Source organism: Acomys minous (genome assembly GCF_964271855.1).
Source record: "Acomys minous genome assembly, chromosome: 6".
Classification (NCBI taxonomy): domain Eukaryota; kingdom Metazoa; phylum Chordata; class Mammalia; order Rodentia; family Muridae; genus Acomys; species Acomys minous.
In genome coordinates this window covers 18,020,457-18,282,811 of record NC_140487.1, presented here as the reverse complement: position 1 = coordinate 18,282,811, position 262,355 = coordinate 18,020,457, and the positions used below count along the sequence as shown (strand labels likewise).

The following is a 262,355-nucleotide window of genomic DNA, read 5'->3' as shown; positions in this document are numbered from 1 at the left end:
AATACACACACACACATACACACACACACACACACACACACACACACACACACAGAGAGAGAGAGAGAGAGAGAGAGAGAGAGAGAGAGAGAGAGACAGACAGACAGACAGACAGACAGACAGACAGACAGAGACAGAGAGAGATAGAGACAGAGATAGAGACACAGAGACAGAGATACAGACACACACACACACACACACACACACACACAGAGAGAGAGAGAGAGAGAGAGAGAGAGAGAGAGAGAGAGAGAGAGAGTCGTGGTTATTTTTTAATTGCATTTCCTTGTGTGATGAGCTGAAATGCTTTCGTTTCTTTCCTGTGTTCTATTGGAGCAAATATTCCATCAGTCTTATCTAATAATTGGCAAACCTTTTCAGTTAAAGGATAAGTGACAATTTTAGGTTCAACAGATCACAGGTTTTTGTCACAGGTACTAATAACCACTTTCATAGCACAAAGGTAGGCTCAGACAAATATGCAAATAAACTGGCACAGTGGTGTTTCAGTAAAATTGTTAAGAATAGGCAACATAATAGATTTTGGTAATTGATTATATTTTCCCAACTGTAGATAGCTTAGACCCAGAATAGTAGGCAGTTCCTAGATGGCTTTTAAAATATTATGAAATATTTGTAGAATCAATGAAAGTTTGAGGGCTACTGTTAGAACCACCCAGTCAACCCACTAGTTACCTCCAAACACACAGAAATCCCAGTTAAGAACACAGTTTAGGTATCAGACTCCAGCTGAGGCAACACACTCCTGAAGTTGATCGCTTGGCCCTTAGCTTCTTTCAGTACCCGTCTTCTAAAGTCTGTCCTGGGTACCAAGTGCGTCTAATAAAACACAACTTCGTTTCTGAAGTTACACCTTTGAAGACACTGTGCTCTTTCACTGTTAGTGACGGAAGTCCAGCTCAAACTAGGGTAGGCAAAAAGCAGGTCACAGTATGTGTTAAAAACTCACATTCTAATTGGTAAAGACAGATGTGCCTGAGATGCTCTGTGTCTAAATACAACATTTCGTTTTTCTGAAGGAAGATGCACTGGAAACATGAATCTGATAGCCAATCTAGTTAAAACATTGTCCCTGTACATTTCTCAGCATTGCCTTGTTTCTTTAAATGCAAGCATCTTTACTGTAAGTGAAAGACAGCACTAATAGCTCTAGATGAACATCAACTCAGTGCCAGGACAAGCCTATTAAAAAAAAAAAAAGGTTGGGTAGCTGTCTTCTGTGAGATCTATAGCTCAAGAGTCCCAGGATCCTGCATTTATTACTAATCCAACACTAGCCAGATGAACGATATGTCTTCTGTCCTGCTGTGTCTAGAAGACACTGTTTTCCTGGAGTCATTCATCATCTCCTCTTCTACATAGGACCATGAGCCTTGTGGGGAGGGGTTTGATGAAGACATCTCATTTGGGACTGAGTGGTCCAAAGTCTCTCCTCTCTGCACATTGTCCAGTTGTGGCTCTGTGTTAATTCCCATCTACGCCAATAAGAAGTTTCTCAGATAAGGGTTGAGTAATGCCAAAACATTATCTTGTAGAAAAGAAGTTGGCAAGCTTTCCTGTAAAGGGACAGAAAGTAAACATGAAACTTTGGGGATTTCTTGGTCTCTGTTGCAATTACTCAACTTATACATGGATAACCATCTTTGTTAGAGGTAATATGGCTGGTGGCCTCATTTGCACTACATAGATGGCCTCATTTTCACTATTTAGAATAGTCCACGGAAGGAAAGAGGAGTTCTTTGTGGACAGATGCAACATTATCTGCAGTACATATTTGCTAGCACAGTAGCACTGGGGAAGCTGAGGATGCAAGATCACCTAAAGGCCAATGTGACAAAATAAGTTCCAGTCCAGCTTAAGCTACAGTGAGGCCATAGCTAAAACACCACAGGTAAGGCAAAACAGCAAAAGATGAATAAGCATACAATAGTGGTGAACAATGCATGTATCCTCATTATGTACAATAGATGGCAGCAAACTTTCCTCTTCTGTGGCAAACGTGCTGTTGTCTATGGTCTGGAGAATTATCTATAATAGCCAAACTTACAGGTTTGAGTGAGTGAGTTTGTTAAGCATTTAGTGATTTAAAATTAAAGAATAAATAGCAAGAAATGTGTGTGTGTGTGTGTGTGTGTGTGTGTGAGAGAGAGAGAGAGAGAGAGAGAGAGAGAGAGAGAGAGAGAGAGAGAGATAGGTAGATAGATAGATAGACAAACAGATAGATAACAGATGTATAGATGATGGATGGATAGATAGATGATAGATAGATACATAGACAGACAGATATGATCAAATCAAGTGCTCAAAATATCCAAGAGAAATTGATTAGAGAAGCATATCATATCTGCTGGAATTCTTGCTAGAGACTCAAGCAAAGCAGATTTCCCTCAGGTGAGACTTCCAAGCAAAAGGACAAATAACAGCAGAAAGTTGACATAGCCAATTGAAGACTTAACAAACATCAACCCCCCCCCACACACACACACACAGAAGTTGTGTCAGTCATCTGTACTTCAAGCTGTCTCTCTCTGTGGATGAGTTTCCCATGGCTGAGCTTCTGGCTTCTCTTTCCCACTACAGGCATTTTTATATCATGGGATAAACAATAGTAAGCTCTGTTGGAAAGAGTTTGCCTTCTGGCTGCTTTCCAGGGCGTGATGCTTTTACTCTTGAGCTGTTTTGCTGTTCTCTTTCTTCCTTGTCACAGAGTTAAGGAGCCCAGCTAATCTCCTGACAAGAAGTCTTGGAGAAGATTTGATATAAGTGTTTGGGTCTGAAGTGGGGAGTGGGCCACCCTATTTCTAGAGCTAGATTCTCAGTGAGTTCAAATGACATGTGACAATTTACCTGTACAAAATATATTACACATATCAGCCAGCTATTCTGTAAATAAAGATTAAACAGATCTGAATTATGCCTACTTGTTGGTGGTGGCTACTTTCTAATACAGTTGAGTAATTGCAACAGAGACCAATAGTCCCCAAAGCCTAAACTGTTTGCTTTCTAGCTCTTTACAGGAAAGCTTGCCAACTGCTACTCCTTAGGATAATGCTTGACACTGGCCACCCTTCATAAGAGAATCTTCTTCTTGCAGTACATGGTAAATAAAAACAGATGCCTACATTAGACAATGTACAGGGAGTGAGAGACTTTGGAGCTCTCATTCACAAATGGGGTGTCTTCACCAAACCCTTCCCCTCAAGGTTCACGGGTCTATGCAGAAGAGATAATGATGGATGACTCCAAGGAAACCATCTTCCACAACATGACAGGTACACATGACAGACCACAGAGACTGACAACACAGGTTGAAATCAGAATTCCAGCACTGAGAAGGGAATGTAAACACAAAGTTACACCACTAACCACAAAGCTGTTTGCAATTAATACATCATGGAAAAGGGAAGAAGAGTTTTCTCCAGTGAGTGTCACTGGGTATTTAAAGTCCAATGCAGGGCAGGCCACATGCCCAGGAGGAGTCGGTCAACACAAAGTGGACTCGATGTTCATGTGTATGTTTGAGCTTTTGGTTTAATTTTGTTTAGGGTTTGTTTTGTTTTATTTTGTTATTGTTTCTTTTGCTTTTCATTTTTTTCTTTGTTTTTCCTTTTTTGAGCAAGTGAAAGAAAAAACAGAAAGCTCGATGGGTAGGAAGGACCTGGAGGAGTTGGGAAAGGGGAAATATGATCAAAATATATTGTATGAAAATCCAGCACTATTTCTAGCACACTGGAAACTAACCTCACCTACACCATACTTACTAGATTGTGCTACACAGAACTTTGTATTTTTTTTTCCTGACTGCATTTTACCTATCCTTCAAAAGCTTTGTTTCACCTTTTCTATGACAGCTCTCCCAGTTTTCCCAGCTAAAGTGAGCATTGTGGTTTCTCTTTCAGTTATCTACTTTGACCAAGTTTCTGGATAGGTTGTAAGTGATTTGGGAATGTGGTTCAGCAGTAGAGGGCTTGCTTAGCATGCATGAGGGTTCAAATCTCACTGATTTCCTCCTGCTGATTTCTTCCAGTATTATCTATGGAAGCAACCACCTAACAAGACTTAGAGCATTTCGTCCTGAGACATAAACATTTTCTATTGCCTAATGTCATCTCTCATAAGTTAAGGGAAAAAATTTAATGTTATTTTACCTCTGTCACAATTCCTATAGTGATATGTATCTATCTATGTATCCATCTATCTATCCATCCATCCACATGATTATTCATCATTAATAATTGTGGAATGAAGAACTACTTGAAATATTTTGCTTTTGGGTACTGTCTTTTTCCAAAGGCTTTGATTACTTAACCTTGAAAATATTCCTCAGACTATATCATGAGAATCCTATTCCTCCACCTTCTTACTCCATAATATTTTTGCTGGTGTATATTTCTGGGAATCTGTCAATCCTGCCTATGGGAGAAGTAGTGAGATTTATTCTGAACAATGAAGGCTAAAATCCAATATCCACCTTTCCATTTTCCTTGAACTGGAAGGATAAAACTGTGCTAAGAACCATGCATGTGTGTGCCTTCATCTTCTTCATACTCACTTTCCATGACCCAAGACGGAGACACAGAGAGTGACATCCTCTAAACCTGCAGTTTCTAGAAAACAGACTGCCAAGAGCCCAATTTCCAATTGTAAGACCAGGAACTAGGAAGCTTGGTAGGTCCAAGCTATATTCAGCGGTACATTTTATTTCATTGTCTCTGAATGTAAAGTATATTTATTTAACTTTAACGCCAGAGGAAGAATTTTCTAGGTAATCACTCACAATACCTATATCTTTGTGTATATATGTAGACATAGTTTCAAAGTAACTATGTATGGTTTTATTCTTTTGTATGTGCCCCATATTCTAAAATCTACCTGGTAAAATAAATACAAATGAAAGAAAACTTTAGCTTCAAAGGAGCCATTTTTAGTAATCAAAATTTCAAAGAGCTAGTATTAATAGCAATGTTAATTTCAACCACAAAATCTTCTGGAGTCAATGTTTTTATTGGAATGAGTAATCCTGTGTGTGTGTCTATTGAATAATGTGGGTACACTTCACATAAATCCAAAAACATCAAAGTGGCTGCAGAAACATCTGTATCCTTTATAGACTCATAAATGAGAGTGTTGTTTCCCAAACATTTACATAAAGTTACAAGAGAGAAGAACTCTCTGTAAATAAGACAGACATTTTTAAAAATAATTTTAACATTTATACTCATTAACAAATACTTCTACACAGAGGTTGTCCTAAATCTTCAATTAGGCCTATAAAATTTACATATATTTAGGGTCAAAATGCCATTTAAAAAGTTACATACTAAAGCTCAGGCACCAAACCTTGCTACATTTATATTCTAAATATGAACTTAGTCTGTTCCCGATAGTATTAAAGAATACATAAGGTTGCCTGTGGGAAACTATTGACCAGCTTCCTTTTAAGAATACCTTGGCCCCTTGCCATCACACTCATGGTCACTTGGGACCCTTCAATTAATGTGCAACACATTTATTTCTGACATACTTACAAAGAAGTGAATGTGTTATGTGACCCTTGGCTGATGTGTTCAAAACAAATATGGATTGAAAATTTAATGCTTAAAGAATTCAAAAAGCAACTACAGAGATTCTTTCCTATATTAGCAAAAGTAAAGCTACTTTCTAGAGAATTTATTTTTTCATCTGAATCTATGCATCCATCACATGATAATTGACATGCCATGTGTGTGCTCCTCGACATACAATATCATTCTTATTGCCGTTTCACACTGGGAAAGTTCCTCCTCGCACACTTTTGACACCTGACAATTATGGTCTGCGAGGATTCAGATTGATACCGATAACCCTTCACATCACATTCCACATTATATGCGACTCAATCTGTGTGTAGAAGAACATTTCGTATACTGATTACTAAATTTTATAATTGGTGTTATATTGACTGAAGAATCACATTTTTATAGCTGAAGATGTAGCTCAGTGGTAAAGCACTTGCCTAGCATGTGCAAAGCTCAGGTTCAGCCACTAGCACTGCAAATTTTGGTCGCATAAACATTGTTTTTCTTGAAGGAGTAGAACATCCCCAGGAGAGAGATCCTGTTGGAAGCATCCTGTTGGGGACAAGATGGTACCTTACAGAAATTTTATCTGATACCCAGCAAAAGATGTTGCCGTAAAGCTGGCATTAGGAGAACTTTGGATATGAGAGCCCCAGCAAAGCAGTCTTCAATGGGTATCCAAGAGAACGTGGACACTTTGAAGTCAGAGCAGGGTATAACCAAGTATGGTGCATGAGATGAGATGTCCCATCGTCTACACATTTGGATACTTGGTCACCAGTTGGCAGCTATTTGGGGAGGTTTAGGAGGTATGGCCTTGCCAGGAGAAATTTGTCACTGGAAATAGGATTTCGGGTCTCAAAGGCCACTCACTAGTCCAAATTGGGCCACTCTCCTTTCTGTGGTTTAAGATGTTAGCCCTCAGCTTGCTGCTCAAGCCCGCCTGATGCCACATTTCCCTGCCTTGATGGTGATGGACTCTTATTCCTCTGTAACTGGAAGCCCAAATAAGCTCTTCCTTCTATGAGTTCCCTTGGTCACAGTAATAGAAAAATAACACACCAACTATGTGGGGTTTTTCCCCCTTCACTTCTGCCTGAAATAGTCTAATGTTGCTATTCATAAGTTTGAAGAAAGCAGAAAGCCACAAGATGAGGAGAAAAGAACGTTTCAAATCCATCCCTCCCCCCTTTCTTTTTTACTTCAGGCTTCTAGCCAGAAGCATCCTGAGAGGAGATAGCCAAAGCCTTCAACCTCCGTTCAGCCAATCACATGGTGCAAACATTGTAATGATAAGAACAAGATGGTTTTAGGATGAAATATGAAAGGAATCACTGTTCTCTCAAAGCCTGGCCCAACGATTCATGGGCTCTGCCTGCAATCCCATATAGACGGAGAGGAAAAGTGTATTCCACTGAAAATGGAGTATTATACTGGAGGAGAAAATTTGTATTGTGACGCAGTCAATGGGCTCCTACTAAAATCTTTTAATGAAATAGTAACAGTAAGCTAAAAGTAAGAAGCTTTTGTTGAGGCAAATCAAATGGAGACAATGTTTTCACTGATAGGAATATGCCCACAAAACAAATGCTGTTCCTTATTACTAACCAATCTGTCTGGGAACAAATGGAATGTGAATTCTGCTCTAAGCAGGAAGCTAGAGGGAGGAACTGAAGCAGAAACCATGGAGAAATGCTGTGTATTGGCTTACATGCCCTATGTACCTTTCTTATATATCCCAGGTCCACCTGCCTAGGGATGGCACCACTCATAGGAGGTTGGGCCCCCTGCATCATTTAGCAATTAAGAAAACGCTTCACGTATATTTCCACAGGCAATTCTTAACCAGGAAATTCCTCTACTGAGATTCTCTTTCTCCGGATGACTCTAGCTTATGTAAATTTGGCAAAAGTCAGCCAGCACAATTGGCTCCTTGTCAACTTGACTCACAAATACATTAATATTAAACTATAACCTTTCCTTTCTGATTGTCCCCAAGATCTCGTGTTAACACTATGCTGTAAAACACCATATAACTTTAAAAGTCTTACAGAATTGAAACATTTCAACATTTTAAGTATTTAATGTTTCTTTAAAGTCTAAGGTCTCTTAACTGTAGGCTTTATAAAATACAAAATAATTTATATACTTTCTTATTCCAGAAATGAAGAAGCAGACTCTACTTACAATCAGATCAAAGTAAAACCAAACTCCAACAGTATCAGTAGCTCATAGCCTGACATCTAAGACTCATGATCTTCTGGGCTTCAAAGAGCTTGAGTAACTCCACTTCTGTGACTGCCATCAACAGCACATGCATCTTATTTACTAAGCTCCACCTTATGTTACTCCATGCATACTACTGTCCTTTATGGTCATCCTATGGACGTGGCATCTCTAAACTACTGCACTCTATTTCAACTAAGGCTGCACCTTCACAAATGGCCTCCTGGCCTCTTTACAGGGAGAAATGAACCCTATCACACTGCCCAGACTCAGCTGATTTCTATGATTCCCTCACACCTTTAAAACCAGTACCATGTGGGAAACGCCTACATGTACCAAGTACAGCTGACAGCTAGTAATGCAGCCTGGATCTCTCTGAACCACAGTTTCTATGTGCTGAACATTAAGTGATATGTCCTAGACAGTTTCACAATTTTTTGTTTTTTCTTTCTTTCTTTTTTTTTTTTTTATGTTTTTCGAGACAGGATTTCTCTGTGTAGCCTTGGCTGTCCTGGACTCGCTTTGTAGACCAGGCTGGCCTCGAACTCACAACGATCCGCCTGCCTCTGCCTCCATTTCACAATTTTAATGCTGTTTTTCTCGTATTTATCACAGCTGATTTTTCAGCTCCAGCTAAACAGCCTAGATTGTCCCAATAAAGCGTAGAAACATTCACTTCCATAGATTTTTAATTCAAATATGTCACATAACAGGCCCTGAGAGAGTTTTTGAGGGATGCTCAAACTTCCTTTTGAAACATCAGAAGCCACACCTCTGTTGTCTGCACTTGCATCAACAGCCTTGTTGTCCATGCCTTCACAATAATGGCTTATTAAGTTCTGAACACTCATTTGCCTTTCTAGCCCTAAGCTCCAAATTTTCTTACAGTATTTTCCAAAACAACATGGTCAGTTTCATCCTCTTCCCCATATTTCCCACATTCCTGGCCCCAATTTCTCCCCTAGCTTACCTTCTGTTGTTGTGATAAACACCATGACCAAAAGCAACATGGAAAAACCAGAATTTATGTCATCTTACACTTTCACTTTCAGATGACAGTGACTGAGAGAAGTCAAGGAAGAAATTCAAGGTAGGAACTGAAACAGGGGCCATGGAGGAACACTGATCACTGGTTTCCATGCCTGCCTGGTTTAGCTGCCTTTCTTACGTTATGCAACCCAGGCCCACCTGCTCTAGGATGCCACCCTCCCGGGTAGGCTGGGCCCTCCTGCATCAATTAGCAATGAAGAAAATGTTCCACAGATGTGCTTACAGGCTCAATTGACGGTCCCTCATCCCAGGTGACTCTAGTTTGTGTCTAGTTGACAAAGAATAGCCGTCACACAAATCATTATCATCCATCATACTAACATCTTAAGAGTGGGTTGCAAAGTTATGTAATAAAGAAGCTAAATAAAGGGTCACATGCAGGGCTTTCAAGAAGGCAGTTTGGCTATGCAGATGAAATGGCAGGAAGAACGGAGCAGACTATTGCCGGGTTGAGAAGTAAGAAATATCTAAACGAAGGCTATAGGTCATGGGGTCAGAGAGACTATCAGAACTTAAGGACATTATCTGTTTCTAAGTCTCAAATACAATTTATTAAAATACTGTCTAGCAAGAGGTTTAGAACAGAAAAATATGATTTTTTAAAAGAATGATGTTAATTTTGTCTTGTGTAATTCTCCAGAAACCTCAAGTGATCCATGGAAGGAGCCTTCAGCTTTGCAAAATTATGCTAAGACTTAGGTTAAAGAGCTGCCTTCCTTAAAATATAGCTTCCATTTCTGATTTAACTTGTTATTGCTATTTCCTAGGCAGTGGATGAAAGAAGCTTTTCTTCCAAGGAACATGAGCCAGTTATATTCATCTCTCGATGCTCATAGCTTTTTGACGACATCCAGCTGGAAGGGAGATGGAGGGATATCCACCTTCTCCCCCGCAAACCAAGTCACCAAGTGCCTTTGTAAAACTTGCACGCAGGTATGTTCTTTTAAAGTGATGGATGGTCAAATGTTGTAGCACACACCTGTAATCCCAGCACTCAGGACGTGGAGGGGGAAGGATCAGGAGATTGTGACCAGCCTGGTCAGTACAACGAGCCCCTGTCTCAAACAAAAGAAATGAGGGATTTCACAAAATGGAAAGGAGAGAAAAATATGAGAAAGGAAGGGGAAGGAAGGAAAGACTGAAAACTGAAGACATTGAAGTGTAAAACTTAATGGAGGATAATTATAGGTAAATGAGGCAGGGTAAGAACTAATAATAGTAAGCAATCAGCCTTAAATTAAGGAGATTATAAGCCGTATAGTATAAGTCATATATTGTTGTAGTTAAAGAACTTTCCAGCTGGGGAGAAAAGGCTGTTGCAGAGCACAGAAGCAACAGTACATTGTCCTGTCAAAGACATAGCCAACTCACAGGGACCAAAACCAAGAATAATGATGCTGAGCTAAGTGTAGAAAGTACTTCAAGAGAGAGATGCAGTCAAGTGTGTATGACATCCACAGGCAAAACCTTTGCCACTGGAACTGGCAGAGTGAATATCATTGTTGATCTCTGCAAAAAAAAAAAAAAAAAACAAAGTTCGAATAAAAGAGTGGAGTAAATTCCAGGAAGACACAAGAAACTGGGATTAGATAGAGCAAGTATGATCTTGCTTTTTGAGGAAAACAGTAATTTGATTATGTAAAGGTCGTAACCAGTAGAAATGGGGAGCTGAAGATGATCATGCAAAGAAAAATCTGATGTTTTTCAGGTCTCACAAGAGCAGAAATCTGAACTCCCTCCACATGTCAGCCAGAGCGTGGTAGTGACTGAAGGAGGGGTGGTGGGACAGGAAGCAATGAGGCTGGCGTGGGGCTGTACAGATCCCTACCTAGTAGTTTTGGTATTTCTTTTTTGAAGTAAGAAGTAATGTCATCTCTCAATGGAGTTTTACTTATCTACGTGTGGCAGGTGTTGATAAAGCCATCAACAAATGTGAGGTTGGTCTTATGTGGGGACATATGACCTAGAAGATTGGCAAGATCATGCTGAAGTGATGAATCTTATGACGCATTCCCTTGATTGTACTTCATGTTCTTTACAAGGCAGGTGTCAAAAAATGCAATGTCTTTCTCAAACTCATCCTCTTACCAAAATGATTAGTCACCACCTTCAGCACAAGAACACTCATGGCCAAGGATGAAGACACAAGCATAGGCTGTCAGCCATCTGAGAAAATCTCCCTGTCAGAACTGAAATTCCTGTTGCGGCATCACTCAGGAGCCACAGCCTAGAACCTTCATCACTCACTGGGTCAATCACCGAGCTTTGTTCATCTCGCTTTCTGAATTACCCCTAGACAACCCACGTGTGTCCATATCACTGGTAATTTAAGTCTTCATCTGTCGAGAGCTGCGATGTTGCCACGCCTAAAGATGGCGCTGGCTTCTGCCTTCCACCCTCCTGACGGTGAGTGCTCTCCTTGGTAAACAAGTCCTTATACGGCTATCAGCACGGGCATCAAGCCTTACGGTCTCCGTGATTCATTTCGGACCTACAGAGAGGCTACACGTGGCTCTCCCTGATTGGCTCTTGCTGAGGGTATAAGCCTTTGCCCGCCTGGGGACGGGGCCATTCTCTGCCAAGCGATACTGCTGTAACTTCATTCCTGAGTAAACCGCCTTGAGAAGGAACCTGGTTGTCTTGAGTCTTATTCCTGCTGGTCAGGAAGGGCACGGACATTCATCATCTTTTACTTGGCTATTCTACCCTTCCAGCTCTCTGTGTAAAAACTGGTTATACTACAACCCTAGTTAAAATTATCAGCAACACCACAATTGCCTTAATGAAAAAGCTTATGCAAAGGCAGTAAGCTAATTTTCAACGCAGTTCTAATGTGATGTCTCAATCTCTCCTCATCTCTTTGGTTTATTCATATATTAGTTTCCCCATTCACCTTGATGGATGTGTATTAAGTCTATCAGTAGACATCCCAGACTGTGGTTCATGTTAAACTTACACATACTGTATTTTTCCTATGCATTTATACCTACAAGAAAGTCTAAATTATAAATTATGCACAGTACAACAACAATATAATAGTTAAACCAAAAATGGTTGTTCCTTTGTACTCTCCAATGATACTAAAATCTGCATACACTCAAATGTTTTATCTTAGTGGGCGTGATATTTGCAAATAACATATACATTCTCTGTACCTTATCTCTAAATTACAAACAATAATGTGCGTAGTGTAGATGTTATATGAAGAACTGCTATACTACATTCTTTAGTAAATCAGGACAAGGAAAATGTACAAGTTTAATACAGACACAAATTACGTATACATGTATGTATACATATACATACGTATATATGAAGAGAGAGATGTGTGTGTGTGTGTGTGTGTGTGTGTGAGAGAGAGAGAGAGAGAGAGAGAGAGAGAGAGATTTTCATGCAGCTAATCTAGCTCACTATGTAATTGAGGCTGGCTTTGAACTTTTTGGACTTTTTGCTTTGGGACTCTTTGGATATTAGAGAGGTACACCACCATACACAATGTAAAACACGTGCTTTGCTCTGTGGTGGTTGAACCCGCAGATACAGAATTGGATGATATAACGGGCCAAGAGTGCTATTATAAAATGCATGGAAATTTCTCTCTCTTGCTCTTTCTATTGTACTCACCCTTTTTGTGATGATTTGTCAATATAATGCCTATTTAATAAGATGAAGTGAAGTGACTGATGTAGGTGTTGTGATGCATTAGGCACCAGGGAAGGGTTACTTGAAGCTAAGCACTGACACATCGGATAGCGCGGACAGCAGCTTAGGTGCACAGGAACCACGGGTGGCATGAAGCTCGGGGCGGGCTGAACAGGACTCAGAAAAATCTCATCACACTCAGAAATTAAAACGTGTGAATCGTGTATTTCTGGAATTGTCCACCTAATATTTTCAGACTTTGATTTAGTGATAACTGCAACTTCATAAAGCAAACTCACAGGTAAATGAGGGACTCTTGTTTTCCTGTAGCTATATCCTGTTTCCTGTCCCAATATTTGCTCTTTTTCAGTGTAAGAAGGCTTTTCTCTTCCAACTGTTCCTGTTGTTTTTTTTTTTTTTACCTTTTCGTGACTAATCCATGTTTGTCTTAGTCTAGTGGTCCTCAAGGAAGCTTTACTGACAACCTAACCCAGCAGGAGGGTGACGCTCTCCTAAATAGTATTAAATTAGCCTTAAAAAGCCATCCCTCTTCTGCCTGTTTCCTGCAGGGATCATGTCTTTTTACTCATTCCTGTATCCCAACTTTTCAACACCGTGTGAGTAGATACTTGGAGTTCATGACCGGTTTGGGGACTAACCAAAGAGTGTCTAGTTATGAGCCCCCAATCCTGAATTTTCTACTACATCCCCCATCATTACTTTTCAGTGGAAATTAAAATGGACCACATAAGTCAAAGTGTGTGCACTGGCTCGATCATGCTATCTGCCTTCTGAGAAGCAATACAACACTTTGAGGCCAGGGTTAAAGATTTGGGCTTAAAGCTTCTGGCATTTCCGGAGTAGGACACACTCTAGGTGGAGCACTCGCGAGGAAGGTGGGGACTTCGCTGCCACGCCCACGAATCGGTGACGGAAGGGGCAGGACTCGGGGGCGGGGCCTGCTCTGGGCGGAGCACTCGGGAGGAAGGCGGGGTCTCTACGCGGTGACCACGCCCCGGGGCGGCTCCGGGCGAGGAGGAAGGCGGGGCTCCGCGGCGTGGAGGTCCGCACCGAGGCCGCGGAGGTGGTTCGGTCGTGGGCCCCGCGGGTGGCCCGGGTCATCGCCCGCGCCTCGGCGGCCATCTTGCCCGCGCCCGGGCTCCCGCGGCGGGAGGGGCGGCTTCCAGGCCGGAAACGGCTGTGTGGCGGGCAGCAAGCCACCTCCTCAGGTCAGTGAGTGCTGCCGGGAGCGAGTGTCGGTCGGCGTGAGGCCCGGGGCGGCAGCGGCGGGCGGGTGGCATCCTGGACGGTGGGATGGTCACGGCGCCGCGCGGCCGGCGGGCCTCGTGTGGAGCCCTCGGGCGGCCGCGTGGTGACCGTCTTTTGGGCGGCCGCGGAGGGCGTGTGGAGCCGCGCGACCCCCTTGGCCGGGCTGCTCAGCCTGGTGTCTGGAACGTGGGAACCGCCTTCTGATTCCGGGTCTACCCGGAATAACAACAAGATGAGTTCCAGTTGTACCCTGTTACCTTCTCGTTAAAGGGCCTGTCAACCCTGTGAGCTCTGTTCTCTACCTACGGGAGGAATGCAGATTCCTTGAGAGGAATGGGACCTCTCTGCTTTGCTGAAGCAGATGACTCTTAATTGGCTTTTTTGAATAACTGTACTTTAACGAAAATTTAGACATGTGCAGTGCATCTTGGAGATGGTAGTACAGCGATTTAGCACGGTAGGAAAGTAGACAACCCCCCAAAGCATATAATTCTTTTTTATTATTATTATTATAGTGTATTGAACTTGTGGCCAGTAGTCACGTGGGGTTGAGATGTGTTATAAATGTTAAGTACAGACTAGATTCCTAAGATTTAATACAAAAATGTAAAAAATTGTGCTTTTTTTGACATTGGTTGCATATTTTAAAAAATATTTTTGACTTGATGAGTTAAAAGATAATTACAAATTTCATTTGCCACTTTCTAAATGTGCCTTCTGGAGAACTATAGGTAGTGGCTTGCTGTGTTTCTTTCAGGTTGTGTTATGGATGTTCTAGTGGTGAACAGGGACTTTATGTGGTTTTCATTTACTGAGAACCTTTGAAGGGAAATTACTAAACTTGACGGTGAGGACCTACATTACTGCCAACTCTTACCTTCAATGATTTTGCCCGGTCTCTAACATCTGAAAGCCTTCACTTCCAGGACAGTTGAAAGAGTGGTAGGGACGCGAGCATCTATGAAGCAGAGAACTCAGTGTATTTGATAGTAGAACTTGGTGAGGTGGAAATAAATAAACTTCACCCAACTGTTAGGGACTTGTAAGGGTCGGAGCTAGTGAGTGGCTGAAGAGTTTCTGAGTCCTTATTGTTTGTTTTTTTAGCTCTCCTCCAGACCAGATCATTTTATGTATGTTAATGAGCAAGAGCCCATATGTATTGTGTATTAGATCTCTTAACAGGATGGTTGTAGACACATTGCGTTTTCCGGGGCCATCTTTGCAATGTGCAGTAGCATCAGCTTAGCACTTAGACCGGCTAGCAGTTTAAAGCTCACTTTCTGATATTTTCATTTTGCCCTGGGCCCTGCAAATTAGGTAGCTGATCCTTTTCTCCAGCACTAGTCGAAGATGGAAGTTGACAGACCTGGCACAAGAAGCAAAATGTCTCTTCTTGTCTTTAGTCCCTAACAAAATGAGAAGGATTTTTATTAGTTCCCTTTCAGCTTACAAAAGTTCTGAGGTTTCATATGCGTTACTGTCGTAATTTTGTGAGTGGTAACAGTATTTTACAAGTATAGCATCAGGAATGCTGATTGGTTCTTCACTGAGCATCATGCAAATCACATTTTTTTTTTTAAATTAGGTTTTTCATGACAGGGATTCTCTGTGTAATAGCTTTGGCTATCCCAGACTCTCTTTGTAGACCAGGCTGGCTGGCCTTGACCTCACAGAGATCCACTTGCCTCTAATTCCCCAGTGCTGGGATTAAAGGAGTACACCACCACACCTGGCTTGTAAATCACATTGTTAAAGTTGCAGTGTCTTAATTTCATTTTTGTTGCTGTGATAAAATAGTTTGCCAGAAGCACCTTCTGGGAGGAGAGTTTATTTTGGCCTACATTTCCAGGCTGCAGTCCATCATTTTAGAAGGCAAGGTGACAGGAACTCGAAGCAGCGAGGCACATTGCTTTTGTCGTCAGCAGCTGGAGTCAATAGATTAACGTGTGTATGTTTACTGCTCAGCTCCTTATCTCTACTCTCAGCCATCTCAGGATTCCCTAGCCTACTGGAATGGTACCGCCCACAGTAGGTTGGTCTTCCTCCTTCATTTAATATACTCAAGGTCAATCACCTGTACACAGGCCCACTTGCTAACCTGATCTCCACAATCCCTCATTGAGAGTCTCTTATCAGGTGCTTCTGAACTGTTAACTTGTCAGTTAAAACTAACCATCACATACAGAAACCTTATTGTTTTTTGTTTTGAGGCAGGATTTTAAGTGTCTGAGGTTGACTCTGGATTCTTGATCCACTTACCTCCACCTCCCAAATGGCAGGATCACAGCTGTATACCACCGCACCTAGCTTACAGTAACACTTTTGAATTACATTTTTAAATTGGACTTTTCTATGTGGAATATAAGGTGTTTTGTTTTGTTTTCTTACCATACATAATTTGTGTCAGGAGTAAGAATACAGCATGGAGTCCTAGGTTAAACTATGTTTAAATGTTGAGTTTTTCTTTTCCTTTTTGTTGTTGTTGTTGTTGTTGTTGTTTTAGGGACATAGCAAGAATCTCAAGACATATTTAAGAAGCTTCCTCTATTTGTGAGAATCTAGGTATGGGCATTGTCTCTTACTCTAGGTGGTATCTAGTTTCTCTTTGCTGTCCTACATGTTTCATTTTCTGTAATTTGCCTCTCTTCTTCCTCATTTTTTCAGTTTTCAAACTCTTTTTCTATTGTGTCTATATTTCATGTGTCTATTCATTAGAATGCAGTTTTGTTAGAACAAGATTTTATCTGCCCCTGTCTGTCACGAATTATGAGAATCGAGAACAGTGCCCGGAACATACAATAAATAAACAGCTACAGAACGAGCAGAATACAGTGTATTAGAATAACCCCTTTTATGGTGCCTTTCTTTTGGGTCTCCCGTCTCTAGAACCAACTGTTACAGTGAGAGCTTTGTTCTTGGCTTAGGGCCAAGTTCCACTACCAAAAAAGAAATGTTGTGGTTTTTTGGTGGAGGGGGTGGTAGGAAAAGGTAGAAGCTCAAGGAAACTGTAGAACTTTGAGATAACAGTTGGGAGAGCTGCTCATGGACTCCTTTAACACATACGTTCACTCGGCAAACACTAACCGTCCACCAGCTAATTTTCTGCTATGTACTGGAAATACGGTGGAAACAAAAGATATTTCCTCTTTTGGCATGGAAGAACTAACCTAGTAGAAGAGACTTAAATACCTGTTTTAAAGAGAAAGAATACTATTCAGTGAGAGAATATTTCTAGACAGGAGAACATAAAAGTTACGGCCAAGAATTTGGGAGGAATGAGAAGGAACAGTGAATATATTCAAAATACTTTGTGTCCATGAAATTCTCAAAGAATTGCTAAAAATATAATATTAGGAAAAATAAGGTGAAAGAAGAAGACATCTAACATAATTTTTAGCCTACACGTTTACATTGTGTATACATACAAACCTTTACATATGAACACATAAACTATACATGCTCATCTCACACATGCACAACACAAATGTTTTTTGAAGGATCATAGTGGAAAGATGAATTGTTGAGCCTAGATTTCGCATAGGCTATAGGGCCTTGAGAATAGCTTCTGTGTAGTATCCTGAGTCAAGGAGAGAAAGAGGTAAATGATTGAGATAATGTAGGATTAAGGAAAGACAAACAATAAAGTAGAAAAAAATAATGAATTAAAAGTGATATTAAGGTTGTAATTGAAATGACAGATTCTAGGCTTCAGAAGTGTTAAAGAAGAAAATAAAGCCAGTATGAGAATTTCTAGATTGAGAATTCATGTCTAAATATGTTTGTAGGATCAGGAAGTAAAACAGTAATGTGTGAGTTGAATACTTATCAAAGTACATCTCTGTTAGGAATGTGTCTTAGTCTCTGTACCTGATTCTTGCAGTAGATGTAGGTGGACTCAAGTTCACCTTCTGAAAACTGAAATTTGGTTGTACAAGTAGAGTTGAAGTGAGATTTGTAAACGTTTTGTTAATTTTGTATCTAACGTATTCTTGCCAGCCTCATGGATGTACTTAATATTTGCATCAGCCCTTATTTTTTCAAATTAGATTAAAAAAAAAAACTATTCCAGTTTTAGTCAAAAAAATATCTGGGCTTATAAAGTTGAAAACTAAGAGCCTCTTAACTCATTTAATAAATGAATCACGTGAAAGTCAGACCTCACTGTCCACTCAACTGTGGAGAATGTCCTGTCCATTGGCTAGATCTGGGTAGGGCTTCGAAGTTTACTGCACGTATTGTCCTTGGCTGGTGCCATAATCCCCTGGAGGGAGAGGCCTAGTAGCACTCAGAGGAAGGATAGCAGGTTACCAAGAAGAGACTTGATACCCTATGATCATATACAGGGGGAGGAGGTCTCCCTCAGTCAGAGTCATAAGAGAGGGGAGTAAGAGGAAAATGGGAGGGAGGGAGGAATGGGAGGATACAAGGGATGAGATAACAATTGAGCTGTAATATGAATAAATTAATAAAATATATTAAAAAATAAATGAGTTACTTACTTCATTTTCCCAAAGTAAGTGTTACATATGTACTGCTGATTATAAACAGATGATTTTGAGATAAAACACAAGCATATTTTAAAAACCTAGTTCTGTTAGCATATATTAAAATGTAATTAATATGTGATTGCTGAAACTGCTTATTAAAACTGAAGTTAATGATAGGATTTTAAAAACGAATCAGTTTAAAGAGACTATTCAGTAACATTATAAGCGACCCATGAATGAGCAAAATTTGGGAAACACTAATCTAAATGACTTTATTACTGAGTAGATGAATAAATCGTCCTATAACCAATTATAGCAAAACTAGAATATAAATCTTATATCTCCTTTATAAATCCCAGTTTTCATTCTGCCTAGTTCTTACTGTTGAAAGTTGAAGAAGCCAATGTCCTAGCATGATATTACACTTCACATTTGTGGTGTTCATTATATTTTGTGCATATAGTTAAGTTATTAAAAAGTTACTGAGTTAACTAGTGGTGACTAGCTCTCTGTGGCTAGGAAGTCCCATAGTAGCACAGACATAGAACATGTACTATTGAGGAGGTTCCACTAAATGCTCCTCTAACCATCACTTAGGATCATGATTCATTACTGCTTTTAAGTTTTCCCCCATCATGGGTCTAGTACTTACTAATTTACTTATTATAGCGAGGTTATTATAACCCAAGGTTAATTTGAAGGCTGAAGGAATTGTACAATTAAGGTAATTTATCATGGGAAATAACGCTGGGATAGGGTTCTAAAATCACTACTAGATCACTTTGTTGGAGGAAGTGGTTACACTTCTTTCTCCATTTTTAAACAAATGAACATTATCTTGGATCTTTAGCTGGAGAGGAAAATAAAAATACAGAGAAAAAGAATGTACTTGTGTAGAGAATTCAATGAAAGGATTGAATTTTGTTGATACTTTAAACCTCTTTTTTTCATACACTTTCAGTGAATGGACCTGACTGGACTTTTTGAGCCCATCAATAAACATGAGTGGTACCAAGCCTGATATTTTGTGGGCACCACACCAGGTTGATAGATTTGTTGTATGTGACTCGGAACTGAGCCTTTATCATGTGGAATCGGCTGTGAATTCGGAACTCAAAGCTGGATCATTACGTTTATCTGAAGACTCTGCAGCAACATTACTATCAATAAATTCAGATACACCCTATATGAAATGTGTTGCATGGTATCTCAATTATGATCCTGAGTGTCTCCTAGCAGTTGGACAAGCAAATGGCCGAGTTGTACTTACAAGTCTTGGTCAAGATCATAACTCTAAGTTTAAAGATTTGATAGGAAAAGAATTTGTCCCAAAACATGCTCGACAATGCAATACCCTTGCATGGAATCCACTGGATAGTAACTGGCTTGCTGCCGGTTTAGACAAACACAGAGCGGACTTTTCAGTTCTAATATGGGATATCTGCAGCAAGTATACTCCTGATATCGTTCCCATGGAAAAAGTGAGAATGTCAGCAGGCGAAGCCGAGACCTTATTAGTAACAAAACCACTGTATGAGTTAGGGCAAAATGATGCTTGTCTGTCTCTTTGTTGGCTTCCACGAGACCAGAAACTTCTTCTGGCTGGCATGCATCGTAACCTAGCCATTTTTGATCTTCGGAACACAAGCCAGAAGATGTTTGTAAATACAAAAGCTGTTCAAGGAGTGACAGTAGACCCCTACTTCCATGACCGTGTGGCTTCCTTCTATGAAGGTCAGGTTGCAATATGGGATCTCAGAAAATTTGAGAAGCCGGTTTTGACTTTGACTGAACAACCAAAGCCCTTGACAAAAGTAGCATGGTGTCCAACTAGGACAGGTCTGCTTGCCACTTTAACAAGGGATAGTAATATTATTAGACTGTATGATATGCAGCATACACCCACTCCCATTGGGGATGAAACTGAACCCACAATAATTGAAAGAAGTGTGCAGCCTTGTGATAATTTCATTGCTTCCTTTGCATGGCATCCAACGAGTCAAAACCGAATGATAGTTGTGACTCCCAACCGCACAATGTCTGACTTTACTGTATTTGAAAGGATATCTCTTGCCTGGAGCCCGATTACATCTCTAATGTGGGCTTGTGGTCGTCATTTATATGAATGTGCAGAAGAAGAAAGTGATGATTCCTTAGAAAAAGATATAGCAACAAAAATGCGTCTTCGAGCCTTATCAAGGTATGGACTTGATACAGAACAGGTATGGAGAAACCACATATTAGCTGGAAATGAAGACCCACAGCTCAAGTCACTCTGGTATACTCTGCACTATATCCTTTGTCATGTTAACTTTTGAGGCAAATTGGGTAAACGTGCTAAGTGTTTTACATGTAAATACAAATTATATAATCTAAAATTCTGAGATAATGTTTAAAACTATTGAAAAGTTTTAGTTTGTAGAATAAAGCGGTCAATAAGGTGAAACTATCTTGTTTGTGTAGATTCTTATTGTGAGTTAGCTTCTAATTAAAATAATTTTAACTTTGAAATATTTTATTATGTATAATTACCAGTATTTCCTATGCATTTAAATACTTATGAAGCAGTATACAGAAGATATGGATCAAAAATCTCCAGGCAACAAAGGATCACTGGTTTATGCAGGAATTAAATCAATAGTAAAATCATCTTTGGGTAAGAAAATTCCATTTTATATTTTCAAATGCATTTATAACTTCTGTACTCTTACTTGATTTCTATTTGATTATTTCAGGACTGTGTACACAAATATCCTTTTTATCCCTCTTGGCTTTCTTATTCGAAGTTCAGTGAATTTTTGGTGAATTGAGTGTATTTATATGTGTAATGTTTTACAAAAGGAACTTTGATTCTTTGATGGACTATGTACATCAGATCTTTCAGGAATCTACTCATTTTTGATTCTGTGCTATTTATTTGAAAATCTACCTTAAGAGAGGTACCATAGAAATTCATTTATAAGATGCTGATTGTCAGTTTGAATTTTATCAAAACATCTTGTTTTTTAAAGACTAACTTAAAAGACTCCTAACAAGAAGATCCCTTTTATTTTGCTTCCCAAGTGCAAGCACTATGATAGGACATGAAGTCTGGCCTAACTTGAAGAATACCTAAAAGTCCTTGATGAGGAAGTGAAGGACTCAGTTAATCAATGAGTTAATGCGAGATTTAAATTGATAAACTATTTAAGAATAAAAGACCTCCCTACAAAAACAAAAACAAAAAAATCCAACACCTTTAAACTAGCTGCTTTAAGCAGTTGTTACTCTTTTTATTAGAATTGTGACAATATTATATTGTTTCTTAGAATTCAATCTCTGTTTGTACTCTGTCCAGTTAAGGTTCTAGAAAAATAATTTACATTATTAGTTAAAGCCATAGCAGAAATAAGTAGATTTTCTTTAAAGTGTTTGCTTTGCTATGTTACAAATAATACACAGTACATAACGACATGTGTTTTTAGAGTAGGTTTAACATTTCAGTTAAGCTGCTGCATTTGTTATAGTGGGCTTTCTTTTGGAGGACTTGGTGTTTTTCCTACTAAAACTATACCAGAAACAGTAATCTTTATCATAAAAAATAAAGTGAACAAGTTTAATGAGAAACTGCATTATTTATTAGCAAAAATAAGAAGGCAGGCAGGAATATACCATGATTTATGAGTTTAAGTACTCTCAAGAATTAAGTACTATGTTGATAAAATTCATAGTACTGGGCAATGGGATAAGAGTCTAGAGTGTAAGAGGAAAAATAACCAGAGAGCAGTATGTTGGAAATACTGGTGCTTTATGAGATAGATGAGCTTGCTCAGAGTAATAGCAGAAAGTGGGAGACTGGTGGTGGGATAGAAAAAACCCTGGGAACCGTATATTCATGTAGACAAGGGAAAGAAGTCATTCACATATTAGATCCAATTAACTGAATGAACTGAACAGTATGAGGTGAAACCACCAATTATGAATAATTAAAAACATTGGCTGTTTAGGGAGGATAAAATGGTAACTAGTAGCAGGAGCCAACCTAGAGTGGAGGGAGAGCTCTTGTTGCTTTGGTTTCAGTTTCAGTATAAGCCTCAGCATGTTTAAATGCTGATTGAAAAAGCCATGTTCACACATTATAGATAATAATTCTTTTCTTCATTGTGTGTATGTGGGAGGGTGGGCATGCACATGCTGTTGTGCACATGGGGAGGCCAGAAGACAACTCTTGGGAGTCAATTCTAGTCCATCTACTTTGCTGAGGGAGGGTTTCTCGGATGGTTTATGAACTTCGTGCTCAGCGCACCAGCCAGGGTGAGTTTCCTCTCCCACCTCTGCTCCAAATTCAGTGAATGCAGTTTTTCATTTTTCTATTGCATAGCATATGTAGCTCTCTTTCATAGATATGTTAGAGTTTTATAGTTATTAAAATTATAGTGGAATGATAGATTTGAAGTTCATGATACTGCATTTTTTTTATAACCCTGATTACCCTTAGCATAGTTGCCAAGCTAAGAAAGAATCTCTGAGCTGCCAGTGTTCAGTTCATTGTATTAAAAGTGGTCTCTTTAAAAATAAGTAATTTGGGGCTGGAGTTGGGAGCATACTTGCCTAGCATGCATGAAAGCCCAGGGTGAATCCCCAGCTGAGTGTGTTGGTGAGTCCTGTAGCCTCTGCTCTTGGGAGGTGGAGGCAGACAGCTCAGAAGTTTAAGCTTATCCTTGCTTAGATAGTAAGTGTAGGGCCAGCTTGGACCACATGAGAGCCTGTCTCAGGCGGGGTGTGGGGAAGTAATTGTGGTTTGAGAGTGTTGCTCAGCAATAGGTTGGTACTTAGCATACATGAAGTCTTGAGTTCACACCCCATTCCAATCCCACAAAGAAAACCTCCTGGGTGGTGATAAAACTCAGTGATAGAGTTTTTCATGGGACGTATCCCTTGGACTAGTGTTTTGATATAAGTGAGTATATACCGTTTGTCTCTTTTTGCTTCTGGGTGAACTCACTCATTATGATAATTTCTAGGTCAATCCATTTGTCCACAAATTTCAGGAATTCCTTGTTTTTAATAGCTGAGTAATACTCCATAGTGTAAATGTACCATAGTTTCTTAGTCCATTCTTCTACTGAGGGACACTTAGTCTGTTTCCATGTTCTGGCTATTGTGTATAAAGCAGCTATGAACATGGTTGAGCATATGTCCCTGTTGTGTGTTAGGGCATTTTCTGGGTATATTCCAAGGAGTAAGATAGCTGGGTCTTGAGGAAGCCCTATTCCCATTTTTCTGAGAAAACGCCAGATAGCTTTCCAAAGTGGTTGTACTAGTTTGCATTCCCACCAGCAGTGAAGGAGTGTTCCTCTCTCTCCACATCCTCGCCAACATGTGGTGTCATTTGAGTTTTTGATCTTACCAAGAAAGTGGGTCAGAGGAGAGGACATCCTATTGAGACTTTAGGCGAGAGTAGCATGGAAGAATGGGGAAATAATAGGACCCACAGTGTTCTGGAAACCTACAAGAAGAACTTTATGACAGGCAGATCTGGGTCCTAGGGTCCTCCTCAAACTAAGGCACCAGCCAAGGAGAAATAGGCAGTAAACTTCGAACCCCTACCAAGACCTAGCCGACGAACACGATATTCTCCACTGTTGAGTGGAGAGTGAGATCTGATTCTCACATGAACTCTGGCGCCCCTTTTCTGACCATGTCCCCTGGATGGGGAGGCCTGGTGGCACTCAGAGGAATGATAGCAAGTTACCAAGAAGAGACTCGATAATCTTAGAGCATACTCCCTCAATCACAGACATAGGGGAGGGGAGAAGGGGGGAAGTGGGAGGGAGGGAAGAATGGGAGGAAACAGGGGAAGGGCTAACAATCAAGATGTAATATGAATAAATTAATAAAAAATGGTTAAAAAAAACCTCAGTGATAGAGCACCTGCTTAGCATATTCAAAGCCAGGGGTTAATCCATAGAACCACAAAATAGTAATCTCAAATGTAATTATTTAATTTTAAACAACCCACCTTACAACTTCTCCATAAGGCAAAAAGATGTAGTTTGAAATAAAATACTAACATGGATAATATTTTAGACTTGTCACAAACCAACATCAAGGTGATAATCACCCAAGTTACTTAAAAGTTTGAATTTTTGGTATTGTGGAGATTGAGAGCTTAGACCTGTTTTTATCCTTGTAAGGTAAGGTAAATGATTCTTATATACATAGATGTACATATATAAAGTTTAACTTAAAAGTGACAACAAAGTTTTAAATATTTTTCTCAATATTCTTTTGTTTGTTTTGAGACAGGATCTCTCTATGCAGTCCTGGCTGTCCTGGAACTCACTATGTAACCGAGCTGGTCTGGAGCTCGTATAGACATCCATTTACCCCTGCATTCCTAGTGATGTGACGAATGGCATGCACCACCACACCTGATTATTTTTCTCTTTTTAATGTTTTTTTATTCTTTTGATCCCTTGACAGATGAATTGTAGCTAGTCAGCTTTGGACCCTTTATTACTTTTCTATAACATCGATTGTCTGCCTGAGTCAGAAGTCTGGACACTGCTCAGGGCCCTATGCTAAAATGAAGGCTGTGGCTAAACTTTTAGTATTTCCTTCTAGAGATCAGAATATTTATTCTAAATTCATGTGGTTGATGGTCAAGTTCAGCAACCACAGAGACAGGTTGAAAATACATGTAGGAGACAAAGGAAAGTTCCTAGGAACGGGAAGGAATTGGATTTAGATGATATTGCCTTTAGATAGAAAGATGCACATATCCTTGGTTAGCAGGGTGGAGGGAGCATATTTGGGTTGAGTGACCAGCGGCTGAGAGTCTGAGGGTTCCCTGGTAGTTGTAATTGTAGGACTATTTTATGTTCTTCTTTCTGGTTGGGTGATGGCCAGGCCCTACCTATATCTCCTAAAGGTTGTTTACTGGTTTTTACTAGGCTGCCTTCTCACAGATTACCTTACCAATATGGTAGCTCTGCCTGCTTTCAGACCAGCAGAAGATCTCTGTTCTACTGCTTCTCTTACTTGTTGACTCTCTTTAAGGGCTGGCCTGTTTAGCATAGGCCTAGACCACATAACTGGACATTGAGTCACTCACAGTCAATTGAGTAAGGACCTTTGCTACATCTGTAAAATTCTTTAATGTCTGCTAGGCTGTTTAGAAACAAATCACATACTCAGATTAAAATACAGAGGAGAGTGTTGCTCCCAAGATCTAAAAACCTTGGGGGCCTACTTCATTCTGCCTAGAATCAGCAGATTGAATTCTAAAAGCTCATCTATTTGCTAAAGATTGTATATGTAAGTATATTGAGTCCTGTGTAAGTACATACATATATAATTGTTGTAAATTGTGAAATATAAATTATTAAATAAAGGAAGTTTGTAATATGGACACTCATGTTTTCTATTCCATAATTTACTTTTTTTTCCCTGAAAATAATGTATTTTTGACAATTTGATCATAATACTTTCTAGAATATTTAGGAATTTGTTATAGTTGTTAGAATCTCTAAAATTCATATTTGTACATTTTTGTCTTTGCCATTATTATCATATATGAAATTACTTTGCCATTATAACCAACTACCATGATTTCAGTGTAAATAATGCTATGAAAATAGTTTTTTTCATTAAAAAAAGATAACATAGTTTCAATTTTAATTTTCAAATTTAATAGCGTGAGACATAGTCAGGTTATTGCCATTGCATTTTTTTCCTTATTATTTCCCTTGAAGTCCTTTGATGATTGTAATCTCATTTTTCATGCATAGAGATAGTTAGCACCATATAACAGTCAGACAGAGGTGGTCCAGACCTCCTCTGTTAAGGAATATGTGATACAGATACACAGACGCAGACAAAGGGAAGAGAGGTCAAGTGCCTTGGATCTCCATGGTAGAGGGCGTTTCTTGCAAATAAAACAATTCAACTATCTACTCATTGGAGCTTGGGTTTTAGTGAGAGAAGAGATGTGAGAGCTTATGTTAGGTACCATCTGCGGGACATAAAGGTAATAAGTGAGTTAAATAACAGAGGGATCTGTCTTAGGTTAGAGGGGCGGAGCAGAGACTCAGCTTCGTGGGCCAGACCACTATTCTTACAGCAATGGCTTCTTAGTAACTCAGCTTGGTCCATAACGTTTTATTTGTGGTATACTGCTCATTTATGCTTTTGTAAGATTATGACTTAGAAATTGAATATTCTAATGTTGAAATGTTTCTTTGTAAAGCTGAATGAAGTGTTTCCTACTATATTTCAAAGTAACAATAAATAAAACACTCTAAAATGTTTTCTGTTTTTAGGAATGGTGGAAAGCAGCAGACATAATTGGAGTGGCTTGGATAAACAAAGTGATATTCAGAACTTAAATGAAGAGAGGATTTTAGCATTACAGCTTTGTGGGTGGATTAAGAAAGGAACGGATGTAGACGTGGGGCCGTTTTTGAACTCTCTTGTGCAAGAAGGAGAGTGGGAAAGAGCTGCTGCTGTGGCTTTGTTCAACTTGGATATCCGGCGAGCAATCCAAATCCTGAATGAAGGGGCATCTTCAGAGAAAGGTACAGGTTACGCTCTGAGGCTTGGCAGTTCAGACAGTGCTAACGAAAGGATATGGGTAGTTTGCAGTTACCTAGTCAGTATTTTATTATTATTATTATTATTGAAAAGGAGAGTATATAGTGCTGAGCAGTGAATATTAGCCAATCCCATTACTATATTCCTGGGGATAGGCCAGTAAAAACATGTATCTTAAATTTCATTGTAATTAATATAAGTTTTCTAGCATGTTTTTCCCATTAAAGGTAGATCACATACGTTAAGGAATATATATTAGAACTGCTTTAGTTATAAGCACTTTTACTTTAAACAGCTGGATATAATTTTGTGTAGACTTTCTTTTTTGATAGGCAGATAAATAACATTTCTGTTTAGGCCAGTATAGATTCTTACGAAAAGCATATTTTGATTTGGAAATGTTTCTTCTTGAGACTGAAATACATGTTCTGTGAAGCATAAAAAGAAAAGGAAAGAAGAAAGAGAGAGAAAAAGGTGATAAAGTTTATTATTTTGAGAATTTGTCAGAGGACCCTTAGGGAAACAAATCAGTAAAAAAACCCTAAGATTTTGTTGTTGTTGTTTTTTATTCTTTTTTTTATTATTATTAAAAATTCCTAAGGTGTATATAGCTATTTATCTTTAATATACGTAGAAAATAATTTATGAATATTTAGAATGCTGAATTCTTACTCGCTTTATCCCACTTTCAACCAATTGTAGTTCAGTTGTACCATAAAATAAAAACATGAAATTGACTGTAACATACTTAGTTTAATTCTGTTTGTTTCTGAGACGGAATTTCTTTCTGTCATAGCCCTGGCTGTCCGAGAACTGTCTTTGTAGACCAGGCTGGCCTTGAACTCAAAGTGATCCGCCTGCTTCTGCCTTCTAAGTGCTGGCATTAAAGGCGTGTACCACCACACCCAGCATTTCATTCAAAAAGTTTTTAAAAAGTTAATACTTTTCCCTGAGCATCTTTAGCGGTGCTTCAGGGAAAGCCTTCTGCACTTGACACTATGACATGTCTACTGTCATTAAAGAACACATAGGAGACCCTGAGTTCAGTGTGCAGCAGCCTCCCCTCTGAAAAAGCACTGGTTTTCTAACTTAATTTTGCTATAACCTAAAAGCATATTTTCCTTACCATATGTACCTGGATAATTTGGTATCTGAATGCTTTTATTTTAAAAGACTTAAAACATATCTTAATGCAGAGGAAGGAAGCGCCAAGTATCTTGGATCACATTTCTGTAAAAGTGGGAGCTATGATTTTTATTGGAAAAGAGAGAATGGTTAGAATCAAGAGCTGTAAGACAGAAAATGTTCCAGAGAAAAGGCACAGTGTTTCAGCGAGCATAGCTTTCGCATTTGGAGTGAAACTTAGAAGGCCATGCAGAACTAAAGAAAAGGCTCACAGCTTCCTAGGATTGCTGTATACCACATGCAGCTGTTCGTAAAAGTCATTGGTAACGACCACTGTGTGCGTATGTATGTGTTTTAGTGCAGTTTTTGATCATTCTGATAGCTCATTTTGGCCTCAAAAGTTTTCTAAGTATATTATAATAAAAATACCAAAATACTGTTTTTTTCTCCAGTTGCCACTATCAAGATAGGTATTACATAATTAGAAGTAGGAAAATAAGAAAACTTTGAAAATTTTGACCCTGTGGTAAAGTAGCTCTACTAATAGTACTCTGAAAAGGCATAATAATCTTACTGGTAAGGGTGGCAGTGATTTTGGTAAGATGGTCTCACTTGTCTTCACTTAGATACCAAATAATTATACAACATATAAGGAACTGCTGGACGACAAAGGTGAAAGCTGAATGTTACACTTGCTGCTGTGGAAGAAGTTCAGTGGTATAGCATGCCAGTGGATTCTGGGTGTAGTCTCTGGTACTGTGGAAAAAAGTACTTAAATTGCACAGGATTCACAAGTGTGTATGTTTTTTTAAGAATAGATTTTTTTTTCTTTTTACTCTACCAAATTTAACAGTCTTAAATTTTTTCTTACTCAAGTTTCTTTTTCTTGGCATAAAAATTCACCCTCTCATTACTCTGTTAAGGATTTAACATCTGTGGGGAAGGGGTTTTTAAGCTTCTGGTAACTTTGATTGGCTGTGTGTTTGTAACCCACAGGAGATCTGAATCTCAATGTGGTAGCGATGGCTTTGTCAGGCTACACAGATGAGAAGAACTCCCTTTGGAGAGAGATGTGCAGCACACTACGCCTGCAGCTCAACAACCCCTATCTGTGCGTCATGTTTGCGTTTCTGACGAGTGAAGCAGGGGCTTATGATGGGGTCCTGGTGAGGATTTTGTTTCTCTAGATGTTTCTATAAATTAACAGGTTTGCTCTTTGTAGTTCTGTACAGAGCCAAGACTATTTCATCTTTTACTGAAGAACCTAGTTGTAGAAATGTACAACTATAAACATACACCCACATTTGCTGTTTAAATACTCTATTTGTGTGCCTGCGTAGACAACTGATGATCAGTCAGTTAAGTTTTGACAAGATATCAATACATCTTAAATAAACATTGGTCATTTTCAGACAAGTTCTATTTGGAAAACAAATTATATAATCACATTAATTATAATAAACTACATTTTATTTAGTCATTTCAGTCATTTATTTAGTCTTTCAGTGATTTCTTTTCCCCCCCAGTCATTTCTTTTTCTTTCCTGACTTGGTCACTTGTGTAAGCACATCGTATCTTCCTTGTCACAAACTGAGGAAAGAGTGAAGTGAGGTTTCCTTATCCATTTCAGTTGTTGAGTTACAAGCTTCACATTAAAACTGCTTTGCTTTGTGCTGTTTGTCTCTTTCCAACAATGAAAAGAACTTCCTTTATTAAGATTCATTTCTGTTTGCTGTAAGAATGTTTCTTATAAAATATATATTGCTTCAGTTAATTGTCATTCTTTAAGATTTAGAAAGATATTTTATTGAAATATAATACTGAAATTTTGATTGAATATTAATGTCCATTTTGACAGTGTCCAGTTTATTTTGTTTATTACTCTTAATACATTTCTAATGAACCTTTCTGACTTCTTCAAATTAATATCCAGGAATTTTTATTTTTAACTGTTTTTTACTAGTTTTGTTGAACAGAAGATTTTTAAGTGTTATCCTTGAGCTAACTGGACAATTTGAGTAAGTGCTAGAGAATAATTGAAACTAGGAAAAGAAATGAACTGGTTCCACACTGTTTATATTACATTACCCATAAGGAGAGCTGAGAAGGAAGTTCATATCCAAGCTATTTCAAGAATGTTTTAACTTAATGTCTATGTAATTTTATTTTTTATATTGTTACCATAAGTACTGAATTTAGAAGCAAAGAAAAGCTCCAGTCTTTGCTCCCCACAGTTTAACCACAGCCATTCAGTTAACACTTAGGGATCTCGCTTCTTCAGATACAAAATGGATCCAGTTTTGTTATAAACCCATTATTGGTTTTGTAGCACATGTAACTGAGTCTAAGAGACTATTCCCTTTTAAAGGTAGACTCATATTTTATAATTGAAGAAAAAATAATAAAATGGGTATCATCTGAAGGAAATGTTAGATTTTAAAAAACAAAAACTCCTTCAAAGAATGATTTGGATAGAAATCAGGTCTTTTAGACACCTATAACTTACTTTTTTCTTATTGGAAAAGCAGTTATAGCTTTTTAAATTTATAGTAATATTTTCCAAGTAGTTTTTAAAATAATATTGGTGATTAAAATGTTGTCTCGATTCTGGTGCAAACCAGTATTGGACAGAAATGTATATTTATAAGTTTTAGGCTTTGTATTTATGAGTTGTAGGTTTGTTTATTTTTATTATGTGTACGGATGTTCTGCCTGGATGTATGTCTTTGTACCATATGTGTGCAGTGTCTGAGGAGGCCAGCCACATGTGAATATCAGATCCTTTAGAACTGGAGTTGTAGGGGTTTGTGAGCTGTCATGTGGATGCTGGGAAATCGAGCCTGAATCCTCTAGAAGAATAAGCCAGTGTTCTTAACCACTGAACCATCTTTTCAGCCTCAGGTTATTAGTATTCTAAATAAAATCTCTACTGGTATACCCAGTTGATAGAGTCCCTAGATTTGGTGATTCATTTTATGTAGCTCATTCTCCAAAATTAATTGCTTTGAAAGATTAGATGGCATCTAGTTACAGTGTATGTTGGTGTTATAGAAGAATAAACTGATTTTTTACATCTGTATAACTGAATTAGGTAGGTCTGTGTTAGGAAGATGAACCTTTGCTGCCAAGGGTAATGACCTTTATAATGTGTTTCCTTACAGTAGCGTCAGAAAAGGATTCTTTGGCAATTGATGACTCTAAAGAGTATCCTTGTAATGCATTTGAAGATAAACTTACATTTTATGTGATATTTAGTCTATGAAAACGGAAAACTACAATTGTTTTGTTTTGTTTTTTCCCCAGTATGAAAACAAAGTTGCAGTACGTGACAGAGTGGCATTTGCATGTAAATTCCTTGGTGATGCTCAGGTGAGAAATGATTCAATTCCATATGTGAGGTGATTAATGTGTACTATGAATTATCTTAAGAAAATAATCCTTACATATAGCTATGTACCTGTAAAATTTTTATTTAAAATCCATTTAGAAGAAAACTTAGCAGATACGAATTTTAAACTCAGGTTTTAGTAATGTTGTACAGTAATCTCTCATTTTCTGTATGCCAACACTCACTTGCTGCTTCTGAGGAGAGGGAGGATGATGTGCAGATGACCAGCAGTGCTGTGATAATGAGAGTGTTGGGGAAATGGGGAGGACTGGTGGCTACAGTTTAGAATAGGATGAAATTAGACCATGTAGAGGAAATAGTTTTTATTGATTTTGAACCTAGAACTCCAATTCTGTGATGCTGTTACATACCACCATGAAGGTAAGAACTTGCTGAAAAGAGGACACTTCTCTTTAAGTTAACCATCTATGAACATAGGAAATGTCATACATTTTTAAAAAATGATCATGGGAGCTAGGGAGATAGCACAGTTGTTAAAGTGCTCACTGCACAAGGTCGAAGACCTGAGTTGAATCCCTTAGAACCCGTGGAAATACCTGAGTGCAGCAGTGTGTCCTTGTAATCCCAGGGCTTGGTGGAGAGACAAGAGGATCCCCGAGGTTTACTGCTCTGCCTTACTATCAAGTCACTGAGTTCCAGCTTCAATGAGAGCCCTATATCAAAATATAACGTGGAAGGATACTTAGAAAGACAGTTGATGTCAACCTCTGGTCTCCACACATGCCTTTGCACATATGGCACACAAACCAAAGTGATTGTGGATACTGTATTTGAACTTGAAACCGGTGTAGACTTATTATAGGTCTAGATTTTGGCAAGGGTTTCTGTCTTAAAATGTTTTACATCAAGAATAAAATTGTTTTAAGTATAGTAATCCTCAGTTATAAAATGAGCAGTAAAACAGATTATATCAGAATAACCACTTTGAACTTTTCAGTTAAATAAATACATCGAAAAGCTGACCAATGAAATGAAAGAGGCTGGAAATTTGGAAGGAATCTTGCTTACAGGCCTCACTAAAGATGGAGTGGACTTGATGGAGAGCTATGTGGATAGAACTGGAGACGTCCAGACGGCAAGCTACTGCATGTTACAGGTTCGTGCAGTGTGACGCTCTCTTAAATAAAAGCCAAGCTGTATTGTGCGTGCTAGGCATTTCCTCGGCTAAAGGGCCTATGCTCTTCTCCTTGCTTAGAATTTTTAGTTTGCAGTGTGACCTCGTTGATCTGTTGAGGATGTGTGTTTTATCTTGCCATAATCACCTCATTAGCTTATCCAGGGTTTTCTTTCAGTCTGAGAAATACCTGTCTTGACTGCCTCTGAGTTCATGAAAAGCTCAGATGGAACCAGAGAAACTCGTCTTCATCGCCTCAGATCACAGAGTCTACCTTCTATAAAGGATTCCCTCCCCTGGTCTGAGCTGTGGTTTTGGTTTCATTTGAATAGCAGAAGAAAAGTTACGCTTTAGTATTTTGTTGTTGTTGTTGTTTTTTAATCTTCAGTGTCCCTTTTATTACCAACAGGTAATTTGAATAACTGGTTCATCAACCTTTTTTTTTTTATTGCTGTAACTGTCCAGTGGCTAAACAAGATTCCAGGAAAAGGTTACTTTCTACTTTACTTTAGTGTAGGAAACATGAATATACTGTGTCCTGCCATGTCCTCCAGCCAGGCTTAGCCTTTTGTGGCATGAGTGCCTCCCTCTTTGTATGAAAGCCTGTCTTACCTGCTCCACTCGTCTTCTGTGTGCTTTCCTGTGAACTTACCTAATGCCGGCTCAAAGTATAGTCAGCTTATATAAGGTATTCCTCCGTACAATTTTCTCACTGGTATGAGATTTTTGTCTTTTAAATTAACTACTGATACATGGCTACAAAGTTCAGATGGGTTGGTAACAGCACGATTTGTAAAATGTTGTTAAAATACAGCCAGTACATACATAAAGTAACCTTTAAAAAATCTACTCTGATAATTGTTTCTTTTTAGTTGGGCTATTTCCTCTTTATGTTTATGTGGCCAAGGTTAACTCTACCATTATTCTGTTTTCATTTTGTTTGTCCTCTTTCCTTTTGTTTATAAAGTAAATCAGGTGCTCTTTCTTTCTTTCTTTTTTTTCCCTGCCTTATTTTGCATTAATTCTGCATTTCATCTTAATTCTTCTATTGGCTTTGGCTGTTCCCTTCCTATTGTCTTTTTGTTATAGCTGTTGCTTTGGGTCTCACAATATGCATCCTGAACTCATCAGTCTCATTTCCCCTCATGCTGCATTTCATACCTGACCTGTCATAGTATCTGTTCTCTTTCCTACCTCACATCTAACATTGGGTCTTTCTTAAACTTTGCATTTCATCAGTATTATAAGAGTGCAGTTTCATTTGTGTACCTTTTTCTTTGTTCAGTGATCCCATATATTATTCCATATACATTATAAGCTCCAACTTACATTGTTATTTTTGCTTTAGACAGTAATTTGTTCTATGAGGTATAAGAAGAAAGGAATTGCAGACGTTTTATTGATTTACTTACTGTTCTGGTGTCTGTTCTTCCCGTGGATCTGCATTTAGTCTTGCTTCATCACCCTGTTTATTCTCTAGCATTTCTTATAGTACAGGGAAAAGTACCAGCTTTTATATTTTAACAGAAGCGTTTAGTTTATCTTAGTTTTCCCTGCAGCACTTTAAAGAAGTGCTTCATATTCTTCCTGCCTCCTTTGATTCTGATGAGAAATTAGCTATTTTCCTTGTTTCCCTGTATGTGATATTTTATGTTTCCATAAATTTTTCTCAAGAAGTCTCCTTCCCCCCCCCTCCTCTCTCTCTCTCTCTCTCTCTGTCCCTGAATAATCAGTACTCTTGTGCCTAGCTATAGTTCTTTCCCATCCCGTGTATTGACTACTGAGCTTCTTAATCTGTCAGCTAACATTTTTTTCACCAGGTTTACAATGTTTTGGTATGTTATTTCTGTATAACTTTCTCTTCCTCACTGATCTTTTCTTCACCTTACTATGCATATTCATAAACAAGCTCTGGGGTTCTGTTCATTCTTTCTCCTTTCCTTTTTATTATTTACTTCTTCCTCTTCAATTGGACAAATTCTTTTCCTTTTTTCTCATTTTGTTTTGAGACAGGGTTTCATTGTGCAGCCCTTGCTGGCCTGGGATTCACTTTGTAGGCCAGGCCGGGATCTGCCTTCCTCTGCCTCTGAGTACTGAGTGGCATGGGATGCTTCCATGCCTGGCTTCAATTGGACAATAAATGTTGATTTGTTTATTTGCTCTTCTGTCTGTCACTTTAATACCTTTGGCCATTAAATTTGCTGGGGAATTTAAGTTAGCATACAAAATAATGGGTTTCTATGGTAATTGCATAATTTGTCTTAATTTATGCTTTGTTCTAATTCATCTGTCTTTGTCTCATTTCCACAGACCTGTTCTTTCTGATCTTGAGACAATTCTTAATTTCAGTTATTTTGCATTTCAATTGTAGAATATCAAGGTTGCTATAGCTCACATTTTTCTGGTTAGATTACTATTTACTCACTAAAGGGGTTATTTTTCATATATATATATATATTTTTTTTTTTTGGGCCTATTTCTTTGAATGTGCTATGTACTGCATTAAAGCTTCCCTCTGCCAGCCAGGTGGTGGTGGTGCACGCCTTTAATCCCAGCACTTGTGAGGCAGAGGCAGGCGAATCTCCGTGAGTTTGAGGCCAGCTTGGTCTACAAAGTGAGTCCAGGACAGCCAAGGCTACACAGAGAAACTCTGTCTCAAAAAAAAAAAAAAAAAAAACCCAAAAAACAAACAAACAAACAAACAAGCTTTTCTCTGCCAACTCTGACACTTAAATCTGTTTTAGAGATATTCTTACTGGCCAGAAATTGATGTTCTGAATAAGAACTTTAAAGTAAATTTAAGGAAAGCCAGTTCTTGCTCGAAAGCATTTCACTACCACATATGAAGGGCCAGGCTCAGTATTAGTTTAAATGTTATTAAGTAGTTTTGATGTGCAATTTGGATTCATTATAAGCAGAGGTTTTGAATCCATAAGTTTTAATAGTTAGGAAAAGGGGCTTTCTCATTACCGTTGACTGCATTAGCCAGGAAGGTGGATTGTTTGCTCCTTAAACTCAAAAGAGAATTTCATTTCCTGGTCAAGTATTTTATGTATAGTGCATGCTTACATCACTAGGGAAGTCCAGCTTATGGTAGATTCCTGAGGCTTTCATTGTTTTATCCAGATCCTCATTAGGAGCAAGTTTTTCCTAAAAAGCCTATGTCTTCTGAGTTATTCATACTTGTATTTTACCTAGATTTAGACCAGGACATTTGAAATGTTTTAATTAATTCATGTTTTCTTTTTAGGGTTCACCTTTAGATGTTCTTAAAGATGAAAGGGTTCAATATTGGATTGAGAATTATAGAAATTTATTAGATGCTTGGAGGTTTTGGCACAAACGGGCTGAATTTGATATTCATAGGAGTAAGTTGGATCCCAGTTCCAAGCCTTTAGCACAGGTAAGTAGATTGTTCTAGAGAGAATCAAATATTAACATGTGAGCATCAGATAAGTGAATTACTACTACCCTATTTTAGTTATATTGACCATCTCTTGTTTTTGTCTATTCTAGGCTGCACTTGGGTTTTGTTGTCGTTGTTTGCTTATTTTTTGTTTTTGTTTTTTAAGACAGGGTTTCTCTGTGTAGCCTTGGCTGTCCTGGACTTGCTTTGTAGACCAGGCTGGCCTCAAACTCAGAGTGATCCACCTGCCTCTGCTTTACAGCCTACTGGGACTACAGGTGTGCGCCACTGTACCTGGCTTTGCACTTTGTAATTAAAATTTCCTTTTTTTTTTTTTTCCTGTTTCCTAACAATCATCTTATATACCTGAACTTTACTTTGTGAGAAAACAAATGACAGCCTGGCGTGATGGCGCACGCTTTTAATCCCAGCACTTGGGAGGCAGAGGCAGGCGCATCACTGTGAGTTTGAGGCCAGCCTGGTCTACAAAGTGAGTCTAGCACAGTGAAGGCTACACAGAGAAACCTTGTCTCGAAAAAACAAACAAACAAACAAAAAACAAAAACAAAAACCCCAAATGACAGAAGGCCTAGATTATCATAGGAAAGGCTACCTCTTAGGGCTGTGTAAATTCATCAGTATCTAAACCTTCAGAAGCTTTAAATGTTTGTAATCCCATCTCTGTATTGCTTTTATGTATTATTTATATTCAGTAGAGCAGAATTTGGAGATCTTAAAGGTAAAAGAGTAAGTATAAACAAACATGTGTCTATGCATGACATTTTTAATAAGATCAATTATCACATAGGTATATGGCATAATATCACACTATTACTTCAGATGTTAAATATTTGTCTTCATCATGAGTACTGACTGGATAGTGCTATTTTATTTCTGTAAGAAGGTGAACGTTATCGTGATAGCTGGAGTAGGTATTTTGTAAGATAGTATTGTAGAAGAACTAGTCTGTGGAAGAGCTGTAGAGTTTTTATAAGTCCCAATGAACATCCTCTATGGCTGTTTTTACCACCTCACAAGCTTTGTTCTAAACTGTACTATTGCAAGAACCTAAATTCCTTTTCATCTTAGAAAAGGAATTTGTTGTTGGTGGGTGTTCTATTTTATCCTTGGAGTGGAACCTGGGCCCTTGTATGTGCCAAGTAGTTGGTCTCATACTGAGCTATATCCCCAGCCCTTCTTTTATTTTCTCTATTTCCCTTTTCTTCCTCACTTTCCTCTTTCCCTCCCTCCCTTCTTCCTTTCTTTCTTTTCTTCTTTTTTTTTCCCAGCAAGAATCTTACTAAATTACTCAGATTGGCTTGGAACTTGTGATCCCTCTGCATCAGTCAACTACCTGAGAAAATAGTGTTATATGTCTGTCAGGAAGCCTAGTTCAGTTTTGAGACTTTGTTCAGATGGTGGTCACTGAACTTTGGTTATTGGTTGTATGTTAGTGTATTCGTCTCTCTTCTTGTTGCTGTGAGCAAATACCTAACAAGAAGCAACTGAAGGGCTAGCCAGCTGTTCATGGTGGAAAAGGCACGGTAGCAGGACCATGAGGCAGTTGACCACTTTGTAGGGAGGCCAGGCTAAGAATCCTGAAGGGCCACACGAGATGATCCACTTTCTCCAGCTAGACCCTTTATCAAGGCCTGCTCCATCTAGAAACCAAGTGTTTGCTGAGACACATTGCACTTCACCACAGATGGGGTATTTTGTAATGCCTTCCAGTGTCCTTGATACTTATAAAATGCTAGGGTCTAAAGTGCCTAGTACTTCACAAGTATCAGTGGTATTAAGAAGAATGTAATTAGTAAAGGTAACAGGAAATTCCAGATAATGTAACCTCTACATGGAGACATGAACTGAGAGTTAATCCAATGGGTCATTTTGCGGTGTAATATAAAAAATTTAAATGTATTTTGTTACTGTCAGACTTTATAATTCCATTAGAGTTTGCACTAAATTTCTTCTTTCATTTGCTTTGTAGGTGTTTGTGAGTTGTAATTTTTGTGGTAAATCAATCTCCTACAGCTGTTCTTCTGTGCCTCATCAGGGCAGAGGGTTTAGTCAGTATGGTGTGAGTGGCTCGCCAACAAAATCGAAAGTGACAAGCTGCCCTGGCTGTCGAAAACCCCTTCCTCGATGTGCACTTTGCCTCATTAATATGGGAACACCTGTTTCTAGCTGTCCTGGTATGACATAATTGCATAAAATAGTTTTCTGAACTCATTTTTCCTACTTAATTGAGTTATTGTTGTAATTAAAATATATATTAGTTAGTGTCTGTATTATTTTTTAATAAAAATCATTTACTGGTTTGAAAGTTCTATTACTGCTAATTTATACTCTTTACATTAAAAGTACAAATCTATATTTATGATAACTCAGGTAATCTCATAGATACTGGCCAATTAAAATTAATGATTAAAGCTTACAGGTAAGTGATTTTTATAATTATACCATTCTCATGGCTTCTACCAGTATTATAGATTTGCTATTTAAAACTCAGTGTGCTCCCGGCTATTAACAAATACCTTTTATCCATAAAGGCTTTTGATGGTCTCAGAAAACTTTCACAGCCCTTTTTTTTTCATCCTCACTTCTATTGCATAAACTGTTAGCCCAGAAATCAGAACGCTTTAGTTCTCAGTGTTGGTCTTGCTTCTGCTATTTTGACAGTTTTGTAATAAATAGATGTGGGTTTTTTGTTTGTTTGTTGAGAAAGATTCTCATTATGTAGACTAGGCTGGCCTTGAACTCATGGATACCCTCCTGTCTCAGCCTCCCTAGTGCTGGGATTTAAGGTATTTGCTACTACTATGAGGCCAATATATGTTATTTAATGATTAAAAGCACTAAGTATTTTGTATTCTTTATAGTAAACATGGAAATTTTTTGAGAACAGCAAATAATTGCATATAATATACTTGGTGGCTAGGGACACTCTAGTTATTTATATAATTTGCAAATGATACTAATGTCACAAATTTTCATCAAAAACATTTTGGCATGGACTGGACTGGGCATGGTAGAAGATGCCTTTAATCCCAGTGTTCAGGAAGCAAAGGCAGGCAGGTCTTTATGAGTTCAAGTCCAGCCTGGTGGTCTATTTAGCAAGTTCCAGGACAGCTACCGCTACCTATATAGAGAAACCCTGTCTTAATATATCGTGTGTGTGTGTGTGTGTGTGTGTGTGTGTGTGTGTGTGTGTGTGTGTGAGAGTGTGTGTGTGTGATGTCTTACTATGTTCCTTTGGCTGGTCTAGAACTCATCACCTTCTACCTTGGACTTTGAATTTAAACCAGGGTTTCATTCAAATTTGAATTAAGGGCTTTTATTTTACATATTGTATACTGATCAATTTTTATATAGTCCTGATTGTACTAAAAATTAAGCAATTTACAGCATCTAGTACAATGAAAAAATAAATATATATATATATGAAAACTATACTATATAAAAATAATTACAAAGTATAGCCTTTGGCCATAATTCTTTGGAAGTTATGGTGAATATTTGCCTTCTGTTGGCACCATAGTGTGGTTCACTTTTTAATTACATAATAACTTTTTAGTCTTTTTAAATTTTGAAATAAACATGAAAAGATAATTATCTAGAATTGAAGAAAATGAAGTTATAAAACAATTTAAGCTATTAAGGAAACTAATATAATAAATGCTGAATACTATGGCTAATTACATCATAACATTTGTTTCAGAAAATTTCCCTATATTTGGTTTGGATATAAATCCTGCATATAATACAAATTTAACTAGTAACTTACCTTTTGTGGTAAGGCTGATGCACTCAGTTGAGTGTGTCCAAAAGCCTTCTAGAGCCCATGATGTAGAGTAAACATGGAACATAGATAATTAATACAGAAGAAGAAGTGGTGCTGGTTTCTGTGGAGTAAGGAGTGGTTCATAGCTCTTGTGTCTGTCATTCCAAAATCTTTAGAAAGATCTGAGATCTGAAGTGTGTGTTTGGTTTTTTTTGGTTTTGTTTTTGGTTTATTTTAAATGGGTTTTCTGTGTAGCCCTGGCTGGCATGGAACTCGAATTGTAGACCAGGCTGTCCTCAAGGTCACAGACATGTGCCTACCTCTGCTTTTCTAGTCCTGGGATTAAAGGCGTGGGCCACCACACCTGGTTTCAGAGGATTTTTAAAAATGAATTTATAATACAATAACACCTGGTCAAAATTAACAAGACTAGTAATATTTTTATTTATTTGTGAATATCCACATGCCTAACTGTAAAAATGCCACTGTACCTTGTTACACATACATATGACTTTCTTGAGGTGTTTGTACAAGGTGTATCTGTTCTCTATTACTTTTGCAAAACCCCCAAACATTTTTAATTTTGAAATGCTTCATCCCCTGCAGATAGAATGGAGAATATTTTTACAAGGAAGTTGCTAGGGATTTTGAAAGAAACATTGAAAGGTCTAGAAAGCCTAGAAAGAAAGGATCCTTTGAGCTGCTCCACTGATGTTTGGTCAGTTAAATATGCTATGATTGCAGGAAACCCTTTCTATGTGTGATTGATATGGCTGGTAGGTGCAGGGAGTCTATGCCACACAGCACCGGCCTCCTCAGTTTCCCACGGCCTAGGAAATTCATGCATAGGAAACAGAGTACAAAAACTAGGAGCTTGAACATAACCCTAAAGTCTGCGATACAGTAATTTAGGGAATAGTAAATTTGCTCATCAGAAGATTCCTAGTCCCAAAAGAAAATAGAACTAATAGAAATCAAATTTTCTCTCCCTGTTTAGAAATATAAGCATATAGACCTCTCAGGTGCTTTGCCTATGGTCAGAGATTAAATTTACCATGCGTCACAGTCCCAAGAGTCAGTATGCATGAATCTATTCTCTCTCTCTCTCTCTCTCTCTCTCTCTCTCTCTCTCTCTCTCTCTCTCTCTCTCACACACACACACACACACACACACACAGTTTTTGTCACTGAGCTACATTACGAGTACAAAAGTTGCATGCTGTTAAACTCAGTGATTGTTCAGACTCTGCTAAGAAGTTTTAATTAACATAAGTTGTAAATGTTTTACAAATTTTACTAGTACTTGTTCCAAAAGCTAAAAATAAAACCACACATAAAATTCATGCCTTTCTAGAACTTCTAAATGGTAAGATTTTCTTAAGCTAGATTTTATACTGATTTCCTGCCTATTCCTATGTTAGGCATGTATGAGGCTCTTATGTCCCTGAAATATTTTAAGAAACCATCCATAGCTATAAGTTATTCCTGTAGTTATTATAGTGTGACTAGTAATATTATATATAACGTGTTGCTTAGTTAAAGCTAACATTGTTATTTAATTTATTTTTCTATTTTTACTTGTAATTGTGTAGGAATCTTAAAATATTTTAATTTGTTCTAAAACAAAACATTGAGTTAGCCAAAATTATTAGAATCAGCATTTTTCTAACATGAAAAGTGGCATAGTAAAGTAATGTATATAGAAAAGGCAGGTGATATCTAGCATGCCTGAAGTTTAAGTACTATAGGAAAAGTCAAGAAAAATCTATGTGAAGATGCATATGTATAATAAACATGCATAAGTCATATGTAAAATTACGTCTTTTGATTGTTTTGAACTGAACACAAATGAATGTTTTTATGCCATTTATTGTGATAAAAGGGAATTCTATAAGTTCCCTCCCCTACCTTGTTTAAGTCATGAACTATACTAGCCTTTTTTTTTTTTTTCCTCCTCCCAATTTTGGGACAGGATCTCGGTATGTAGACCTGGCTATCCTGGATCTCACTCTGTAGACTGGGCTAGTTTTGAACTCAAGAGATTAGCCTACCTCTGCCTCCCACGTACTGGGTGTTAAAGCATGTGCCACCAAAAGCAGACCTATCTATACCAATCCCTATTGGTATAGGGATTAGTTCCCCCCCTAATTTTTAAAACTAAGAAATAATTATATCATTTCCTATGCTCAGCCCCTCCCAGTCCCCCATTTCCTCTCAAATTTATGATTGCTTTTTAAAATTTTGTAAGCTAATTACACACAGAAATGTGTTATTTAATTTATGTTTAATTATATATTTATGTTTTCAAGGTTGACCACCTGATACTAAATTTCTTAATCAGCTTGTTGATTATATGCACAGCCTTTTCACATTTACTTTTGCTTGTATTTTGACTTTTATGCAGATAATATAGAGTTTATTCTTTGATTTTACTGTTTTCTATAACCTTGAATGTAAAGATTTTTTTTCACTACTACTAAATGTCTCATTCAGGAATATAGAATTTTATACTATATTGTTACCATTTGCTTTCCATATTTGTACTATATTGAATAATGTGTTGCTGTGAACATCAAGTGTCTCCCTTACATATGTTCACAATGCCTCTGATATATTTACCTAGAAGTAGAATTGCTGAATTGTAGGGTTGTGGTATTGCAAGATTCTGTTTGTCTGCAGTTTACCTGTTATTTTCATGTCTGTTTAGGAGATAGGTTGGTATGTATTCTTTCTTCTTCATGCTGTTTTTGTCACTTGTTAGTAAATTGTTCCAGTCCCGAGAAGTTCACTATGAGATTTCCTTTTATTCTGTTGGAAGAGTTTGTGTGGATGAGAATTACCTATCTTGTTAGTGTTTGGTAAAACTCACTTGAAAACTGAGTCAAGATTTCTTTTTGGAAAGGTTTTAATAGTATAAAGTTTTTCAATTCAGGTAGTTCCTTAGTGAGTTTGGGTACTTTTCCATTTTTTGCTGACTATTAAAAATATAGCTGGGTGTAATGACACATGCCTTTTATCCCAGCACGCAAGAGACGGAGGCAGGAAGATCTCTTGAGTTCCAGGCTAACCTGATATTCAGTGAGTTCTAGGACATAGTGATACATACATAGAGATATATAGTGAGACCATGTGTAGAAAAAACAATATATTACATATATAATATTGTGTATGTATATATATTTTATTCAGTCTAGAAGTAGAACTATTTCAATATGGTATATGATTTATATTTTAACAAGAAATTTAAAATTCTGTGATGTGGCTAATGGCAATCATTTTATTTTCCCATAGGTGGATCCAAATCAGATGAAAAAGTGGACTTGAGCAAGGACAAAAAGTTAGCTCAGTTTAACAACTGGTTTACTTGGTGTCACAATTGTCGGCATGGTGGGCATGCCGGACATATGCTTAGTTGGTTCAGGTAAACAGTACTTTCCTTCCTTGATAGTCTTTCACTATAGGACAGAGAGCAGATAGCCTTTGAAATAATTCAGGTTCTTGCTATGCTTGTATTACGTCTAGTTAAAGATTAATTTTTGTTTTACTTATTCTCTTATTTGACTTAACAAAGGTAGTATCAACAGTTCCATCATTATCTTATAGAATTATAAAAGTAATACCTATGCCACATATATGGTGGTGCTTGCCTTTAATATTTGGCAGGCAAAAGTGGGTGGCTCTCTATGAGATGAGTTTAAGAACAGCAAATTCCTGACTAGCCAGTGCTACATGATGAGACCTTACCTCATTCTTTTTATACTTATATATCCTTTGAATGGATTAAATGTTTAACATTTTATCCCTATTGAGGGATAGGGTATTTACAGTTTTATATGCTACAGCTTGTCATGTAATTAAATTATGAGTGTAATTATACACAAACATGTAAACACACACACACAATTAGTTGTACTATGTTAGTTCTTTCCAAGTGAGCTTGGTATAAATAGCTCTTGAAATGAATTCTTAAGATAACTTATCATTGATTTTGAGCAGTGCCGTGGCCTTGTGCATTTATTAACATAACACTCACATGCACCTTGTCGCATTTGTGCTACTCTGAACTCTTAATACATCCTCATTGCCTTCGTAAGCTATTTTGGCATATTAGTGTAGAAACAAAAAACTGTTCATTTTCCAGTAACTTTCTCTTCAAAGTTCACTGCGGTGATTGTTTTTAATTCGATGCTCTTAAGTGCATTTTTCCCCCCTGTGGGGTTTAATTCCTATATTTAACTCAATGACATTTTGAAGATTGGTACATAGATATATTTCTGTGTAAAGCTTGGGTTCCTAACTGTTACTTCACCTTTTTTAGGGACCACGCAGAGTGTCCGGTGTCTGCGTGCACATGTAAATGTATGCAGTTGGATACAACAGGAAATCTGGTACCAGCAGAGACTGTCCAGCCGTGAAATGTTACACTAAAGAGAAACGTTCACGTGTGGAGTTTTTAACTGTCCTCCTTAGTTCAGAAACATACCTCAGAGCAAGTCACTCATGACTTTTCTATAATGGAAAAATAAATCATTCTATCAGACCAGCAATTTGATGTTTGGGTGAAATTGATGTACTTCTCAAAGATAAATGCTGCTGGTGTAGACATCAGAGCATGGATATTGGTGCTGTTTAGTAGGTTAAAGTTCATTTAAAAGACCTTTCCAGGGTTTTGTCAAAATTATAAATGTGTGTAAGTTTTAGAATAAAAACAGACCTTGTGCCTGCATCTTCACTCTAAACTTGATGTCTTTTGATAGAATCTCTATGTATTTAAAGGCAAACCACCAATTCAGTGGCTCAAATAACAGTTTTACCTTATCTGCACTTAGATTCCTTTCAGATAAAATGAAAATTAGCTCCTGACCCACATGAAGAATAAATGTTAACAATATGTTTGAGGAAAAATACATGTATTCATGTGTACAAACACACACACTTAAACTTTCGTCCTCATACATTTATATTTTAATAGAAAAGATTTTGACACAGGTCATTGTTGCTTTCCTTAAAATACCCCAGTTAAGAGCAAGCGCTTGAGATGGTTCAGCATGTAAGGGGGCTGCTGCTGATCCTGATGACAGTGAAGTCCTTGGTACCCGAGTATTAGAAGCAGTGAATCAACTGACCTCTACAAGTTTTTTTTCTTCTTTACTGAAATTTCAGGAAAGCATGATAAAAAGCTTTTCAGTTTGATATTTTCTTTAGTGTCTGATTTGTCTTTGGAGATTACTTACCGTCCTAACTTGCCATTTTCACCATCAGGAGTGTTTTCTGACTATGAAGTCTGTGCACGGTCACATGTAGGGCAGTGGTTGATGGTGCTGGCTGACCTTTTCCTGTTTTGGCATCTCTTCTTTTTTCAAGGTAGACCACATGCTGCTGGGCAAACAAGGGCATTCCTGAAGTCTACTTTAGCTATGAGTTGCTAAAAGTATGTGTTTTGGAGCCGGTTCAAGGACTTTGTTTTCATTTTGTTTGTCGGTCTAACTGCACAGATTCAAGAGAAAGGAACTGTACATGCTTCTTTGTCATCTGCTGTGTGTGAGAGCTGAACTCTGAGAGGACCCTTTTCTGTAGACTTTAGAGAGATGTCTGAAGGTCCATTAAGAACATCATGTCAACAGTCTGACAAAAGATGATCCGTTAGACTACACTGAGATTGACCCACACTGAAGAAAAATTGAATCTTGTCCATGTAAGAGCTGATACAAAAGGCACAGAGAAGAACACTAGGGCTAGTGTATGTCTGCTCTAAATAGCTGCTGGGTGACAGTTTTCAGATGAGCAACGTGGGACTAAGTACTTTTCTTTCTTATAGAAATTGCTATCACAGGATTACTGGTCTTATAAATCTTACTGGTTTCATTTTATTAGAGTATTTTCTTTAATATTGCATATTAAGATATTCTTTTTAATCTTACTGTGTCCTTAACATGAGCTTCAAAGTAATATTAAACTCTTAGGGCATATTTTCATTTCTCCTAAAAGTATAATATATAATTCATAAAATTACCTAAAATTTTTTGACATATGGTATAAGACATAAATATGAAGTCTAGTATGTAAATATAGTATGTAAATAATAATATATGGTGACATTTTAATGATTGTTCTGTTAGCTTCCTAATATTTCTTTTGATTCCAACCATACAGCTTATATGATGTCTATTTATCTTTGCTTTACATGGTGTGTGGAATGAAAATAGATTCAAATTATTTCCCCAGATTTTTTTATTCCCCGTGTCACTGGTATTTCAGACTATAAACTCAACAAGATATTTTACTTACATTTGTTCAATAGAAGAATTTAAGAAATGTGTTTTTATTCTTTTAGAATATTGAGTAAAATTGAGTTGCAGTTAGGAAATCCAATCTAAAAATTATGACTCTGCTACAATCACAGAAAGTATTATATATACACATACACACTAGGCATGGTGGTGTGTGCCTTTATCTCAGTCCTCTAGAGACTGGGTAGGGGAACGGGCAGAAGCAGAGGATCTATGAGTTCAAGACCAGCCTGGTAAATGTACCAATTTCCAAGCCAACCAAGACTGCATACTGAGACCCTGTATTAAAAGCAACAGTAGAATCACACACACAAATATACAGACATAAATATATACATACATACATACATACATAATGTGCACGCATACATACAAATTTGCAAAATCAGCTGTCAGCATAGCAACTACTATGATAAAGTCACAAGTAAAGCTAACTAAATCCAAGAGTATACTATTGAGAATAATATTTACTCTTAGTGCCTACTGTATATTCTAGGTATTTATCGAATTAAACTTCTGTTTAACTTACACATAATTCTGTGAGACAGGTATGCTATTGCTGCCATTCCGTACATGAGGTAACTAACTTTTTTTTTTTAACCTGTCTTAGGTAATATAAATGCTGACAGTTGACAAGTAGCATACTGATTAAAAAGATAGAAAAGGGCAGAAGACTTAGGTCATTGGGAACATAAAACAGCCAGATGTGATTTATCCCATGAGATAAAGAAACATGCTTCATAATAGGAAAGTTAGTACAGTTCTAATTTATTCAGAAAGCACTTTTTCTCAATTTTGTGTCCTCTAGTTTAAACACTGCAGTAACAGCACATTCTTACTCCAGCGCTCAAGATAGTTAAAAGGTTGTTCTTTACTCTCCATTTAGCACACTGATTTTCCTGAAGTCAGTGGTGTGTAATTAGTAACTGTTTCAACATCCTCTCTCTTAAATCTTCCTCATAGATTTTGTCATTCTTCTCCTTTGGTTCTATGGCCATGGCAGGAAATCTGTGTCTTCAGCGTTGTTATCCATCTGGAGTGCATGTACACAATCCACTTCCAATAAGTTGTTCACAGCAAGCGGTGAATTCTGAATGTGTCCAGATGGCCATAATTCTAACAGACCAGCAAGCCTTTCTGTCCCTTGATTGGTGGACAGAGGTCCTGGTATTAAAGGATCAGTGGCACCATCGTTGTCATGGAAGCAGTGGGTCTGATGAAGATCATAGACATAAGCACAGCTCCTGCAGACTCAGATGCTCTCGGGCCAGGGTTTAGATTTGCTTTATCATTTGTACAGAATGAGGACCATTGCAACATTTGCATCTTCACCATAAAAAAGTCAGTCTCTTTCATTTGTATTTTGAATTTTTATAATCACATTTTAATTATTTTCAAACAATTGAAGGAAATAGTTGCCCATGACATCTTTCAAATGCAATTTCCTTACTGGTATCATTGATAGGACAATGTTTTTAAATGCTTTGCTTTAGGATTATGGATGATTTGTATAATGCCAGAAATAGCAATAATTCAGTGCATAGTCTTTCATCCAACTTATGAAAAGCATGCTGCCTTAATGTAATTTCCTAAATGGAAATTCAGATAGAGTAATCTAATTAAGTTGGAATCTTAAAACAAAGTCACAAAGACAGAACTGTCTGATAGTATGTTTGAAGGGATTGATGTCTCAAATGTGAAACAGACATTTATGTATGAATTCACAAAAACCATTGTTTTTTTCATCTTTTGAGTTAAAGAATATTAGTTGCACTTACGCATGTTTCACACGCACATACTTTACTGTGCAAGAAACCCCGAAGTTTGAGATAACAAATGCCCTAATTCATATTCATCCCACTAGTGTTACAGCCATTTTGTTAATAGTCCACTAAGAAGTTGCCCCTGTCAAATGTGACGTTTTTTAAGTTACGTAATTATGTTTTTAAATAACAAATATAATAGTATTTTATGAAAAAATGGGTATTTCAAAGTTCTTATATTCCAGCTTTAGTGAAAGAAAAATCATTTGATCATCTATTTGGAAATTCACATTACACAAAAATACTTCATATTCATATGAATCTAAGTGTACATAAAATTTCTTAAATAGGTGGAGTTATGTATTTATGAATATAAATGTGAAGCAACAATAAATTTGAGACTTGTATCAAAAGAAATATTTTATCTTAAATCTTCTAATCTTCCATTCCTCAAAAACAGAGTGTAGACAAAAAGTACAGCATATAGCATCCATTGTGATTAGACAAATTGCCTTCCATGACCTTCACACTTTGGGAGACAGGTAGCCAGGCCTGCCTTCAACATATGATCTTCCTGTCTGTGCCTCCTGTGTGTAGAATTGCATACTTGACTAAATTAGCATTTTAAAAATTTAATATAATTCTTCCAATAGTGCTGAAATTACTTGCTTCAAACAGGGAAGCCTGGTCTCCACTAGAAAGGCACAGCTGGAACTGAATTGGCACAGGTTCTCAGGTCATTGGAGATAGCCACTCCTAAGTTCTTAACCTAATGGGTGAATGATTATTTTAAGTGTACTATGTTGAATTCTGTTATTTCTGCTCTTAGGAAGTATTATATGAAGTGCATTTCCCTTTGGACCTTGAGATTAAAACTATCATCCAGATAAGACATACTGTCAGCAAGGAAACCCCCCCCCCCCCGTCCAAAAAAATTCAATTACTTTTAGTTTGTCTATTCTACTGTTCAGTTGGAGTTCTCTTCCTCCAGTATGTGAAACTTTGAGATTTCTAAATATCTTTTTGAATATATATGCTAGACTTTAAATATTTTTCTCCAGCAGAGACATTTCAGCAGAGTCATAGAACCAAATTGCCAAGCGTATGTGATGGAACTGTAGGCAAGAGGGGCACAACTTTCTCTGCAAAGAAGCTTAAACATAGCTCCGTGGTGGTTCTGCACGAAGCCTGACTATCGCCGTTCCTCATTTTGGCAGCACTCACCTACGGCCCCTATCTGCACCCCACACGATCATCTCTGGGGCAAATGATTAATGAGCTGCCTGTCATTTCCACTGCATTTGTACTGAGTAGTGGAGGCTTTGGCTGATCGTATTCTAGCCATCAGCATCCTTACTGAAACCGCCGAACCTGCCACCACACAGTTGTGTTAGGACAGTCAGCGTCTCCATTAAAAAAATAAAAAACTATAGCACTGAAGGTAACAAGGCCACAAGGTCATTTTTCTGATCACTGTCTCATCTGGTAAGAGGTTTTGTTGTTCGCTTTCAGGGAGCAGAACAAAATCTTAATTTGAGAGGGAGAACAGGATTGTTCTTCTTCAAGATGTGCCATCTTTGGATTTCTAGGTTTCCTGTTCCTTTTCTGGGCTTTCTGAGACAAGTCTTGCTTCTGAGCTCAGAATTTCATCTACCTCAGTGTTCTGAGTCCTGTGATTGCAGGTGTGCACCATTATGCCTGGTTCGGTCTTTTTATTAGTCACTGTCGTGTTGTATTACGTGTACATGTATGAGACCAGGAACCTTGTATGGTGAGCAGTACAGCTGCCAAATTATTTTAGATGAACAAGTGATTCACAGATACTCTTGTTTTTGAGCAAGCAGATGTTGGAAAGAGAGGAACATTCCTCTGTCAGGACAGTGTGGGCTACACTCTAAAGCAGATGTCAGAAAATGTGGGCTGGACAGCTTATGAAAAAGGGACAGCTTGTGGTTTGGTAAATGATACATACAAGGAAAAGAAAAAGGACTTAGAACATCTATTTTAGCATCTCTCTTGGCTCCTGGAATTATCAGCCTTTCTGAATGTAATCTGCTCCCTTATTTACTCCCAGCTCTCAGTTTGCCCAATCTGCTTATATTTCCTTGTTTCCTTCGTCCCTTTTTCTGATTTTTCTAAGACCAACTGTATAACCGACCTCTGAATAAGACTCACCCAGCTGAAGCTCATATGCCCCAGTGCAGAGGCCGAGCATGCTGGGAGTAGAACCGTTCTAAGCTTCATGCTTCCTTCCAGAGTCCAACTGCTAGGTGGTGGCTGGTGGTGCTGTGAGTGTTCTCATGTGAATTTTAAGCAGCTAAGGCTGCACTGAGGACTGCTAACTGGAAGGCATTACCCAATACTGAGAAATGTAGATAGTGGAATATGGGTAGAAAGGGGCCACAGTAAGAAAGAGAGAGAGAGAGAGAGAGAGAGAGAGAGAGAGAGAGAGAGAGAGAGAGAGAGAGATTGAGATTGATTTCTACAGTTCTTCCTTTAGTTTGCAGATTCTCCAGTGACAATACTCTTTTCAGCCACTGATAGACTGGTTAGGCCAAGCGTTGCTTGGCCAGGCAGTGAGTAACCAGTGAGCACACCCTTCTCTATGTTGATTCAAATAGCTTATCATTCACTCTTCTCAGAACCCTTTTCAGCATGGCATTCTGAGTAGCAACTACCAGCATGTATTTGATCTATTGGACATTTTTAAATTCAGCCACACTTCGTCTGAATAATAGGGCATGCAAAATTATAAAGTATTAACTGGAAGGAAACTAAAGGATCATTTGAGGAGGTGTTCTAACTGGGTGGCAAAGCGAGAATGAGGTCTAGGGTCTAGATTGAAATCTAGAACTCTTCTATTAGATGTCTGATCTATTTGCTTTAAAGGTGTGGCCCTGGTAGGCTGACTGCTACAGTGGATGGCCCCACACCCAGGAGTATATGGTTAACACAAATTGAACTTCATGGGATAGTAAGAAAAGAAAAAAAAAAGAAAAGAAAAAAAACGAGACAGACTTGGCTGGAGGAATAAGGAGATGAAAGAGGGTTTGGGAGAATAAAAATACTATATATATATGTAGGTAAATCAGTTCAAATCTGAATACCTTCGAGCTGTCAGTCTAAGGCTGAGGCTGAGAAGCAGTGAGCAGAAGCAGCTTAAGTCCCTCAGGCACAAGAATCAGAAACATAAGTCAAAAGAAGACTGATGGCTCGGTTTGAGAGGGTTGCTATATGTCAGTATAATTATACATATAAAATATATAAACAGAATGATACTGTACATAATCCTGCATAAGTGAACATTTGTTACAAAGTGTTGCTGTATAAATGATATTTTAAAGTCCTATATAAATGGAATCCTCACGTGCATGACTATGTGCATGTGAAATGCTGTGGAAGCCAGATGTGGTGGTTTATGCCTACAATCCAACTCAGTTCATGGAGGCAGGAGAATCAAGTTTGAGGCCAGCCCAGGCTACCCAGTGAAAACCTGTTTCAACATACTAAAAAGAAAGAAAAGTTTAAAAACTAGTTTTAGAAAAGTTTATATATCCCATAAAAATTTAAATTTTCGTGTCAAAAGTTTTTCATCAACATATTCGGATATTTTGCGGAAAACAAGGGGTCAGTCTGTCTTTTCATTCAGTGACTCAGCTATTCACATACATTCTCTTTTCATTTTAAAGTCTTCCATTTCTATCATATAACTGTCAGGGCTCAGAGTGAGGTAACTGACTCTCTGTTGAGGTGAAATGTCTTTACATGTCACCATGTAATTTGCATTGCAGTGATTTTTGCTATTTGTAACTATTTTGTGATCAGAAGACACAGGTAGCTGCATTTAGAATATGTAGGGAACACAGAAGGCAGCTGTGCTCTTCTAAATGTCACTGACTTAGATTTTAACTGACAAAAAGTTAAAAGCTGAAATGCATCCATCCTGATCATCCACTTTTGCAATGTATTTTTAGATAATCTGAATTTTGTTGTTAAATAGCTGTTTTATTATTTCTTCAAATCCCTGAAATTTCTTAGCCTCCTTTCCAGTGAGATAGAATAAGAGCCAATCACTTAGAGGTCTTATTTCTAGATTTCACTTTTAGAAATTTTGCAAGCCATATGTCATTTGTTGCAAATTGTGTACGAGACATACCTAGGAGATGTGGTACATTATATAACCCTTTGCAATCATGATGTGCACACAAATGATGTCTTAAACTTAAAAGCTTCTCTTTCCTGAGTGACTTTTCCTTCAAGCTTTCAGTTGGTCACAGACTAAACAGGAGTACTCAGCTTGTTTGTTTGAACACATCTCAGAGCTTAAAGCTCATTTGTTCTCATAATGTATTTTCACTGGATTGCATAAAATATATCCCTAAGTTTATACTTCAGAGTTTATGTTATATGATGAAAGATAAAGAAACAAAAGCAACCCTGAACCCATATTTGTCTTGAAAAAAAAATTGATCTTACTTTCTGTAAGAAGGAATAAGGCAGGATATTAGTGTCAGTTTTAGCAGAGTGGTCCTGTGAAAACCTACAACAATAAATCACCCCATTTCACCTCCACTGGTCTCTGAAGTTTACATTCAGTAAAGTCACTGTATTAATTTTTAATGAGAAAACAGACAGAGCTTAAGAAAGACCACCTCAGCTTTCTTAAACTCACTTAAAAAAATAAGAACAGTATAAATGTTATTATTAAAATTTAATCTCATCTTGTTTTTATGATTTATTTGTACTGTTAAAAGTGAAGCACACTGTCTACAGGGCTAATTCTTTTAGGTCACTGATTTCCAATAGAAAAAACAGTCTACTAAAATGTTCTGGTTTGGAAGCAATAACTTCTAATTACTCCCACTTCTTCACTGACTCTCTAGAATGTTCATCTGGAAAACATTGAGTCATTTCTAAGGAGATTCCAAAATGAGGCAATCCCTGGTCCGCTGTCTACCTCGCATAAAAGACCAACTATATGACCAACTGAACCATAACATTTCTGAGACATATGGAAGAAATAGTTTTCCAAAAGGAACTCTGATCATTTCAAAGTGCAGATGTAGGTCTTAAATAGTAAAGCGTATTCATTTATCAGGCCCACTGTTTTCTTATCATTTAAAGCCTCTCACAAGCAAAAGAAAAATATTAAAATGTTTCAATGAAAGATGGTGCTATTTCAGTTTGTCACTTGACATAATATGACTAGTACATGTATGCAGTATGCCAACTGGAGTTGAAATAACACCTAAACAGTAGCTAATGTAATCATGTTAACTTTGAATTAGTAATTATCCATCAACAAAGATCTTCCTGTTGATTACCTTCAACAATTCAAGCAACCAGATACACAGTCTTTCTGGTCATTTAGAACTACCATTAAATAAGATTTAGTGACATAACGTTTTTATGATGTGAGATTTTCTTGAGTAATAATTCAAGCTGTGAAACATGAAGTTGCTTGGAAACTCAGATTAGTTAAGTTAGTGTTAATTATGCCACTGCCCCAAACTCTTACTCTAGTCTTCTGTACTCTTCTCTTCCCAATTGTAGCACTTGTTTGTTAATTCCCTGCAAGTTTTCTGATCTTTACTTGCCCACCTAAAGAAATAATCATTTGAAACAAAAGTTTTTAATGTGCAGAAACCACTGTATTTCAGCTTGCCTCCTCTAAAACGAGGAATTGCTATACAATCTAATGCCCCGATATCATTCTATAATATAAAAGCAAAAGCAATATTTAACTGTAGTTTAATCCTTCCAATCAAGAGGAATGTATTACATTATGACTTGTTCAGAACCTACAAGTCTGGCCTTAATTAACCATCTCATAACCCCATGCTATAGATCAAATGGGGTCATAAGAAACATAAATAGCTTACCTCAAGCTAACATCACTATTAGAAAGTAACTCAAAACATATGTTTTACTGATACTCTAGGGTTTACACCATCTTCATAGGAAAGGCAGGCAACACGATGGCATTGGGATCAACTTCATCTTCATAACAGATTACAGTAAAATTCCAGGTCAATTAGCTAAAGGAAGAAACCAAATTGCAGTTTCACAAAGTAAAACTATATCTGGAAGCTCATAATCAGGAGGGCTTCTCTGAAACCTCAGACTATTTAAGTTCTAGCTAGTGAGGTAAGACACCTTGAGAGTATGCTAGGCTGCTGTGAACAGATTTCAGAGCGCTTACTTCAGACTTCTATATGCATTTTCAGCAACTAGCTTAGAGCTTAACATCAAGTATCTGCAGAAAGACAATTTTATATTAATATATTAAAAACACAACCACCAAATTTTATGTTTACTAATAGCACTAGTTCATCACTCAGAGTATTTAATTTGGAAAGAGCTGCTTTCAGATTTGTATATAATTTTGCTAGGTGAAAAGCAAACAAACAAAAACAAAAAGCTGAAGATCTATAGAACTAGCACTTCAGGAAACCATCTTGGATTTTGTCATGTCCTACATTAAATTCTGATATTCCTTGTACAATTTCAAGCTTCAATGTCTTAGTAAGTTTATTAGTTCTAGAGCTGACATTTGGTACAATGTTTTCATGTTATCTCCTTTCTATGTTTCCTAGTTTTATATACAAAATTATTTTTAAAGGTGTGTGTTATATTATAAATGAATGAATGAGGTATTGCAACTCTCCTTTGCATTCCCTAATACTCTACAGTCAACCAGTATTTACCAAGCATTTACTAGGGAGTAAAAAAATTAACATGCAATTCTACACAAAATTCACTCAATTATATGCTTGAGGTAGGCGAACTGTATAGTTTGTGAATAATATTAAATGAAATCATTGCAAGAAAAATCTGGAACTTGTGTCAGGGAAGTACCACTTGTTCAGACAATACTCATTCATTGCTATGCCAATGGGGCACCCAGGTGTATATGGTAAGCAGCTTAGACATGATAGTGCTTAGATACAGTTTCATAATCATCATCACAAAGGACTCAACAGACAGCAAGATGCTAGCTTTACTTAGTACAATTTGAGGACATTCTCAACATTTGCTAACCCTGGGCTGGTTAACACAGAACTGGAGACTGACCCTTTGTCTAACGTTTAGGGCAATACTTACTGAGGCTACTGTCCTTGTTTTCAAACTTGATGTATATTTATTTCATATAATAAAAGGCTTCTACTATAACAAGCTATGGTAATGTTCTTCAAGTAATCTGCAGATTATTTAGGAACTATAAAACTTGAAATTGTTAAGATAATCAAATTATAAAGACTAAAATATTTAACAACATAAATGAAGCTTTTGGGTCATGGCCTCAGATAGTTCATGGTCACTTGGTTCCATGTCTGTAGATCCATGGTGAGGCAGATCATCATATCAGAACTTGTGGAGACACCTGTCCCCATCATGGTAGAAAGAATGAGAGAAGGCAGGACCAGAGGCCACGTTATCCCCTTCAAAGCTGTGCCCTTAGTAGCCTACTTTGTCTAGCACTTTCCAAAATAGACCCCTAAGTGAAGAGCAAATGCTGACCACGTGAACCTGTGGGGCAACTTCATACTCAAATGATAACATTCCAGATGTGGGTATTTCACAGTGCTTATATGCCACCTCTTGTAGGGCACCATTATTAAAACTATAAGTTCAAACTTCTGCAGAGATTTCAACTCTTAGCAGTGGGCCCATATAAAGTGAAGAAAAGGTTGTACATCTAATATACAATACACAAAGTTAAGAACAGTTAGGAAAATGGGATCAAAGACCAAAGTCTAGGATAGCAAAAGTTAAATCCTTGTAGTTCCAAGTGTGGCATGTGTGGCACAGTGTCATGGCGTGAGAATGCTAATGTCTGGGCAATCTGGCCCTGATGCCCTTGTCCATTATAGCCCATGTGACCTCTCTAAGGTTGGCTTTCCAGTTCTTGTTTCTGGCATCTCTGACACCCTTGAGTCTCCACTGCAGCTTAAGTTTCAAGCACCACACTGAGGCTACCTGCAGGGACTCTTTCTCTCCCGGGCCTTCCTTTGAAATACAGATGGAAAACTTCATGGCTCTGCAACTCTTGTGTTTTACCGGCCTGGAAAAAAAAAGTCCCATATGGATGATGCCAAGATCTGCTCTCAGCCCGGGTACAAGCCAGGCCCATTTAGGCCATGTCTGTGTTGGCTAAAGAGTAGCTGAATGGGGCAAAGGAGGGTAGATGGGGGTTGGCACACACAAGTAACATTCCTTGGTGTTCCCTTTTTAATGTAAAACCTTCCCAATGAGTCAACTTACTGTGTGAGAATGCGAAAAGCATTTGCTGTCTTTTTCATGGTGCTAAGCTCTGATCAACCACATACAGTCTTTGTGCCCACTTTAAACATCCCCCTTTCTAGCCGAACTAGTTTTCAACATAGCTTTTTACTCTAGTTCCTAGTGTAAACCCAGCTAAAAGCTGTGTTCAACGAACATGTCACAGTATGAGTATTAACCTGTCTAAAAATTTCCTCCTCCAAATTAATGTTTTCATTTTGAATTTAGCCTTAGTCTCAATACATGGGCAAAAATATAGACAAGTCCTTTTCCAGAATATAATACAGACTTCTCCAGTCCAATTCCTGAGAGTCTTACTTCTATCTGAAATAGCATGAGCAGTCCCTATTTCTATCAATATTTTCTTCTTCCGAGCTCCCACCATTATTTATTACATCATTAAACTCTGGTCACATTCTAGGACTCCTCTAGTCAGTTCTCTCTGCTCTTATAAATTCTTCCCCCAAACCCATTCTTAAGACTTAAAAAGCAGTCAGATTTATCACAGAAATCACTTATTTCTCTGGTACCATTTGTGTGTGTGTGTGTGTGTGTGTGTGTGTGTGTGTGTACACGTGCATTCTTGTCACTGTGACAAAATACCTGACAATTTAAAGGGAGGGCCTTAAGGCTTCCTCAAGACCCAGCTATCCCACTCCTTGGAATATACCCAGAAAATGCCCTACCACACAATAGGGACATGTGCTCAACCATGTTCATAGCTGCTTTATTCATAATAGCCATAACATGGAAACAGCCTAAGTGTCCCTCAGTAGATGAATGGACTAAGAAACTGTGGTACATTTATACTATGGAATACTACTCAGCTATTAAAAACAAGGAATTCCCGAAATTTGTGGACAAATGGATTGAACTAGAAATTATCATAGTGAGTGAGTTCACCCAGAAGCAAAAAGAGACAAACGGTATATACTCACTTATATGGAGACACTAGTCCAAGGGATACGTCCCATGAAAAACTTTACTTACCAGGAAAGTGGGTCAGAGGAGAGGACATCCTATTGAGACTTTAGGTGAGAGTAGCATGGAAGAATGGGGAAATAGAAGGATCCAGAGGGTCCTGGAAACCTACAAGAAGAACTTTATGACAGGTGGATCTGGGTCCTAGGGTCCTCCTCAAACTAAGGCACCAGCCAAGGAGAATATAGGCAGTAAACTTCGAACCCCTACTCAGACCTAGCCGATGAACAGGACATTCTCCACCGTTGAGTGGAGAGTGAGATCTGACTCTCACACGAACTCTGGTGCCCCCTTTTCTGACCACGTCCCCTGGCTGGGGAGGCCTAGCGGCACTCAGAGGAAGGATAGCAAGTTACCAAGAAGAGACTCAATAATCTAAGAGCATATATAGGGGGAGGAGGTCTCCCTCAATCACAGACAGAGTGGAGGGGAGAAGTGGGGAAGCGGGAGGGAGGGAGGAATAGGAGGATACAAGGGAAGGGCTAACCATTGAGATGTAATATGAATAAATTAATAAAAAAATAAAAATAAAAATAAAATAAAGGGAGGGCTTATTCATGCTTTCAGAGGATGACAAGGAATGTGGCTAAGAAGCAGTACATCGAGGAAAAGATCATGGACCACTTATAGCCTTGAAAGGCAAAACTCCAGTGACCCTCTTTTACCTAGGTCATATCGAAAGTCTCCAGAATTTCTTAAAATAGTTTGATCTGTGAGAGACATTCCATATACAGAACAACAAACAACAACAACAACAACAACAAAAGTATGTGAGAATGCTTTTTTTGTAAGTCATTTGTAAGAACAAATGACTCGGCTAACTTTCAATGGTCATGTATCCCCTGTTTGTCACTGGTGTGTGCTCATTTTAAAATGCAGAATGAAAAAACTTGACAAATTAGATATATGCCTCCTCTTTTCATCCACCAACATACTCTGTAAATAACCTATCTAGGAATAATATGCATGGTAGATATTAAGTGACTCTGTAGCAAAGCTGCCCCATACTTTCAGTTGCTATATGTAAGACCCAACCTCAGTTACAAAATTCCAAGTTTGAGACTGAAGAAATAAAAACAGTTGACCAACAGTATGTCATTTTGATTTTTATTATATAACAGAAATCTAAACTCAAGACAAATGCTTTCTTCTTGAGTTCAGACCATATACTGAAGTACCAGTTTTTAAAAAATTATAAAAAAGACTTAGTTGTAGACTGTCACATACTAAATTTCTTTTAAAAATACATAAAAAAGAGGAAATTAAATATTAGAAATGATAGCAGTCTCTCCCTCAAACTGAAGGAGTCTTCGTTAATAGTCTTCAATGTAGCTCACTGGTAATCATAAGAAATTCAAGAAGCTCATTCATGTTGTATAAGTCCTAAAGGAAAAAACTGAGGGAACTCATTGATAATTTTCACAGCTTCATTGTAAAGTTCAAGATCTGAAAGAAACAGTTAAGCAAACACTTACAGTGGAATCTGCAGCACCCATTGTTATCTGATGGATTTCTGCCTATTTCTCTTCTGTTCAGAAGTCAACTTATTATCACAATCCATGTCTATTAACTGTGGTGTCCCCAAACGAGAGATGATTGTATAGCCATTTTCTGCTGACTCATAGTTTCAGTGTTATTATGCACTGTTCTAGCTTCCAAATCATACCTTAAAATATTAATTTTATCAATTTTAAGCTTTTTTTATTCTACAACAAGTAGTATTTAGTAAGTTTCCTTCTATTCATTTTATAGAAATTGAAAATATGCCAGGACTGAGATTTAAGACCAATACATATTAAGTAAAAGTTTTTCTCCTATTAACATGAGACTTCTAAGTGGCATAATGCTTTACTTACCCAAGCGATTACAATCTTCCTTAAACTGGACATAAGATGAACACATTATAGTTGCCTTGGCTGTGACTTTTCCAACCACTTCTATGATTCCAGAGATTTCTTCATCCAGCTAAACATTGAACACAATGTCAGTTAGATATATTTGCCTTTTCATTGGATAATGAGTTTGGAAAGCTGTTAGTTTCCTTGTTTTTCAAATTGTTTCACAGTTTACTAATTTTTCACTGTAAAAAAAGAAACTTTGAGTGCCAGGCATGGTGGTACACGCCTTTAATCCCAGCACTTGGGAGGCAGAGGCTGGAGGATCACTGTGAGTTCAAGGCCAGCCTGGTCTACAAAGTGTGTCCAGGATAGCCAAGGGTTCACAGAGACACCTTGTCTCGCAAGGAAAAAAAAAAAAAAAGAAAGAAGAAAAAGAAACTTTATTGACATACATAACTGATAGAATGATCCCAGTCCTGTTATCTTTAGTAGTGGCTTCTTGATACAGTTATGCATTTAAGTTGAAGACCAAGTCATTTAAAGACACTGAGGATGGTCAGAATTCTAGTAAACATGGATTTGTTTAAAAAGTCACCGAGAACTGCATATAAATCTTACAATGCATGTCCTATATTGAGTAACCAAACTGTATATGGATGTCTTCATAGAAGACTACAAAAATGTTTTTACTACGTTAAACTTAAAAATTAACTTTAAAAATATAACTTGAGGGCTGGAGAGATGGCTCAGTGGTTAAGAGCACCGCCTGCTCTTCCAGAGGTCCTGAGTTCAATTCCCAGCAACCACATGGTGGCTCACAACCATCTATAATGTGACCTGATGCCCTCTTCTGTAGATAAAGCACTCATATACAATAAATAAAAAAATTTAAAATATATATATATATAACTTGAAAACAAACAGGAAGTAAAGCTGACTGGCAGTGCCACTAGGAGGCTGATGCAGGTGGAACAGCTGGGGCCACCTCTTCAAGGCCAGACTTATGAATATGGAAACCGTTTGAAAAGAAGAGTTCATATGTACTTTTTGGGCATTTATTTAAGTAATAAAAATTGTTAACAAACCAATACTTATGGGATACTTTAAAAAACTTGGAGCTCTTATGAATCACTAAAGGTTAGAAATGGAAATAAAAGAATGTATGAGAGTACTGATTTGATTTTAAAGCTAAGGAAGTTTTAACAAGTGCAGCCTTCAGACTGCCACACTCAAAAGCAGAAATAATAAACCAAAATACAATTTGAGAGCACATCACTTAAAACATACTGGTTCCATCAACTCAATGGTTCCAGTTTTTCCTTCTCCATCTGAAAGAATAAACATTTTTCCAGTGGGATGAATCTAAAAAAGAACACAGAAACAAAAATTCACATAGATTTAGGAAATAGAATCTACAGGAACAAAATTTTTAAAGTTTCATTGAAATTTTACTTGGTTGAACATAAAGTAATTGGTTTTTAGACAGTTTATTTGGTTCAAGTAATAATCTTGTTACCATATGGATCATTGGAAGCCTCGTTAATTTTGAATTTCTAGTAAATACTGAATACTTGTTTAATATTATGTGTGGCTTATTTGAAAAGTCTGGCAACTGTGTACTAAAATCAATCAAAGAAAGTTTTCACTACAAACAGTGGGAATTCCGTGGACATTCATGATTTAGTACATCCTAAAGAAGGCATGCTTTTAAAATTAAGAATAATGATCTGAGGACGACTTTCCTTGGGATCGAGCTCTGCCACTTGCCTGTGAGCTTTTCATTTAATTACCAACACTAAGGCTCAGTCAGCCTACCTCTGAAGTTAGAATAACAATCCTTTCACTTAGGGAATGTGTGAATGAAACAACCTAGTAAATATATCCCTACGAATGATTTTCTTTCCTGAGCTTTCTCAGATACAGCTCTGACACGTTGAGCCTATTTCTTACCTACAGGATGAGGGCTGTAGTCTAAGGCTGGGCTAGATACAGGGTATCTATAAAATATAAGAGGGGCCGGAACCCATAGAGAAGAGACTGCAACACGGGAAACAGGCTCATAAACAGATACGGTTGCAAAAGACAGAAACAAGTGGATTCATCATCCAAGTCTGGCTAAACCAAAAACGAGGACAGTAGACAGAGAAGCAGGTTCATAATTTCTTTCCGGTAAATACAGAAAGGGGGCGGGGGACGCTGAAACTAATTCGAAAACACTTGTTGCGACATAAAAGAAACTGTTCCAAACTGGACCTCAATGCTTTATCAGTGGAAAAACTCTTCCTTGTGAAAAATAAAGCAAGCTGGGAGGGAAATGCTACTTAAGGCTACCTGCTTTCACCCTAGGCACCCTACTCGGCGGCCACTCGCGGGCTGCCACGGGGTCCCGCCCTCTCGCCCGAGCCCGCGAACGCACGTACCTTTTCCAGCTTCCCCACGAAGCACACGGGCCGGTCGATGAACTGAGCTAGCATGCTGGCGTTGATGCGCGCTTTGGGGAGTTCTATTACGTCCACCATGATTCCGCCGCAAACACTCGCAGCCCGCGGGAAAGCGGAATACGACGGGGAGCTGGCCGGCGCGCCAACAAGGGAAGATTTCCAGAACACCAATCAGAGGAGACCTGCGCTCCAGCTCCACCAATCAAATCCACAGAAGCGTCCAGTTCCTTGGCAGAAGGCGGGGAGGGGAGGGGGTGGAGGCCCGCGATGCTTCCGGAAGCGCGGGTTCACTGCCTAGTGACGCGCGGCGTTCCGGAAGTTGCTGGGCCGAAGCGGAGTGGGCAGTGCGGGCGGGACTTGGAGGGGCGGGGGCTGAGGCTACGGACCTGGGACCCGGCTCGGCCGACTGTCCGCTTGACCCCGGAAGCAGGCTTGACGCACCGCGGCAGGCGGCGGGCTGCGGAGGAGTCTCAGGTGGGTCTTTCTTGCGAGACGTGTCTCTCCCTTCGTGCCTCTCTCCGCCCGGGGGCTGGCCCCGTTGGGGTAAAGGGCGGAGTCGAGCGCCAGGTCCCGGACTGCGGCGGAGCGGGGCGGTGACAGTTGCCCACTTCTGCGAGGGTTGAGTAGGTGCGTTGCTGAACCTGGGGTTTGGGTTTTTATTTTTGACCTAGTTCTACCTGGAGGGAATCATCAAATAGTCTCCATCCTCTCTCTCAGGAGGTTGTTGCTAGGAGACTGAGTTCCATTTTCTATAGCACTCCGTGTAACGTTCCTGCTGCTCACTTTATCAACCTGTACCAAGAGATGCTGACCCTTTCTTTACCTAGGTCCTTTGCTAGCGTTGGTGGTATGGAAGTGTCCATTTCCTCACCTACTGGGTGTGAGTGAATAGTGGGGCCCAGGCAGAGGAGGACCCCTGGGCCGGCCTAGAGGAAACAGGTTTCTCCAGTTGTTAATCCTAAGCGAGTGCTCCTTCCACGTCAGCCACATTTTCTCTATCTGCAAAACGAGAGGTTGACTGATTTGTAAAGCCGTGGCTAACTCTAATTTTTGGTTGTAATATTGTATCTAGTTCCCCGAAGTACCTTGAGCTGACTGTCTGAAAGACAATTTATTCTAAGATTCTCGGAGGTGTCCATGGTTCATAGTATGACTGGAAGCTGGAGGCTATTGATTTTTGTGATTTCACTAGTGAGAGATTGATTGGTACTAGGAATTTCGAAATGAAAATACCTTTAAAACAGGTTGAAGAAATTAGAACACAATTTTAATTGGGTCCCATAATTATATGGAAACAGTGTCTGGATTTTCCTAAAGCCACAGACTAATTAGCTTTCAAATTCAGGGTCCTAAGTGGATTCCCAATGTAGTCCTGCTGTTGTCTTAAGTAATAACCTGCAAAGGTCTGATATGAGATATTTATATGACAATTTAAGATCGAAATCCGATGTACCCTAAATAAACGATTCTTAGTTCTCCTTAGTGTTTATGTACTACTGAATATGTTGTTCTTAATTGTTTTGTTACTAAAACAAGCTTAAAGAATTTCATTAGTCTGTGAACTGCGTTTCATTTGAGTACTTCCATGTCAGTGTTGCAAGTCTGGGTCCACCCTTTTTCTACCCTGGAGCATAGCACTCTTTAGCTCAGCAAAAAACAAAACAAAACAAAACAAAACAAAACAAACAAAACTAGCCAGCGAGAAGTAAATTATCCGGTCAGTTCCAGCATGCTTTCTCCGTGGGCTATCAGCAAAAGGTACCCTGTCTTCAGCAACAGGTTCTACCATCTAGTTATGGTAGAAGCAGTGGTACTAAACCATGTTGTTTGGATGCCTCTGGGGCATTATCCCTCTCACTAACTCTTAGTGAGGTGTTTCACATCCAGCCCTGAGATTTTTATGTAATAACTCATGTCCTTGGGGGATGCATTCTTCACCCATGTAGCGTCCCTGCATTTAAACTCCCTTTTGAGTTAGCTCACTAAGTAGTGCGTTTCCTTGCGGCCTTTTCAATATGTCTGTAGTCTTGGTTTGCCTACCTGCAGCCACTGCTTTACCTCGGCCTCCTGTTTCCATCTTCACTTAAGCCTTTTACTTCTAGTCTTCTTCCACAACAAACTGCTTTTAAAGCACACATGCTCTACTATCTCCTCTACTCCTTAAGATTTCTCTATTCCCATCTTTGGCCTTTTGTAGCTTCCTGGCCTCCATAGAAACTAAAAATTAAACCATAAATCTAAAAAAATTGAAGCTGAAAATTGAATATATAAGGGAGAACACACGATGTTTGTTTTCCTTGGCTTGTGTTACCTCATTCAGTATATTATTTTCCAGTTACTTCCATTTTCTTGTAAATTTAATTTTTTCAGTACAGCTGAATAAAACTCCATTGTGTATATGTGCACATTTTCATTACTTGTCTATCAGTTGGTGGACATTCAGATTGATTCCATTTCCTAGCTATTGTCAATAGAACAGCAATGAACATGGATGTCAGTGTATATCTGTAACAGGATGTTGAGTGCTTTCAATATAAACTCAGGAATGGTATAGCTAAATCATATGGTAGTTTTCTTTTTAGCTTTCTAAGAAACCTAAACACTGATTACCTGTCTTAGATACTTTTTTGCTGCCATGAAAAACATCATAACCAAAAGCAACTTGGTACAGAAAAGGTTTATTTGGCTTATAAATCCTGAATCATAGTCTATTGGGAAACCAAGGCAAGAACTCAAAAAAGGCTTCTGGAGGCAGGAGTTGATGAAAAAGCCATGGAGGGGTGCTGCTTACTGGCTTGCTCCTCATGGCTTGCTCAGCCTGCTTTCTTATAGAACTCTGGACCACCAGCCTAGGGTGGCTCCACACACAATGGGCTGGGCCCTCCCACATCAATTATTAATAAAGAAAATGATCTGAGGGCATGCTTAACTATAGTCCAATCTTACAGAGGCATTTTTTTATTTTTCAGTTGAGATTCCCTCCTCTTAGATGATTCTAGCTTGGGTCAAGTTAGCATAAAGCTATCTAAGACACTATAATAGTGTCTATTAATTTACATTCCCACCATCGGTAGATAAGTGTTCACCTTTCTTAGCATCTTCTCCAGTGTTTTCTTGATGGTAGCCATTTTGACTAAGGTGAGATGGTATCTTAAAATAGTTCTAATTTCCATTTCTCTAATAATTTTGAAGACATTTAAAAGTATTTATTAGCCATTTGTATTTACTCTTTTGAAAATGCTCTGTTCAGTTCCATAGTCCCCTCCCCGCTTTGGGTTGGGTTGTTTCTTGAGTTGTTTGTATATTATAAATACCAGTTATATGTTAGGTATATAACGAGCAAATATTGTCCTCCCCTTTAGTAGGATGCCTCTTGACACCTTCCTTTACTATCCAAAATATTAATTTCGTGACAGTCCCATTTGTTGAATATTGGTCTTGTCTCCAGAGTGATAGAAATTCTTTTGAGAAACTCTCTTCTATGCCTATATCTTGAAGTGCACTCTCTATTTTCTTTTTAGTAGTTTCCAAGTGTCAAGTCCTACATTGAGGCCCCTAATTTGCTTGGAGTTGACTTGTATACAGTGTAGGAAATAAACATGTGTTTTCATTCATCTAGACGTAGATACCCAGATTCCCCACCACCACTTGTTGAAGATGCTACCCTTTCTCTAGTGTGTATTTGTAGCTATCTTCTAAAAACAGGTAGCCATGGTTGCATTGCTCTTCTATTTCATTGGTGTATGTTGCTCTTTCTGTGAAAAAACTATACCTTTTTTTTCCCCTTAACTGTGCCGTTTTATTGCTACTATGGTATAACTTGAGATCAGTTGTGGAGATACTTCCAGCAGCATTTTTTCTCAGGATTACTTTAGGTAAATGGGGTTGTTTGTGCTTCCATATAGATTTTATAATTGTTTTTCCATTTCTTGGAAGAATGCTGCTGCAGTTTCCCCACACATTACATAGAATCTGTAGGTTCCTTTTGGGGTGGATAGCCATATCCACAATAGTGATTCTTCTAGTCCATGAACTTGGGAAGTTTTCCTGTCAATGTAAAAACCATAATTCTCAACTTAAAGAGAATAAAACATAGTTTATTCTGGAGCCAATATAAGTGATCATGGCCCAGGAACACATATTTAGGTCACCCCAGATTCTATGTTCCTCTGTGGAAGCAGTTTCAAAGTCATAAAGCAAGGCAACTTTAAAATGCGTTGGTGAGTACAAAAGAGAAGTGGGTGCAGAGATGGGGGAGCTGCTGTATAAGTCTAAGGCATCATCTGTTGGGGGTCTTAGCTCTTCCCACAGGACTTAAGTTCCAGTCGGTCTGTGCCTGCAGGAGTTTTTTGTTCACAGCCAGACACAGCTTCTTTTCAGGAATTCTCATGCGCACTTCCATTCCGAATTTCACTCCTCAGTGTTTTGAAGTTTCATTATAGAGATTCTCTACATCACTGGTGAGGTTTATTCCAAATTTGTTTGTTTTGTTTTGCTGTTATGAATGATGCTTTTCTGGTCTTGTTCTTAGTATACTTATTATAGAGGAGGACTACAATTCTGTGTTGGTTCTGTATCCTGACACTTTGCTATTTATCACTTCTAAGGGTTTTCTGGTTGAGTCTTCAGGACCTCATAGAGAATCTTAACAGGAACAAGTATGGACACTTTACCTCCTCCTTCCCTATTTGTAACTTTTCATTTTTTCTTTTGTCTTATTGTTCTAGCTAATCCAGTACTACTGAGTGTATTGAGAGTGGACAAAGAGTGAACAGTGTCTTGTTCAGGATCTTTTTTTTTTTTTTTTTTTGAGTGTGTGGAAATGCTTTTTCAGTTTTCCTCACTTAATACGATGTGGCTAGAGGTTTGTCCATATAACCTTTATTATGAAATGCAGTACTTCTATTCCAAGATTCTGCTAGCCTCTCATTCTTTTGCCCTAGATTTAACTCTCTATTCTTCATGTATTTTAAATTTAAGGTGAATCATTACATCTTATTTGTGATGCCGAGAGCCTTTCTTGGTCTGATTCTATGTTTTTAAGGAAGCTGACAGAGTTTTGCTTTGGCATCTTTTTTGTTTGGTTTGGTAATTTATAATTATAGACTTTATGGAACTTTTTTCTGCTGATTTTTATGGTTTGGTTTCAGACTGTTTCTCAAGAAAGGTTTGTTTCCTTTTTTGCATAATGTTTGGCCCCAGGCTTTGTGCCTGTTCTTTGTGGGACATGGTTATTAAAACCCAACCTTATACCATCAGAAATCAGTACTGCCGTGAGAAAGATGCTAGTTGTTAGTATTTGGATATTCTCCCATAGATTTTTAGCCCTTCTTTTTTTCTGGCCACTCTAGAATTTCCTTATCTCTTAATGATTTGGCCATTCATCTTAAAATGGTATTAATATATCCCAGTGTTTTTGCATGGGTTGTGTCGAGATACAATTTCTCTGGACATCTGATTTTTCATGTTACCAGAAATATAAATGTGCAAGTGTTATTTTTGGCTAGTATTTAGTAGTGAATGCCTGATTTTTTTTTCATCCCATGAATGTTATTTAAAAGAGCTTGTGTGGGAACTCTAGTTGGTGAAGACAACAAACATAATTATACATTAACCAGAGCTTTAAGGTGTAGTAGTAGTGACATGTCTTAAGGGGTCAAAGTAAATTGAAATGATGACTTGGAATGTTCCTCAAATGCGATGTCAAACAGGTGGCTTAATGATGGTGCTAGAGGAATGTAAGATGAAGAGTAGCATGCCAGCTTCATACTTTAGGAGAAATGCTGAGAATTCAGAGTGGAGAATGGCTTGGAATAGCCTAACATCCTTTTTATATATAACATAAAAGTTACTGTTTAACTTTTACTATTTTTAACCCTGCAATTTGGTGTGTTATATGAGTTCCTACTGTTATGCAACCATTATCACTGTCTCCATCTTCAGAATTCTTCATCTCCCAAAAAACACTCAAATTCTGTGACTGTAACTCAATCATTCCATAGCACTTTTACTTTCAAGCTACTCTAGGCGCCTTATGCAGTGCAGCCATGCGATACTTTTCCTTTTGTAGGGGCTTATTTTATTTAGCAGCATCTTTAAAGCTTATGTTGTATGTGTTAGAGTTGCATTCCATTTTAAAGTTGAATAAAACCCATTGTATGAATATACCACATTTTTCCTATTCATCTTTCCACTGATGGGCATTTGGACTGCATCCATCATCCAGCTTAAGTGTTTAAATAAAAGAGAATAGGTAAAAGCCACTATGAGTTGACTTGATTAGTTCTAAGTTTATTAACATCACAAGGGACTGGAGCCATGAATATGAAAGCTATAAGAGTCCAAATCATCTTCGATCATTTTATAACATCACCTTCTAAAGTAGCCAAGCAGTGTTACTTTATTGTTCATATAGACCTTCATCTCACCAAGCTCTTGGGAGAATCTAATTTTTTAAAAATCTAGATAATTTGCCCCTTATCTAATTAGTCATGTGACTACATTCCTTCCAAACAGATATGGTGTAAAAGGGTACTTGGGAAGGACAAATACAGTGACTGAGAACCCACTAGGTCAAAAAGATACCCTGGTGGGTTGTCAGAGTTTTATGGTAATAGAAGAGACAGCCCAAAAGTTGGGTGTTAAGAAGTTGTCAGAGACAGTGGTTGGTGGACATACCGTAGAGGCCGGAAATGAAATCAAGGTAGCACTTAGGATTTTGCCTCTGGAAACATGTTGGGTCATAGTACTGTTCCTGAGATAGAGAACAGAACAGTCTGTGTGCTGGGGAATATGACTGAGGCTTGGATGGGAAGAGAGTAACAGCCCGGCGTGAAGAACATAGACTTTGGAGTAGACGAACTTGTGTTAAGTTCTGACGTGTTGTACTTAAGTGAGTTAGACAAATTGCTCAGCCTTTCAGATATGTACTTTACTGTATTAACACAGGAGAAAGCAAAGCCTCACAAAACTGTTAGAAGCACTAGTGTCATGTATGTAAAGCACTGAATTGGAGGCCTTGTGAACCCTAAGAACTTTAGATGACAAAAGTTGTTCTTTTGTCCCTTAGTCTCTGTGCGCATCTTGATGGTGACATTAGCTTACAGAGCCTTTGCTGTTTTAAGGTCTAATCAGAACGCCGGCATCCTAATGATTACAGAAGACTTCATCTGTGGGGCATTGTTGATCATACATGGTCATTTTACCTGAGAGACTGGATAGACTGGGAGGTGTTCTATGTATGGATGTGTTTTTCTTCCAGAGCTGCACAATTAAGTGCAACAAGCATTACTGGTCTCATGGCCTATACATTCTTTTTCATGCCCAACTAGCAAGGGTTGCCTTTGGCATTTATGTAGAATTGTGTTTGTAATTTTCCTAAAACAGGAAAATATATCATTAAATCATTAACTTAGGAGGGTCAGTATGATCCAAAAGGCTGTAAATTATCTTCTTAGTGAAGGATTGAGACCTGAGTGATCATTTTCAAGGTAACTTACAGTTTCTCAGAAGTAATTTGATCTTTTGGGTTTTGTATCAGTCTCAATGTTTGGCAAGAGAGGGTTATACTTTGGGGCTTGAACGATGGCTCAGTGGCTCAGGTATTTGCTGCCAAGCCTGAGGACCCCAGTGTCATCTCCAGTACCACATAGTGGAAGGAGAGAAACATCTCCCACACATTGTCCTGTGATCTCTGCCTCTGTACCTTGATGTATGTGCATGTGAACACAAACACAGTAACAAATACTGCTCTTCATTTCTACATCTAAAAAGAAGGACTCTTGTTTTGTTTTGAATAAAACCTCAGACTTGAAGATGTTCCCTTGCTGGAATTCATCACGTAGTAGGTAATGATGACACCTGTCATCAGAGGACTAGAACATTGCATGGAGAAGAAAAGGACACTGTTCTTCATCCCCAGGTAAAGTCTCACATTCCTGGGTCTCATGGAATTTCTTTATCCAGAGTGCTTTCTCTGCTCAATTGTTAAAATTGCAGGAATCCTTTTTGTCAAATGCCTTGCCTTTCATCTAAGGACAGTTTTGCTACCGAGAGCATTTGTTAATGTTCAAAGACATTTTTGATCTTCGTAACACAAGTAATGAAGGGTATTTATTTAGTAGGTAGAGACTATGGATTCTATCTAACATACACTGTATAGGATTACTGCGAGACAGACTTGCAGCGGTAGGGACAGCACATCCTGGGCACTGTTAAAGCATGGTTGAAATCTGTGAAAATTGTTAGCATTAGTGATAAATTCTTTATATTTATATCTTAACTTTCAATTTGATGTACACATTCTCCTGTGAATACACCAAGATGTCACGGATTGAGTAGTTGGACTCCTAATTCACAGTTGTTAACACTCTACATTGCTTCCCTAGTTTTCTTAAGCAAAATGACTATAAGTAAAACAGTGTCAGGTTAGTCTTTGCCAGCACTAGCCATCTGGAGCACTCCCAGAATGCCTTGAGACAACTCTGAAGATTGCAACTGATTGCCCTGACTTCTAAAGGTGCAGTCTCAGCCAGGACTGCTGGAAATAGTATGTTCCAGACATGCTAATCTCAAATCTGATGGCTGATAAGAAGGCTCAGCAACCTTTCCTCCTTGGCCCAATGGGTAAGCACTTTGCCTGGCTGAACAGTTATAATGGCTACACTTTTGTGAGGGTCTCTGGAGCTCTCTTGTACTCTTGCAGAATCCTTACTAGCTTGATGCTCTCTTGATGTGCAGTTTGTAGTTCATGATTAGCCAATGTACAAATATTTTTAAGTGTGTGTGTGTGTGTGTGTGTGTGTGTGTGTGTGTGTGTTTTAAGTAACCACTTTGCTAAAGTCATCCATGAGGTCATGTTAGGAGAGTTAAGTTTCATTTAAATGTTTTCATTTTCTGTTGTGATGCCACTTTCATTCAAGTTACAAGTAAAAAGGTCAGAAGTGTTAAATTGGAGTATGGCATCTCTTAAAAGTGAGGCTGTAAGGGCAGGCGTGGTGGTGCATGCCTGTAATCCTAGCACTTGGGAGGCAGAAGCAAGCAGATCTCTGTAAGTTGGAGGACAGCTTGGCCTACAAAGTGAGTCCAGGACTGCCAAGCCTACACAGAGAAACCCTGTCTTGAAAAGCTTGAAAAGCCAAAAAAACAAACAAACAAACAAACAAACAAACAAAAAGCGAGGCTGTGGCATGCTTGACTGCTTTACCATGTGTCTTCCCACAAGACTGATGTGTCCCACAAGAACCTCAAGTGATTACTCATGGAAACAAAGGCAAAATGGTCTCATAGATTCAGGATGAAAACTGGTAATAAAACCAAGTACAACTCTGATAGGTGACAAAGAAAAAGAGCCGAGCTAGGTCCGTAATGATGTGCATTTGAGATGACACACATCTTTATATAGTGTTAGAGTCATTACCGTACCTTAACACGTTGAAAATGTCATCATTGTCTGGACAGTTGGGCATGGTTAATTGGTAATCTGACTTTTCTTTTTTTGTGTGATATACCTTAGTTGGTTGGTTGGTTCAGTAGTAAAAATACGAATCCTTTTGGGGGAAAAGGTGTGATTGTTACCACCAAATTTGGTGACAGTATTATACATCCGTATGTGCTGTTGAAGTTCTTCTAATTCATTCTCAGGCTATTTCCAAGCTACTCGTCATCAGAAGGGGAAATAGAAATCAAAGCGAAGGAAGAACAATGTAAAGTTTTCTACTGTTAGAAAGGCTAAAGTGTTTTTATTTATTTGTTGATTTTGAAGATAAAGGACATTTTTATTAGCTTTGCCAGCTGTAACTGCAGCTGCCAGGAGAAGGGAAACTGTAAGAGAAAGCCATGCGTTTTGCAGTGGAGGTCAGTAAGCAGCAGTGAGGCAAAATAACAGGCTTCAGTAGAAGAATGGAAACTTCCAGATGCCAGGGGAAGCGTGCTTGTGTTTGGCCAGTATCTATCTGTAAGCGACAAAGAGAAGGAAGAAAAGCTTGGGCTTTGTGCTGCAGAGCACAGGCTGCAGAGCAGGGGCTCTGTGCTGTAGTTTGACAGAGGCTCCCCAAGCAGCTGCACTCTGAAATATTTTAAATGGCTGAGAGTGGGTATTAAAACACACTGTTTAGAGTTCATTGAATATGTCATAGAGGGTTTTATTTCAACACATAAATATTTACAGTGTTCCAGAAACTACAATGTCTTTTAGAATTTTAATGGAAATCTTAACTTAGAAATTTAAGAAGTGTATGGTTACCCGATAATTCTTTTAAAAATTTAAGGGACATGTGACAGCCCAGGTACAGTCTGTAGTTCTGAGACTTTAAAGATATTTATGATTCTTTGGTGGTTTCTTCCTTGTATATCGTGGCTTTGGGTCATTTTTGCCAATACTATCCCCTTGCTCACCCTCACATACGTCTGCAGAGCCCGGTCCTAACAAGCTTCTCTCATGCTTTCATGTTGTGTCTGTTGCTGTTTTGTGACCTACTGAGTCTAATTCCAGCATGGACTGGGATGTTATTTTCTGGAGCATGGAGCCCAGTAAAGAAAATTACTTTTTTTTTTCTCAGCTGTCATTAACTGGCAGTCTCCTGAGGGAGGCGAGGGGACTGAAACGCTCCTCCCTTTGCATGGTGGAATTTTGCTGTGCCTCCCTCGTCTTGTGCAGCTAAGCAGTTACTGGATGTTTATAGTTGTAATGTCGTTTCCAGAAGTCAGCACTTCTTTGTAGCACTTCTTTGCACCCTTCAGCTCTTCCTACCCTTGCCTTCTCTGATGTTCACTGAGCCTGGGTCGGGGGCTGACACAGATTTCCTCTTTAGAGCTGTGCACTTAACAGTCAGTTATTATTACTTTACCGGTTAGGAGTCTTTGTGTTAACCTTTACCCACTGCAAACAGAAGCTTTCATACCAAAACGAAGAGCAGCACTCACCTTTGGGTATCACCATTTGTGCTTAGAATTCATTTGATGCCAAGTTGATTTAGCAAAAATGGTTTCCTCTTAGGGCCTATTACTTCCCCAGCCATAAGCTTTTGACCAAGGTTTCAGTACCAGGCATGAGTATCATCTTGTGAAGTGCGTTTTAAATGAAGTCAGGAAGTGCTTAGTTACCCCATAGTACTCACACCACTGTTTGCTGTAGACAGCAGAGTGGCCAGCACAATCACCTGCGGAAAGACTCTTGGGAATGACTTAGAATAGAACATCTTTCAGAAATGTTTCTCTGTTGATTAGATTTAGGCTGTTTAAAATTCCTACTTCAGTTCTAAAACTGTTAACTGATACAAACTCCAGTTTGCATAATATTCACTTAACTTATATAATATTTTACAAAATTGAACTAGTTACTACTTTATAAAAAGACGGTTTTAAAACAGTACTTGAATGAATGTTTACTATGCCTTGAAATCATATTGAAATGGGCTTTATCGGATTTTATTATTCATTTTTAGGTTAGCATACAAAGTAATGAAATGGGTCTCATTATGGAATCGTCTTCATACTGTTTTTCTTCTCTTAAGCATTCTTTTCCTACTTTTTAAAAATATTTTATTAATTCATTCATATTACATCTCAATTGTTATTTCATCCCTTGTATCTTCCCATTCCTCCCTCCATCCCGCTTTCCCCCTATTCCCCTCCCCTATGACTGTGCCTGAGGGAGGAGCATATGTATATGCTCATAGGGTATCAGGTCTCTTCTTGGTAGCCTGATATCCTTCCTCTGAGTCCCCCCAGGCCTCCCCATCCAGGGGACATGGTCAAATATGGGGCAACAGAGTTCGTGTGAAAGTCATTCCCTGCTCTCCACTCAACGGTGGGGAATGTCCTGTCCATCAGCTTTTTTTTTTTTAACTCAACTTAGCGCTCTCTTTGTTATCTAAGTCTGGAAATGCCAGTTGTCGTCATTGTCATCATCTTATTCTCCTTCTGCTGCTGCTACTACTACTACTACAGGCTCTTTGTTATCTGTATTTTGTAGAAGAGAGTCACTGAGCTGTATTCCATATCATTTCAGTACACACCTCTCCTTCCCCAGGCACTTCCTGTCTTTTTTGAAGGTCAGATGTGTCAGGGACAAATCATCCAGGATGAACCCAAATGTCGTTGCTCTCTCTGTGAGATCATCACTCAAGATGACAGCATGCGCGTTATATAAGTCAGGGTTCACCATACCTCCTGCAACTGCTAAGCTAGGCTGAACTTTCCGTTGGACTCAAACACCTTGGCAAACACCTTGGCAGCCCCGATTCCTGCTGCTGCATCCACTCACACCTGCTTTCACTCTGACCTCTACCAACATTTCCTGTCTCAATCCGGTTGTCACACTTGGTCTCTGCAACATTGCTGAAAAAATTTTAATCTTCGTACAAGGTTCTTCTAGAGTATAAGAATATAATAGTCAACAAATCTTGGAAATGCTGCTCTGCATATTCTAATATTTTTGACTTTTTAGCCTTTTACATAATTTTTCTTTATTCTTCTGCAGTCCTGATTTCTGTGGCTTATCTATATATTAGATTGATTCTAGTGAGGTTAGTTCTTTTGTTGTCCTTGTTCCTATTGGTCCTTCTTACAAAAAATACTTAACTTCTTTTCCATTTGTATTGATGCCCTACCCATCAGATGGCCTAAAAAGCAGTCTGCCAGGGCTTTTGGAATTGTTACTGATCTTTTGGGAATGCTTTATGCTGTTTAATACATTCTTATTTAAGATAAAAACTACAAAAGGCATGAAGCACAGCCTTGTACTATTTTGATTACTCCCAGTAGAAATTAGTGAACTTTCACCTACATTTGTATTTTATTTCAATAATCAAACATTTCATAATCTATCATGTGGAAGAGGAGGATTACATATTGTTTAGGACTTTAATTTTTCAGAAGTATGAAATTCACTATTGAATATTTGGCACAAGCATGAAGAAGAAAATGTGTTCATAAATGTACATATATCTTTTTAAATTTAATTAATTTATTCAGATTACAACTAAATTGTTATCCCATCACTTATATCCTCCCATTCCTCCCTCCCTCCCACTTTCACCTTATTTCCCTCCCCTAGGTCTATGACTGAGGGGGCCCTCCTCCCCCACTATAGTACCTATATATCTTGTATAGTAAAGTGGCTACTATATTACAGTCATGCAGAAATTTCACTTCTGATATATTTATATTAACTAGTGATTTAAACAGATAATAAAATTGAGAAAACTATGTTTTTTATGTTTTAATCTTTTTGTTGTCGGTGATGTTACTTAAAAAGAAATCCTTGGAATAATATGAAAATAATGATTATATTATGAAGTCCATCATTCCCCCCACTTGAGAGCTGTGAGGTCTGTCTTTGCAGGCATCTGGCATACCTGCTGGATGTGCTCTGTGTTTATCTTAAAAGTGAACACACTGCCATCTTATGGTTTGGTTTTGTTGAACACATAAAGAAATATTTTCCTTCTTACACAGAGATTATATGTACCAAACACAAATTGGCTTAAAACTTTGGGAGGGTTTTCTGAATAATTGTGAACTCAAATATTTATATAATACCTAAGTATATTGATAATGAGCACTTCTAGCTTTATTGAAGTATCGTGATCTGCATGTTTCCTCTCCTAGCTTTGGCTGGAGAATGTGAAGTCTGTCCCTGTGTAGCTCTGGGATCCTATGTCTGCCTATTAGAAGCACATAATCCTAACTTAGCCAGCAATAGTACTGCAGTTAGGAAATAATTGATTTTTAAGAATAACTTTTGATTTTTCCCTATTTTCAATGGTAAAAATTGCTTATTATAGATAATTTTTTTAAATACTGAAAATAATAGAGAAAGAGCCTGGCACATCTTGAGGAACTCACATAGGTGTCCCCATCCATGTAATCAGAAGCAGCACTTGGGCGCCTGCTGTGTACAGGCCCTTCTCGGCTCCCCTTGCTCATCATTCTCTCAGAAGAATTGTAAGCTGGGGTGACAGTTTGTCCTCCCAAAATATGAGTCCAGGGATGCAGCAGCAGTCCTGTGTCAGTCTCTGTCCTAAGCACCTAACCAATAGAAATAACAGAGTAAATCAAGTTTTGCTTGAACTTAGCTGTTTTGGAATTTGTAGATGTCTTCAAAACAGAGAGGAGCAAGGCTTGGAAAAGTAGGGGATTATAAAGACAGATATGGAGTTAATCAAATGTATTTGACTAATACTGAAGACTGCTAGTGTTGTCAGAGGTTTTAAGACCTCCTTGTTTTCCAGGGTTTTGATTTTTAGCGTGCCTGAGTGTGTGTGTGTGTGTGTGTGTGTGTGTGTGTGTGTGTGTGTGTGTGCATGTGTGCGCGTGCGTGTGTTCATGAGTGCAGGTCAGGAACAACTTTTGGAGTCAGTTACCACCTTACACTTTGTTTGAAGCAGGTCTCTTACGCTGCTCTGTAGTATGTTAACTCTAGGTTAGCCAGTCTAGGGAATTTGAAGTTGGGTTGTCGCCTTGTCTCTGCCTCCCACCTTGCCATTTGGAGACTGGGATTATAACTGAGTGGTGCTCATCTTGCTTTGTACACAGGTTCCAAGACCCTGAATTCAGTTTGTGAGGTTTACACAGCAAGTGCTTTGACTCACTGTGCCATCTCTCTAGCCTTATGTTTTTTGTGATATGGTTTCACTATGTAGCCCTGGCTATCTGGGAACGTACAATATAGACTAGGCCATTCATTACCTTCCTATGGTCCATTTACTTCTGGATAACCAGGGATTGGAATTATAGACATGAACCTGGCTTCGATCTTCTATTGATTAAAAAGCAGATACCAATAAGATTTGGTTGCACATGATGGTAGATGCCTATAGTCCCACCTATTCTGAAAGCTAAGGAAGATGAGGTTAGCCTCTGCACCATACGAGAACTCGCCTCCACCCTCCTGAGTGCTGGGAGTCTAAGCAAGTGCCACATTTCCATCTTTTTCATCTTTTCTTTTTGCTGTTTCATCTTATTTTTCACCACTTCTAAGGAGGCCATGTCTCCTTCTATTCTCTGGAGGTGTACCAGCTATTTTTAGGCTTTTTTTTTTCTCTCTATCATGGTATACAGTTAAGTTTTATCTTTGAGGATTTGTGGTAAAGGTCATCTTCCTATGTTGAAATACTGTCTTTTTCTTGCTATTTTGTGCTTGCCATTTTTAATCATTTAAAAAGAGACATTTGCTGGGTATAGTTGTGCATACTTTAAATCCCATCACTGGGGATTGGGGGTAGACAGGTCTTTTGAGACCAAAACCAACCTGATCTACAAAGAGGTTCTAGGCCAACCAGGGCTAAACAATGAGACCTTGTTTTTAAAATACAACAGGAACAAACCTAAAACAACCACAGAAAGTAAGGAAGTGAGGGAGGAGGGAAGGGAGGAAGGGACAGAGGGAGGAGGAAGATAGGAGGAAGAAAGAAAAAGTGAGACCACCAGTTCTATTTTCTGTCAACAGCTCAGTTCTTCACCATTGGTTTGTATTGGGCTTAGTGTCCTTCCTGGATCCACAGCTGTGGTCATGGTAACCTGCACAAATCCTAGAACACTTCCCAGCATTACAAGGCTTCTCCTCAGGTTAAATGTTAGGGCTGGAATTTATGAAATCTAAAATTCAGAGTGCTTTCTACCATCAGGTCTCTTCTTTGCCTTATGTGAATTCTTTTGCTTGAAAGCACTGCGTTATATGCAGATAGCTTATAATGTGTCCTTGCTAGCACCCTTCAGTTTTTATCCCAATTGTTTTCTAAGGGTTTTCATTCTGCGGGTATGTACAAAGCTGGGAGTGGGTCTAGTTGCTGGGTTTAGTTGCAGGGAGCAGTCACTAGTGCCAAGATCCGTACAGATGGGAGTTTGGGGTTGGCAGTAGTTTTATAATGGGCACAGCAAGTGCCTGAAGCAGGTAAGCAGGGGGAAAGGATGTCTGAAGCGTTTTCTTTTCTTTTTACATGATTTTAGCTTCTGAGGCAGAGATTTTTTTTTTCTTTTCTCCCCTCAAACTAATGCTTATTCTATGGTTTTGTGAAATTCTCTAGATTCAAGTGTTATCTGTTGATTTTAGTCTTCCATGGAGTGTTTTCCTACATTTTCTTCTAAATCTTCAGAAATCAAAAGAGGTTGCACTGTAAACTTTCAGGGCATGGATGCCTTCTAATCTCTAGAGAAAGTTGCATGCTTTTAAATCTGGCAGTAGAATTCCTAGTAGTTATTACTGTGCTACCTTTATGGCAGGTTCTTTACTGACAAAGGCAGGGGTTCTGACCTCATACGGAATGTCTGTTTCAGACAGCAGCAGCAGCAGCAGCAGCAGCAGCAGCAGCAGCAGCAGCAGCGGCAGCAGCTATGTTCCACTTCTTCCGAAAGCCTGCAGAATCCAAAAAGCCCTCCGCACCAGAGACGGAAGCAGATGGATTTGTCCTCTTAGGTGAGCCTTTTTAAGAAACAAAATCCTACTTAGATGGATTGCTTTAAAAATTAGTTGATAATTATATGTTTTCTAAAGTGTGTCTTCTAATTTCAGAGTAAGTTGTGTGTGACTGTTTGCCTCGCCCTTCCCTTTTGCTGTGTCAGTAGTTTATGCCTCACAGCCAGCAAGGCTTTGTCAGCCCCAAGGATGGTTTCTTGAAAGCTGCAGGTGATTGTTGCTTTTCCTCTCATCTGAATTTACCAGACAGCAAAACTTCAGAAAACCTTCAGGCTTCTTGGAAACCATTGTCATCTGAAGTTTAGCAGTATATTCTTCTCTCAGGAATTTATTCCACCTAAGGCTGGCTTCTTAACGCCTTCTTCTGTATTTCTTCTCTTTAAATATCTCTATAAAGTTAAGCCACATTAAAAAAAGAAACCTTTGCTCATTTTTGTTTGTACACAGTTAGAAACAGCATTATTCTCTGTCACCATGCACTCATTTAAAAATTCTCCACGGTTGAGTGGAGAGTGGGGTGTGACTTTCACACAAACTCTGGTGCCTCATATTTGACCATGTCCCCTGGAGGGGGAGACCTGGTGGCACTCAGAGGAAGGACAGCAGGTTACCAAGAAGAGACTTGATACCCTATGAGCATATACAGGGGGAGGAAGTCCCCCTCAGTCACAGTCATAGGGGAGGGGAGTAAGGGGAAAATGGGAGGGAGGGAAGAATGGGAGGATACAAGGGATGGGATAACCATTGAGATGTAACAAGAATAAATTAATAAAAAATTTAAAAAAACAAAGACAAAAACAAAAAAATAAAAATAAGAAATCTGACCGTGGCACACTTTTAGTTTCTAGATGTTTTTATGAATCGTTTTACCTTCTGCCACTTCATTTTGCCAGCATAGAATATCCGGGACAAAGTCGATCCGCGGATGAAGTGGCTCTGCCTTTTGTACAGTCTCTGTTATCATGTAGCCCTGAGCAGATATTTCATTGGTTATCAGGTTACCATACAGCTGTCCTAGTACGTGTCTACTTTGCAAGTCTCCTGCCTCAGCAGGTAAAGTGAAAAGTTCACTGCTGAGGGCTGCCTTTCCTATTCCAAGGAAGACTGGAGTGAGGAGCATCTTTGACAGAAATCTCACAGGCTTCCAGATTCGCTATTTCATGAGGGAATTTTCAAGACTTTAATTACTCTAATGTGCTCAGGACCAGCTGTTCTGTCGTCTCTATCCCCACTCTAAGGGTGCATTTTCTCAGTGGCTGGCATGTCGTGTTGTCCCAGAACCATCTTGGTCTGAGCATGATTGATGTTGTCCCCAGACCGTATGTCTAGCAGTTTGATACTTATGAAGAGGAATCACTTCCGCCGAAATCCTAGGAAAATATACGGTGTAGTTGGTATTACACTTTGTTCAGCTGACCCAACAGGTATCAGCCAAGGCCTCCTTGTCTCTCAGAACTGTCAGCTGAGATTGTGTCTGGCTAATCCTGTTTGGTTTTAAAGACAAAGCTACCAGCTTCACTGATTTCCGTGGGTGTGCGTGGGTAGGTGGGAGGTGCTTGTATACCTGGTGTCCTCTGGCCTTAGTAAGCTCCCCTCAAGTGTTATGCTGTCAGTGAGTCTCGTCTCATCTCTCATTTTCCACCTCGTTTCTCTTTCATCTGCCACATCATCTCGCTTCTCCCTCAGGTGCACTGCCCAGGTTTAGAGGGAAGTGGAAAGGTGAATCTGACTTTACAGCTGGAGCCTTTGGTTATCCTCTCAGCCTCACGACTCACTAGGGTTCTAGCTTTAGGAAGCTGTTTAACTACCCCAGGAGCCACGGGGCACGTTATCAGTCCGCACGTACATGGTGGGGTTAGTGGGGACTGCATGAATTAATGAGCACAAAATCCTTAGCATAATCTGTAAGTGAAGTTGTTCGATCCTCATATATAAAGGACTTAAATTTCCACGTTCTTCACCTTGGATGAAGCAAATTTGGAATTAGCCTGGGTAACCAGATCCCAGAGCCTGTCTTTTTAGTCTCTGCATTGCTGCAATTTTAAGTCCTGCACTGTCATCATTTAAATGTGTTTGTTTAGTTGATGTTCAACCAGAGGCATATGAGGTTGTGATGCTCTGTTGACAACATGGTGACAGTAGATGGTGACAATGTTCTGCACGTATCAAGAGCTGGAAGAAAGGGTTTCAGTGTTCTTGCCATGTCCTCAGCTTTATCATTTTGCTAGCTTGTTTTTTCGAGATAAGGTTTCTCTGTGTAGTGTTGGCTGCCCTGGACTCATAGGCTGGCCTCAAACGCACAGAGACCCGCCTCTGCCTTCCTGAATGCTGGGATTACAGGCATGCGCCACTGTACCTGGCTAGTTTTAATCTAAGTCATTAGTGATATTTGAAGCATTGGGGAAAAAAGTGAAAACCTTAAATTGTATACTTTATCTTTTAAACATGAAAATACTTTTTTTAAAGGGAAAATTTAGTATTATATTATTGGTCATTAAATTTGGCTCTTATTTTGGCTATCTCACACTTTACTATCTAATATTTTAAATAACTGAAATATTTTAAAGTATTTTATAAAACCAACCTCATGAAAGTTGAAGGCTCGTGGTATCAATAATTTTGTAGTGAAGCATAGTCAGTATTCATGAACTTAACTGACTTTATTGATAAAAATTATAAGTCACTAGGAATATTGTATTATCTTTAAGAAATACAAAGATAAACTTTAATATTTTTGGTAAGGTACCCTTTTTTGTTAGGTTATTCGATAGCAGTCTTTTTATATAATATCTTAGTTTCAGAGCATATCATATAAAAAGACTTTTAAAAGATAAGTTAAGTGGTATATGTGAAATATTTTTGTAATTTTATTAACATGGTACCATATTTGTGTATTTTGGAATATGTACTAGTTACGTTTATGTTGCTGTGATAAAATACCACAGCCAAAAGCAACTTATAGGAGAAAGAGTTTATTTGGGCTTATAGTTCCAGAGGACTAGATGTCCATAACAGCAGTGAAGGCATGGTGGCCTTCACTGTGGCCTGGTCAGGAAGGTGAAGGGACCATCTCAACTTTTCAGTCCTACACAGGCATCAAGGAGAGAGAACTGGGAGTCAGGTGGCTACAAACTCAAACCCCTCAGTTCTTCCTCAAGCAAGGCTGCAGCTCCTAAATGCCCATAACTTTCCCAAACAGTGCCATCTCCTGGGGGTCAGTGAATGGGGGTACATTTTCATTAAAACCATCCAGTATATATCCACACAATATTTTTTAATTGTCATATGAAATAGGTACATTACAAGAAAGAAAAAGATTGGTTTGGTTTTCTTATCTTCTGGCTTCTAAATGATAAACTTATATGACTTAGAAACAATTTTCTGCCAATATGAGCTGTTCAGAATTGCTTAGATTATATTCTTATTGGCCTTTCTTTATAACTTGTTTCTTGAAGGGTCACAGTAAACTACACTGTTAAATCTAGAAATGATGTCCCCTCTCTTTTATTTCCACACCAATATACCTTTTCCTTTAGGCTAGTATTCCTGCTTAACATTGGCTTGAAATTTGAGGGCCAGACAGAACCAAGGCATTTTCTTGATAATAAGAATATCTAGAGTATATACAATGGACTAGCTCATGTTTATGTGAAGTCTTTATCCTTACCCAGATTTCTAAAGCTTTTGGCCTTTGAGATTGAGGAGTATGCAGAATAAGAATAAAGCAGGGCCGGGAGGTTAGAGGGGGGACCAGTAGGAAAAATCCTTTCCCTTGTGTAACCAGTGTGTAGTCATAGAGGAAGGCAAGAGTTCATTCAGTAATGAAGTTGAAGTAATCCTCCAGGGTGCTCATTTTACACAAAAACAAATTGCAGTTTTCATTTGCATCACTGGGTGGCGGTTTTTCACAGTCTTGTGCTACTGTTTTAAAAAGCCAGCAAGCATGACACTGTTTGTAATTACCAGGGCTTTTTTCTGTTATGACACATTTAATTGTACTTTTAACACATTATCTTTAAGTTGATTACAAATTTACTAGTGTAATGTGCAACCTTGTAGTTATTTTAAATTAGGAAAGGGTATTGCCTAGATGTTGGCATATAATTCTATCTAAAACCAAGACAAAGCTATGCCTTAGCTTATATCATAGCAAAAATAGGGAAAGGAGCAGTGGCAAAATCATGGGATATAAAAATTAAAGGAAGTAGGGTAGATTATTGTTGTTGCCTCCACTAATATTGTTTATCAAATATTGAATATAATTTTGGGGCCAGTAGAATGCAACTCGGCAAGCAAAAACTATCACAGAGACAAGAAGCATTGGGATACAGTACAACTGAAATCTATCACATTTTTCAGTATATGCAGATACTTCTAAAAGGCGGCTTGTTTTGTAATACCAAATTTCAAACTGCCTTTTTAATTCATAGTAGCTTGAATTTCATCTTTAAGTATTGAGATTGAAATATAACTTAGTTTACCCCTTTTATGTAGCTTAAGTATTAAATCTGATTTTTAAAAAGTAATTTGTTGTTTTAAAAATTCTTTTCTCTTACATTTCTCACTCTGGAAATCAAAGCATGTACATATACTTAAGACCATTTTATTTTTATTTAGGACTTTTAGAAAGTAGTCTCTCATCTCTATGTTTTCCATTGTTTTGAAAATGAAAACTTAGCTGTGTACAGTGAAATTTTATATTTCACAGAGTAGGGAATAGTAAGTAACTTTGATTCTATGTCAAGCCAAAGGCTTTAATTATAACAGCAAAAACTAAATAGGCTTTCAACATGTGCTTCCTATTTTAACTCCTGTTCCTACAAAACAAGTGCACAGATTTCTTTTTAAATAAAAAAAAATATTCATGGATTTAAAAAGTAATTTGTTCTTTTCCTTATATAGTGATATCCAGAAAAAGTCAATATATTTAACTTAGCATAATGATCTCTCTATATTTTAACTCTTGACCTTTAAATTCCAAAGCAAATGTCCTAGGATTTTTCACTTAACTTCATTGTGTAATGAAAGTTCTTTTATGCTCATTAAGAAATTTGGAGCTGTATGTAATTGATAAAATTTTCTCATTCATTGCTACTTAGTTTTGGACTAGCTGGTAATCTAGCAGCTTTTTAGGTCCTGGAGTTCAGGATATTGTCCCCACGTGGGGGTGTACTGCCCTCTCTATCTTTAGAAACCTATAGAGTGTGAGGGCATTAATTGTATAGGATAGGGAAAAGATGCCAACTGTGCAGAAAGGTCTTGTATTTTATACAATTATAGGGAGGCCTTTCATTCTTTCTGAGGCCCAGTGGATTTGACTGACTCAAATGTAAATTAGGATTCTCCCGCCCTAATCTATATTTCTAATGCTTCCCATTGAGGCAGCACTTGGAGAACACTCTGGTCCTGGGGCCCTTACTCGGTTTGATTCCCCTGAGATAATAGTGGTAGCAGTTTTCCTGTAGATAACCCCAGAGGACGTGCAGGCTAAGGAGTACTGTAGTCCTCACTCTGTAACTTAGTACACCATCAAGGAGTAGGTTAAGACACTGAACCATAAACAAGTAACAAAAGGCAAGTGAAACCACAAAAAATTTGGATAACCAAACATCTAGTAAAGAACAGAAAGCTTCACACTTTTGAAAAGTGATGTCTACCTATACATGCCATACATTTGGAAACAGTCTTTTTTTAACCAGCAGAGCATCTGGCAAGCATTTTGTTGATTACATAAGTGCACTAGGGCTTTTTGCATAGTTGTAGTGCATCTCTGTTGTCTTTGGATAAGACTGTTTGACAGATATTTTAGAGTAATATATAAGTTAAAAAAATTTTTTTTGGGTCTAAAATCCCCAGGCAGTCATATTTGTAGGGTAGCTGTAGGCATGAGGAGGTGGCTGGGTTGCTGTGATAGTGAGCTCTCAAAGGTGCTCATTCATAGGGCAGGTGGTAGTGTGCACAGAGCATCATGAGCTTCCTGCCCACGGTTCCTGTAGGTTTTCTAAGGCTGACCTCTGAGCTTTCTCTCGCCCAGGCACTCTCTACTGTCTGCTAGGGTGCTGATGTGTAGGCCTAACCTATGTCTACTGAAGCGGAATCTGAGAGCGAAAGCCAGAGAAGCAGGGTGTCCTCTAAACAGCGTGGAACAGGTAGTGTTTCAGGCAGCGTAGTAGTGTTTGAGAGTTGCTGAAACCATTCTTTTCTAAGGTGTTGCTGGGAGAACAAAGCATTCTTATGTGACAAGGCAAGACAAGATAAGGTATATTCAGAGCAGTGAAAAGTTGCTGTTTTGCCAGAGAGACTATATCAGGGTCACCGATGATAAACTTATCTAGAAAGGTAGTTTATAATGGCTGAGTCATTAGAATCTCATTCCCCACACAGTAAAGAACATTTAGACCATTTTAAAGCATCAGTGACTTATTTTTTATTTCAAATTTAGTAATAGCTTTTAACAATGAAATTAACTTCTATCATTCTGTGAAGACAAATAATTTATTTGGTTAAATATTTAAAGCTAATCACAAGATTATTCCCTGAACATATTTCTATACTTGGCATATATGCACATTAGGGTAGCAGATAGGCCAGAGAAACAACAGTTACATAATATGGGACTGCACATTGTGTGACAAATACCCAGAGCTGAACGTTTTCATATCCTTCAGTTTTAACGTGATACATGGCATAAAGTACTAATTGTATTCATTTCACTTTCTTTCTTCCCTTTCTTTTCTAGCCCTATGGCCATATTGCATTTAGGTGTGGGTTTGTGCTCTTTTCAGATTCTAGGAAATCTTTTAAAAATACAGTTTGGCTGGCCATAATGGCACATGCCTTTAATCATAGCACTGGGGAAGCAGAGGCAAGTGGATCTCTGTGACTTCCAGATCAACCGGAGCTACATAGTAGAGAAATACCCTGTCTCAAAACACCAACCAACCAACCAATAAATAAATAAAAAATAACAAATACATAAGAAAAATTGAAGTAAAAACATAGCTGCTATGCAGCTTCCGTCCTTTGCCTAGCCCCCCTTGTGCTGGATTGTGGACCTGGCGAGTAACCGCTAACTGCTGTCTTATCCATGAAGCCTGGGCATGTGGTGAAAATAAGTGGAGAGCACGCCCTGTGAAGCTGGGTCCTTGAAGACTGTGGTGCTGCCAGACTGCCCTGTAACGCTTTCCTTTGAGCACTCCTTATGTGAAACAGGAATACATTTCCATCCTGTGTGAATCACTGTTTTGTCATTTTCAGATGAACCAAACCCAAACTAATACTGGCGCTTAACTGGAAGCCATAGTAATTTGTATTCTCTTCAAGTTCTGTAATTTAATGCTTTATTATTTCACTCAGGCAGTTTGTCATTTCAGTCTTACTTTCCTTATCTCTGAAATGTGAATAGTTTAATGATTGCCTCATTATGTTGGGTAAAATGAAACCATGGGGGTAGTAGTGGACTTTAATTTATTTGTTAATTCTCATCAGTGTAGGATTAGCCTTGGTCATCTAGGCAAACCTGAAAGGAAGGCTTTAGGTTGTTTCACCTATGCTGTGCATAGACTGTGTTAGTTCGTGTGCTTCTGCTGTAGCAATACCACGGAGTCAGTGATTGATAATGAATAGAAATATATTGGCTCACTCTACTGGAAAATGGAAAATGGGAGATGAAGAGCTGGGCTCTGACAAGGACCTTCTTGCTGGGTCATTCTGGTAGAAAGGCAGAGAGAAAGCAAGAAAACTATCAGGAAGGCCCGGAGCTTGGCCTCTTGTCAGGAACCTACACTCCAGTGCATTGGTGTGTGATGACGGTTAATCCATGCTTGAGTGTTGAGCTCTTATAATACTGTGATGCTGTCACATTTCAACATGGACTTAGGAGGAACAAGTGTTTGGAAGTGTCTGCTTATATGGTCACTGTCCAAATCTGCTGAAAGTTGAAAGGCTACACTGAGCAGAGGAACATGACTAAAAAACTAAGAATTGCTTCCAGACCCTGATGATCACTTTGGAAAGAGTGTAACTACTGACAAAGCACTTGCCTAGAAAATGTAAGGCCTTTTGTGTGATCCCCAGCACAGAGACATACAACTGTTCTTTTCATCAAGAATGGTATGGCATATACACATCATATTGTTAATATATTAACTCTGCCGAACCAATGGCTTACAGGAGTCATTTTAAACATTTTTGGAATTCTAAGTCAAAAGGTTAAGCTCCAAACTTATGGAGCTTATTATGCTTGGCAGCACCAAAGGAAAATTGGAACCCTTAAAACAGTTTGATAAAAGGTTTCTTGAAGAAGTTGATAACTATGATAATCAACCATTGTTTCTGCTGACAGTGCTGTTTCAGCAGTTATTATTGTACATGAGTCTGGGAAGCCAAGTGGAATGGTCAGAAAGACCCTGAAACTGTAGGTAACACTTGACTGCAAGAGAGCTTGTATAATTTGCCTCAGATTTTCAAATGTCTGTTATCCTGAAAATGCCAAGAACTGTCTTCTAGATGCTAGTTTGTTTTACAATCCATTTGGGATATAGCATTGTGTTAGACAGCTTCTTGTTCCTGGTAACAGGTATGGGATCGCTCAGCTTATGAAAAGAAAAGGTAGTTTTTGGAAGTATCAGCCTATGCTAGACTTGTATGTGGCTTCAGGTGTGTGATGAGGCAGTAGGTCATGGTAAGACATATGGAAGAAAATGGCTTCTTGATGGAAAATGAACAAGAGGAAGATGGGGACCGGAGGTCCTCAATCCCCTGCAAGGGCATGCCTGCAAGAACCTGAGATACTAGTGCGCTGTGAGAGTTGCTGTTTTCTTAAAGCCCCATCATTCCTATGAGTGACACACCCAGGATCTAGCGGTTACTTTACGGGTCTCTAAGGGAGACTTAAAAATCAGGCTCTTTTTTTTTTTAAGTTAAAAGCACCACAGTTTTACTTGAATTATACGACTGATTCTCAAAATATCGCATTATAATAAAAAATTTAAAGATAACAATAAACATTTTATTTTAAAATTTCATTACAGATTGAGCTATACATTTTAATATTTCTCAATGTAAAAGTAAGAGTAAGGCAGAGTATATAATAATTTTTAAGGCTAAAGGAATCTGAGGTATAATTTTCAGCACTTTTGTTTGTTTTATATATTCAAAATAGTTGAAAATATGTTTTTTTTCTGAGAGAAATTAGGTAAATATAAAACAGAGCTGCCCAATAAGAAAAAAACCAGACAGCCAAAGTTACATTTGAACAGGTTATGATAAAAATGCTCTCTCTATTGTGAGACGCCCTTCTCGCCTGTAAGGTTCTTTTTATTGCTATAGTTGGGTTAAATATATCACCATAGACATTTAATTATGATTTATACCTGTTATAAAAATATGCTAATGCATCCAAAACACATTTTAATATTTTCAGTTCTGGTATATTTAAATGCTTTCCATGTCCTAAAGTATGTAATTTTTCTCAACCCCTTTTGGGTCTCCAAGGTTACAGGACCTTGACAGTTGTAGAATTCAACAGTGTTCCCCATGAAGTCTTTAGTGGGCAGCTTCCTGAAGTTAGGAGAGGAATTACACTGCCAGTACTGAGTAAGGTGGTCTCCTCGCAATTCCAGGACAAAGAAGCCTTGGTACTTCTGTCTCTTGGCTTCTCATTCTACACTTTTCCATTAGCCCTAGAGAAAAGCAACGTCAAGTCCATAAACAGGCATAGTATAGTGAAAAGGAGCAAATGGCGCTGATAGAAGGCCACTTAGCAGCAGGTAATATTTACGCGTGCAGATGTTCTTTTCTTCAGACATTTGTGTTATGGTCATGATTTTATACACTGATTTATAATCTACACATTGAAATAAATTGAACATTAACTGAACTTTAAAGCTAGAACCATCAGATACACTATTTACTGGGATAGTTTGTATTATAGTTTGAGAACTTCATGATGTTCTACACTCTTGAGTTCCTGTCAGTATCACTGTGGGGAGAGGTAAAGACAGGGCTGCTGCTGCTTATTTTAGTTTATTTTAATTCCCAGTTTATGTATTTCAGGTGTTCTTACTGGATGAGATGCCTCTCCTGATGAATGAGGGAGTAAATTGGTCTTTTATTTCTTAAAGTTTTTTTTTAAATAGCAATGCATTTTACGGCATTTAAAAATATTGAAAAATCCTTAAGTTGCCCTAGTCTCAGTTAGCATGCCTTGATGGTATTGAAAAATTATTTTTTAATATACATTGAATTATTTTTCAGGGCAGCAATAAATCTGTATATTGGCAGTTAAACAAAAGACAGTATGGCAATTTAACCTGACTAGTAGCTCCAGCTTGTTCCTTACTGAACTTTCAATAAAAATCTCCTAAAAACAGAGAGAGGAAAACTTACAACAATAACAAAACTTGAGACCGGCAGACAGCTAGAGTCTTGGGGAGAGTTAGGCTAAGAACAAACTAGAAGAGCTTTTAAGATGTGTTATAGCAGTGGTTCTCAACCTGGGAGTTGAGACCCCCTTTAGCATCAAACGACCCTTTTAGAGGGGTTGCCTGAGACCATTGGAAATATCATATATTTGCATTACAATTCATAACTAGCAAAATTACAGTTATGAAGTAGCAGCGGAAATAATTTTATGATTGAGGGGGTCACTACAACACGAGGAGCTATGTTAAACAGTCCCAGCGGTAGAACCGTTGTGCTATAGCATTGAGACCGGCATGGTAAAATTCTGTGTTGACAACTGTTCTTCTTTATGCTTGGATGTCTGTTCTGAGAAGGACGAGAGCACACTGCTCCCTAGTCTTACATCTCCCTAACATCATTATCTCTGTGGACTTATTTTAGCTCCCTAGTTCTTTTATTGGAAATCTAATCACCAGTAAAGCTAGGCAATTAAATAAAAAAGGCTCTGCCCTCATGGATGAATTAATGAGGTAATTGTTTAGAGTAGATCATAGAAATGGTTCCTGATTATTATGGTTTGGGCATATTTCAAAGATTAAAAAAATGTGTGAAGATGTTTCTCCTTCACTCATGTCTGTGTAGCACATGCCAGTGTGGTGCCAGCAGAGGCCTGAAGTCATCAGGTCCCTGGAAGCTGGCGTTACAGACAGCTGTGAGCTGCTGTGATGGTGCTGGATACTGAACCTGGGTCCTCTGTAAGAGCATCCAGTGCTTCCCAACTGCTGAGCCATCTGTCCAGCCCCCAGTTCGGACATACTTTAAAGATTTATGTGCTTAATGGTTTGATTCCAAGAATAAAATAAATTCTACTGAGAGGTGGTAGACCTTCACAGGGAGATTAGGTCAAGGCACCTCCTCCAGGGAGCATCCATGCTTACCTCTCAGGGTACTTGCTCTAGGACCAGGTTATTTACTGTTAGGACAAATTATGTTTTGCTTTGTTGTTTATCCCCCAGAGCTAGACAGTAGAAAGAGAAAGCTGCCATAGGAGCTGCATGCGTGACAGTCAAGAAAAGCAGGTGACTAGGATGCAGTGTGTGCATGCACCTGCTGCTGTTTGCTGGGAATTCATGCTTCATTATCTTGCTGTGAGATAAAGCTGACAATATGTACTAGACTTTAGTGGGTTTTCTTTGCTTCAGTGATTTCACTTTGTTATTTATCTTTGAAACATAGAAAACTGCAGCTTATTAAGATGCTCTATTTAGTATGTTTCTGTTTTGTGTATTTGCTATGTCTACACATTTGTGGCTCCTGAAGGAAAAGCATTGAATCAGGGCTGAAGAGATGGTTCAGCCGGTTAGAGCACTGACTGCACTTCCAGAGGACCCAGGTTCAATTCCCAGCACCCACATGGCAGCTCACAGCTATCTGTAGCTCCCAGATCTGACACCTCACACAGACATACATACAGAGTAAACACCACTGCACATAAAATAAAAATAAATAAATACATAAATAAGAAAAGCATTGACTCACAGATCACGTGACTGCAGATGATTTAACTTCTGTTTGTTACTATTGAAATCATGTGTCTTCAAGATGCTCTATAAATGCTTTTAATTCTCTAAGATATTTATAGTAATATTTATGAATCTTATTTGATAGACTTGAGCTATAATATAGAAAAATCTCAAGCTTTTTATTTATTCTATAATAATTTAATGGTGTAAAGTTTTTCCAAGGGTGAAAATGTTTTGGAGAAGCTAGCTAGTATTTTATTGACTTCTCAATGTATTTATGGATGTGGACAATACTTATTCCAAGAATTGCTTCATGAAACCAGAACTTTCAATCTTTAACATTAAGGTCAATTTTTAGCTAAGATTTTACTATATTTTGAAATGTTTATTTTAATGAGTTATACAAACATGCTATTTATTTTATGATAATTTTTATTATAATTTCAATAATTTAACAATCTTGGTTAATAGCAATGTTGTTTTATATTCCTTTCCTTATAATAATTCGCAAGGCATTTCTCTGAAATGTTAAGTTTAATGTGATTTTGAATTTATGTTTATCTTGTTTGTTACACACATCTGTGATGTGCCATGCATGGATGGTAGTTAGACACCTTTCAGGCCTCTGGTCTCACCTTTGACCTTCTCAAGGCAGAATGTTGTTTCTGTCCTGCTGCAGCCTCCACTGTAGCTAGTGCTCCAACTTCCTGGCAGCTCTCTTCTCTCCACCTCCCTCTCACAGCAGGAGTGCGGGATGCAGCCTCACTCCACTGTTCCACCTTTTTGGTAAGGGTCCCAGAGGATGCAGGTCATCAGGCTTTCTAAGCAAATACTTTTACTTGCTGATTTCACACACACACACACACACACACACACACACACACACACACACACAAAACTTAAAGTTTTAAGTTTAAATCTTTAATTATATTACTACAAATTACTGTGAAGCACAGTAAAAATTTTTCTCTACAGCGGATTTTGTGTTGACTGCTTAGTTAATTAAGTTGAAATCACATGCTACCTTAAAATGCCAATTATTAAAAATATTTTTTTCAAACTCAGGAATGATACTTTTTTCTTCATTTTATTATTTTAAGTTTTTATTATTAATTCATAAAAACGTGTGTGTGTGTGTGTGTGTTTCAGTGTGTGCACATGTGTGTATCTGTAGGTGCATGGCTGTATGAGCACATAAGCACGTGTGTACATTTGGAGGTCAAGCCAGAGGTCAACCTCAGGTGGCGTTGTCAAGAGCCACCCTGTCTTTTAACGCAGTCTCTCTCTAGTAGTTGGAACTTACCAAGTAAGCTGGGCTGCCTGGTCAGGAAATTCCAAGGAAGCTCTGCTCCCCAGTGTTAGGATTAGAAGGAAGTGTCTGGTCTTCTTACATGGGTGCTGGGGTAACTCAGGTCCTATTGCTTTCTTAGTAAGCATTTTACCAGCTGAACAAGCCTTCCAACCTGTGAGATCTTTGTCCTTTTTAAAAAAATAACTATGTTTTACATTCTATATGTGAGGCCTGTACGCATCTATATACTGCTTGTGTGGCTGGTGCGTGCAGAGGTCAGAAGGTGGCATCTGTCCCCTGGAACTGGAGATATAGACAGTAGTGAGCCAGTATATGGGACCTGGAAGCAGCAAGTGCTCTTAACTGATGAGCCATCCCTACAGGCTCTGTAAGATCTAACTACTGCTACTTATCAACTGGTCTAGACTATCTACTAATACTTTATTGACTGAAGGAAGATATTATTCTAACTTATTGGATAAATTTTAACTGAAGAAGAAGCAGAGGAGGAGGAAAAAGAAAGAAAGAAAAAGAAAGAAAGAGAGAAAGATGCAAGCGCTGGTGGGGTAGCACTGTTAAGGAATTGGAGTTAGTTTGTGTACATCATATCATAACATTCCTAAGAAAGATTTAGGCTTGGTTTACCAGTGGAGAGAAGCACCATTGCTTCCTGCCAAGTAAGCATGCAACAGTTTGTTTATTTGTCCTCGACATTTTCTTCACTACAGTTCATCTCATGCAGAATTCTCAGGCTCAGCCAACTTTGGGGTTTGATTTATAACATACAATAGCTATGCTCCATCAGATAAGAAAGGGTGCAGAGGAGTCAACAGCTGCTAACTTTGGTCCCTCTGTCTTTTCCTGGACTGAAATGATTGTTAATCTGATACTGTCCAATTAACTTGTGTTGCATGCTTTTCAGCTGTGCCCTTTCCTTGTCACTTTTATGCACAGATCCCGAGTGTTTAGTCTCAGAACAGGAACATTCATGCTCTTCATAGTCTTTGGCGTTCACTTCTGAAACACATTGAGTTTTTCTGGTAGTGGAATTTCTGCCAACAGAATCAGACCCTCCTGCACCAGTGTTTTGAGTGAGGAAACTCGGCTCTGCACACGTGCACCTCTACAAGGACCATCAATAGTAATATTTGTTTTAATCAGACATGGCATCTTTTCCATCTCCTTTGATAGTAAATATGTCATCTTTAGATTTTTTTTTAATTTTTCTACAACTGTCTTCTGTTTTGCTTAACTTTGATTATTTTTTCAACAGCATTTTGTACATTATATTTTATAGATTTAAAAGGTAAGGACATGAAAGATTGATATAAACCATTGACCTTATATGAGACATGTACAGATCATATAAAAAACTAATAATTGATTTTACATCTTTTTTGCCCTGAAGTTGGTCATAGTCTCTTTTAAAAAAAAACCTTTATTACATTTATGTATGTGTGTGTATATATATATATATATATGCATATATGCTTATATATATGTATACATATGTCTGTAGTGTGGCGGGGGGGGGAGAGGAGAGAGAGAAAGAGTGTGCGCATTCACATGTCATGCATGGGGAAGAGGACCACTATGAAAGTTGATAGTCTCTTTCTACCAGTGAGCTGCCAAGGATTAAACTCAGGCCATCATGCTTGGGAGCAAGTGCTTTCTCCTGCTGAGTGACCTTGCCAGCCTGAGAGTCACTCTTTTACAGTCAAGATTATCAGCTATCTTTTGTTGTTGTTGAAATAGGGCTTTGGCGGGTGTGTGGTTTGAATAGGTATAGCCCCTGTAGACTCATGTGTTTGAATATTTGGTCCATAGGGAGTGGCACTATTAGGAAGTGTGGCCTTGTTGGAGTAGGTGTGGATTTGCTGGAAGAAGTGTGTCTCTGGGGGATGGGCTTTGAGGTCTCATAAGCTCAAGCCGTTTCTTCCTGCTGCCTGAGCATCCTCTAACTCCATGTCGCACACGTGCCACCAAGCTTCCCACCATGATGACAACGGACTAACCCCCAACACTGTAAGCCAGTGCCAGTTAAATGTTTTCCTTTATAAGAGTTGTCATAGTGTCACCTCACAGCAATAGAAATCCTAACTAAGACAAGTGTGTATGTATGAGGTAGAGAGAAGGTCGTGCTGTGTAGCGGAGGTTAACCTGGAACTCACTAGTTGTCCAGAATGGCCCTAAATTGACAGTATTCTTGCCTCTACCTCCTGAGTGATAGAATTGCAGATATGTGTTTCCCCACTGACTTTAAGTACATTCTTTTAAAACAAGCAAAATCAGTCAATAAAATAACGTGGTGCTGTGATTTGTGAAGTATGCAGTAAAAGCAGTTTACGAAACTACATGGGAGCTGATTAAATGTGCCTTAGTATAAAATAAAAATCTGGAAAAATACTTTAATAAGCCTCGCACTTAGCTCTGGAACTTGCCTTGATGTCTCATTTGGAAGTTGACTAAGTTGTTGTTTGTATTTTATAAGAAAAGTTGTGGAAATGTAGGTTCCATGCCCTCATGGCAAAGTACATTTTCCCCTGGCTGTTAACCAGCATCACCTGTCTGAAGTCTGTAGCTCTCAAGCTGCATCCTCATTTGCTTCCAGTAGCTCTCCATACAGAGCAAGTGACTCACCAGTCAGGCTGAGTGGAGCACGCCGTAAAGGGTTGCTTTATATCATTCTGACATATATATTTTTATGTGTGTATATACATTTATGTATTGTATATATATTATTTATTGTGAGCTTGGAGTCAGCTCAGAATAGTGGTCGCCAACTTGTTTAACCTTATTAGAACCATGATAGGAACCTGTTGGCCCAGACTTGGAATGGGTGACAGACACCCGCCCCTCTTAAGGACTGCCTCCTGTTTTGGACATTCCACTTGAAGTCTGTTAAGACCATCATGAAACTTGTCTCTGATTTATTGATTTTTTTTTCCTGGGCCTTTGACTACATGAGGTGGAACCAGCTATGACATAGCCAAGTGAGCTCAGAGAACACCTTCTCTCTGCTTCAACATCAATGTTAATTCCTACCTTGGTATATTGTCCTAATAAGGGCTTTTAACATCTTGATAAATGGTGCTCACCAGACAGGAAAGCTACCACCTTCTAGAGTCGTGCAGATTGTGTCATTTTTCTTTCTTTTCTTTTTCTTTCTTTCTTTCCTTCTTTTTTTTTTTTTGACAGATTCATCATTGTCCAGGAATTTTACTATTAATTGTCTAAAAGAGCCACTTAAACATGCACATAAGTGCATGTGCACCTGCTTGTGCATGAACATACACACACACACACACACACACAGAGAGAGAGAGAGAGAGAGAGAGAGAGAGAGAGAGACGGACGGACGGACGGACGGACGGACGGACGGACGGACGGAGGGAGGGAGGGAGGGAGGAAAGAGGAGAGAGAAACTACTTTGACATCAAATTCCTCTATTTTGCCAGGCAAGTTCTCTAAAAGGCATGTGAAACATAACTATTCATCTTGAAGGTTTTCCTTCAAGTTTCTTATCTTGTAGCGTCCTGTTAGAGATTTTTAAAGGCCAACATAAAATCTGATTGGAAAAGTTATCATGGCCACCTTCTAGTACAGCCTTCAGAATTGTCTTTTATATTACACTGTTCTGGGAGAAACGTGTATCTGCTAGGACAACTAAGGAAGGAGCTAAGGGGTGGGTGTTGTTTCTGGTTTTGTTCTTTTGGTGGTTTTTATTTTTTACTTTATTTTATTTTATTTTTTTGCTTGTCAGTATATGTAACCTTATATTCATATGAATTTTGTATGTACTTAGTATATACTACAGCTATGGTTCTTAGTACAAAGTACTCTAACTTATGAAGTGTCCAGCTGTAAACTGCATGCAGGAGATGTGCTGTTATCATCAGGGGCCTCCCATGCTGTGTTCTAGAGTAAGCACTTACAGTTTAAGGGAGACTCGGCGCTCCTCAATAGCTTAAACAACCCTTGTTTAATGAGAGACCAAAAGTGTGTGTAGAAAAAAATGTTGATGCTTTCTCAGATTGCCCTCACAAGAGTTGTTCAGAGGCCTTCTCTTTGGGGAATTTCATAGATTAGACTCCTGTTCTGATGATTGTTAGTTTGATTGTTAGAATGTACAATTTGGAGCAAGTTTTATCCTACTATTTGAGCCCCAGGTATTGAACTCAGGTCTTAAAGCTTAGCAGCAAGCACCTTTACCCACTAGGCAGATCACCGGAGTTCATTTGACTATTCTTAGTAAGGCTGCATAAATAGTTTTGTAGCTTGTTTGTTTGGTGTGTGTATATATGCATGTGGAGAACAGAGGACAACCTTAAATTGTCAGCCATTCACCTTATTTGGGGGAGGGAAGTAAGACCTCTCACTGGCCTGGACTCCCAAGTAGGTTAGACTGACTGGGTAGTGAGCTCCAAGGGTCTGCCTGTCTCCTAGTGCTGGGCTTACAGGTATACGCCACCATATCTGACTTTCTTTACACTGGTTCTGGAGCTTGAAGTCATGTCCTCATATTTGTAAGCAAGCATCTTTCTGACCAAACCATCTCCTTAGGTTTGCTTAGTTTCTTGAGACAGTCTTACCCTGTACTTCTGATGGCTTGGTCTTATGCCAACTTGACACACAAACACACTAGAGCTATCTAGAGGGACTGAGAAAAATCCTTCCATAAGATCTGGCTGTAAGGCATTTTCTTAGTTATTCATGGGGGAGGGCCCAGCCCATTGTGGGTGATGTCATCCCTGGCCTGGTGGTCCTGGGTTCTATAAGAAAGCAGGCTGAGCCAGACATGAGGAACAAGACAGTAAGCAGCACTGCTCCATGGCCTCTGCATCAGCTTTTGCCTCTAGGTTCCTGACTTGTTTGAGTTCCTATCCTGACTTCCTTCAATGATGAACAGTGGTATGGAAGTGTAAGCCAAATAAGCCCTTTCCTCCCCAACTTGTTTTTGCTCATGGTTTTTCATCACAGTAATAGCAACCCTAAGTCAGTATCCATGCTTTGTCATTGACATATGGTATTCTCCTGTCTTTAAACTGATAACTGCTGCAATTATAGGCATGAGCCACCACGCTTGTCTAGAACTAGCTTTGGAGTCTCTTACATTGATTTTTCTACTTTTGATTTTAAAGTTAGGTATATTTGTGTTTTAATCATGTATAACTTAAGCTTAGAGTTTTATGAGAATTTATGAATTAGAAGTACAGATTTGTTTAGATTATACCTGTATTAAAATAGTAAAATCATTCAACTGTTTAAAAATAGTGGCATCAGGCTGCAGTAAAGAGGAGGACTGGAAAGCTTCGCTTCCCACACTGTGCTGGAGAGCTGAAGGCCTAGGGTGGTCTACGGCTGAGATGACTCCAGGGCCTAAGGCCACCTTGAAAATGGGTTAGTTCTAACTTTAAGACCTGAAAAGGCTGTTTCCTCCCTCTAGGTCAGCACATTTAGACCTACAGTTGTATTTGGAGGAGGTTGGTGTGTTTCTTAGCTCCACAGCTGCTAGGAATCTTCACTTGTGAGAATCACATTATTCCTAAAATGCTTTTCAAATATTAGGTGTTTGGTTAATCTTATATTTTTGGTTGTGAGCCTAGCCTTTAAATGGCTGAGCCATCTCTCCAGCCCTGGTGCTCAGTTAATCTTTGTGGAGTAAATGACAAAGTGAATTCGCATGGCAAAATCCCTGTACTGAACTTTGAATTACAGGTTTTAGTACTAGAAGTAAGGTTTGTTTTTGTTGTGGTGGTGGTGGTGGTGCACCGTGTGTATGCCTAGTGCCCATGGAAGTCAGAACACAGCATCAGATCCCCTTAGCTAGGAGTGACAGAGGATTGTGAACCGTCATATTTGGGTGCCCTGAGATTTACACCCAGGTCCTCTGTAAGATCAGCAGGTGTTCTGAAGTGCTGAGCTTCCTCTACCGCCTTTTTCGTGATGTTCTCTGAGTCTTTGGTGTAGCGGCTGTATGGATACTCCATGTGGGGCACGGCGCCTCCTGGTCCCTTATTCCATGTGGGGCACGGCGCCTCCTGGTCCCTTATTCCATGTGGGGCAAGGCGCCTCATGGTCCCTTACTCCTTGCATTTTGACAAGTTGCAGATCCCTGTAATAACCTCAGTCTGCTGCAAAAATAAGCTTGTTTAATGAGGAGTAAGAGCTGCACTTAGTTGGAAGCTGTATTATTTTTTTTTCTTTTTGAGAGTTGGGGGAAATGAAGCATAGAAAGCTTAAGTCACACATGTAGAGACACGTACTAGCAGATGATAATGATAAGCAATGTGAATACATTTCCACAGCAGCTCTAAGAACGCAGGACTGTTAGGAAGCTAACCAGCGTGCCAGAGTTAGTGAGTGGCAGAGCTGAGATGACTGAGAAACCAGCTTACACACTATCTGCTGGTTTTGATAGTTTGGGCTAGACCATCTTGACTTACATAGCTTTAAAATAAATCCAATACAGTACATGTTCCTGCATTGGTGGTATAGATCGTAACAATGGCCCTGTTTTTTTAGTGTCTTTTTGAGTGTCAGGCTTATATTCTTGTGTCCTTCTTGTATTTCAAGTCAGTCCATAAAACCAGTAAATTGATATCAGGTCACTGATCGATCAATATTGATGAGTAATTTACTGATTATAATTTTAAACCTATTGCATTAGCATTCTTTGATTGCTGAAATTGTCATTTGTGTATGTATTTGAGAAATTGGGATACATAGGCAGAACTATGTTTCTACAGCCCTGTATGTACTAGTCTGTGTAGAAAACATTGTTAGCTATGATGGTAAACTGTGTGTGCTGCCTGCAGTCCTGGTAGAGAGTGAGTGTTACCGCCACATTATAATAACTTAAGAGACTTGGAAAAGTATTCTTAAAACTAGGAAGTTAACTTTGCAATTAGGCACTTTGTATTTGCCTGGAGTGACTTCCTCTGAAGTCAGAGCCTCGCTTTCAGTTCCTAGCACCATCGTCAGTGCTACCTTGGTTAATCCTTTCAACGTATGCTCCATTTGGCAGTGGGAATGCCATATGCTCTTAGATTGCTTCAGTGTGATTTTTAAAATGAAATAGATTTTAAACTATGAGCATGTAAATGATTTTTATCACTTATTAAATAACATCTTCTTATGCTTTATAAATATAACAAAATTAGATATTTTGGCACTTAAAAAACCAAATTTCTTTTGTTTCCTCTAATCCAGAACTCAGTTTAATTTTGCCTTAAAGCTATTCTTCATGTTAATATCCAATGCTTTTTTAAAATCAGCCAAGATACTTTTGGGCATTTAAATTCTTTTTCTGCTCAAAAATGTCATTAACTTGAAATTTAAAGATACTTTCTAAGGAAACTGGTTTGCCTAGCCAGATCTTGTAATTTAGTTATTTTGCAATGTGATCCTTTAAACCCAAACACCAAAGCTGCTCTCCACAATGCCTCGTTGCCTAGACAGTGATGTCATGTTTTAAGCATGTTTAGTTTGCAAAGGTCCTGCTTTTGATCCTTTGGTTGTCACTTTTTTTATGCAGCTTCCCCTGAATTACAAAGGTACTGAGAGTAATTTGCTCCATTAAGGTCTGTTGCTGACACTGCTGTATTTCATTCTTCATTCTTCTCCGAGCCTCCTTCATTAAGGCCATATTCAAATTGGGATCATGGCTCTACTACTACATCCATGCCATTATCATCTAAATAGCAATTACATATTCAGAAACAACAGCTTCTCCTTAACTGTCTGTAACTTAACATTATACATAGATTCAAGTGGGAATTAGGAATAAAATGAATCTTTTCTCTGTGCTTTATAACCCTGTCTTTTATCCTTGTTTTACCCGATAATGTTGAATAAGCTTCTTAGAGACTGAGAAAGACCAAATTGATTGCTCAGCTTTAGGGGTGTGTGTGTGTGTGTGTGTGTGTGTGTGTGTGTGTGTGTGTGTGTGTGTGTGTGTGTGTGTGTGTTTGCATACACATATATGTTATAAGTTGTTTCTGTGTTAGCTACCTAAGTTGCAGTGTCTCTATAGTCAATCACTCGTGTGTTTAGTATCTAGCATTTACCATTTTGGATATACTGGGATCAAGTTAAGAAATTAATATGTTAACAAAAGCAGCAGTGCTTTAAACTTGAAACATACAAAGTATTTTAAGATTTATCATTGCCCCTGTCCTTTGTAGGATGAACTACAAAAAATAGGAGCAGATTCTGTTATTAAAATAATAATATACTTTTCTAACTACTGTGTTTCAGCTGCCTGAAACGTCTGTAAAGAATAAGTACTGAGATTACTTGGCTTAAGTAAATATCTATGCTTATTGGATAGCAAGGGTTTCAGCAGATGCAGTAGGTGTAAATATTAAGTTGTTTTGCTGTTAATAGCTAATTTAAAAGAAAATTATCACACAGTATTAAATACACTGTGTGTGTATGTATGTGTGCATATGTTCAGCCAGTTATGTTGTGTAGATTGCATTTTAAAATGTCTTAACCAGGAGCTGGAGTGGGAGGGTGAATGGGAAGAATGGGTAAGAGGAAAGGTGGGGAATGAAGATAGTAGAACCTTAATCATTAAAAAACACTACTTAGTATTCAGTTAGTGTCTTAATACATTCTGTAACTCTCTGCATGATTAAGGAACTTTGTCATTAAGATGGCCAGTGGTGGCGCACGCCTTTAATCCCAGCACTCGGGAGGCAGAGACAAGCAGATCGCTGTGAGTTCGAGGCCAGCCTGGTCTACAAAGTGAGTCCAGGATAGCCAAGGTTACACAGAGAAACCCTGTCTCAAAAAACAAAAAACAAAAACAAAAAAAGAATTTTTGTTTTTAGTTTGAAGTGAGCTCTCATTTTTTTGCTTTTTAATGTCAATACCAAACATTTTATATTATGTATGTGTGAATGATTATACTTTGGGTTGATTCTAAATACAATTTGTTGAGGCTTTAAGACAAAACTTTGGAATAAGAATATTAGAAATCTACTCAGTTGTGGATCCTTATCAACAATTGTCAGGCAGAGTCACTCACTGTCCTCTTGCTGTCTCTGGGAGGTAGTCCTGTAAGGAATCTGGAGGGGTCAAATGTCGGGGTCCATCTCAACTAGTGCCAACAAGGGGAACCCCAGGGAAACTTGGGAGAAAAGTCAGGTCGTCAATCTGCAAGCACAGTACAGCTTGTGGAATAAGTAGGGTCTCTCTGCTCAGAGATGATCCTTTCTAAACAGCCCGTTGGATCTGTCCCTGTGTTATAGTTTGTAAAGCTGCTTTGTGATCATCAGAGGGAAGGTCCTTAACTTGATAGACCCTACAAAGTTGGTTATACAAAACAATTTTGTGGTATATAGCTGTAATCCCAGCACTTGTGAGGTGGAGGCAGGAGGATTAGTAGTTTATGATCTTAAAGTCGTCTTTGGCTGGTAAGCAAATTCAAGGCCAACTGTCTCAAAAAATAAAAAAATAACAAAGAAATGAAACAAAGACTCATTTTAAATTGCTCATGCTTATGCAAATATAAAATTTAATATAAACTTTAAGTGGTTTTTCTTTTCTTTTGATAGTGAGAAACTATTCAAATAACAATATAATGAACACCTGTGTACCAGCCATTCCATTAATCATTTATTGTTCATCTTGAAGTGCCCCGATCTTTTATTCCCAACTCAGAGCTAAATTCTTCTTTTTAATTGTACTTTCTGATTCTCTTTAAAACTGTTTTAGCATATTTATTCATATCTCTATTTTAATTTTATATGGTTTTAGAGCCCCATCTAAATGGAATCCACAGTCACCGTGCACATAGAATGTCATTCTGCCGTTCACTTCTGGCAGCATTATGTGCCTGGGATCTGCTCTCATACTGATGCATATAACTTCAGTTTTTTCATTTTTATTTGATATTCTTTTGATGATTATGACATAACTTTTAATAGTGGTTGAAAATATAACCTGAAAATTAATGACTTTAATTAATAAACAGATAAAATATTAAAATAACTGATATCTCTGAATGTTTCTTTGCCTTGTTTTTTGATAATTTCATATAAGTACTGTAATGACATCATTTATTTCTTTGAGTTTCTCCTTTGTCGTATCTCCCTACACACAATTTGTGGCCTTTAGTTGTCTGCATATGAAATATCAAAAAATACGGTCACCTAAATGACACCTAGAAAATCCAATTGACATGCCAACATTGGTGGAGTAAATATCACAAGACCCCTTCATAGATGTAGAGCTATAGGCAATGGTCTGCTCCAGGGATGAACCCTCTAATGACTTATCAATCCTAAGAAGTCATCCCTTAAAGCATACCAATGTATATGATGTATACTAAATGAACTAAGCCAGTTATGTATATGTGTCTGCACATGTGTATACTTCTGTGTTTATCTGTGTGTGTATATATACATATATGTGTGTGTGTGTGTGTGCGCACATAGACCTACACACACACACACACACACACACACACACACACACACACACAAAATTAAGAGGGAAATAAGAGAGAGTGGTTGGAGACAGGACATGGAACAGATTGGAGGAGGAAAGGGTAAGATAGAGTTATATACATACAGTACTCATGTGTGAAATTCTCAGAAAATTAAAAAGATTACATATGTATATGTAAAATATTGTTTCTATTCTACTTTAGTAACTATTTTAACAATGATTACTGCTTCCATGAAATTATGGAGCAATAAGGCATTCAAAGATTGAATAGTTTCCACATACTAGATGCAGTACTGGGTGTTGACCATTCAGTAATATAAAAATACAAAAAAAAAAAATCTTTTTTTTTTTTTTTTTAGTTGGAGTCAGAATTTTTTTGGTAGCAATTACTGCTTTAATCATGAGAAGAAAGACCCATTAGTTGCCATAAGAAAATAAAGGAGAGTACCAAAAAACTATAGTTTTAGATTGAATTTACCATTATTCTAATTTGTTAAATTATTTATTTCACCAAATGAATGTAATTCATTTATTTTGAATTAAAATATTGAAGTTACATATATATGTATGTGTGTATATATATACATATATATATATAATTTTTAAATGTTTTCCTTAACTGAAATTACTTAAGTGAAAAAAAAGTTCAAATTACAGTAAGATAGCCTCCATCCATTTTCACTTTATAGGACATCAACACTGTAGTGTGTTTATAAAACAACATTCTTTTTTTTTTTTTTAAAGTCTCTGTAATTTAACAAAGAAGCTAGTGTGCAGTCATATAGTTTGGTAACTGTGGCCTGGGTGAGTTTGACTTGCTGATGTCAGGAGTTTTAGTGTAACTTAACTGCTGCTGTATGTGCTGAATCTTACCACTGCTCGTAAATAACATCTAGTTAGTATATCCTGTCGTGTGAACGCTTTCTAAGTAGGCTCCCCTATTAGTCAAATTAGGTTTTTAGTTATCTTCAAATGGTTATTTTCAACTTTCTTGTTTCAAAGAAGAGTGAAAAATACTATAGGTTCTGCTTTTCATGGTTGTGTATTTATTAAAGGCAATCTTATTTTTATACCCAATATACTGATATTGTAGCAATATGGTTGGATAACATTTCATGTAACATTTTTTGGCTTCATATTTCATATGATAAAAGTTTATATCTGCTAATGAAGTGAAATCATCATGTAAACAGCAGCGATTACAAGGTAAGACTGGCACTACTCATTTGGCAAGAAGCAACATAACAGACCTGGAGTGGTTTCCCCATGGTGTCCATTGTGCCTTGAATATATCACCTTGTTTCTGTAATACACTGCACGGTGCTGTCTTTATTGGACCATGCCATGTCTACTGCAACCCCATCCATCTTTACCAGGAAAAACGAATTACTAAGAATAAAGAGAGTAGAAATACAAAATCAGAATGTAAACATTTATACTTTCAAAGTCACAGTTTTAAGTAAGTTAGAGGGTAAAAACTAAGTACATTGAATACATTTAAAGATACCTAAAATTACATGTACAAGTTATATGCCTTATCATTATTTAAAATTGCCCCAGGGTTTTGCTTCTTTTGGTTTTGTTTCGTTTGCTTGCTCCATCTCTTTGTGTAGGCATCATTCCTGATGCAGCACGCTCCTTAAATATGGATGGTTACAGGGTAAAAACACCTGTGCATGATAGTCCTCTTTTCTTTCTGACTCTTGATGCAGTATACCTAAGCTGATACCCAAGCTGGCCTCATTTTCTAGTAGAGCTAGGAAACGTGTATGTGTGTGTTAAGCTTCATAACTCATTTTTACCAGCAGTAAAGAACCACCAGTTAGAATCAATTTCCTTAGGATTTGCTAGTGAACATAATAACTAGCAGAGAGAACATGGAAAATTTTCAAATATAAAACTAGAGTTTCTGTGGATGATAAAGCTTCTATTTTATTAAAAAATTAAGAATAGTTTTTCTCTGTCTCTCTGCTAGTTGACAAGATTTAGTTGAAATGTAGTTAAAAATATCTTTTGAATAGTTTTGGAAGATACAAAAGATAGAATTCTGAGTCTTGGATTTGATATAGAATGTAGTATGCTGCAGCGGAAAGATTAAACGGGAGCAGTATAATTAGGGTAAGCCATTGCATCTACACTTGCGGTACAGCCGCTGAATTGAGAACCAGCTGCAAAATGGTGACTAATCTCTGGCAAGCTGGCATGAGGGTGCCGTACAATACGCCAGCTTCGGCTTCATGAGCACGTTTCCTCCACTGGCCTTGGAGCAGGTGATGGTGGTGATGCAATCTGATTATACTGCTGAATGTATTCTAACCACAGCCAACAGTGCAGTCTCACAAGGCACTTCACAAAAGACTTAAATATATATTTTCTCATAGTTTCAAATAGAAGAGGGTGCAGGAAGAAGTCGTCTTGCTACTGTGGTGGCTGTAGTACTTTATAGTAGTTTATAACCCTAAGCTTGAGAGGCTTTCATTAGTGTTCTCATGTGAAGTGAAAATGAGAAAAATAGTATGGAAAGAAGCTCTTATTCAGAACTGTTCCCAGCTACTTACAATAATCAATTAAAATCATTAAACTGTCCAGACTGTTTCACTGTGAACAAACAGACTTGGTAAGCCAGTGAGTGTGTTATGAAAAGGGAAAGTGGTACGCATTGCACAGTCAGAGAGGCAGCATCCTAGCTATTACCTGTTCTGATGAGGTGATATTTAACAGTGTCTTGAATATTAAAAGTGCTTAATAAATACTCAGCTTGCCTTGGATCTGAGCCCTTTCTTTTAATGGCTGAATAGAATAATACTTCTAGTGTAGCACAGAGGGACTTGGTGAGAGTGAATAAAGCCATGTGTCTGAAAGTGTATGTCATCTTGGAAAGACGTGCTACCAGAGCCAAAATTGAGTCACACGTATTTCTGATGGGGAGCTGAAAAGGAGAATACTTAGAACTGACCTGTTTATCTGAATCGTTAACATCCAAAAGTGTAGGAGACAACTTTGGAATTAAAAGGACACGAATTCCAGAAGATCATTTAAATAAAAGGGGGAAAGAGGTGCAAAGGCCTCTAGCCTCGGAGTTGTCACAAGAGAGTGACTGGAAGCATGCCAGCCGTGAGCTAGCCTCGACCTCAGCCCTCACTGCGGAACCTGGAAGAGAGTGACTGGAAGCATGCCAGCCGTGAGCTAGCCTCGACCTCAGCCCTCACTGCGGAACCTGGAAGCTTGGAGACGATCGCAGGCATTTGTGCTTTTAATCATTTTCCTCCCTCACCCTCTTCTTCCATGAATTTATTACATGCAAAATGAGAGAACACCAGCAGCTCCAGTCTTATAGTACTAGAGACCACTAATTATAAATCTGTAGTCAAGACCACTAAGGTTCCAAACATCAGAAAAATCTTCAGTATTATCAAGAGAAACATTTTCAGAGTAATTATAAATAACTTGAAGAAACATAATTGTTGTGATAGTAGGTAACTTCCTATTAACTTGTTTAAACACCATGACTAAGGCAACTTAGAGAAAGATGGGGTGCTATTTGGGCCAATGGCTCCTGAGTGTTAGAGTGACAAAGGGGGAGTGGAGGCAGCAGGTGCAGGCTTGGCAGCTGATGCAGAATTTGAAGCTGGCATCTTGAACCATAAGCACAAGGCAAAGAGAACGAACTAGCTCTGGTGCTAGTTTGGCACAACTCTTTTACAGAGCTCACTTCCAATAATACACTTCTTCAATCAAGGTCACACCACCTACGCCTTTGGGACCAAGTACTCAATGCCTGGGACACTGAGAGACATCTCCTTCAAAACATCAGTTATTGGCTTCTATATTGATTTTGTGGAAGAAGCTAATTTTTTCATACTTTTAAAATTAAATAGCACTTTTCTTTCTTGAGATTATAATATAATTACAGCTTTTCCCTTCCCTTTCCTCCCATCAAACCTTCTTGTAAACCCTTCCTTGCTCTCTTTCAAAATGAAATTGGCGTCTGTATTGGGCCCAACAGACTAGACCAAGGTATTGATTAACTACTGAGCTTTGACTAGTTGCACAAAGTCCTGTTAACTGGTTGAGCTGTCAGCAGGGAATTTGATGAACTGTAATCAGAGAACTAATGGATTGACTATGTCTGTGCCTGTCAATATTTCCTTTGTAGGTGTCGTCTGATCATGTCATTGATGGCAGTTCTCAAAGTCTGCTCTGGTTCCTGAAATTGTCCTATTTGTAAAAAATTGTTTAATTTGGTTTGCTCAAATAAACTCTGCTAAAATTTTATTTTTTATTGATATACAAAACAAAAATTGTGTCTTTCCTGAATATGCGCAATGCTTTTCATGTATATTCATTATTTAATGTATAATGTTCCAATACTCAGAGAAAACATCTCTTCAGTTATCTTTTTGTTGCTAGCAATGAAGATCTTCAATAGTCTTTACTCTGTGCTTGCGAAATATGCATTATTGTTGTCTTTAGTTACTCCATTGCACAAAACAGGACCCGGATGTCTAACTCCTTTCTAAGTATTGCTTAATCCTCACTCAGGCCCATTTCCACACTCTCCCAGTTTCTGTAATTATAATCCTACTCTCAGCTCGTGTGAGAGCAGCACTATTAGATTCTGCATGTCCATATGTGGTACTTGTCTTATTACCTGGATTACGACCTCCAGATCTATGCAAATTATCACAAGTTGTATAATTTAATTATTTTATGGCCAAGTTGAATTCTACTGTGCATATGTACCACATTTTCCTTATTAGTTGATGGCTATGTAGTTTGTTTCTGTGTCTTGGCTGTTGTGATTATTGCTGCAGCAGTTTTAGGAGCACAGATGTCGCCTACATACTAAATAATATGACTGCTGGATTATCTAGTAGCTCTACTTTCACACTTTTTAGGGAGTTTTCATAATGGCTGTACAATATACAATATACAATATCTCTAACAGTGTGTAGGTTCCCTTTCCAAACATCCTGGCCACCACTCATCTCTTGTCTGTTTGATAATACAGATTTTTAATGGAGTGAGGCAAGACCTCACTCTTGTTTTATTTGTGTTTCCCTGATACTTAATGTGCTTCCCTGATGCTCATTAGTGTTTTTTTTTTTTTAAGTGCGTGGTTAGGTGTCCACTTTTTTCCCTTAACTTTTGGAACTCCTAGTGTATTTTGGATACTAACATCTTCTCAGATACACTGTTTTCACCTATTTTATTTGATGTCCACTTGTTTTCTCCACTGTACAGAAACTTTTAATTTTATATAATCCCACTTTTCTATATTTTGATTTTGTTGCCAAAATATCCTCGCCCATTCTATCCCTGAAACATTTACCTGTGTTCCCTTCTAGTCACTTTCATAGTTTCAAGTTTTAATTTAAATTATTAACTTAGTTAGAGTTGGTTGTTTCTAACTGGTGAAAGATTGGGGTCTATTTTGTGATTTGGTATGTAGATATCCAAACTTCCCAACACGATGTATTGAAAAGACTACGTTCTTTCCTATGTGTTTTCTTGGCATATTTGTCATAAAAAACTGTTTGGTTATAGGTGCATGACTTTATTTCTAGGCTTGTTCTTCTATTACTTTGGTCTGTGAGTCTGGTTTTATGTCAAGGTAATGATATTTTGGTTGTAACTGAATTTAATTGGCTTAAGGAATTTTAAAAAACATTTTTATGTACAATAAAACCAAAAGGCAGATTGCTGAAGAATGTGAAGGTGTAGTGAAATGAGTCTAAGTATGCTGCCTTCTGGTTTCTGGATTTATGGAAAAGTAGCATTTAGAGAACCTGGAAGAAGGGGCAGGCTGAATTCACCCCTCTCCAACAGTGTTTTTATGAACATAGTTGGAGCTGCTATTAAGAAATATTTTGAAATTATCTTCACAGATAGGCCTTCACCAATGAGTGATAGCTTTATAAAACGATGAAATACTGACAAGAGGAAAATACTATCTGACAGTAGACTCTGGAGTGATGCGCCTACTCACGCTGGATGATAGGAGCACCCGAAGTGAGGAGGAGGGATGGCAGGAGCCGGCCTTAGAGGCTTTTAAGGCTAGCCCTGCTGACATTTTCAAGTCAGCCTGCGAGCTGTTGAGAGGATAACTTTATTATTTTAAACCACGTTTGTGGTACTTTGCTATGACAGCTTGATAGAACTAACATGACATATCTCTTTTTGACTTGGGTTTTTGTTTTTGTTTTTGTTTTTTTTACCAAAGCTAGGTTAAAACTTAAAACCTCATATATTCTATATGTATATTAGGTTCATGTGGTCTAAATCTGTCAAGTTTGAATTGTATCTAAAATGTCATGGATCTGTCACATGCAGGTGACTCCTGCATGATTGTAAACCATTAGGATTACTGCCATTAGGACCCATGTTTTCCTTAGAGACTCTCATGCCTATGAACAAGTGTGCTGTTCAGTTTTTGTCTCATATAGAAGAGACTTTTCCCATCATCATAGGGCCTGGATTCCTTCGTGATATCTCACCAGCAGGAAGACTCGCTTCCCCCTCAAGAGCATTCTCCATGCAGAGGGAATGAGTCAGCTGCTTCATTTCTCCGTGATCTTTTGTGACTACCCATGCGGATTTTGGATACATGTTTCCCATTTTATTTTATAGAGCTTTTTATATAGTACTGTGTACTGACCCAGTTTCTTACACTTGGGACTCTGATTCTATTGTAAAGTGATATGAAGAATGTCAACATGGAGCCGGTCATACTGGTGCGTATTCAGTTTATGTGCACAGCCAAAGATTATGGAGCAATTATTTGAGCTTAAGTATAGTACTTTTGGCCGCCTTTACATAAAGGCAGGATATTTTTAACTGAGAAAATCCTAGCTCTGACACCTCTCAGGTGAGGGACAGTAGACAAGTCATTTAATGTCTTTTAGCATTCACTTGTTAATTTATACAATTAAGAGGACAGCACCTCTCTCAGAGCTTGACACATGAAGTAAATGGTAGCCATGTCTATCACAAAGCAGCAATCAAGAAATGGGTTCTTGCCAGGCAGTGGTAGCACACATCTTTTGTGGCTAGCGTTACCGTCTCGTCAGCAAGAACGACGCTGCACACACAAACAGGATCCTTCTGCAGTAAAGCTTTACTGCCTCTTGAGAGGAAGAGCATAAGCTTACAACACGAAAAATGGAGACAGAGAGACCAAACAGCAGAAACCCCTCCCTTATATAGGAAACTGTCCTCCGCTTAGGAGGTGTCAGTCCCTGATTGGCTGTTGCTCATCGGGCGAGATGATGCCACGGGAGAGGCAGAGCACAACGAGTGGAAAATCCCTTCGCACATGCGCAGATTAGTCGTTTGTCAGCATGGAACACAGGGTGTCAGCGCCATCTTGTAATGGCGAATGTGGGCGCGGCTTCCCATATCTCCCCCTTTTCTTTTTATTAAGAAGCAATAAGACACCCAATAGGGAGAGTGGAGACAGAGGTCAAATCCCCAAACAAAATATCAGGCCTGCATACACAACTCTCCCCTAAGCTCTTCACCCGGAGAGGTCATAGCCTGGCCCTGTGCCGTTTTTTCTGGGGGAAGGACACTGGGACACGCAACCTTCATGCAAGATGACATGCCTCCCTAGAATTAGCTCATATATGCCGCAGAGCCATTCTACTGCAATGCTTCGCTATGCAACTCTCCAGGGCTGCTGAAGTTTACTCACTCTACCTCATGCAATGAGATGAGACTCTGAGGGTGCAAGAGCTGAGCAGCCAGCGACTTATTGCTTAAGCATGGTTAGCCATATATCAGGGGAGGTCCCAGACTCTAAAGCAGCAAGTGCTTGGGTGATAACCATTTTGTCTCTTTTTGTTTGAGCCCTGAGTCTACAGACCAACCATAGGGTCAACACTAATCCGCAGCAGATTACAGCTCCAAACAATCCAACCCCAACCCATTCTTTAAAGAAGGAGAAGGCTGAGGATATCCACGACGAGAATCCCTCAGTAAGTGACAGATCCAGCCGTGTGGAATTGACTTGAATGCTAGCAGTCCGCAATTCTCTTAAGGTCTGTTCAAACTCCGCTGTCCAATTCTGTAAAATAAACTGAGAGAGACTCTTTGACAGATTAGCTGCTTTAGTGAAATTTTCATATTGAACCGAGATAACACATAATCCAGGGAATTTTTGTTCACAGCCCAGTTGGGCCAGTTAAAACCACTTGTCGGCGCCGGACCGTCCAGCGGAAATAAGAAGCCAACAACCAGACTTCTTCTCGAGATCTTTACTCAGGATTAAGCTCAGTGGGAATGGCCCCGAAGAAGGGAAGGGCCAAGCTTAAGTACAACTCAAGGGCCAATCAGCCCATGCCAGGTGTCACCTCCTCATAGGTCCGCGTCAGAGCAGGACTGCTCGTCATCAGATCACCAGTTACCCTTGCACAGCCTTTTGCCACATAAGGACTTGTTTATCTTAGAGAGCGCTCGCCGTCGGGATGGCGGAAACCTGCGCCTTGTTAAGGCATGGCACATCGCAGCTCTCCACAGTCCCCCCTGTTTTATTTTGTAAGAGCAGGACGAAACGGGTGAGAGTAGAGGTCTGATCTCCAGAGGGCACTGATGTATGACCATCCATAACCCAGGTTATTCACCTTGATCATGTGCGGAACCCGCCCTGAAGTTTGGCCACTGATGTACAACAGAACTCAGCTAGGGGCTCGGCCCCAGCCTAGCTCTGGACCCGACCGACACCTTTTTCTGGAGGTGGGATTTTGGGTGTCAGCCCACATGCAATCAGACGTGCTCTCCAGGAAGCCTTTAACTGCAAACAATGTACCTCCTGTGCAGTGCTTTGCCTTGCACCCCGAATGTGACGAGGATCAGGACTTAAAGGCCGCCAGCCAAGCCTGAGGGGACTGTCCAGCCTCAATAGCATAGAAGGCTTGTGCAATTAGGGCACGGTCTCTGTTTCGGGATATGACCAAGCGCCGAAGGAACACAAGGCAGAGGAAGCTGATAATCAGAAGGGCCATAGCTAAAGCCCCGATACCTGCCCACTCCTTAAGATGATGCATAGCTTGTTGAATCCAGGAGGCAAGGCCTTCAGCGGTGGATACATCCACGCATGTAACAATGGCGGCAGTGCGCAGATCTCTTCAAACTCTGCGGACCAGTTTCCCTGGAGATAAGCTGAAAGACTCTTAGACAAATTAGCAGCACGTGTAAAATTGTTATATGGCACAGATGTAATGCATAACCCTGACATTTCCATTCGCATCTGAGCCGAATCACCTGTTAGAAGTTTCAAAAAGGTCAGATGTATTCCAGCTGAGAGTAGCATTACCAAATGCTCCTCCATTAATCATGGCCATTGCTGTTGGCATCCTCAAACACTGGGAAGACGGCACGAGCCTGCTTCCAAACCTCTGGGCACAGAGAATGATAGTTCCCCTGTGGTGCTGATAAAGGTGAAGTGTCCCCATAAGGAGGCGGTGCCAGTTCCGAGGCACGCCAAGATGGCGGATTATCTCGTTCGGGCGTGGCCTCTTCCGCCTTCTTCCTCCTCCTACCCTCCTCGTGCTGTTTCTGCGCGAGCGACTCCATTTTTAGCATGAGTCAAGTCTTTAGTTTTCAGCAGCCCTTTCTGAGCCGCCCTGATCAGACATGACGAAGAGTTTCCCACTTTTAAAGGGTCTCCGCACGTCCCCCGCTTTACCGCGGACTGAAAAACTTGTCTCAACCTGTTCAATATCTCCAAAAATGCGCCCTGCAGCTTCTGTCATTCTGGCCACAAAATCGGAAAACGACTCCTCAGGGCCTTGAATAATCTTTGTGAGGCGCCTATTAGCTTCCCCTTTTTTAGAGAGTGCTTTCCAGGCTTTAATTGCAGTCTGTGAAATCTGAGCATAAGCTCCCCAATGGTAATTTACCTGATTTGCAGTAAATTGACCTTGACCTGTTAGCAAATCAAAGGTCCAATCCCTCTGTTCAGGGGTAAGTGCAAGGGCATTGGCCCGAACCTGTGTTTGAGCGGCCTCGAACCACAGGGCTCTCCATTCCATATATTGGCCCATATCTGGAAGTGCGGCCTTGGCCACCATCTGCCAATCAGAAGGAGTTAGGGCACCAGTGCCAATTCTTTCTAACATTACCAGGGTGAAATTTGCATTAACCCTATATTTGCGAACAGATTCAGCCAAGTCCTTTATTAGATTGAACTCCACTGGTGCATGGACTCGACCCCCGTTCTCTGTTTCAAACACAGGAAAAAAATTATGTAATTTTTTATGAATCTTTTCCGGCCAGAAGGAAAATCCAGACTGCAGTTCGTAGGGTGGAGGAGCAGTGGGTGCCACCTTGCGAGATGAATTGAGGGAGGGTTGTTTATTACCCTCTCGTTCGTCTAGGTGGTATCTCTCTTCCTCATACCTGACTGCCTCTTCCTCTAATTCGGCTTCTTCCTCCGAATCAGGAGTCTCATTGTCAGAGGTATTAAAGCTTCTAGAGCTATCAATATTCAATGCCTCAAGATCCTTTAAAGGATAAAACCTTTGCGATATTTTTCCTGGCGGTGAACTAGGTCCTGAGGGGGGTTGCACTCCTTTTACAGGAGGGTCCTGAGCTTTTTTCTTTTTATGGGCATTCTTCTTCCCGCCCGCACCCAACCTCTCACTACGTTCGGTTTCTGACATGCTATCCTGAACTTCTAGGGCGACCTGTCCTTCATCTACTGCCCTCTTGACAATTACGGCAGTAAACATTACAGCTAGAATCAGCCCAAGAATTTCAGAAATATGCATACCTCTCCGAACTTACCAACCCTGCAGTTCTGAATCCTCCCTGTAGTCAGGGGCTCTCCGAAGGTGCTGACGATGGTGTGGTCTTCCCGGGCTTCGGCACCATATGTGGCTAGCGTTACCGTCTCGTCAGCAAGAACGACGCTGCACACACAAACAGGATCCTTCTGCAGTAAAGCTTTACTGCCTCTTGAGAGGAAGAGCATAAGCTTACAACACGAAAAACGGAGACAGAGAGACCAAACAGCAGAAACCCCTCCCTTATATAGGAAACTGTCCTCCGCTTAGGAGGTGTCAGTCCCTGATTGGCTGTTGCTCATCGGGCGAGATGATGCCACGGGAGAGGCAGAGCACAACGAGTGGAAAATCCCTTCGCACATGCGCAGATTAGTCGTTTGTCAGCATGGAACACAGGGTGTCAGCGCCATCTTGTAATGGCGAATGTGGGTGCGGCTTCCCACAATCTTTTTAATCCTAGCACCTGTGAGACAGAGGCAAGCAAACGTCTGTGAGTTTAAGGCCATCATGGTCTATAGAGCAAGTCCCCGGACAACCAAAGCTACACAGAGAAACCCTATCTAAAAAAAAAAAAAAAAAAAAAAGGAAAAGAAAAGAAAGAAAGAAAGAAGAAAAGAAAGAAAAAGGAATCTCTGGCTGCCGTGTGTATGGCTTCAGTATTTCTTAATAGCTTTCGGGTGTTCCTTTTCCTTTATTCATCCAACAACACAGTGGTCTACTGTTGGTCCTATTGCTAATCATTGGGAGTAAGTGGTGAATATAGTACATTTAAGTGTCCTCATATCCCTGAAAATCAAGGTGGAGAGCTAGTACACGACCACTTAAATACATGTAAAACTGAAACGTTGACAAGTTGTGAAAGCAACTGACTAAATGTAGCAGGTTGAGGAAATCTTCCCTCTGTAACTAATATTTGAGCCGAAAATGGAAACATGAATGGGCTAATTGTATATAGAGAGAAGAGAGATTGAAAGTTCAAGAATATGGGCAGAATGAGGACAGAATATGTATAATGCACCTGTGGGTGGTGGAATGTAACGCAGTTGTTAGTTAGCAAAAGGCCCAATGTAGAGAGAGCCACAATTATGGCTGCAATGAAGTAGCCCCAGCTCACACTAGCCCCTGAGCTCCCTGCTATTGTCTTTATCTTATGCGCTGTAGAAATGGCCTAGCCAATGTGGGTTTGGTCAGACTTCACTGTGTTGCCTTGAGAGAGCGCAGCCCTGTCAGATGGGCGCAGACTGTTTATGCACTTAGAACGTCGTTCATATGCTTGTCAGCCTCTAGTAGCTACTCTGCCTCTTCAGTACACTTCCTTTTCACCTGTAAGTAAGGTGTCATCTTTTGAACAAAATACTCCCGGTTTCCCCTGCCATTTTCTCTACCTGCCTCTGACTCTGCCTTGAACTTCTCAGAACCCATTAGCATGATTTCTTCCCTTGTTGCATCCTGGAACACTTTAAAATCCGTGATGCTATTTCCTGTATTTTCCATCTTTCCTTTGAAGTTTCGTTTTGCCAATAATGTCTATGTTTTCTCCTCTAGCAAATCTCTGCGTTGGTCTTGTTTTAGATAATATAATGACTAAAAATAGTGTCAACTCTGAAATATTTTATATTAAACCCTAAAATCTTATTCTGATACCAAATTCATTCTCCCTTGGAGCATTATTTCCCCCTGTTAACCTGACTCACAGATAGCTGTCTGCTCAATCTTTTATCACTGTCAGGCTTCTTTTCGCATCCATTCCAGAACTTTAGTTGATACTGGCAATGTTGAGATTAAGTTTCTATTATTTTGATCTCTGCCAATTTCCTACTTTGAACAAACTCAACTTGTAAAAGATATTATTTTTTATTTTTGAGATTATAATTACATAATTTTCCTCTTCCCATTCCTCCCTCCCAGCCTTCTCATGTACCTTTCCTAGCTCTCTTTAAGATTCATGGCCTTTTTATTTCATTAATTTTTATTGCATGCATATACCAAAATATATATACCTGTATATTCTTAAATATAGACTTCTCAGTCTGCATAACGTTAGTTGGATGTATGGTTTGGGCTGAGCATTTGGTATTGACCCTGGGGAAGACTACTTCTCCTACTCTTAAGTATTTCTTAGTTGACTCCGAAATTTTTTTACATGCCCTATTTCAATAATATTAAGTATTTCTTGAGGAAATTAAAATGATGCTTGTGGGTGGCATGTATTGTTGCTGTCATCATTGTGGTTGTTATTCAGTCCTGGGTGTTGAACTCAGAGCTTGGTCCTTGCTAGGCAGGTGCTCTACTATTGAACTGTATCCGCAGCTGTGTTGTTACTACTGTAACTTGGTGCTTTCCAGTTATCTGATTGTCAGTTCTCCCTTGTTCTGTTTTTCATCTGCATTGTCTTAGTAGGGAGCATTTCAACTACATCCATACGTGGAGTCACTTGGGTGTGCACTACAACATACCAATGCTGTTAGGGTTGTGATATGAAAAGGCCCTCATGGGCTCACATGCTGAGTGCTCAGTCCGCAGATGGTTGCGGTGCTTTGAATGGTAGAGGGATGGTGGAAATATGGGAGTGAGTCTCTGTGGACAGACCTTTAAAGGTACACCTGGGCTCCAGTTTCTTTTTCTCTGCTTCCTGTCTGTGGTTGGGAGTCTGTCGTTTTCTCTGCCTCTTGTCCGTGTCTGGGTGTGTTTAGGCACATTCTCCCACCATTTTGACCCGATCCTCTGAAACTCTTCACTTCATCTCAGGCATTTTTGTCATAGTGATACAAAAGTAACTAATACAAATAAATACAAATACCTGAAATACCCTCTGAGGTCCTAGCCCTAGGGAGCCTGACATAATTGGCCTGGAAAACACATAGCAGGGACTTTAAAACTCTCCTGGGTGGTTCTAATATGCAGTCAAGGTTGTGAACACAGAGGCTGATGGACATAGTTGATGTTTTTTATGCTTTCTGCTATCTCTTACTCCAAATGACCTCTTTTTTAATCTTACCTGTAGGCTTACTTTCAGTTGCATCTATATTTTTGTCATTGTTTTAGACTGTATTTCTATTTATTAACATGAAGGTATACTGGGAAACAATATGCTATAGTATGCCTGCAGCAGCTTCATGTATGTAGTGTTTACCACATCTTGTTTACATCAAGAGGTCACATCAAGTAAGTACACTGTATGCTGTTCATTGTATGATATAAAAGCCACCTAATGACACTTTGCCCAAAAGTAGCCCCATACTTAAGTGACTGTAACATATGAATTCTGCAAAGAGAAAGTAGGTAAAAAGAAGCAAAGCTGGGAAGATGGCTCAATAAGTAGAGTGCTTGCCATGGCAACATAAGGTCCTGCATCCAAATCTCCAGAACCTATGTAAGTTGGGCATAGTGCTATGTGTCTGTCATCCATTTCTCCCATGGCAAGACTGGGGTAGAAGCAGAAGGTCCTGTGGAGGCTTATAGGCCAGCTTCCTGATGAACACAGCAATGTACAGTGAAGAGAGAAGAGAGATCCTGTTTCCTCTGACCTCCATATGTGTGCAGTGGCAAGTGTAGCATACACATACATACACAGCATGTACACATACATACACGTGTACATATATATTACACACACACAATTGTTTTTTCCCATATTTTCTATTTCTGTTCTGCTTATAAACTCTTCTACAGTGCATATAAGTAATAGCTTCCTCTTAATTTGAGTATTGCTATCTGAGTAGACCTTTGTTGTGCACCCCAAATTAGATGTTTATCTGGATTAAAAAAAAACAACCTAATATGGTCCTAGCCAGTATGAAAACAAAGGACCTCTAATATATATGTGTGTATATATATTACATATTACATGCATATATAATATATAATATGTATAGTAATTATATATATATTTCTTTTTAGGATGGTGTAAAACATTTTCTAATGAGTTCCTATTATTCCAATAACATGTAAAAACAGCAGCCATTTCAGAAATTTAAATTTTTTTCATGTTAAACTTAAACCTTAATCTTTGTTTTATTTGAGTCAGAAAAAAATTAAAAATGAGTGAACTCACAAGACTTTAACACTATAGTTTAAATTTACAGCCTTCAACATAACCACCATTTTTTGGTAATCCAACATTCAGTCTGATTTTCCACCTCATTGAGAACATTCTCCAGCTGCTGCCGAGTGATTTCATAAAGTGCATTCATGATCCTGGCTTGAAGTTTCTTTAAAGAATGTGGTCTGGATGAATACACACAGTTTTAGCACAGACCCATAAAATACAGTTCAGTGGAATAGGTCAAGTTTAAAGTTGCACAAGGATTTCATAAACACCCTGAGTAGATGGGCACTAAAACTTTGTGTTATATGGAAAAACCTTATAAAAAGGATGGCCATGGTCCAAAGGTAGATTAAGTTGGTCATCTATGAAACAGTTCCCACTATGGTTCTTAATAGTACCACCTGCTACTTCTTTCATATTAAATTGTGTGAAATAACACATTCTGTAAACTGATGGACTACTTATTTATTTAATAAACCCATCAATGAAAGAAACCTCTGTCAGAAGAAAGGGAGTTATTTATTAGGCTCAAAAGGTCTTAAGCCAGAAGTGTTAGGCATTTCTGTAGACAAAGAGTGTTGTAATTTGGCATTGTTTTGTTTTTGGTTTTGTTTTTGGTTTTGTTTTAAACAGCAGTAAGTAGTGCACTGTACCCAGTTGGTATGTTTGTCATTTATTTGGCAGGAGACTCCAGAATCTCTGGGTAGTCAGTTGGATGCCAAGTTAAGTCTCATAGAAAGACTTCTCGGAGCTTATGGTGATTTTTCTTTAGGAACTGTGAGGCTATAAGCATGCACTAAAGGCTTGCAATTGGGGGCATTCACTGATGTTTGCTGTGTTGATTTTATTTTCTGCTTTAGTGAGAATAGCATGATTGTTGCTACTTCAGAAAATAAAACCAAACAATGTAAATTTTATATTCCCAAGTTAGAATTGTGGTTCTCTTGTTAGAATAGATACCACTCATGTTTTGAAATTACTGTGATAACATGAAGTGAATAACACACAGACATTAGCAGTTTGTGGCCATTAGGAGTGTATGGGCTGGTGTGTTTTTAGGCGTTGCACAGAATTAATCCTAAGGCATTTTTTAATGCGACAGCCATATCAATGAAGTTAAATATCCTGTTAAGATACATCACTGAGTTTCAACTTCACTGAACTGTAAATGTTTATAGTAAAACAACCGTTATTCCTATTTACATATTTTGTATATTTAGAATACTTTATTTGAATTAATAGCTTAGATCTATCAGGAGTCTAAGTATTTACCAAGACTTTTTTTTTATGTTTAAACAATTAATTGTAAACATGTATCATAATATGAATATCTCTCAGTGAAGAAAATATGAATGTAATTTCTGACTGTTCTTAGCATTTAGCATTTAAAGGAATATAATTATCTATTTTATTATAATAAAATGAATGTTAATCTGTCATTTTTTAATATTTTGATAATTTTGCTCAGTAGCAGAATTATTGTGAAGCTACTGTCAGGTTATGTGGTAATATTTTCATCCCTCCCTATATATTTAGAATTGAACTAGAGCAGTGGTTCTTAACCTGTAGGTCACAACCCCCTTGAGAGTCCAATACAGAATGTCCTGCATTATCTTATTACATTGTGATTCAGAACAGTATCAAAATCACAGTTATGAGGTAGTAATAAAAAAAATTTATGGTTGAGGGTCACCAGAACATGAGGAAATATATACAAAGGTCATAGCATTAGGAAGGTTGAAAGCCACTGAACTACAGACTCATACATGCTACACAAGCACTGTACTACTGTGCTCTCAAGCTTAAAATTGTCTTTGAGGTACTATTCTTAGTTTTGTAATATTGGGGAGACTTAAGTCAGTGGAATCTTAAGGTCTGAATTTCCTATAGGATGATATTGAGCTTGCTTAGTCAAATAAACCCATTAGATTCACCCTAAATGGATATGAATCTTCCCAGAAACAGTCTAGGTCTAAACTTTGGGGTTATAGCTAACTTATTAAGTGTTTTATTTCAAGGAGCTCATGAATATTGGTACTTAAACCATTGAAAATGTCTTCTTTCATTTAGTTAAGCTTTAATTTAGTGCTTATACCTTTAGATATAAGTGCTACTATTTCACTTAAGTAAAATTGGAACATATAATTACATACATTATATGGAAAACTATATAAATGTTATTACAGCCTTGAAGTTTCAGCATAAATGTTAGATCTCCCTTGAAAATACAGTGGTGGTTGGGAGAGGAAAGAAGAGATTAGGTGAAGGGTACCAAGTTATAGTTACGATGGAGAAGTTGATTGCATGGGAAGATGACGGGAGCTAGTAATAAGGTACCTTATTTTAAAAGTATAAAACAAAGCATTTTGAATATTTTAACCATAAGGAAATACTAGATGTTTGAGGAAATAATGATTTAAGCATTATACAGTACATGCATGTTTTAAAACACTACAGAATGCCTGGAAAATATGCACAATTTTAAGTAATAAGAATAGTATCTGCTACACTAAAAAAATTGAAAACAATGTATGTAAACGCTTATTTAACTACAATCTTAACTTGGAAATAGTCACTAAAATGTGTGCTGATGATTTAAAAATAAAAAAAATTAAAAGGAATATTGTTAGAATTAGTTCCCTTTCCATACCACATTGAAACTAGATGCCTAGTCTCTTATTATCATAACTTCTCATTTTATATTTTTTCTTAAAATGCAATAATTACATATTATTTTCATCAATTCACATCATATCTCATGGTCTTTAAAGCAAAATTATATGTTAGCTAACTCTTAGTTTTCATTCATCAATACTTGTTTTTAAGATGAAGTTTTATACTCTGTAGCCCATATTAGCCTCAAACTTCTGTTCTACCTTCGAGTTCTGGAAATACAAGTTTGAGGTACCCATTTGAATTCCTTGCAATGTTTTAAAATTTAAATGCATTGATTAAAATATCATGCAGTTTCAAAGTATGTTCAAGAGGGCTATAAGACCCAAGACTACTATATCAAAAAGTATTTTAGTTCAGTTGAATTGTATTTTTAGACTAAATGTAAGATTACTAAATATTATTTTATATAATCAGAGATCTGCTTAATAAATATATTCTCAACACTGTTATTTTTGCAGATTATGCCATAAAGCACTCAGGTCCTATGAAAGTAATGGGATAAAAATTCTTTGAGGACCATACTAAAGAAAATAGTTTAGTAGACAATGATTTGTTCTTGAAGAATGATAATGCCTTAGAGAAATATGGTTGCAAGGTCAAAGAGAAAGGCTAGCCATTCGGTGAGTGCAGCTACTCCTGTTAAGACTGATGCTCTAGCTCAAAATAGCACATCATGGGGTCAGATTACAAGGAAAGATAGGTTGATATCAAGTAATTTTTATTATTTAAAATACTTGCTCTGGTGCTAGAACTTTATTCCAGGCTCTCCTTCAACACTGAGCTACATCCCCAGCTCTTAAGGTAAATATAGTATTTTATATGTTCTTTAAGAATGTTATGCATGAATGCAGTCTATTTCAGTCATTGCCACCTCCTTCCAACTCTACTGAGATCACCCTTTCAACTTTACATGCTCTTAGTTAGTTTGTGTGTTTATAACCCACTGAGCCCAGGTACCATGGGTGTGGGGTCATCCACTGGAAACTGGTCAGCCTACCAGGGGGCATGCCCTTAAATCCAACTCTGCAGCTCTTGATTCTCAGTTAGAGATGGGAGCTTGGCGCCCCTCTCCTAACCATGCTGAACTGTTTACTGGCTTGATTTTGTACAGTCTTATGCAAGGAACAAGAACTTGTGAGTTCAAGGCACAACAATGCTGTAGTGTCAAGAAGACATAGTTCACCCTAGTCTTCCCCCCAACCTCTGGCTCTTAGAATCTTTATGCTTCATCTTCCAGGATGTATCCTGAGCCTTGTCCCATTTGTGGATGAGCACTTCACAGATACTTGTTCTCCACACTTTGATCAGTTGTGAACTTCTGTCTTACCAACTATCTTAGTTCTGGTTTCATTGCTGTGAAGAGAGACTATGGCCACAGCAACTTGGGCTGGCTACAGTTTCAGGGGTTTACGTCTATTATCATCATGGTGGGAAGCATGGCAAGAGCTAGGCAGACATGGTGCTGGAAAGAAGCTAAGATTTCTACATCTTGGTCCACAGGCAGCAAGGAGGAGACTGTGTTCCACACTGGGCAGAGCTTGAGCATTCAAGACCTCAAAGCCCACCCCGACAGTGACACACTTGGAGAAGGCCACACCTACCTGCTCCAACAAGGCCACACCTCCTAATAGTGCCACTACTCATGAGCCAAGAGTTCAAACACATGAGTCTACAGAGGCCATACCTATTCAAACGTCACACTCACTATCCACTAAACAAAGAGGCTTCTCTGATGAAAACTGGGAGCTATAAAGTTATATTTAGAAGGCAGCTTGATTCTATGCCATCTAGAAGAAAAACAGTAGTAGGTACACCCTAAGGTCTTCTAGCCATGGATTTTTGGCAGCTTGAGTTTTCTGCTGTGATACAGCCCTTAAATCTAATCAGAAAGCAGTTGATCTTGAGGTTTTTAAAAAATTTTATTATTATGTATACAGTGTTCTGTCTGCATGTATACCTGCAGGCCAGAAGAGGGCACCAGATCTCATTATAGATGGTTGTGAGCCACTATGTGGTTGCTGGGAATTGAACGCAGGACCTTCGGAAGAACAGCCAGTGCTCTTAACCTCTGAGCCATCTCTCCAGTCCCTTCTGAGGTGATTTTTTGAAGTTATAGTATATTTAGATAAGTATGATATAGAGTTATGCAATATTTTAATCAAGTTTACTATCAGTTTGCCATATACATTTCCTGAACAACCCCTGGAGGATATCCCACACCCTTAGTTCAAATATGGACCTTTTCAGAAATTCATTCCTGTGGAGGCAGTCTTTATTTGTTGATTCAATAATTTTAATTTTTCCAAATGCTGCTTTATTAAATGTAGTAGAATTTGCAAACAACCCTGAATTAACTTACTTAGAGTTTTGCTGTATGTGGTGTTTCAAAGGATTTATACTGTTATCAGGAAAATGGGTCTTTCATTACTTGACTGTGACTTGAGAATCATCATTGTCTTTTGGTTTCCTTTTGGTCAGAATCTTTCCATCATCCAATAAAGTGGAATTTGTGGTGTGTCTTCCAAAGAGCTATGCTATTTGGTCGAGAGAGGGTGATGTCTTCTAAATGTTGCATGTAACGCTGTGCTGTATACTCTAGTATCTTCTGTGCATTCCCTTGGGATGAAGACAGCTGGGAATTTCAGTGTTTTGTAGGTCAAGGTGCTCTGAAGTCATTTCTCTCCAGGCCTCATAGTGGATGTGATATGTCAGCGCTGGAAGAGCTTAAACTTTGGCGGAGTCTGTTGCTGAACCGTTTACCTGAGGCCGAATCCTTTATAGCTCTACTTTGAAACAAATCCATTTCTTTTCTTTAAGTTCAGTTCTTGTTCTGAACTGTGCACCGCCCCCCCAGGTCACAGTGTAGTTGTGCCAGTTCGATGACATGAGTGCCTCTCACCTGCTAAGTGCCAGAGGAAGTATTCTGCCTAGGTTACATCTGCTGTCTTAATGACTTCAAAAGTTCAGTTGTTTTATTCATTTTATTCCAATGTACTCTTTAAATTATTTCTACGAATAAGGACGTCAGGGTGGGCATGAAAGCCCTTATTTACTTGCTTTTCTTATTAATGTGTCTCCCCTGTGGAAAATCTCATTTTCTTTGAGAATGAACAAGTCCATTGTTTTTAACTATTTTTAAATTTTGTATATATGGGTATTTTGCCTGCATGCGGGTCCATGTGTATCTTCTATTCCGACTGCCCATGGGACCCCAGAAGACAACATCAGATGCTCTACAACAGTTAGGAGCCTCCAGGTGGGTGCTAGGAATCAAACCTGGGTCCTCTGGAGAGGCAACCAGTGCTCTTAACTGCTGAGCTTTTATTTCAGCAGCACATTTAGTTGTTTCTTAATATCTTCATGTGTAGTCAGGGCAGTGCACGGAGCAACAGAGTGACTGGCTCCTCAGTATGTAAAAATAGGAGTCAATATGCCCTTTTTGTGTGTGTGTGAGCATTTCCAGAAATGTTGTATTACTTCCTCGCTGGCTGAATTGTGACTTTGAACGATGACTTGCGGAGTTGTGCACCTTGCATTCCCCAGTGACAGGAACGGATCAGAAACCAACCTGGATCAGGGTTTATTATACCTCTCCTTGGATATTCCCTTACTTGTGTTGAGCTGTAGCTCTGTTATTAGCTTTTCAAAAGCTGTAAGAAATTAAAATATCACACACACACACACACACACTCACACCCCTCCACCCCTAGGGGAAAGCCCCATTGCCTATTAAGTCACACATATGAATCTGAATCTCAGTTCTACTACTCATGCACTGGGACTTTAGTGAGTTAATTAACCTCTCTGGGCTTTCGTATTCTTGGCTATGAAATGAGGATGATGACACAGTCTCAGTAGGGCTGTTGTGATGTTAGCATATGTAATACACAGAGGCAGAGACAAGATCCTTGGGACTGGCTGGCTAGTTAAACTAGCTGGAACAGCCAGGCTCCAGGTTCAGCAGGAGATCTTGCCTCAATATAAAAATAGGGAGTTGTAAAATAGATTAAGTCATCTGATAGCAACTTTGAGCTTCCACATATACAAACTTTGAGCATACACACACACACACACACACACACACACACACACACACACACACATCTGCATGCATACATGCACTCCCACACATACAGAGAATACATGCACATACACTACACATACATGCTCAGAAAAAAAACTTTACCCTTATATTTTTATGCCTCATAAAGTTAGTTTATTTTGCTTACCATCTTTGCTCAGGTGGTAACTTTAATCTGGCTATTTTGTCTTTTTATGTATAGTAACTGAAGAAAAAAATGGGCAAGTAGTTAACATTTTTCAGTAAAGAACAAAACCATCATAGCGTACAATCAGAGCATTTCCTTAATTTTGACTATTTTCTTTTTCTTGACGTGAAGTCTGTCTTCTTGGCTTTATCTGTTGTGTTTTTTGCATGCTCTAGGTGAGAATCTTATGGACTTGATTTAAAGAACTCACCTTGTAATGTAATGTAGGCTTTTCATTTTGGAGTGGTGCTTCCTGCTTATTATGGAAGATAGTCTGAGATGGCTTTAATCTGTTTGGACTGTTGTGTGTGGTGCGGGACAGTGGGAGAGCCTAGTAAGAGCTGGCTACTCTAGTGTCCAGGGACTTGGCCTCTGGAAGTTGCTAGACTTTCCTGTTGTTGTTCATATATGATTCCTGTAGCATCAAATACCTATTTGCTTATAAGCCATTTGCTTTCTTTATGCCTTAGCTTCTCTGTCTGTGAAAAAGAATGATGATAACATCCAATTTATGAGATGTTTACAAAGATCTATTGAGATTACCACATGTAAAAGCCCAGCCCAGCATTTGTATACACTTGTCAGTAAATACTAGCAGTTAGCGTTGTATATACTGGAAGTGTTCAATGTTGCTAACCCTTTCTCTAATAGTCATCTTGAAGCAGAGATTTGACTTGGGCCTTCAATCCTGTCAGTTAAGGAACTGGATTCTGTATCCAAGATAATAAAGAAACATCATTTTGGTACAAGTAGAGATATAATCATTTCAAATTGATTAAAAAGTCTACAGTCAGTATATATAGTGTAGAATTTCGTATGAATGAAGCTTGCCAGTAGTGTGGTAATTTAAACCAAAGGTGGGCATACTAACCTGCATCTGCTTTGATCACAACAGCTTCTAGCTAGACACATTAAATTTAACAACAACAACAACAAAAAATAAAGTTCCTGAAATGAAACAGTCTGTAGAGTTATTAAGCAGCAGTTAGTTAATGAAAACCTTCAGTTCCTTAAAGATCTCTAATATTATCAAGGACTACTGTAGATAGTGGAAGGATTTAGTATCCTTTCTAATTGGTTTTTTTTTTTCCCCATTATGGAATCTGACTTGCACATGAAAGTGAAACAAGCAAAATGGAGGCTTGTTCTCATGGGTCTTCTGTGCCAAAAATTAAATCATTGTGGCATTAATCAAGTCACTAAGTTTACATCATCTCTCTTTTAGTCAAGTATCTTACTGTGGTATTTGGTACTGGCCCATGATTCAAGCAGGACCTCTTGCATTTAATGAGCTGCAGCATTTAATCCGCTGCAGCAGTATGAAAGCACAAAACAATTTGGTTTTAAACTACCATTAAACACTGAATGTCAATGAATGGTATCTTCCCTATTAACTAAATGTACCAGGCTTTTCTTTTCTCTGTAGTGGTATCATTACTCTTTCTTCTGGGTTATACCTAGGGCTGTGAAATTTATTTATATCTTTCTTCTGCTTTGCTATGGTTGTGGTCGGTCAGAAGCCCTAGCGGTCACCTGTTCTGGAGTGGTAATGACACCCTCAGATGCCCCTGTGGTTCATCTGTGATTACTAGTGCTTGCTTGGGAGCTACTATGTAAGGATGACGTGAGACAGTGTCTATGACATTTTGTTGAGCAGAGTTAAGCATAGGGAATCTTTTTGTTTGATCTTCTACAAGGAGAGGCAGAAATTTTAATAAAAGTAATGCAAAATTTACACGTCTCAGTACCATTATTCAGGCACAATCTCTAAACAGTTTATAAGCTTTTCAGATAATTAAAAGGTTTAAATGTTGCTTGTTAGATACCTTAAGCAATGTAAATTACTGTTTTTAAAGCAAGTAGTTAACAGGTGGTTAATTTTCATCTCTGCATACTAATTAATTGAGGACATAGACGGTCTTAGAGTGGCTAGATCAGATGGCATTGGGGGACTATGTATCTCACCACTATTCCCTTGCATGTTCCTGGGAAATCTATCATATTTCAACAAATTTTTGTCACCTACAGTGAGATTTGACATATTCCTCATTCCTAAAACCTTTTATTTGGGTATACACTTAATAGTTCTTGGTAGCAGGTGTAATGCGTGTTTCTTTGAAGTGAGTAATTGGTTATTTGTTCCTGCACTTTGTACTGTTGATAACTTGACTACCATGTGTCATGGAGTGGTCCTTTTCTGTCATGTATCTATTTGGGATTCTAAATATCTCTAGTGTCTAATGTCAATTTTCTTTCTCTAGGTTTAGGAAATTCTTGGCTATAGCTTCATTGATAAATTCTCTAACCCTTTTAGGCTATAATTCAGCTCCATTTATTATTACATGACTTTTTTTGGGGGGGGGGGCTCAGTCTCTTGGTCATATCCTAGAGCCTTTGGACATTTTGGCTATGTTCGCTGTTGGTATTGTTTTCTTCGTATATTTCTATAAGCTTTAATTTCTTGTCCTTCTCATCTGTCACTGCAATTCATTCTTCTGTCTGGTCTTATATGTTAATAATGTGTCACATTGTCATTTTTAAAATATTCTTTAAAAATTAAAATATTATTCCATTATTTCCCCTTTTCCTATAACCCTTCCCATGTATTGACACCTTCTCAAATTCATAGCCTCTATTTATTTAGTGTGTGTGTGCACACCTACATGTATAAATACAACCTGTTCAGTCCATATAATGGTACGTATATGTATATGATTTCAAGACTGACCACTTGATATTGCATAATCAATTTGTGGGATCTCTCCTGGAGAAGACTTTCTCCCATTATCAGCATGCCTTACTTGTGTGTAGTTCTTTTTCTAGAGTTGAGGCCCTGTGAGCTTTCCTCTTTCATGATAGCATGCTTCATGGTGTCATCTTTGTTCAGGTCTTGGTAGGCAGCCATGTTGATGAGACTTCATGAGTGTAGCTTCCCTGACATATTTAGGAGAAAAAAGCTCACAGCCAATTTCTTGTTCATTGGTTCCTCCAGTCTTGTTGCCACCTTTTATGCTTTGATCTCTGAGCCTCAGGTACAGCTGTGCTGCAGATGTATCAGTTGGAATTGGGCACTATTTGATCACTTGTTCTCTGAATCTTGACTAGTTTCCAGCTGGGAGAATTTTTTCAGCTATATATACACAGACTTCTATTGATCATATATACTTTCATATAGATTCTCTGTAACTTTTTTCATTATGTTTTTAATGTGATTGATTCACTTAAATTATATTTTAAAATTATCAGTTACCATGAATATTGTCACTAAACTAATACTGGCTGGAACCATCTCTCTTGTATAAAACAAGTCCTGGTGCATAATATGCTTATTAGTAAATGTTTGTTGACAACTCAGAAGTTTACATAGGAAACTTTTTTGTGTAAAATACAATTTTCTAGTTAATTACTCAGCTGTTTTCACTACATTTTAATTATCATCAAATCTGTTTTGTATTTCTCTTCAGTTATTGTTCTAAAAGTATTTTCATTAGATTTAATTCACATGTAAAAATTTGTAGTAGAGAAATATACTAAAATGTGTTGGTGTTTGAATTTTGTTTCTCTTAAACATGTTTTATATCTAGAAATATATTTTATTTTATTTTGTAGTTTTTCTAAGATCTGGAAATAGGGTGTTAATGGAGAAGGAGGCTTATAATTAATTAATTCAGCAGTTCTTTTAAATAGCTCATTATGTGCCAGATGCTGAGTAAGTAATATGTTGGTTCTATAGTGGTGCCCAAAATAGACACAGTCCTGTATTTGTTCATCTTATAGCCTAATGGAATAATAGCCAGCATTTCATAGATTCATATGTATATATGTACCTATACAATGCTTATGCATATACATTGTGCATGCTACTCATTTAATTACGTGTAGTAATGAGTACTAAAAAGATGAAAAAAGGGAGGCCATGTTAGAGGATTATAAAGCAGAGTTAATTTAATGTGAAGAGTTACAGAAATCCTTTCTAAGGAAATGATCTTTATTTAGTAGTAGCATTAGTTGTGTGTTTGTTTGCATGTGCACATATGGAAGTTGGGGGACAAATTTTATGGTGTTGGTTTTCTTCCTCTACTTTTAAGTTGGGCTCCAAGGATCCAACTCAGATTGCCAGCATTGTGGGCAAGCACTTTACAACCTGAGTCATGTCGCCGGCTCTGGAAATGATATTTGCACAGAAATCTGAAGGATGAGTCATGATTACCTGGACAGTGAGTATTGCAGCTGGATGAAACAGCAGACGCCAGTGCGTTGAGGAGGTTAAGATTTTTACTTATTTCAGAAGCTAATAGTGTATGGATGCTGCTCATTGAGGAGAGGAGCGAAGAGTGTGGGATAGCAGTGGAGAAGAATAGGCATGTAGGAATGATGTTCTTCTCGGGAGTAATGGGGACCTATGGAAGGATTTTAAGGAGTAATGGGGACCTATGGAAGGATTTTAAGGAGTAATGGGGACCTATGGAAGGATTTTAAGGAGTAATGGGGACCTATGGAAGGATTTTAAGGCAGCAGATGTGCTTTTTAGGAAGACATTGATATTTAGAGGAGAGAATGGGTAGGAAATGGATATATATATATATATTTATTGGTTTCTTAAAATGTTATTTTAAATCACAACCTCCACCACCCAGCCTTGCTCTGTGTTTATCTCCTTCCTTACGTATTTCAAGCCGTCTTACCTTTTTTTTCCTATTTCCCTGAACAGATCACTTGTACCTTGCTATTCTCCTCTCTATTACTCTCTCACCCACCCCAGCACTCTCCCCTTTTCCTTTCAATTTCCTGGTTTCTGCTGCCACTCTGGGATATGTACTCAGATCTGAACATTTGGAGCTAGGAGCCTCAGGTATGAGATACTATGTGACATTTAACTTTCTGGGTTTTGGTTACCTCACTCAATATGATCTTTTTTAGTACCATCTATTTACTTAGCTAGTCCCTGGAGAAGGAAGTCAATAATTTCTTTTGAGATTTTATTACTTCTCTCTGATTTTTAATTCTATCATGACTTTAAAAATTTATTTATTCAGTTTACATCCCGATTGTAGCTCTCCCTCCTCTCCTTCCAGTCCCACCCTCCCTCCATCTTCCCCCATGCCTCCTCCCCTCTTCCTCAGAAAAGGGGAACCACACCCTGCCCCCCATCAAGTCACGTCAGGACTGAGCACATCCTCTTCCTTTTGGCATGACAAGGTAGTCCCGCTGGGGGCAATGATCAAAGGCAGGCAACTAAGGCAGCCTCTGCTCCTTTTACTAGGAAACCCACAGGAAGCCTGAGCTGTCCATCTGCAACATCTGTGTAGGGGGCCGAGTCCAGTCCATGCATGGTCTTTGCTTGGTGCTTCAGTCTCCACAAGCCCCTCTGGACCCTGGTTAGTCGGCTCTATTGGTCTTCTTGTGGCGCTCCTGTCCCTTCCAGGCCCTTCTATCCTTTCCCACGACTTTCCCACAAGACTCCCTACATGCCCAAAGTTTGCCTGTGAGTCTCAGCATTAGTTTCAAACCCCTGCTGGGTGGAATCTCTCAAAGGAAAACTCTGCTAGGCTCCTTTCTGTGAGCACAGCAGAGTATACTTAATAGTGTCAGGGTAGGCCCACTCCCATAGGGTGGGTCTCAGGTTGGGCTAGGCATTGGTTTGATAGTCCCTCAGTCTGTGTTGTATCTCGGCACATCTTGTAGGCAGGGTGTTTTTGGGTTGAAGTTTTTGTGGGTGGGCTGGTGTTCCCCTCCCTCCACTAGGAGTCCTGTCTGGTTAAAGGGTGTCCTCTTCAGTCTCCATGACCCCTGCTCCTAGGAGGCCCAGCTAGAATGACTCCCATATCCTCCCAGCAGCCAACTCTGTCCCAGTTCTCCAGCTTGTCACAGAGATGCCCACCGTCTCTCTTCCCTCTGTCCTCCCGCCCCTGCTCACCCCAAGTCTGATCTCCACCCTCATTTCTATGTTCTTTCTTCTACCTTGTTCCCTCTCTTCAATCACTTCTGTCTATTCTGTTTTCCCTCTAAGTGAAGTTTAATGATCCTCCTTTGGCTCCTCCTTATTACCATCATCTTCGTGTGTGTGAATTGTAGAACGTTTATCCTGTGCTGTATTGCTAAAATCCACTTATAACTGTGTCTTCCTGGGTCTGGGTTATCTCACTCAGGATGATCTTTTCTAGTTCCATTCATTTGCTTGCAAATTTCATGATGTCATTATGAAAAACAGCTGCTTAAGGGATGTACCTATCAGTGACAAACTGAATAATCTTTGCATTAGAAAAGTTTCTTTCTTATTTATTTCTTTTAGCTCTTCACTCTACTCTCTACCATTTAGAAAGCATTTGTAGTGTCTAACATATTGGCTTCTGGGGCATAAGAAAGAACTCAATTCAGTCAGCTTACTATCTAGTAGGCAGGTCAGAACAAATAGAGTTATCAGGAAAAGTACTGTATCTTTCTAAACCAGGGCCAAGTTTATTTTATTAGATTTATGATAGAAACTTGCAAGGAGAGTTGAATATCACTGAGTGTATTTCACTTTGGGGGCTATAAAAGCTAGTCTCCTGTAGTGATGAATGGTTTGTTTCCCCACTTTTTCCACTGCCCCTTCTCAGGCTCTTACTTCAGACTCTCTGGGCCATGGAGGCTTATGTTGTTGGGTCATTATTCTCCTCTTTTCCTGGGCTGTTTCTTCTCTCTTCACTTACCTAAGTCTCTTTGGCACCAAAGTCTACTTTCAAGCATCTCATGAATGGTGCCTTTCTCACAACAGATGATAATTTCTTTTCCAAATAGTACTAGTGACACTAATGGTGTTGTATCTGAATGCCTGGCTGCCCTCATCATTTGCATGTAACTTGAATTTGTACTATTTCTTTGGGACACCAACTGTGGAACTGAGCATAAGAAACAAGGCATCATCATCATCATTATAATAAGCAATAATAAGTAATAATAATGTATATATGTTAAACTTTGCAAAAAGCAGTTGGAAAAGGGATATAGGGGAACATATTGAGGCCACATCAGGCCAGAAAGCTACATAGAAAGTGTAAGAGGTGTAGCCGTACTTTTGAGTACTTTATTTGGGTTTCTGTATCTACCACCCTTGTCCACCCAAATCCCTTCCAACCCCCCAACACTAGGAAGGGGAGAAAGTAACTTAGAGAAGAAAAGAGGGTGTAGGCCTCTCTAGACTACTTCCCGATGATTATGGTGCCAAGTTCTTTGGGGTAAGTCTAATCTTCTTCATTAGAATATCTCCAATCAACAACCAGCAATAGAACAATCCAGTAATACAGCAATAGCAAAAGCAGCAGCAGGGGAGCAGCAGCCACTGCAGGCCCTGTCAGGGCTCTCACATTTATAACCCATTTTATTTTGTTTTTAGTCTTTTGTTTTGGTTGTTTGTTTGTTTGTTTAGTTTTTATAAATTATTCACATTACAGCATTCCTTATCTCGTCTGGTTCCCCCTCACTCCCTCATCCCTACCATCTTCCTCCCCTAGCCCTCTGAAAAGAGGAGGCCTTCTTCCCCACCCTCTGACCCCAGCCTAACAGGTCTCTAGGACTGCCTGCATCCTCTGTGGCCCAGGAAGGTCACCCTGCCAACTTTTATTGGCCTGATTTAATTGTTGTCTTGGGGGCTTATTGCCTCCACCTGCTAATCTAGGCCTATTCCTGGAAGCTTCTAGACTCCGTACAATTTACTGTAGGCCTAGAATATTTTCAGCCTCTGAGACTTACTGCTGGATAAGCTCACCCTTTCTAAGTCTTTCTGAATTCTGGCTGGCTAAACTCACCTATCTGGCTTAAAACTTTTCTCCAAGTTGACTGATTCAAACTATTTCTCTCAGCTTCTAACTAAATTGCTCTTCTTGGCCTCATACTAACTTTGGCAATCTTTTCTAATCCTCTGGGTCCTTCTCATTCTCTGGCTCATTCTGTCCTCACCTGTGTCTAGCTTGATCTCTTTCAACAACCTGTCTCTGTACAACTTTCTTGGTAAAGCTGCCTCCTCCTTTTCTCCCTCTGTGCTGCTCTCTCATGTCCACTTTTTCCTGTCTCCTCTAGTGAGAGTTGGGCATCTACTTCTGGCTTATTTTGTCAAATCTTTCTCTGATGTGTCACTTGGTCTGCCCCTCAATTAGACATCACTTTCAAACCTGGCTGTTTGCTTCCATAAACTGACTTTACCTTCACCACTTGGCATTAAAGGTGTGTACTAAGTATGTGTCTGTATTCCGGCCAGAGGGATTAAAGGTGTATGGCATGCCTGCAGTTCCTGCTGGGTCCTAGAGACTAGGTCCTCCAGTGTGATCCCTGCCACAGCAGCCGTGGTTCTTGATTAAAATTCCTCTACAATACTCTCTCAAGAGTCCTCAGAATTCCAAACACAAACTATCTACAGCTGGCAAAAATCATGCCCCACCTTGAGCAGAAGACAAATCATAGTTAGCGGCTGTGGACCATATGAAGAAGCCCCATATCCCACACATGGGTTTAAAACAAAAAACATATTCACATAACATAATTGGTTTTTTTTAAAGGAAACTAAAATTCTCACTACAGAGAGATAATATAAATAATTAAGTTAGCTAATAACTTGAACTGGAAGAAAATTTACAGATGCACAAGTCCAGCTTATATTGATTGCAATTTCCCTCTTGCTCTAGCCTTTTCCTGAATAGGAAGTTTTAATGTGCTGGGCTGGAACACATGTTGCCTAAATATGTGCATGCAGCCTTTGCTTTAACTTTTAGCCTAGTAAAAGCTTCTTGTAAATGCTTATCACCTTGTGAAGTAGTTACCAGCACTACAGTAAATTGGCCTGCAACGGGAACAGCTCTGACTTCCCTAGGCAGAGAGTGGAAAACATATGAGACAGAACAGCAGGCACCAAAGTGATCTGGTACAGAAACGAATGCCAGACAAATATCCTGTCCCTCAAATGCTTTACACCTTCATCTGGACCCACTAAAGATGCCACCTTGTTTAAACAGCTTGACTTACAACTTGGAACTGTCTCCTTATCTGTTAGAGTTTACACAAACAACCCCTATTGCTACTGTCAGATATTAAGGTCCTTTACAGTTAAAAATGTTTTTTAGATGTTTCTGTTTCTTTTAAGTGGAGGGTGTACAGATATGTAAATTGTTGCTAAAGGATATTGCCATATTTATTTTAGATATAGTGTGCATATATAATTGGAAAACCTGTTGAGTGCTAACAAGCATATGATGAGGTCATGAGAACTCATTTCTAAATATTAGATAAGGGAGGGACTGACAAATTCTAGTAGTATGTGGTAGTCATCACAGAAATACAGAGCTAAACAGTGGCATTTTGATCCCTGCCCTAGGGGAAATTAGCCTGCATTTGCTTGGTGTCTATGGTTGTTGGAAGTTGACTTTTAAAAAATAAAACAAACAAATCTAATATTCTGTTTATACATATGTGTTAAAATTCTTAAAACCAAAATGTTAAATATGTTTTATTTCATTGTTATTTTTTGTGTGGTTTCCTACTCTAGCCATCGCTCAGCTCACATATGTGACTCAGGCTAGCCAGGAGCTCTCCATCCTCCTGCCTGGATGGACCTATAATCCCTACTTCTTTGTCAACCCCTTTACTCCCATTTGTCTTACCCCCTTCCTTGATGTACAAAGTTTGCTGAATGTCATCTCTTATAGAAGTCATGAAACTGGTATTTTTCCTCTTGTTTTAACCAATATATATTAATTGTATTAAATGCTGGGTTTCATTATGAAATTTTCATCGCACTATTATCTAGTTAGGGTGTGCATGTGATCAATGCTCCATTTGTAATACTATCAATAGTACAGAGCATTTCTTACATGTATATTTGATACTTTCCTGAATACCTAGCGCAAGGCCTGGAAAATATTTTATCTTTGTTTTTGAATGAAAAAAACCTGAGACCTAGAAACATTCAGTGTCTTGGTCAAGATCAGAGGCTGTGAACAGAAAGTGGGTTCTCCTGCCACGTTCGTGCCAGCAAGAAAGCTTTGACTTTCATGTTACTGAGACACTTGGCAATCCTGAAATATGTTTTTGCCAAGATATAATATACCTTTTAGCCAGTTGAAAGTGCCAGAGGGGATGCCAAGGCACTAACTCCTCACAGCAAAAATGGCAGATTTTCTATCCTTTCATCTCTGGAACTGTGCTCACTAGTCCAGATTTTAGGAAGGTAAAATTCTTTGTTGTTATTTACTAAGTTGTCCTAGTTCTTCCTTATAATGAAGAGCTTCACCCTTAGCATATTTTACTTTAAAAAGTACTTTTCCATAGAGAAAAGCGAGTATGTTTCCTATGTTTTGGAGTATAGAAATTAAATCTTAACATAACATTGTTAGAAAATATACTGTTTCTGAACTAAAAATAAGGAAACAATTATAAGCATCTAAGATGGCTTTATATAAGATTAATGTATTATTTTATAGTTTTACTATTTTGTGTTTATATTTTATGGAATAGTTATGTCATAAAATTATATAACATTTCAATAGATTAGAATGTTATAAATGTAGTCTTCATCCATAAAACAAATACTTATCGAAACATAACAGACTAACAGTGAAACCTGAAGTCAATATTGACTTAGAACTTCATCACTATTCCCAGAATTGGAAGATAGATTAATCAGTCTATGTTGTTCCCAGAGCTGCTGTTGTCTCGTCTTTGTATTGACAGCAGAGCATTATGACACATTAATAATATGATTATATTGACTATCAGATTTTGTGAAATATTCTTGTCTTTTCATACCTGTTTAAAAGTTCTGTAGTATAGATTCTTTTGGGAATCACAATATCTGTATGTATATTAAATTTTTGTTACTTTTAGAAACAAATATCTGAGATAAAGAACATAATTTCAAAATTCTTTGGGATTTAACTCTGTCAGCATGGGACTTTGCCTGGCCACTAGCAAACTCCCTCTGCTCTTAATGCCTTCTCTTTGTTCCTTTACCAGTATACACCGTGGTGTTCTACTTGGACCACGTCTACTTTTTGTTTGTTTGGTTGGTTGGTTGGTTGGTTGGTTGGTTTGGTTTTTCAAGACAGAATTTCTTTGTGTAGCTCTTGACTGTCTTGGACTCACTTTGTAAACGAGGCTGAACTCACACTCACAGAGATCCCCTGCCTCTGCCTTCCTGAGTGCTGGGATTACAGGTGTGTGTTACCACGCCAGGTTGGACCATTCTTAACCTAGATCAGTATGTTTGCAGCAGTTTCTGTATTTGTCTTACTTTTTTTTTTTTTTTTTTTTTTGTTTCAGATATTTCACTTGATAGTCTTTCTGCAAGGTATAGCCTTTCCACATTTTGTGTTGGTATCCCACAAGCACAACTGTTTGGGATTCAAAGACAAACTCAATTATCAGTTACTTATTTTTCAAGTTAAAATAACTGCAGCCATTTGGCAATAAATATGAGGAACTTTAATGTGATGAATTGCTTGAAATGGCCCTAAATTTTTTCCTTGAAGAACTTCTTTTCAAAATTTTTATAATATCACGTTAAGTGATGACACACTGTGCTGTACTTATTTTCTAACAGCATACATTCTGGTGGCCGTTATCCAGGCTAAGATGGACTCTGTCCATCTAATACAAGGAAAAATATTTGAGGACATTAGTTAATGTATTTTCCAGGAATGGAAGTAGGTAAGCATTTTTTCATAGCTTATGAAATTTTTAGCAATTTTAGGCTCAACTCTTTAATTTTATAGCATTCTTAGTGGCAAAAATTTTTTCCAGAGAGAAATTATATGATCTCTCTTTTTGGCATGCTTGTGAAGGCAAGTCATAAATCCTTGGCTTCATATTTTTCTAAAGTAAAACAGCATTAATATTTTCTGTGATCTAATGTGCAGATATGATGAAAAGATTCATAAAGTAATATATTGAAAACTTTGAAAGTTCTTATAAAAGGTGCTATAAACTAAAATTTATTGCACAGAAAACATCTAAGATTAAAATGAATCTTTTCTATGATAGCATATACAAGTTATGTAAAATATTAACAATGTGAGTACTAATGAAAGACCAGTGTGTCCCATTTGCATTCATAAATATCCATGAAGGGCCCCTTTCACCAGTGTGAAAGGCTTGGTCCAGGACAAGGTCACCCATTAAGTCTAAGTAAGGAGAAAATAAATTATCTTCATTATTTGGCTAGATGCTGAGGAACTGTGAGCTGTAATATTATAGTATGATATGTAAAGAGGAATATTAAAAGAATAGAATGATGATGGTTAATTGCAGTTTTAATAACGTCTTATTGAATGTCTGCCAGGATCCATGGCATCTACTACATGTTTGTATATTAATGGGGATTTTTACATGTGTATGCATATGTGGAGTATGTGCATGTGTGCACTCATGAATTCACACACACACACACACACACACACACACATATGTGTTAGTGTTTACATCCAGAGGCCAGAGGCTAGTGTTTTCTTTACTTAGTGTCTGCTTTATTACTGAAGAGAGACTCTTCATGAACTCAGAGTTCACCAGTTTGGCTAGTCTAGCAGCCAGTGTGCCTCAGGAACCCTCCTCCTCTGCCTTCTGAGTACTGGGCTGTAGGTGGGTGGCTACACCCACCTAACATGTTTATGGGCTCTAAGACTTAAATCTCAATGTTTACTCTTATCTTGCAAATACTTTATGCACCCGACATCTTCCCAGCCCATCTATATTTTAATGCTAATGTGATTTTAGCATAATGTCATAGGAAATTCAGATGCAGTTATACCCATTTCCCCAAATCTAGAAACTGGAGCGCCAAGAAACTAAATAACTTGTTGAAGTGTCTCCAATAAAGTCAACTTTGCAAATATTGGAACTCATCAAACCAAGCCATCACTCTTTGACTATGACTAAAGACATTCTTCCTCTATGACTAGAGCGAGATAGGGTATTGACAATATACTAATTTGACCCAATTTAACAGGTGATGGAAAATAATAAAAACTTCATTTAAATTAGTAATGGTACCTTATTTCTTGATTGTAGATTCCCTGTTTCTTATTCCATATTCCACATTGATACATATTTTCTCATATTTGACATGTATCTATCCTCCTGTTTTGTATCTGGGTATTTATATTTGTGAACCTATGAAATGACCATTGGTATCCTTCTGATCATTTATTATTTTACAAATAGAACAGCTGAGGCCCTGATGCATTTAAGAAGCTTGCTTAAGGTTGTATCAACAGAAAGCAGCTAAGCATGATCACTACGGCTCCAGAGCTTACGTTCTTAATTGCTATAGTTTTAAGATTATACAGAATTTGACAAAAGCAGTAACTGTTCCAGTACTGCTGCTGGGCATACAAGTAGGAGAGACCAAATGGAGATACCAAATGGTATCAATAAAATACTTGGGAAGTAATAACCTCTGTGGAGGTCTTGAAATTTCACATATTAGACGCACAAGATGAGTTGTAAAGGGAAGCTGAAAACCGGCTTTAGTTGCAGTTGTTAGAAGTCAGTAGAGACCTCTGCTTTACAGAGCTGACTGATGCTGTGCAGCCTCCCTGTGTGTACATACCTGAGCAGAGTGACTTTAACACCGCGTTGTTGCCCGTATTGAACCACTGGTTATATTAGTTTAGCCAGTTAAATACTCAACTCTCTGATGGATAGCTCTCCCTTAGTTATATGTGCCACAGCTTCAGCTAACGTTATACGTTAGAGAGATATTTATGGATGTGTGGGGCAAATAAAACTTTTAAGAGTTGTTATGTTAAAGTAGACTGACATTTCCAAGTCTCCCAAACTGTAGAGAGACAAACACTGGGGGTGCCAATCAAAACAATAGATTGGTAAAACTGAAACTAAAGAAGCGTTTGAGGTTAGGAATTTCCATGTCTCTCAGTCTCAATTTTGGCAATACTGAGTTAAATCAATCCCACTTTTGATGGGGGAAAGTCAGAAAAGTAAATTAGACTCTGTAGTAGCACTTCCTATTAGCTCTACTGAAGCCTGGAATGGGCTCTTTCACGGGGGTGGAGGGTGGCCAGTTGCTTTGGGTTTGAGCTCAGGAACACCGGGTGCTGGTTTTCTAACTACTGTTTACCTGTAATCAAGGCAAAATGACCAGAACCTGATTTACTGGGACAGCCCATAGCAGTGTGCTCACGCCTGCTTGTGGTTTTGCAAAACTTGAAACATTTTATGAGATATTTAAACCACAATTAACTGAGACCACACACTTTATCTTTTTCTTACCTCTCTCTCACACTTTCTTACATGTGATTGCTTTGAAGTGATTATAGGCATTTTCTAATCTGAGTAAAGGGAAATTGAGTTAAGGATACTTACTGCAACTGTAGTTCGACAAGCCTTTTTCTAATTTACAGATTCTTAATTTAGACAAATATGAGTGTTAATTCTTTTCTCAGCTTTATGTTTATTTATTAAGGAATTGGTAGACATCAGATAATGGAACACAAGACCAAATCAATAAGGATGAATAATAAAGTTATTCTGACATCAAAAGGCATACTGTACAAAAAGATTGGTTCATGCCAAGACCAGTAATTCATTGAAAACAAGAGTTAAATTTTAAATAGAGGTAATAAACAAGCTTGATGGATTGCTTAAAAACTCTAGTTTAATGGCCACTAGTCTGACATAAAGACTCTGGAGAATATGAATTGTCACTAAGGTACTAAGTGTTTAAATTGAAGAATAGCCTTCTGTTGTAGGGATACAGATTGGCTTTGGTGCTCCAGCTCTTCTTTAGGAGTAAGTTTTGTGAAACCCATTGGTATGTGTGTCTACATTTACAAACAGGAATACTTCTCAGGTACTGCCCTGCATCTTGGCTTCTTTACAGATGCCTTTCCAGGACAAATTCTGATTTATATCTATTTATTAGTCATACAGTATTCTCTTATATTTCTACAGTCTTTTATACAGCTGCAAAGTGGTTTTGTTTTTCAAGGATAAATAAGATCATGTCATTTCTGTGCTCAAACTCTTCAGTAGCTTCAAATCCGTCTCATAATTAAATCTGAGGTTTTCTGCATGCATCTAAGGCATAAAGTATTAAAGTCTGCTCCTTCTCTGGCACTCTGCTCCGGTTGTTGGTAGACAGGTGCCTATTCATCTGTGATGAGGGGGTCTGCATGTTATTTCTTAAAAGCCTGGATTGTCACTAGTAAAGTTGTGTCTGTGCTTATCAAATTTAAAGTTGTATTTAGTTTCTCATTTCTCTGACAATCACTAGCTCCTTTTACAGTAAAGTCACCCTGGTTTTCCTCACTACTATCATTCACTGAGGTAACAGAAACCTTGTTAGACAAAGAAAAAAATGGAGGGCCTCTCTAATCAGGGGCATACTGAAGGAAAAAAACTGTGCTGGCAGCTGTCATAAGAACCTGGCCCTTCTTGGGCTGCTGAGATGTTCAGCATATAAAGGTGTTTACACCAAGCCTGACCATATAAATTCATCTACAGCACATACATGGTACAGGAGAGAACTGATACCCTCACATTACCTCCTGACCTTGGACGCTATGACACATGTATGCAAAATCACACACATACACACACACACACACACACACACACACACACACACACACACACACACACACACGGTGCTTCCTTAGTGCTAGGTTGAATTTTAGCATTCCATTCTGAATACTCCTTTTCACATTTTAATCAGTATAGAAAAGGAGAAAAATCTGTCTCCCTTCTCTCTCCATGCATCTCACTACAGTCTAGCATATGCCAGGAAAGGAAAAGGCTTTCACATTGGCAAACATTCCAAAGTGATTTCTAAGCATATTAAAAGTAGATTAAAAAAAAGATATTTAAAAAAAATAGAGTGGTAAAAGGTAGGAAACTATTTTACACTAAATAATGATAATGATATCCAAAATGTATTGGCTGAGTGTGTGTACAATGTTAATTTATCTCTGCTCTTAGGCTTATTTGCATTTTAAGAGTGTAGCATTTCAGAGGACTTAAGAATATCTGAAAGCTAAAGGGATTATGATATAAGATGTGGTGATACTTATACATGTGTATAGTAGCAAATACAGCTGAATAGATGTGGTAAGAAAACAAACTAAAAAAATAGACATCCTTTAATTTTCAAGTTAGTAATATTTGTTATAGGTTATGGCCCTGGAGTAGGGGACTAATGACACCAAAGAGTATTATGTAAAAAGTAAGCTGTATGTAGTGCTGTCAGAGACATGGGGAATCCAAAACTTGATGAGGGCATGAAATAGAACCCCTTCGGGGGAAAGTAATTACTGGAACATGAACAGATAGTTCAGGCAGATGGCAAAGCTTGCCTGGAGAGTCTAGGGCTTTTAGGCTGAAATTGTATTGTAATCACAAATGAGGGCACACTGGTCTAGGTCTGGTGGATTTATTTTAAAAAAAAAGTTTATTGTCACATTTAGGCAAATTGAGAATTAAAGTTAGGGACTTTGATATATCTAAGTGTGTGAGGTTATTGATGATAGTGCAGACAGAAAACCTAGCTTCATCTTGGTTTGAAGTAAAAGAAGCATCAGTCAGTCCTATAATCAGAGCTTGGGCTGGAGAGCCTTAGCCAGCGCCCCGGTTCTCTGGGTACCCCAGGACGCTTCTCTTCACACATCATCCCCTCGACTTCAGCCTGGCTGCAGGATGGCGGACCACTGTGGTCTCAAGCCAGCCACATGGTTCTTTGAGTGTGTGTGTGTGTGTGTGTGTGTGTGTGTGTGTGTGTGTGTGTGGGTGTGTGTGTGTGTGTATGGTTGAAGTTATCAGTCTTTCTTGTTTTCCTTCGTATTTTCTGAAAATATCCCTTGTCATCTTCAATATCTAGAACATACTTTCCTTATCCAATATTCTAGACTTACTCTTTTAGTAAGGACATGTAGTTTTATAATCACCTTGGAATTCTGTTTGAAGTTTTCTGGATAATTCTACAATGCGGTTAGGATTACAGATATTTGTGCTCAATGACTCTAAGCACTTTTCTGAAATTTGGATCCTATTTTATACTCAAATAATGTGCAAATGAATGGCATTCTGCCCTTCTTTGGAATATAAGTATCTATTAGGAAGAGAGGAAAATATAATTGTGTTAGTTGGTAAAAGGAGAAACAATCAAGAGAGGGTATCTATTCACAAGCAATTAGCAGTTCTATTTGCTTTCAAGTCTGGGAACTTAAGGCTTCTGCTCTTCAATGACTGCCTGATATCTATATACCATGAGGTATCCAAGATGTGAGAAACTAAATCATTCTAGATGGTGTTCCTTTTTCATTTTTAAAATATTTTTCATATGTTTCCATTTTATATGCCTGAGAAGAAAAGTTCCCCCTTGGGATTTCTTCTGTTATAACTTGTATGCAGTTTGTAATCTTGAAAGCTATGTGAAAGTAGCCCAGGAGGAGGAGGAGGTGGTGCTAGTGGCTGTCATTTTGTAGTCTTCCTCTTCCTCCTCCTCCTTATTATGAGATATCTATAAAGACAAGGTTTTTTGTGCTATGTTGCAGAAGATAAAAATATTTCAATTTGTTTTGGAATCAGAAATAGATGTGTCAAGTTTTTTGCACATATTAGGCAGTACTGATGTCATTTCTAGCTTTGGCTTGACTCTTGTATTCACACTTGGTAGCTGAACTAGCCTTTTTGAAATGAGTGTAGCATTTCCTAACTTATAGAGTTGTTGTGTGGACACAATAGAGAACGCAGAGAATGTAGATAATAGCCTAAAACTAGCAATGACTGGCACATAGTGCCAAAAGTATATTTAATATTAGCAATTATTAGGAATAACACAAAACACTAAACTTTCCTCTTCCAATTTTATATTTTTGAGAATCTATTCTAATCATAAATATAAATAATTTAGAAAAAAGTACTTATTTGTATACTTAAAATATGTTACTGTGTTTTGTAGATTGGGTTCATGTGGTTTTAGCCTAAACACCTCTGATAGTTCCTGTATTTGATTCTACAGAAACTTTGGTCACAAGGTGTCTGATCTATTCGGCCTTGGAGTCTTGAACCACTGTTCAAGAACCCAAACACACTGGTGCCCCATATTTGGCCATGTCCCCTTGATGGGGAGGCCCGATGGCACTCAGAGGAAGGATAGCAGACTACCAAGAAGAAACTTGATACCCTAGCATCATATTCAGGGGGAGGAGGTCCCCATCAGTCACAGTCATAGGGAAGGGGAATGGGGTAAAAGCGGGAGGGAGGAATGGGAGGATGCACGGGATGGTATAGCAATTGAGATGTAATATGAATGATTTTATTTTTCAATAAAAAAAAAAAAAGAACCCAAACAAGCTTTAGGCCAAGAGGTCATTTGTTTAAATGGTCTAGATTGTAGCCTTTGGGATTAAGCCTCTGGCTGCTCTGCTATTGAGTAAAGTTGTCTTTGGCTCTCCAGAACAACCTGTTTGTGTCTGAATGCCACCCCCCATAGCATCCTCTCACTTCACCACACACAAGTACTCATCTCTGCCTCAATTTCTGGTTCACAAGCTTGTGAGGTATAGTAAAAATAGTCATTGTTTTAAGGTAGTTTGTCATGTACCAACAGATAATTGAAACATCAGCCAAGTCCAGGGCTATGGATTTTGTGCTTCCTCCTAGCAGCGTGCAGACTTTAAGGATGTCTTCCTCCAGTATACTGCTAACCACAATTTTGAACTTCTAGCAGGAAAAATGTTTGGAAAGAATTTCCATCAGAGAAAGTGACAAAAATAATCAAGTAAAAAAGGACGAGTGTATGCAAAGCAGAGGGAACAGTGAAAGGCTAGTGTGGAAGGACTGGGTACCAAAGGCACAAAATCATATGATGTGGGGCCACTAAAGGCTTTCACAGGGAGAAATTGGACTCCTTAGGAATTGTTTTCAGGTATTTGTAGGATAGACTGAAGTATTCAGAAATGGGGAGCAATGTGGAAGCTAATGCAAGATGTTACGTAATTCTGACTGGTCATCTCTGCAGCCTGCGTGATGGGACTCAGAGGGGTCCTTCTTCTCCATGGCATCTTACTTCCATCTGTTAGGAAGTTAGGAATAAGTAGGACACAGATACAGGTGTAGATATAGATATTTTAATTAGGATAAGACACTTGACTGCCACCTGCTGGGAAATTGTTTACACGATTGCAGTGTACACACCTATGGTGGGACTGTCTCTCCCTTTGGGGGAAGCACCCTTGTTCATTATACAGCTTTTATCAGTCCTGTCTGTTACCCTGATGATATAAGTAGCAATGGTTAGGCTGATGGCTTTTGTTATCAAAGTGAAACAGGAGGAAAGTTAAAGCCATGGTGGTAGTGAGATTGATTATCACATTAGTAAAAGTGAATCTTTGAGAGTCACAAAGTTGGTCATTCTAAGCTTGGAAGTTTTAGTAGACTTGTTTGCCTATTCTTTCTGTGGTTTGCATTTAACTTTGTAAGAATTTCATCTTTTCTTCTAGTCTCAGCTATTTTTACTCTTTGTAGCATCTGACACTCTTTGTGGCAATCTTTTCCTTCTCCTGTGAAGAACGTTGCTTTTTCTCAAGTCCCTTACAGTCTCCTTTCCCAAAGGTCTCCATGCTCTTCTTGTGTGTGCAGTAGAGGCACTGAGTGGCGTTGCCTCTGGAGAACTGCTTACAGATTTTCTGTGAGACTTACTCATAGGCAGTTGGGGACTAAGGTGTGCCAAATTAAGAAGGTAGACTCCTGTCTTAAAAACAGTTGCTTGTTTTACGATGTATTTTCTTCACAATGAGCCAGTCTTTCTTGGAGAAACCAAGTACTATTGATCTTTTGGGTCTTTTAGCGGTAACGCTGGGAGAGCAGTGTACTTGGCTCTTTTATATGGGTGTGTCTCGTTCAGAAAGTACCTTTTTTGTATTTAAAATTTTTTGACATTAACGTATAAATACAGAAACTGCTTTTAAACAAAAGAATGATGCTTTCCAAGATTATACCTTGAGATTCTGAAGTTTGTTCAAGTACAGTGAGTACATTGGTGATTGGTTACATCACATCCCAGTTAAATCTTTCATGTAGGCTTCTTGCCTGTTAGCACCACTCATTGCTGTTAGTTGAGTTTCCTTTTGTTTTTAATAGAATTTGTGTCTCAAGGCAAGCTGGAGAACTGTACTCTTAGTGAATTAACAAGTATCTATTGTGTAGCTGTTTTGTGCAAATGTTATGAAAAGCCTCTGGAAGGACACCAGTGCTTCAGTTTGCTTCTGATTTTCAGGAGAGACTGGCTTAGTGGGAGTAGACACTTAAGTAATTGCTTCAAGGGTGACAATGACAAGGGTCATAATATAGTACAGATTGCAGGATCCCCTGAGTAAACATTACTGTTTACTCAGCCACAGACAAGTACTAGCTTTATTTCAACTCAGAATTGTACATGTTTTTAACCCTTAACTTTTTTTTTCTCATAGTAGAATGTGGGTTTTACCTCCTAAAGCATTTTGAATCAAAAGCACAATAGGTATAATTGGTTTAAAAGAATTTAATTTCAAATTTAATGAGTAAAAACTTTTTAGCCAGTTTGATGTTTAAAATACTTTTTAAGATGACTCTATCAAAAGGAAGGGAATGCTGGGTTAAAATAAATAAGGATATAAGACAGGAGTTTTATGCTCATGTAAACCTAGTGCTGAGCAAATAAGTATCCTAAAATCCATAGCCAAAATATATTTTTAAAATGTTTGAGCACAGGAAACAAAGTTATAAACAGCCTCGTAGGGGAAAAATGCAAACTTTCATAAATATATTTAAGCAGCATATAAAGTAATAAGAATTTCTGATATTTAGTTAGGATGCCTTTGATTTTATTAAAATCTATGTCATATTCTATGGTTATTGGGAAGCCAAAGGCATCTGAATTATTCTTAACTTGAATGATTTAATATCTTAAATTTAAACTAAAATGTTATTCTTGTTTCTTTGTAAGAAATCATTACTTCCACATTAGCTCACTCTCAAGAAAAGAACTATCAAGAGCCAGGTATGTTTCAATGAGCACTGTGGAGACTAAGGCAGGAGGATTGTTATGAGATTAAGGCGGGCCTCATCTGCATACATTGTTCCAGGCTAATCTTTGCTCCAGGTTGTGATCATGTGTCAAAAAACCAGGACACAAATTTTAAAATTATAAAGTATACACATCCTATAAAAATAAATACTTTTGAAATATCATGATAATTTAGGCATCATCTCAAATAGCAATTAAAACAAGTAACAGGTATATACCTGAAAATTTTAGGACTATTGTAGGAAACAGTAAGGCTCGGCCTAAGAAAATACAAAGTACTGCATTAGAGACTGCACAGTCTGAAACTGATGTTCAATAGGAGAAAATGCTTAGTCGCACTGAAAGGGAGCCAAGGTAATATAAGACAGCAGAATGAATATTAGATTGTAGTGGAGTGTGGTGTTTGCAGAGAGCCATTGTAACTGGGATGCCATATTTCAGTCTCATTACAGTGAAGTAGAGAAGCAGAAACCACGTAGAAATATTGAATATATTAAGACCACATTTGTCCAATTACAACCAAAACAATAGCTATTACTATTTTTTTTTTTAGTTATTACTATTTTGGGAAAATAGAAACTATAGTGCATAGTAGAGTGTTGGCCTGTCCTGTGAGGCTGTGGATCCAAATCTAGTACTTCAAGGAAAAAAAAAAAAAGGAAAAGAAAGAAAGAGGGAGGGAGGGAGGAGGGAGACATGGAAGATTATAGTTTCTACAAGAAAGAATTGACCTAGTGAAGAATTAAAAACTGAAGTATTTTAGTTCTGTGGTTGTAGCAAATACCTTTAATCCTAGCATTCAAGAGGCAGAAGCAGGCAGATGTCATGAGTTCAAGGGTAGCCTGCTCTACAGAGCTTGTTCTAGGACAGCCAGGGCTACAAAGAGAAACCCTATCTTGTGGGGGGGGGGGGCAGAGCAAAACAAAAAGAAAAGAAGAACAAGAACAGCAGAGGAGGAGAAAAGAAGGAAGAAGGAAGAAGACTCTTTTCTTGGTTAAGAACTAATACAATATGAAGCTACTCAGATATAACTTGCTGGAAGACAAATTCATTTTCGGTTAGTTTTTTGAGAATGTCATGCAGCCCCATCAACACCCTGTGCTCCGTGAGCTACTCCCTCTTAAATTCATGACCTCTTTTTTTGTTATTGTCACATACATTTACACACACACACACACACACACACACACACACACACACACACACAAACACTAACTCAATTTAGTGTTGCTTGGGTATATGTATGTGTGTGTATTTGCAACTGGCTTCTTGGGATTGGAAAACTTGTCATGGGGCTTGATTGAGAGACTGGTTCTCCCTCCCTCAGCAGCCATTAGTTGCCTGTAGCTCTTTATCCAGTGGTAGAGCCTTGTGTTATTTATGCATTCACATTGTCATGTCAGCTGGTACTGTCATTGTTCAAGATTTCATGGGCGCAGTTGTGTGTGTGTGTGTGTGTGTGGTGTGACAATGTCTTGCTGTAGATACTCAGTCTTCTGGTTTATAATCTTTCCACTCGCTCTTCCATAGTGTTTCCTGAGCATTAGGGCTAAGGGTTGTTTGTGGTTGTGTCTGGTGCCCTTGGGGACCCTGTGGTCAGTTGTTTTCTGAATTTTGAGCAGTTGTGGATTTCTGTGATAGTTTCTACCTGCTGAGAATAAGAAACTTCTTTGATGGGGCATGAGAGCTACTATACATACCCACAATAGCCAGTGGGCGAACTGTGCTGTTGGAGCTAGGCCTGAGAGTGTAGAGATGGCATGACTGAGTTCAGAACAAAGCTATTTATATTATGCTGAGAACCATGGAAGGTGGGGGTGTATGAATCCTTCCATAGGCAGTTCTCAATGTCTAGGCCAGGTAGTTACACAGCTGCTCACGTAGCATTTCAAGGCAATGATGGGAGCTGCATTACTGAAGGCCCACAGTTGGCAACAGTGCCAGAATTGATTGGCAACAGCATGTTTTAACAGTGAGGTCATGCTTCCACTGTTGTCTATACTGGTAAGATTACTTGACCTCATTGTTATAATCTGTGGTTCAGTGTATATATTCAGGAACCATTCAGATGTTTTTGCCAGAGGACCTGCCCTTTTTCTTAGCAATGGTTTTGATGTAGGCTTCTAGAATTTCTCTGCTTATCTCTGAGGCTGTCCTGCTGTTTCTTTTGAAATCACTTCCTTCCTCCTCCATTATACACACGCTGCCCTGTCTCAGGCCCTGATACTTGCACTTCATCACTACCTACTGATGACACGTACTTGCTCTAGTTCTTAGTGTCAGTTTTCAAGAACAAGTAAATCTGATGTATTAGCTTCTTGCCTGTAAATTTTGAAATCTTACTCCCAGTGTTCCTTTCTCAGATTCAACAAAGTACATCTTTCTTCACATAAACAAGAAGAAAGCATCCGTTTTTTTAAAGAAAGCATTCTTATTGACCAAAATCCCTGATTTATGTTTCACTGTTGCTCATATTCTGCTGCCACCCCATGTCATTTTTTAGGCAACTATTTTTTCTCCAGTAGTCATATTTTTAATCTGGCCTTAGAATATTTCTTTCAAAATATTCTCTAGATTCTTATATAATACTCTAATCCTAAATACTGATGATATTTAGTAAAGTCACATTATTGCTAATTTAGAAAATGTTCTAATTGAGGTTAAATTTATATTCCTGGTAGTTTCTTATTAAAATACTAAACTACTAAAATACTAAACTAACACTAAAGCCCCAAAACTGCTTTTTAATATTGAAAATTGCTTTGAAACTAAAATTTGTTTATTGCAGTTGGCTCTTTAAACATTTCTTGAGTTCCACTTCTATGCCAGCTGCTTAGTTAGGTCTATAGTGAGGGTTATGAATTACATGTGCCCTTAAAGAACTCAGTTTTGTTCTAAACAGTGATTTGTAAAGATCACACATGTGTTTACTAAATGTGTATTGAACTCCAGCTCCATGGTAATAATTAGGATAAGGCCTGAGGATATAAGTATATTGAATAAGACAAAAACAAACAAACAACAAAAACCTGCCTGCATGTTTCTTGAGGAGACAGATCATTAAACAGTAATAGAGAGAAATGTAGTATTTGTGCTCACTTAACCTACCAGATGAGCGACCTAGAAGGATGATAGCAGGTCAGCAGAGACAAGAGAAGACTGCTGCCCCACACGGAGACCTGGCTGAGGGGGAAAATGGATGTGAGCCTAGAAAAGGGTTGCAAGCTAGAGGAAGACCTTGGAGTCTTTTAAGCTTACCTAGTCAAAACATCTGTATCTAAACAGTTAGAAATAAAAATCCTCCTGCAAACTACAGAGATAATTATTTCTTCCATATTTAGTCTCTTTAGGATATTTTTTCTTTGGGGTACATTTACTAATTATAGGTCAAAGAAATAGCCATTGTGCATATAATAATGCTATACTACAAAGTACTTTGGGACACTGTCTTATGCTGGAGTCAACTGTGCTCAGTAGAACTCAAGCATAGTAGCCGTGACCGATTGCACAAAAGCATGTGACTGGATTGCAAAAGCATTGTAAATAAGCAGCAAAAGTTACCTGCCCATTTTCTTCCAAGGATTTATACAGTTTATCCACAGCTAAATATATATATATATATATATATATATATATATATATATATATATATATATATATATCCACAAATTATTGCTTATCCTAGGCATGCACACTAGCATACTATTTGTTTTTTATATCTGCAGTCTAGCAATTTATATTAGGAAAGAATTTTTTTTACTGTTTGACATTAAAGTTTGTATGATTAATAAACTATTACCTCAAGTTTCAAACTTTTTCATGAAAAAAAATGAGTTTTTATGTAGCTTAGAAATTGCACACCAGTACAAGTGTAAAGGACACTTGATGTGAGCAACAACAGGATAATGAGAAGGGTTGTGATGTGAACCCAGTACTGATGGTGTCACAGAAGACAGGGGTCTGGAGTCACACCAGTAACTCATTGCAGTGAACTTCTCAAAGTGAAGATGGGCAGGACAGACTGTGGGACACACTGTGACTGACATACTACAGCTTCTGCATGAGATGGTTTCTATGCTTTCTATTGTTGTTGTTGGGTGTTTGTGTGTTTTGGGGGGCGGGTGTAAGGGCAAAGGATGTGTATGAAGACAGAAGAGGAGGGGATTATGGTTCATAATGTGAAACTCACAAAGAATCAATAAAAAGTGTCTAAAAGATGGCATGTCACACACACACACACACACACACACACACACACGACACTTGATGTTACTCTTGTAATAAGTGAACCTCAGACTTTTAGTGTGTATATCTACAACTACTTCTTGTTGAGTTATTCTCAATGGTCAATGTGCTGGTTTGTTTGAACATGCAGTCTTCTGGCTAGCATTGGAGCTAAATGTAGTTCTTCACATAAAGCATAAAGCTATTATTGCTTTAAAAATTAGCCTGATACCTATTTATTCATTATTTAAATATATGTTATTTTCAACAACTGTACATTTGATCATTTATATAAGATTTGGACAGTTCATTCTAAGCCACAGTATTTATTTAGTTGAAATTTTAAGATCCTGCCATGTTCCAGCCATAGATCTAGATGTTGGTGACACTGGGGTACACAGCAAAAGCCCTCACTTCTCTAGTGAGGCTCGTGCTCTGGTGATCTTAGGCTCCTTTTGCTCATCTCCTTTCATGTAGCCTCCAGTCTGGGGTAATGCAGACCAAAAAAAGGCAAGTTCTGTTTTTTTGGAATCTTTCTACCCAGGAGATGGCATGAATGTGTGGCCTGTCAGAGATGACTGCTACTATTTATTGTGAATACTGAACATTCCAAGAAATTAAGTTCTTAGCCAAGAGTAGGCTTAAACATTATGTGTTGCTAAGCTTGTTTATTTTGGTTTCAACTGTGCAATAGCTGCAAAGTATTATTAAGAAGGTGCTGAGAATACATAGCCTGCCCGGTGTTCTAGCACTGTAAGACGTGCGGCTCTGATGAGACCTGGGCGTCCTGGCGCTGCCTCTGCCCCGCTACTTCTCACCCCTGAATATACACTTTTGGGCCTTTTCCTGTTCTGACAGTTCACATTCTCTTAGGGACACAGATATCAGCATCTTTCTCTCAGTACACCATTTTTTTATTACGACTTTCCCCCTTACTATAAAGCTTTTCTTAGAAATGCTTACAATCCCAGCATCAGGGAGGCAGAAATAGGCAGATCTCTGTGAGTTTAGGGCAGCCTCAACCACAAAGTGAGTCCAGATTAGTCAGGGCTACACAGGGAAACCCTGTCTCAAAAACCCAGAGTAAACAAACAAACAAACAAAAAAGGAAATGCATTTTTATTCTTTCATTCTTGGTTGTAATCCCAGAAGTCTATTTGCTTAGTTATTTATTCATTTTCTTTTTTATTTAACCTAGTACTATTGCAGATTTATCAAATTAAAGTGAAATTTTATCATTGGCCAAAATCTAAATTTTTTTGTACCTCAGGAAAACAAAGGAACCATCTTTCTGAAACAGAAACAGCTTTCATTCCTGTGAAGAAAATGGACATAATCTCTACCCCTACCTTTCAAAAGAGATTTCCCACTTTCTCACCGAATCTAGTAGAAGGGTGTTTGGGGCTGACCCTCCCCAGTTCTCATGTCTCTGGCTTGCTTCCTGGAACAGCATTCCTCAAGCAGCACTTTGTTTGCATGTGTGTGCTCCTCTTCTCACTCTTCTGACCAGCCTTTCCTCCTAGTCAAGTTGATAGTGTATATAGACTTTGTATGCAACTCGTTGGGCAGGTACCATGTTGGCTGCAACTGATCAGATTTATTGTGGAAAATTCCTTTTGTTCCATATAGAATAAAGGAAAGTCAAGGAAAACAGATGGGATACATGGAATTAAGTTTGTAAAAGGAAGTAGCATGTCCACAGTTACTTGGCATTTTCTTGTGGTTGCAACATACATACACTCTAGAATAGGATGAGTAAATAGGCCAAGTAGATATATCTGGGTATATACATTTGTTACTTGAAACTTGGTAAAAATTAGAAAAAGAGGGCCACTTGGGGGCCGGGCGAGGCGTGTTGTGAGTATAGGTGATAGTGATGGAGAGTAGGAGACACGTTTAGGGGAGACAGCTAATGAGCTGAGAATAAAGCACAAGGCATTATAATGCTATTGTAAGAGTGTACGCAGAAAGTAGAGCGAGTTCTGCAGAGAAGATAAGGAGTTCACTGTGGAAAGTGCTAAGGTTAACTGCTCTTGAGACATTCAGTTGGAGAAATCAAGTAAACAGTCAGAAACATGGAATGGATGGCCTTGTAACCCAAGAAAATGTGCTTCTTTAGAAGTTGCTTTCATAGTCAGAGACATCTTGGTAAGCCCCCAGCTGCAGTTTTGGGTAAGATCCCCTAGAGATGAATACAAAAGACTGGCCTTAGAGTATAACATAGAAAATGGAAGAAAAAGAACCATAGCCACAGAGAAATATGGCCAAAACAAGTCTATTTGTGCATTGTGTGTAGCTTTGGCAGGTTTTAAAGTTGTCATTAGAATTATATATCCAACTTCTAGCAAAATGTGACCGAACAGTATCTGTTCCTTAAATGTATGTTGCATTGCCTTATCCACAAGTCCTAGTTAAAACAGCCATAATCAATGACCCATAGTTGATGAGAACCATCTTTGCCTAAAATCATATGCAGCCAGAATTTCAGGAAAGAATCAGTTTGTAAAAGAGACAATCTGGAAAGGTCATTTGTTAGTAGGTGACATATGGAAGGTGAGGTGACAGCATGGTTAAGGATGCAATCACTGTAGCAGACATAGGATGTTATTTTCACAGGAAATCTGTTTATTGATTTAGGTGATTGTTGTCATGTGTGAAAATGGGGTCATTGTGTACAGCACTCTTCCCACTGAAGTGGAAGCTCATATATCTGATCACTTGTTATTTTTTATGATGGTCACATTTAAGTTTCAGTAAAACACTGTTCCAGTGTAGAAGGTTATATCCTTAGGCTTACACACACACACATACACACACACACACACACACACACACACACACAGAGAGAGAGAGAGAGAGAGAGAGAGAGAGAGAGAGAGAGAGAGAGAGAGAGGAGAGAGAGGTGGGGAGGGGGAGACCCAGAGAGAGAGAGAGAGAGAGAGAGAGAAAGAGAGAGAGGAGAGAGAGGTCGGGGGGGGGGACCCAAAGACAGACAGAAATACAAATAGACTTGAGGGTAGAATTCTAAAGCAAACAAAAAATACAACCAGTGCCATAGTGTAGCTGATGCCATGGTCAACTTAGGTCCACTTAGGATCTCCATGCTCAGAAGGAATGAAGTGGTGCCCTAGGATACATGTTCAAGGCAAGTGTACAAAAATTTTTAAACTTTTATTTGTAGATTATTTTATCCTTAGATGTCAATTTTTGTTTTTTAGTATTAGTACCTCATGTTTGTTAATATATATGGCTTATATCCTAAACCATGTAATTTATACTGTGTGTGTATGTGTGTGTGGTGTGTGTGTGAGTGTAATTAAAATATACCTTAGAGGCTCCAAGTTTAAGTCATAGAGGAGTGACTCTTTGAATGTAGTAAATAAATAGGGAACATTCAGAAGCTTTTAAACAAAACTTTTATCAACCATTTTACCTATCAGATTTCAGGCAATTCAGTTGCAAAATGCAGATGTATGCCGCGACCTTAATTTTATATTCTGGTTCGTAAGGAGACGGTTAAATACGAGTTCACAGCCATTTGCTGTATGTACCCTTTGTAAACACGCTGAGGTTTTCTCATGAGCTACCTAGTGTCTCCCTGCACACAGTGTGCTCCTTGCAGCCATCCTTTAGTCACAGGCAGTTTAAGCTGTTAAATAGTATCTTGCTTTAAAAGGTAGGCTGATGGAGTTTCTATCTTCTGGTACATCTGGTAAGTTAATATATACAGTCTGTGAGTATCCTGCAGGGACCTGTTTTTACATGCATACCGGGACGTTTATGTAGAAATCAAAGGCCATGAGTCAGAAGAACACAACTCTTGTTTCCAGCATACTGGAGGCTTAAAAAAATTGGCTTTGAAAAATTGAAAGTAGTGTGGTTTGTTTTTATTGTGGAACAGATCAGGAAGAACAATTTACAGTCCTCGCCATTCTTCACAGCTGAATGGAGTGGAGGTGCCCGCCTCGTGAGATGGAGCAGCTGCACTCGTTTTCTCTGGCTCACAAAAACATTTGCTTTTTAATCGAGAACTTTACATGGCGGAGTACAGTTTGTTTTCATGATGGAAGTGGTCAGTTGTGCCTTACCAGACAGCTGTAGTGTAATTAAGAAAAACTGTGTGAAAGTGGATTAAATATAACAGAAAAGGCCCCTTTAAAAAAAAAAAAAAGAAGGAATTTTATCTTAAGTGTATTCATGTTTTTCCTTTTATGTGTAAAAGTGGAAATATTGCTATAATTTTTCCAGTTTTTGCTGTTTTGCAGTATTGTTTAGCTTTAAGAAACATGTGACACTTTGCTACAATATTTGTTTTTGTAAAGAGTTTGTTTTCTGAAAGATATACCCTCAAAATACCATTTATAGTAGGAATCTTACAATTATGTTTCTCTTACTTTATGCATTTAAGAAGTCAATGGTCTTCTGTAGAACAAAATTGATTCTGTCTTAAGACCTACTTTATAAATAAGTGGTAGAACATTTTGTTTTTTGAGATTAGGAACGGAAAAGTGAAAAATCACGTTTGTTCTTGAATTGAAATACTGGAATAAGCTAAGGGAAAGCAGACTGGCTGCAGGGAACCCTCAACACCAGGCTGTCAGCTGACTTTGAAAAGCATACACTTATTTTATGCAGCAGACTTTGGAATAAGAATAGAAATGCCTTAATTTGCATCACAGTCTACAGTAGTGAAATAACTGTCCCAAGGTCGGAGGGAGCTGATTTAGAAAACCGTTGTGTGCACAAATAAGCAAGATTGGTGTTAGGCACTCACCCATTGTGAGGTTTTATTCTGGTTACCCAACACTAAAACACCAAGCTTCAACCTTGACAAATAGAGGTGCCAGCTGTAGGTTTTTGCTCAGAAGTTTTTATCATAGACTGATGATTTTTATGCAAACACCCTCACACTGCATTTTAGTTCACAGACGATGTGAGATGCTTGGGCTACTGTCACTCCTGAGGATTTTCCCTGAAAGAAGTATGCTAGCCATACTTCATCAAAAACTGAGTGTTGTAAGGGAAGACATCAGCGGCCATTTCCTTCTCAGCCTCACACAGCTGCTCTTCCAGTGCTTTTACCCTTAACACAGATCTTAGGAAAGCACCTAAGAATCAGTCTAAGTTATCCTAAATGGCAAGCCATGACTGCAACTTGAGAGTCACTTTTTTTCTGTAAGCAAACTGAACCCCAGTGTACACCAAGCCCTTTTTCCCCTTCTGAGGAGACTGTAGCTTCAGCCGCTGGTGGACATCGCTGTGGATACCACCTCTGTAAAGCATAGGCAGTTGTTTGCAAAGCCACATGGCACAGGATGTGCAGTGGACTCTAAGCTAAGAACTGCTGGGAATGTGGAAAGAAGAAAGCAAAAATGATATGGGAAGAGAATTAACTGGAAATTTTAATGATCTGGATTCAAATCAAGCCTAGCTAGACAATCCAGAGGAGCCATTCTCTAGGTCTCTGTTTCTTCCTATATAGAGTGAAACCTGTTCTTTTGACCAAACCGGTTGTTAATCTGTAGACAACCCTGGAGAAGAGAACAAGTAGAAGTGTGCCATGGGCCACTGTTAGTACTGCATACTTAGGAAAGCACTGCATTCATCCATTGGGGGGGGGCAAGAGGGAGGGAGGGAGAGAGAGAGAGAGGGAGGGAGGGACGGAGGGAGGGAGGGAGAGAGAGAGAAGAGGGGAGAGAGAGAAGGAGGAGGAGGAGAAAGAAGGAGGAGGAGGAGGAGAAGAAAAGAGGGAGGGAGAGAGATAGAGAGGAGGAGGAGGAAGATAAAGAAGGAAGAAGAAGAGGAGGAGGACAGAGGAGAGAGGGGCGGGAGGGAGAAGAGAGAGAAGGAGAAGGAGGAAAGAGGAAGAGGAGGGGGGAGAGGGAGGGAGGGAAACAGAAAGAAACAGAGAGAACAGTTCTTGGCAGCCAAAGAAAGAGAACACAGCAAACACTGAATTTCCAAGCACAGATGCTTTGTGAGTATTGCAGAGCTCTTTGATAACACCATAATTTATATCCACTTGATTTCAACCGCCACTTTCTCACGGTGCTAATCCAAACCCTCTCTCCCCTACTCAAGCCCTAGTTCCAGTCTCTTCTTTCTTAGTCTCAGTAGACAAGCTCCTTCTCGTTTTTTTTTTTTTTCCCATAAAACTTGAGCAAGGCTACAGAGAACTTACCTGGTCACTGTCTCAAATGTCTCTTATCTAACTTCCTTCTCCCTTTCTCGCTCTCCTCTGTGGAAGGGGAAGTCTGTTCATACCCAGATCTCATTCTGCCTGTCTGCACCTTGCTTCACAAGCATTTCAAGTATTGCCTCTCTTTTAGCCTCACTGCTCTTCCAGGACAGGGATAACTGAACCCTTATTTGGTGTCAAATTTTGCTTCATTTTTACTACTAAAATTTTCTGCAGAATGGTTTGAACTCACTATCCATGCTTTGTTTCTGTGCACTGTAGTCTACCTCTGTCTTCCCCATTATATTGAAGTTCATGAGGCAGAGGCCACAACTGACTTGTCAAGTCCAGTAACCTTTAGTATGTTAGTCTTCATAATAAGTATGCTGACAGCCTAAACTGCCTATACTTAAAGCTTTCTTCTCCTTGGCATCTGTGTGTAGGTAAACTGCTTGCCCTTCCAGCCGTGTCAGAGATTGTCTTTCTTTCAGCTCTTCACAGGATCCTTCCTAGGAATCAGTCCATAGCTCACACAGTACATAACACTAAGCTCAAAATAGATGGTAGTCTTACATGTAAAGTCACAGTGCATGGAGCTGATTAACATAAACACAGAATGGAAAGCGCCGCTCTACACTTTATTCTTGGATTAAAAATAATGAAATAGCTAACAAATAAAGAGGTATAATAAAAAAATGGCTAAGTTGGATTTGGTCAGAATGAATTATCTACTCTTCAAAAGACTTTTTAAAAACATTTTTAAGGGGCTGGAGAGGTGACTCAGAGGTTAAGCACATGGACTGCACTTCCAGACGTCCTGAGTTCAATTCCCAGCCACATGGTGGCTCACAACCATCTATAATGTGATCTGATGGCCTCTTCTGGCCTGCAGCTGTACATGCAGGCAGAATGGTGTATACAAAACAATAAATAAATGAATCTTTAAAAAATATTTTTAAAATTTTCAGATTGGAAGAAAATGTATCTGATAAAAAGAAATGTATTCAGAATAAAAAGAACTTTCAAATTTTCATAAGAAAGCAGCTCCACTTTAAAATGATGAAAGATTTGAATGACTTGATTAGAATCTGATTAAAGAAAATCAGTGAATTGTAAGTAAACTCAGAAAACATGTTCAACATCATCACTCAGAAATGTAAATTAGTGTCGAACAAGGCACCACTACATCCACTAGAATAGACAAATTACAAAGATTAGTCATAGTTGATGTTATGGTGTGTATTGCTAGTGGGAAGGTAGAATAGGCAGTCATGGCTTGCCATTTAGGATAACTTAGACTGATTCTTAGGTGCTTTCCTAAGATCTGTGTTAAGGGTGAAAGCACTGGAAGAGCAGCTGCGTGAGGCTGAGAAGGAAATGGCCGCTGATGTCTTCCCTTACAACACTCAGTTTTTGATGAAGTATGGCTAGCATACTTCTTTCAGGGAAAATCCTCAGGAGTGACAGTAACCCAAGCATCTCACATCGTCTCTGAACTAAAATGCAGTGTGAGGGTGTTTGCATAAAAATCATCAGTCTATGATAAAAACTTCTGAGCAAAAACCTACAGCTGGCACCTCTATTTGTCAAGGTTGAAGCTTGGTGTTTTAGTGTTGGGTAACCAGAATAAAACCTCACAATGGGTGAGTGCCTAACACCAATCTTGCTTATAATAAATTTGTAAAAGTTGTACATCCATATAAGTTATATAAAGGCAAATTTAACTGATGAAATATTTTATTATATATGCAATAAGATATATTAAAACATGATATAGACATTTTCTTTGAGAAAATAAAAATAAAACAATATATCACGAACACTTACATATTATATGCATTAAAATAAATGATAAAAAAGGAATCATTAACAATCCCATCCCCTCCCCCTCCTCCCCTCCCTTCCCCTCTCCTCCCTCCTCCCTTCCCCTCTCCTCCCTCCTCCTCCTTCTCTCCCTCCCTCCCTCCCTTTCTTTCTTTGTGGTTTTTGTAAAAGGTGAAACTGTAACTATCATTCTCTCCAGGCTCTTTACTCAACTACAGTGAAGAGAGCTTCAGTTTATTTCAGTTGCAGAAAGCATGGCCATTAGTAATGGGAAGCAAAATGGCTTTTAGGGATGAGAAGACTGGATGGCAGAAAAGCATGAAAAAACAGGTTTTTCTTGAATAATTTTACACAGTAGATTCTGATCAGTTTTCTCTGTCTCAGCTTCTCCCAACCCATCTACCTCCTTGTCTCTTCTTTCTTTATCCCTTTAGAAAACCAGGGAAACAAAAGCAACCCAAACAAACCAGAATTTTAAAAGGAAAAAGAAAACAAACAAACAAACAAACAAAACCTATAAAAGTACACAATCAGAACCATAATATATAAGACCAATAAAAGAAAACAAAGACCAAGCACAGCAATATGAGACAGCAAGTCTGCAAAAAATACCATTAAGTTTGTTTTGTGTTTGTCATCTACTGCTGTCAGTGATGCCTACCCTTATGGCTGGTTAGTATACTCCGTGAGACTGGGTAGGAGAAAACTTAAGTTTTTCTTTGCAAAGGATGCAATTGAAGATAGTTTCTTGGTTAGGATTAGAAGCCTGTGTCCACTTGTTCCTCGCTGTGCTGGCCTCTGTCTGGCGTGATCCTGTGCAGACCCTGTGCGTGATGCCACAGTCTCTGTGAGTCCTTTTGTATTATCAGCCCTGCTGTAGCTGGTAGACTCTGTTTTCTTGAAATCATCCATCTTCTATGCTTCTTACATTCCTTCCACTTCCTCTTTCACATAGCTCCCTGTATTCTTGTGCTGATTAGGGGTCGGGAGGTGAGGTTGGTGAAGACACCTCCTTTAGGGCTGAGTCTTCCAAAATCTCTTACTCTCTGCACATTGTCTGGTTGTGGGTCTGTTAGTTCCCATTTACTGCAGAAAGAAGCATCTTTGATGATGTCTAAGTGAGGCAGCAGGATAACATTGTTAGTAGTCATTTTATTACTATGCTCTTTAGCAGAATAACAGTATTTGGTTTTCCCCTAGGCCCATGGACTATCCAGTCTCAGGGTCTTGACCAACCTAGCAGTGTCAGACATGGGTTCCATCTTGTGAAGTGGGTCTTAAGTCCAATCAGCGAGTGGTGGGCTGCTCCCACAATGTTGGTGCCACTGTTACACCAGCATATCTTACAGGCAAGTCACTGTTGTAGATTCTAGGGTTTATAGCTGGATTGATAATTACTTTTCTCCTCTGGTAGTGTGCAGAATACCCTAGTACCATGAACACTGGTCAGGGTGATGGCTCACAAGGAAGCTTGGAAGCATTATAGGTATATCATTATGTTGGTTGTGATGACTGTAGATGCTCTGTTTATATTTGATACTTGTGCAAAGATAGAGTTTATTACAGGATCTTAACATCTTCCAGCATAGCCTTTTTGTTCACTTAACTTCTAAATCTATTTTGATATACTTAATAGCACTGATTGTTTTATATACATGAAATATGAGTGTAATGTATGTATTTTTCCTATGTGACATTCTCACTGAAAAGTATTGCATTAGTGCAAGTCATCCATACTGTTCTGTGCAGTTACAGCTTAGTAATTTCATTGTTATGTAATTAATATTCTAGAGTATGAATATAAATATGTATATAAAGCTACTCAGCAAATATTTAAGGACTTGAATTTTTATTTTTAATTTTTCAGATTTTTTATTTCTGGCTTTTGGCACAATAGTTTTTTCCTATTACATTTATAGCTAGTCATATGAAAATAGTGTTTTGTATATTAATTTTGTATTAATCCTTTAGTAAACTCTCATTAATGTTTGCAGTTATTTTTCCCCTATAACACTTTTGGGCTTGAGACCTTCTAATTTTTAAGTTAGAAAGAGAAAATGACATCTGTAATAAGGTAATTGAAACTAATAATCAAGGAAAATATTTTTTAAATAAAAATGTAGAATTTTTATCATTTGAAAGTACCCATTCTTTTTGCCTAGTATTCCATCTTTGTCAAAGCCAAGCTATTTTTTCTTCAAACTACCCAGTTGAATACAAAATTAATAAAGTTTTAAATATGAATGTAATCCGTCACATTAGGCAAAGTAGTTGTTATAAAGACATATTTGTCATTTATATTTCTCTGGGTTTTTTTTTATAAACTTAGCATATAAACATCACATCTCCTATCTTATTTTTCTACTTGTTTTGAGGAAAGCAATAGTATGAGAGGAAATTCTTTGAATCCCCATGAAAACAATTAAAGTAAACAAAGCAAATTTAATTCTTTTCACTTTTGTTTTCAAATATTACTTTTTCGTACATTTTCTTTGGCTATTTCTACTGATTCCTTTCTTTTATCATTTATTTTTATGTATGTACTATGTAAGTGTTCATCATATATATTCTTTTATTTTTACTTTCTCAAAGAAAATATCTATATCATATGTTTTAATATATTATTGCATATATAATAAAATTTTTCCATTAGTTATGTAAAATTTTATATAACTTTTATATAAATTTTATAAAACTTTATATAACTTATATTGATGTAAAATGTCTACAAATTTTTATTTCATTATTTCTGCTGCAATCATTTTAAATTGTATTTCTTTAAAGGTTGGTTGTTTTAAGTACCTAGAAACTTGAACCACAAATTTAATCAGAAAATAATACTTTAATCCTAGCTAATCCACATTATGGACCTTCTGTGCCTGCAGCAACAACAATAGCTGAATGTCTCATGTATAATCTCTTGTGTGACCCAGAGACTCGCTGGCTGGCGAAGGCTGATCCAGAGATTAACTGGCCTCCTTTGAGATGATAGTTTGCTGATTTTTAGGAAGAGACTTTATAGGGTCTCTTCTAATCCTTACAAAGACAGGCTGCTTGTATCCATGTTGTCTAATTTGTAAAATGAAACTAGGTCAGACCAATTATAGATAGCTGTGTCTTGCTCTGAGTGGTCTGTTTGCCAAGAAGATTATTAAAATACAAATTTTGCTTGTCAAAAAATAATCACTGTTCCTATTCACAGTAGAATAGGAACATAATAACTTGACAGCGCTACACTTCTATACTGTCTTCATAGTATAGAAGATACAACTCAAGTATGTGTACACACATGCACACACATACAGGAATATACATACATACACATCCATGCACACATACATATTTTTAATTGTTTTTATTTTATGGTTAGTGGAAGAAGTGAGATGGAATAACGAAAGAGCTCATGGCAGAAAATGACACATCTAAGAGACAACATATTTAAGAATCTGAAAGCTGTTTTTTGTCTGGAACGTAGAATTGAAGTTGGTGTTGTTAAGGGCGTGAGAGACATGAAGCTGAGTAGTGGAAGGGATAAGCAGGGGCCATATTTTCCCAGACTTTGTAAGGACTGTGACTTTTATTCTAAGCAGAATGGGGCTTTAAGACATAGCTGGGAGATGTAAGGTAGAGAGAAGAGCAAGGTCTGGGCTTAAGAGAGTAGACTAGACAGAAGGAAAGGTAATGTTGCTAGATGAGAGGAGGTTGAGGCTGTGTGGCTAGTCATAGAAATTCTACCAACAAATATCGATGGCTGAGCGGGGGTCAGTTGTAAAGCGGAGGCCAAAACCTTTTGGGTGGGGTTAGCAGGGTTAAAGGACTCTCCATGGTGTGTCTCTGTGCCTGTCAGTATGTCCTAGTTCTGTCCCCGTCTGCGTCTGTGTCCTACCTGCGTGTTCTCATTTACTTACCTTTGTATAGTCTCAAGGAAAACAGGCAGCCTGAGAATCCAGAGGACGCTCGTTATAAAGGAATCCAGATCATGAGCTTTATTCTTATTACCAGACAGCCATGGGAAGAAGTTAAGGTACCTTGTACATCAGGAAACAAAACATCCACAGATGTGCCCAAATGATAACAATTTAGGCCAGCCAAAACTAGCAGCAGTGTTAGGTAGAGGTGCATGCCTGCTGTTAGTCATAAATTCCATTTGCTGCATTCTTTTGGTCACTGAGATAAAAGCTCACCAGATCTAAATAAATAAACAGGTAAATAATAAATAAATAAATAAAGAAGCAAGCATTCTTCTTTCTTTTCTTGAGAATCATATGGGAATAACGACCTGTCATTACTTCCAACTACTTTAGTATTTTCTTTAAAAAGTTTACATTCTAAAAATCTATGTACATATTCTATCAAAATTAGGAGATGAGTTACCTCAAAGCTTCGCTTACTATGTCTGCTTGAATGATGTCACTCCAGCAGAAGGCTCTGCTTTGAATCATCATTGCGATCAGCTCTCATGCATCTCTTATGTATGCGTACATATGTTTCTCTGATAACTTTTTCTTGGCCTTTTGGATCAAAAAGGGCATTTCTTTGACTGAAAGGACGATCCCCTCACACTTCTGCTTGAAGCAGCACGTGGCTTTTTTTGTACTGGTGCAGTATGTGCTCTCAATGGAGCCTGGGATATGCTTCCTTCCTGTGATGCTAAAACCAGGACTTCCAATACCACATGAAACCCAGTCCAGTACCAAGGTTGGGTCAGATATAACCTGTGGATCAATGTTGCCAATACTTGAGAAGTGGGGTATTTCTACAGGATTCCTTCTGTCCTGGCCCCATCGACTGTAGTGCATGTCAGTCTTCATTTTCCCTGAAGCTCAAGGAGCTGACAGTGTACTTAGCTTAGAAATATAGGCTTCTGTCTTGTTAGCACTCCAGAACCTTGAATGCCCAGACCCACCTGTCTCTACTCTTCCTCAAACAGCTTTTGAGGCAAACTTGCCGTTACAGGCTTCTGTTGTGGCTTTGTGTTTCACCTGTGCTGTGGGACAGAGCAGAGAGCTATCTGGTCTGTTCACTCTCCCTCTGTATCGAACAGTTCTTCAGTGTTTCCTTGACCTCCAATGTGTACATATAGTTTAAGATAATAGGCCAGTTGTTTTATCAAATAGACCTGAATTTGGGATTTTTCTGACATATTCTTAATTAGACTTGATATCTGACAGAGTTTTGGTTAGCAAGATCGTAGAAGTGAAGTGTTCTCGTTGTGTTGTGTCAGGTACATAGCTCCTTTTCATAGCTTTTTGTGGAGATATCCAACATGATCATTTCCTTACAGTCACATGGACCAGATTTCTCTTCTATAAAGTTATACATTCTTTATATCCTCATCATCTTAGCTGAATTAATTATTACTGTGGTAGCTGTTTAGTGGTGATTTTATGATGTTTTTAGTGCTTCTCTTTCTTGAATGGTATGGCCTGAGCTCTTGAACCACTGCTCCCCCATGTCTTCTCCTCTATTACTTCCAGCCCCCTGCCTCTCTGGAACTGAACTGTTCTGGAGGCAGGGGCATGTGGCAGATAGACAAACTCCCTGTGTAGTCTCAAAATTAAAATGCGAACTTACTAATTGTATAGGGAAACTGATAATTTTGATAACCAGAAATAATGGGTTAGTTCCAAATAATTTTATTTTAAAATTTTCTATTGTTACTTGAATATTGATCTACATATTGATTTTTAGGACCCAGCATGCAATTCAGCCTTTAACTCTTCATCTCTTTCCTTCTGCCTCCTGTACTAAGGAACTTTTGCTTATCATCCCACTCACTTTAGCCTTAAGAGTCAGAGGCTTAGCAAGGTGCCATCTTTATCTCTTTCTTCCCAGCTCCTTTACCTAGAGTTCATAGATAGATTGATGGTTCGCGGAAGAGGTGATAGCATATCATTCAGTTTTTCCCCACTGTGGAAGTCTTGTTTGAAAAAATACTTTTTGTGATTTCTCTCCACTTGCCACTGGGCTCTCATTTTCTGGGCACCATAGTCAGTGTGCTTTCTCTCAATGGAAGTAGGAAGGGAGGGAGGGAGAGAGGACAGACAGGAGCACAGAGAGGAGAGAGCGAAGAGAGCGAGAGAGAGAGAGAGAGAGAGAGAGAGAGAGAGAGAGAGACAGACAGACAGACAGACAGACAGACAGACAGACAGACAGACAGAGACAGAGGGAGAGAGAGACACCAACCCTGACAGTCATTGGAGACTCATTTCCATTTATGTTTATGTCTAAGTGGGAAAAGAGTAGAAAATTTAACAGAGAAAAGCTGATTTCCCTGAAGGAGCTCTTCTGGACAGTGTTGCATAGAGCTTGTGTTTAGTGTTTCTTTCTTTCTTTCTTCCTTTCTTTCTTTCTTTTTCTTTCTTCTGACCTCATCATTCACATTTTAAAATAACTGCAGGAGATTGAAATATTATTTTAAATGGTAATTGGGCATGGTCTAGTTAGATTTCACTAAACCTCCTTCCATAAAACTATGAGATTTACTTGACACCAGAGTCTTGATATACAAATGTGTGCAAAAGCCAAGTAATTTTATAGAATTAGATGGCAATAAATTAAAAGTACAGGTTTATATACATAAAGCATATATTGTTTTTATAGTTTTAGAATGACAGATGTGTTTACAGTTTAACAAATGTCTAATTAGTAATTCCTTCTTTATACACTGAAATAAATGTGTTTTTTTAATCACTATTTTTGATTACTTTAAAAATGCTACAGATTTTCTCTAATCATTTATAACTTGTTAATGAATGTTTTTTATTTAGTCAACTCAGTTTTAAAGTTAGAAGTACAGTGATGGCTGAAGTTAAGAATACTTCCAGAGCGCTAGTGTCTTAGCAATCATTTTCAAATTCACTGTAACTGTAGCGTCCAGTGGGATCTTTCTTCTCATTTTTCTACATATGTAGTGACCTATCAGTTTTCCTAATGCATTTCTAAGACACTGTTCACTTCTGTCATTTTTATTCCACCTTTACACACTTTTGGGAGCTGTTTCCATGTTCTGTGGAAACAGACTCAGCTCCTCCCTGTCTCTGGAACCCTGTTCAGACTCTAGGTGAAAGCCATGCTTAGTGACTTCTCCTTGGGCCCTTTGTGCAGCCTCTGCCTTTCACCCAGATCAACATGCTATTAATAAACTGACTTCCTTTTAGCAGTCATGCACATCCTTTTCAGCTTCCCTCATCTAAACCATAGTTTCATCAGAGTCTTACTTTCCTGTATGTCATAGTCCTCTTGAGCTGTGAGCCTTTGCTGCAATGCATCAAAATACGGGCCTTAGTAAGGACCTGCCATGTCTCCAGTATACCGCTCATTCTATCAGTGTTGAGCATACTGTAGCGAGTCGAATACGCATGTTACAGCCTCACAGGAACAGCACTCAGCAAGTGTAATATGTATACTTAAATATAACGAGATGGTTTCCGCAGATGGGTAGAGTGACTTAGAGAAGTGAGGACATATGGAAACAAGTAAAGGGGGCATTGGGGTCTGCTAGAGAGATGGATTTAGTGGGAGGATGTTGATGTATGATTGGGTACCTACTAGCTGATTGTGATTTGGTTTGTGGAACCTTCTAGAAGGAATCTAGTCTGTCCTCTTTCTGTGGCTTTCCACTCTGCAAGCAAGCAAATCCTTAGACAGCTCACATATCCCACCTGTTCACTCTACCTAGGGAATCAATTAGTTCGCAATTAATTGTTGCTTTTCCATCTTTCTATAATTATGATTTTGTGGTGTCAACTTAGGAGATCTCAGGGCAGAGTTTCTAAGTTGTTAAAGTAGAATCTACCAGCAGCAGGCCCCAAAGCATGGTCTGTCCACTGCATTCTGCTCCATGGTCCTCGTTTGGTTTCTAAAGACACACAAGGCTGAGGCAGTCAGGACCTTTGAGTGTCTTTAATTCTGACTCCTTCCCCTTTAATGTCTGAATTTTATCATCAACAACCTTGTTTCTCTCCAAGTGGTGACATCAGGAGGATGGAAACTGTCTGTAAGGTCAGAAGAGTTTCAGTATTGATTTAAAGATCTGTACTAACACTGGTTTTTACATAACCTGCAACTGTGCTTTATCTGTGTTTTCATATCCTGGCACTTCATAGTTTAGAATTCCTAAGTTACCCAGACTTTTCCATTGTTACCATGGCCACTCCTGCCTCCTGCTCCTCCTCATTTTCTCCTCCACCTCCCCATGCCACCCTGTTTGCTGTGTTGGCATGAGCTAAAATCCAGCAATCCTCTTCCAGCTGTTGGGACTGTAGGCGATGGCCTTGCAGCATGACTCCTCCCTGAATTCTTGGGAACCAAATCCCTTTCCTTATGTGAGAATCTCCATTATGATGTTGTATCTTATTATGTTCAGGACATGATTTCATACTTCAAATTATGTAATTTAATGACAAATATGACATCTTTAATAAAACCAATTTCCTTTGTATTTTCAGCTGAGCTGTGATCTAGTTATCATGCCATGTCGTGATGGCAAATGTGCCTGCTTCTAATATGATCTGATTGCAATAGGTAGATTTAACCATCAACTATTTTTAAATACAATGTATTTTCAACTTTTCTATTCTTTAGTATTTTTTAAATTTTATTTGGGGTATGGATTGCTTACTTTCATGTCTGTGCACCATGTGAGTGCATGGTGCCTACAGAGGCCAGAAGGGGATAACAGCTCCCGTGGCATTGGCGTGAACCTGATGAAAGAGCAGCAAGTGCTTCCAGCCATTGATCCATCTTCCAGCCACTTCTTTTTATTTATCTGTGTGTGTGCACGTGTACATTTGCTTGTGTGCTGAGTCTGTGGAAGCCAGGAGAGGGTGTCCGATCTCGTGGAACTGGAGTTACAGGCAGTTGTAAGCCACACAGTGTGGGTGCTGGGAATTGGATTCTAGTCCTCTGTAAGAGCATCAGGTGTTCCTAACTATCCCATTGCTGATGTACTTTTGTGATACAATAAACTCATAGTTAGTATCTGAATTCTTTAAGTGTAGTGATCTTGATTGATATGTGGATTCTGGGGTCATTGCCACCAGTCATTATAGTGAGTAGCTATATTATGAGTGGTTAAAAAAAAAAAAACAGGGAAAAACCAGTACTAATGAAGAAGTTTGTGACTGTTACAGCTGACCACTCTGTTCACAGTATTTTTTATATGAGTATTATCTTCCCTACCACTTTGTATCGTCTTTCATGTGCTTGGTGAAGTGTTCTAGGGAATATGGATTCTATAAAGGGGTGGATAATAGATTATTCTAATTCACATGGTGTTCTAGAGGCATTCTGCATGGCATATAAGGTGTTCACTAAACATTTACTCAAGGAATAAGATAACTTTAACCTGCTATTATTGTTCCTACTACTATTTTCTTTGTAAGCCTTTAAAAGTATTATAGGAGGTTGATTTTATTTTTTAAAATATTAAATAAAAATGTTATTTTAAATATATGTTGATACTTTTTAATATTTTAGTATTTTTAATGTTGTATGATTCATATATCTGCTGAGATACATATTTTTTTCTTCTTTTCTTTTTTGTTTTTATTTTCTGCTTTATTTCTAAAAAGTCTTGGTATACAGTCTGTTCTTAGTCTTATGATCCCAGTTAGAAGGATGAAGCATAGAAGAGTAATAAAACAGTATTTTGGCAAGGCCCATATTAAAATGCAGTACAAAACTAAAATGCTTCTGTAAGGCAGGAGACACTGTCAACAGAACAAAACGAGAACCTACAGACTGGGAAAAGATCTTCACCAACCCTACATCTGACAAAGGGCTAATATCTAAAATATATGAAGAACTCAAGAAATTAAATATCACCAAACTAAATAATCCAATTAAAAATGGGGTACACATGTCCCCTTGATGGGGAGGCCCAGTGGCACTAAGAGGAAGGATAGCAGACTACCAAGAAGAGACTTGATATCTTAGGATCATAATCAGGGTGAGGAAGTCCCCCTCAGTCTCAGTCATAGGGGAGGGGAATAGGGTGAAATAGGGAGGGAGGGAGGAATGGGAGGATACCTGGGATGGGATAACAATTGAGATGTAATATGAATAAATTAATAAAAATTATAATGCAAAAAAATGGGGTACAGAGCTAAACAGAATTCTCAACAGAGGAATATTGAATGGCTGAGAAACACTTAAAGAAATGCTTAACATCATTAATCATCAGGGAAATGCAAATCAAAATGACTCTGAGATTCCATCTTACATCCATCAGAATGGCTAAGATCAAAAACTCAGGTGACAGCATATGCTGGCTAGGATTGGAGAAAAGGAAATACTCCTCCATTGCTGGTGAGAGTGCAAACTTGTACAACCACTTTGAAAATCTGATGCTTTCTCAGAAAATTGGGGATAATGCTACCTCATGACCCAACTATACTACTCCTGAACATACACCCAAAAGATGCTCCACCATACAACAAGGACATCTGCGCAACTATTTCCATAGCAGCCTTGTTTGTAATAGCCAGAATCTGGAAACAGCCTATATGCCCCTCAACCAAAGAATGGATAAAGAAACTTTAGTACATTTACACAATGAAATACTATTCAGCTGTTAAAAATAAGGAAATCTTGAAATTTGCAGGCAAATGGATGGAACCAGAAAGGATCATCCTAAGAGCCAGAAGACATGCATGGTATATACTACTCGCTTAACAGTGGATGTTAGCCCAACATAGATATCCTCGGAGAGACTCCACCTACTGGGGATGAGGGCAGATACTGGGACTCTGGGTGGAGGGCTGAGAGCTGTAGGAAGAGTCAGGGATTGAAAGGTCCCGGAGGGAGCAGGAGCTCCACAGGAGACCGTCACGGCCTGTGGGTCTGGTCAAAAGGTGGCCTGCACAACCTAATGCACCAGCCAAGGACAAAGCTTGCAGAGAACCAAGACCCCCTGTTGAGATACAGCTGATGGAATGGGGGGAGGGGCAACTACTGCTGAACCTCTGACATGCTCTCTGGTGCCCACAATTTGGTCAGTGGCCCTTGGGAAGATGGCCCAGTGGGCACACAGAGGAAGGGGTGCAGGCTAGCCTGATGAGACTTACTAGGTCCCCAGACAGTAGGAGGCCCTCCCTATCAGATTGTCTAGGGAAGGAGAATAGGCAGAAGAGGGAGGGAATGGGAAGATAAGAAGGAGGGGATAACAATCAGGATGTAATGTGCATAAATAATAATAAGTAAAATATATTACAAAAATATTTTTAAAAAGACAACTTTCTAGAACTAGAAATGATGATTCCTGGCTCTGAGGATCATAAATATGTTACTCCAGTGACATTCACTAATGTGGAGAGTTTATATGTAAAGTCTATTCTAATAAAATTATTAATTTTGATCCCAGCAACATAAAATAAAATAAAATGCAGTACAAAATACTTATGTGCTTTGATTTCACCCTGGATACGCTTTGGAAATAAATGAGTGGGGATCCTGTTAGCTTAAATGTAGTTTGAAAAGACTTTTGTCTTGGTTTTTGTTTCTTTAAGATAAGAATATTAATAATTAAGAAATGAAAAGAAAGAAGAGAAACTAAAAAGGAGGAGTAAATAAGGAGGGAAGTATATGAGTAAGTGGAATGAAAACTAATAAAAAATATATAATACATAAAAGAACAGTCATAAAAACTCATCAAGTAAAATAGAGACTAGAACAAAAAATACAAAGGTGAACATTTTAAAAATAAAAATATGAAATATAGTAAAGTGAAAACATCTGTGATCGGTCAGTATTTCTTCCTCGCTGCCTTCCTTGTTGTCTTCTGTAGCTGTATTTGCAGGTGGGAAGAAGTCTGCTTGTCTCTGTGTTGTTCAAAATGTCCTCAGTGATGGGGCAGATTCCTGAACAGGAATCAGCTCAGCTTAGGGGCTTCTCAGCCATCATATAGGTTGCTCATCTTTATTATTATTATTATTATTATTATTATTATTATTATTATTATTATTATTATTATTATTAATTTCACATAAGTTGCTCATATTAGTATCTTCCCTTCGCCTATTCTCCAGCTACTTTCCCCAAGTGTTTTCAGCACCCAAGCCAGGGTAGAATCCTATTTTTCCTTTGCTTTGGGTTTTCTTTCCCTATCAGGATGCTGCCTGGTTTTCTGCCAACAAACCACAACCTTGCTGTGTTGAGTGTGTCCATGAGTATATCCATGCCAGCTCAGCTTTCTTCTCCTGCCCATGTGTTTGCCAGGGGCAGGTGCTTAGCATGTGGGGGGAGTCAGGAGTCCTGGAGTTTGGGGATGTGGTAGCTAAATTTTCTGATCTCCCACCCAGAGGTTTGATAACAGGATCTCTCTGAGCAATGGTTTCCTTCTGCACAGACTGATGTTCCGATAGCGTTAAAGGCCCATTAAGGGAAAGCTGTTTCACTCTCAAGAGAGTGGAATCTGTGTCCTAGGTGGAGACCGTCTGGTTGGGCTGACCAAAGGACCACTGCCCAGCAAGGCAGGTTCACTTAATGTCATGCTAAGTAATGGGAGGAATATTTATCTCTTTAATGAGATAATGTACTTTTCCTCCATAGCGTCACTGTGAGGTTCACTGGGTGTACCCCATCATTCTGTGGCTTGACTCTAGCACTTTTCATTTTCCTGTCTCTGCAATGCTGGCCAGAGACTAGGTCTGCTTCCTCTAGTACTTCAGGGTTCCCGACTCTTCCCTGAAGCCCTCCTCCCCGCACGTAGCTGTTTATGACTGGTGTGACTTGCTCCCTTGTCCACCTCTGGCTTCCGGGCTGCTGAGATTTACAGCTTGGCTATCCAGGAAGTTTTCTTTTAAACTCCAATAAAATTGTCCTTAAGCTTTCGTCTGAGTCCCATTCCTTAGTTTTTTTATTAATGGGACAGGAAACTTTCAGGGGTGATCCTAAAATCTTTGGTAGCATATGTTATCCCGGGTGGGGTTCCCAGAATTTCACCAGCACAGGCTTGTGAGGAAGACAACTTGCTCCAGAGTCTCCATTCCCCCCACGCAGATCTCCTGTCTGCAGCCGACTCTGCGGCTGACTCCTGAGGTTTTCCTCCTGCCTTGTGTTTTCTGACCCAGAGCCGGCAGCAGTTAGACCTGCTGCACCCAGTGCTGTGAGCTGCAGTTTACGGTTAATAAACCTAGCATTGAGTGCTTTATTATTTTACCTGGTTTTTTGCCCCAGTGAATACTGTGACCCTTTCACTCTTCACCTCTTTCTCCATCCCATTTCAGGTGTTTCCTTTCAGACTCATGGGGGCTAAGGACGTGATGTTTATCTTTTCCAACACCTTGAACAATCTTACAATCCGTTCTTCCTGTTCCTTTTTGCCTACAGCCAATTCAGCAGATGTTGTTGAATAGTCCCTTTGTCACCAGAAAGATGTCATTATGCCAACTGTATTCTCTCCATTGCTGATGTCTCCTGCTAATAATTTGATATGCTAATTTAATATGGTTTGGTATCATTTTGACTTGACTTTAACGTTTATCTACTTGAACTTTTTCTTACATTTGTTTGCTAACTACATTCCATATATCACATACATTTGTGGTTCCTTTAGGTTATAACATTTGAAACAGAATCTGACCAGAGACCTGGGCAGGCCATATATAGAGCAGTTAACTCTGTTGCTTTTCTCTGTACTCCCCTTTTCTTCATTATGAAAGAAAACATGCAGGTAGACTGAAAAAATTAGAAAAGGTGGGAAGAACTAAACTGGGCTATAAGAGACTTAGATCAATACTCAGCAGGGTTGGATAACTTGATTCAGGTTTTAAGACATAATGAAAAGTAGTATGTTGTGGAATCAAATGGCATCTTCAGCAGCCTTGGTTCTAATAGGTCACTGCCTCTGTTGAGTGAAGCTAAGGAGGCCTGCCTCACACCCCTCCCAGAGTGTGTATGGGCCACTTGTCACTTTCACTATCTCTTGCTGTTAAGCTCTTATAACAAAATGACATGAACTGGGTAGCTTATAAATAACAAAAGTCTTATTTCTCAGTTCTAAAGGCTGAGAAGTGCAAAGTCAAATTATTGACAGTTACACTGTCTTGTGAGGGCTTGCGTTATACTGTGCATGCAGCATAAGATATTCTCTCGTGGTGAAAGGGGAGAACAGTGGCCTCTTTAGCCTCTTGTAATAGTGTAATCTTATTCATGGCCCCGTCAGACCCTTGCCTCCCATTCATGACCCAACCAGGGCCTTGCATCCTCATATTATTATCACATTGAGGATTAAACAGTAATGTGTTGATTTTGAGGGAACACTGACATCCAGTTCATTGACTATACTGAGGGAAAGACAGCAGGTACTAGAGACATAGGTAGGACAGCAGTGACACCTCCACTTAAAACCATAGCATTTACTTTCAACTCTGTTGCCCTTTCTCCCATTAGTGTTTCTCATGTTCTCTCATTTAATGTTTATAACAGCCACTTTGAATATCACATTCCCATTTTTCAGATGAAGAAACTGAGGCTGAAAGAGCTTAAGTAACTTACACAAGGTCTTAGAAGTAGTAGAGGCTTTGGGTGGAGCTCTGGCAGATTTCAAAGCCATTCTCTTTCTGGATTGCTAGCCTGCCTTGTGTAAAGAGAGTGACTGAAGACTAAAAAGGAACTAATGCATGGCCGTTCCGCTGTTCCTTCCACTACCTCACTCCGTGAATGACTAATAGGCAAACACTCCCAGAGGGTATTTGCATTTTAAAAGCAGGGCTCATTAATCCTAATGAAACTCTAATTGGTAGACTTTGTTGCAGTGATATTTTTATTTTTCATCTCTTTTTAAAGTATTAGTTTGTGAACTGGCATACTAAGTAATAGTTTTCATTACAGCATATTCATACATAACTTTATTCTTATTAGCCTCTCTTCCTCATATTCCCCCAACACACACACACACACACACGCACACACACACACACTCACCACGTGCGTATGCATGCACTTACACACGCACACACATAACTCCACTCCAAGATGGTTTTAAGTTTTACGTAGGGCATCCTCCTCTGTCCCTTTCTCCTCTGCAGATTGTCAGCTACTCTGGAATAAGTTACACAGTAGGATGCACCCACATTATGCTTAGTCTGTTCCAAATGCAACACAATGAATTAATAGGGCATTGTGAAAAAATAATAGAAAGGCATAAAGTGTCAGGTAAATATATTTTAAAATCAATGTTATGCCAGCATTGTTTAAAAATGCTTTATCTGCATTTCCCATAGAATGTCAATAAGCCTGTGTAAGATTTTTTTTACTGGCATTAGGTGACTAAAATGCTCTATAATTTTTGAGACAGCCTTGTGAAAAAATATTTGTCATTTCTTTACTGCACACTTTCTCAGTTACTAAAATGTACTAAAATCAATTGAGAATTTATGCTTGCAGGCTTTACTCCTAGTACTGACCATAGAAACAGTTTTCCTATGTGATCCCCTTAGAATAATTTTTGGTAGATTATTATTCTTAGGTATGGAATTCTAGAAATAAATCTTTCCTAATAAAGAAAAGATGACTTTTCTACTTTTTTATTTTTTGAGATTATAATAATACATATATGTATGTGATATATTACATATATCATATAATATTCCTCTTCTCATTCCTCTCTCCAAGCCCTCCCTCTTTTTTAAAAAAAATTGTGTGTGTGTGTGTGTGTGTGTGTGTGTGTGTGTGTGTGTGTGTGTGTGTTCTTAAGTTTAACCTGCTCAGTCTATCTGCTACTACTTTGAGGGCTAACCATTTGGTATTGATAACCAGTTACTGTGCTCTTCCCTGGAGAGGACTGTTTCTCCTACTCTCAGCTTTCCTTAGCTACCTGCAGTTTTGTCTAGGGTTGAAGCCTCATGAGACTTTCCCCTTTCTTTCTAGCCTGTCTGTCGGTATCATCCTTATTCAGGCCTTGTTTAGGTAGCCATATTGACTAGAAATCATGCATGTAGCTTATGACACTTCTAAGGAAGGCAGCCTCACAGCAGACTAGCTGTTCTTGCACTTATACTCTGTCCACCCTGCGTCTGCAATGATCCCTGAGCCTTAGGTGCAGGAGCTGTGTTGTAGATATATTGGTTGGCACCAGACTCCAGAACTGTATTTTGATGAGCTTTGTGTGTCTGTGGCAAAGAGAAGTTTCTTTAATTAGGGGTGCAAACTACATTTACCTTTGGTATAAGGACAAATATTTAGAAAATAGTTAAGGATTCTGCTAGTTTAGCAAATTCATTGTAGGTTCTCTAACATCCATAACTGTAGTAATCCCAGGGAGCTGGCTGGGTTCCCAGCACCAGCCATGACTTCCCTCTTGTTGAACTAACTCACTCAATATGGCCTTTTCTAGTCGCATCCTACTCCTATCTTTTTATGTGGAATCAAACTCCAGTTTTGACTATATCAGTCCAATGCTGGTGCTTAGGAGCTCAAGGATGTGCTGGTTGTAACAATCCTCTTCGCAGATAAAATATGGCCAATTGAGGCAAAACCATGATGTGTAGCAAATCCTTTTTGCCTAGAAACTTACATTGAATAATGTGGCTCAGATCAAGAAGCAAATGGGTTTCTAGATCTTGTCAGACTAATGTCCATCCATTTGGAGACTATGTATGCTGAGTTGGGGAAGGCTTCCCCTCCTGGGGAGAGGACTGATCAGAGAGGCATGTTCTCTATGGCTACCTTGTATGAAGAGAAACTAAAGGGTAGAACCACATAGAATTAGGTCCCCTCAAACTCACCAATCCACAAGGAAAGAGTGGCCAGCACCAAGTGGAAATAGTGGAATATAATGAGTGAGAATCACAGATCTACTCCCTCACTTTCCTACCACAAACCCTCTCCACAGGCCTCCTCTGGTTGAACCAAGGGAACATTTGTCTCCTCCCCATGCCTGGAAATTTCTCCACTGTCTACTTTTCCTTAGGCCTAGTGCTCATGTTCTTACACTGTTTCTCCAATCGCAATAATAGAATCAGGGCCATGATGATATGCTAATGATCCTCTCTTTCTCATCTTCTTGAAGAGCAATCCCAGAGAATGCACATATTCCTCTACAGTGGGGATTAGTAAGCTCTCCAGCCTGCCAGCTGTTTTCATAAATAACATTGTCTTGGATCATAGCCACTTATTAGTTCACATGATGTCTGTGGCTGCTTTTGGCTACAGTGCTGGGGTTGTGAATTTGTGACAGAGACCATATGGCCTGCAAAGCCCAACATGTTTACTATCTGTCCTTTCACAACAAAAATTAGCCAACCTCTAAAATTATTTCACATTAGTCCTTTAAGGTCACAATGAGCCTTATTAGTATATGCAGCCTTTATTGTTTACTGAAAATACAACCTACATTTTAAAGAAAGAACTAACATGTTTATAGTATGTGAGGAATTTTTCTTGTAGTAAAGCTGTTTCTGATCTTTAAAACTTCAGGAAAAACACCAAGGGTATTGTGTGTTTGCTTTAAAAGGCCAGAAGGAAGGACAGAAGCTAACTGGTCAAAAGTAGTTATCATTGCCATTGGAAGAGAAGAAAACACGCAGTGTGTGGAGCCTAGTGAGACCAAAAAGAATGGAGACCAACCATCACCAGACCCTGATGCCAGCTCCCCCTTTCAGAGGTTGGCTCCTCACACCCTGTGCCAGCTCTGGGAGGCGGTTCCTCTGCCACACTGTGGCTGCTTTCCATCCGAAAGGTTTGGGACAGACCACTGAGTCCCAGTGCCCCTGAAGTTTATTACTCGTCAAGCAGAGGGAGGAGGGAGAGTTTACCATAACTGGGCAGCAGACATTAACAAAAGATAAAGCCTCTAAAATCTTCATACTAATTTTGTTCGCCTTCTAAGTAGCTGACATGAAAGTCTATGAGTCTACGTAACCTGTAAAGCATAAGCAGTGTTTCATAACTAAAGCATCTCATTTTCCAGTCCTCATATTTATTTTTATTTATTGTTACGGTATTTAACCTCTAAGTGGATTATTCTTAATAATTGAATTTTTACCATGATAAAAGTATTCCATTGGGAAAAAATTTAAAAGCTGTCTTTCACTGTGACCTGTTCTTTCTTTTGTTATATTCTATTTCATTTTGTGCCTTTGTTTGCAGAAAGACTCTTGCAGATGGCAGTTCCCCTTGTAGTCAGTGACTATCCGATCTGAGCCATCACCCAGCATGGCATTTCAGTAAACAGAGCGTCTGTATTGCCTCTAGACACATGTGCTGTGTGTTTTCAAGAGCATTGGCTGACAACCTTTCTGGTTGTCTTTTCAGGCAGTAGGGAGAACTAGAGAAAATTTCTTGTACTCACCTTGAAACAAGAAAATGGGCAAAGGAAGCATAGATTTTTGTGCTGGATAATTCTAGCAACACTCAGTGTCAATGTGGCTATGGGTAAACTGGTAAATATTTTAAATGAATAATCTTTTGTGGAGTAGGTAACTTTTCTCAGTGAGTTTTTCATGGTTCTTTGTTTCGTCTTTATGTACATTATTAACATGGTACAGAATTTGTATTGTGGTGCTGAGCAGCTGCCTGTAACTAAGCAAACTGAACTCCTTGTACTCTGGTTTCTCCACTCATATTAGAGGTAGATGCTGACAAAGAGGAAGGAATTGCTAAGAATAAGGCTGTTTTTGATGTATAAATGTGTGAGCACTATAAACAGCCACCTAAAGAGTCATTTGGGATTTTGGACATATCAGATTACAACAGAAGGTTGATTTAATTTTTGACTTAGCAACAAATTTACATCTATTATATACAGACCAAATTTGCACTGGTTTTCTTTCTGTACAATTTTTGAAAAATACTGTATTAACTTTAAAGTTTAAAAATGATATCGAAACTATGTTACAAGTGACAAAATATCAAAGTAATATTTTGTAAATTTGTCTTTTAAATTTTACAAATTCTAAAAGAAAGATATTTTATATGCTCAAATAAAAGTTTTATTAGCTACCTTTTAAGTATTTTGCCACAGGTTTATAGGTTAAATACTACAAAAAGAAATTTGCTAATTCATTAAACTAATAACTATTGAATACCTCTTTTAGTGCTGAGTCCTGCCCAACAACAGCCATTTTGCACACAACTGAAAACATGGCTGATAGACTGGAGTGGGCATCAGTTAGTTTATATTGAAAGACATGCTGTCATCAGAAGGTCCTCAAATATACCAAGGCTTACTTAGTTCTGTATAGTTTTCAAGAGCCTTCTCCTTAATTGTCACCATTGATAAACTAAGCTTTTGTGTTGCATAAGAAAAAGTTTACCATGTAATTTTTTCATGCTTTATTTCTACTCACTACTCATATCATTCATTAACATTAACAAATTTCTTACCTTTGATTTCAATCAAACCATCATCGATAAGCTTGATAATTTCACTGTTATGTACATTCTTAAACTGACCTAATTTTATGCGAAGAACAATTTACAAATGACTAAATTAGCTTCTGATTATGCTTCAGAGAAGTAGGCTAATTGGGTATGTACTGACCATGTGCCAATCACCAGCTATTAGTAATAAGCAAATTAAGGCAGACCATTAATAAGTTGTTATGCTTATACTTGCTCAATTGTGTATCCTGTGTCCTTTAAGTCAGCCTGATCCAAACTAATTGAATAATAGAATCTACTGAGGCACCAGACTTTTAAATCATAGTACTAACTAAAGGCTATTTATGTGTTTGTTCATTGTTCATTTCTGCTGTGACGATTGTCTTCCATTTGGTTTATTATTACATGGAAACATGCATGTCTACTTTAATCCACAGGAACAAAACAAAAGAACCTAAGGATTAAACCTTATGAAGAACAAATTTGGTGGACAATTACTCATATTTTAAACAAATTTGTATTTTAAAATAGTTTGTCTGTCTTCAAGTCATAGCATAGCTTTTTGGCTTATTTAAAATATGACTTGATAAACACAATACAAATTGATTTTATTTTTTCAGTATAAATTTATGTAAAGTAGGGTACATTTTAGTGTGTGTTTATGGTGTGATTCATAAGACCTGTGTAAAACTATTTTTATTACTCCTAAAAATTAATTTGTTTACTTCTTAACAAAGGAAATAGTGGTTGGTTCCATGTCACAAAATGTACAATAACAAAAAGTACTGCGAACAAACAGAAGATAATTAGTCTTATGACAGTAAAGTTTTCTTTTGTCTCATAGGAGATACAACAAATGAAACGAGATGTAAAACTTCCGAAGCAGAAGGCAGCCAGTCTTTAGAGGTGAGTAAAACACAGTAAGAATCCTTTGGGAGTAAAACCGAGGGAGTCACTGTGAATCCACGTTCTCCTGAGGATAAATACACTTCGCTCACACCAAGAAGCAGGGGGTCTGGGAAAGCCAGTGGTGAGCAGTACTGAGAATTGCTTCCCAACATCATGCCTTTTCTAGTGCAAGAAATAGGAACTTTTGGAAGGAGGTGAAAAAGAAGAGAGGAAGAGGGGGTGGAAAGAAATGGGAGAAAGGAAAATTAAGAGGAACAAGGTGCAGAAGAGAGGAATAGAGTTCTTCAGTTAAAACATTTTGACCATTTTGAGTGAATTTTGTTCCCTAGCACATTTGAGTGGGAATGAACCTGTAGAGAATTCTGTTGGCTTACTATTTCAGCATCACAGAGTATTCCTTGACTGTTCTGGAGAAAAGCCAGTCTGTGTCTTCTTTGTCCATGAAAAGGCTGTTTTCTCCTGGAGGAAATGTCAGCATGCTAGGATTCTTTCTACACGGTGTATGAGCAGTGTTAGTCACTGAGGTAATCATCTTTAAGGCTTAGGGGAAGGGTAAGTATTAACATAATACTTCATGAAGAGATAGCCAGGACTTTGCAGCTTTGTGCACCCTGACACGTTCCCTTCTCACCTGCAGCAGAAGGGACGTCAGCGAGGTCAGGCATCTGACTTGTTTGTTTCAGCACAGGCTCCCCAAGGCCTGCCCCACAGTAGGTGGTCAAAAAGATCTGACAAATGAATACATTAATTACAATTAATTAATCAATGGTGAGCTATTAGTAGAAAATCACCTTTATTTTAAGGGATTTTTAATAATTTTCACTAAGCAAGTGCTTTATAACCAAGGGGAGACTTATTTAAATCAATGAATTTGAAATCAAATAATTTTTCACTTACCTGCATTCATTTTTTTATTCATTCATTCCACAAATGCTTACTAAACACAGACTATGCCTAAGGCACAGTACAAATAACTGGGTAGACAGTGATGAAAGAAATGGATGCAGAGACAAAGAAAGCTGGCTCCCTTTTACACCAGACACCTTGATCTCTTCAGCCTTATTTTACTCATGGCATATTGTGGGTGCTGACTATGGATACCTTCTATGATGGGAATAGCAGCTGATGCATTTGGGGCTTAGGGACTAGCCACGGTGAGTCCTTAGGCTGAGCTTAGTGTCTTTATCAGGCTACTATTACAAAGTACTGTACACTGTATACTGCCTTGCAGACAACAGGACATTATTTTAAGTTCTAGAGCTGGAAGCCTGAAATCAAGGTGTTAGCAACTTTGCCATCTGCTAAGAGCCTGCTTTTTTAGTTCATAGATAATACCTTTTTGTGTCATGGCATGGAGCTCTGACCTTCACCCCTTACTAAAGGAAACAATCTCTTTTATAAATGTTCCACCCTTATGACCTAATTATCTCCCCAAAGCCACATCTCTTAATGCTATTACCTTAAGAATTAAGTTTCCACGTGTCCAGTAGAACATGTGGGCATGGGAGGCACATTGAGAAAGCAGCACACTCACGTGATACGCTGCAGATGTCTGTAGAGCTTGACAGGCTGTTGCTATGTTTGCTCATCTGTATGAAGACTTTCCAGGCTCCTTCCGAGGGAAAGGAGCTTTGTAAGGTGGCAGTCTCCAGGGATTGACTTAGCTCATGGTCATGCTGCTTCCTGGATGTTTTCTTTACTTCCTTAGAGCTGATGCAGCTACTCAGATGTGTCAGAAGTACATTCTGAGCAATGGAGCAGCCAGCCTTTGCTATCAGAGTGGACAAAAGAAACAGGGATGCCACCGGGGAAATGACACAGCTAAATCATAATACAAGAGATTGTCGATGATTTACCATTAAAAAGCCAAAATTGTTTATCTTTACCTTAAACATCTAAAATGTAATTCTTCATTTTTCTTCTTTAAAAACCCTGCAATGAAAACACCACTGTATATTTTGTACTGCTTAAACCATCATGAAGAAAGAGAATAGAAACTATCATCTATCTAATCTGGTCACTTTAAACTCTGGGGACAGGCTCCCAGCTCCCACAGTGTGTTATGTACAAGTCTGTGACCTTGAACCTGGGTCTGTCTATTCATCTAACTACATATTACTTAGTAAAGAAACATTTCAACCTTAACTTGACCACAGAGGGCTTCACTTGTTGATTTTTGCCCCCCTAAAAAAAGCATCTCTGTCCAAGTTTTCATCATCTCTTCATATCACCATCATCTATGACATGGGTGTAGAACTGTATTCCCTGAGGCATCCTTGACTCCACTCTGTCCTTCAATTTTCATTTTTGTCCCTTTCAAGTCTTGTCATCTTATCCTCTGTATCTGGATTCTAACAATCCCTCAGCCTTGCCACTTTAGAGCAGTCAAAGCCACCAATTCTACCGAGTTTCTACCCCAGGGTTCCCCGAGAGCCTATTCTTCACATAGCCGGCTGAAATAAAAGCCAGATCACAGCATTCATTGGCTTGAAACTAGCTGACTACTCACTAAGGAAAATGAGCACTAAACGCTGAGTGGGCTCCAGGGAACCCATACACTATTCGCTCTCATTCCTTCCCCCCTTCCAACATGCCACTGGCCTTCCTGTCTTTTGATGCTGCTGAGCTCTTTCTCTTCTTGTGGTTTGTGTTCCTGGCACTTGCCCTCATTACCAGAGCTTCCCTTGCCTCTCCATTCTCATAGAAGTTATCATTTACATTGCTAGCATTTCTCATGACTGCCTCTGCTGAAATGTCCCTCCCCTAGTCACCATCACATATCTTTGTTTCATCTTCTCTGATATATCTCAGATCGTTTATTTACCATCAGCCACCTGTCTAGAATTAAAATAGACCTATATACTCCAATTCACATCTGATACCTACAATGTCCCGAAAAAATATGTAACTGATTTTTTAAAATATGATTTAACTACAAAATTAAAAGCCTAAATGTGATTTGGATACATTTATCTTACCGACCAAGTTCTGATGGTTCTACCCATTGAACATTTTCTTTTTTTAAAAATTTAATTAATTTGTCAAGATCACATCTCAATTGTTTTCCCTTCACTTGTATCCACCTGTTCCTCCCTCCCTCCTTCTTTTACCCTATTCCCCCACCCTAGGTCTGTGACCAAGGGGGACCACCACCCCCACTATATGGTCATAGGCTATCTATCAAGTCTCATCTTGGTAGCCTGTTTATTCTTTCTCTGCATGCCACCAGGCCTCCCCAACTCAGGGAAATGGTCAAATATGGGGCACCAGAATTAATGTCAGAGTCAGTCCCCCACTCTCCCCACAACTGTGGAGAATGTCCTGTCCATTGGCTAGATCTGAGTAGGAGTTCAATATTTATTGCGTGTATTGTCCTTGGTTGGTGCAGTAGTTTGAGCAGAAGCCCCTGGGTCTAGATCCGCCCATCATAATTTTCTTCCTGTGGGTTTCTAGGACCCTCTGGATCCTGCTATTTCCCCATTCTCCCATGCTTCTCTCACCTAGTGTCCCAATAGGATGTCCTCATATCTATCCCAACCTCCTAATAAGTGAAGACTTTCATGGGACATGCCTCTTGGGCTAGTGTCCAGTTATAAGTGAGTATATACTATATGAGTCTTTCTGATTCTGGATTAACTCACTCATTATCATCATTTCTAGTTCAATCCATTTGTTCACAAATTTCAGGATTTCCTTGTTTTTAATAGCTGAGTAGTATTCCATAGTGTACATGTACCACGTTTTCTTTATCCATTCTTCAACTGAGGGACATGTAGGTTGTTTCCAGGTTCTGGCTATTATGAGTAAGACCACTATGAACATGGTTAAGCATATGTCCTTGTGTGGTGGAGCACATTCTGGGAATATTCCAAGAAGCGGAATAGCTGGGTCTTGAGATAGCCCTATTCCCATTTTTATGAGAAAGTGCCAGATAGATTTCCCAAGTGGTTGTACAAGTTTGCATTCCCACCAGCAATGCAGGAGTGTTCCTCTTTCTCCACCTCCTCGCCAGCATGTGGGGTCACTTGAGTTTTTTATCTTAGCCATTCTGATGGGTGTAAGATGGAATCTCAGAGTTACTTTGAATTGCGTTTCTCTGTTAACTAAGAAGGTTGAGCATTTCTTTAAGTGTTTCTCAGCCATTTGATATTCCTCTGTTGAGAATTCTCTGTTTAGTTCCAAGCCCCATTTCTCAATTGGGTTATTTGGTTTGGTGGTGTTTAATTTTTTGAGTTCTTCATATATTTTGTATATTAGACCTTTGTCAGACATAGGGTTGGTGAAGATCTTTTCCCAGTCTGTAGGCTCTCGCTTTGTTCTGTTGACAGTGTGTCCTGCCTTACAAAAGCTTCTCGGCCTCATGAGGTCCCACTTATTAATTGTTGACCTTAAGGCCTGGGCTACTGGTGTTCTGTTCAGGAAGTTGTCTCTTGTGACAATATGTACCAGAATCTTGCCCACTTTTTCTTCTAACCAATTTAGTGTCTCTGGTTTTATGTTGAGATCTTTAATTCACTTGGACTTGAGTTTTGTACGTGGTGATAAATATGGGTCCAATTGCATTTTTCTACATGTAGACATCCAGTTAGACCAGCACCATTTTTTGAAGATGCTATCCTTTTTTTATTGAATAGATTTAGCTTCTTTGTCAAAAATCAAGTGACCAAATGTGTGTGGATTCATTTCTGGGTCTTCAATTCGATTCCATTGATCAACCAGCCTATTGCTGTGCCAGTACCATGCTGTTTTAGTTACTTTTGCTCTGTAATACAGCTTGAGATCAGGTATGGAGATTCCTCCAGAGGATCTTTTATTATATAGGATGGTTTTAGCTATTCTGAGTTTTTTTTCATATGAAGTTGAGAATTGATCTTTCAATGTCTTTAAAAAAATTATTTAGGTATTTTGATGGGGGATTGCATTGAATCTGTAAATTGCTTTTGGCAAGATGGCCATTTTTACTATGTTAATTCTCCCAATCCGCAAACGAGGGAGATCATTCCATCTTCTGATATCATCTTCAATCTCCTTCTTCAGAGATTTGAAGTTTTTTTCAAACAAGTCCTTCACTTGCTTGGTTAGAGTTTCTCCCAGATATTTTATATTGTTTGTGGTTATCGTGAAGGGTGTAGTTTCCCTAATTTCTTCCTGTGCATGATTGTCATTTGTATATAGGAAGACTACTGACTTTTTTGAGTTAATTTTGTGTCCAGCCATTTTGCTGAAGGTTTTTATCAGCTGTAGGAGTTCTCTGGTAGAATTTTGGGGGTCACTTATGTACACTATCATATCATCTGCAAATAGGGATAATTTGACTTCCTCCTTTCCCATTTGTATCCCTTTGATATCCTTTGTTGTCTTATTGCTCTAGCTAGAACTTCAAGAACTATATTGAAGAGATATAGAGAAAGTGGGCAGCCTTGTCTGGTCCCCAATTTTAAAGGAGTTTCCTTGAGTATCTCTCCATTTAATTTGATCTTGGCTATTGGTTTGCTGTATATAGCCTTTATTATGTTTAGGTTAGCTTTGTATCCCTGATCTCTCCAAAACTTTAAACATGAATGGGTATTGGATTTTGTCAAATGCTTTTTCTGCATCTAAGGAGATGATCATGTGGTTTTTTCCTTTCAGTTTGTTTATATGTTGGATTACATTGATGGATTTCCATATATTAAACCATTTCTGCCTGGTCATGGTGGATGATATCTTTGATATGTTCTTATATTTGGTTTGCAAGTATTTTATTGAATATTTTTGCATCAATGTTCATAAGAGAAATTGGTCTGAAATTATCTTTCTTCATTGGGTCTTTGTTAGGTTTAGGTATCAATGTGACTGTGGCCTCATAGAATGAGTTTGGTAATGTTCCATCCATTTCTATCTTTTGCAGTAGCTTGAAGAGTGTTGGTATTAGCTCCCCTTTGAAGGTATGGTAGAATTCTGTGCTGAAACCATCTGGCCCAGGGCTTTCTTTGGTTATCTGATCTTGATTCAATTTTGACAAGTGGAATCAATCAAGAAAAGTGTCCATTTCCTTTAGATTTTCAAATTTTGTGGCATATATGCCTTTGAAGTAGGATCTTATGATTCTTTGTATTTCTTCAGTGTGTGTGGTTATGTCTCCCTTTTCATTTCTGATTTTGTTAATTTGGATAATGTCTCTGTCTTTTCGTTAGTTTTTCTTCTATGATTTTCTTCTATGATATTTTCTGGGCCTTGGAGTTGGGTGTCTTCTCTTTCTTCAATGCCTATTATCCTCAGGTTTCTTCTTTTCATGGTGTCCTTGATTTCTTGGATGTTTTGTGTCAGGAATTTTTCAGACTTAGCGTTTTCTTTAATGGTTGCTTCAAGTTCTACGATTGTATCTTCTAGTCGTGAGATACTTTCCTCTATCTCTTGGATTCTGTTTGAGAAGCTCACCTCTGTGTTGCTTGCTTTCTTCTCTAGGACTCTTGTTCCTGTCTTTCTTCTCTCTGTGCCTTTATCATTGTTTCCATTTTCATCTTCAGATCTTGAACTGTTTTATTGATTTCCTTCATCTGATTGTTTGTATTTCCTAAATTTCTTCCAGTGCTTCTCTATAGGCCTCTTCTTTGTCTTCAACATGTTTGGCTCCTGCATTTGTTTACGGATTTTATTCATTTTTTTTTCAATTATCATCTTCATTACTAAGGATTTGAGATCATTTTCTAGTAGTTTGATTGCGTTTGAGTTCTCAGGGTTGCTTTCTTTGGGATAGCTGGGATTTGGAGATGCCAACTTGTTTTGGTTTTTGTTGTTTGCGTTCTTACGCTGACCTTTAGTCATCTTGGTGTCTCTGATGTTGGGAGGTAGCTTCTAGCGTCTTTCACTAGTGTTCTTCAGTTCTTGCAGTCTGTGGCTCCCAGTCAGGTCCCTGGTCTCTGTGTGGTAGATCAGATACAGTGTGTTATTGGTGCCGCTATCTTGGAATCCCTATTGAACATTTTCATAGCTGGCTTCTCTTCTCTCAGCCAGGTCCTTAACTGTTAACTTTACCATTACTGGATCAGGGTCTCTTTCCCAGATGGCTTTCCAAATAGTGGGTTTTGTTACTTCTGTAACTCTACAATGCCTTGAAACCTGTAGCATAAAGGCTTAAACTCAGAGTCAATTCAACCACTACGTCCTGGGTATCCTCTTCTCTGTTCTGCAGCAAAGAGCAGCCCCATGACTTCTGACCACATGTATGTCTTCATGACTTCTCTGTAATGCCAGAGCCTAGACCTTAACATCACAGCCTCCTGTGTGTGCCCTAAATGCCCTGCCAGGCACTTCTCAGTGTATGGTTAAGTAAGTGGTCTTTCTTACTTAATTACTTAATTACTTACAAGTAAATCACTCCATCAGTTTCTGTCTTCTGCTTTATATTAGAAACTTACATCTCTTCTCCCTAGAAAAAGAAAGGTGTTTTGTTTTTCACTTCTTAGTTGTTACCCATTTTTTTAAACTTACTTTTGACTTTCTAAAAAATATAATGATCTTAAATAGTCTTGAAGATAAAGAAATTGTAATTAATATATTTGCAGAGATTCATAATTCACTTTAAAAGACTAAAAAATATAGAAATGGCTGGCTGGCTGGCTTATTTGTTTAGACAGCCTCTGTATGCTAGAACGGCTGGAACTCAGTATAACTCAGACTAGCTCAAACTCTGTAATCTTTGTCTTCAGCCTATGCCTATGCCATTTTGTCTGTCTATAGAAACAGCATATGATAAGAACATAGTGGGTAAATTAGTAGGTTTTCCATAAAGCTAGAAGTAATGTTTATGATGTTTATGTCAGTATTTGTGCATGTATATGCTTGTGTGTACATGGATTTACTTATGTGTGTACATGTGTGTATTCATGTGTGTATAAATGTGTATATTTGTTCATGTGTACTCATTATGTGTTACTCATGTTTATATTTGTATGTAAATGTATGTGTATGTTTGTGCTTATATAAATCTATGCATATGTTTGTGTATACATGTGTATTTATGTACATGTGTATATATATGTAAATGTGTCTATATTTGTATACATAATTGTATATTTATGTTGTGTATATGTATATTTTTGTTTATATGTGTATATATGTATGTTCATATATGTGTATGGTTATTCAAAACATGTTTTTTCCCTGTGCATGGTGTTTATCAGCCATTCAATAAATGCTTAATATTTGTTCTATACAAACGCTTAGATGAAAGCACAGGGAATTTATCCACCTCATACTTCAAAACCTAACTGTGGATAGGTGCCTTGTGTTTCAATGCTAGACTACTGAGGAAAAAATTATATATGTAAATCTCTCACAACTATTCTTGCCTTTTTCTTCATGTTTTCAGTTAGGCTTTTTGAGTATAGTAATAGCTAGCTGGAGTTGTGACTTGGTACTGAAAGAACACTTGTCAAGGATTTGGCTATTTCCAAATTCTAAACTGACTTTAACTTTCTTGTCCAGTTCAACCTCTGCAGCCATCTTCCATTGTCTGTCTAGTATATCTGTCTTCAATACTCATTTCTATTTGGGTATTTTTTTCTGTGTCATAACTGCTTTGGCATTTATTTGTTATATAGTGACATATTACAAATCAAAAATTTTAAATGATCATATTTTGAATATAATTTTAAGAAATGATTCCCATGAATCCTTTTGTTGTTGTTTGTTTGTTTTGCCAATTAACATTTATTTCAGGATAGAAGTATTTATTTCTTGGAATTATGCAAGTATTTTCAACTTTATTCTACATATAATTTTTGTATTTCAAACAAGTGTTTCCCTGAATCAATACAGAGTAGCAAATGGATGAAGCACAGTACGCTAATTAAATCTCATTTTGTAATTAATATATTAGGTGCATTTTTTCATTTCTAATGATTTTTTCAAAACTTCATACATCAAATGATATTTACACTCCATAGTTGCTTATATTATATAGTGTGTAACAAACTACAAGTAATGACCAGAAGAGTAAACCTTGTTTCTAAATGTGTGTGTGTGTGTGTGTGTGTGTATGTGTGTGTCCGTGTGTTATATACACATGCCATGATGCATGTGTGAAGATCAGAGAACTGCTTGGGTGAGTTGGTTATCTCCTTTCACTATGTGGTTCCCAGGACTGAGCTATGGTTGTGAGGTGTGTCAGAACCTTTACCTGATGAGCCATCCCTCCAGCCTGAGAGAGTAAAATATGATTCCTGAGAGCTGAGAGAGAAGATTTGTACAGAAGTGTTGTTGGTTAGGTGGTAAATGCTAGAATCCTAACGGAAACACTAGCAAAAAGGTAATTGAATTAGTTTGAAGATGTGTAGGCCATGTTTAGTTGCCTGTAAAACAAGTTTGTCATAGAAAGAGCTGGTGAATAACTGTTTGCATTTTACCATTGCCTAACTAAGACATGCTTCATTTAGTCAATAAACACTAATGTTCTGGCTTCTCATCCAAGTATATTTTTGAGGTATCAGGCTGCTCCATATATTTCAGCAAATATATCATAAAATCTATTTTGAGTGTGATGTTTTGTTAAATATTCTCTGTGCCTAAAAGTGTCTTGGCTTATACTCCTAAAACTTGACCATATGAAGACAAGCCAGTCAGTAGACCATGGTTGAACTCCAGGACTAAAGGTATAATGCTATGTTTTGGAGGCAGCCATGACTCAGGAAAAATTTAGGATGTAACAGAGGTAATCATTATTTATCTAAATGAATCAACACCACTGTCCTCAAGTATGAGTTTGAAATGCACAAAGATGCAAGTGTTTGAGACACAAGGATAACATATTCTGAGAATTATAAATAAATTATAAATTGGAGCATATTGTGATAGTTAGTTTTAACTATGTCACTTAATCTCATTTTAAGTTATTCAGATGAATATTCTGTTTGTATCTGAAGATATTTTTAAGTATTTATTGTGGAGTCTATAATCTACTAACTTCCTGGTTCTTATGTTGCCTGGAAGACAATTAAAAGGCCAAAGTACAGCTTTTCCAACAATAAATGGGAAAACAAAAATGAGCTGACAGCCATCACAAAACAAAAACATTTTACATTTTCTATTCATATTTGAGGACAAAATCCTGGCACTTTTCACATTTACTTTTCTAATAATGATCATCTCCGTTGTAGTTTGTCAGAAAGCCCTGTGGAGCCTCAGTTTAACATGCAAGCACGTAAGCTGTCTTTTGTAGTTTCATGAGGCCTTGTTAGCCTGGAATTTAGTGTGTTTTTATACTCATTTATAGTTATTATTGTGATTTTTTTCAACTTAATTTCATAACAAGAATTCATGATTCTTACCAATTAGCCATAAACCACTTTGGATTTAGAGATTTAAGTAATTTAACTCTTTTGAAATCTTATTTTATTTAAAAAGCCGACAAATGGTGAAGATGTGACTATTCTACCAAATGTTGGGTAATGTGGCCAAAACTAGATCCTAGAAGAAAATTCAAGTTCCTGAAATTTGACAAAATCAAAAAAATTCAGCAGGTAGCCTGGCCTTTAATCCCAGCAATCTGGAAGCAGAGGCAGGTGGATCGCTGTGAGTTCGAGGCCAGCCAGGTCTACAGAGTGAGTCCAGAACAGCCAAGGCTACACAGAGAAAGCCTGTCTGGGGGAGGAGGAGATTGAAATTCATCAGGAAGAGCAAGTAGTTTAGCCCAAGCAGACTTTTTCGGACTCCATGTCTGGTTCCAGTGGCATAACATTTTGTACTTTGGAGACTACTGTTCATTAATACAAAAGAACAAATAACCTCACTAGGGGCTTGACATCCAACCGACAGGAAGACATTAGGGAGGGATTAAAACGGGAAGCAGGGCTCTTCTTAACCTTGAGTTTAACACCCTGCATAATGTAGGAGCCATGTGCCACAGGTGGCTGTTGAATATGTGGCATGAGGCTGTGTGCATTCAGAAGCAAAGTGTGTACTGGCGTTTAAAGATTAGCCATGGAAACCTATCTGAATATTTATATCACATGTAGGTATGTTGTTATTTCTGATAGAACGTGGAAGGCATCAAGTTAATTTCATTTATTTCTTAATGCTGTTAATTTGACTACCCGGAAAAATAAAGTTAATTGCACGACTTATGCTTTAGTTTTAGATTTTAAAAAGCTTGACTACACTTAATAAATGTCAGTTGTCAATAGTATATTTACCTTCATTTCTAATCTGAACAGTAAAGTCTTTTGGAAGTCTGAGAGGCCAGGTCCTTTTTGCTCTTTTCAAGACCTACAGGTTCCAGCAGCTGTGCTGTGGCAGTGCCTGCCATGACTTAGCTGACAGCCTGGCCAAAGAAGGCACAGATGCCACTCCACTGTGCCAAAGCCAGATGATTGAATTGTATTTGCATTTTTCTCCTTTCCACCTCCTCTCCTGATGACTTTTATGCATAACTCAGTGAATATAGGTTTCCAGAGATGACCTTTATGTTTCCAGACTTCAAATTGTGTTGTAAACTACCATAGTTCAACATCTTTGAGTAGCATTATGCCCGTGGTTTGCTAGTCTGTACTGCTACTCATGTCAGTGACTAAATGTGCATCTTTAAAGAGACCAGCCAAGGAAGAACTTCTTTGTAGAAGGGACACAAGCACTTACTGTCAATCAGCCTCTGTTTTCACTGACATTTAACTGTTTTGTCACTGTATAGTTATTTTAAATCTTTTAAAACTTGAAGTGTTATACATAAACTCAAGGCTTGTAGAACACTGAAACCAATGGAAGTCACGTTATATTAAGCAGAGAAAAGCAACTGGATAAACCTAATGAAATCTGTAAAGGTCTCTGAAGGTAAATGTAATATTTGAATTAGTCACATACTTTCTCTAAAAGGTGTAACAAGTTGATCTGTTCCCCAAAACTTCAAGACTGGTGATTTTCTTGAGAAAGCCTTTTATCTTGGGCAATCTTTTGTTTGTCTTGCAAAGGACCATACAATTAGCATGAAATGAGAGGGTGCTCTTTAAATTTGATGAATAAGCACTCCTTTTTCTTCGGCTGATATGCATGTAAGATGGGGATCTGTATCCCACCAGTACTCTCCAGCAGACACTCTATAAGCTACTCCTAGTTCTTATGGTACCTTAATGACATAAATTGGAATAGTTGGGCTTCCCCCATTTCCTGGGTTCTGGAGGTGCTCAGCACCCTCTTTTTATGGCCATCAGTATAGAGTATATTAGTAAGACCCCTGGGACCATGAAAAAGATCTTCTCTGATCTGTTTTATATTATTGCCATTTAAGATAAATGGCATGCTTCCCCTCCAAAAGAATTACTTTGAGTAGCATATGTTTAGAAAATATTTTACGCCTGTATATTATTGTTAATCTATTTGCCCTTTAGACAACTTTGATATTGTAGTAGTACTTATAACCTGTCAGTAAACACTATTTAATATTTTAATATTTCTTCAAGGCATTCATAGCACATTTAAAGAGAAGATTCCACTGCTGATGGGAAAGTTTCATAGCTTACTAGCTAGTTAAGCTTGCTTTTTTATGTCATGTGTTTAATACTCTCATGCACGGCTATTAGCATTCCCTAAAGGAAACCAAATGCCACCAAAATATAATAGTCTTTTCATCCAGCTGCTACTTTTTCCACTTAAAGGTACTACCTTATAAGTTCTGATGTTACTTTTATAACAAAAATAACACAAACCCATGTAAATTTGGATTTGAACAGTACACTTTTTTTTTTTAACAGCATCTCACTACAGTCCTGGCTGGTCTGGAAATTGCTATGTGCACCAGGCTGGCCTTAAATTTACATGATCCTCCTACCTTTGCCTCCCAAGTACTGGAGTTAGAAGTGTGTGCCACCATGCTGGCAATGGGTGCTTTTTAGTGTACATTTGCCCATATAGTTTGGACATACTCAGAAAGTTATCTATATTTGATCTGGCAGCTCTTTACTCAAAAGATGCCTGAGTTCTGCCTGGCCTGCCTGTACTCTGCTGTCTGCCCGTTCTATTCCATCTAGTACCTAGAGATAAAGTGATAATGCGTGCATTCTTTGAGGCCCACTGTGCCTGAAGTATGTGCTCTGACCTGCACACATTGTTGGGGGAGGTAAGAAAGGTCAGATTATATTTTTCACCATGATTTCTTTTCTTTTTTGAAGAGAAAATGCTTACATGTGAATACTGACACAGCTAAAGGGATATGTACAGCAAAACTCTTTTCCTCTGTTTTTCTATTAGTTTGTTTAGTGTGAAATTCCTAATAATATAACCACAAATTCTAAGTTTTAAGAGTTAATCTTTATAAACATGCGCTTCCTATGAACAGTGTGGCTTATGGGTAAAATGTGGCTCATCCAAAAAGAAAATAAGTTCATCTAAATTTTCTGTGTCGTTTATCTGGCTGGAATGCACATCCCTTTTTGTGGTGTCACAAAACCTTCTTTCATCCTTGAAGATCAAAGTAGGCATCATTTTCTGTGTGGGGTTCCCCTGCCTGCCTTCTTTACCCTTGGAGTGAGCTCTGTTGTCCTGTCTCAGCCTCGGGGAACGTTTATGTTAACACACATACCACAGCATTGTGTTAGAACTGGCTTGTCTCTTGGAAGAGTTTTGAAGGGAGTACGTGATTCAAATCATCATTTTGCATTTCTAGTATCTAGCCCAGTGTCACACACAGTAAGCTTCGAGAACTGCTTTAATCTTAATAGAGCAACTGTCTTTGGCAAAGCATCAGGCAAATCTGCTCTTTTCTAAAGTGATCTTGTTTCCTACCACAGCTTGTTGGGCCACAGTCTGGAGAATATGAAAATGTCCAGAGGTTTCAACCAGATAGTTGATATGCTCATACTTGAAGTTTTAGTATTTAGGTTTGAGAAAATAAAGCGTGCCCTTCTAGAGGGTGGGCACATAGGCTTCTGTAGTGAAAGAGATCAGCTTGCCTTCGGTACTTCTTCCCCGCTCCCAACCCAGTACCTTAGTCTCCTCTTCATTCCTGTCTTCTCCCCACCCTTTTCTTTTCTTACTTTTTCACTCTATCTTCTCCCCATTCTTTTCTTTATAGTTTCTTGTTGTTGTTGTTCTGTTTTTGGTAACCACATTAAGGCTGTCATCAATGTGTCTCTATAGGAATGAAGTAGAAATATACCGTATTTTTCGGACCATAAGACATACTTGACCATAAGACACACCCAGTTTTTAGAGCAGTAAAACAAGAAAAACAGTAAAAACAGCAATCGGACCATAAGGCACACCCTAATATCCCGCCCCACTTTGGGGGGAAAGTGTATCTTATGGTCTGAAAAATACAGTAGTCTTCCTACAGAAAAACTTACAAGCCTTGAGTCGCATTCCTCTAGAGCCTACCCAGTTACCAAGGGTACCTAATTCTTAGTGATGCAATCAGTTATATTGATAGCTTGAAATGTAACTCTCCTCAGTCTACACTTGCATTTTAACAGAAGCTTTTAATCCTCAATCTTCAAGGAATTAATATTATCATGATATGCAACTTTATAGAAAGTATTGGAAAATTTCTGTGAAAAAGCTAAGGTATTTTAAGCATCTTTCAGAGTCTGGCAGTGCCTCAGGTATTCATATACATAGATGATTGGAAATGCATTTATCTGCATAAGCAATGGATAGTCCTAAACTGGTGATGTAAACCGGGGGTTGGCTTTTCTTCATCTAAAAATGTCCGAAGTTGAGCATCTCATTTGCATTCACGCAAATGAAAGCTACTGGATCCGACTTTCAAAAACTCACTTAAAAGGCCTATTCTCTCAAAGACTTTGCCCAGACCTTTGAGCAGACCTTTGACTTAAACCAGGGGTCAGCTTTTCTTCATCTAAAAATGTCTCAAGTTGGACAGTTAAAATGTAGTATAATGGCTCCCTGATGCCATCAATGTCTTAAACTTTCCTAACCCCCTGTGTCCTCACCACTTTTAAAGTGTCACACCCATGTGCTGTTGATTATAGGCTAGCCAGTGCATCTCCATCGTACCAGGAGGAGGTCTGGGCAAAGCCTTTGAGAGAATAGGCCTTTTAAGTGAGTTTTTGAAAGTTGAATCCAGCAGCTTTCGTTTGCATCTCATAAACTGCCACTTTCAGTAAGGGAGGCCAGGAAATGTTGCTCACTAAACACATTACTAACCTGCCAAGAGAGTTCTCTACAGTTAAGGGGATAGTCCACAAATGTGTGGCTAGTAACGATAAAACCATTCAAATTAGATTAAATTTGATCTTTGCCCTTTTAAAAACATTTAGTTCTAAAAGTTAGTTTAGTCTATATTTTAGTAGAATGTTCCTAAAATGCAGTTATTTTAATGACTTTAAAACTATGCAGGAGATAATCTAGTGTCCCATTGGCTGCATAATGCTGCAGTCACTGCCGAGAAGGCAAATGCATCATTTTGTCAGGTCTTTACCAGTCTATTGGTCCAGCCATACGTATGTGAAAGTCGAAAGAACTGTAATATGATTTTATGCTGACCATATAGTGAAACTTAATCTTGCTCAGTATGGACCAGAATGTGGAGAAGGCGTTCTTAGCCCAGAGTGTGGTCAGTGTAGCTAAAGACGACCTGCAGAATTTAGGGCACCAATAAATTTGGCAAGCAAATGAAAATAACAGGCCAGTCACACATTATATGTGTTACCTGTCATTTTAGTATATTTATACTAATATCCTTATATTATTTAAGTCTTAAGTTTAAAAGGTGTTTCTTAATATTTTAATGGATTAATTTTTATAAGCAAATCTTACAATATATTCTGATGATAGTTTCCCCTCCCCAGATTCCTCCTAGATCCTACTTCCCAACTTCTACTCCCTTTTTCCTTTTTCCCTTTCGCTCTTAAAAAAAATAAAAATAAGAAAAACACAAAACTCATAAAAAGAAAACATCACAAAATCAGAAACAAATGGGTTCATGTGTATGCATATGTGCATGTGTGTGCACGTTTTTATGTGTGTGTTTGCATATGAAAGCATGTGTGTGATTTTTAACACAGAGTCTGACACTCTAGTCCAGGCTGGCACCAAACTTTATATCTTTATATCTTAACTGAATGCTAGGAATAGGAAAATAAGCATGAGCCACTTCACTCACTTGAAATGGATTCATACTACATTACTACAGATCTGAAGAGAAAATCGTATGCTTTTGTCATACATGTAAAACTGACATACTTACAAACTAAAAGGTATTTTTATCACATAAATTATACCAAATAATGGGTTTCATGATGTTTTCATACATATGTCTTGTACTATGATCATGTTCACTCCCACTGCCCTCTTTTTTTCCCACCTGCCCTTTCTACTTGTCTCCTTCCTCTTCATAAATACCCCATATTTTCTCATCACAAATGAACCCCTTTTAGTCCCATGTATGCCAGTGCACATGAGTGCCAGTGCCCAAGGAGGGAAGAGACATCAGATGCCCTTGGAGCTCTTAGACACTGAGCCAGCTCTCTGTCCCCAGCACTTTCTATGAATGCTCTTCCTCTAGAGATTTCTTGTACTAGCATCATAAGGAGCTCTCCATGCTTAGACCATTTAGCAATTTCATAACAAAAAACATGGAGATAATGGTAAATTATTTAGCAGCTAGGTCTTTCCTAATGTTCATTTTAGATTGTTGTTGATTGAAAACAGCAATCAACCACTCCCACTCTGGCCCGCTAGTCCCAGGCTAGCAGCAGTAACTAACTCTATCCACATTTAAGAAACAGATGGTTTTCCTTTGGTTTTAATTTTTTTAATGTATTCATTCAGCAAGTAAGTTTTAAGCATCTTCTTGGATTATGGTTTATAGGAGCCAGAGAGCAAGATTCTCTGTGATTACAAATCATGTGACTGGAAAAAAATGTAGCTCATTGTTCTTTAAAAGTAGATGAACAGGGATAGGGGAAGTGTCTCAGTCATTAAAATGCCCACCATATACACAAGGGAACTTGAGTGCAGATCCCTAGCATCCCTTCCTGTAAAAATTTGGATATGGCCATGCCTGTCTGTAACCCTGTTGCTGCTGGGTGGGGGGACAAAGGTGGGCAGATCCTTAGAGCTTACTAACCAGCCAGTGTAGGCAACAATGAGTGAGAGACCCCATCTCCTTAAATAAGGTAGAGAGTGCTTGAGAAAGACAACTGACACTGAAAGAGAACTCACACACACATTTGTATATACATAAAACATACACTCATACATTTGCTACCCACATGCAAAATATGTAAATGAATTAATAAATGGACAAGAAAAGTGTTTAAACCTAATCTAGAATATAACCATAGTGTTTTAGGTCTCAGATTATAGATCTGAATGAAATGGCATGTTCCATTTTTTATTTTAAGGAAAATATATTTCATGTTCTACTTTTGTATACAATGCATGAGCATTTCACAAAAAAACTATTTTATTTTTTTTTCACTGATGGGAAATATTAATGATGCACAGGTTTCAGTTCTAGTGACAGTAACCGTAATAAAGCATTAGAAAGGCATGTGATGCTAACCTTCAGGAGCCCCGGTCACAGAGGTGAGGTACACTGCAGTCATGAAGACTGCTGCCTTCTTCACTTGAGTTATTCATGTCGAAGCATCTGCTGTTTGTCCTCTCCCTTACCCCCCAGGTCAGGACCACACATCAGGCCCTTATCTCCTCATTTCTTTGTCACTGTCTTCCTTGTGATTGGTCTTCTTCCTCCTGACCTTTGACCTGCACAGTTCTATTTATCTGTCTGTCTGTCTATCTATCTATGTATCTATCTATCTCTCTATCTATCTATTTATTTATTTATTTATTCATTCCTTTTCTCCCAGTCCCACCTTCCCTTTTCCCCCATCTCCTCCTATATTCCTCAGAAAAGGGGAACCCAACCCACTCACCCACCCCAGTTCATCAACACATCAGGACTGAGAGCATCCTCTTCCCCTGTGGCTTGGTGAGACAGCCCCACCAGGGGGAAGAGACTAAAAAACCAGGCAACATAGTCCATGTCAGAGACAGCCCTGACTCCTCTTACTAAGGGACACACATGAAGCCTGAGCTGCCCACCTGCTACATCTGTGTAGGGAGCCTATACAAGTCTAGTCTATACGTGGTCCCTGGTTGGTGCCTCAGTCTCAGCAGGCCCCTCTTGGCCCTCGGTTAGTTGGCTCTGTTGGTCTTCTTGTGAAGCTCCTGTCACCTCCAGGTCTTTCTATCCTTCCTTCTTCCCTCTGCCCCACTTTCTCACAAGACTGCCTATGCTTCTCCCAATGTTTAGCTATGAATCTTAGCATCTGTTTGGATCCCCTGCTGGGTGGAGCCTCTCAGGGGACAGCTAAACGTGCTCACTTCTTAACACACAATTAAAGTAGACTTCTCTACTTTAAAAAAAATAAAGAAAGGAAGGGTGATATTACGTTCCCACACCTCCGAAATCTATGTTTTGCCTCTTAAAACACTTACAAATAGGTCTGCAGCTGTCCCGGCCTCTCGAAGTCTGCATCCAACTTAGACAGAGTGCTAGAGTCAGTTTCCCTCTTCCTGACATGGCACATGCCTGCACAGTTTGCTGCCTTTGCTTGGTCTGTCTCTGCTGAGTATGGAATATCCTTTCGTAGCAGTCATGAAGGCCAGCCTCCTCAAGTGCTGCCGAGATGTGACATGGGACTCTTTCTACAGAAGCCATCCTAGGTTCTTCCTGAGAAGTTAGCTCTGTTGTGTAAGCACTCCTACGCTGCACTCACTGGCTTTTCCCTCTCTGGTAGTAAAAGCAAGTCAGATCACATCCCCTCCCTCATCCCCCTCCCCTTTCTCCCTTAAATTGTTTTTCTTTTCTGTCTTTCTTCTGAGAGTATAAAGTGATTTTTGAGCCAACTTTGAAACATAGGAACTTCATTTTTACTGATTCTTATCATGAGCAGGTTCCTTTTTGTGCTTTCCTTGTATGGATTTCTCAACCATTGTGTGCTACAGTATATTCTGCTGGAATTGCCCCAAACCTTTGTAGAAGGAGGCATCATGGAGCTTCTTTGGTGAGAGACTCTTTCTTGTATTTTGCATTAGTGTAGCCTTCTTGGGCAGATAAACTGAAGTGAATTGAAACAGAGAATTTATAATTATTTCTGATGTGTAAGGAAAGCATTCAAACATTTCTTGTTGGGGCTACAAGAATGTTTTTAATTATACAAGACAAATTCAGTTCTATGAATATAGCTTAGTGGTAAAGCATTTGCCTAACATATGTGATGCCTTAGATTTAATGCCCTGTACCAAATAAGTAAATGAACAAACCAGTACTTAATGTGTGTATACAGTTGTTAAATGTGCATCTTGATTCTTAAGACACTGAAGTTACATGGAATACCAATAGTGTACTGATACGTGCGTAATATAATTATACTACATTGTCTCAGGTTAGCTATTCTTGGTAATGTAAATAGATACTACTGATCACTATTCCCTATGTATTTAAATAGTTACATTAAGGTAGATTAGTTTTACTTTTTAAAAATCCTTCAATCATGTTTTTGTCCAACTCATCCTCATGTCATTCTTCCTAGATCCAGAATATTCCACGTATCGTTATCTAATGGAAATTTATTCTTTTACATGGTTGTAAAAAATATTGTTGGTAGTGTACCATATAATTTTATATAGTTTTTTAAATAGCTGATTTATTTGATCATAAAACCAAACTAAAGAACAATGAATTTTTGCTTCTTACCTCTATTCTCTTGGTGAACATTTGAATAAAAGAAGCAAGGATCTGGGACATGGTTCAGCAGTTTAAATGTTTGCTTCTCTTCCAGGAGACCCCACTTTAGTTCTTAGCACCTATAGCAGCTACCTCACAACCACTTGTAACTATAGGTCCAGGGAATCAGATGTTCTTTTCTAGCTCATATAGACCTACACATGCACACGCACACACACGGCATACACATATACACAAACAATTTTCAGAAATAAAAATTATGCATAAAAGAAACAAACTTGATCTCTAAATCATGGCCGATTCCAGTCTTTGGAAATTATATGATGAAGTTTGGTGTCCTCTTGGAGCCAATTTCCGCTGCTTATGTGCTCTCAGCTCTTCATCTGAGCCAGTGTTGAGAGCAGGACTGGAAGCCGCCATTGTGCCTTTTAGACAATTACCTAACCTTGCTGTGCTTTCTCATTAACATCCCTGGGATACCACTTTTCAAACCTTACAGGAATCGTTAACTAATATTTGTGAAGTGTTTTCATAATCACAATGAAAGGTATTAATTTTTAAGCATGCATTTACTATTATAATTATTAGTCATAACGGGGATGACTGTTTAATGTGAATTTTCTTTTAAGTATAGTGTCATATTTTCAAAGGACAACCTCTTTCTTTATGGCCAGATGTGGATACAATTAACCCTTTACCCTTTATTTTGAAGATACAATTAGCCAATTATGTATGCAATTAGATGTGTATGCAGTTTTTGCTTGAATGACTAATTACAGCCTTGGTAAGAGTCCTTTTGAAAATGCTGGCCTTTTGAATCTTGACTGTCTCTGTCTCTGTAGTAAGCAATTTATGCTGAGCATCTTTTGGGGCCACGGTGGCTCCTGAATATTGAGGAATTGCTTTTGTGGTTACTGGAGAAAGATTTTCACATTCTTGAAGCTGTGGCTTTATATTTTGCCATCAAACCTAAAATGCCTTTGACATGGTTCCAGTTCCAAATGTTTTATTGATTTTTTTTTCTTTTAATCTTGACATTCAGCTGATTTTTCCACAGACTGCATTTTGTGAAACAGGTTTTTCTTCTGTAATTTTTTCCTCCCTTGAAACCCCCATTCCCTTTTTGTCTCTTAATTTAAACATGTCCTCTCACATTCCCTTTACTCACTGAAGAGTAAGTAAGGAATATATTAGTACTTACCCTCTCATCCTGTATATAGCCTAGTGACACATTTTTACAGGGAATTTTAATTGCTGTGCTGCACCTTGTGTATATGTCCATGAGTACAAAGACGCCAATGTCTGATTGACTTAAGACCCGCTCCATGAGAAAGAACCTACAACACTGCTTCGGTAACCAAGAACCAGAGACTGGATATCCAGAGACCTAAGGTAAAATCAACAATACTGGTCTTAAAAAATCAATAAATTGATTCCTAGTGATATTCTATTATACTCATAGATCACTACCTTATCCGGTCATCATCAGAGAGGCTTCCTTCAGCAGCAGAAGGCAACAGATATAGAGCCACATATCCAGACATTATGCAGATAGAGTCTAAATTGGGTGTCTCAAATCCTTTCCTGCAGAGTTCAAGGAATCCTGCAGAAAAGGAGGTGGAAAGCGTGTAATAGCCAGAAGGGATGGAGGGCACCAGGAGAACAGGGCCCTCTGAACCAGCTAAGCAAGCTACATATGAGTTCACAGAGACTGAAGCAGTGAGCACGGGGCATATGTGGGTCTGTACCAGGGGCTCTGTGTATAAACTATAGCTATTAGCTGAGTACTTTTATAGGACTCCTGACTGTGAGAATGAGTGGGTCTCTAACTCTTGTGCCTACTCTTGAGACACTTTCCCTCCTGTGTGGTTGCTGTATCAAACTTCAAAATGATAGCTTTTACTTCATCTAATTATATTTTATTTTGTCACATTTAGTTGTTACTTCTTAGAAGCCTGTTTTTTTTTTAATGAGAGAAAGAAAGAGAGTGGATCCAGAGGAGAGGGAAGTGGGGAGGAACTAGGAGGAAGGGAAAACTATAATCAGGATATATTATATGAGAAAATAATCTCTTCTCAGTATTCAAGTATCCTAAGGAACAGGGTAGATTATTTAGTGATGGCCTCCTACAAGACATGACTTTTTATTTTATTTAATCATTTATTTATTTGTTGTTTCTTTGACAGCGTCTCACCCTGTAGACCTAGCAATCTTAGAGCTTACTCTGTAGTGGGCGTTGAACTCGGCGATCCTCCTGCCCCAGCCTGCAGTTGGGATTGTGGGTGTGAGCCACCACACCTGACTGAAAACATGCTTTCATTTTCAGTTCTCTACTGAAACTGTTGAGCTTATGCTGCCAACCAAGATGGAGTCAGAGAACAGTAAAAGAGCAGACTCTTGGGCTAGCTAGGATCTAGAGTCAGCTGCTGATAATAGAAAGGAACTTTCTCTATAGACTGTAGTGAGAGTGGTACAAAGTGCTGGAGGAGTGTGTTGAAGGTAGTGATAACATTATTTAAGAATATTTTTTAAATGTTCTTTTTTTATTCTTAGAACAAGTTTCTCTTCAATAGCAACTAACATAGAAAGAAAAGAAAAATTTAGTAAAAACTTAATGATATTTTTATGTGAGTAAAAGCATAAAGCTACCAGTACACAAGCAAAGCCAGAGAAAAGCAATTGATTTAAGTAGAGTTGTAGTTACCTTGTAAAGGAACTTGTAAGGGACATGGCTGGAATGGCATCTTGAGTCACACTGCAGAGGCCCTGAAAGATATGTAAAAAATATATATGTAATTCAGCTGTCAATGTGACGCTCTTAAATGGTTTTGATAGACAGTGCTAATGCCCAGAGCCATGCTGTGACATTGAACAGGCCCCCATGTCAGATGAGCAACACAGTGACAGACCACAGGAAAGGAGATGTGTTTAGAGATATTACCAAAATTAAGACCAGAGTCATCTCTGCCTGGGAATGAAAAGGCCAGGAATTAGACTTATGGGCTTACGGGACTATTACTGTTTCTTGTGTTGGCAACAGTCCTTCCAGAGAATGGAGACAAACGACACTCAGACAGATGATGAGGTAGGGCCATGGGTGTAGCTGAGTGGTAGAGCACTTGTGTGGTGTGTGATATGGTCTGTATTCGATCCCCAACATTGAATATAGGGAGCAGTAGTCAGGAAAAAAAGATGTAAATAACTTTAATTGATATAGAGATGGTGTCAAGAAAACAACAAGCATGAGAGACCTACCTGTCCCTTGGGAATTATTGCACTGTGGTTTATTTAAACAAATACACCAAGGTGGCAAGATAGAAAACATGTTTCTTGAAACTTAGAACTTTTATCTTATGGAAAGGCATGTGTATTTGCTTACTGTGCAATATGCAACTCCACATAGGCTTAAAAATAGTTTTAGTTGTTGCATAGCACCTAGAACATGGTAATCATCTTTTTAGGTTTTTATTTGAAATGCTTGCAGTGAGGAAAGCAGAGCGTATAGCCTTCTCATACTTGAGTTTATGAAAATCTAGCTCACTCTAATGCTGGGTTCCAAGTAGGGCACATGGGCAATCTGTGGTACCTCAGCCTAGAGATTGTGGAGCTCCAATACTCTCAACCTCAAATAACCTGACATGACTGTCAGCCGCGCCACTTTATTCTTTCTCCAGTCTTTTTCTGTTTTCAGGTTTTTCCATATCATCAAAAAGGGATTTCGTCAGTTTGTGTTCCTATAACAAAATATCAAAGATTGGATAGCATAAAGAGCAAACTTTTTTCTTTTTCTCTAAGTTGTTGAGGCTGGTCAATCCCAGTTCAAGATTTCTGCCAGCTTCATTTTCATGAGGCTTCTTGCCAGCTGCTACTTCATTCTGTATCCTCATGGAGAGGGGTGCACTGCCTTGCTCTTCTTCTAAAGTCACTAATTCATCATTAGGGCAGCAGCCTCATGCCCTCATCTATTCTTAATTCCTGTAGGCCCATCTCCAAATCTCTTTCAGTAATATCTAAGATTGTAGAGTGGGCAATTATTTGGGGATTGAGGAAGGAGATATACATGATGAATTCTTCAAAAAGCAAAACACAGAGTAAATCTCATAATTTAGCAAAGTACTATTACTTATGAAAAGAAAATCTCTCCTTCGCATTTATTTTTAAGTAATATGTAGCCATATGGTAGGTAAATATTTATTCTTTTGTTTCTTGGGGGATCTGGTAGTATAATCTCACACAGTATATTCTGAAATAAAATTTGACAGTTTGTAATGCAGAAAATGTTTTAATTGTTCGTGGTGGTGAAGATTACATTCAGATATTTGCATATGATGTGTAAACCCTGTACCACAGTTAACTCTGGAATATAGTGTGTCTGCAGAAAGCATTTTTCCTTTTTTTTTTCTTTTGCCTCAGGAAGTGTTTTTGAATTTTCTTTGAAATTATATTGCTTTATTCCAATGTATTGAGTAAATCTGATATTTATGGAAAGGTTATATCTGTCCAATATAGACACTTATACTTTAATTTTTCAATCTATATAAATTATTATCTGTCCTAAATTTTTATTTCATGAATTATTTAAGTGCTTAGCAATAATTTTTTTTAATTATCCTTAGTTCTTTGAGAATTTTATACAGTGTGTTTATACTCCTTTTCCTACCAACCCAACTTTGTGTCATTTTTCTTTTCTTTTTAATATTGGTTTCACATAATGTCTTGTCCTTGGTGAATGGAAATTGCTTCTAGAGTGACTGCCATTTGACTGATAATTTTTCTTTTTGCTTTTTTGGATGTAAAAATATTCTTTGATCCGTATGGATTTATTAGCTTCAGAGCTCACTAATTAAAAGACTCATATTTTGGTTGAAAGTTATTTTTGAAACTTAACATATGAGTACTGTATTTATATCATTTTCCCCATCCCTCTAATGCTTAGCTTATCCTCCCCCTCCAATCCATGGCCTCTTCTTTAACTATTTGTGTGTATGTATATATACATACTATATATATATATATATATATATATATACACACACATATATATATACACACACACATACACACAAATTTGTATATATAGTATTTGTTTATATATGTATATATACATATATGTATAAACGCACAAATAGAGTCTGCTACATCCCTTTAGTGTTGTTTTTCTGTATGCATGCTCTGGTCTGATAACAGGATTAGCCTGATTCTTCCTTTTTCAGCATCCATTAATGGTCTGTAACTATCTAATGGTGGGACCTTGCAACAGTTCCCATCCACATTTATAGTGGATGTAAACATGTTTTTGTTTTGATCCCAAATCTGGGATATGAGTTGTGTTAGAGTGTGTGATGTTTGTCCACTGGAAACAGACTTGTGTGAGAGGATGTGTGATGTTTGTCTGCTAGAAAAAGAACTGCCTCTTAGTGGGGACATGGTCTTTGCCAGTTGCAAAACATCCTGTATGAACTATGAGAGAATATAAATAGTCCAAATAACAAAGATCAATTGCTTTTGCATCGCTTTGCATCACTTGCCTATTAATCACTCCACTTGAAGATCCTCCTAGAGATAAATGCTCCAGAGCCTTTGAGGTTCTGGCTTCTGTTCTTACGGTCCTTTTTCCTGAATTGCTGGTTTGTTGTTTAACAAGTCTTCTGGAATTCTGGTGACAAAGAGTAGAATTGCCCCAAGGAACTTAGTCTAAAAAGGTCTATTTCCACTATCCCTAGGGTACATGAGTTTGAAGAGAGGTAGAGGCATTAAAGAACTCCAAATAAAGTAGGTTTTAAAAAGATCAAAGCCTACACACATTGCTGCTTGTGTCATTTTTCAGCCCTCATTTAGGTGATCATATTAGGATTTCTGAAGGCTAGCTTCCCTGTTACATAGAAGACACTCTCTCACAACGTATGTCCTGGTCCTCTGTCCCTCATACCTATCCCCTCTTCTGTGGTGTCCCTGAGCCTCGGATGCAGGGGTTGTGTTATAGATGCACCACATAGGGCTAAGGCAGTGGCCACTTGTTCTCTGCAATTTGACAGGTTGTGGGTTTTTGTGGACATCTCCAGATGCAATAGTGACACTTAAATCCCGGGATAACCAAAAGCCATCTCATCAGCCTTCAAGCCTGCTCCCTAGGAGGGAACTCATGCCCAGTACTGTAAACTTGGCCACTGTCTGGCTGGTGAGGAATGGACCCTAGAAGGGAAACTACTGCTTCCACTTCCCTAAACCAGTGCAATTGCATTCTAAGTCCTTGTCCTTATGCCCACAGATAAGTGGAACTCTCATCTCTGGTCAAAGATACATCATTTTATCAATGGAATCTAATACGTGCTTTGTAGGAGGGTTTCCTCTTTAAACAATATATCTGCAGTCAGTGTAACAGCACATATCTGCAAACGCAGTACTTAAGAGGCAGCAGCAGGACTGATATGAGGCTGAGGCTGGCCTGGGCTACTAGCTCAGTTGCCAGACCAGCCAGGGGTATGTGATAAGTTCTTGTCTCAGAAGTATTTTAAATACCTAGTAAAATAATATTTCAATTTAGAAATATTTTGTTGTGTCATATAATTTAATGTATATGTCAAATATATATTAGAAATAGTGTTCATAATTATATGGAAATACTGCATAATAATATATTATACCATTTAGTATTGAAATGGTATGTTATTAGTAGTAATAATTACACAGCAATATATACAAATTATATTATAAGATAGCATTATTACTTATTAATATATACTATGTGTTACATAGTACATATTACAAAGACTCAAATACTTTCTTTAAAAACTGAAATTATTGTCTATATACTTGAGACCAAGTATATTTCTTTAGGCCACCTAGTTTATTTAGTTATAAGATTCTTAATGAATTTTCATTTGACAGTCATCCTTTGATATGGTTCGGCCAAAATGAATTAAAGCCAATGAAGAACTTTGAATGTACTACTAGAATAAAAGCATTGTGTAACTCAAAAGAGTAGCACATTCTGTCACATTTGCTGACATTCTGCAGAAAGCAAACTCTTGATGACAGAAAGCAGGTTGACAGCTTCCCAGCACCAAGAGAGGGCACAGAAGGGGACAAGACACGCAGTGGGACACACAGGGGCACGGAGTACTTGCCAAAGGGCAGACTTCTCTATATTTTGATTGTGGTGAGTTATTGAAACTCATACTATATAGGAGTAAATTTTATATTCGGTACATTATACCTCAATACAGCTTCTCTTTCAGGAAGTCTATATTTGCTCCCATTCTACAAAATTTTGCACTTTGAAATATACATATCGTTGTGATGTCATAATAGAGGTTTTTCAAATGGAATCCATGAAACATTTACATTTGATTTATATTTATATTATTTGCAGTTAATAAAACATCTGAAAACTGAAGAAAAATTCTGTATTTGACTTTTTAGAGTAAAAGGCTTCCTGTAAAATGAAGGATAATGCTGAGTTCATAGTCATGACTGACATTTTCAGATTTCAGTATTAGATGGGAGGAGGTGATAACAACAGAACACAGTGTTCCAGAAACTGTGGCAAACGCTCTACCTTGTTAGCTCATCTGCTTTTCACAGTATTGTAGAGAATGGAACTCCTTACTCCTGTTTCATACATGAAGTTGAGTGTGTGACAGTTAAGTATCCAAAATGCGGAAATACAGGGGGGTATTTCTAAGGTCTCACAGTTGGGGATATTTAAACTGGTATATTGTATTTTCTCTCCTACAGTTCAGCGCAGTGCAGTGCAAAGGTATTTGTGGGATGTAAGCATAGAGGGTCACACAGAATAAAATATTATGCATGTCCAAGAGGTGGACTATAAATTATGGTCCCAGTGAGTGGTGGGAAATGTATGGTTTGACACTCTTTGACCCAACCCCACGGCAGTGTTCCCTTTAGCAGCAATTAATACCTACTGTGTGTCAGGCATTCTGCTGCATCGTCCTGTGCTGTCTAGTGCACAGGTGTGGGTCTGCACTCAGGCTGGGAAGGATGAATCAGAGCCAGAATGGGTGGTGTCTGCAGCATCCCAGTTGGCCTGGGAGTGCGTCAGGGGAAGGCCTTCTCTGTGGATTCCTTAGCCCTCCCAGTAAAACAGTGACTCAGCTGTGTGTGTTTATTTGGGGTAAACAAATGGTATACGCACCTTGGGGAGTAGGGATTTCCAGGATGGGTGTTTATCATTGGCTAGGGGCTAAGGTTACTAGGATGCCTCATTTGCATGGAGCTAAGTAGGAAGGCATATTTAATATGCCTACATGACGACATGGAGAATTGTGGGAGTGGGAACCACAGGACTACATGGGCCAGGGCATGCAGGGACAGAAAGTGAAAGAGCAATCCTTACTCCTTCCAGTCTCAAGGTTAAGATTTTTGGGGTTTGGGCATGTCTTAGCCTCACATACCAAGTTTCTCTGGTGGCACAGTCCACATGCCACACACACAGGGACTGTTTTGTTCACTTAACCTTTTAGTAGGAGAAACAGACCAAAAACTAAACTGAAGTAAAGATGGTTGAGTGAATACAATGATGTCAGACAATACCAAGTAGAACAAAGGAAATAGCTGTGGTGTGAATTGGAGCTGTGTGGCTAAACTGAAGAGTGGAGAGCTGTGCTGAGGTAGAGCAGAAAGAACAGGACTCTGATTTTTCTAAAGCTGGGGTTTCAAGAGCTATGAGAGTTTACATCCAGACTGGCAAAGATTCAAAAGCCTGAAAACATCAACTTTTGATGATATTTTATGGACAAAATAAAACCCTTATGTTTATTGTAAGTCCACGCAGCCACTCCAGAGAGCAATGTGACAATACTGAGTTAATGTGAAGATGCAGGTGTTTATGAAAAGCTTACAGGAATTGTTCTTAAAGTCTCAAAAACCAATTTATAAGGTGTTTTAAAGAATTCTAACTTTAATAGGTACAATTTTCTGCATATTATAAAGATTGAGATTTAATATGAAACTCTTACATCATTCTTTCTGATATATCCAATAATTGAGATCCCTTGGTAATCTGATACATGACATCATCCATTTAAAAAATGCATGAACAAGCTCTTTACCAATCAGAACTTTTATATCATTCTTCTATTTGAGCTTAGATTTCTATGCACTTCCCTCCTCAGAGTATCATATTGTTTATCTTGAAAGTTTTACTGATCATTGTCATAGTATGTTCTGTGGTGCTATAATGGAATACCTTGGTGTGGGTAACTTATAAAGAACAGAAAGGTACTTCTTACTGTTCTGAGAAGCCAGGCAGTCTGATGTCGAAAAGCCGATTCCAAAAAAGAACATTCTTGTTCTGCTACTGTGTTGCAAAAAGCAGAAGGATGAGAAAGTGCATGAGAAAGCCAGTTAGTGAAGACCATCTCAGGCTGGTAGCAAACTGATAAAAACCACTCTCAACATAATGGCATAAAATCCACTTTGCCTTCATGACCCAGTCATCTATTAAGGACACCACCTTTATACACTGTTGCAATGGGATTTGAATTTTCTATACATCCATGATATACCAAAAGGAATTTTCATATTTATTAGCAACAAAAATGAATGTAAAGGAATCTTCTCAAACATCACATTTGCCATGAGCCTAAGGTCTAGTGTTAAAAAACATATCTTAACTCATATGTGATTGTTAGAAGTGTATTATTAAAACAATGTGAATACTATCTAATTCTGGCAATTATTAAACCTGAAAAGTAATTTTGTTTAGAAAGGCATCTTCAGTGTGGTAAGTGTGATTTTCTTCAGTTCTGTATCTGAGGGTGATTACCAGGATGATGTTAGCAGGAAAATAAGGAGAGGGTGGAGGGGTTTATGGAGAGTTTTACTTACTATAAGTACATTATATGTAGCAGAATCTGCAACGTTCTCTTTAAGCTCGCCTAAATGTCTTAGGTAGACTTAATAATTTTCTAAGAATGTAAATTTATGATAAAATATTTTGACACATGATAGAAATTAGTTCTTTTATTAGTATGACTAAAAAACATAAGGGCCATTATATATCCTTATTACCTGAACATATAGCATTGCCATAAGTAAAAGTGAACTCTACCCAACTAATTGCTTTCTATCTCTATGACTGAATCTGTTCTGAGTGCTTTATGTGAGTGAAACCATACAAAGCACAGTGTTTGCATCTTTGCCCCTAGGCACAATATTTCTAACTTACCAATATTAAAATAGTACTTCATTTCCTTTTGTTGTTTTATTGCTATGTAATATTCTCTTGTGTACATATAGTACCTTTTATTCATCTGTTCATCACTTCATAAGAATTCAGATTATTTCTACTTTGGGCTCTTTGAATAATACTACTAAGAAGAGTTGTATGAAAGTGCTTATTTTGGTATCTGTTAGGAGGGAATTGCTGGATTTTGTGTAGTGCTGTGATTAACCACTTGAGAAATTGTCAGAGTTGTTTTCCAAAGTGGTTACACCGTGTGTTTCTACCAGCAGTGGGAGACTACTAATTTCTCTATTTCCTGGCCAACAGTTGTTATTATCTGGCATTTTGATTATAGCTCCAAGGTGTGAAGTCATATCTGAATGTGGTTTTCATTTTCATTTCCTGATGACTGGAACCCTACATTTGTTTACTGGTTTTTGAACATCTGCTTTGGAGAAATATCTACTCAGAGCCTCTCTTTATCAAATAGGTTGTCTCTTTATTATTGAGTAACTTTAAAAATATACAGATATGGGTTGGGCAGATGCCTTAGTGGTTAAAAGCATTTGCTGCCTTTAAGAAGGACCTTGAGCCCAGGCACACACATGGTATATAGATATACATGCAGAAAAACATTCCCATACACAAAATAAAAATCTCTAAATAAATAAATAAATAGGTGCACATGTAATTCCTTTACCAAATACATGGATTGAAAATATTTTATCTATTCTGTATTCTGCCTTCCCACTCTCTTTATAGTGCTCTTATGAACACAGTTTACAATTTTGAGGACATTTCCTTTAATATTTTTATTACTTTATATGTATGGGTGTTTTGCCTGCATGTATGTCTATGTACCACTTGTGTGCCTGGTGCTGCCTGAGAAGGCCAGAAGAGGGTGTCAGATACTCAGGTCCAGGAGTTACAGCTTGTAAGCTGCCATGTAGGTGCTAGGAATTGAACCTGGGACCTCTAGAAGAGCAGCCAGTACTCTTACAGGCTAAGCCATCTCTCTAGCTACTGTGAGGAAATGCCTTAATCAAGTCTTTTGTTGGTTTTGTTTATACTATTAGGGTGTGACAGCTAAGGCTTCGTTGTGAAATTGGAGGTCATGAAGCTTTACTTCTATTTTTTTTCCTAATAGTTTTAGCTTTTATGGGCCTTTGATTCATTTTGACCTTTTTTTTTTATGTGATATGCTACAGGGCTCCAATATTTCCCCATATGAGTGCAAAGCCATTCCAGCATTAAATGCTGAAAATACTTCTTCCTCTATAGTACAGTGCACTCGTGAAAAACCATCTAACTGTTGACATGTGGGTTTATTTCCAAACTTTGAATGTTATTCCATTGATCTGTATCTCTGCCCTTATGTCAATGGACACTTTTAACAAAATTGTAATTTTGAAATCATAAATCTCAAAATAAGACTATTAGCTTATTTTACTTTTCCACAACTGTTTTGGTGATTTGTGGTCCCTGGCTATTCCATGAGCACTTTAGAATCTGTTGTAAGAAAACCACTGCAATTTTGAAGGGAATTGCAGTGATTCTAAAACTCAATTTAAGGGCCTCCATCTTAACAATTTCACAGTTTGATCCGTGAATGTGGGGTGTTTTTCCATTTACTTAGGTCTTTAATTGCTTTCGAAATCCTTTATAGCTTTCAGACTGTAAATTGTGTGCTTATATTAAACTTTTTAAAAATATTTGAAATTGATTTTAATGGCACTTTAATTGAAAATTTATCTTACCCTCATTTCTGAGTTATTTATGACAATGTACAGACATACATTCATGTGTTACTTAACAATAAGAACGTGTTCTATCCTGGAAAGAGCCAAAATATCCCTCAGTTGAAGAATGGATAAAGAAACTGTGGTACATTTACTCTATGGAATACTACTCAGCTATAAAAAACAAAGAAATCCCAAAATTTGTGGACAAATGGAGGGAATTAAAAATGATCATAATGAGTGAGTTAACCCAGAAGCAGAAAGAATCACATGGTATATACTCACTTATAATTGGGAACTAGCCCAAAAGGCATGTCCTATGAAAGTCTTCACTTACCAGGAGATTGGGACAGAAGTGAGGACGTCCCACTGGGACTCTATGTAAGACAAATATAGGAGATGGGGAAATAGAATGATCCAGAGGATCTTAGAAACCTACAAGAACATTGTAATGGGTAGATCAGGGCCCAGGGTATCTGCTCAAACTATTGCACTAACCAAGAACGTACAAGTAGTAAACATCGAACCCCTACTCCGATCTAGCCAGTGGACAGGACATTCTCCACAGTTGGGTGGAGAGCAGGGACTAACTCTGACATGAACTCTGGTGTCCCATATTTGATCACCTCCCCTTGTTGGGGAGGCCTGGTGGCACTCAAGGAAAGAATAAGCAGGCTACCAAGAGGAGACTTGATAGCCTATGACCATATAGGAGGTCTCCCTCGGACATAGACCTAGGGAAGGGGAATAGGGTGGGGGTTGGATGGAGGGAGGAACGGGTGGATACAAGTGATGGGATAACAATTGAGTTGTAATCTGAATAAATTAATAAAAAAAAAAGAATGTGTTCTTTGGGCTGGAGATATGGCTCAGAGGTTAAGAGCACTAACCACTCTTCCAGAAGTCATGAATTCAATTCCCAGCAACCACATGGTGGCTCATAAGCATCTATAATGAGAGCTGGTGCTCTCTTCTGGCATGCAGGCAGAATGCTGTATACATAATAAATAAATATTTTTTAAAAAAGAAAAGAAAAAAGAAAAGGCAAAGAGTGCGTTCTGTAAGCTACATCATTAAGTGCTGTGAAGCATCATGTATACTCAGCAAGCTTAGCTGATACAAGCCACTACATACCTAAGCTAGAAGGCATAGCCTGTTGCTCCCAGGCTGCACATCTACCCAGAATGCTACTGTGCTGAATACTGTTGGCAGTTACAACACAGTGTGCTTTAACATGTCCAAACATCAAAAGGACGCATCACAACCATGGTATCAAAGTTTTAAAATTATATACCTATGTGGGTGCTCTCCATGAATGGCGATTACAGGACTAGACGTTTCTCTGCGTGAGTCAGTGAATCAATAACGGAATGGTCTGCCTAGCTGGACCTACCATAGGCTGCAGGTTCTGTCTACTTACTATGATAAATGGATTCAAATGTTTTTCACAACTGAAAATTAACCTTTGCCTACTATAACCTTTTACTTTATAAACCTTTATTTTAGTTCTTTTGTAATAACAGCTTAAAATACAAACCATGGTGTAGCTTTCTTGGTAACTGCAGTATTGCTGTGAGGAGACATCATGACAAGTCATCTCTTGAAAAGGAAAGAATTTAATTAGAGGTCTGCTTACAGGGTTAGAGGGTTAGACCATGATCATCATGGTGGGAAGCCGCAGGCATGGTGCTAGAGCTGGGCTAAGAGCTTGACTTCATGATCTACAGGTGGGGGTGGGCGGGGAGGCGGGGAGAGAGAGACCTGGCCTGGCATGGACCTCCAAGCCCACTGCCCAGTGACACACTATCTCCAACAAGGATATGCCCGCTCTAACAAGGCCACACCTCCTAATGCTTCTAAACAGGCAAATGTATGAGTTACGGGGCCATTCTCATTCAAAACACCACACTAGCTAGACACAAATCTTAAGTTATTTCATAGCTTCTCTGTAGTTTTCAGTTTTTAAATACTTTCACCTTTAAATTTTTTGTTAAAACTAACAACTATCAGGCAGGCACAGCTGTTACTGTCGGTCTATTCAATCCATTTGTCCAAAATTTCAGGAATTCCTTGTTTTTAATAGCTGAGTAGTATTCCGTACCACAGTTTCTTTATCCATTCTTCTACTGAGGGACACTTAGGCTGTTTCCATGTTCTGGCTCTTATGAATAAGGCCGCTATAAACATGGTTGAGCATATGTCCTTGTTGTGTAGTAGAGCATTTTCTGGGTATATTCCAAGGAGTGGAATAGCTGGGTCTTGTGGAAGCCCTATTCCCATTTTTCAGTCTTCAGTGGGTCAGAGGGGAGGACATCCTATTGGGATTTTAGGTGAGAGAAGCATGGGAGAATGGGGACATAGAAGGATCCAGAGGGTCCTAGAAAACTACAAGAACATTATGACACGCAGATCTGGGCCCAGGGGTCCCGCTCAAACTATGGCACCAGTCAAGGACAATACGTGCAGGAAACTTCCAACCCCTACCCAGATCTAGCCGATGGACAGGACATTCTCCACAGTTGAGTGGAGAGTGGGGACTGAGTTTCACATGAACTCTGGTGCCCCATATTTGACCAAGTCTGCTGGATGGGGAGGCCTGGTGGCACTCAGAGGAAGGATAGCAAGCTACCAAGAAGAGACTTGATACCCTATGAGCATATACAGGAGGAGGAGGTCTTCCTCAGTCACAGTCATAGGGGAGGGGAGTAGGGGGAAAGCGGGAGGGAGGGAGGAATGGGAGGATACAAGGGATGGGATAACCATTGAGATGTAATATGAATAAATTAATAAAATATTTTTAAAGCTAATAAACAAAACAAAAAAAATGAAAGAAAAAAAAGAGAAAGAGAAACCATGTCTGAAATAGAATGGAAAAGAAGGAAGACACCCACGGTTGTATCATGACTTCCATATGTGCTCTGTGGTACACATACTCCCACACTCACATGAATTCACCCATGCATGTGTGTGTGCGTGCACGTGTGCACACACGCATATGCACAAATATATTGGATTCATCATGAACCTGGAATTTTCTGAGATGGCCATGGCTTTTGTTTTATTGATCTAGTGTGTCACATTAATTTTCCCTTGGGAGTTGGCCCAGAATTCATTGTTAGGAGGCAGTAAAAACTCATTATATATGTGTGTGTATATGTATATATATATATATTTTTTTTTTTTAATCTTTTACATGTACTGTGAGTTTCAAAGAGAGTGAACATTTTGATTACTGGGATTGAAGTAACAGTGCCAGCTGAGCACATTTTGCACAAAGGAAGTTATTTTCTGTGTTTTTCCTCTTAAGTGATTGATTATTATTATTTTAAAGTTGTTTTGACTTGAAATTCATTTTTCCTTGGCTTCTTTATGATCCCAGCTATTTTTACATCCTTTAAGTAATCACAATGATATTTCTATCTTGAGTCATCACCCTTATCAATTTTTGTTTGGATTTTAGTCGAAAGCAGATAAACAGGAAGTGATATATACTCATGGTCTTCCAAGCACTCAGCTGTGCTCTTCAGTCATGAAAGCACCACTTTCCTTTGTGCTGCTCTGAGCATAAGCAATGGCGATATACTTCCTGTTTCTCTGCATATAGGTCTACCCAGAAGCTTGCAACTGTGTAGAGTCCCGGAAGTGTTCTCATTCTCTTTTCTAGCCTCTGATATCATCTCTTTGCATAGGGAGTGCAAGAATCACGTTAATTGGGCGCAGGGCTTGCGTTTGAACCTATTAAAGGTACAGTACCTTTCACTTCCTAAGAACAGATGCAGCCCAAGTCCTAGCCATCTGGCACCTTCTTGCCCCTGTCCCACAAGTGCTGTGGGCTAGAAAATGTGCGCAGGACAATGTAGTCAATGCCAGTGGCTGGACAATCAACCACAAGGTTGTGCTTTAGAGAGAATCATCTTCCCCAACAAAGAGCAGTGTGCTTTCACTTTAAGTTCTTAAATTTAACTGAATATATTTGGTGAAGGTAAAGCAGTTATTTTAAAAATACATTATTCAGGGATCACAGCGGTGCTTTCAGGGATTAAAATAGTCTAAACAGTATGTAATTTCAGGGTTTCTAAGATCTGCAAAGAATTAGCATATCCAGCTGGATATAAAATGAAACATAATACAACACCCACCCATCCCCCAAAAAACTGGTTTCTTCCGCATTGTATATGCCTTCTTTGGTTGTGAAAGAAAGGTAAATTGTTTTATCTTTGTCCTTTACTTAATCTTTATAATTTTATCCTGTAGGCAATACTATGGAGTCTTTAGAAACAAGTGCATTGCTGTGTGTATAGATACGTGCGCATGAGTCCAGGTGCCCACGGAAGCCAGAGATACCAGATCTCCTCGATAGGTCATTGTGAGCCACCTAGCAGTGCTGGGAATCGAACTTAGGTAACCTAGAAGATCAGTGTGTGCTTACTTTCATGTATAGGCATTTTTCTTAAATCATTTCTCACTCCAGAATTTGCCATTATCCTAGGAAAATTCTACTTTATCATTTTGTTCTTACGGGGAAGAAAACAAAAAAATCCTAACACAATGCTCCAGATCCCCTGCAACAATTCTGGTGGGTGCCAGCTCACAGAATACAAGGGTCAGCAATCCAGAAAGAGCTACCAAAACCCCTTCAGTTTCCTACCAGATTTCTCCTTTCAAACAATGTTGTTCATAATCATTTTAATATATGTAATATGGTTATTCTTATTCTGATCATATAACTGATATTAAAATTTCTACATCTATTACAAATATATAAAATCTAATCTATTATATACTTCTTACTCTGAGAAAGTAAATTTTAAGTTCTTAATTCCCATAGAGCTGTAACTTCGGAAAAGATGGTTAAATGCCTGTCATTTTTCTCATTAGTTAAGTGATTGTTTCTTACATGTTTGAGGACACTATAAAGTTGGGCATCCTTCCATTATAAAAATTCTCTTCATAACTTTGGAGTTTGCACACTCCTGAGCCATTACTTCCACGGTTCCCAGTTGTGTTAATTAAAAGTTGTTTCCTTGATCTAACTTTCACACAAACTCTGGTGCCCCATATTTGAACATGTCCCTTGGATGGAGATGCCTGGTGGCACTCAGAGGAAAGATAATAGGTCACCAAGGAGAGACTTGATACCGTATGAGCATATACAGGGGGAGGAGGTCCCCCTCAGACACAGACTTAGGGGAGGGGAGGGGAGTAGGGGGGAAGTGGGAGGAAGGGAGGGATGGGAGGATACATGGGATGGGCTAACAACTGAGATGTAATATGAATAAATTAATTAAAAAAATAAATTTAAAAAATACATCCTTTAAAAAAAAAGTTGTTTCCTTATGGATCATGTGAAAAGGATGTCACATTCTAATGGCCTTTGGGTTGTGGCTTTTCACTGCTGGTTTGTCTGGTCCATCTAGCTTGTGTTTCAGAGAAGTGAATGGAAACTAGGAAGCTGAGAGCCTTGCTGGAGCCCTGTGGCTTCGCAGCAGGGAGATTGACACCCAGATCCAGGCAGCGCTTTTCAGCTAGAAATTCACAAAAAAGAAAAAGAAAAAAAAATGGCATAGCTTTCAATAATGCCATCGCCTCTCCCTGAAACAATGCGGGTCCTGGGAGAGGGTAGCCACACGTTGTTTATACACCTGCAGTTTATTGTTGTTGATCTGGAAGCATTTCCTCGTGATTAAGGTGTATTTTCCTTTGAGAAATTCCACATCACTTATAGAAAGAATTATTATTCTGATAAAGTATTGTGGTTCTTCAAAGTATTCAAATCTGTGTGACCTTTAAATTTTTTGCATATTGTGGGAGGTAGTTGGCCCATTCTCAATTCATTATTGACAGCATTATTTTTATTGGGTGGACCTTCCTCAAGAGCAGGTAGTCACCCCTTATCCTGTATAACCACACACAAAAGAACCTAACACAGAGTGACACTGTGGCCAGAAGGGTTAGGGATTGTGAGCCGCCTCAAACAAGACTGAGATCGTTTAACTTATGCTTCGATTTTAATTCTGAAAATATTAAGTTGTAAAAACTTTAATTATGATGTTTAAGTCAAGCGAAGTGTTGTAGAAAAGTATGCAGTAACTTGAGTGTAAGCAGGGCCATGAAGCCCTTATTTCCTGGCCTCCCCGTTCTCACACACTCAGGGTCCTTCACCCCCTGGCTGCTGCTAGCCTTGTTGGAATTGCTGCCCAGCTCTCTACCTAGTTGATTTTACTCTCACCTAAAAATACTGTCCTACAAAATCCAAAAGATGTTAGACATCCAAATTTCCATCAGCAGCTAGATAGTAAACAAAGTGTGCTGTGTGCAGCCTGTAGAGTATCACTCAACCTTGGAAGGCTCTGATACAAATTACAGCTTGTATGACTGCGTCTTCAAAATATTGTACTGAACATAAAGCACTCACAATGGGACAATTACCTTGTAATATCATATACAGAAGACACCTAGTTGTAGAAATAAAAAAAGAAAAAGTATAGTAAAGATTACTGTGGGTTCAGGGAAAGGAAGAGTGAGGAGTGGCTTGTTTAGTATTGTTTAGTATGACAGTTTCATTTGGGATAATGGCAGTTCTAGCAGTGGAAAGTGGTGATGGTTGTATCATGTGAAGGGACTTACGCCTCTCCTTGATGCACTTAAAGGTATGGAAAATGGGGAATGTTCTGCTCTGCCTATTTTGGTGCAGTAAGAAAGCAATGCCGATTTGCGTTCTCTATGTCGTGAAATAATAGCACACTCCTTCAGCCTCCTACCATCCTGAATGGCTCCTTCATCCTCACACAGGGGTGAAGAAAACACAGCTGTATTTACTTTTCCAACTCCATTTTCTATTTTGAAATATAACCTGTTTGAAAACAAGAGCCAAGGTCAAATAGCACAGCTCTCTGCTCACCTCTTCAGTTTGCCAAACGTTTTCTAGTGGGGGCTCTGGGCTAGGTGCAGCAAGTGCGAGGGACACCGCCATGTGTGTTCAGTGGTAGATTTAATTAGCCTGCCTCAGGACTTCTGTATACAGGGTTGTATAACACATTTGCTTTCATGGTTGTGCGTATATGAAAATGCAGTGTGGGCCAGCAAGATGGCTCAGCATGTAAAGGCACTTGCTGCCAAACCAGAAGACCTAAGTTTGGTACCTGGAGCCCACATGGTAGAAGTTTAGAATTTACCCCCATAAGTTGTCCTCTGGCCTACACAAGCACTACGGCATGTGTGTATGTGTTCATGTTCATTCATCGGTTACACACACACACACACACACACACACACACACACACACACACACACTAAATAAATAAACATGAAACTTTTTAAAGAAGATATACAGTTTATATCCACTAGCTGTAATGTCTCCAAGTGTGTGGACTTGTCCAGGCATCAAATCACAAAGAAAATAGGCTTTTCATTTCTAATTAATTGCCTTGTTTGTTGGATAATTTCTTATTGTCTGATACTAGGCCTGCAGCATTACCTTATTTTCTCAGATTTCATATTTATCTGCAGGTTGAAAATAACATCCTCATAATATTTGCATCTGAATTCTGGCTAAAAATATGACAATTCCCAGTACATATTTAATATGATATGTTTTTCAAAATAATGGAAACAATGACAGCATACCCTCCAGAACAAGTGCAAACAGCAGAGCATATTAACGTCATCTTCAAATAACAGGCATGGTGTGACCTGATTATATAGTTATTATATAGCTTAAAATTTTCAGATGTTCATTCTATCAACATTGAGATGAAAACAATAAAACTAATTATTGTTCATTGTGCATATATGAAAATGCACAGTGTGGAACAGCAAGATGGCTCAGTTTTGAGAAAAGGAAGGCAGATAAACAAAAACAGGCTAAAAAAGTAAACAGAAGTTATTGTCTAAAAATTTTACATTTACATTTTTATATTCCTGACTGTATTTATTATTTTATTTAACCAATATATAAATTGTGTCTATTCAATATATAAATCCAAACCTGTATAACTATTTCCTTCTGAGCTTTAAAGATAGAAAGTACTTAAAAAATAGAAAGTGTCTACTTCCTAGTTTATTGTATATGCAAACAGCTAAGGTATTTTATTGTTTGCAAAGTGAAAATTATTTGTTGAGCAAGATTTATAATCAGTATGCAAAGAAGATGTGCAAGATGTCCATTATTGTCCTTTGAAATGACCTGGGAAAATGTGATGGTGTTGCAGTATGGGCTGAAGAAGTTGAAGAGATATTCACAATAAATGAGGTTGTATAAATGGTGTGACTAATAGGGGATATCAAATTCTTCAGACCTGTGGTGCACATAATAAGCTTGAAGAATGTCTGCACAAAAGCCTGAGCTGCTTTGTCACCTTGGCTGCGATCAGATACTGTGGCTCTCTAACCATGGCCACATGTTGTTGCCAGCTTGGTAGATTTAAGCCAGTATAAAATACCTAGTTAAATTGCTAACTTAAACTCTTATTTCAATAGTTGTGCAGTCTGTATTTCTGGACTTTTACCATCCACTCAGGTGGCATTTATGCATAAGGAACTGGCTAAATATAAGTCCTTTAAATAAAATCCAGCACACACACCCCAGACAAATAACTTTGGAAGTTATTTCCTTATTGGCCTTTATTAGAAGGCTTTGATTAGGTTAATGTAATCATTTTTAAAAAATCGTTTCTATGTAAACATCACAAGTTAAAACACTTGCATGAAGGCCGGGCGTGGTGGTGCACACCTTTAATCCCAGCACTCGGGAGGCAGAGGCGGGCAGATCGCTTTGAGTTCGAGGCCAGCCTGGTCTACAAAGTGAGTCCAGGACAGCCCAGGCTAACACAGAGAGACCCTGTCTCGAAAAAACAAAAAAAAAAACAAAAAACAAAAAAACACTTGCATGAAATTATACAGCACTACAGAAAATACTAGAAGAGCATTAAGTTTAGGAAAACTCTGAGTCAAGTTTAAGATGGCCTGGTGGATTCCAGCAGGAGTCTGCATGAAACGGGTGCAAATGTGTGCGTGTGCGCCAAAAGCTTAACAGGAATCTGAGTGAAGACTTGTGCCCATGTCCAAGAGTCTGGGTTTCTGTCGAGCTTTTGTCAGTGGAGGAGCAGGGCAGTTGGTGTCATAGTTCATCAATAGAGTGTGTTGAGATTATGAAGAGTGAAAAAGTACTTTTTTGAGAACACTATCTTTTCAGAAATAGGACAGGACAAACTGTAAAGGAGAGGGCGAGGCTGAGAAACAGCACTGAAGGCAAAGACTCAAAGCTCAGAAAGGGCCGGGCGTGGTGGTGCACGCCTTTAATCCCAGCACTCGGGAGGCAGAGGCAGGTGGATCACTGTGAGTTCAAGGCCAGCCTGGTCTACAAAGTGAGTCCAGGACAGCCAAGGCTACACAGAGAAACCCTGTCTAGAAAAACAAAAAACAAAACAACAACAACAAAAAAATGTCTATTTAAAAAAAAAAGCTCAGAAAGGGAGCCAGGAGCCCTAAATGTACAAACAGGTCAGAGGCCATAACATACCTGAATGCTTTTTAGTGAAGCAGAGGTAGAAAAGCAGATGTAGAATGCAGGGATTTCAGTAGGCTAGGGGTGAATGCCTGGCAGCCAGCGGCAGCAACTGTCCCTAAAAGAAAGCATGCTAGTAAAGTAGGTGACAGCCTACTGAGTGATAGCTGTGAGGGTCAGTTTGTTAAATGCGCAATTTGATTAAGGGAAAGAACAGCTCAGAGAGGCCTCCTAATGGCAGAGCTGTCTTGGAAGAACTGGGACAGTGAGCAGTTTGCTCTGGATCAGAGTCCAGGTGGGCACAGCAGAGGGAGGGAGCGCGGTAATCCTCACTGATCGCTCCCATGTCATCAGAGTAGACACCTGCTCCAGCTGCCCAGGACTGAGAAGGTGATGTAGGGGCAGGAAAGAGGAGAAAGGTGACATAAGTCTGTAGAGAATGACAGGGAGGCCCGCAGGGGAAATGTGAGATGGCATCAAGCTAGACATCATTACTTTTTATAAAGTAATCTTAAACCTGCTTTTAAAAAGGAAGTGGTTGGGTCAGCCTTTTGTCTCTGAAAAGCAGCATCAAAGCAGGACTGTGCTCAAAACCCTGCCCTTGCCTCACTCCTTTCCTGAAAACTGTCTCTCCTCTGCCCACTACAGCCCCATCGAGGGGGCTGGTAGAGCTGAGTTTCCAGCTTCAGACAGGCCGCTTTTCCAAGAAAGCCTGAAACAGATTATAGAAGTGAGCCAGTTTACTTCCCCTTCTGCACTGGTCCACATTCAGCCAGAGTTCTGAGAAAAGGAAGGCAGATGGTTCTTCCTCTTCCTCTTCCTCCTCCTCTTTTCTGCTTCAAGAAAGATAGAACAAGCAGGAAGCAAAAGCAGGTGGAAGTGGTGGAGGAAAGAGAGAGAAAAGGAAACAAATACTGAAAAGAGTCATGAGCCAGAATATAAATTGAAATGATGTCAAAGACCAAAAAAAGGAGAGGGCGCAGAGAGCACACCACCATCTTTCTGACCTCCCTTTTTAGAGTGAGGAACCCCACTGCTACTAAAACCAACGTGTTGGACTAACATCTCTGGCCCAGGGAGTTAATGCTCAAGTCACATAGGAAACGTGTGTGTGTGTGTGTGTGTGTGTGTGTGTGTGTGTGTGTGTGTGTGTGTGTGTGTGTGTATTATGTCTCCAACCTAATTTATTTCTATCTGTGGCAAAATAGACTTGCTTATTTCTGACACCTAACCCTTGAGTTAAAACCAAGTCTGCGCTGGCGGTGAATCTCTATGGTAGAGCACACACTTCCCGGGTACAAGACTCTGGACTCCATTTCTAAAACCAAAAGTAAGTAAGGAACAGCTCCATTCTGAGAGCACATGAGAAACAAGGCAGGGCAGGTTTGGTTATATTTAAAATGTTTATTGGGTACTTATTATATCACATGCTGTCCTGCTCATTACAAATTGTGAGAAAAATAAAAAACAGCCTCTACTTTTGCAATATAATTTATTCCAAGTGAAAAGAGCCACTACTTGGGGCTTTCACAGTTGCAAGGGGCAGGGATCAGTCCTCTGGTACTTTTAGTAGCTAGACAGACATTTATTAGCAAATAACTTTAAAAAGATGAGGAGGAAGAAGCAGCAGCAGCAGCTTGAACACTCTTCGCTTATCTGTGCTGTGTCTGTGTCACCTTTTGACCTCTGTCCCCTGGTGCTTCTAACTCAGATTTGCCCCTGTACCTCACCCCACCAGCTAGAAGCTGATGTAATGAAAGCAGATGCCAGCTGAAGCCAGAAGAGAATGGATGGCTATCTGGGGAGATAAAATGACAGGGTTACTTGTTTGAGCCATTGTTCAGAGAAGCATGTCTTTTATTTATAGACATTACAGTTTAAAGGCGTGGAAGGCCAGAGCTTGATAGTACCTTTTCTCTGTGTGGCTTGCTTCCTAGAACTATGCCTGATATGGCTACCTGCTTTGTTTTGTACCTGGCTTTATATTCTTTCAGTAGGTTCTGTTGCTATTCTTGTTGAGCTTGATTTCTCAATTTCAGTGCATCAGTATTTTGCTCTTACGGGACCCACTTTTATCTCTGTCTAAAGCATGAGCTGTAGAAAAGGGCAGGCAGCCTTCTATAGTGCCAAGCACAGTGGGCTTGTTTTAACCAGCATTCATAGTTTGCTTGGAAATGGGTAAACAGATGGGTGCTGGTAAGTTTGCGAAGCTGCTGCCTCGCAGTAGATTCCGTGGTGCTGACTGGACTTTTGAGCTGGGGGAAATGTAGTGATCTGTTCAGAACCTGAAGCTCTTTGCTTCCCAACACCCAGGCAAGGTTCACAAGGATGTCACCAACTGCCTGCTGCTCTGGGGAAGCGACCGAGTTTCTCTATTCTCGGAGTGTGTTGTTTTCTTTTCTTTTCTTTTCTTTTTTTTTTTTTTTTTTTTCCTCTTACTTAGCCTCTTGGAAGACTCTTCAAATGGAACATGATGAATTTTTATGACCCTTCCACAGTAGAGAAGAATACTATCTGTGAACCTTCTTATCAGAAGGAACTAAAAGTGAATGTGGCCAGCCAATCTTTAACAGGTTACCTGATGGCCACAAAATTGTTTTTACACAAACAAAAGGGAGGAGGGAAGCTCACTGTAAACATGGTTATTGGTGTTATAGATAAGGACATTAATTTTCTCTTTGTGATATTCAAAACAAAGTCTGTCGTGGTTTACTCATCTTTAATAATATAAGGGAAATGCTGCTTTGGAAAAGAAGTTTCAAGCTGGATGAAGAACGAGAGCCTGGAACCATGACCCAGCGCCATTGCCTTGAGCAGGACTAATCACAAAGCAGCAAGTCTGTTGTAGGAACATCGTGTTTGAAATGGTTTGCTGCAATTTGGCTATTAACCAAAAGGCTAATTGATTCTTTTCTTCTGTCCCATTGTAGTTAACATACTAATTCTTCCCAGTAAAGATCCATTTCATTATGCAAATGTAAAAAAAAAAATCACAAGACTCGTGTCTGAGTGAGGGCTGCTCTCTGCAGAGAACCGGTGCACCTGTTCCAGCACTCAGCCCCACCTCCACCTTCATGAGCTGCCAAGCTAAAGGCTTAGTGATCTGGCTTAGCTGGTACGGGGCCCTTGAATTTTGACTCACATTTTCTTTGCGACTTACTCTTGTTTTGCCTTATAATTTCTCTTCTTGTAGCTCTCAGCATGCCAACAGCAGCTGCATCATGGCACTCACCCTGCTGCCAAGAGGGCAGGCAGCCTCCTTGGAGACTGTAACGTTGAACCAAGCCAACTGCTAAGAGAGGGAAGCTGGAGTCACCCATCCAGCACAGCTGAAGCCGAGATCGTTCTAACAGGCATTCGGTAGATCACTGGTAGTGGTATTTTTAACTAAATAAAACTTTCAAAACTTTGATTTAGGAAAAGGTACAGACGTGCACAGAGACAGAAGGAATTCTGTGGCACAGAATTCCCCCATGCCTTCCTATCTGCCTCAGCTGGCATCACTGGGACCTTTTACTGTAGACTTGTTCCCGTGGGGTGAATTCATCTTCAGTTGCACTTGCTTTTCCATCTCTTTTGAGTCTGTCTGCAGGATGTTTTCTCCATCCTTTCTTCCTAACAGTAAAAGACCTTAGAGTCTTTTTTCCTTCTAGACTAAGCCAAGGTATGCAGTCTAGTGATTATCGTCTTTTCCAATATTGCCACAAACTGTCACAGCTCAGTTAATCTGGCATCTTTGCAGGGCATATCTGAAATGTGTAGGTTCACAGCACAGAGTATTAAGAGGCCATTGGTTTGAGTCTCCATCTCATCTCTGACTGTCTGAGTACTAAGACATCTTCCTTAAACATCCTTCCTCCCTGTCCTCTTACCTTTCAGGTGGCACACCCTGCAGCCATCAGAGCAGCTTAGGTACAGCCCCACACCACGTATGTGTTCAGTATGTGATAGTTGTTCTCTCTTCATCATCACCACCATTACCATCACCATCATTTTGTTTCTTTTCACTCATCTTACAGACTGGAGGGCTAAGGCCTAGGCGGCTGCTTTATCAGAAATTGAGAAAAATGCCACATAGCCCAAGTCCTTTATAGTACCAGACATGGTTTGGTGTATTCCTGCCTTCTAGGAAACTGTCTTTTGCCAAATAATAATGATTGTTAAAGGAAATACAAGGATTGGTAAAAGCACAAAAGGGAATAAACACTGCGCTAAGGAGTTATGCCTTCAAAGTTCTGGGTGTAGTAAGGAGAATGTCAATAGGTAATCTACCACCTCCATAGTGGAAAAGGTGAGACTTAAAGAAAGCTTAAAGGGGCTAGTTAAATAACAAATCAATAGTGTTCTGTGCACAAGCAGAAAGGAGATTTGCCAGCTGTGGTGGCACATTCCTTTAATCCCAGCACTTGGGAGGCAGAGGCAGGTGGATCTCTGTGAGTTTGGGGACAGCCTAGTCTACTTAGCCCCAGGGCAGCCAGGACGATGTAGAGAGACCCTGTCTCAAAAACAAAACAGGGGAAGGAGAAAGAGAGGGAAGTTAGGATATAAAATAAGATAGTCTAAGAAGGATTTGCTACTAAGGTTAAGAAACAAAGAAATAAAACAGAAAAAGGCCATTCTTGACCTTATATTCCAGCTAAAGAAACAGAGAAATGGCATAGCCCAGAGACTTATTGTTCTGGGCTTTCTGCCCCAGCAGTCTGATCTAGAACATGTGCTCATGACTACTCTACCATCTTGATTTCAGGTAACCTAAGCCCTGGCATGTACATAATCTTGAGAGTTTCATGGCATACACAATAGTTACTTCCGTGTCAGTTTTCCACACAAGCCAGCACTTACTGAAGCCCTCTACATGTCTGGAGTGGCTGTCACTCTTCACTACTCTCTATGCATTTGGTTGACCCTAGGATATTTAGCATTGGGAAGTCCAGTTAGAGTCGAGGAATCGGGCAAGACCTGTGCCCCGCATATCTGCATTTTTATAATAAGCTTTCTCATAGCAGGGGGTAGTATATTGATTTTACTGCAGACCTAAGAAAGGTTCTCGGTGTTGTGTACCTATTTCATAAAGTTGTTATGTGGATTAAATAAAGTTATGTTTGTAGGGTCATGTTTATGGACAAGCAGAATAGAACTAAGCACATACAATGTAATAATTTTAAAATCTCATGAAAGGATAACACCACTGTTAATAGAGATGTCTTGGAAGCTTCTTTGGTTCCAAGTCATTCCCTAGACGAGTGTTCCTTAAGGGTCCTTATCTAGACTGTTGGAGACACCTTGAGAAGAGAATACTTTCTTTTCTACTGAACGTCAATGATTTTTTTTCCTTAAAAGCCTTTTTCTTCTCATTATCTTATAACCATTTCTCCCAACTTAAAATGAAAACAGAAGTGAAAAGAAGCTTCACTTGATACCGTACACCTTTCCAAAACCCACCTCATCTCAGCCATACGCAGCACAGTGCCTAGAAAACGAGTACTCCTTCTCCCCCACCTTGCCTAGCAGCTCTCACAGGGTTGCAGACTCCAATCATATGTCTGCCTACTAAAAGTTCTACTGTCAGGGTAACTGCCCAAGCCTGCCCACAGCATAGATCCTGTGATCTGGCCGACTTAATCCTTCTCATTGTCAGGCCAAGAACTTTGGATTTATTCTTAACTCCACTCTTGTTCCTACCTCCCCTCCATTTAATTAGCAAAGCTTCTTGAATTTGTACTCAAAGTCAGTCCAAAAGTCAATCATTTCATCTCACCTTTGCAGTTACAACCTTAGTCAACATGGTAAGCTCTGTTCCCTACTATCGTCTTTCTTCCTTTGCTGGTTAGCCTTCTCCCTACCCAATGTCCACTGTCAAATAGCAACCAGAAAACTTCTTTTTTTTTAAAGAGATTTATTTATTATGTATACAGTATTCTGACTGCAGGTCAGCAGAAGGCACCAGATCTCATTATAGATGGTTGTGAGCCACCAAGTGGTTGCTGGGAATTGAACTCAGACCTTTGGAAGAGCAGGCAGTGCTCTTAACCTCTGAGCCATCTCTCCAGCCCCGAAAAAAAACTTCTAAGATATCTATTAGTATGCATCCTCTACACTAATACATTCCTCAACATGTTTTCATATAACACGTAAACAGTATAGATGCATCATATACAGATAATATTGGCTGAAAGAAGCCAAAGCAAAAGCTTCCTTCCTGAGTGGTGGCATCCATTGAAAATTGAAACATAGATCAAACCATTCCATACTGTTGGAACTCAAGATGGTGACTGAGGGAAGAATAGACTGCGACTAGAAAAGAATACTATGTATGCTGTATGTTGATCATAGTGCTGCCTGCTCTCATGTATTCCATTTGTAAGAATCTAGCTATTTCTACCTTGACGGTGCATGTATCCTTTCCTGTAGGTATTGTATATTTCAGTAAAAGGTATGGCAGAAATGCTGTTTCTCATATATAAAATTGTTCTCCTTAGACAAGGAATCTGTCAGCATTTATCACCATTAGAATCTAAGCTCTGTCTCTGCTTTCATCTGTGCAATAAACATTTTTTTGTGCACAAGGCACCAATGAAGGCCCTTGGATGTAGCATGAGGGTTAAAACCTGCTTCTGAGAGATGTTAACTAGAATGAGTCATAAAGCACAGGGGAGGACACTAAGGGCTGGAGCCAGAAGCAGAACTGGGAGAAACAGGGATACAGAACAGAGGTCAGAGGGTAGCATACAGCTTAAGTAAGAGGTGGGGAGCGGCCTCTTTCAGAAGGTGACATCTAGGCCAAGACCTATCTAGGGAAGACAGGCTAGGAACTCAGTGTGGATGTAAAAGAAAGGCCTCCTATGCAGAAGGAACAGAAGCAAGCCTTGGGCAGAAACAACCTGGGAGTGAGTAACAGGAGCCAGAATGTGTTAGAATTGGAGAAGAGTTGGTCAAGGGGTAATGGGTCAAGGCCTGTTCAAGAGAGGCTTAGTGGGTCTCTGTGAAGATGAGGGTCATTATGCATGAGGTTGGAGGATAAGAAAAAGACTGTTTTTCAAAATTATTTGCATTACCTTTCAGTTGCTTATAGTAGCTGGCCATTCGTCTTCATTGTTATATAGACACTGTCCACTCTACTACTAATGGGTATTCAGATAGATGGAGAGTGCTCTGAACATCCTAATTAGTGCATGCCTTTTGATAAACTACTGTGTACAACATATGCCAATTTAAAAGACACTGACCAAGCTACATCAATATTTAGTTGAAACTTTGTGCAATACCATGTTGGTTCCAGCCCATACTCATGGTGCACACTAAAGGTAAACCTCAAGTGTGTCACAATAAAACAGTACATTGTGGCAGGTCTGGGCGCAAAGACAGATCACTTGACTTGCGGATCCTAGCATCTGCTTCTTGAAGGTGAAATGCATATAGAGTAGCAACTAGTAAGGAGGCACATCAGAACACCTAACCATACCTTGAGCAGTTTGCCTTATAAGTGTTCTAAAGCAGACAGCTCTGATAGAACACTTCTTGGAGAAGCTAAGCACTGAGCAGAGCCCGAAAGTATCCATGGAAATGTGAAAACAGAGACAGGCTCTGGAGACACCTCTGGCTTAGAGTGTTACCAAGAGTAAATTTTCGATCTATGGGTGGCCACTCTGATTAAGAGCAGGCTGTAAGAATTTTAAATCATGTAGGGATTTGGATGGCTGTCTCTCTCGAATGGGTAAATGCTTGTGTTCAAATCTGGCAGTATTTACATATTACACATCTCCCAGGCTTTTTGATGTACTGGTGCCACATTTACCATTACTAAACCTCACAGTTCATATGTTCTAAATGTTTTAAATGTGTATGTATTTTTAGACCGGCAAAGAAGACACATCCAATGTGACTGTATCAGGCCCCGAGGCAGGAAATCAGACAGGCCAGACTCTGGAGAGCAACTCACTAACAGCTGAGCTCCTAAGTGACGTACCCTTCACCCTGGCCCCACATGTGCTGGCAGTGCAGGGCACCATCAGCGACCTTCCTGACCACTTACTTTCGTACGATGTTGGTGACAACTTGTCCCGATTCTGGTATGATTTCACTCTTGAAAATTCAGTGCTCTGTGATTCTTCATAGTCTCTGTGTCTATTCGTACCTTAACAGCTTTAGAGGAAAAGTTTTCCTAGTTTATTGAACCTGTTTGATGTTCTTTGTCATTTTACTCTTGAAGGCCTTGAGGCAAGCAAAGATCATAAAAGAGATAAAATGGTGTCATGTTCATAGTTTTATTCTGAAGAATAAAATAAATTTATATAAAAATTGAAACAAAAAAATTAATGAATGGAATGGACTTTGGGAAAAAATATGAATTCAGATCCCTTGTGGTTTTTTTCCCGTGTGGGAGAAAAATGAAGCTATTGGGCTTATATGAGAAGTACAGAGTATTTCTGTTGTCTCTGAAGACACAGCACTGAAAGAGACATTCTCCCATGACCAAGACTCCACACTGGAGCCTAGAGCCAGTGTGAAGGTGCTTCTGCCGTCAGCAGAGGCTGTCCTGTTACTCCCTTTGTGACTCCTGGTGGCTATGAATGAGGTCAGAAGAATGCTTCCAGTTAACTTAATTCTTTCAATGTCAGTTTCAACAAAGCAATAGGGAAATTTGAAACTTCTCCAGTGATTCTTTGCTAATTCAAGATGGTTTTCTTAGACCCATGTGGCCCTCTCCACCCTCCTGAAGGATTGCTGCATTCCTTCTTTGTTCTCCTCTGATCCCTTCTGGCTGTGGTTGAACCAGTTTTTGAAGAACTTTCTCTGCTTCTTTCTTAGTTGGTTTGTCTTCCTTCCTTACCACATATGTTCCCAGCTTATGAGATCTGCATTTCCTTTCCCCTCCTCTGCTTTCTAATAAAAACATCTCATGGTGGTACATATCACTTCTGATAAGACCTGGTTAAAAATCTGTTGGCCACAGTACAGATGGCTCTGATCCACTGTTAAACACTCTCAGTTTTACTCCTTTCCAATTAGTTGTAGGCAGACACCCAAATATGACTTTCACTTCTGGAATATTCATTATTTATTCTAAATAAGACTAAGCAGGACTGCCATTGGTCAATAAACTACAAAGGGATTAGATAAATAGTAATAGGGGAGTTTCTGTGCCAATACAATTGTATGTTATTTCTTTTGATTGGTTATAATTTATTAATTCTGTGCCAAAGGCTTAAGTCTATTTTTTCATAAACAGAATATCAGGAGGAAAGCTAATCACTGTGCAGAAAAGTATAGGAATTATTCTAATTTTAATATGCCCTGCATGTTCATTTAATAATTGTAGTGTGCTCTTGATAAAAAAAAATGCTGTGTTATTTAAATTTAAAGGAACATTTGTACTGATAAAAATGTACTTCATTTACAGTTAACTAACATTACCATCTGAGGTTAGTGATTAAACTAGGTGTTTACATAGTTTTCATAAGCCATCTACATAGGAAATATGCCTTATTATTGACATAAATGTGAACATTTTGTAGCACTTTTTGTGATGGTACATCCTTTTCAATGATCCATGTTAATGTATTTCCAAAACTGAATATAAAGAGGTTGTTCTTTTGTCTAAAATATATGAAAATTTATATAATTATACATTTCATTTATATTTATGTCTACCATGTTATAAATGTGCTTATAAGTACTGTTTGTTTAAAATCATTGTATTTTAAGAATGTGAATTAAAATAAATGTTTTAATTGTTTTTAGATCCACAAAATGACTTTCATTGCATTAGTAATATCTAAATTCAAGTTGTAGATTCCATAGAAGGCAAAGCATTAAGTATATTGTTTGTATAGAAAGCACTACATCTTCTCTTATGTGTAAACTGTAGGAACATTGAAAAAGGTAAGCTCACTAGTCCCAGCTAATAAATTAGATTGAAATAATTTGAGAAAAATGGATAACTCTAACACAGATCTCCATCGTCAGAAAATATAGCAAAAACAAGTGTTAATGACCCCATTTTAATAAATACATTGTGAATTGTAATTTGTTATTCTGTATATAAATTATATAACTATTTTAGAACTGAAGCAAAGATTATAAATCAACCTGCCAACTTCATTTTACCAAGTGAAATCGAGGCTTAGAAATTTAGATGACTTGAAACACTTAGTTAGTAAAAAGTATTTACTTGAGTAGTGGTGACTGCCCAAAATGTGAGCTGAACAGAGATGACACCAGTGAACTTGCCGTAGCGCATAGAAGAGCTGAGGCAACTGAGGAGAGCTGGGAGCAGGAGCCGTGTCACATCAGATGGTTGCCCAGTGCCAAATAGTCAGCACTTAGAACATACATATAGGTAGCATTATGTGGACTGAATACATTATTCTTACAAATATGTAAACATACATGTGTGCATGCAGTAACAATTAGGCTTTTTTTTTTAAGGCCATGAATTTTAAGGAGAGTTGTAAGGGCTATATGAAAGGACTTAGAGGGAGAAAAGGGAAGGGAGAAATGATTTAATTAAATTATAATCTCAAAAATTGAAAAATATGTAAATAAATTAAAGCAAAGCTAGAACATATGCAGGAAAGAGGCATTGGAGGCAGCCAGAGAGTCAAGAATGACTCTTGTTTAAGCTGAAGGGCTTTGAATGTGTCCTAACTTCTCATGCCCTCTCCTCTTTCGCTTGTAACAAACCAATGTCTTGTACCTTGCAGAGTTATGTTGAGGAGTTAAGAGGTTATTGTTAAATGCTCAGTAGCCTAACGTTCATATGTCATTGATTCTGTTAAAGAGATCATTCTCATTATTTACACGCGCACACACACACACACACACACACACACACACACACACACACACAGAGAGAGAAACCTGCACATGCATGCATGCATGCACACGGCGTGTACACACACACACCCACATACACACAGACGTGCGCATGTGCACACAGGCTCTCTCTCGAGTATTCTAACATGATGTGACATACATATTATGTGAACTACTTTTGACATTCATTTTAGACTCACAGACTCAGGTCGGCAGTCTGTTCTGTCTCTGCTAAAACTCCATAGTACGTGCTTACTGTCAAAAAGCATGCTCTCCTCCTTATGCTGGAAATCACTACACACATAAAATGTGTGGTTCCACTGAGTCTTGATTTTAAATCCTAATATTTAGGAAGCCATGTGTGTTTTCCCAACATACTTTAATGGCATTTGCACTCATTTCTTCAAATTGTGCGATTAAAATGTTAACAAAAGCAAAATTCTTACTAACAATTCTAGTAACCTCACAGTGGTTGGTTATTTTTTTTGTTTTGTTTTTGTTTTTTAAGTAGACATTATCGATACCAACTTTTTATCCTCCCTCAAATGAAATAGCTGAAACCATTATGAAAGAAAATGCTGCATTTTCCCAGGAAGGTCACTTTTTGTAATTCTAGTGGATAGGCGAGGCATATCAGAGAAACAGTCCCATTTGCACTGTAAAATAGTGGCTCATCAGTCCTCCTCTTTGCCTCCTGAGAAGACCCACTCAGCAAGTGAACGCTGCTGTGGTTTGGCTCCCACAAAATGTTACTTTCAGAGACTAATGTGCCACCATATCGCTTGTGTCCTGAGTCTCATGCAATGCGCTCGCAGTGCGTAGGCAGCTGAAGGCTGCCCTATCTTTCCCAGTCACTGAGAACTTTGGGTTCTTGGATGTTATCTTTTGAGCATTTGTGACACATTACTGAGGGCATGACCCAACTTATTCCTGAGAAATCTAAGACTCCAAAAATAGGACTGACTACATTTGGCTGTAAAGATGGAATATTCTTATGTTTCAGAAAAGTTACTCATGCCATATGGCTTGGCGGGTAGCTGTGTGTGAGCAGGAAGAAAGAAGAGATGTATTGATTGATACACAGGAACTCTGCTACGTCAGCAGAGCAGAATGCTAATCTTTTAAATGTGAGTAACCGTTTTCTTTAAAGCAATTTTGCATCTATAGAAAAGTTACAAAGATAAGTAGAGAGTCCCTCACATGTGCCCTCTTATTGACATTTGTCACAGTTAAGGAACCAACCATGGTATAGCATTAAACACTGGATTTCATAGTTGCATTCTAGTGTCTCTCTCGTGCCATGCTTTCTCATGCAATTTATTATCCACTCGTTCTCTTTTTATGCACCTCAGCAGTTTCTCTCAGATTTTTTTTTCTACATTGACAGTTTTGAGAACTACTGGTCAGGTCTACTGGACTATCTGTTGTGGTTTAAAAAGAATGGCAGCCCTAGGCCCATATGTTGGAATGCTTAAGGAGTGTCACTACTTGAAAGGATTAGGACCTGTGGCCTTGTTGGCATTGGTGTAGCCTTGCTGGAAAAAGTGTGTCACTGGACGTGGGCTTTGAGGTTTCAAAGGCCTAAACCCGGTAGCCGTTTTCCTTCCTGTGCCTGCAAATCCTGGCAGAGAACTCTGAGCTCCTGCAGCGAGATGTCTGTCTGCATGCCTCCGTGCTCCCTGCCACAGCCAGAACAGACTAAACCTCTGAAACTGCATTTAAGCCCCAATTAAATGTTAGTTTGGTTCTTTCTTAAATAAGAGTTTCCAAGGTCATCACCCTTTTTCACAGCAATAGAACACTGATTCATATGGTTGGTGGTAGTGGCACGTGGCTTTCTTTAATGCCAGGACTCAGGAGGCAGAAACAGGAAGATCTCTATGAATTCCAGTCCAGCCAGGGCTACATAGAGAGGCCCTGTCTCAAAATACGGAACAGCAACAAATGTTAAGTGTGAGATCGCCTTTCAGTGTGAGCATTTCATATCAAAAGTAGATGCTCTAACCCTGACCCCTGGCCATCCAGTAGTAATGCTGACCACCTGGCCAACATAGTGTTTCCAGATTTCTCTGCTGCACGCAGTTCTTCCAGCTTTGTTTTCTGCACAGTCTGTATATACTCTGCTCTCTGGAATAAAGTCATAAAGTACAGCCCATACTCAAGGAACAGGGAGTTAAACTCCCATCTTCTTCATGGGGAAGGCATAGTACATAATTACATGGATTTCTTCAGCATTGCATATTTTTCTATTCACCCCAATTTACTTTTCTTATCAATTACTTGCATTAGTTTGAATTCATGAATATTCTGTCTTCTGTCCAAGAATAAATTAGTGTTGGCCAAGGGGCATATGTACATTTTTACGGAAGTTAATAAAATTTGAAACATTTTACACGAGTACCATCTGATGTTGGATATCATCTTCTATTTTATAGTCATCTTCTGTAAATACCAAGTATATATGTCTCCTTAACTTGCCATGGCTTTAACTCTGTACACAGACACAAGTCACATAAGGACATCTTGGTCAATAACAAGCTGCACATATGTTTCATAGGATTATAATGGAACTAAAGATTCCTATTGCATGGCATTCCTGCTGTGCTAAAGATTCCTATTGCATGGCATTCCTGCTGTGCCTCTTCTATACCTAGCTATGTAGAGAAAGTGCAGCTGCAGCTGCTACACACTGTTCAGTGCACAACATGCAGTCCAGGGCTGTGTCCTAGATGGGCAGCCGACTCTACCACCTAGTTTTCTCTAAGAGTACTCCGTGACAGTCACACAATGATGAGGTCATGTGGTGGCTCAGGACTCAGAACACATCCTGACCTCCCACAAGTGGTACCTCATTCATGGAGCCCAGTATCCCACCTCTGGCATAAGATGGTCCCACCATACGTACAGTAGCATTCTAAAGCAAGTGCTGTGGGCGTGAGATGACACAGTGACCATTTCCTCTCTAAGGAACCAACCAAGAAATCTCATGGCGCCCAGGCTCTTCTCTGCAATACATGCTGCTTAGTTTTAGTAATAATCAAAGTAGAAGTGTGGCTCCTTGGATGTTAACTCGTGCCTCATCTTCTGCCTGTAAAGGGTGGTTTTAAGGAGCAGGGAAAGGAAGTGCCGTCTCCTCTTAGACGAGAGATGGCAGGAAAACTGCCTCTGATGAGTGAAAACTTGATGTACTACAACAGTGATCTCATCCAATTGTAGTTATTTCACTCTTGAAAGAAACATGAATATAGTTCTTTGTCATTTTTTCCCCTTACAAAAGAAACAAATTCTTTCGGGTCAAACATAAAACAAAGGATAATTGCACCCAGGACACCCATCGGCAGCTAACTCTGAGCTGGCCACAGGCTTGGAACATACCTCCCATGCAGAAAGGGACTATTGAGAGCCGGTCACAACTCAGCACCGTTGCCGTAGAAGGACAGTCATACGGCCACGGGTATGGACAGAACCCTAAGGGGTTAAATGGTGAGAAGGAAACGTGGAATATGAATTTCATCATCAGCGAGTGGTTTTCCTTTATATCTTGCTTTTCAGAAGGTGCATACTTTATTTTGATTTTTAAAATTAATGTATTTCCACATTATAGCTAAGATTATTTAGAAAGCTAGCAAAGAGTGATTTTGTTTAAGAACATGTGTTAGCCAGAGCTGAGCTCTTCACCTACGGGTGTACTGCACACTGCAATAGGCCTCCTTGGGACAAAAGGGAAGCACGTGGCTGCCGACAATCACGGAACAGTTGGTCTGAAATAAAGCCTGAATATTCATTCTCCTCCCATAGTCTCCCCTCATCAGTGGTTTGGACTTTCAGGAGATTTCCTGTTTATCCATACACATATTTGAACCTGGAACAGACTGTGGTCTTCTAGCTCACACTATACCAGCTGTAGCTGTCAATTAACACAGCTTAAAGCAAGAACACTACCCTGCCTCTGCTCCTACAGAAGCTGGGCTCGGATCTTGGAGGAAAATCTCCATGTTTCTACCTCAAATAGGCATTTCCGTTTCCTTGTTGTAAAGACATAGGCAGCAAGAGTGAAAACACAGAGAATGGCATTACTTAGCTGTAGAGAACCCGTATCTTCTTCTCTGCCTTCATTAGTAAATAGACTCTTCCATTTTTTGGCTACCCTACATTTTGAAATTGGGACTAAATATAACAGTGGAGGAAGGTGTCTTCACCTTTCATCTTCATGGTGAGTTTCTTCTAAGAAGAAAAACTTAAACCATGCTGGCCACTATCTTTTCACCTCAAGGCCAGCATTCCACAGACTGGGGGCGCTTGTCTCGCTCCCATAGCACAGACACAAAGACAGCAGACTTAGTAAGCTATTACAGCCCAGCTCCCAGTGCATCCAAGAATCTGTGGTTCTCTTGTTGATGGTCTCCTAGATTGGTATGTGGGACCTAACACATCCCTTGTATTGGAAGAATAGGTGCACCAAAGAAAGAAATCATTAGGTTATTTATAAATGCGATTTTCCAAAAGCAGTGTCTTAGTTACTTTTATCATGGATGTGACCAAATGTCTGACAGAAATGGCGTAAGGGAGGAAGGACTTATTTGGGCTGATGGTTTAAGGGCACGCGGACCATTAAAGTGAAAAGGGTGTGGAGCAGGGAGCAGCTTGCTCTGTGAAGGGAGAAATATGGTGCAGTATTACAGCGTGTTGGCAGCCAGAGGGGTGGGGCGGGGGCGACAGCTAAGGCCAGAAGCTGCCAAGCTATGACCTAAGCAATGTCCCAACTATTCTGTCAGCTAAGTCTTGTGGCTAAAAGATCCCTCAGCCTCCCACAACACTGCCCCCAGCGGGGACCACGCACTCAGATGGAAGCTGTAACACAAAGAAGTAGAATTTCAAAAACGTGCAGTTTTCTAGCTAGGATAAAAGCTGTGTTCATGCAGCTAAGAATAACACTTAGCTGACCAAGCCTCTAAACCGGCTGGTTTGGGCCCATCTGAGCTAGTCTCCTCCATCTTTTTCAGGTTGTATTTTCCTCTACCCATAATGACTGTGTGTCCTAATTAGTGAGAGCTGATGCTGGACAGTGCAGTGTGTTTCAGGGCTGTGGGTTAACTTGCGTGGGACTTTTGTCATGTTCCCAGCCTCCCCTGTGGCACGTGTTTCTGGTTGTGTGCTTTTCTTCAGGCACATGATCACCCATGTTCCTTTTCTCCCTGTGCTCTCCTCTGTGTGGTTCTTCACTCAGGTTTTGTCTGCTTCATACGTCTACATGGATCCTCACGTATGCACTTCCGTGCTTGACATGATAGCCCTCCCACTAGGAGTGGGCTCTGTATGTGTGTTAAACAGGTGAACAAGTCAGTCACAATTTAAGCAGAGAACAAGGGTCACATTCTGTCTGTGTCAGAATTTGCCTGTGGGTCAGTTAGAAACCATAAACAGCCTCTAAAGTTCGTATCAGAAGATGATCCTTCCTTAGTGGTCTCAAATTTATCTTATATTCTCCACAGCATCCCAGACTTCCCATTTGTTGATTTTAGTTCCCTTTCATCAGCACTGATATAATAAAAGCAGATTGTTTATCAAACCTTTCAGATGGCATTTTAAATTTTGATGTATGGATTACTATGAATCTGAGCATTACAACTTACACTTTATTTTTAGTTTTCTTTAATATCTGTCTACCTGGAACTTGTCTTCTGCTTTCTTGTGAATCAACATCAATTAATGCTAACTAATTCACAGTGCTTGTGTAGATTCAAAAAATACCATAAAATGGAATGCCTAGTGTTTTAGTGGGCTATTACAGGCTAAGTTTTCTTCTTTTGTTTTTTTTTTTTTTTTTTAATACGCAAACCTTACTGAAGGAACTGGAAATAATGACCCTATGTAGAAATGGGATATTAAGAACCACAAAAGGATGAAGTTCTTATTCATGTTATAACATGAATTAATCCCCTCATAAGAACATAAGAAAAATAAGTAAAATAAACCAGACACAGAAGGACAAATATTGCTCCATTTATATGAAATAGGAAAGAAAATTCAGAGAGCTTGTGAGTAGATTAAAAATTGCCAGGGATAGCCAGTCGGTGATGGCGCACGCCTTTAATCTCCGCACTCAGGAGGCAGAGGCAGACGGATCATTGTGAGTTCGAGACCAGCCTGGTCTACAGAGTTAGTCCAAGACAGCCAAAGCTACACAGAGAGACCCTGTCTCGAAAAAAAAAATTACCAGGGATGTGAGTAGAAGCAAAAAGAGTCTAGAGGACTACCAATGGAGTATTAGTATTGGCTGTTGAAATACGTTGTAAATATGATTATATAATTATACTGAACTGTACATTAAAAATGATTAAAATAGTAGGCTTTATGTGAGTTATATGTTTGCCATAATTTTTTTAAAACAGCAAGAAAAGGCCTTGGAATTAACCTAATTCTAAATTTGAATATATCTAGAATGCTGGAAGAAATAGTTGTAAGTCCAATGTGGTGGGGAGTCTGAATGTCATGGGTTTGGCCAGAGTGTCCTCTCCTTGGATCTCTTGGCTTTCCCCAAATGACATCAGAAGGATGCCGGCTCTCCTTCTGCCTGTGCCTTCTACACTAGAGGTAGAAAGAGGAGAAAGTAGTGACTCTCACCACCATCACGAAGTTTCCTTTTAACTGCAAAGAAACTATCCACCTACATCCTCTCGTGGCATACCTAAGCATTGGGATATCCAAGCCGCTGCACTGAGAGCTGCAGGAGGTGTAGTTAGAAATAACTGCTCTGAAAATAAGAGACTACGGAGTGCTTGGCCGTAACTGGAGCAACTGTATCACACCACCTCCTCCTAAGGTTCAGCAGTTGTCATGGGAGATGGACTGAAAAGAGCCACAGGCTAAGGAGAATACTGTGAAACACTTCCTGATGTGACAGACCAGTAAACACATGAGTTCATAACGGCTGTGGCTGCATGCACAAGACCTGTGTAAGATCAAGCCATTCCAAATACCAGCACAGTGCAAAGAACTCTGGGAGTTCTACCCCTAGCTGAGCAGCCATTGGCATTTGGTGGGAAAAATCAGTTTTCTTCAGGGATGTGGTCCTGTGTAGGCTGCTCACGCCCCAGTGGACTGCCCTTACAAATGGAACTCGGTGACTTACACAGGACTACACGACGTTGGAAGCAAGTGTAGTAGCGGACGTCTGGAAGGAGATAGTGGGTAGGCTGACGACTGAATTTTGTCCAAATGCATTGAATATGTGTATTAAACTCTCAGGGAATACGTTTAAAACATTTTTATGTCTGCTTAAAATGAATACATCTGGAAAAGTCTCCAAAAGAGGGTTAGATCCGAGTTTCTCAACCTGAGGGTTAGCATTTTTAACTGGATAAGTCCTTGTCTTCACGGGCTCTCCTATGCCTACCCAATATGGCTAGCAGTATCCCTAGACTGTACCCACTGTGTGCCAGTGGTAGCCACACTTCCTTCTGATTGTGACAATCAAAAATGCTATCAGCCAAATTACTTAGGTGATAAAAATTCACCTGCAACAGGTTAGGTTACCTGTGATTTCAGAACATCTTCCTTTAGCCATTCTCTGGCCAACATGTGTCACTGAACATTGCCTGGTAGCTACCAAGAGCCACAGATAAGTGAACTAAGTTAACACTGATTATGAGACATCCATAGGATGCCAGGCTAATTATATTAGTCTAGGTTCTATTGATGAACAGAACCCAGATTATGAAGATAGATGATTGATTGATAGATAGATAGATAGATAGATAGATAGATAGATAGATAGATTTTCATTGGCTCAGATGATACAGTCTGGATAACCCAATATGGTACTCATCAGTCCACCAAGCTAGATGCTCCATCAGTTCCAGTCTGGCACTGAATACCCAAAGTGTTCCTAGAGAGTCACTGGCCTTTAGGCCACATTAACAACTTGATAATAGATCAGCCAAGGAATGTAGTAGTGGCGGCATCAGAGGAGATAGTCTTGCCAACAAGGGGGACAAAAAGCAGCCCAGAGCAAATCTCCCTTCTGTGTTTCTGGAAGATGACTGGGCTGTCTCTGGGAGATGCTGCCCACCTTAGGGTGGTTCTTCCCACTTTGGATATTCATATAAGGCCATGATGGCTTGCCTTTTGGTTGACTCCAGATCCAGTCAGATTGACAGCCAGGGTTAGCCACCTGACTCTGTGCTGTCCCTGATGGTTCAGTGTTTAGTTACAGGAAGACCTCAGAGTATGTGAGGACAGCAAGAGAGGAAGAACTGTCACTCAGGCATCTCAGCCAAGAAAACTCATTCTTCACAGAACAAAAAACAAATGGTGTGTATTTCTAAATATTACCACTACACAAGAAATGTTTTTCATAGCAAAGTTCAGGAACATGCTACTTAAGCAAGGGAATACATTCCGAACCAGGCCTTGGTGGGCCATTTTATTGTTGTAAGCCCAGTGGGCCAGGCTATTGTTCCTAGGTTATGGTTATGAACTTGTTGAGCTGGTACTGCTGAAAACTGCAGGCAACTGTAACACCACAAGATGAGTATTGACAGATCTAAATATTCTGAACACTAAAGGGTACATTAAAAATAGGGCATTAGAAACATCTTTTTCAAAAACAAACAAACCAAAAGGATACGCCTTCACGGCGTACTTACCACAGTGGCGTAGGCCCGGAAGTTGCATTAATGAGCCTGTAGTAGCAAGACATGAACATGAAAGTGAGACCTGACTGCACTGATGTGCACTTGTTTTTAAAAGATTTTATCCTATAATAACGAACCTTAGCTCTTTGTAGCTTCTATAGTTTGTAAACGTTATTTTTTTTTTCAAAAAGTGTCCTGTCTCCTTAGAAGGTCTCCAAGGATAGCAATATCTTGTTTTAGAATCCCTCCTAAAGGACTTGCCTGTGACTGTTTGATGTTGACTTTTGTACACTCTAAAAGAATGATTAAAAGCATAATGTGCTAAACATGTAAAGCAGTAACAGCTATGTGCCAGCAAGTAGTATGTTCTGTATCTGTTTGTGCCATGCTTTCATGTGGCTGGCAGCACGGTGGGCTTGTTTCACTAGTACTGCCACCAGCATGTGTGCACAGCACTTCAGTGTCACTGGGCAGCAGGTAACTTCGAGCTCCCTTACCATGGGGCCACTGTGACATATGTGTTTTGTTGTTGACTCAACTGTTATACAGTGCAAGGCCCCTATTTAAATGAAAGCTTAGGAGAGGGGGTGATAATGAAAGCCAAGAAGCACTTCTGTAGCTTACGGGGCTCCACAGAGCAAGAAGTGTTTCAGAGAAAGAGGAATGTTTTTTCCTAAAATGAGGTGACGTAGGGACTCTAGAATATGAATGCTGGGCATCTGGTGGCGGTTTTCCCTGGATACTTCCCTTTGGCTGTTGTGCAGTCACTAAGCATCTCAGTCCATTTGCTTTCATTCTCTCTACAACTAAGATGCTTTTCAGCATCTCATCAGTTCTTTGGGAATATGTCTTCAACAAAAGACACATCTTTTTTTTTTTTTTAATCAAAGAGGTATGCTCTCTAAATTTTCCTTTAGGGAACAAATATGATGGAAACATAGCATTCAAAACCTTCTCATTATCAATAGTTTCTCACATCACAGAATCAGAAGCATTCCAAGAAAAACAACTGTAAGATTGTTCATTGAATGTTGTATTGGTTCCTTGAGAATTTCATACAAGCACACAGTGTGTACTGATCAGATTCACTCTCCACTTCTTCCCCAACTCCTTCAAAACCGTAGGAATTGACAGGTCTAGGATCAGTTCCTTGACACTGGACACATCTTGTAATCTTGTGGGGACTAAAATTTCTAATCTTAGAAATGGAGATAATGTTCACTTTACAGTATTGAGGTGATCATTAAAGAAAATATTATATCCGACTATTTAACAGAGAGCAGAGTACTAAGGGGAACACATGGCAGCTACTGGCTTATTGTGTCTGAAACTACTTTTGGTTTGTTTGCGTTTTTTTTCTTGTTTTGGTTTGGTGTTTGGTTTTTGTTGGGTGGGGGATTGAAACAGGATTTCTCTGTGTAGCCTTGGCCATCCTGGACTCACTTTTATAGATCAGGCTTGCCTCAAACTTACAGAGCTGTGCCTGCCTCTGCCTCCTCAAGTGCTGGGATTACAGGCATGCACTACCATGCTCAGCTGAAAATCCTATTTAGTATAACAACTCTGTTCTCATTTCAAGCCATCAGTATATGAATGAATGGCCCATATCCATGTAATCTGAAAGGTCCCACATCAATCAGAGGTTGCCCTGGGAGATTAGGCTACCATTCACTAGGCCTGATCTAAACCAAGGCATGGTACTTCTTGAGCACAAGGTGCCTACAGTCTATCTAGAAGAGAGACAGACTGGACCTGACCCCAGCACCTACAGCATGTCCTCTAACATCTGTTAATCAGAATCTTCATTGCAAAGATGGTTCTTGCCTTTCTTACCTTGTGGGGTCATTTGAAGAGATCAAATTCACTCACTATTTAATACTTGTTGTGTATAATATGAACTGTAATAGAGTCCTATTCACACACAGCGGATATACCCTTTACTTCCCTCACTGGTACAACCAAATACCTCATAAAAAGCGACTTAAGGAAGAGTTTGTTTTGGCTCCCAGTTCCAGGGTACAGTTCAGCATGTCAGCAAAGGCATGGCTGCAAGCCCTTGAGGTGGCTGGTCACACTGCATCTTTAGCCAGGAAGAAGAGATGTGCACTGCCGTTCAGTTCACTTTCTCTTCTCTTAATCAGTTCAGGACTCCAGCCGTGGGTGGTGCCGGCCATTTTTATGCTGAGTCTTCCCAAGTCCTTTAGCCCAGTGTAGAAACTCCCTGACAGGCATGCCCAGTGGTTTGTCTGGCTGTGGTACCCTCTTATTTAAAATCCTTTGTTTGACTCAATGTACATTGCAAATACTAGAGCAGGGGCGGGGTGAGGGGGAGGCATGGATCCACCATTTTTTGTCATTTTCCAAATCAGCTTTAAATCTTACTTAAATGTTAGACTGGCTGATGTCCTTCAGAGAGCAGGTGCTCATTTGTTGCCTGTGTGTCTCAAGTGGGCAGTCTGAAATGAGGATTGGCTGTACCCCTGGGCACATGGTCCACTTGTCTATTGGTTTTAGATAAATTATTCAGACACAATTTGGTTACTATCATGGGTTGGACAAAGAGAGACACTACATCAGTTTTGAGAGTGTATATTGCATCTAATTTTTTTTCTCTTGAGAATGTCTTTACTGTTTAAGACAGTTAAGATTTCTTTGAGGCACATAAGCTATAATTGGGGGTGGGGAGGAGAGATACATAATTCTTTCTGTAGTCTATGTTTCTGACATTTTTCTCTACCTCTTAAAATATATGTGAGATATGAATGTTAAGGAGGTACAAGACAATTATCCATAGCTTTATTTTATATTTCTGACTGAAATTTATGTAGCTGTTAAACAAGATGGTTCGCAAAATATAGCCATCACTTCCATAGTGGTGGCTGTGGTTTAAAAATCACTCCAACAATTTGCTACATAGAAGCATGCTCTAGACTAAAGTTTAGCCTAAGTACTGCTGATAACTCAAACACACGAAGAATCATGAGAACATTTTACAAAATGTCCAAAGCTCAGCGTGGGATTTTTGTCCTGTCTGCTGGTGTACCAAATCCCACCCTTGCCTGGATGTGACACAGAAACAAGCATTTGACCTGAAGCTATTGCAACTGGTAATCGCTCAACTTGGATATCTCAGTGATTTCTACCCATCCTCTCAAAAAATCATATATTCACACAGATATACATCTTCTCAAACAGTTCTCTTCCCATCAACTAAATTCATTTGCCCCACCCTCTTACCTGCAGTAGTATTGATTTTATCATAAATCAGCTTTGTTTAACTGTAGGAATGGAATTGTCTGAATATAAAGCTAAAAGCTCTAAAGTTGTGAAGTGCCAAGCTAAAGCTCTCCTGCCAACAATAAATCCCGCTCACGGCCCTCTTTGCACACCCCATCGATTTAACAGCCCAGCTAGCCTTTCTGCACACCACATAGCTCATTTAACAGCTCAGCCAGCCACCCTCCATCCCTTACAGGAAACTGTTCATTATGGTTTCCTGGGTTTTGCATGGTTGTGTTCAAGTGTTTCTTTCACTTTGAAATATCTGGTTCATTTCGTTCTGTATATTTCATCTCTTCATTCTAAGGCATGGTGAGGCCTACGATGATGTAGTTGAGAAAAAAATGGTCCCAAGCCCCCTAGATTGGGGGTTAAAACTCATCGTCTACATTATCTGTCCTTTTGAGGGAGAGGGTAGGTAGTAAACTAGAAAATGAAATCATTACCCACAATGTGTAGTAGCCCTGTCTGGACTATAATTCGCTATGTATAAAAGGCTAACCTAGAGCTTGTAAGGCTCCTCCTGCCTCTTTCTCCCAAGTGATGGGATTACAAAAATGTACCACCACACCCACTCAGTTTATGGTGCATTTTATCACCAGAGTGATTTCATGACTTGTTGCTGTCTTCAACACACCTTGCAAAGACATGATAAACTCCCTGTAACCCTTCCCTCAGTGACAGCAAGTTCCCCCACAGTGCTGCCGGCCTAGTGTTGTAGAAGTGGACATTGCGTGGTTCTCAGTCTGGAATGTGCTTCTTTCCAGAGGCTGCCTCATGTGCAGAGCTGGCTGAGAGGAGCCGTCCCAATAGGATAGCTGGGCAGGGAGCACTGAGAGGCCAAAGCCGTGGTTGATTTCATGCTCATCTGGCTTGCCTCAGACTCTAGCCTCAGCCCAGAGATGCTCTGGCAGGAGTGGGAGGCAGCTGGACAGATCAAGAAAGGCCTTTTGTCCCTGCCATTCTATAGCAGGCCTTATTTGGACAAACAGATGCAAATGGACAGGCTGACTTCCATCTAATGCAGAATGAGTTTAATATCCAAAGGCTTTGCCTCCGATTAGAAAGCTTGCTGTAATTGTTCGGAAGTTTTAGGAGCATGTAGAACTTAAAATTTTTTGTTTGTTTGTTTTGAAGCTTTAAAGGAAATCCAAGGTTCCTCCCTCCCCCCAAAATAAACCACTTAACTTTCATTTTCATCCATAATACTAAATACCTCTTTCCCTACTCCTTTTCTTTCTTCATTAAATAAAGATTATCACTAAGAACATTAACAAGGAAGTGCCTGGAAGAGAGCTAAGCCTGGCAGCAAGAGGAACTGGTTTTGATCCACAGAACCCAAGTTTTAAACGCCGGATGTGGTGGTATGCACTTGAAATCTCAGCTCTTGGCTGGGCTCTGAGGCTTGCCAGTCAGATAGCCTAGCTTACTCAGAAAGCCTCAGGCCAGCAAGAGACCTGTTTCAAAAACAAGGTAGACAGCTTCTGAGGAATGACGCTCAAGGTTGACCTTTGAGCACACACAAACATGCACAGAGACATGCACACACGAGCATCCTAAACACAAAAATGAATGTTAATAAGAAATGCATAGAAAACAATGACTCTTTCGTCTGTTTTTATGTGCTGTTGAATACAACCATGTGATGTTCTCATTCATTCTAGGAAGAAGAGTGTGTCTAAGATGGTGTGGAAAACTTCAGCTTTAGAAACAGTATCCAACATAATCCAAAGGGGAAATTAATTTTTCACTTTGAAGATGTTCACTAGCACAAACACCAAACTAATGAATATCTGAGTCTCATGAGAAATGCCATCTGTCACCGGATGCTCCCCACTGGCTCCAGGTGTAGAAGCCTGTCTCTTTGTCTCGACTTTAGACTCTGCCCTAGGAGAACCATTTCCAAAAGCAATTAGAAGCAATACATTGGTTTTTTAGGTTCTAACTTAGAACCATCTTGGAGTCACTCAATACTGTCCAGCTTCCCCCAAAAAGTGAAGATAGCAGTGCTGTTGAGGAACAATAAGATCAATGCAGATAGTGTGAGGTGCAGAAGTTTCTATTGATTGTGAGGTGATCTGCAGCCTCCAGGAGCAGTGGCTGCTAGTCCCCGTTCATACAGGTACAGAGGCAAGCTCCAAGGGTTGGGGTTTGGAAATTCAGGGATCATCTAAGGGCAGTGGAATAGATCAGTAATGTTATTCTTAAACGTCACAGGAGGTTTGAAAGTAGGCATAAGTCAAATTCTTCCTTTTCAACGACGTCTCATATTATAATATAGATACTTAAAGTTTAAAAGAAAAAATAAACTAATGTCCTGAACAAGCCCTAAGTAATCACTTTCTGAAAAATTGGAAGGTGGCTTGGAGAACCCTGCGATACAGACGGGACTGTTAAAACTGCCTTCAGCCCTGCCCTTCTGTCTCCCAGCTTTTAAAGGATGGCCAAGGCTCTGCCACTCCAAGCTTCACCCTGTACCCTCACTCAGAACAGTTATAAATAGGGTTAGAGAGAAGGCTCAGTGGGGAAAGATCTGGCTCCACATATAGACCTGAGTTTGACTCTCCAGCACCCACGTGAAGACAGGGACCGCAGCACATCTGTAATCCCAGGGCTTCATTGGAGAGATGAGAGGTGAGACAGGAAGCTCTTTGGAAGCTCGCAGGCCAACAAGCCAGGGATATGCAGCTGCAAACAACAGAGACCACATCTCAAAGAAGATGCAAGTTGAGGATCAACACCCAACATTACTCTCTGACCTCGCTTGTGCTGTAGCACATACACCATGGGTGGTGCATACATGAGTTCACACACCAGTGTGTGCATAAACATACAGACACCGTACAAAACTTCACAGACAAGTGCACTGCTACTGGTCTTCAAGACTAGTGGCACATGCAGCCCATGCCGTGAATTACCTTAGCGATACAGATGTTTTAAAGTTTCCTCAAAAAGAAAATCCTGAAGCACAACTGTACTCAAACTCAGGCTGCATTTGACTGAAGCAGTGTTTCTTTTAAGAAGTAGAGCCACACGGTGGGTCTTTCTGGGGGACACAACTGATGTTTATGAGGTGGGTGGGTGACAAAAATCAAAGCAGAAAAAACAAGTTAGTTTTTTTCCTTCTCATCTATATTAACATGAAAATAATTATAGATATTAAGATGTCCTTGAGTAGCTTTCTGGGTTTAAAAAAACTATGAAATTATTCAAAAAGAGAGATTTATCAAGTTATTATAAAAAAACTTTTAGGAACTTTTGATCTTCAAAAAAAGATTGTGTGTGTGTGTGTGTGTAATGAAGTTTAAGTTTTGTCAATTTAGCTTTAACAGTACATCTAAACAAACAGATAATATCAGCTATTGATTAAGAACCCTTCAAGAGCTTCTAGTAGCTACTTAATAATTTTAAGTGTGCCTGCTTGTAAGTCTCTCCACTCTGATTCCCAGGTAGCACAAGCCTCTCTAGCAGAAGACTGTTTTTCAGATAGCCTGTAGCAACCCCTGCTGCCTTCGCTCCCTGGCCTATGTTATGATTGGCATGCTTTTCGTGACGTGTACATTGTCAGACTTCCTAGAGGGCTATTAATAAAAACTGCTCCTAAGAAATCTTATTTGCTCTCTTACCAGGACATTCACATAAGTAATAATTGTACTGTTAACTCACTGGAAAGATTTTAGGATTAAAATATAAAAATAATTTATAGAGACTTGTCCTTTAGGTCATGACAGCATGCCATATATTGATGATACTAGATCATGTGTTTATTTGTGGAGCTTCACAGATTAAGAATTGAACTTCTGCTTCCTAAAGCAGTGGCAGCAAAGACCCTATCTGTTGAAAATTAATTAGATCTTAAATCTAGAATAAACCATCTCAGTTGGATCCTAGACTTCCCAGAGGTGGGTAGACCACCTCAAAGTCTAGCCATCTACCTAAACTAAAGAAAGGAATAGTAACAGTTAGGGTGAGTATTAGACTTTAGAGCCAGGAGCTGGTAAGTGGGCTGAGCAAAAAGCAAAAGAGAAAGGCTGAATTATTATACTGAGGGGAGATGCCAGTAGGAGGACTCTAAAGACAATGGAGATGCCGACCTCAGAGTCGGCAGCAAGAAAGAGGAACTGAAACTGATATTTGGCATAAAGCCAAGACCTTCAGAGAGCTGTCATAGCCAGGTTGGTGGTCTTCCCAGCACCTAGCATAAATTCCCCATAGAAAACCACTTGCAGGCTATCTTACTGGATTCCACACGCATAATTAGGCAAATGGCAGATCACAATAAGGGCCAATAAGCACATGAGGAAGTAAGACATCTGTATCAGAATCATCACAGGTAGAAGAGCTGCTCATGAAATACTTACAGAATGTTTAAAATCAAGATAAAGAGCATGGACAGAAGACCAGCAGGAATGAGCAGGCAGTTTCATGTAGTAGACTGCCCTAATAGCGAATGTGTGAGTGATAGCAAATGTGTGAAACACAGGTGGGAAGAGAGAAATAATAACCTTCAAGACAGAGGTGAAGAAACTCACCAAAATATAATCTGGTTTTTTTATTTTAAAAAGAGATGTAGAAAATATTAGAATAGTTTAAAATATTGAGGAGAAATTGAGAATTCTGACCTATAGCAGATCAAAGACAACACAGGGAATAAAGCTCCTCAGAAAGTGAGGGTAGCCAGGCTTCTTCCCCCAAATGCTTAAGTTATGAATATACTGTTTGACAGAGAATAGTATGTCTAAGAACTATAAACAAAAAGAAAACCAGTACCTGGCTATTGACTAGTTGTATAGGAAAACAGAGGCAGTTTTTAAAATAGTCAGAAAGAAGAGAGATCACACATATAGAAATAATCAATTCCTAGGCCACAGACTGCTCAGCAGTGAGCCCACATCACATAAGGCAGCAGGACACTATGTGTAAGTCTGGGGAGGAAACAGCTATGGCCTACCAAGCATGAAGGGAAAGAAAGGCATTTTTCAGCTAAACGCGAAATGAGTTCTTCAGAGCACTTGTCCTATGGTGGCATTCAATCTAAGTGCACCTTAGAAAGATGGTTTGAAGATGACACTTGATAGCCTATGACCATATTGTGGGGGAGGAGGTCCCCCTTGGTCATAGACCTAGGGGAGGGGAATAGGGTAAAAGGGAGGAAGGGAGGGAGGAATGGGAGGATACAAGTGATGGGATAACAATTGAGTTGTAATCTGAATAAATTAATTAAATAAAAATTAACAAAAAAATAAAGACGGTTTGCTCTGATGGCAATTTAAGAAAAAAAAAATCAATGGCAAAAAAGGGTTCTAGAAAGTCTCACCTGTTTGGAAAGAATTTATATCTGAAATTTATAGAGTATATAAGTTTATAATAATACATATATGGTTAATTATGATAAAATATGCCATGTTATACTAGTTTCATTTTTGCTGATGAGATAAAATATTCTGGAAAACAGAAGTATTTATTTTAGCTCTCAGCTCAAGGTTATAGACCATTGTTTTGGAGAAGTAAAGACAGCAGCTTGAAGCAGCTGGTTAAGAGCAGTCAAGAGCAGAGAGAGACGGATGCTTAGTACTTATAAACACCAAACTGTGCCAAATCAGAGTCTCATACTAAAGTGAACAACACAAGTCCTAACCACAGGCCAAGCTGAGCTGGACAATCTTTAAATGAGACTCTTCCCAGGGACTTCTAGGTTTGTCAGGTTGACAAACCAACCATCACACATATCAAAAACAATATTTTCATGAAACATTATTGTCCATAAATCCTCACATTAATAAAAGCTTTAAAACAACTAAATTAAGCCCAGTGGTGGTGCTCACATCTTTAATCCCAGCACTTAGGAGGCAGAGGCAGGTGGATCTCTATGAGTTTGAGGCTAGCCCAGTCTACAAAGCAAGTCCAGTACAGCCAAGGCTACACAGAGAAACCCTGTTACACACACACACACACACACACACACACACACACACACACCCCTTGAACTGAACTAAACACCCATCCTAAGTATTTATAGAACAAGAAAATAAACATAGAAACAAAGGCAGAGATAGTGAAAAGAGCATAATTCTGCAAATGGAAAATAAAACTGGAAAAGGAAGACCAAGAAAAGTTTGCTTTTTGAAAGCACTAATAAAAATAAACTATTCTTTAGCAAAACTGGCTGAAAAACAAGAGAGTACAAAGGTACATATGCCCTATAGCAGCAATTGAAAACAGAATAGTATGCAGAGTTTTATTCAAATATATTTCAAAACCTAGACAAAGTAATGCTTAGGAAAATAAAACCACAACCGATTTAAGAATTTTTTAAAAAATTAATTTACAATATTCTTCAAAGAAGAGACGCAAATAATTTTATAGATGGAGTTTTCATAGCATTCAACAGCTAATTTGTATATTCTACTGATTTATGTTACAGGACTGGGGAAATGGTTCAGCCAGTGGAATGCTTGCTACAGAATACACATTAAGAAAAACAAACAAACAAAAAACCACCTTGGCATAGTGATGTGTACTTGTAATCCCAATGGGAGGTAGAGATAGGAAAATCCTTTGGAATCACTGGCCACACAGACAGTGCCAACGAAGCAATACCTGAGATTGTCCTCTGGTCTCCATGTATCCATACATGCACTTGGAAGTGCCCCTGTACACACACATACACACCATCACTTACATGCAATAAAAAAGGAAATAATTACCAAATCAAAAATGATAGTACTACAAGAGAAAAGAAATTCTACGGCAGTTCTTATGAGGCTGAAAAAATTACCACTCAGAAAGCTGGCTTGAACTTTTGAGCCCTAATAACCATCTTTCTTGGATACATGTAAGAGGTGAATGCTAAATATAAGAGAAATGAATTCTATAACCTTTTCTTGGGATAAAAATAATTAAAAACTTATGTATAACAAAATAGGCTATCAAGTCATGTAGCCGCGGAGAAATCAGGGTAGAGAACTGTGTGCTAGTTAATGCTGAAGTATGAAAATAGAGTGGAGAATATGCACATGTTTGAACTATGGTATTAGAACCATAGTTCCGACCAGATGGCAATGTTTGAAACTCTAGGATATTGGGTATAACTGACAAAATATGGAACTTGCTTAGTCACTATTCTGTTGCTGGGAAGGGACGCCATGACCAAAGCAATTTGTATGAAAGAAAATGTTTAATTGGGGCTGGCTTACAGTTTCAGGCATTACTCCATTATCCTCATGGTAGGGGGCGTGGCAACACACAGACAGCCAGGATCCAGACAGCCAGGATCGTAGAGAAGTAACTGAAAGTTCTGCACCCTCATCTATAGGCAGCAGAATAGGAGACAGACAGACAGACAGACAGACAGACAGACAACTCTGTGCTTGGCAGGGACTTTTGAAACCTCAAAGCCCACCTCCCGTGACATACCCCAATAAGGCCACACCTTCTAATGTTTCTAATCCCTTCAAAGAGTTCCACTCCCTGGTGACTAAGCATATATGAGCCTATCAGGGTCATTGTTATTCAGACTACACAGACATGAAGGTAGGAGTAGAAGAAAATGAAATTATGTCTTTTCATATTGGATGAAGAAATCAATAGTGTACAAAATTAAACTTGTGTGTGTTAAACACTTAGCCTTCCTTGTGCTAGAAACAGAATTTTGAAAACATGCTCAATGCCTACTTCTGTGGAAGGATACTATCCTTGAGTGACCAGCAAATGGAATGGGTTTTCAAAGCAAGACTCATTCATCAAAGCAACTCACTCTCCCAACCCACAGCCTCTCACTTGCAGTAGACAACGCGTGGCTCAATTCCACACACACAGCAGAGCAGTGGAATAGCATGGAGGGACAGGGGATCAAAGTCAGATGCAGTCTAAGTACAGAGCTGCCTTCATAGGCATGGTGCACACAAGGCAGCTTACACAAACGGAAGAGAGCTCAGCCAAATGGAGCCCTGGCCCTACTCACAGCCACCCACAAGCAGTCCTGCTGCTTCAGTGTCTTATGCTTTCTTTGCATTGTACTAGGTAAGCTGGGTTTCTTTCTACTCTAAACTAAAGGGTGAATTCTTCAGTCAGCCTAGCTACAACACTAGCAACACATATACTAAGAAAGACAAGGGGAAAAGGAATTGATGTAAAACCCACGTTTGATAAGAAGTAACTTTTTAAGGCTTTAGTTTTTAGATTTAACTGTGTGTCTTAAGTGTCTCTCAGTGCATGGGCTTGCTTTTTATAGGAGGGTTGGCATCTCTGCATCACTACAGAGCCTCTGTACCACGGCAGACATGCATATGTCAATCTTAATGCAGCTGCAGAACAGCCACAGCTTTGGTTAAAAGCCTCTGCTGTAGCCACATGTTTTTCTTTTAAATTTAGAAAAATGTGAGAAAATCTAAATCTTTTGGTTTAAAAAATTTAGAAGGGAGTAATTTATCTGAAACCCATCTGGTTTCATGCTGGAGTCCTGTTCTATTAAACCAAATAACAGTAAGTTTAGTACAAAAAAAGCCTTATTGGATGCAGCCATCTTTATTAATAACATATTTATAGAAATGAGAGAGCTAAAAAAAATATGCCCTATAGAAATGAGGGAGCTAAAAAATATGCCCAGTCATTAGTGTGTCTTTAATTATGATAGCACGCATGTAGCAATATTTTGAACAATTTTAGGCATTCACTTCTGTGGTATACATGCTGTCCACATGATTGTATAGCCATCCAGAATGTTCTCATCTTCTCTAATGGGATTGTATCTCAGTGTAAGCTACGCACATTGCCCTTTTCCATTTCCCAGTCCTTCAGCTTGGGGTTTATAGTTTTTCTACTAGAATGGGCCCTTGAGTTCCCTGGGCCCTCAGCTGTGCATGGACCACAGCCATGACGCATTCCCTAGGATCTCCAGCTTCTTGAGTTCCCTGGGCCCTCAGCTGTGCATGGACCACAGCCATGATGCATTCCCTAGGATCTCCAGCTTCTTGAGTTCCCTGGGCCCTCAGCTGTGCATGGACCACAGCCATGATGCATTCCCTAGGATCTCCAGCTTCTTGAGTTCCCTGGGCCCTCAGCTGTGATGGACCACAGCCATGATGCGTTCCCTAGGATCTCCAGCTTCTTGAGTTCCCTGGGCCCTCAGCTGTGATGGACCACAGCCATGATGCATTCCCTAGGATCTCCAGCTTCTTGAGTTCCCTGGGCCCTCAGCTGTGATGGACCATAGCCATGATGCGTTCCCTAGGATCTCCAGCTTCTTGAGTTCCCTGGGCCCTCAGCTGTGCATGGACCACAGCTATGATGCATTCCCTAGGATCTCCAGCTTCTTGAGTTCCCTGGGCCCTCAGCTGTGCATGGACCACAGCCATGATGCATTCCCTAGGATCTCCAGCTTCTTGAGTTCCCTGGGCCCTCAGCTGTGCATGGACCACAGCCATGATGCATTCCCTAGGATCTCCAGCTTCTTGAGTTCCCTGGGCCCTCAGCTGTGCATGGACCACAGCCATGATGCATTCCCTAAGATCTCCAGCTTCTTGAGTTCCCTGGGCCCTCAGCTGTGCATGGACCACAGCCATGATGCATTCCCTAGGATCTCCAGCTTCAATTCTCTTTAAAATGAAAGAAGAACTAAAAGGTACTTAGCAAGGAGCATGCGTTCCAAATCCTCGTGTTTTCTCATTGTCATGCCCAGACCTACCTGAAAGCAAATTGCAAATTACTTTATATTTAGCTAGTATTTTTAGCATTTGCATCCTATTTTATTTATATTAGTCAAATTTCTCCTTCTTGTGCTTGTATTTTATCAGTTTTTATACGTGTAGCTACGTTACAAAATTTAAAAAAAAATATCTGAGTTCAAGCACAGCTGATTTTGGAAAGTTTCTAGCTACCCAGCTGAAGTGATGGAGAGGGAAGGGAGGGACAGCTGGAGAACCGTCTCCTTGCTGTGAGCATGTCCAGTGAAGGTTGTTGTTGACAATAGGAGCTGGCAACTTGAATATTATATTAAGCTAATAGATTAAGAGTAGCATGTATATCTGTGATGATTAATTTTATGTGACAACTTGATGAGGCCACAAGGTCCTAACCGTTGAATTGAACATTATCCCTTGTGTCTCTCAGGACACTTCTTGCTGTAATCCATACTTGGATGGGTTGACTGAGTGTAGCAGATTGCCTTCCCTAAAACGGGTTGACCTCGTGCAGCCAATTGAAGATATGAGTAAAACAAAAGGTTAAACACAAGGGATTTTATCTGCTTGACTGCCTTAAGATGTGATGTTTTGATCAAAACATTAGCTTTTCTCAGCCTACAGCCTGTTGGCTGCAGCCCTTGAGAGTTTGAAGTTGGCTTAATCCTGGGAGGCAATTCCTTATAGTAAATCTCATTTTATATATTTTCATGTGTGCTTTTAACAAATACCTTTGTTGTTTAATTTTATCTTATTATTTATTACTATGAAATGTTAATACTATAGGAAGCTGAATGGAGTATATAGAGAATACTGCTACATTTGCAGGATTTCTCTAGTCCCAAATTTTCTCCAAAATATTAATTATGTTATAAAAAGTAGTACATACCATATGATCCCTCATTGAGTCTATTTTTTAGCTATTTGTTTAAAGTTCACAAAATCTTTCCTCTGGAGCATTTTATATTGCCTGACTTTAACAAATTGATATTATGTCCTTTTACTAAACTGTGGAAGTCCCTTTTTAAAATATTTGAGAGTCTTTAATAAAGTGACTCTAAAGGTTATCAAACTCCAAAATTACTATTTTGATCTGCTTGGTGTTAGTTTTAATAGAATTTTATCCCATCTTGGGTTTCCTTGTGAGTCAAGAGATGAGACTCCAAGAGTAACATCACGTCACGGTACTAGAAAAATAATTACATTGTAGGGCTATGTCGATGCTGGCTATCTTGGTTCATTCAAGCATTCAAGTTACTATAATTTAACTTAATTTTAAGTTACCATAACTTGACATTAAAACTATATGTCTTGTAATCACTAGAAATTTATCTCAGGGTTTTGTAGGAAAAAAGTCCAAAACCAGGTAATAAACAGAATCAGTGTCCCACTGGAACTATTTTTCCAGTTCATAGATGACCATGAGTCCTCATGGCAGAAGGGACAAGGGGGCTCTCAAATTAGAGCAGCCACCCACTCGCAAAAGCTCCGTCTTCATTTCCTGGTTAGTTCCCAAAGGTCCCATTGTGAACACCACCCCTTGAGGTGGCCAGGATGTCAGCATAGGAACGGGTGGGGTCTATAATGCTGGCTGCTAAGAGCTTTGACAGTTGTGAAGCATAAAAGGGGAGGGAAGGATTGGGCTGTGGCCGCAGTTGTGTGTCTCTGAGTAGCTGCAATAATGGAACAGAGGAGTAAAGAACTGTGCCCCTAAATCTAAGCTCTCCATTCTTTATTATTTCTATTGTCTCCTGACTTTCCACTGTTTTGTGAATTCTTAAGAGAACCACTTTGCATCTGGGAAAAGTACCATCTTCATGATTGTGTTCTTGTCACCCAGTGGACTTCCCATCCATCTACCCACTGGGTGACTGTTGAGTGTGTCTCTTGACTAGAGGCGCAGCTGTGAATTTAACCACATCTCTGAAGGAGATCCTCTGCAGTTCTACCTAGTCTTGTTTTTTTTGTTTGTTTGTTTTTTTGTTTGTTTGTTTGGTTTTTTTTCCTTCTCTATTGCTTTTTTTTTTTTTTTTTTTTTTTTTTTGGTAATACAGCTTAGAGACTGATTGCCTTTATTATGCATCTTCTTAATGTGTCAGCTATAGGCTCATCCTGGTGTTTGCATGGTGCATGGTGAATGTTTTCCCCTTCACTTAGGTTTTTTAAAACTGAGAATGAGCTATACAAGTGGCTCCCAAACCTTCCAAGGCATCAGTGTCACCTGGAAGACGTGTTAACAAAGTGTGAGTCCTACTATCCATGTCTCTCAATAAGTACTGATGGAACAGGTTCAACTCAGTACCTATGGTACAAAACAAACATCCAGGTGATGCTGGCACTGATGCTGATATGCTTGTTCACAGACCACACCTGAATCACTGACCTATATAGCATAAAAGCATGAAGTATCTATCTGTTTAATCCCCTGTGCAGGGGAGAAAAAAATGCCATCTATATGTCAATGTCCATATCTTAGCCACAAAATAAAAATAAAAGGAAGAATATAAATATCTTAAGATTCAAGTAAAAGAGATTTTCCATTATAATTATTTCCTTCAACAAAAATAATTTTGATAGAACATAAGTAAAGTTAAAACTGCTAAAGAAGGGGAAACTAGTGGTTAATTCTACCAGGGTATGTAAAAGGTTAATCGTGGTATGTACATCTTGCAGATCCCCTTCCTGTGTGAGCCATCTCCAGAAATACTTGCCAATAGAACTGAAATAGAAATGATTACATGAGTAAATTGTCACCCACACTCCTTGCAGGCATCATTTCATGCGGCAAGCCTTTTCTCTTCTCAGGGAATAATGGTTTTACATTTTACTTGTGACGGCACTCTAATTGCTAAATATAATAGGGGCATTATGCTAGAAAGTAAAAAGATTCCAAGTGAGAAGATAAGTCAAATATAGTAATCTCACCCACCAATAAAACCTTAAAGAGTGCTGCTCTCTTCTCTCTGCTGCCCTCAAACCTACATGTAATCGTAGAAACTGAATAGCATAGTAAAGAAAAACTAACAAGGATTCTAAAATTCTACCAGCTGTAGATTCTAGCTATGACCCTTTGGCCAAATTTGGCCCACTGCTTATTTTTATAAATAAGATGTTATTGGAACATAGCAATGCTTGTCTTTTTACATAGTGTTTGATGCTGTTACCCATGATAGACCAACCATGTGGTTCAAAGCCAAAAAACTTCTATTGATTTTTAAAAGTGTTATTGACTGAGTTCAACCTTAAGTGAGAAATTTGTCCTGAGGAAAGGGAAGATTAATAAATGAGACCTCATGAAGCTGAAAGGTAGGACAAAATGGCAGCCTGCAGAATGAGAAAAGATCTTCAGCTACATCACACGGGATAGTATCCAAAATATATAAAGAACTCAAATAATTAAACACCAACAAACCAAATAACCCAATTTAAAAATTGGTTAAAAAGCTAAACAGAGAATTCTGAACAGAGGACTCTCTAACGGCCAAGAAGCACTTAAAGACATGTTCAACATCCCTAGTCATCAGGGAAATGCAAATCAAAACAACTCTGAGATTTCATCTTAACACCTATCCAAATGGCTAAGATCAAACACTAAAGTGGCAGCGCATGCTGGTGAGGATGTGAAGAAAGAGGAACACTGCTCCATTGTTGGTAGGAGTACAAATGTGTACAACCACTGTGGTGCATGTACACAGTGGAATACTACTCAGCTATTAAAAACAAAGACAATGCAATTTGCAGGCAAATGGATGGAACTAGAAAAGATCATCCTTAGTGAGGTAACCCAAACCTAGAAAGACACACATGGTATGTACTCACTTATAAGTGGATATTAGCCATAAAATATGGGATAACTGTGCTACAATCCACAGACCCAAAGAAGCCAAGGAGGGCCCACGGGAGGATGTGTGACTCTCATTCAGAAGAAGAAATAAAACAGACATCTGAAGTAGAGGGAGGGAGGGTAATGGGGATGGTAATAAGGTGTGGGGCAGGGGAGGGAGCAGAGGAGGGGGGGAAAGAATGGAAATCGGTGGGGGGACATCTCCAGGACAGGAAGACTGTCTATGGGGTGACACCAGCTGACACTCCTGGCAGTGGGAGGCTAAGGAGTCTGAAGTAGCTACCTCCTGTAGCCAGGTGAGACTTACAGTGGAGGGAAGAAAACCAAAGAGTAAAATAATGGCCTATTTTGAGAAAATACTTTAATTCATTGTACAATGCTATGCCTGAAACAACAGAATTTAGCTTCCTGTTTACAAAATAAGTATATTTTCCTTTATAATTAATGGAGACTAGGGGTCATCTAGCACTATTATGTAATTTTATCTTAAACATGGATATATAAAATGTTTTAAAATGTATATAGATGTACTGACACATGCTCACACATGCTTTTGATGGTTTCATTAATTTAGCTTGAGAAAATCAGGGTTCATGTTACCAAGCATGTTCTTTTGTAGGCTCTGCACATCAGAACACACTGCCTGATGTATTGCTAGTATATTTTCTGAAAGGAAACTATTCTTTCATCCATGGACTTTACTGTAGAAACAGCTCCCAGTCTTGGGCAACTGGTGTATGTCATAGGTGTGTGGAAAGTATGTCATCTATACATTTGGGGTAAACTTCAAAGCTTGAGGGTGCCTGTATCATTTGAAAGGGGTCTTTGAAAACTGTAGTGAGATGCACGCTTACGCCAACATCCTTCTCTACAGTTCTGGCGCTTTGGTTAGAGAAGGAGTGGGTGAAGGGGATGCCTTCTCACACTGCCACTGTTGGGGTGTGGTGTCTCCTTTCTGCCTAGAGACTGATACACAAAGCAGGAAGCAGATCTCAGAGTCTGGTGGGAGTGGCAGTGTCACCACATAAAGACACAATACAAGGTAGCAGGGCCGAACATAGGTGGGCAGGCACTGAAGGTGTATTTGAAAGAGCCTTGAAAAAAGAGCAAGGACTTACATGGAGATGCACAACTCCAGAAGATGAACCATCAATTTTCATGAAATGGCTTTTGTTAGTATATCTTCATTGCACACAATGGTGGGTTTCATAAAAACACTTTCTCTTAAGTATATCATGTGCTTTGATCAAATTCACCCCACCATGCCCTCCTCATATGAGAGAAAATGTACTATGTGTCTTCCTGAGTCTGGCTTGGTTATTACTTAATTATGATTTCTAGTTCCACCCATTTTCCTGCCAGTGGTGTCATTTCACCCTTTTTATGGCAGAGTATATCTCCCATTGTGTATATGTACTCTATCTTCTTTTCCTGGGCTGATTCCACAACGTGGCAATTGTGAGTAGTGCTATAATAAACATGGGTGTTCAGATATCTCTGTAGTATACTGACTTATATCCCTTTGGGTATACTCCCAGAAGGGGTATTTATAGATCACGGTGTAGTTCTTTTCAGCATTTTAAAGAACACACATACTGATTTTCATAGTGATTGAACAAATTTACACTCATATTAGCAATAAATAAGGGCTCCTTTCACCCCTTGTCCTTCCTAACATTTCTTGTTTGGTTTTGTTGTTGTTTCTTAAGTTTCTTTATTCTGTTGGAGTGAGAATCTCAATGCAGTTTGATTTCCATTTTTTAATGGCAAAGAATAGTGAACACTTTTTCCTGTACTGATTGGCCGTTTCTATTTGGTCTTTTGAGAAGGGTCTGCTAATTTCTGGAATTTGAGGTTTTTAGTTCTTTATTTACACTAGATACTAATCCCCTTTCTGATGTTCAGATGACAGAAATTTTCTTGGGAGAAAATTTTGACATTAAAATGTGTCTCTCACAGGGATTTTCTGTGCCTCAGCTTTGAGTAATTCTGTAAATGAATTACGATGAGTGCCTGAAGGAGTGAATGTATGAGTAATGGGAAAGTTAACTAGCTCATCAAGGGCAGAGCTGCTCACAGCTGGACTATTGGTCCTGGTTAAAAATAATAATAATAACATACTAGAAGAGACTGGAGTGGTGGGTCAAGGTAAGACTGTAGAGTAACCTATATGCCTCTCTGTGTGCTGAAATGTATTCAATATTTGAGCACTTCCATGTGCCAGTAGTCTACTAATTATTATGTGCCAATTTCCTGTTGGCCTTGGCCTCTGCACTTATTGGGTCTTAATCTCCCACTGAAGCAATAATGACCACAAATATGGCATAGGCTCTGAGTGCAAGTTGTCTGAATTCAAGTAATAATTTACCCCAATTGGTTGTGTGTCCTTCCATTTCTCGGTGGCTTAGTGTAGTTTCATCTGTAAAACTGAGGTAATAAAACGAATGAATAGTGGTTGTGATAATGAAAATGAAATGATGTATGTACACCCGCCTAGAACATAGAAGTGCTCAACAAATATTAGGCACTCTCATGGCTGGGAGAACAGAACGGAACAATAGCTAAAATGGAAAGTTACAGGAGATGAGGCCTGCGGTGTAATAAGAGTGCTGTAGGGTGGATGGTGATGGATTGCTGACTGTTACTGAGATTCACGGAATCCCTGTCGAGTGAGAGAGTGGGTGTGCCAGTATTTGTTGATTGAGCTGTTGAAAAAGCTCATGTGTCATTTACTCATGAGGCAAAGATCAGCCGCTTTAGGACCAAAGATGAGAACAATTGAAGTTGAGGTTCCAGAATGGATACCAATAGAGATCAAGATGTAAATAAACATGGAAGCCATACACAGTAGTACATATCAGAAATCCCAGAAACTTAGAGGTGTAGGCAGGCAGATTAGGAATTCAAGGCCAGCCTTAGCTATCTAGTTCATTTGAGGTCAGCTTGGACTGCATGAGACTGTCTCAAACAATAAGTGAATGAAGGCAACACATATAAACAAAAAAATAACCAGAAGAAATTCCAGGGCTAGAACAGGAACCCAGAAGAGACTGAGCAAATTAGAGTTGTCAATGAGACTGGTAAAAAGGGAGATCATGACATTGCAGAAACAAGAGAAGAGAAGGACAAAGAGAAGGGTGGCATGGCCAGTAGCATCAGGTTCTGCTTCATTTTTAATAAGAACTGAAAATGGTCTACTCTATGTGACAATTAGGTCATCTGATCAGTGTCATGTAATACTCCTAGATCTTGAACCGGCTGGTTTCTGGAGATCCTACCTCATACTAGAGCAAACATTAAAATGTACCAAATTCCATATTAAACATTTGTCTAGATGAAAAGGATGGGTAGCAGACAAATGTTCACATTGGACAGCTACTATTCGTGAATGGTTAAAACCAAGCCTTTTTCGAGAAACTAACCCTGCCAATCAGCATAGCTTTCAAGACAAGAGACCACAATCATGGTAGTGGAAGTACTGTTAGAGCAGTTAACAGTACCACTCTTTTGTAAATCATCCCAGCTACTCTGTGGCACACATTATTGTGTAGAAGTGTATGGGGGTTTGGTCCTTGATTCTTTTATGAGCTGAGATGTAAATACTCTGGGAGGAAAATGTCCACCTACATCAAGCAAATTGGTTTGTCAAAAGCTCCATCTAAGAAGTTGATTTACGTGGAGAAGATAAGATGTATTTAGAAAATGTGCTAGCTCTTTGGGGTCATTTGGGGAAAGGTTAAGAAGCAATGAGTCTAGTACTAATGGTTCTCCTAATGGCCCCAAAGAGTGAATGCACCCTCACCCACAATCTGAGACGGTCCCATGGTTATCTGCCTTCTGACGTTTGCCCTCTGAGATTATAGGGGCTTTTAAACTACTAGATCATTGGCCCAATTCCCACTTTACAGACAAGGAAATGGACACTTTTTCTAAGTTACTTGGCCAGTTAATAACAAAGCTTAGATTAGATATTAGCCAGGTAAAATGGCTAGCTAATAATTAGCATCCCGACAATCATCTCAGTTAGTGTTTGTGATCCAGAATGCAACCCTTCGTAGCAAAGTAATGTATGAAGTGGACACGTGGTCGCTGAGAGACTGATTTGAATGGTCTTTTGCAGAACAGTTTTAGTTGAGGATTTTCGTTGCTGTGTTATGGTTGTTAGTTACAAACATAGGTGAAAATTCAAACTGACAAAGGACATAGGAGGGCTGTAGACATGCTTCAGAGGTAAAGAGAATGTACCACTCTTGAAGAGGACGCAAGTTCAGTTCCCAGCACTCACAAGTGCCTGTCACTCTACCTCTGGGCAGACCTGATGCCCATGACCTCCTGACCCCTGTGGTCTCCACAGCCCCCTACATTCAAATACACATACCCCTAAACACACGAAATTAAAAATAATAGAAATCTTTTTAAAAGGAGACAGGGAGTCTTTTTATAATAGATGCTAGGAGTGCATATTGGGTTTTGTGAGTATGTTTACCAGGCTCACACATTGAATAAAGTAGGTCATCTTTGGAGGTGTTGCTCAGGGAGAAACAAGGTCCTCAGAGCCAAATAGAGAATGGGGAGCCACGATTCAAGGCTGCTTGTTTTGCAAATGAAAAACAAAAACAAATAACTGGCTCCAAATGCCCACCAGGCTTTTTGCCCTGAGCTTATAAAAACTGAAAAAACCCACTTACCTGACGTCAACCCCAGCCTCCCAGGCCACTTACAGAGAAAGGAGGAAAAATTGCATCATATGTGGTTCTAATACAGGCTAAGTATAACCAAAGGTCACCTCTTCTTTGCAAATCATACATTCAGTTACGAAGTCTCCACCCTTTCGAAGAAGACATGTGTAATTAAAAAGCAAGAAATGGCTGCAGAGATGGCTCAGAGGTTAAGAACAATGGCTGCTCTTCCAAAGGTTCTGAGTTCAATTCCCAGCAATGCTCTCTTCTGGCCTGCAGGTGGTAAATTAAAAGAAATATTAAAAAAAAAAAAAGCAAGAAAAATGCATCTCCAAATGGCAAGTGTATGAAACCAGAGGCAAAGTGGTTTTCTATCCTCCCAGCTGCTTGCTGGTCCCGAGCTTCCAGAAACTGCACGAGGAGATGCACACTTACATATGACTTTGTTCTAGAAAAAGAGAAGTAAAAGCCGCAACATTCAGTTATGCTATAGTGCTTGCTTGTATATTATGAATGCACTGTACTTTAAAGCTATATATAGAAAAATAATGTTTGGTGTGACTTAAAATGGTACTTTTTTTTTCTTCTGTCAGCCGACCAAGAATTGGGGAGGGTGTGGTCTCTGAAATTGCATGGGCGTCCTGTTTGTTTTGCTTTGTCTTGTCATTGTGGTTATATTTAGGACACACGCACTAGAATAGCCCATCTTAATAAACACTGGCCGTCTCTGTTGAAGAGCCACACAGCAAAACAAGCCTGAACGAGGAGAAAAGGGTAGCCTGAAAAGGCAATCCAGCTTTCTTGCCTAAATAAGAGATACATGTGATTAGTATCCTAAACAAGTAGAAGAGCCAGCAAATTCTAATTGTCCTTAACTCTTTGGTGATCTTGTACTTGAGTAAGGTCTGTGAATACCCAAGAGCCTTCAGTGAATTGAGTCCTCAAACATAACCCTCTGCACCTATATACCTCATATGTCGTATGTCTGAGTTTGATGTGAAGTGGCCAGGGCAGGGCTTATTCACCCCATTTCACAGATAAGCAAGCGGAAGCTGCAGCAGTCCAGAGGAGCTCTTTGCATGGAAGACACTGCCTCTGTGTCCTGGTGCAGTCCTTTTCTGATGGAAAAAAAAAAATCACCTCTTTGTTCAAGTAAGGGCCGAGCTTCCAGGTAATGTAGTGTTAAGTGAAGACGGGCCCTATATTTATAAAAAGTCTTTATGAAACTTGAACAAAAATCCTATAGTGCCTGACATTAAAGAATGAGGTACTTTAGGAAGAGCACAGCTCGTACATTTGCAGTTCTGTGTCAGAACGCAAACTGTGCCTCGGTTAATGAATTTTCAATGGCTCCTTCAACTTTCTTCAACTCTCAGTTCTCAGAGTCAATGAGAATGGCTTGGGTCAGTGCCTTTAACTGTTTCTCCAAATGTCATTTTCTCACTGGAGCTAAAGTTCCTGAAGCTGCTGCTCCACGCACTTTCCCAGCTTGGTGTGTTTCCTGGTGCTTCCACACAACTGCTCCCTCAGAATGGTGAGATAGTCTTTATGGCCAGCTGTCCTGCTGGTCTGATCCTCCAATTTGCATATGGCGCAATACTGAACAAGGGAGTTTTTCTTTCTGTTTCACCAAATGCAGGTGTGCAGTCATTCCGTGAGAACTCCCATACTTGGCCATGTAAACTTGCCTCCCAGGTCCAAGGTCTGAAAAATATTATTTTTTCATAAAGACAATAAAAAGCCCGCAATATTTGTACTTCAGCACCATACACATACCCCCTGTCTTCTGGAGCTCTTCTCCTTGCCAGTCACAACCCCACACAGCCTCACAAATGGCATCAGTCACTGTGATTGTTGGCAATTATTTTTCTAGCCTGTGAAGATTTACAAGGAAAACAAAATCCAAAGCTGTAAATGAGTAATGATATGGATTGGCCTGCTTTGTTCTCTGAAAAGCCCACCACATCTCTTTTCTATGTTTTGAAAAATGTTCCAGATTCTTAACATTTTTGTCTCTATTATCTTTTCTTTTTTTCCTTCTTTTTTCCTCCTGCAGCCTTCTCTAGAAAATGCCCTTGCTTCATGGCAAACTGGAATCTCAGGTGGAAATAAAGTTGTCATTTCTCCCTCAGTTTCATTTGTGTGCTGCCTGGAAGAAAGCAAAGGCTGTGAGACATGAAGTGCTGCTGTAGGTAACCTGGGCTTGTTCAAATATGGAGTGCCTTTGGACATCACTCAGTATTTTTTGTAACCGGAAGTCCAAAGAGTTTAGAAAAGATCAATTATTTGCTCTTTGTTTAAGTTGGGCCCCAATGATCTGTGGGTCTTAAAAGTAATAGCTATATTACATCTCATATAAAGAAAACTATGAGATTTTCATGTAAGCTGAGAATGTTATTCAGACTTCAGATTGTACTCGCCAGCAAATACAAGCTGGTCCCTAAATAAATACAAAATTCAAGTTTAACAGGTGAAAATCAATTTTTATTCAGAAATTTCAAAACCACTAGATGAAGTATAAAAAAGAAACATGAGTATCCCCTCTGAATCAGCACCTCTGTCAGGCTTTGCTGAAAGCTTTGGCCAATTCTGTGGAAGACAAAAAAGAAACTGTTCTCAGCTTAAAATTAAAAATAGAAATTTCTAATTTAGATGTATGATCTCATATATGGACATTCAACTTCTAAGTTTACATTATAGGGCTACGGAAGCAGCTAGATTTATAGATTGTATGTATGAAGCCCAACGTTTGATTCCCCAGCCTTAATCAAAACACACATAAAGTATACCCCGTAGTCCCAGGATTTAGGAAGTGGAGTCAGGAGGATCAGAAAATTCGAGGTCATGTTTGACTGCATAGGGAGTTCAAGGCCAGCCTAGGCCACCTGAAACTTTGCCTTTGAAAAAGAAGTAAATAGGAAAAAAGATTCTATATTTTACTGCAAAGATGGGAGTGTAGTAAAGTTAGGTCTTTAGTAAATTGAAGATGGGGCCTTCAATTCCTTGCAGGAATAGTTTGCTCAGAAAGCAATGCATGCTTATATTACAGTACTAGCTTGGCTGGCAGCAGACTGGAAACCTTTCCCCACCTACCTCAGCAACTTGGATGGTCCACTCTGCCAGCCGTGGCTGTGTGGGTAGAGTGGGGACTCTCAGAATTCACACACCAACTTGAAAGACTCAGACAAACTTGAAAGACTTCAAATTTCAATAGAATTTGCAAACAAACAAGATTATCTTTGTGTGTGTGTGTGTGTGTGTGTGTGTGTGTGTGTGTGTGTGTGTGTGCCATAGACTCAGGCAATTTTCTCAAAATTTTTCATTTAAATCTGCACTCTGACCAGTTCAATTCCCTTTCTATAGATGAGACTGGGGCTGGGAAGAAAGGATTGTTTGTCTTTCTGCAAGTCACCCCCATACCCTTCCTAAACTGCTCCGTGGATCATCTTCCCCCACCTGACCTTTCCTGAAGCACAGTCCCACCTTCCTTTTATGCGTGAGTTCTGTTTCTTACCCACTTAAAATGAGACCAACCTGCTTTCTTCAGCATATTGTTGGTGCTAAGTAAATGGTGCAATTTGTAGTAATAATGGTGACGATAATGAATCTTAAAACACCTACAGAATCCTGGTGAACTCTCTGTGATGTTAAAGCCACGGCTGATGAAC

General features: G+C 38.9%; 3 protein-coding genes across 12 annotated transcripts; 2 read left to right on the top strand and 1 right to left on the bottom strand.

The window, feature by feature from the left end:
- Positions 1 to 13,461: 13,461 nt before the first annotated feature.
- Positions 13,462 to 44,374, top strand: MIOS (meiosis regulator for oocyte development). Of its 3 annotated transcripts, XM_084786917.1 has the most exons (12): positions 13,462 to 13,726; positions 16,270 to 16,328; positions 19,215 to 20,545; positions 20,811 to 20,909; positions 26,557 to 26,811; positions 28,949 to 29,118; positions 31,256 to 31,321; positions 32,299 to 32,457; positions 35,726 to 35,878; positions 37,872 to 38,076; positions 42,957 to 43,086; positions 43,984 to 44,374. In XM_084786917.1, exons 3-12 carry the CDS (start codon positions 19,255 to 19,257, stop codon positions 44,078 to 44,080), a joined length of 2,625 nt encoding a protein of 874 aa, XP_084643043.1. In that variant the 5' UTR covers positions 13,462 to 13,726; positions 16,270 to 16,328; positions 19,215 to 19,254; the 3' UTR covers positions 44,081 to 44,374. The 3 variants fall into 3 exon arrangements, with proteins under 3 accessions (XP_084643043.1, XP_084643042.1, XP_084643044.1); XM_084786916.1 differs by lacking the exon at positions 16,270 to 16,328 and having other exon boundaries at positions 13,463 to 13,726; XM_084786918.1 differs by lacking the exons at positions 13,462 to 13,726; positions 16,270 to 16,328 and adding an exon at positions 13,770 to 14,050.
- Positions 44,375 to 58,075: 13,701 nt separating this feature from the next.
- Positions 58,076 to 61,441, bottom strand: RPA3 (replication protein A3). The gene is made up of 4 exons (XM_084785935.1): positions 61,241 to 61,441; positions 60,108 to 60,182; positions 58,839 to 58,947; positions 58,076 to 58,428 (listed from the first exon to the last, which is right to left on the bottom strand). Exons 1-4 carry the CDS (start codon positions 61,337 to 61,339, stop codon positions 58,346 to 58,348), a joined length of 366 nt encoding a protein of 121 aa, XP_084642061.1. The 5' UTR covers positions 61,340 to 61,441; the 3' UTR covers positions 58,076 to 58,345.
- UMAD1 (UBAP1-MVB12-associated (UMA) domain containing 1) lies at positions 61,403 to 229,688 on the top strand. Of its 8 annotated transcripts, none has more exons than XM_084785931.1 (5): positions 61,403 to 61,735; positions 77,540 to 77,678; positions 176,573 to 176,634; positions 225,609 to 225,823; positions 229,573 to 229,688. In XM_084785931.1, coding segments are annotated over exons 1-5 (624 nt in total). In that variant the 5' UTR covers positions 61,403 to 61,528; the 3' UTR covers positions 229,574 to 229,688. The 8 variants fall into 8 exon arrangements, with proteins under 8 accessions (XP_084642057.1, XP_084642058.1, XP_084642052.1 ...); XM_084785932.1 differs by lacking the exon at positions 229,573 to 229,688 and adding an exon at positions 227,496 to 227,511; XM_084785926.1 differs by lacking the exon at positions 229,573 to 229,688 and having other exon boundaries at positions 225,609 to 227,489.
- The last annotated feature ends 32,667 nt before the right edge of the window (positions 229,689 to 262,355 follow it).

Coding starts and splice junctions, on each gene's coding strand:
- RPA3 (XM_084785935.1), bottom strand. CDS start 61,339: ATGGTGGACGTAATAGAACTCCCCAAAGCGCGCATCAACGCCAGCATG. Junction 58,948..60,107: donor CCATTGAGTTGATGGAACCA/GTATGTTTTAAG, acceptor TTCAATGTTTAG/CTGGATGAAGAAATCTCTGG. Junction 58,429..58,838: donor GGAAGATTGTAATCGCTTGG/GTAAGTAAAGCA, acceptor TGTTTCTTTCAG/ATCTTGAACTTTACAATGAA.
- UMAD1 (XM_084785926.1), top strand. CDS start 61,529: ATGCTTCCGGAAGCGCGGGTTCACTGCCTAGTGACGCGCGGCGTTCCG. Junction 77,679..176,572: donor AGATGGATTTGTCCTCTTAG/GTGAGCCTTTTT, acceptor TTTGTCTCATAG/GAGATACAACAAATGAAACG. Junction 176,635..225,608: donor AAGGCAGCCAGTCTTTAGAG/GTGAGTAAAACA, acceptor ATGTATTTTTAG/ACCGGCAAAGAAGACACATC.
- MIOS (XM_084786917.1), top strand. CDS start 19,255: ATGAGTGGTACCAAGCCTGATATTTTGTGGGCACCACACCAGGTTGAT. Junction 31,322..32,298: donor AATTCCTTGGTGATGCTCAG/GTGAGAAATGAT, acceptor TGAACTTTTCAG/TTAAATAAATACATCGAAAA. Junction 38,077..42,956: donor ACCTGTTTCTAGCTGTCCTG/GTATGACATAAT, acceptor ATTTTCCCATAG/GTGGATCCAAATCAGATGAA.